Here is a 288,358-nt window from a genome sequence, read left to right on the forward strand (position 1 = left end):
TGTTTCCACAAGTACCTTCACTGTTTTACATTCTTACCAGCAATGTATGAGGGTTCCAATTTCTCTACATCCTTACCAACACTTTGTTAATTTTCTTTTTTTTATTATAGCCATCCTAGTGGAAGGTAAAGTGGTATCTTATTGTGCTTTTGACTTGCATTCCCCTAATGTTAAGCATTTTTTTCAGTGCTTATTGACCATTTTTATATCTTCTTTGGAGCAATGTCTATTCAATTCCTTTGCCCATAGTTTTAATTGGCTTTTTGTTCTTTCATTGTTGAGTTGTAAGAGTTCTATTCCAGATACTACACCCTTAACAGATATGTGATTTTCAAATATTTTTTCCTATTCTGTGGGTTGTCTTTTCACTTTCTTGATAGTGTCCTTTGATACTTCTACATGGCTTTTACAGAGCTGGACCTATGTGAAATTTGAAGTGTCTTTAGTCAGACTTCCAGCTTCTTCATCACTCTTATGATACATTCCCAAAGGGCCAGAAAAAAAATGCTTTCTCATAAATTCATTCACAGGGGTGTTTAAATGACTGATAAGGCTTAATAACTTTTCCTCCTACCAAAGGTATCAGCCTCGCAGTAGGTAAAAAGGAAGCAAAGGTAGTTGTGAAATTTCAGGCATAGATGAGTACAGTGGGCTGGGAGCATGGAATGCCTTTCTGTTGCTCCTGAAATTATACTAATTTAACATCTCCAATTCTACTTAATATAAAGTTTCTAGTCCTGAGGCTAATGTTTTACAAAAGCCAGTGATGCCCTCTGTGAAGCTTTCTACTAAGTTTCTGTGGCCTTTGTCAGGCAGACACCATGCCAAGCACATCAGTAAATAAATCTCAACATGTTCTGCTCTTAAATAGTCTGTGGTTCAGATGCTTTTGGAAAAAAATGGACCATTTCATTGAAACTCACCTGTAGGACTTGGAGATCACCTCTGAGCTCTCATCTGTATGTTAGCCCTAGATGTCTTCAGAGCACCATGAACTCCACTGGACATATTTGCATTTTCTTATTCAGTATTCCTGAATCAGGTTGTCCTGGGGTTGAACAATATCCATGATGTCCTAGCCTTCCCTGCCGGCAGGGGCACCCATTTGGGTCTTCTCTGCCATTTCCTGCACACGATTCTTTATTTTAGCATCGTGGATGCTGCTGACAGCTCTAAGGATTATGCTTGAAGACAAAACCTAAATGACCCTAATCAGCCCGCCCTGAGGCTGGCAGGTATGCAGTGCTGTCACAGAGCGTTGGTGATATACAATCTGCCGTGAATAGAGATCTTTTCAGCTGCTCTGGCAGGCCACCTGCCGTCTGTGCCCCACTTCCTGCCAGGAAGCTCAGTGACCTTCAGCGGCCAAAGCCAAGTGATTAGAAAACTGGTAGCATATGTGCCAGGAGCTCAGTCTCTGTGGGTTTTGTTTGCAGCAATAGAAAATCAGGAAGCCCCAGAAAAGAACTGCAGAGATGTGTTCTCCTTATCCAAAGATACAGGGAAGAGATTCTGCCTGTACTAAGGTAGTGAAAAAAACCTCGTGGTGAATTTTTCTTTTCCCAGACCTGCATGCCTAATATTTGGCCAATAAGTTTCTCAAAATAAACAAGCACTTTTGAGCTGCTTACCCATTTAGTAATGAAAGGGGAGACAGAAGCATCTAATAAGATAAATCTAAAAGTTAAAAACCAGACCAAATTAGCAATGAATAATTGGAAATTGAAAAAATTTTAAATACCATTAAAAATATGGAATCAAAGGGATAAATCTGATAAAGATGTGTAAGACCTGTGCAATAAAAAGTGCAAAACATCACTGAGAGAAATTAAAGATCAAAATAAATGGAAAGCTGTATCATATTCATGCATCAGATGATTCAATATAGCTAAGATGTCCATTCTCCCTAAAATGATCTACAGATTCAATGCAATTCGAATCAAAATTCCAGTAGACTTTTTTATAGAAATTGACTAAAATTCTAAAATTTATATGAAAGTGCAAAGGACCTAGGATAACCAAAGCAACTTTGAAAAAAAAACAAAGTTAGAAGACTAATGCTAACTGATTTCAAGATTTACAAAGCTACAGTATGAAGATATTGTAGCAATGGTGTAAAGATAGATCAATAGGACAGAATAGAGGGTTCGGAAATAGACCCACTCACATATAGACAACTTACTTTCAACAAAGATACAGGGCTTCCCTGGTGGCACAGTGGTTGAGAGTCCACCTGCCGATGCAGGGGACACGGGTTCGTGCCCCGGGCCAGGAAGATCCCACATGCTGCGGAGCGGCTGGGCCCGTGAGCCATGGCCGCTGAGCCTGCGCGTCCGGAGCCTGTGCACTGCAACGGGAGAGGCCATAACAGTGAGAGGCCCGCGTACCGCAAAAAAAAAAAAAAAAAAAAAAAGATACAAAGACAGTTCAGTGGAGAAAATTGCTGGAATAATTAGATAGTCATGTTCAAAAATATGAACTTTGATCCACATTTTGTGCAGTATACAAAAGTTTAGTCAAATGGATCATAGACTTAAAGGTAAAACCTACAAGTACAAAATTTCTAGAAGAAAACACAGGAAAAATATTTGTGACCTTGGGTTAGGCAAAAATTTTTTGGATATGACACCAAAGATATGATCAATAAAAGAAAACACTGATAACTTCATAAAAATTAAAACTTGTGCTCTTTAAAGACATCATTAAGAAAATGACAGACAAGGTACAAACTGGAAGAAAATATTTAAAATGACATATCTAATAAAGGATTTGTATCAAAAATATATAAAGAACTCTCAAACTCAGTAATAAGAAAATAAACAACACAATTTCAAAAATGTACAGAAGAGTTGAATAGATGGTAAGGTCCAAAATGTTGAAAAAGAAGACCATGATCGTTGTCAATATCAAGAAGAAATACACCCACATTCAGCCCTTTAGTACCATTGTCTAGAACAGCTGCCACAGAGATAGTAACAGCAAGCAGCTCTGACTTTGGGAGAGTTTCCACCCCATCCATTGTTTCACCTAAAGGTCCTCAACCTTTCCAAAGAAGATACAAAGATAGCACTTAGCACATGGAAAATCCTCAATATCATTAGTTATTAGGAAAGTGCAAATTAAAAGCACAATGAGATACCACTGCACACCTATAAGAATAGCTAAAATTGGGCTTCCCTGGTGGCGCAGTGGTTGAGAGTCCACCTGCCGATGCAGGAGACATGGGTTCGTGCCCCGGTCCAGGAAGATCCCACATGCTGTGGAGTGGCTGGGCCCGTGAGCCATGGCCACTGAGCCTGCACGTCCGGAGCCAGTGCTCTGCAACAGGAGAGGCCACAACAGTGGGGGGCCCACGTACCGCAAAAAAAAAAAAAAAAAAAAAAAAAAAGCTAAAATTAATAAGACTGGTCATACCAAATAATGATGAGGATGTAGAAGAACTGAAACTTTCATACACTACTGGTTGGAATATAATTCGGTATAACCACTTTAGGTAATAGTCTGGCAGTTTCTTTAAAAGCTTGCACACCCATGAGAGAGAGAGAGATTTGCACACCCATGTTCCTAGCAGCGCTATTTCATACTAGCCAAAAGGCTGAAACAACCCACATGTCCCTGGACAGATGAATGGATAAACAGAGTGTGGTATATGCAGACAATGGAATATTATTCAGCCTTAAAAAGGAAAGCAATTCTGTCACATGCTGCATGAATGAAACTTGAAGACATTATGCTAAGTGAAATAAACCAGTCACAAAAAGATAAATACTGTATGATTTACTAATATGAGGTATCTAAAGTAGTCAAATTCATAGAAACAGAGAATAAAATGGTGGTTACTAGGGGTTGTGGGGAGGGAAAAAGGGGAGTTGTTGCATAATTGATATAGAGTTCAGATTTGCAAGATGAAAAAGTCTGGAGCACTGTTTCGCAATGTGTTAACACATTGTCCATATAAAGGCTTGTATACAAGTGTTCATAGAGGCCTAGTTTGTAATAGCCAGAAACCAGAAAGGATCCAAATAGCCATAAACAGACGGATGGATAAACAAATTGTGGTGTAAATAGAAGGATATATTTCATGACTTTCAATTCTGTTCCACTGATTTTTAAGTCTGTCCTTACACCAGTACCCCACTGATTTGATTACTGTAGCCTTGTAGTAAATTTTGAAATCAGAAAGTGTGAGTCCTCCAACTTTGCTCTTCTTTTTCAAGATTGCTACCTATTCTGGGGTTGCATTCAATCTGTGTATCAATATATCACCAAAGATAGAAATCCAATAGTCTCTCCCAGAAGCCTCTCTAAATAAATGTGTCCTTTCACATTTGATCATTTTACTAATACATTTTCTTTTCACTTTGTCCCTAAAGTCTGGTTAATCCCCTTCATAGACTTAAAGAACTTTCCTAAATGGACTTTTAGCTTTCTTGTTTGACATGATTTATCTCTTACTTTCATATTTCATTAAAAACCTAGACTTTTACTTTTAGTCATTTTCAGTTTTCCTTGGAATCTGCCACAATAGATCAGAAAAGACATTAGTGCATTGTTCTGAAGCCTACTATCAGTGTTTTTCCTTCTTTGCTGTGTTGCTTTGATTTGAGACCTTTGAAGATAAAGATAATGTGGAAAGAGGTATAGCAAATCCAGCTCAGATTGTGTTATGTTACCAGAGCATCCCGAGAATGCCAAATTTATATGTGCTGATCCTGGCCTTGCACAGGCTGGCTTTGTCTTCCTGAAGAAGCCTCTTGACAGCCTGGGGCCTTGAAAGTCACTGGCCTGCAAAGGGGAGTGGTGAGACGAGGAGACCTCGACCTGTGGAGACATTCTTTTAATGATGCCTGACCTTCCTTCATCCATACGGCCACAGTGTGGGCAGGGACCCCAAGACAAAGCAGAGTGCCTGATCAGGGGCCAGAGCAGCAGAGAGGCAAGTCCAGAGGGGAGGGCTGAAGGGAGCAGCAAGGACAAAATTAGCCCTTGTGAAGCATCTCCTCCCTTGCCTCTGCTGGGTTGGATTCCAACCCAAGCCACAAGGCAATTGTACAGAAATGGGAGGGCTTGTTGTTGGCTGGAGGTCCCCCAGAATAGAAGATTTGAGAATACTAATGTGCAAGGAGTGATGATGAAGTCCAAACCATTTAAAAAGAGGGCCATTATCCTCGTTGGTGTCGGGAAAGAACACACCCACACTCGGGCAAGCTCAGTACCATTGTCTAGAACAGCTGCAGCAGAAACAGTAACAACAGGCAGCTCTGACTCTGGGAGACTTCCCACCCCATCCATTGTTTCACCTAAAGGTTCTCAACCTTCCCAACCCAGAATTGCTCTCATCCTCACCCTCAGCCTTTAAGAAGGGGAACTGCATCAGACATGGCTGACAGCTTCGCTCAGGGAAGACTTACAGAGCCCTCTGAAATATGGAGTGCTTTCTTTCCCTGAAGCTGTTTGCCTGCCAGGCTTCTGCCACAACCCCATCCGCTGACCCTATGCCCACTTTAGGGGGCATGTCATCTCTACTCTGCACCAGTTGACAGCAAAACTCAAAAGCTGTTTTAAGTCAGTGCCTGTTCTGCTGCCCACTACCCTCCCCTTTTTATTTTATTTTATGTATTATTATTTTTTTCCTCCTCTCCTTTTTAGGGCCTCAGTTGGTTGTGAAGTTCTTTGCACATGACGTGTCCCATGAGATTCGGAAGTACTCGGCTTGGTATCTGGTACCAACTATTGCCTGGCTACTCCAAAAGCCTGGATTTATACTCTGAGCTTCTGACCTGCCCCTACTTTCCCTTCAAAACATATTCATCCTGTGTCCCATTCCTTCAGGGTCTTACCCAAAGCATTCCAGTTACTTAGTACCTCTGTTTTCTCCATCCTATGGTGCCTATCAGTGGGTCATCCAGACAAGAAGCAAATCAGAATATAAAAATTAATGCATCTTTGAGAATTATGTCTTTGAGAAACATGCACCTACATTATGATCATATGCTTCACTGAGTGAATAGCAATAATATAAAAATACTTAGAAAAATGCAGATGGATTTACTTGGGTATTTGTTATGGACTTTCAGAATACTGAACCCCAAATCTCAATTGTGGCTTTTCAAACAGGGAGGTTCTAACGTGAGCTGAGAATGCCAGCCACATACATACTCAAGACACAGAAAAGAGATTGGAGTGGATTTGCCGCTAGTGAAATGCAATGTCCTACAATACTAGGTGCACTTCTAGTCCAAGAAGTAGCACAGCAAACCAAAAGTGGAATGTGGTCCCTAGTCATACCACTTCCAAGAAATATCAGGTTTAAGAAATAAGCAGCAGATGTAAGCTGAGAAGGGAATGAGGGTGAGATGCGGGAGGGAAAGTATATAATTCTCTATACCTCTGTATTTCCATTCAAGAAAGAACCTGCTGTTCTTTACTTCACTAATCTAGTTAAATATTTCTGAGAGTCATCCAAATGCCAGAGTGTTCTAAGAAGCAAAGAAGCAAACAAAACTTCCTCCTCTCATTGATCAGACATTCTAATGGAGGGAGGGAGAAAATAAACACGACACATAAACAAAATATAGAATATGGTGGAAATACCATGGAGGAAATGCAGCAGGGACAGGGTATGGGGAATGCTGAGGACATTGCCATTCTAAGTACAGTTGTCAGAGTAGGCCTGAGTGAGAAAGTGACAGGGGTGCAAATCCCCAAGGGAGGTAATGGAGTGAGTTGTGTGGACATTTGGAATAAAGTGCAAAGGCCCTGAGGCAGAAGGATGACTACATTTGAGGATCAGCAAAGAGACCAAATGTGACTAAGTCAGGATGTAGGGAATCAAAGGGGAGCCTGGTGGTAGATGAGGACAGAGAAATAATGAAGAAGCAGTTTATGCAGTGTCTTAAAAGCTTTTGAAGGTGCTTGGCTTCTGCTGATGATATAGGGGGTCTCTGAGGGTTTTGAGTGGAGGAATGATGTGATATGACTTGACACTTAACAGGATCATTCTGGCTGCAAGGGTGAGAGTTGACTGAAGTGGGCAGGAGCAGAAATGTTGTAACACTGCAGGTGAGAGATGATACAGACTTAGACCGGGGTTAAGACAATGAAGGTGGCCAGAAGTGTTTAGATGTGGGATACGTTGTGAAGGTGAAAGTGACCTGCATTAGCATCTGGATTAGACAAGGAGAGAGAGAGAAGGGGTAGGGGAGGGAGAGAGAGATGGAGGGGAGGGAGGAAGAGAGAGATGGGGAGAGAGAGAGATGGGGAGGGAGAGAGAGAGAGAGAGATTGAGAGAAAGGACGGCTTCAGGGTCTGTTGTGTGAGCAGCTGAAGTGGGGAAACCTCTGGTAGGAGCAGGTTTGGGGAGGGGGAGGATCAAAAGCTCAGTTTCGGGGCTTCCCTGGTGGCTCAGTGGTTGAGAAGTCCTCCTGCCGATGCAGGGGACACGGGTTCGTGCCCCGATCCGGGAGGATCCCACATGCCGTGGAGCAGCTGGGCCCGTGAGCCATGGCCGCTGAGCCTGCGCGTCCAGAGCCTGTGCTCCGCAACGGGAGAGGCCACAACAGTGAGAGGCCCGCATACTGCAAAAAAAACAAAACAAACAAACAAAAGCTCAGTTTCGGACTTTGAAACATCTTTTTTTTTTTTAATTTATTTTTGACTGTGTCGCGTCTTCGTTGCTGCATGCATTGCGGCGAGCGGGGGCCACTCTTCGTTGTGGTGTGCGGGCTTCTCATTGAGAAATACAAATCAAAACTACAATGAGATATCATCTCACACCAGTCAGAATGGCCATCATCATTGTGGTGGTTTCTCTTGTTGCAGAGCACAGGCTCCAGGTGTGCGGGCTTCAGTAGTTGTGGCTCAATGGACTCTAGAGCACAGGCTCAGTAGTTGTGGCGCACAGGCTTAGTTGCTCCACGGCATGTGGGATCTTCCTCGACCAGGGCTCGAACCCGTGTACCCTGCATTGGCAGGCAGACTCTTAACCTCTGCGCCACCAGGGAAGCCCCTGAAACATCTTTTTTTTTAACTGAAGTATAGTTGATTTACAATGTTGTGTTAATTACTGCTGTACAGCAAAGTGATTTAGTTATACATATACACGTTCTTTTTTTAAAATATTCTTTTCCGTTATGGTTTATCATAGGATATTGAATATAGTTCTCTGTGCTATACAGTAGGACCCTATTGTTTATCCATTCTATATATAAAAGCTTACATCTGCTCACCCCAACCTCCCACTCCATCCCTCCCCCCAACCCCTCCCCCTTGGCAACCATCAGTCTGTTCTTTATGTCCGTGATTCTGTTTCTGTCCGGTTCATTGTGTCGTATTTTAGATTCCACATATAAGTGATATTGTCTTTCTGACTTACTTCACTTAGTATGATAATCTCTAGTTACATCCATGTTGCTGCAAATGGCATTATTTCATTCTTTTTTATGGCTGAGTGGTATTCCACTGTATATATGTACCACATCATCTTTATCCATTCACCTCTTGATGGATATTTATGTTGTTTCCATGTCTTGGCTATTGTGAATAGTGCTGCTATGAATATAGGGGTGCATGTATCTTTTTGAATTATAGTTTTGTCTGGATATATGCCCAGGAGTGGGATTGCTGGATCATATGGTAGTTCTATCTTTAGTTTTCTGAGGAACCTCCATACTGTTTTCCACAGTGGCTGCACCAATTTACATTCCCACCAACAATGTAGGAGGGTTCCCTTTTCTCCACACCCTCTCCAGCATTTGTTGTTTGTAGACTTTTTGATGATGGCCATTCTGACTGGTGTGAGGTAGTACCTCACTGTGGTTTTGATTTGCATTTCTCTAATGATTAGTGATGCTGAGCATCTTTTCATGTGCCTGTTGGGCATCTGTATGAAACATATTTTAAACTTCCAAGTAGAGAGTTTCAATAGGAAATTAGAAATATGTGCCAATGCTTGCAAGGAATGAAAAAAACTGTCTTTTAAAAATAGTCTTGGACTTCCCTGGTGGCGCAGTGGTTAAGAATCTGCTTGCCAATGCAGGGGACACGGGTTCAATCCCTGGTCCAGGGAGATCCCACATGCTGTGGAGCAACAAAGCCCGTGCACCACAACTACTGAGCCTGCTGCACTCTAGAGCCTGCAAGCCACAGCTACTGAGCCCACGCACCACAACTACTGAGCCCATGTGCTGCAATTACTGAAGCCTGCGTGCCTAGAGCCCGTGCTCCGCAATAAGAGAAGCCACTGCAATGAGAAGCCTGTGCACCGCAATGAAGAGTAGCCCCAGCCCATCGCAACTAGAGAAAGCCTATGTACCGCAATGAAGACCCAACACAGCCAAAAATTAAAAAAAAAAAAAAAAAAAGAACCAACCTGTACTTCTGATTCGAGAAGAGCTCCCAGAAGATCCATGCACTACCCTCCACACCACCCAGCAACTTTCCTCTCTTGCTCCTAGGGAGGGGAACACACATCCGGAAAATGAGTTCTTCTTTCTCTCGCACGGAGACTTCCTGGTGCACAAAATTCCCTACTTTATTATACGATATAGTGATAAAGAGAGACAGTGAACTAACATTTACAAGTCACTCAGAACTGCCATGGAGATATGCAGAGAGTTATGGTCTAAAACAGAGGTTCTCAACCCTGGCTACACATTTGCATCACCTGGGGATATTTTTTTTTAAGTACTGATGTCCAAACCCACCCTGGATAATCAGATTTAATTGATCCAGAGTAGGCCTGGTTATTAGTGGTTTTTAGAAAATCCTCCAGTGGTTCTCATATGTAGCTGGGTTAAAGAATGAATGGTCTAACCCAAAACTCTAGTCTATCTTTTCGGCTGCTGAAATGCAGTGATTTTAAGTTGAGATTGAAGTAACAGTGAACTAGATGAAGTGCGTAGTAGAGAGGTGGAATGAGGCAAGGAGAATGAGAATTCTCCAGGCAATAAGAATAGCCATGAAAGACATGACAATAGAGGAAGTCTTGGCTTTACAAAGCCAAGAGCAACCTCTATAACCACTTTAGCTGTTCTTTGGCATGGAAGAGTTATGCCCAAAAGGAGAACATTTACTTCCTGATTTTCCACAAAGCCATATGAGAAATGATCTAAAGAAAACACACCATCAAATAGAGCTGGCACTGCTGTGGGAATCATTGGGTACTTAGATAACAAAAGGAATAGGTCTTTTCACTTCCCTGGTAGATAGAGATTTGGTTTGCTGTTTCCGCACATGGTAACTACTGTGTTCGTGACTAGCTTATCCATACCTTGGGACTACTTAGAAAGAGTACTAATGAATATAATTCAACCTGGAATTTACGTGTTTTCAGAGACAGGCTAAGATCTTCTGGGGACAGGCTACTGGAACTATCACATCAAAATGTGTTCATCCTGAACAATTATCCTACCTGGTGAGAGAAAAGGTAGAAAACGTCACGTTAACAAAAAAATGCAGGATTTGACCCTCATGTTACTGAAAACCTACAAGAAAGAATGGCCTTTATTGCCCTTTTTCCCATCTTCTGAGGAGCAAGGGCCGTATCTCAGTAATCAGTTTAACCCTCCCAGCCTCAGAGCAATGCTTTGTCCACAGTATAATCATATCTGGGGTCCAGTCTGATTGGTGCTCACATCTTCCTTCACCCAGTTCTAGACCTTTTTTTTTTATCTTCAGCTTTTGTCTGTATCTTCCTTCCAGTTGCTATTAGTTTGTGAAAATTAATGGAGAAGGGGATTAATAGATTTTGTTTCTGAGCATAAAGACTTTATGGTCTTTCCAAAGGATTTTTTTCTACACAATATATTTCCCCCTTTTGCTGATGACAGAAATGATGCTTGCCAGGAAATATTTGTCTTCTCATATGCCTATGGTAGTCATGATGGAAACAGAAATTAGAATGACCTTAAATCCTTGCACGGTATTTTGTCTTTTCTTCAACTACACGTGGTGTTGGGGGACAGGGGAGAGGAAGCAGAAAGTCGTTAAAGCAATGTGAACTTGGGGTAAAATTTCCAATGTAAACATCTTTTAAGTTTTTCCTACACTCTGAAGTAAATGATTTGAAACAAAATCACTCTGTTATAACAAGCTATTGTTTGACCAGGATAAAAGAGAAGGGATTTATTTTCAAATTGAAGCAGAAATTTGGGGCCACTAAACAAACAAACCTGAGAAATGTTCAGTGCTCTTCAGAACACTGCCGATGCCACTTCTTTGAATTCAATGTATATATTGTATACAATGTATATATTGACTTCATATAATCAATATACTTTAAAGAAGCTCACCTTTGTGTATACCCATATGTAAGCGTTAATTTCTGATTTGTTGCCTTGAGGGAAGAAGAGGATATTGATGAAGCTGCTTTCACTGGAAAGTATTTGCAAAGCAACTTTGCTTTGGAAGTAGCAGAAAGATAGTCATTTTCTTATGTTTTGTAAACATTTAGATACCTATTATAAAACAGATACAGTGCTAGAGATTTAAAATACTGAATTTTTAATCTGATTAAAATACTGATTCCTACCCTTGAAGAGCTCTTATATGAACTAGATCTTAGAGGTTGAGGAGAAGCTAGCCGGAAGGAAGGAAGGGTGTTCCAGATGGTGGAAACATCATTTTCAATGGCACAGAAATGTGAAAAGCCCTAGAAAGTTCCAGGAGTGAAGAGTTCTTTAGAGTAAATGGAGCATGTGACCTGCAGGAAAAGATGGCAATTGAGTCTTAGATGATAAATGGAGAGGAAGCAGAATGTAGTAGTTGACAGCACAGTTCCTTCATTGACTAGCCACTTAGTCTCTATGCACCTTATTTCCTCAGCTTTAAAATGGGGATGATGATAATATTTCATGGGTACTGAGAACAGTAGCTGGTATGGTTTACCAAACTAAGGCAGCAGGAGTTTAGCCTGAGATGATGATGACCAGTGCTAAAATGGTGTCAGTGATAAAGGAGAGGAGAGGCCAATTGCAAGAGATGTTTCTCAGGTGTATTTGAAGGGTTTGTCAAGTGCTTGGACTGGGTGAGTGAGGAATAGAACATGAAGGAAGAGGTCAAGAATGGCAATCATGTTTCCAGCTTGAGAAATCCTAGATGGTAGGGCCTATGATCAAGATCAGAATATAGGAGGTGGAAGAGCTCTATTTTGGTCATGTTGCATTTAAGGTTCCCACATAACAGCCAGGTAGAGGCCTCTGTTACGCAATTAGTAACAAGAGTATGGCGTTTGGGAAACAACAAAAATAATGGATTTGACTGTTGTCAATTCAGAAATGGTAGTCAGAGAAACTTTAAAGTGAGAATATGTAGAGCATGCTTTCTCGTGCTTGGTGCTATCGACATTTGGGGATGGAGAATTCTTCGTGATGGGGCGGGGGTTCCTGTACATTCTAGGAGATGTTTAGCAGCATCCCTGGCCTCTACCCACTTGATGCCAATGGCGCTTTCCTCCTTAGCTGAGACAACCAAGAATGTCTCCAGATATTACCATAGGCCCTCTGGGGGGGCGGTGAGGATTTCCCCCTGGTAAGAATCAAGGGTATAGAATAATGATGGTAGGGAGTGAAATTTGGGCAAATTATACAAACACTGAACCTCAGTTTCTAAATACATTAATTGCAAATAATTATAGCAATTGCACAGATACTGTTGTGAAGCATTCTGAAACGGTCAAGTACTGAGCAAATGGTATTTATCATGATTAGACTAAGTTTTAAAACGTATATGTGACACAGGTAAAATGGTGGGATTTTTGAGCCCCCTTCTCATTATGGGAGTGTTTTTGGTCGTCACAAAAGACTTGTCCGTCTTCACGAGTGTCAGAAGCCACTCCTCACATCACAGGCAAACACTCGATTTCACGTGGCAGAGCAGAGGGCCAAAACTCTGACACTGTTTTTACACAGGGATACACTGGCTGTTCATCTGGATAAGGTATTTCACGTCACACTGTATTCTCACTTTTATTCTTCTGCTCTTCCTCTGTCCTCCCCCCATGGAGAACACTGATGCTAATGTCAAGTAACATATTCGTGGCTGGTCATGAATCTTGGTTGTCACAATTGCTGAACATAAGATCTGTGGTATCTTACATTCCGGTGTTACTTGGAAAAATTTTTTAAAAAGCAAGCAAAAACAAAGTCAGACCCTGGGTCCTGGTTTTCAGCAGCAGTAAATAATTCCCTGTATTCTCTTTTGCACTAGGCCCTTTTACCACATATACTCGAGCTGTATCTCAAAGGGTGTGCCAAATGGCTCCTGTAAATCAAGTGAACTTGCTGTAGGAAATGACAGAATCTCTGTTTAGAAACTCTTCCCCACAGCCTTTTGCTTTGGGGAGTAATCCATTAGTGAAACTGAAACACTGCCCCGCTTATTTTATGTCTGTTTCTCCTCTTGGATGTATCTGAAAGTTGTTGGGTATTTCTTGTTTTGTTTTGTTTTGTTTCCTCTTGATTTTTCTCCCCCACTCCCCCTCCCCAACCAAACAATCCTGAGAAGCAAAGATTTACTGCCTGGAACCAAGAGTCACGGCTCTGCTCACTCAGCCAACAAAATCTGGTCTCCAGCGAGGGGTAAAAGCAACTGGCTGTAAGCGCCTCGACCTGCTGATCCTGCAAAGACTCCCACCTCCCACACACCAGCCTTCCAGTGGAAAATTCCCGGGCACAGAGGGTCAGTCTACGGACAAGGAATAGGCCTGCCATGCTCCCCTGGGCACAAGGACCTTGGCGTCTGGCCAACCACTGTCATTAAAAGTGGGGGCTTTTATGTTAGCTTTTCTTAAGTTCATGATTCGGGCAGCTCTTCATTATGATGTGATTATTTTTTTTTTTTCTCCAAGGCCAGGCCTCCACCCTCACATCTTTGGTGGAATGTGTTAATAATTTGCTCTAGGGAGATGAAAGCCTCTTTGATACAAGTAGAATAAACACATGGAACACTGCTCAAAGGTCTAATTTCCACAGTAGGAGCCCAGTTTAGGGACTGAGAGTTGAATGGAGAGAACAATCTCATTTCTGAGTCACTTTTCTCCTGCAGTGTCCCTCCTTTGCTTTGCAGCTCTTCCCTGACTTCTCCAGCTGAGGACAATGCCAACATCTACTCTAGGACTCTCCAGACACTTGGCAACCAACAAAGCCATCACTAGTTGCGGTAAATCCCTAAACAGGTCCTGAAACAGACAGTAAAGGCAGTTTCCTTCCGGATGGAGTTACTTTGTGTGGGCTGAGGATCCTTCCATTTGCTAAATTAAGACTTGCTTCATGAAAACATAACATATTAGAGTGGGGAGGACATCCCTGAGTCTACTTTCTTCATTTTATAGATGAAGACGTGGATGTTCAGAGAGGTTATGTAACTTGTCTGAACTCACACAGATCTTCCAAATCCTAGCACGGCTTGTCCTTAAGACATGTGCTGTTATATTCTCACGGTCCCCAAGGACTGGTGGAAGTGAAAAAAAACCCCGAAATATCCCACTTTTCAGAGTTTCTCTAACCCCCTTTTTCTGACCTACCCACATTTTGGGTGTCCCTCCCACCAAACTCTGAGCACCGCCGTGGGAGCCCTGGGGCTCTGTAGAATCCCACTCGATGGCTTGGTCTCAGTGGTCTGGCAACTTGGGGGCATCTCACCCACAGTTCTCCAAAGCCTCCATCCAACACCCTCAAGACTGCTTTCTGAAGCCAAATGAATGCACCAGAGGGCATCCCAGTAGACAGTGACTTACTGTGCTACTCCTCTCAGACCCCTGGCAATTCATAGGAATTCCTCTCCCTTCATAGAAATTCATTTGAACATCCTGAAGCCAGCCTAGAGAAGATTTGAGCATGGCTGTAGATTATATTTCTTAGTTCCCTTTTCACTTCAGGCTCTTTCAAGTTTCATTTTGGTATTCATTCATTGGTGAGTTTGGGTACTTCAGAAGAGTTGGTTTGGGGGCTACTCATGGTCCGGTGGAGAGTCCCAGTCAGGGTGTCCACAGGCCAAGGTCTGGGTAATGCTGTCAACTAGGCTTGACCTTACGGAGCTGCTTAGCCTCCTTGTGCTCTGCCTTCCCAAACAATAAGATGGAGATAAAACCTGCTCTAATCAATTTCTCAGGAGTGATGTGAACATAAGTAAACCATAGATATTAAAGTAGTTCTTTAAGTAAATAGATGGAAAAGAATCCAATATATTTATGGTATATTTTTCATCTAATAATTGTATGGATTTGTAAATAATGGATAAATAGTCCTACTTGCAGTGGATCATTCATTAATGATGGACTCTTATTTTAAACTTCCTTTCATGCAACATGAATTCATGTGCTTTTTCTACATTATTATGATGAATTTTCTAGGTAAAGGTTTGTAAGATTCTTTTTCTGTTGTTGTTTTTTATTCTGAGGCACCCAAATACCCACTTTCAGCCATGTGACCCAAAGGTCAGTCCATCATTTCTTTTGCAAAACTTGAAACATGACAGTAATCTTCTTTTAATCCAAAGTTTGTAGCTTTGATCTTTATTATCTTAACGTTCAAAATATATAGATTTTTTTTTAGCATCAAAGTCATAAAACATGTTTTGGCACAGACACCTCAAGAGAGTAAGTTCATTTCTCCAGTTCCTCTGTCAGATTCCTCCTTTGTAGCAATTTGTCTGAGTCTCCTGAGGCCACATTCCTCAGAGACACGTCCTCCTCCCCTCCCATCCTTATCCCTCTCCCTCCACTCCATACACACAGTCCTTTCTAGAATACACAGTTCAATGATTATTTAAGAAAAATCCCACTTAATGGCCAATAGTTTAATTCCTTGAGGCTTCATTTCCTCTCAAAGACAGCATTTAATTTGTGTTTCTACATTGATATTCTTTCCAAAGTTGAAATGTCCCTGAGAAAAATTGGCAGTGCTTTTAATCCACTGGGAATTAGTGGCATCTTGCCCCTTAATACTTGGCAGTCATGACAGTTTGAAACTTCCCCCTGAAACTCCTTACCAAAGTCAGCTCCTTGGCCATTTATGTTCCAAAAAATTTTAACATAATTGAATTCTGCCCCCAAATCATATCCCCGCTGTATGTCCTTTGAGAGTAAGCTTCCTTCCTCAATGACCCACGATATGCTGCTCTCTGGGAAGTCATCATCAGAACCTTGGAAACCTAGCTGCTGGAGTGCCAAATGGGGCAGGAAGAACAGAAATAAATCACCAAAAGCACGTGACAAAGAGGGATGGGTAGCTTTCCTTAGACCAACTGCAGAGTTGCCTTTCAAGCACCGCGTAAAACAGGCATCATTTTTGTATGTGCCACCTCTACCAATAGCCGTCTCCTCCAAACTGCTAAGCAGAGGGTGCTTAGATTCTAAATCCAGCTTGGTGAACATCAAGCTACAAATTAGCTTGTGATTAATTAGTGATCTTGCACATAAACAGAGCAATCACATTGACTCCAAGGAGGCTGTGTGAATTCATTCTTGCTTTGTAGCTTGCTTAAAAGGGACAAAGCATTCTGTAAAATGTTAACAAGTTTCAGCATTGGGGATTTACAATTGTTTACCCAGAACTGTTGCTCCCACTGCTAATATGTCTTGTCACTTGCCCAAGTCGTGCCCTTGTCTCATCCTCCCCAACCTGAAACAATATGGGAATGTCAGTATGATGACCCTAATAATGGTTCCTTTGTGTTTATATCTTTGCTTTTTTCACTTAAAGATTCTTAAATGTACAAACTCACAAAGCCAGGAGCCCATGCACCTCTGGAACAGGGAACACAGGGTTATCAACTCATACAAGACTGATGGCAGAATATATTTTACACCTGTGGCATTGCAAGAGTTAAGTGATTAGCCTGAGACTAGAAAGGGAGTACATTGTGCCAGAATTCAACCTGTTTCACAATAGTCTTTGTCTATGGAGTTATCTCCAGAAGTTATCCCCTGTAAAGCACTGGATATTAATTGCTTTGATACTCACTATTAATTGATAACTAGCTGGGACTTTCCACGATGAGGAAATGGCAAAACAATAAGCATTTCTTTGAGCTCTACTTTCTTCCGAACCAAATCATCTCTAGGGTCATCCCTTTGAGACAGATCAAGTGCCTTCCTCCATTCACTATGCATTTATTAAATGTCTTCTTTGTATAGGAGCTTACACATGGGAAAACAAAAGTACCTTCATGTAAGAAACTGCCTGTGTCACTAAAATGAGAAAAGATCCATATGTGGAATAATACAGCCAAGCAGTGTACTATTTAGTGCCCAAACAAGTCACTCACTTTGTGGGTGTTGCAGGGTTCCCAAGAAAGGGAAATGAATGGTAGCCAAAGAGGTGTAGGAAGATTCACAAAGAGTGAACTAAGATCTGGGATTCAGAGAATGATCGAGACTTGCACGGTGAGCTGGAGGGCAGGGGCTTGTTCTAGCCAGGAAGTGCCACCGAACATACCATGTCTTTACGACAGGCTAACAAAATTTACATAACCTAGGTTGAGAAAGAAAAAAGAGACGCGTAAAGCTGAGATCAAAAACAAATTCAGTTTTCTCTTTTCAAGAATGTTTTATGTTTTAAATTTTTAAATTATATTTATTTTTATTGAAGTATAGTTGATTTATAGTGTTGTGTTGTAATAGGGAAAGATCAAAGCTGTCACTGTTTGACTGGAAGCACTTGGGTTCACAGAAGCCAGCAGGCATTTTCCTGAATGTATTTCGGCACAGTCCTCCTCTATCCCTTGTGAGAGATTTGGCCAGACCAGATGAAGAGAGTTGGTGACATTTGCTGTCTCTTTGTGGGATTGAACATACTTGCATTTGAATATCAATTTTGAAATGTGTAAAATATTCCCAGAGGGAAACTTTATTAAAGTACTGGAAACCTTTGCTAATGAGGAAGCAGTGCCTAATGGCCCTTTTGTTTATCAGAAACTTTACATCTAGAGATGGATAAAAATAAGATAGAGGTATAGAGATGTGTTTCAGGATATTAGGTAAAAGTAATTCAATACTTTGCCAACTAAAATGTGGATGAAAATGCCAGAAAATATTAAAATATGCCTCCTCGGATTTTGAAGCAAAGGGAAGAGAGGAGAGATGCTGAATTGCAATAGGACCACCACCAGAGAGGACCAGACTTGTGCTTAGTAGATGTAGGAGGCCAGAGAGGAGCCTCTAGCAGATGTCCTGGGCAAGGGAAAAGCACATGTTCCCTGGAACAGAGCCTCCAGCAGCCTCAGTCACCGTTCTGGAAGTGTCAGGGGCTGTGAAGGGAAGCCTCGACTTATACAGGAACAAGCTAAATCATGAGCGCTCGGGCAGGACTACAGAACTCCCCCTTAGGCTCTCCTGTCCCCAGGATCCCCCAGGTATTCGTGGATGCCAAAAATTCCTTTACAATACAATCATTTTTTTAAAAAGCACAAAATATAAGTACATAAATGTGTGTGGTCTTGCAGTGTGAATAAGTTCCAGGCAAAGTATAAGCAATCCCCACACAGTGTCTGGCGTCAGAGCCTGTCCTATGAAGAAGTGGGTGATGAGGACATGAGGGTACCTGAGTATCTGAAGTGGAAGAAGGGAGCCCAAGGAGGAAAGACAAAGGCTGAGGAAGGCAAGTCCTTGTCAAAAACTTCGCAACTCTTCCTGGGGGCAGACAGGGGTCACGTTTGCCCTCAAACCCGGGCACAGACAGAAGCGTGCCATCACACCAGGCGTAGGCAAGCAGTTCAGTTCAGGCCTGTGGTGGGTTAGATCTGGCTTTGCTCTTGAGTAGAGCTAACTTTTTAAAGGGAACTTCTCATTCCTGAGAGATTTGCTCATCTAGGCATCACCATGAGTGACCAGGCATGATGCTTATGTATGAATGATGTCTAAGTGGTGGCATTGGAACAGTTAAATCTGGGCAAAGTTATGTAAACTTGTACCTCAATTTTCTGATTTCTAAAATGGGGGGACTTCCCTGGCAGTCCAGTGGTTAAGACTTTGCCTTCCAATGCAGGGGGAGCAGGTTCGATCCCTGGTCGGGGAGCTAAGATCCCACATGCCTCGTGGCCAAAAAAACAAAACATCAAACAGAAGCAATATTGTAACATATTCAATAGACTTTAATAATGGTCCACATCAAAAAAAAATCTTTTTAAAAAACAAATAAAATGGGGATAAGAACAGTTCGTATCTCACAGGGCTGCTGGGGTCAATAAAGAAAGTAACACATATGCTGGCTTAGCATAGAGCCTGGCCTGTGGTGAACTCTCAATAAATGTTGGCTCTAATGAGCTACTTCACTTTCCCTCCAACAAGTGTTTTGCAAGACTTTGGTGACATATCATGGTAAATGAAGTGAACAAAGTTTCACCCTATTGGCTGTGAGTCACATCAACATGGAACCAGAGAATGTAAAGCCCCCAAAATTGAACTTCAGAGATACTGGAAAGTTTTCTAAAAGTGTTGTTTTCAAAAGCTTGAAAATATCATGGTGTAGTGGAAAAAACAGGCCTGGGCTTTGGAACTAGTAACACATAATCTTGAGTCTTAGCTTAAATACTTAGTTCATCTGTGAGCCTCCATTCCATCGTCTTTAAAATGGAAATGATACTAGCACCATCTCATATGGTTGCTGCAGAGATTAATTAATACAATCATGTAAAGCATTTAGCAGAGGATCGTAAATACTTAGTACAGAGTAAGAGCTCAGCAGGTGCTGGCTGCCAGTAGTGGTAGAGGTGATGAAGTGGTGGACAGCTTTGCCCTACACTACATTTGCAAATCGCACATGGGAGGTGGGCTGCTATATTCAGAAGAGCACAGGTCAGGGAGATCTAGTTGGACTCTTCCATTAAGATCCAATGAGAAGTAGGATACTCAGTGCTGAAATGTCTGTCATAATTAGGTACATATATATCAGTTTGTTTTGGACCTTCTGCAGTGTTTTGGATTTGGATGTCTCCTGAAATTCCATTTTAACAGGATCAATATATCACCCAGCATGTTCCCAGTGAAACTATACTTCAGTTTATTCCTTTCCTGCCATACCCAAGACACACACACACACGCACCGCTATCCATGACGTAAGAAGCAGATGAAGCAAAATCCACTCACACTGTAGTCCAGAAGTAGAGGGAGAAAGTAAGACATCACTCCTTTACATTGTCTGCATAATTAAGAAAATTTTAACATTTAGTCCTATCTGATTTAAGACTTAGCCTATTGTTTAAACAGTGCCTTTAGTAACACTTGGCTATTCTTAGACACAAATTCTCAGTCTTTCGGAAGCCTTCCTCCTTTCCTTCCTATTTTCAGTCTCCCTCCTCTTCTCCTGTCTCTTCTTCCTAAGGTGGCAGATTGGAAGGAGGAAAAGGAGGAGGGGTGGCTGTGGCTTATCTGACCATGAAGTAGAAAGGAAGAGACAAAGCCTGGTGGTGGGGGTCCCCTGCTGCTCTGGCCTCTGGTACAGGCCCCTTGTCTGCCTGGGGGTCTGTGGCCGGAGGACTGGTGATCGGGTGTCTCTCAGGTTGGTCAGGACCTAGTGCACTCCGACCCGCTGGCCCAGACCCACCTCAGCAAGCACTGCCTGCCGACCCTGAGCCCCCTGAGTCTCCATCGTATCTTCCGTCCAGGCCTGGCCCTTCATGCCTCTACAGAGGCCCCCAGGAGGCTCACAGTCTTTTCCTCACCACACCTCAGAGCCTGCCCTGCCTGAACACTCTATCCTGCAGACTGGCTTATGGCAGCCAGAAAGTTAGTTTCTTTCTGGAGTCCTCAAGTGGGAACAAGAGCTTTGCCCTCGGTGTTCCCTCCATCTATTCAAATGCCTCCTAGGCAATAAAGGTCCTTTTATTTGGCTCTTCTCTACCCTCCCCACACCCCCATCAGGACTCTCTCACATGCCCTCTGCATCCTATCACCCCTCTAATAAAGCAGTAAATGCATGGCCTTGGTGTCCTGAAAGAGTGAGTCTTTTCTATGCTGTGGGAAGAACCAATAGGTCCGTAGTCTTGGTTTCTTAAAGGAGAGATTTAAATTTTTTTCTTAAAAATCTTCTCTCAAGACAATAGCCTTATAAACTGGTACTATTTGGAACATAAGAAGCTGAGTATTACGTGGGCTTTTATAATTGGAAAAGTCCAATTTTTTAATCGAACCCCTCCCATTTCCCTGCTCCACCCATCACCACCCACATACACAGATATCATCACTATTTGAGCATGCCTATGGCCAAAGGGAGTAAGTAATGATATCCAAAAGCAAGAAAATGGTATATTCATATTTTCCAAAGTTTTGAATGACACATAGAAGGAAGTTAAGCAGCCTTCTTAAATTAACTAATCCAGCCCCAATGAGATTTCAGAGATTATGTGGAAACTTGGTGTACATAGTCACCAAAACACCTAAGTGTTTGTCTTCTGTAACATGAAAGCAACACAGGAAATTATGCAAACCATTTGGAAAGAATGTGTTCCTTCTGCAGAATGGGCCCTTTCCTTTCCAGATCTAACTTTTACTTTTAGGTCCTTGTTTATGTTCCGAAATGCCTTCAGTATTAGGAGCACAATAGCCACCAAAACTTATTTTTAGAGAGAACACCACCACCCTATATTCCAAGGCGTTTCACTCTGCTTTACCAAGAGATCTTATCTATTACATTTAATCTGTTCATGGGCTATGCATATACCTGTTTCACGGCCCTTTGTCAGTTACTCGTCTAGAGATAACCACAATCCACAGAAAAATTTAAATGAATCAAGAATGAATCTCTGAGGGCTTCCCTGGTGGCGCAGTGGTTGAGAGTCCGCCTGCCGATGCAGGGGACGCGGGTTCGTGCCCCGGTCCGGGAAGATCCCACATGCCGTGGAGCAGCTGGGCCCGTGAGCCATGGCCGCTGAGCCTGCGCGTCCGGAGCCTGTGCTCCGCAACGGGAGAGGCCACAACAGTGAGAGGCCCACGTACCACAAAAAAAAAAAAGAATGAATCTCTGAGATACATAGATCCCAGGGTAAAATTCAGTCCAGACTAGCTAACTGCTATGGACTGAATTGTCCCCTGCAAAATTCATACATTGAAGCCCTAACTCCCAATGTGATTGTAGTTGGAGAGAGGGCTTTTAGGAGGTGATTAAGGTTAAGTGAGGTCATAAGTACAGGATCCTAATCCAGTATAAGAAGAGGAATAGAGCGAGATCTCTCTTTCTCTTCTCCACAAGCACCAAGGAAAGGCCATGTAAGGACATAGTGAGAAGGCAGCCATCTGCAAGCTAGGAAGAGAGTCCTCACCAGAAACCAACCCCTGCTGGAACCTTGATCTTGGACTTTCCAGCCTTCAGAACTGTGAGAAAGTAAATTTCTGTTGTTACCAGGCTATGGTATTTTATGGCAGCCAAACAGACCAATACACCAACCAAGATGCTATGTAAGAAATCTCTGCTCAGCGTCATCTTCAAAGGTAACCCTGAACATCAAATTTGAGAGGTGTGTGTGTGCGTGTGCGTGTGCGTGTGTGCGTGCGTGTATTAGAGAGAGAGAAGACACTTCGCTCTGAAGTATGCCCCTGGATTTGTAAACATGTTTACTGAAAGTAAAGTTCCCATGGTTTCTGCATGTTTATTTTGGTTGATTGGCAGAACAGAGCACTTTCTTGAATAGAGCTGGGGAATATGTACTGGCCTAATATCAAGTGTTGCTCACAACTCTTTTGCAGATAATCTCTATGAAATTTAGATTATTTCATTTAAAAATAAGGAATACTGTGGATTACTCTTACAAAGATGTTGAGCAGAGAGATTCATTTATTTGAAAAAGAAAGATAGCAATTGGAAAGGGAGGTCTCTCTTCCTTGCCTTCAGTTTAAAAAAGTAAGTGTGTACATTGTTGCACATTTAGTGGAAACTAACACTTTTAGCTGCTCTACCTCTAGTAAGCCTCACAAGAACCTGAGGAGGCAGATATGCTGCCTCTGCCGTGACCTAATCACATGACCTTGGGCAAGTTCCTCAAACTCTCTGTGACTCTGGCTCCACACCTGTAGATGACACAAGATAATATATGTAAAGTCCGTAGAAAAATACCTGGCACAGAGTAGAAGCTCAGTCAATAGTAGACATGTTAGCATTATCATTATTATTATTTTTATTATAATTGTTATTTTATAGATCTGACAGCTAAGTCTCAGAACAGTCAAGCCTCAGATCACATAGCTAATAAGTGACAGATTCAGGAGTCAAATCCAGAACCACCTGATGTCAAAATCCATGCTCTTAAATCATCTACCACCTTACCCTGTTTGTAGCCATCTAGACTCAGGCAACAAACACAGAGCTGAAGAATACTCAGTTGACCATAACTCCTAAATTATTCAAGGGAAGAGTCCTTGCTTATTGGAAAAGAGCTGGACCATCATCCTTTCTTTTCAAGGGTGAACAGCTTGGGTCACTGCTTTGGAGCAGCAGCCCCGAGCCACCTTAATCTTTCTGTCTAGCTTACAGCCTCCCATCTCCTCACCCCACCTCCTAGGTGTTGATAAATCAAAGAAATGGCAACAAAATGAAAAGCCCAAATAAACATTGTAAGGATCATATGAAAAGGGATTTTTTCTTTTTCATTAAATATTTGATAACAATCTCTTAGGCTTTTTGATGTTACTTTCCATATTTTGTACTGGATAAAAGTGTATGACTCATAGAAATGACCAAGGGAGGAAAAGCAAGTGAGTCACCCTGTCCAGCACATTTGGATCCTCCGACCGCTGTGCTCCTGAAGCCCAGCCCAGCCAGTCCCACCTGCTGCAGCTCGGGCTGCATTGGAAAAAGGGCTTTTTCTGGAGACGTTGGGACTCCCAGAAAAGGAGTGAGTCAGGGATAGTGAGAAATATCAGGCCCTCAGGGAGTTACCCTGTAAGTTTTCCAAAAAGCATTTTCTGCTATCAGCTTAGAGGTTTCTTGTCCACATTTCATCACTTTCAACTCCCAGGTATACCCCCATTGCTGGCTAATCACTCCCTAAGTGCTGTGCACACTTCAAAGAGTTGCCTTCCATGGTACTCTCCTCCCCATTCAAGCAAGCTATAGGTAGTTAGATTTGTATATCTTTCCAACAGATAAATCTCTGTTCCCTTGATTGCTTTATTGCTCTACTGGAACCTGTCCAGCATGTTTCCTTCTGGTACCAAAGTGCCAGTTAAGCCCATACTTCTGGATTCAGTCTCCGAGAGCTGGAGGGAGAATTGTTCCATCTCTCAGCCCATTTTGCCTCAGGTCTTTTCAAAGTTCCTCCTTTGAATCATCTAGTCAGTGAACCACATTTAAAACCTAAGCGCCCCATCTGTTGGCTTTCAACCTGAATCTCTCTCCTTGTGCTGTTTCTCTAAATTCACTCCTTGTTTTTCTCAGCTCAGACTTTTGTGCCTGGGGGCTTTGAGCTTGAATTTGTACAGCCCCGATTATTTCGTGTATGGACTTTGGGCAGGTTGATCAATCCGTCTGAGCCTTACTTTCCTTGTCAGGGACAAGGGGATAATAATTCCCATGTCCTAGTGTTGGGTGAGGGTTTAGAGCTGGGTAAGTCGGGAGTATGCTGGTCTCCGCAGTGGGAATCTCTCACCCCATATCATCCCATAACCTCTTTTTCTCCAGGGACAATTCCCCTCCCCACCCCACCTCCACTCAAGGTGACTTTTTAAAAATTTTCCATTCATATTTTCTCTCACAAGCGATTTTTTTTTTTCCTCTCTCTGTCTTCACCAAGATTTCTAATTCTGCTCTGTCTTTCTCCCCTGGTACCCAGGGCTGACTCATCTGCAAAATTGCACTAAGTTTATTCCCCTCATCCAAATCAATAATAAAAATTAAAACAAAGTCAGGGGCTTCCCTAGCGGCGCAGTGGTTGAGAGTCCGCCTGCCGATGCAGGGGACACGGGTTCGTGCCCTGTACCGGGAAGATCCCACACGCCGCGGAGCGGCTGGGCCTGTGAGCCATGGCTGCTGAGCCTGCGCGTCCGGAGCCTGTGCTCCGCAACGGGAGAGGCCACGACAGTGAGAGGCCCAGCGTACCGCAAAAGAGAAAACAAAGTCAGTTCTTCCATTGGTCTGTTTTTACAAATCCACTTGAAACTTCTCTCCACGGAACTTATGTAACCAAATTTATATGAACTCAAAAGGGGTAGAAAGGCTACCCCTGTGTGCTTAAGTAATTTTACCAGAAACACTAAAATACCCTCAGGTGGTTTTTAAAAATAATACTGCTCAGTTAAGAAAAAAGCAAACAAAAAAGATAAGGTTCTCAATATATTGTTGTACTTTCATTCTGTAAGTGTTCATTGGACTTAGGTATGTTTTTTTTTTTTTCACCTGTCTAGGGTATTAAGAGGTATTTTGTTTGCAAACAGTTTGTTCAATTTTAATTTTGATAAGCTAGTTCCTTCTTTATAGAATGACATACAAACTTCTAACACTCAACTCTGAGATATTTATAGGCCGAGTTCTCCAAAGAAGCAAAGCAGCTATATCTGTCATTCAAAATTCACCCAACACCAACCCCCCTTCAAGATAACTTGATTTTCCAAATTTCAATTGTGGGACTATTCCAAGTTCAACTAAAAGAACCACAAGGTAGCAATACTGGAATCTAACTTTTATTTAAGGTGTTTTTTTGGGGTTTTTTAAATAGCTATACCAAATCTGTCCCACCTCACCCCCTCCCCACAAATAGCCACTAATCAACAACTGTGAAGTAGATTATATTCCTATAAACTGTTCTGCTGTCAACCTAAGGACCATTTTGTTGCTTGAGGGCTGCTTTACTGTGAAGAGCTCTTAGTCCATAAAAAGGATCTTAAAATTACAAGCCCAGCAAGCATTAATGCTAGGAAGAAATAGAAAAGCAGATTTTTCACATTCAGCAGTGTTTCTGATAGATTACTATCCATATTCAGAATATGAATTATAATTAAATGACTAGACTAAAAATAAAACATCTCAATTCATTCATAATTGGACACTGGCCATTACTTTTGTGGAGAAAGGGAGTTTCATGTTGAGTTGGCTACTAGTTGTCACCACCATCTAAATCATAACTAACAACTGCAGACCCAAAAAATCCACTGCAGTCAACTGTTGTTATTAACATGTTAATGACAAGATATAAAACATAGAAAAGATTAAATCATCATGCAGACCAGAGAATGCAAGTGTAATCCCCTCGTGAGGCCAGGCAGATCAGTGGTGAGTGAAGCAGGCTGGAGGGTGAACTGGAGAGCTGGCCCCCGGATACAGGGGCAGCTGCTACTTTGTTCTGCCCATTTAACGTCAAGTAGAAATGCAGGCCAGAAGATCTGTCAGATTTCTGATTTTTTGAGAGACCCCTAAAATATTATATATATATATTTTTAGTGTGAACTCCTTCCATGTTCAAAATTTTAAACTAATTTGAAATTTTAAAGGATTTGCTGCTTTATTGTAAAGGAATTACAGCTGGAGGCAACATTCAGCTCTCCTGCCACTAATATGTGATCTTTAATTTAAATTATATGACAGATACTGTCTAGATGCTCACCAAACCTGTTTCCTCTTCTTTCTGAACATGCAGCTAAATTATATTCCCCAGTCTCCTTTGCAGTTAGCCCAAAAGGACGTGGGTGGAGGCAGTGGCCATCACTGCCAGGCTCAGTCCTCCACTCCCTATGTCTCCTCTTCTCTGCCAGCCAGATGCAGGGGATCCAGGAGGACCCAGGGTAACGGAAGATGGCAGAACCTCCACATGTCAGGAGCGCAAATGACTGCATGAAGGAGATCCTCCCTCCCCACGCCTTCCCATCAAAGAGACTCACGCTGGACTATGATGGGAGCAAGAAATAAACCTTTTCAAAAGCCCTTGAGATATTGGGGCTTAGCTGATCTTGATTAATGTAGGTTAAGAGTTGCTCCTTTTCATGTGTCAATAGTGATGTTTGTTAGCCCAATTTGATCTTTAAGCAGTGAAACCTCAAAACTAACAAAATTATTTTTCACATCGTGCTGAAGTGGTAGAAAAGGAAATAATACTAATATTTTACGTCCACTTTGTTTTTTGAGATTGCAAATGGGCATATTTTTTGTATCCAAAGTGTCTTCACTAAGAAGCTTTACTGCTAGAGAAAATAAGCCTTTCCTCTACAAAAAGTACTCTAACAGCAAAGACAGGGTGAGTTAGAGATGACTACATTCCACAAACATAGCCTCAGGACCTTTTCTCCATCAGATTATCTTCCATATTTATGGTTGACCTAAAATCCCATCTCTTTTTGATTAGCCTGAATGGCCATGTGTTGAGTAGAAATTATAGTGCTTCTTCCCTCTTCCTTCTACATTTAGTTTTTCTTTCTCCACCTTCATAACTTTCAGATGCTTGAAACTTCTATTTTTAACATTCACCCTAGCTAGAAATACTAATGCATTAGAAAATTTTTAACTATTCCTATTTAAAATCACTTCTTCTTTTGGAAGCTTGAATAATTTCTAAACCAGTAAGGCATGCATGCATAGCAAATAGGGGAAATACTGCAAAATTAGTTTTATGACCTCTCTGGTTCATTCTCAGCATGGAGAATTCCATTCTCAACAGTGGGTATGTCCATTGGAACATAGTAAGACAAAAGAACATGGGAAAGCAACCTTTGTAATAATGACATTTTTCAAATGACTTAATATACTGGCCATATACATATATATCTAAATAAAATACTTGCAGAATCAGAAAAGAAGGTTTGAAACTCAGTAGCGATGTAGTTTTGTTGCTAGATTGGGCGCCAAAATGGGATGTTAAGAGAGTAGCATAGAGCAGTAATAGTCTACTCATCATAATCACCCAAAGTTAGACCTTTGGTAGAATGTCACATCTAGCTGTGTCCATAGTGCCAAAGAAAATGTAGTACTTGGAAGGAGTTTAGAGGAGAATCACAAATATGATTAAAGGGAATGATAACAAGACCTACCTGGAGAAAGAAAATCTGTAAAGTAACTAAGCCACAGTTTCCAAGTATATAAAAGGCTTTGCTCCCTTTCTTTGGAGGTGGGGGAAAAGAGAAAACAAAAAAGATTGGCTCAATTTTCACTCTTTGGAGACTTGAGTTAGACAGTGCGCTGGGAAGTGCTGGTGGGAGCGGGGACATTCCCGTAGCATTTCTACCCTACGTCTCTGAAGAGTATATCTCTAGGAATGTGACTGTACTGCTCTCTGCTCATCATGCTACCTACCTCCTAATTCAGATTATTCTCTGCTTCTTCTAGGGATATGCCCCTCTCCCTAGATAGTTGGGTATTATCAAAAGTGAGTTGCCTCCTTACCTAGTCATTGTTAAATCAAAGGTGGGCAGAGCTGATAAACCTGACCTGGAGAGAATGAATGATAATCAAAACAGTGGCAAATATTTCATGATTCCTAACTAGATTTTGTTTATCATTCCAATGGATACTCAGCACGACCTTGCAAGGCAGGGCTTCAAGGCAAGCACTATTATTCTCATTTTACTGATGAGGAAACTGAGGCATGAAGAGGTTAAGTAACTTGTCTAAAGTTGTGGAGCAAGGAGTTAAAACCAGGCAGTATGATTTAAAAATCAGTTACTCTTAACTGCTATACCATATTGACAATGCTACATAATCACTGGAATGGACAGCATCAACCAGCACTGTACTTTAGGTCATTTGTGAACTAGGATTGTCTCTCCAAAAAGACCTTGAATGGAGACCCCCTAGGAGATATAAGAGGCTGAATCATGAAAAGGTTTGGTTTTTAAGGCACTGGTTACTAGTCCTTGGACTGGGTGAAATATCAGGCAATGTCCAGGAATCTAGATCAGTTTCTAAGTACTGGGAAATTACCTGGGGATAACATAGATCAGAGACAAAGCATGGGATCAAACAAAAATTGAGTATCTTATAAATAATTTTGTTACTATCAGATCAAAAAGCCAAGCTTTATAAGTCAGACAATTGTGGGTTTTATATTTTCCTTGATTATTCTGTTTTTTGGCCTTTCATAGCTTTTAGAAGAGGGCTTCTGTCAGTAGACAATAAGAAACTTCATCAGTTGGCTTGAGTCCAGAGGACCTAATTGAGTAGAGAATCCTGGATGATGCAGGAGGTAAAAGGAACAAGGAAAAGAAGGGGATTTTGGGTTTGCCCACACTTGAGCCCCAGAGGGAAAGAGAAGCAGTGGGTTCATAAGTGGTTGTAGCAGAGGAGGTCAAAGGAAAGAATCCCAAGGGGTGGAAGACACTCAAGTCAAGGATAGCTTGACCCACAAATCATCCCACAAAAGACTTTCACCCTGGATTCTTCATCTGTACAAACCTCGGAGGCCTTGAATTTTAGAGGGAAACTGTTCTCTTTTACCTTCACCCACACTCAGCCTTTCATCAAAACTGAATTGTGGGAGAATGAGATTGACATATACACACTACTATATATAAAATAGATAACTAATAAGAACCTACTGTATAGCACAGGGCACTCTATTCAATACTCTGTAATGACCTATATGGGAAGAGAATCTAAAAAAGAGTGGATATCTGTATATGTATAAATAAATAAATAAAATGATTACCAAAAAAAAAACACCTGAATTGCATCACAGGAGCTATGGAATGAAGATCCATCCCCTCTCCCTGTACAAATCCATCAAAGAAATGGGTCCTCCCAAGCAATGATGTCCTTGAAGTTTAGGATCAAGAAGGAGACTCAAACTTTAGAAAAAAATACCAACTGGATGGTAAAACCCTAAGTAGTCCAAGTTAACTTTAAAATCACGTGGTATTAGTCCTCTAATGTTTTCATTTTTTCAAGATTGTCAACTCTTCTAGGTCCTTTGCATTTCCAAACAAATTTTAGAATCAGCTTGTCAATTTCTACACACAGAAAAAAAACATGTTAGATTTTGATTGAGATTATGCTAAATCTATAGATCAAGAGCCAGAAAGCTTTTTCTCTAAAAGTTCAGATAGTAAATATTTTAGGTTTTGAGGACAAAAACAGCATTTCAATAGGTAAATGAATAGTCATGGTTGTATTCCAATAAAACTTTATTTACAAAAACAGAGAATAAGTCAGATTTGACACATGAGCCACAGATTTTTGACCCTTAGGAGAGGAAAACTTTCCTTCTACCCATTCATATTCTGCATCTGAGGGCCTGCAAATTAAACTGACAGAAGCTAGATTAACAAGAGAAAAAACAAACAGAAGTTTATTAACATATGTAACACAAATACACATGGGAGAAACTCAGTGATGAGTAAGTCAAAGGGGTAGTTAGAGCCTGAGGCTCATATAGCATTTTAACAATGGGCAATAAATGTATAGAGAAGAGACAAACCAAAGGAAAAGGGATTTAGTCTTTTAGGGTTGGCCAACCTTGAGAAGGTAAATATATGGGGAAACAAATGGATGATAAGCGCTAGATTGCAAGGTTTGTTTCTGTAGACTCTTTCTCTGTGCCATCTTGTCTCCTGGGATGAAGTTGTTGTCAACTTCCTGGTTTGGAAAAGTAGGAGGAACACCTTCACAAGGGGCACATATATTCTGCCTTCAGGCAGATGGGGGAGGGCAGAGAGCTTGTCCTGTGTCTGCTTTTTCTTAATTGCCTTCAGCTCAAAATAATCTTTATGCCAGAGTGGCATGTTTTGGGGTGGCATACCCTGAATCTCTTCAACCCCTGTTATAGATTAATTGGCATTGAACAATGTTGAACTTTCCAATACATAAAAACAGTGTATGTCTCCTGTTCAATTAGGTCTTCTTTATTTTAACTCAGTGATGTTTTGTTGTTTTCAGTACAGTTATTGTACATGTTTGTTAAACATATGCATACTTCATGGATTTTTGTTATTGTAAATGGATTCAAATTGACTTTGTATTGGTGGAATCTCTTTCTGTAAAGTCTATTTCAGGGAGTATTGGAATTCATAATTTATTCCTATTGTCAAGAAGAATATTACTAGTAATTTGGTTACCAAGTGATATTCAAACATAAAATTAGAATAAAATTAAAAATCAATCTGGGCCAATCTACCCTTAAAATTACATAGATTTTTTTCCCCCTCTTTTTCTTTTTATAAATTTTTTAATTGATTAATTATTTTTATTTTTGGCCGTGTTGAATATTTGTTGCTGCACACGGGCTTTCTCTAGTTGCCACGTGCGGGGGCTACTCTTTGTTGCGGTGCGCAGGCTTCTCATTGCGGTGGCTTCTCTTGTTGCAGAGCACGGGCTCTAGGTGCACGGGCTTCAGTAGTTGTGGCATGTGGGCTCAATAGTTGTGGCTCATGGGCTCTAGAGTGCAGGCTCAATAGTTGTGGCGCACAGGCTTAGTTGCTCTGCAGTATGTGGGATCTTCCCAGACCAGGGCTCGAACCTGTGTCCCCTGCATTGGCAGGTAGATTCTTAACCACTGCGCCACCAGGGAAGTCCCTTTCTTCCCCTCTTTGATTTAGTGCTTCCAAATAAAGTCTTTTTTAAAAAGCAACTGAACAGAAAATATAGAATTAAAATTACAGAGAGTCAGCTCTCCACAAATCAAACTTAGGGAAGGCAAGAATTCTTGCATATTTTGAATTGGCTTACTTAAAAAAAAAAAAAAAGCAGATTACCATCATAATTATATTTTGCTTAGAACAAACTTAAGATGAGGTGTTTTTTTTAACATAAATAACATTTTAAATGAAAAAACTTCCAGTTTCCAAAATAACACAATGTCTGTGCGAAGCAAGGCATCATTTACAGAACTTAAGATGAGTTTGTAGGATATGTATATGCTTCTGAGTGGCCATGAAATTTGGTCTGGGATTAAGATATTGCCACTAAAAATTCTCCAAAATTAAAAGCTAGAAACACTGAAGAGTACTTTGTGCTGTGTCCATATGTGTGATACCATGGTGAAGAACATGGATTTGGGGTCAGAGAGCCCTGGTTTCAGTCCAGGCTTTTCTACTTCTACCCTGAGAGACCTCAGGTTAGTCATTTAAGCCTTCTAAGTTCCAGCTTCTTCATGTATAAAATGAAAACAGTATTATTGCCTACTCCATGAAGTTGTGGTGAGTATTGAATGAGAAAATGTGTGAAAAAGTCTTCAGACAGTGCCAGAAACATGCTAAGTGATCAATAAGAGATAGAGACTATGATAATGTTCTTATTTATGAAGATAATGAAGTTTGTGATGATGATGTTTGTTATAAAGCTTATGTAAATGACAAGTTTGTTCTGACTTCTCCCACCAAAGACCTTAATACAGGCAAGAAAAGTATCCAGTAAACATCTTTAGATTTTAGTAGTCAGCTGGAGAAGGTTGGGGTATAGAGAGATGGGAGAGATTGATGGTGTGGAAGCAAACAAACAATAACTGTTCCCCCTTGGACTACAATCTGAGAAGGAAAAGCCCAGAAAAGAGCAAATAAAGGCCAGTCCCAAGACTCTTTCTATTCTATAATAATAAGAAGAAACGGAATCTCTCCTAAGGGTCTTCATTTCTGGTCTTTTGGATCCCAAAGTCACTATTCTGCTTCATGTCAAGACCCAAAATGAAGACTAAGAGTTTTCCTTAAAAATACAGCTCATCAGGCTTCCCAGGAATTAGGATTCCCCCAGGAGGAATGGTTCACCTTAGGCTAAGCCTAGCAATAAGCCAATTGTTAATATCCAGTGTCCAACATACAAAGACTACAGTTTAAATCTGAAAGAGTTTAGGGAAGGCAGTGCATTTGCAGTAGTCTTTACAGGAAAAGCAGCGAACAAGATCATGTTTTATGTAGATAAATTTAGCCCCTTTTAGTATGAAAAATGGCCTGCCATGCAACATAAACAATCTTTCGTACAGCTACTTTTTAAAATGCATCCATTTATCTTTGATCATGTTTTATTCCTGCTGCATTTTATTATAAACATGATGAGCAAGATTGTTTACAGGGAACAGAATCAAGAAAGTAGCACTTATTCATGAGAGACGGTGATGAAATGCTGATATAAACTTCGTGTGTGTGTGCATGCACGCAGATTTTCACATCTTTCATTGTCTTTGTGTGTTCTAGGTTAATGGATTTCCTTGTGTAGACTTTCTATCAGAGACACTTGTTACTTCTTCATGACTCTCAGAGTTCTTTCCTGAGTCAAGCAGTGCGCCAAGCACAGGTCCTGACACATCCTACAGATTTTATTTAAATTTTCTTTCATTTAATTATGTTGACTTGAGCATCTCTTTGGAACCTAGGGAAAACATTCTTTTGGTATCTAAGTCATTTCTTCTCTCACATACTTAGGTTCAAGTCAACAAAAGTCTTAACAATGACTATAAAATGCTAGCTCTTTCCACATACCCCCAATCCAAACTTTCAGAAGACCTGAAAAAAGAATTGAATGTAGTCTCTGAGCCCATCATGGCAGAAAAATCCTTCAGGATTCAAAGGTGGCACTTCCAAGCATGTCATGCCCATGTGGTCTGTTCTGTGCCACCCAGTGCTGTTTCTCCTGACTTATGGGCCACTCTACAACTTCCAGAGGTCTTCTACTCTCCTCCAGAAGCCTGGGGCTTTCCCAGAAGACTCCTGGGAGTTGGCTCCTAATTTATTCTCACCCCTACCACCCACCATTGGCAGTTATTTACTGAATGCTTACTATGTTGGAGGCATTATGCTAAGCACCAAGGGTATGATAAGACATTCACAGGTGGGAGAGGAACACATGAAACCAGCAATTATAATAATGTGATGAGGTTTATTATGTAGGTATGTGGATCTAAATACAGCTGGGAAGGAGGAGGTTAAAGGAATGCATCTCAGAGAAGGCACTATTAGAGAGACAATGTTTTGAAAGATAAGTAAGAATTAGGCAGATGGAGAAGAGGAAGAAGGGAGGAGGCCATTAAAGGCTAGGAGATCAGGTATAAAAGCCTGGAGGTGTCAGCCAGTGGGGTTGGTTTAAGGAACTGTAAGTGACTGTATGACTGAAAGAAGAGAGATTTAAGAGTGGAGGGAGAGGAGATGAGGGTAACAGGTAACTGGTATGGGGACTACATAACCTTTGGGAGGTGATCAGATACAACTTTATTTTTCCTACCAATGACCCTTCCAAATTTATTTAGTGGGGTAATTTTATCCTGCTCATGAAGGACGTAGGTCTGAAATCATGATTTCATTGCCTGCTCACTCCTAGGCAAAGGATAATTTTAAAATCACTTTAAGTTCTCAATTATAGTCTCCATTGGGAAATTACAATGTCTAGTCCAAGATAGAGTTCAAAGCCTTTAAAATGTGAAGAAACTGAAAACACTAATTTGAAAAGATACATGCACCCCAATGTTCATTGCAGCACTATTTACAATATCCAAAATGTGAAAGCAACCTACATGTTCATCAACAGATGAATGGATAAAGAGAATGTGGTGTGTGTGTGTGTGTGTGTGTACGTACACAGATTCCATTTTATAATGGACTATTACTCAGCCATAAAAAAAATAAAATTTTGGCATGTGCAAAAATATGGATGGACCTGGAGGATATTATGATTAGTGAAATAAGTCAGACAGAAAAAGACAAATACTGTATATTATATGTGGAATCCAAAAAATAAAACAAACCAATGAACATAACAAAACAGAAACAGACTCACAGATATAGCAAACAAACTAGTGGTTACCAGTGGGGAGAGGGAAGTTGGGAGGGGCAAGATAAGGATAGGGGATTAAGAGGTACAAACTCCTATGTATAAAATAAATAATCTACAAGAAGATATTGTCCAGCACAGAGAATATAGCCAATATTTTATAACTTTAAATGGAGTATAATCTATAAAAATATAGAATCACTATGCATTATACTTGTAACTAATATAATATCAACTATACTTCAACTAAAAATAAATAAATAAGTAGTACATTGGCATTATTTTAAAAAATAAAAATAAATTAAAAATAAAATTTATTGAAAGGTGAGACTCCTCTCCATTCACTGTACCAAAGCCTGGTTAGTGGCCATCTGCCTCCGGTGATATGGGTGTGATTGACTTCAGCTCTCTCTGCTCCCCACCTTCTCCCCCATTTACTAGCTACAGTTTCTGGCCCAGCCAGAATTGAGAAGGGTGTGAGAGAGAAAAATAAAAGGACAGGGTAATTCTTAGTTTGCTAGGTAGCCTTGCACTTTTGGGTTCAGCTGATGGTTAAAGCTGACTCTCCCCCAGGGAGCATTTCCACGGGTTCCTTGAAAATTTACATCCTGGGGATCCCTCCCTGTGCTGTCTTGATTCAGGCAGATGGATCTTTATTCTAGTGGTCATTTGCAATTCCTTCCTGAGCCCTTAGTAATCCAGCAGTCTGGCAGTTACAATGGGCGTATAGTTTGGGAAACTAAATAGAGACCCAGAAATGACAGTTTATTGGATTGGTACGGGATTGAGGTGGTATTACAAACCAGTGGAGAAATGGTAAAAGTGACTTTTATATGGGAAAAAATGAAGTTATTCCAACTTCATACTGTTCTCACAAATAAGTTCTAAATAGATTGAAGATCAAATGTGAAAAATAGAGAACTTTAAGACAGTTGTAAAAAAAAATGTATAGAGGAGTTTTTGTGACTTGGGTGTAGGGAAAGATTTCTTAGGCAAAACACAAAAAAAATAACTCAAAGAACAAGTTTAGGAAATCTTTAAAATTTGATAGTTTTTAAAAATTCTCTCCCTTAAAATATCATTGTTAAAGGATCCAAAGACTTGTAGAAGATATGTGAACCATAGGTAACAGACTGAGGATTAGTATTAGTAATTTTGATTACATTCAAAAATGTAAAGAACTACTGAAATAAGAAAAATGTAAACAATCCAATAAATATGCATGGAGATTATAAGCAGGAATCTCACTGAGGGGAAATTCAAATGACCAAGGATCACACAAAAATATTCTCAACCTAACAAGTAATCAGGGAAATGCAAATAAAATAACAATGAAATACTACTTTGAATTGGCAGAGATTTTAAAGTCTAGCAATACCAACATTGACAAGATTGTGGGAAATGAAAAACATCATATACTGCTGTGAGGAGTGTAAATTAGAATGCCCTCTAAACGTCTACACAAGATAGAATATGTACATACCCTGCAACTCCTAAATTTAAATCCTGGAAAATGATTATACAATGTAATAGTAAACATAGTACATTATACAGCATGTTAGTTTCTTTGGCTGCCATAACAAATTACCACAGACCTGGTGGCTTAAAACCACAGAAATTTATTCTCTCATAGTTCTGGAGCCGGGAGTTGGGAACCAAGGTGTAAGCAGCATTATGCTCCCTCCAGAGGCCATGCGGGGGAATCCATTCCTTGCCTCCTCCAGGTTCTGGTGACCATTGGCATTCCTTGGCTTGTGGCCACGTGGCTCTCTGTCTGCTCCATCTTCACATGGCCTTCTCCTCTGTATGTGCGGTGTTGAATCTCCCTCTGCCTCTCTCTTATAGGATACATGTAATTGCATTTAGAGCCCACCTGGATAATCCAAGATAAGTGCTTCTTCTCAAGATCTTGAATTTAATCACATCTTTTGCCATAAAAGGTAATATTTACAGATTCAAAAGATTAGGGTATGGGCATAAGTTTAGGTTCACCTCTCATCCTACCACAGGGATATATACAATGATGTTTATTAAGAATTGCTGTTAGTAGCAAAAAATTGGAAACAACATAAATGCCCTACTCATAAGATAATGGATTAAGTATGATATGCTCATATGATAGGATATAGCAGTATAGAGTCAATTTCATCTTTATATTTATCAAAACACATACATCTCAAAGACTTGTAGTAAAGCAAGTTGCAGATACCACTTATTTCATTTTTAACACAGGGATACATATGTTTAGTAAAAGTATAAAAACATGAGCTAAATAAGTACATACAGTTATATGTGATCAATGACAGTGTTAGAAACTGGGAAGCATTGGTAGGGTAGATGGAGAAGAAAACAAAGATGATTTCATTTTAAGTTTTCTTTTCAAAAACTATGCCAAATAGAAATTCCAAAATGTGAACAGTTCTTAATTCTGGATGATAGACACATAGGTGTTTGTATTATAATTCTATGCATATTTCTTAATTATTTTAAACAATTTAAAAATGCTTTATATTGGGGGAGTTTTATGTTTGAACAATAGAAAACATTTAATAGTTACTCTGACAGTAGTACAGAGGATAAATTAGAACAGGCAGGAAATAGAGGTAAAGAGATAGGTTGGAGGCTACTAAAAATAATGTATAGATAAGATGTTTGAAGCTCTGACCTAAGAGGGTGACCATGATAATAGAGAGAAAAAGGTGATTGTGAACAACATTAAAAAGGTAGAATCTATTGGACCTGGCAACTGAGTCATGGGACAGGGAGTGGGAGGGAGAAGCAGGGCTCAAGGGTGATACCAAGTTTCTTACTTCAGGAGCCGGTTGGATAGTGGTTGTGTAGTCACAGGCAACTACTGATCTGCTTCTGTCACTATAGATCAGTTTACATTTTCTAGAACTGTATATAAATGACATGCACTATATACTCTTTTCATCTGGCTTCTTTCTCTCACATAATTATTTGGATATCCATCCCTGTTGTACATATATAGAGTTCATTCTTTTTTATGGCTTTGTAGAATGCTAGATTTTATTGATTGCCAATCTCCCTAGACTGTTCCTTCCTTGCTGAGCCTCTCCCTGGCATATCATGCAAGATGTATTCCCCCCTCACCTGCCCACTGCCCTCGCTCATCAAAATCTGCAGCTGCTTTCCTTCCCCAAATCCTTTTGTCACCAATTGATGGGTGATGATAAGATTAGAGGAATTTCCTGGTGGATTGCAAAATGTTACATTAACAAAATATTAAATGAGCTGTACTCTCAAGGGGGTTGGATGAGATAATCTTCAAAGTCCCATCGTCAAAAAATCTCCGATTTGCTGCATTTCTGTTTCGTTCACAGTTCCACAAATGAACTACCATTTCTAATATGGATTTGCTAAAGACATAAAGATCGCCAGTACAAGTGAGGTAAGACTAACTAAATGAACACCCCAGTTACCATGTTGGAGTTGCCTCCAAGTTTATCCCTCAGTTGGCCTGTGCAGATAATAAACAAACAAACAAATATCAATGGCCTAAGTTCTACATAATTAGCATTTTGCCCTTCCCAGAGCTACCATATGGATCAAATTCAGCTGGTATCCTGAGGACACCAGTGCCGCCTTAGAAAAATAATTAGTCTGGCATACCAACATCTGGGAAGTCTGCAGAAGCCAGATTCCAGGAAACAGGCACTTTGACAGAGTTACAAGCATGGATGCCCAAGGGAAGGAGAGGCCCTGAAAGAGTTGTTTTAAGTAGCTGCTTAATGATTGAGCAGATTGAGCACTGTGAATGCTTTCACTTGGCAGGGAGAAATTACACTACCTAGAGACGTCTGGGTGGCATTTAAAGTTGACAGACAGTAATGAGTACCGGTTTAAAAAGAAGGATTTTAGTGTGCTCACAACTGCTAAGAGACATCTCCATTCTATGTTTATATATTTACACCTGTACTAAGAAAGGAAAAAAAGAACAAAGAGGAAGGAAGGGAGGGAGGGTGGGAGGAAGGCAAAGTTTCTACCTTGGTAGCCTGTCTCCAAAGACTCCTATATCGTTTTATAAACTAACAATAGTTGATCTCCTACTACGTGCATGCCAGGCTTTGTGCCACGTGCTTTACGTACGTTAGGTCATTTAACCTTCACAACAGCTATGAGGCAGATAGCATTTTCTCCCCTTCTTAACTTGCTAAAACCAGGGAAGTCCCAGGTAAACAGGTACAAATTGGTTATCCTACCAAGCATGCAAAAATTGTGAGAAACCTTTCCCTCCTCATTTACAGAGCTTCTCCAGGTTAAGTGAAGGGACATCATAGTGTGTAAAGAGACCAGGCTCTGAAAGAACTGCGTCCTTGTTTCCACCACTAGAAGACCCTGAGCAAGTCACGTGACCTCTCTGGGCTTCATTTACTTCCTTCCTGAAATGATGAGGGTAGACTGTATAAATAGTCCTCCATCCTCACTGCACACTAGAATCACCCAAGGAGCAATGAAGAAATGCCAGGGCCCAAACCCCACCCCTGACCAATTCCTGACCAATTGAATCTCAGAATATCTAGGGCTGGGATAAAATATCTGGCTTTACTGCAGGGAATAAAGCATTTATGTCCCTACATCCTAGAGCTAACAATTTAGTGCGAGAAGCAAAAGGCAAAGAAATACATAGCAGTATGGTAAGTGTTATTAAGGGAAAGAATAGTGTTATGGGAGAGAATATTAAGGAAAACATGATTTTAAATGGGGGGTGGGTGATCTGGAAAGACCATTCCATGTGTTGGAAACCAGAAGTGGGAGTTGGCCGGGCAAAGTGCAGAGGAAAGAGCTTTCTAGTCAAAGGGAACATATCTTACTTGGTTAGGTATATATTCAAACTTGGTCATTTCCATATACGTCTGTATATATATCCATATATGCACACATATGAATAACTTGTTTGAAGACCCAGATCCAGAAAACAGAAGTGCAAAGGAGAGTACAGAGTGATGGGGAGAGCAGTACTAGGTTGGCTTGGTGAGGTCTCAGAGCCAGAACATGTCATGTTGAGGATTTTAGATTTTTATCTTCGGTACAATAGCAATAGCATAGCAGTGACAGGTTTAGGCAGGAGAGTGACACATTCAGATTTGTCTTTTAGAAGATTACTTGTGTTTACGTGTGGAAAAAGGTTTGGTTGGGGCTAAAGGAAAAAGAGGAAAACGGTTACAAAGTTGTGATTACCTGAGTGAAGCTTTTTTTCCTGATGATGCCAAGTTTTAGAAGAATTCTGGGTACCTGTGGAGACTAAATAAAGAACGTAAGAACAGGAGACAAGAAGTTTGACAGAATGCAAGTGACATAACTCATTAAAAATCAGGAAATTGCTTCGTACTGAATTTAGATGAGTGCCTTTGGCTTAATCCGTGCTATTTTCTTCTGCCTGGGTTTATTTTGCCCCGCAAAAGCACACTGAATTATCTTGCCCCCATTCCTATTCTCTCGCCCATTGTGTCTCTTTTTCCTTGTCATTGTTTATGTCTATGCCAAAGTTTAGGGTGGCATTCAACCTTGGCGTTCCCATTTTCAGCCTTGCAAGGGTTCCCATTGTGCACCAGAGCATGGTTGGAGGAAGACTCTAATTGTGCAGAGTTTGGCCAGGCACTGATTTTTTAGCTTTTTCTCCCCTGGTTGAGTTGCTGGTCCACTGGCTTTAGTCCATTTCCTAATGGAGAGGTGTCAGCTTCACAAAAGCATCACCTCAATTGGCACTAATTACCACCTTTCAGAACCATCATCACTCAAAAGCTCAGGACTGAAAGGTCAGCAGGAAAATGAACTTCCACTCACACCTTCTGGGGTGGTCTTTGGCTTCTGACCATGCAGAGGACAAGGGCTAATGGGGAACAGACCTTTCTGCCTTCCTGCTCTTAGACCATATGTTTCTTGAGAAATCAGCCTTGGGACACCAATCCTCTGCTCATGAGATGACTGAATTCATGGCAGAGCTCAGTCTTGTCAAGCTTCAGTCCCTGTCCCAGTTTCCCAATGATTCCTTGTCTCTCCACCCCCAGGCTTCACTCCCGACCTCCAGAGGGTTCCAGCTGCATACGGTCCTGGTAAAGGAGGTAGCAGTAGCATGTCCACGGCCCTCCCGACGTGTTCGTGGCACCCACGTTCTCCTCCAGGCAATGGTTTAGATGGTACCCAAAGGTAAGAAGTGAAAATAGCTTTTCAGTATAGGAAGTACCTTCACTCATGTTCTTTCCCTTTGATCCTCACGACACCTTGGTGAGGGGCACAAGGCAGGCATTGTTATTAGCTCCATTTTACAGATGAAGAGATAAAGGCCAGAGAGGCTGGTGACTTGCACAAGGTCCCATAGCCATTTAGTGGCAGAGCTAGGTCCCCAACCTAAATTACTGCAGAGTGCAGGGGTGTGTGATCAAATAAGGTCATGTGTGCCAAATCATTTTGAAAACTGAAAAGTACGATACCAATGCTCAGTATAGTATTAGTTTCCTAAGGCTACAGTAATACATTACCACAAAACAAGTGGCTAAAAACAACAAGCTTATTCTCTCACAGTTCTGAAGGCCAGCAGTCTAAAATCCAGCAGGTCTGCTCTCGCTCCGAAGAGCTTTAGGGGGGAGTCTGTTTTTTAGCTCTTCCTGCTTCTGGTGTTGTCACCATTTCTTTACTTGAGGCCACATCACTCCAATCTCTGCCTCCGTGACCATGTTGCCTCTTCCTCTTCTGTCTCCTCTTCTGTCTGTCTCAAACCTCCCTCTGCCTTTCTCTCAAACCTCCCTCTGCCTTTCTCTTAGAAGGATACTTGGTTTAGAGTCTACCTGTTTAATCCAGGATGATCTCCTCATCTCAAGATCCTTAATGTAATTATACCTGCAAAGACCCTTTTCCCAAATAAGGGAACCTCCATCGTTCAAGGATTAGGAGATGGACATATCTACAGTATTTCAGGCCTTTACCGGTGCCGCTGTGGTTGTGGCAGAGCCCAGGCACTGTCCAGTGGTCCACAAAGTCTGTTTCTTCTAGCTCTAGCAGTCAAGTTGAGGCAATATAGCCTAGAAGTTAAGAACAGTTAAGAGCCAGTCTGCCTAAGGTTCAATTCCTAGTTCTGCCACTTGATGACTGTGTGACATTGAACAACTCCCTTAACCTCTCTGGGTCTTAATTTCTTCCCCTGTAACATGAAGATAACAAAACCCTCTCTCATAAGGCTGTTGCAAGGCTAAAATGATTTAATTACATGTAGAGCTAGACCAGCATCTATACTACAAAAATGTTAACTATAATTATTCCTTGGCTGGCACCGTGACTACTGCTAAATTCTCTCACCTCACTTATTTATCATTAAATAATGATCTAAATAAATGGAGAATGGACTTTCCTTTCTGGAGGTGCACTCCTGAATCATTCACTAATTCTAAGCATCTCCAAGTATGTTTTCTATAAAGGAATGTTCTAAATTGTAGGAAAAACAAAACTAGAAGCAGTGAGAAGGAACCATTGTTTAAAATCTTCTATTAGCTTCTCATTTGATCCCGAAGGTTCTGAAATCTTTTTTTTTGGCTGAATTAGGTCTTCATTGCTGCATGTGGGCTTTCTCTAGCTGCGGCGAGCGGGGGCTACTCTTCGTTGTGGTGCACGGGCTTCTCACTGCGGTGGCTTCTCTTGTTGCAGAGCACGGGCTCTAGACACGCAGGCTCAGTAGTTGTGGCTTGAGGGCTCTAGAGCGCAGGCTCAGTAGTTTTGGCGCACGGGCTTAATTGCTCTGCAGCATGTAGGATCTTAGTTCCCAGACCAGGGATCGAACCCGTGTCCTGTGCATTGGCAGGCAGATTCTTAACCACTGCGCCACCAGGGAGGTCCCCTGAAATCTTTTGAGCTCATTATTCACTCTAAATTTTCGGTTTGTTTTACAAGTATTTGGAAGGCTGACATACTTAAAATATTAAGTAAAAAAATTTTAGTAGAATGCCGTGGGTTTTAGAAGGGACTATGTGTTTGAGCAAATGTTACAAATTAGGATCAAATCGCTTGTGTCTCTTCAACCCAAATAAATAATATTAGTTTGCCTGGGCTAGGTCTAAGTAATATTATGTTTCTTATGGGGGTTTATTTACATTAAACTCTGTGTTTTCCCTAGATTTTGTCCTAGTTTCCTAGCTTTAGTCTCAGCCAGAGGCACAGTGTCGGAAGAGAAGTAAACAATGATGATTTTTGCTCCTGAAATTAGGTTTATTAAGACAGGTATTAAATTTGCCAGTCTCACTAGTGTATCAAAGAAAATGATGGAAAAACATCATAACTGTTATCAAAATAAATGTTGACAGAGAGTAAACAAGCTGGAAAGAACCTTGCATATCAATTTATACAATTCCTGTAACTTTATTTCTTATAACTTTTTTTATTGTAAAAGTGAAATATATTCATCAAAGACTTTGGAAATGATGGAAAACTGCCCCAGAAAACTAACTAAGATAAGTAATAGTAGTCTTACTATTCAGAGATAACTACTGTTAACATTTTATTTTCTGCCAATATAAAATGCAGTTTTCTTTCTATGATGGGAACTGTGCCTCTGAAATTACACAGGCCTCCTCTCTCTAGAAAGACAGTACTTGCTTTTTTTACTATGACCAGATGATCACTTTTATTATAAAATACTGAGATGGATCAAAAGGGTCTCCGTCTCCTTTGAGTCTTATCTCATTACAATGCTAAGCAATACCCAGCTATTATCCACCCTATTTCTGTCCTCTGCCCAAAGATGGGACTGTTCAGCTGTCCTCCCAGATCTGTGGGTGACACATGGGTTGTCTTCTACCAGCAGCTGAGCAAAAATACTAGAAAGCAGTCATAGATAATTTCTTTTTCTAGACCCGTTGAAAACATTTTTATAATAATAATTAAAATTCATCGAGGTCTTACAATTCTAAATACTTTGAATCTAGTAACTCATTTGATCCTTACAGTAATCCGATGAAGCCATCTGCCCTCAATAGGTGGCAAAATCGGTGAGCCCACAGCCTGGCTCTGTAGTCTGTGCCTTTAACCACCGTAGAAGAACTCCTATAGAGACGCTGACAGCATGATGGCAATACTGAAGCTGCAGAACATTCTAGTGCTACAGACAAACTGGAGGAGGTTCCAAACCAAAAATTTGAGAGTGAGTTAGAAATTCAGGGTTTTTTTCAAGTGTGAGGTAAAAACCATACTTAGAGAAAATGAGTGAGTTGATTACTTTGAGAAGTACTTAATTTTGTTTTAAAATTAGTATCATCCATTGAAATGACATTTATAATATTTAGGCATATCTTTTTTCATATTTTTTGATTGAAAAAAGAGCAGTCAATTAGAAAAGCAGGTACTGATTTTGCCTCGGCTAATTCCCCCGAGGGAAGGCCATAGCCCACTCCACAGGCCACAGCCTATTAGGGAGAGTCAAGTGGTGGGAACACCATCGACTTTAGATTCAAAATCCTGCTCCATCATTTGCTAGGTAAGTTATTTACTAGGTGCACCTTGTTCGTCTTGAATTCTCTACGTAGGGAAATGGAATAAAATCTCCTTTGCTGTGGTTTTCTGAGGATTAAATAAGACAATGTAGGTAAAGTGCCTGACAACACAAGTCAGTTAAGAAATGGTAACTTTTATGGTCTGTTCCTCCTCATGACAGTTTATTGAGTTCAAAACATAGTACCCAAAGGGGAAAGAACTTCCTCACACCTTCCAGCCTTGGCAACGAAAAACCTATCATGGTGGATATGGTACGAGCAGGGTGACTACAGAGGGTAGAGGGAAGTAGTCCATCCCGCTTCCCAACAGGATGGCCCTACTTGCCTAGGCAGGGAGCAGCAGCTGGGCCAGGAGGCTGGGAGCTGGCTGGCCTTCTGAGTCCAATTGGGATCAGATAAAAGGAGAGCACAGAAGGGAAGAGACTCTCTCCCAAATGCCAAGCTAATCAGCTCCTTTTAAAAGCTCTGAATCTTCCCAGGCTCACCCTGAGTCTCCAGTCTACACCCCCATGTGCCTTGGGCCTGCAGATGAAGATAGACAATTGGAAATACGATTCAGCTACGTTATAATGTTACAGATTAGAGGTCTGGTACAAAAAGGCTGCAGGGTGGTTAAGAATATAATAATTGCAACCCTCCCAGGATCCTGCCTTTGACATCTCTCATCTGAAGAGCCCAAACAGCCTTGCCAGTGTTAATGGACTGCTCACCCTTGTGCCCAACATCGCTAAGAAAAGGAAAAGGAGCAAAAGGAACAGGGAGGCTGTTCCAGGGCCCAGCCGGTGAACAGCAGTTACTGGGCTCTGAGGAGCCCTGTCAGCCATGGAAGGGCTCACAGAGTTCAAGCCTCCAAGTTGCTTGTGGGGCAAAACTCAATCTAAGAGCTAAATGGCAGAAGCCAAGTTACGGCGAAGTCGTTAGGCTTCCCCTGAGAATTGAGTTATGATTGTAGCAGAGTAAGTGAACCTTGAATATTTTTTTAAGACTATTAAAAAGTTCTGCTTGAACTGTTCTGAGAGGGGCGGGTGCAAACTTGCCTGAGAACCCCGGGGGTCTGTGAAGCAAGGGACTAAAGCTCCAATACCTCTTCCGTGAGATTCAGTTATTGAAATCTGTTGAGGTGAACTAAGGGTCAGTGGGTGACCACAGCCAGGACCCATGGACAAGGAAGCCCCTAAACAAAACTAATACTTTGAGGGAAGGAGGAGACAGGAGGGAGAGCTCCACCCCGCCACGCGACCCGCGCCTCCACCGGCAGCCAGCTGGTTAAAGGGAGCAGCAGAGAAACCCGTCCTCTAGGGGGAAGTCTGGAGCCTCGGGATGTGACAGTGTGAGCGCGTCTAAGACGGCATCACTGCGGGTCAGGCCCGCGTTGGTGTGTAACCGTCCCCGACTCAAGAGTAGCGCCAAAGGGTGAGGAGTGAGCGTCCTTTTTTTCCTCCTGAATCACTGCTGCGGCCCGAAGGGGGATCTGCACTGAGTCTTGGCGGACAGGAAGCGGAGCGCAGCGGCACCACCTGCGGGGCGCTGGGCTGTGCCAGAAGGGAACCTCTGCAGAGGTATTGTCTGGAGCTGCGTTCGGCATCCATATATGCCTGGCAGCTGAGGAAGTGTTAGGCCCCCGGCTGGATCTGCTAAGAGAGATTGGTTTTCCTGCTGATCTGAAGAGCGATGGAGCTGGAGAGTTGTATTTTCTGAGGCCAGCTGCAGGCCGGGCATTTTCTATCCCCAAACTACAAACAGTTTAAAAGTTAAACTCACTCTACGTTAAATTCCTTCAACAAAGGAGGAGACGATTGAGAGTGTCCGTGTTTCAGAGCTTAGGCTCTGTGGTTAGACACTCCTGAACTAGAATTCTTTTTCTGTCACCTAGTAATAGCTCTGTGTCCTTGAGCCAGTGCCTCAGCTGGTTTCTCCATCTGTTATAATCCTCAAAAGGGGACAATAATGATACCGATCTCATAGGGTTGTTATGAGAATTAAATAAGGTAAATCATGCAATGCGTGTGGCACCTAGTCAGCCTCAATAAATGTTAGGTTAAACAAACAGACCAACAGAAACCCACGTAGGCACTAAGGTTATCCCATGGGAAGAGAGCTGCATTTGGCAAGTCCCTCCGGTGGACCCAGCAAGTTGTGTGTGAGCAACGGTGAGTTGAGTTCACTAACACTTAAAGATGGTGCTGAGAAATAATGAGCCATTTGGTGAGAAAAAGGCCAGTGAATTTGGGACAGGCCCAGAGTATTCAGAAGGACTTGGATGATGAGTGGATTTAGACAAAAATCAAAGCATCCTGATTCCAAAAGGACTATGCCATTTTTGGAGTCATTTTTGACTCTCACTGAAGGGTTTCAGTTTTGTACAAGGACGTTCTCTATTTTAGTTTTTCCTCCACTTATTTCTCCCTTCCCCCGAAACTCCTTGGAGGATTGCTCCTTTGCATCTTTTGATCTAAACTCTCATTGGAAAATAATAACGTTGCTGCTGTTCACTTGGTGTTTCGGTCCAATATGCTCCGCTTCAGACACGGGAATGCCTTCCCGTGAAACATTTCACAGAGGTGAAGGACAGGCAACGCCTCTCAGGATGGTGGTGGAAGAGACATAAAACTTCATACGTCAGGAATCTTCTTGACAGGACTTACTAGGCCTGAGTCCAAGATGAAGCTGAGAAAAATGAAAAGGGATTTGGCTGACAAAGCAGATGACAGGCAGGGAGAGCCAGTGAAAGGGAATTGGCCAATGGCAAAAGGGGAATTGGCAGGGCTTTGTGAACCCCTTCTGGAAAACCATAAACCTCGGATTGTCCGTCTGGCGCATCAGTCCTCAGAGGCACATCATTTTTGCCTGTGGAAGGTCCCTGCCAGGAAGCTGCACCTCAGGGGGCGCCTTTGGAAGAGTGGGTCGTGTCTGGATTGGTGCCCAACACTAAGTGGACGGGGATGAGAAGAAACCGCTCACAATGAGATCTCTGAGGGCTGGGAGATGGGGAGCCCCTCCAGTGGCTGACACTTGTGAGTCAGAGCGATGGGAAAAGAAGTTGAGACACAGAGGAAGAGGACGGGACGCTGGGGAGGGAGGAGGTGGGAAGCAGCTCTGTTTCTTCAGTCGGAGACTGTCGGGGCCTGCCTGAGACGGGTCCCCAGTTGCAATGACTAATCTAACCTTTGAGTCTGCCTTCTTCCAGGTGAATAATCCACTCATCTGGGCCTCCCAAATGAGCACTTACCTTGTGAAAAATCTCTCTCAGGAGTAAAATGGGTGTTTGCCTGCATGATCCCAATGTGGGTTGAGCTGACACCTGGGAGCTGGGCTGATCCTCATTCCGTGGGAGAGCAGGGCCTTCACTTCAGAGCCCTCCGGATTCTTCCAGAGTGTCCTCTTCCTCTTGTCTTAGCGTTGTACCTTTTGGTTCCAGGCCATCCAGAACCCCACTTCAGGCCTTCTCCCGTGGCCTCCCACTCAATTCTTCCCCTCCTGAGAGCTTCCTGGCTTACGACCCAATTTCCAACATCTCCCCTACCCAGAATAGCTTGATATATGCTTCCTTTCCTTAGAGAATTGGCAGGGAAAAGCTCATGCTAAGGTGTTAATAACCAGTAATAATTGTGATAAACTCTATCAGAGCATAATGCCCTAGCCTAGTGCACGGAAAATTATAATAATGTACCCATACACTGAGGTAAATAAAAGTGAGAGACAATGGGCCACAGAGGGCTTGGCCAGAGCTCCACCCACGCCTCCCCTACCATCCCCTCCCTTAAGGGCTGAAGGAATTGATATCTCCCAACTTCTGTAACCCTTTGTTCACATCAATTGGGAAGCTGTCTTAACCCAATGGTTTTTCAAATGTCCTTCAATAAGCCCTAGCAGTTTGCAGATGTGTCTCAGCGGGAGTGAGGGGCTGATCCAATGGGTCACCTACTTCAGCAACAGTATCTGTGCTTTTATCTGTTTTATTAGGCCTCTGAATAAAATTTTATCAAAAGGGAGAATGTTGGCAGCATAAAGGAGTTAGAAAATCACTATCTTAAAACCAACAAATAAAATCTTTAATGGTAGAAGCTCAGTCAACCATGACAGGACAGTGAGGGAGATATTCTGAGGACAGAGGGGTTTTCTGGGGCCCTTCCTCCATGTCATGCAGGCAATATAGTCTACTCCGTACAGACCTCCACACAAACCTGCACATAATCTGTGCATATCTTGCCCCTCTGGCTTTAGGGGTTTTGTTTCTTTAAAAAAGTCTGATGCTTGAAGAAATTATCCTAATACCAGGTAGACTAATGCCAGAGCCTGCTACTGTCTCAGCTCACTGAAACCAAAAACACAATCGCTGTTCTTGCCTTTGCTACCTTTTGTATTGCACCTTGATTTATTTCTGCCATTTTTCGGAAGCCATGAAACTAGGAGTTCAAAGCTGCTGAAGAAAGCATAGCAAAATGAAGTGCTGTAGGTTGACTGACCTATTTCATAAGATTGAGGCGTTGGTTTATGTACTATTATTATTATATTATTTTGTTGTTACTATTGTATGTATTTCCATACCCACCTTGTTCCAAAAAGCACTCAAAATGGGAAAGATCCATTGATTTGTGTTCTACAGAAGAGATTTAATCTCAAAGTTTAGGTTACTTGGTGTTTGATGAGTGACATAATTTTAAAACAACCAAGGTTTCATGTGAAATTATTTTAAGATTTCACTTGCCTGATTTTAATTTTAAACCTTATATTAAAATAAAGTATCAATGAGAGTTACAGTTGTGTGTGTGTGTGTGTGTGTGTGTGTGTGTTTGCATGCATGCACCTGTATGTGTTTTTTTCATTTATATTCCACATTGTTCTCTAAAGGGCTTGAGGCACCTTACAAAGAATTTGAGCCAGCAAAAACTATAGTTTTAAATTTTAGGTAGAATGCCTTAAAAAAAACTGATAAATTTTTACCTTTCAACCAGGATTCACCAGTAACATTATTCTGTTAATCGATAGAATTTTGATAACACACTTGAAATATGCTTCTTCACCTTTAGAGGCTTATTTACTAGAGTTTTTCATTGCTTTTCAGCAGCAGCAGAGGAAAGTGGAGATGCAGAATTGAATCAAAGAACAGACTCATTTCTGTCACCCTTGCCTCAAATTCTCTTTCTAAGGTTCTGAAATCTCTAAATACAGCTATATAGTTTATTCTAGATACTTCTGGGCCAGTGGGATTCTAGTCCTCAAAATAAAAAGTTTTAGAGACAGCCCAATCAAGCTTTACTTCTTATAATATAAATCAGTCTCCAGCAAAGAGAGCCTGTCCTTACGTGGGACTCAGCATCTCCTGAGGCACGATTCGCAAAGCAGAAAGTCAGCCAGTCAAGACTGTTTCTCTTGCTTCCAACTCTGTCTTACTCTTTGTTGCCTTTTCACTGTTCCCATGTGTTATATTGTCTGTGTGACCCTTATTTTAAAAGACCTCAATATAAACGTTGTGATGTAGTTGTATATACAAAGTTACTCTATCCTCTAAGAGCAGTTAGCTAGCATTTAGAATGCTGTGTTTGGGGATCTGCCTTCCAAAGGTGGTTAACCAACAGACGAAGAACCCTCGCCAGAATCAAGATCTTCTAAGATGGTCACTTAGTATCTTATTTTTTTTTAAAGATTTATTTATTGTTTATTTATTTATTTTTGGCTGCGTCGGATCTTACTGGCGGCATGTGGGATCTTCGTTGAGGCATGCGGGATCTTTACTTTGCGGCGCGTGGGCTTTTCATTGCGGCACAAGGGCTTCTCTCTAGTTGTGGTGTGTGGGTTGTTTTCGCTTCTCTAGTTGTGGCGCGTGGAGTCCAGAGCGCATGGGCTCTGTAGTTTGTGGCACGCAGACTCTCTAGTTGAGGCGCATGAGCTAAGTGGTTGTGGCCCTTGGACTTAGTTGCCCCACGGCATATGGGATCTTAGTTCCCTGACCAGGGACTGAACCTGCATCTCCTGCATTGTAAGGCGGATTCTTTACCACTGGACCACCAGGGAAGTCCCAGTATCTTATTTATTTATTGAAGTATAGTTGATTTGCAATGTTGTATTAATTTTATCTGTACAGCAAAGTGATTCAGTTATACATATATACACATTCTTCTTTTATATTCTTTTCCATTATGGTTTACCACAGGATATTGAATATAATTCCCTGTGCTATACCATAGGACCTTGTTGTTTATCCATTCTATACATAATAGTTTGCATCTGCTAACCCCAAACTCCCAGTCCATCCGTCCCCCACCCCCCACCCCTTGGCAACGTCAAGTCTCTTCTCTATCTCACATGCCATGCCATGTGAGTCTGTTTCTGTTTTGTAGTTAATTTCATTTGTGTCATATTTTAGATTCCATGTAAGTGATATCATATGGTATTTTTCTTTCTCTTTCTGACTTACTTCACTTAGTATGATAATCTCTAGGTCCATCCATGTTGCTGCATATGGCGTTATTTCATTCTTTTTTATGGCTGAGTAATATTCCATTGTATGTATGTACCACATCTTTTTTCTTCATTGGGGTATAGTTGCTTTACAATGTTGTGTTAGTTTCTGTTGTACAGCGAAGTGAATCAGCTATATGTATACATATATCCCCTCTTTTTTGGATTTCCTTCCTATTTAGGTCACCACAGAGCATTAAGTAGAGTTCCCTGTGCTATACAGCAGGTTCTCATTAGTTATCTGTTTTATACATAGTGGTGTGTATATGTCAATCCCAATCTCCAATTCATCCCACTCCCCTTTTCCCCACCTTGGTGCCCATACATTTGTTCCCTACGTTTGTGTCTCTATTTCTGCCTTGCAAACAGGTTCATCTATACCATTTTTCTAGATTCCACATGTGTGCATTAATATATGATATTCATTTTTCTCTTTCTGACTTATTTCACATGAGATGTGAATGCACATCTCTACAAATGACCTCATTTCATTCCTTTTTATGGCTGAGTAATATTCCATTGTATATATGTACCACATCTTCTTTATCCATTCATCTGTTGATGGACATTTAGGTTGTTTCCATGTCTTGGCTATTATGAATAGTGCTGCTGTGAACATAGGGGTGCATGTATCTTTTTGAATTATAGTTTTGTCTGGATATATACCCAGGAGTGGGATTTCTGGATCATATGGCAACTCTATTTTTAGTTTTTTGAGGAACTTCCATACTGTTTTCCATGGTGACTGTACCAACTTACATTCCTACCAATGGTGTAGGAGGGCTCCCTTTTCTCCACATCTGTTGTTTGTAGACATTTCAATGATGACCATTCTGACTAATGTGAGGTGCTACCTCACTGTAGTTGTGATTTGCATTTCTCTAATAATTAGTGATGTTGAGCATCTTTTCATATGCCTGTTGGCCATTTGTATGTCTTTTTTGGAGAAATGTCTATTTAGGTCTTCTGCCCATTTTTCGATTGGGTTATTTTTTTGTTGTATGAGCTCTTTGTATATTTCAGAAATTAATCCCTTGTCAGTCACATCGTTTGCAAATATTTTCTCTCATTCCATAGGTTGTCTTTTCATTTTGTTTATAGTTTCCTTTGCTGGGTCACTTAGTATCTTACATAAAATTAGCTAAATCTATACCAGGAAGGTTATTGATTAGCATAGGGGATGTTTAAAATAGTTTTTAATTGGTGAAATGAGCAGTATTCAAATAGGTGGCTGGTTAGTAGTGTCATACCGGAATGACTGCCCTTTCCTGAATGAAGTATTAGCACCTGGCAAGCCCAGCTTGCTGAATACAGATAGTTCAAGCTTGCGGTCTAGACCTCTGAATTGGTTCTGCATTCCTCCCCATCACGAGACACGTTATGCCTGACCCAGCACAAAGTTGGCCACACCTGCCATCAGAATATGCTTGCCCTGAATTCAGTTAAGCCTTTTCTGGGAAATGCTGAACAGAGGGTCCAAGGGTAAAGAGTGGGACCTCCCCAGCTACAGAGCAGGCTTAAGACTATCTTTGACCCTTAATGTGAATAAATATTTAGGTGTTGTCAGAATATTTTCTAAAACTAGGTTTCATTGTAGTATGCCTTCTGGTAGCACAGTTGTGGGGAAAGGAACATACAGGCTCCCCCATCGCCCCCACTTCTAATGCTTGGAGGCTATTGACATTTACCAGATAAACTTCATATTTACCAAAAGGTCAAATTGGCTTCAGTGGATTGCCATGCCATGCAAATTTCAAATCCATGCTTCAAAGTCCAGAGAGGACTCACTTGCAAACATAGAGAGTTCATTTAGATAAAGATGTTTAGTTTATGGTTGTGTTTCTTTCCCTTGGAATTTTGGGTCTCTGATCGCCTTCTGTAAATATCCCTCACTCAATTGATAGAACTGTTTGGTGGGTCTTACACTTGTCTCTGAACACCCTTTTACTGTGATTTCTAGGATATTTTCTAAACCCTTTTAAATTCTGGGACCCTGAGAGTTGCCTGCTTAAGCAGTAGCTGTGCTTCTTTTCTGTGCCATTTCCTTATAAAACATTGAATTCGAAACAGGTTGCAGTAGAAATCTAGCGCCACTGAGGAAAGAGTGTAAGCTGGGTAGAATGTTCCCCCACTGTGCTGGCTGTGATGGGAAGCTCTGCCCAGGGTTCAGGGAGAGGCCCACTGGGGACCCTGGGCTTCATCCCTGCAAGATTTCTTCTGAGATTTCAGGCCTGTCAAGTTCATCTTCAAAGAATGCAGTGCTATTCTGATATTTTATTATTATTTGAATGAGAGTCAACCACTGACTAATTGTGTCTGGGACACGTCAGGCCAAAGCCTGCCTGGGGGCAAGAGGTTGGAAAGATGATGGGGACCATGAGGGGGAATTGGGAATTGAGAGACCTCTTGGGAAGCATCAGGGTAGAAGAAGGTAACACAAAATTTGGCATCAGTAGTGGTTTTTCTCTTATTCTTCTCCCTGAACCACTTGGAACACTGGGGGCCTTGAAGGTGACCACTGGCCTAGAGTGAATGAGCATCCTCCCCAGGGCTGCAGGGCAGTGCATCAGAGAACCCCTAGGGGGCAGCACTCAGGCCCAGATCTCAGTGAGACTCTCAGCTGCAGGGCAGGCACCTAGGGGCACCGTCTCCTGCTTCTCACATAAAGATTAGTGCACATGCAAAGATAAGGAACATTTTCCAAGCAGTAATAAGGTCTTGAATACAAAAAAGCAGCAAACCAGAGCATTCCAGCAAGAAAATGAGACCAGACTGGTGTGTCCAAAGGAATACAAGCCAGATTTCACCAAGTTTTTATTGAGAACAAACTGGATGCTTTTATGAGAATCCTAGTGTATAATAATCATAAATGGATAATAATTACATTTAACATTTGCTCCTTATTCCATATGTGAATTCAGTCATTCTCTGTCATTTTGTCGTTTTCATGAAATCTGTTCATGAAAGTTACATAAGCATCCTGTGTTTATTACAGAGAACGACCTGGAATGGTTGTCTTCTCCCTGCTTATGGAAGTGACAGGTCTGACGACACTAGCTGAATAGATGTCAGGGCATTCATTTCTTCATCACATCCCACATTCACCAATTTTAACTCTATTCAGAGAATTCCACTTATGGTCCTGACCAGTGTGAAAAGTAAACGATCAGCCACTTCAAATACTGTGTGAATTTGCTTAAATAAGGAGACAAATCTTTAGACTGCCTTGCGGAAAGTTTCAGGCTGTATAATCTCTGACACAGATTGGTTCTCCTCCCTCTAACACCTGAAAGTATTCTAGAACCGAGCAATGTTTGGGCCCTCACTTTAATCGCCTACGATTCAGATGTGAACTGGTGCTCCCCCAGTCTCAGATGTCTGGGTAAATTCACCAGTTCCACATCTGTGAAAACTCCAGGCCTTGCTTTGATTTCTGCTGATTCTCAGAGTCACTGACACCCTCACGGTACCTCCTGCCTCTGGCTTCTGGGTCCAGGTGTGCTGTCTCTGCATTAGCCTCTCTCAACCCAGGAGTAATACTCAGCCCCTTGCCATTTTACACCAAAAAATTCACTCTCTAAGCATTTCATGAGTAACATTGTACTGAAGTTTTGGGACTCATGGGTGAGAGTGCATGGGAAGGTAGGTCATGTCGCATTACTCAAGGCCTCACTAGGTCCTAGTGGCTCTCTTTCCTATTTCCCTTCATCCCTCATTATCCCTGGAAGCTCCATGATCTGCTCCCTCTGTTAGCCAAACTAACCCATGTCCTCTTAGCTCCTACCTCTACCCTTCCAACAAAGACCCACAGAACAAAGTGTCCTCTATTTAACAAGACCCAGGCTCCTTAGAAGAAAGCTAGAAATACAAATAACAGCAAGAGCAACACCAATTCACCTGCATGTATTTACTAGTGGATTGAGATCAAGTCTGAGTCTCTGCCTCCACCGAAAGGCAGCACAATGTTTTAGAAAAGGAGCCGAATTTAGAGTCTGCTCCTTGGTGTTAGAGCCAGCAGCACCCCTCACTAGCCATGTGGAAAAGCCAGCAATCCATTTCAAGCCTCAGCTCATCATCTGACGAATGAAGATGTTACTAATGTTTCGAATCATTATGCTGATCCGAGGAAATAGTTTATGCAATGTACTCTGAAACATTAGAGCAGTGGTGCCCAGAACATTTTCAGCTTTTCCAGACTGAGGAGTGCTGCTGGCATTTAGGGATACTGGGTATCCTGCATTGTGGGGTGATTCTATATAACACAGAACTACTGCATTACCATAGCATGCCCATGGAGAAACACTGCATCTGAGCACAGTGTGAAGGAAAAGTATGTGACCGCTGAACTTCTGCCTTTCACACAAAATGCAGATGGATCGATACATAGTGCAGATGATTCTTTAAAAAGATTTTCCTCATTCTGGGTTATTTTAGCCCAATCTCTGTTCTAAGGTGATAGTTTCTCTGGTATCCAATGATACCGCCAACGTTTTAATTACAATCTTGAGCTTTCTTCTATAAGGAGTGCTTCCACTTAAGATGTCTTTGTTTAATCTTTCAGTTTAAACTATATTATACCCTCCAGAAGACAAAGAGAAGGAGGAAAAATTATGGAATAGAAGACAGGGGAATTTCCCACATGGTGAATGTACAAAGAAGCGGGTGATGCATGCATTGATCAGCTACTGATGCCAAGTAGTTGTCTTTTTTTGTGTGTGTAATAGTCAGGGTAGTCCATAGCACTATACAAAAAAGATCACGAGGGCTTCTCTGGTGGCACAGTGGTTGAGAGTCCGCCTGCCGATGCAGGGTACACGGGTTCGTGCCCCGGTCCAGGAAGATCCCACATGCCGCGGAGCGGCTGGGCCCGTGAGCCATGGCCGCTGAGCCTGCGCGTCCAGAGCCTGTGCTCCACGATGGGAGAGGCCACAGCAGTGAGAGGCCCGCATACTGCAAAAAAAAAAAAAAATTCAAATTTTATAAAAATTTTTAGAATTTTTCGAAGGGGAATTATAAAAGTCAAATAGGAATGATAAAGAAAATTCTACTTTCAGGTAAAGTGTGTCAGTTTTATGAAAAATATTCTTTGTTGTGAAAATAATGAAAGGAAAGAATACCTGAATTTCTCTAAAACCGCTAGTTCTAGTTATCCAGTTGCCATTTTGGTAGTATTAACAAGAAAACACATTTACAATTTAACTGCAGTCATCTGTCAAATAGGATAGTATAAATGTTGCATATGCATTAGGTTGAACATTACTTATGTATATTTTATTTATTTTATTTTTATTTATTTATTTATTTTTTGTGGTACGCGGGCCTCTTACTGTTGTGGCCTCTCCCGTTGCTGAGCACAGGCTCCGGACGCTCAGGCTCAGCGACAGTGGCTCACGGGCCCAACCACTCCGCGGCATGTGGGATCTTCCCAGACCGGGGCACGAACCTGTGCCCCCTGCATCGGCAGGTGGACTCTCAACCACTGCGCCACCAGGGAAGCCCTAACATTACTTATGTATATTTTAAAATATAGGGTTCTTTCATTTAATCTTTTGTTAATTTGGACTACACACTTAAGTCTTATTATAATACTCTATAACTATTTGGAAACATTTTTCTTAACTTCTGGCCCTGAAATCCATTCTAATGCCTTTATCAATAGTCACTGTAAGCAAATGAAATTAGTATTTTTTGGCCTTAATATGAAGTTCAAAACTTAATATATTTGAAGGTGTGATGAAGTGACACCATCTTTCCATTTGTTTATATGGTCTGAAATCACAGTTCTGCACAGTGGACAGTTTTCTCTCTTCAAAAAATACATGTTGACAGATAAGAATTGGCTTTTGAAATTCAGCTTGACATATTGAACAAATATCGTCCACATCTGAACATTGTCTCTTACTGGCAGCCACTTCGTAACTTGGTAGTGTAAAAAATATTGGCAATTATTAACAAATCGAAGGAGAAAAACCATATGATCATCTCAATAGATGCAGAGAAAGCTTTTGACAAAATTCAGCACCCTTTTATGATAAAAACCCTCCAGAAAGTAGGCATAGACGGAACTAACCTCAACATAATAAAGGCCATATGTGACAAACCCACAGCCAACATCGTCCTCAATGGTGAAAAACTGAAACCATTTCCACTAAGATCAGGAACAAGACAAGGCTGCCCACTCTCACCACTCTTATTCAACATAATTTTGGAAGTTTTAGCCACAGCAATCAGAAAAGAAAGAGAAATAAAAGGAATCCAAATTGGAAAAGAAGAAGTAAAGCTGTCACTGTTTGCAGATGACATGATACTATACACAGAGAATCCTGAAGATGCTACCAGAAAACCACTAGAGCTAATCAATGAATTTGGTAAAGTAGCAGGATACAAAATTAATGCACAGAATTCCCTTGCATTCCCATACACTAATGATGAAAAATCTAAAAGTGAAATTAAGAAAACACTCCTATTTACCACTGCAACAAAAAGAATAAAATACCTAGGAATAAACCTACCTAAGGAGACAAAAGATCTTTCGGCAGAAAATTATAAGACACTGATGAAAGAAATTAAAGATGATACAAATAGATGGAGAGATATACCATGTTGGATTGGAAGAATCAACACTGTGAAAATGACTATACTACAGAGCAATCTACAGATTCAATGCAATCCCTGTCAAATTACCAATGACATTTTTCACAGAACTAGAACAAAAAAATCTCACAATTTGTATGGAAACACAAAAGACCCCAAATAGCCAAAGCAATCTTGAGAAAGGAAAATGGAGCTGGAAGATTCAGGATCCCTGACTTCAGACTATACTACAAAGCTACAGTAATCAAGACAGTATGGTACTGGCACAAAAACAGAAATAGAGATCAATGGAACAGGATAGAAAGCCCAGAGGTAAACCCATACACATATGGTCACCTTATCTTTGATAAAGGAGGCAAGAATACACAATGGAGAAAAGACAGCCTCTTCAATAAGTGGTGTTGGGAAAACTGGACAGCTACAAGGAAAAGAACGAAATTAGAACACTCCCTAACACCTTACACAAAAGTAAACTCAAAATGGATTAAAGATCTAAATGTAAGGCCAGACACTATAAAACTCTTAGAGGAAAACATAGGCAGAACTCTATGACATAAATCACAGCAAGATCCTTTTTGACCCACCTCCTAGAGATATGGAAGTAAAAACAAAAATAAACAAATGGGACCTAATGAAACTTCAAAGCTTTTGCACAGCAAAGGAATCCATAAACAAGACAAAAAGACAACCCTCAGAATGGGAGAAAATATTTGCAAATGAAGCAACTGACAAAGGGTTAATCTCCAAAATTTACAAGCAGCTCATGCAGCTCAATATCAAAAAAAACAACCCAATCAAAAAATGGGCAGTAGACCTAAATAGACATTTCTCCAAAGAAGACATACAGATGGGCAAGAAGCACATGAAAAGCTGCTCAACATCACTAATTATTAGAGAAATGCAAATCAAAACTACAATGAGGTATCACCTCACACCAGTTAGAATGGGCATCATCAGAAAATCTACAAACAACAAATGCTGGAGAGAGTGTGGAGAAAAGGGAACCCTCTTGCACTGTTGGTGGGAATGTAAATTGATACAGCCACTATGGAGAACAGTATGGAGGTTCCTTAAAAAACTAAAAGTAGAATTACCATATGATCCAGCAATCCCACTCCTGGGCATATACCCAGAGAAAACCGTAATTCAGAAAGACACAAGGGCTTCCCTGGTGGCGCAGTGGGGCCTGCCGATGCAAGGGGACGTGGGTTCGTGCCCCGGTCTGGGAGGATCCCACATGCCGCAGAGCGGCTGGGTCCGTGAGCCATGGCCACTGAACCTGCGCTTCCGGAGCCTGTGCTCCACAACGGGAGAGGCCACAACAGTAAGAGGCCCCTGTACCGCAAAAAAAAAAAAAAAAAAAAAAAGACACATGCACCCCAATGTTCATTGCAGCACTATTTACAATAGTTAGGTCATGTAAGCAACCTAGGTGTCCATGGACAGATGAATGGATAAAGAAGATGTGGCACATATATACAATGGAATATTAGCCATAAAAAAATGAAATTGGGTTATTTGTAGAGACGTGGATGGATCTAAAGACTGTCATACAGAGTGAAATAAGTCAGAAAGAGATAAACAAATATCTTATACTAACACATATATGTGGAACCTAGAAAAATAATACAGATGAACCAGTTTGCAGGGCAGAAATAGAGGCACAGATGTAGAGAACAAACGTATGGACACCAAGGGGGGAAAGTGGCGGGGTGGTGGTGGTGGTGGTGTGATGAATTGAGGGATTGGGATTGACATGTATACACTGATGTGTATAAAATAGATAACTAATAAGAACCTGCTGTATAAAATAATAAAATAAAATTCAAAAGTTAAAAAAAAAATACTGGCAAAACCCTGTCTGAAAGTTTTAGGTGTGCAAAAAATTCTAGAACTTTTAGTGTGAGGTAGAGTAAAGCCAGCAATATCCCAAGAATCCATCTGGTTACATTACCAAACTCCCCATAGCTTATAAGGTAATGAAAGCAAACTGGTATGGGAACAAAAGTTTGGTAATAGTGACATAATTCTTCTAAAATCATATGCCAGTAACCCTTGGATTTAAAAGGCATGATTTATCACAGGATATTGAATATAGTTCCCTGTGCTATACACGGAAAAGAATATTAAAAAAGAATGTCTATATGTGTATAACTGAGTCTCTTTGCTGTACAGCAGAGATGGGCACAACATTGTAAATCAACTATACTTAAATTTTAAAAATTAAAAATATAAAAGAAAAGAAAAGGCATGATGAAAGAAGACACCAGTAAAATAGGCATTTTAAGCCCATGAAGAGGAATTTCAGAATGAAGTCTGTAATTTCCAGCAATCGAAGTACTTCCCAGAAGCTCGAATGGGGTCTAGAGCAGACTTTTTAAAAGTTAAGCTATAATAAAGTAACTGAGAATAAAAGGTGTAATATGAAAGAATGGAAGATCCTGCTATGAATACCAGTAACCAAGCACACTGAATCTCTGAGCACCTTTCCCTTAGAAAAACCTGATTTAAAATGCTTTTGGTTGCATGTATAAAAGTTGTAAGTAGCCCAATTCCAAGGGCAACTCCTGTTGTATGCTGTATAACAAGTTTGACACCCAGAATCAAAATAAATAGAACCCCTTGAAGTTTGCAACCCCTTGAAGAGATATCGGAATTGTGAGAAGGAGCTACTACCATGATCTCCAGACTCCGTGTCAGTATCATCAGGCTGCCTTGCTTCATGGTGGAGGTGACTCTGTAGCGACTATGTACACTTTCCTGGGTACAGCTCTGGACACCTGACCTTATATTTCTGGAACTTGGGTTTTCAGCACATTCTTTAGGTATGGAGTTCATCTGGATATGAACATCTCCAGAATCAAAACAGGAGGCTTCTCCTATCAATCTTGTTTGGACACATGGGAGGCTAAGGCATCCTCACTGCCTGCAGCTCCTGAAGGACTGTGCAGTTGGCAACCGTTGGCTTGCATGACCCTTGAATACTTTTCTGTGATCCAGATTTCTTTGCTTCAGGGCTCTGTCTCCTCTCATGACATTGAGTGGACCGAGGCCCAGGTATCGATTGCAGGAACAGCGGGAGATGCTGCCTCGAGGCCTTCAGTCAGGGCCATCACCTTCAAACCCCATGACCAACAACTCCAGCCCTGCTTGACAGCCAAAATAGTTGTCTTTCCAATGTCAGTATAACCCAGTATAAATAACTGTTGAGCTAAAGGAAGTACAGATTTCAAGTACCTTTCCCATCCCTCTCCCTCAGTTTTTGATAAGCAAGGTAGACATAAATAGGGCCCAGACTCCCAGACGCCCAGGAGCAACACAGTTCTCATCCCCTGGCTCTCCATCTGCCCCTGGTGTTATTGAGAGGCCTAACATTTATAGACGAGACTCCTGATTTGCTCACCTTCACTCCCCCTGTATCCTCAGGCATAGACTTGTGGCTGCTACTCCTACCATGGAGGTGGTCCACATGAGGTAGGGCAGGGAGGATGGGCATATATTGCCCTTGGGTCAAAATCTAGATGAAAATTTGCATTCCTCTTACTGACTCTGCATTCCAAGGATTTAATGAGCTGTTTTGAAAGATGCTTGATGAAGTGATATTTTCACATAGATATTTTACTATTTATATAAGGAGAAAAAAAACTGGCCTCTGTGGGCTTCAAGAGGAACATGCTTCAAACGACGGTGGGAGGGCCTAGCTGTCTGGGAAGATACAGGATCTTTAAGCCAGTTGTGATTCTATCTCCAGTCAACAGGGTGAACCACAAGTTTTGTTCTCAGATCACATCTCTGATTACTTCGACAGTGTCACTTCTCCCTCTGAAATCTTCAGTGACTCTGTATGCTGATAGAAATATTCCAATTTCCTTAGCCTTTTATCCAATCTTTCCTTAATTTGAGTCCAACCTGCTTCTCTAGTCTTCTTTTAGCTCACCTCACAAATCTTACACCTCAGGTTCCTTCAAAAACAAAAAATAAATAGACAAAAGAACTTGTCCTTCCCTGAAAACAGGCTCTCCAGCTAGTTCAGCTGCTAATTAATGAGCAGTATGACCCTGGCTAATCATTAACATCTCCAAATCCCAGCAGCCTAGGTTGTAAAATCCGGGGACAAGGCCTGGGCTGATGAATTTGTCACAAGTTGCCCAAGTGGATCTAACACACATCAAAGTTTGTGAACATCTGGGCTTCCCTGGTGGCGCAGGGGTTGAGAGTCCGCCTGCCGATGCAGGGGACACGGGTCCGGGAGGATCCCACGTGCCGTGGAGCGGCTGGGCCCGTGAGCCATGGCCTCTGAGCCTGCGCATCCGGAGCCTGTGTTCCGCAACGGGAGAGGCCACAACAGTGAGAGACCCGCGTACCGCCAAAAAAAAAAAAAGTTTGTGAACATCTGGACCTAAAACCTCCTCCACTCTGATTTTCGCATGCATTAACCATGCACTGCAATTCTCTGCCTCTGTGTGTTTGCTTAATAAAGTACCTTTTCCTGAAATGTTTCACTTTCCCTCTAATTAACCCCAGTACACCTGTGTGTACATGTACGTACACACACACACACACACACACACACACACACTCACACACAATTAAGGTCCCTCAGGATGAAGTCCAACACCACCCCCTCCAAAAATTCTTGCCTGCGGGCTAAGCTTGCCTTCCTGTGCTCATTCCTCAAACACCTCTACCACAATCAGTCTTAGTTCTCAGTGGGTTTTGTTTAACGTACCACTGGTGGACTGTAAACTTCCTGAGCATAAATATCCCTTCCTGTTCATTCCTCATATTCCATATTATTCATGGGAATAGCTCATGAGAGTAGGTTGAATTGAGTTAAATTGACATGAATGCATTGAGAGACATCTTAGTGAAGGTGACTTGTTGGAGGGTCTTGGGAAGATTGCTGGTTAGGGTGGAGGTCCTGTGTCTCTCTGGCTGTCGTGAAAACTTGACCAGTCACGTTCCCTGTCTCTATCCACACGTGATTGTGGACTCAAAGTAATAAGAAAAGCGCAGCTGTTTTTTGTCAAAATCAGATGATTTTTATATCTGTAATCTTGCAGCCAGAGCGGTTGAGCCGATATATTTAATGACTCACTCTATACAGACGAAAGTTTGTTCTTGAGAAATGAGGAGGGGGAACCATAAATCTTTTCTAAAATAAACAGAGTCGTAATGACTCTTTAATCTGAAGAGTAGAGATCCTGAGCTGGAACGCAGCACCCAAGGACCCGCCAAATTCCGTGGGAGTGAGGAGTGCCCAGATGATAATTGATTGTGGGATCCTTTCCCTTGTGGTCTCTGAGGAACGTTCACAGTATCACCAGATTTTAAAGGTGCTTTGTCAAAGTAACTGCCCCAGCTTCGTGAGAAAGAAAAGCTTGTCATCATCTAAGGCCTTTGGGGGACTTGCTTTCCTAAGCTTGCTTCTAAGCTTTGGGATGCCCACTGGGTCAGCATTTTGCTTGGGGTTGCCTACCCCTGTGTCATATCCGTGCCCCTCCCACCCCAGCAGCCCCATCCACAAGTTCCTGCTTCTCCCCGAGGCATGGGGGAGAGAGGCTCTGTCCTCCGCTTTCCTAGTACTCACTTGTTCCCTAATCCCTGAAATCTGGCCCGCGTTCCCCTCAAGGTCACGAAGCATTGGCTTTCTTTGCTGCCAACCAGGCTCAGCAGTCTCTTTCTGACATCCTGCTTGACTTCTCGAGGGCATGGCAGACTTCTGGACTCCCTTTGCTGCCTTGGCTTCCAACCTGAATCGCCTCTGCTTCTCTTCTCTAACTTTCTCCAATGCCTCTTTCTTGCCTGTCCCTTAAATATTGGCATCCCCACACTTCTTTCTCAGGTCAGCCTCTTTTCTCCCTTACATTCTCCTTCTTTTTTTTTTTTTAATAGAAATATAGTTGATTTACAATATTGTGTTAGTTTCAGGTGTACAGCATAGTTATTCAGTATTTTTGCAGATTATAGTCCATTAAGGTTACTACAAAATAATGGGTATAATTCCCTGTGCTGTATAGTATATCTTTGTTGCTTATCTATTTCATATATAGTAGTTTGTATCTGTTAATCCCATACCCCTGATTTGTCCCTCCAGCCTTCTCTCCCCCCTTTGGTAACCACAAGGTTGTTTTCTGTATCTGTGAGTCTGTTTCTGTTCTGTATATACATTCATTTGTATTATTTTTTAGATTCCACATATAAGTGATAACATACAAGTATTTGTCTTTCCCTGTCTGACTTATTTCACTAAGCATAATGCCCTCTAGGTCCATTCACTTTGCTGCAAATGGCAATATTTCATTCCTTTTTATGGCTGAGCAGTATTTCATGTGTGTGTGTGTGTGTGTGTGTGTGTGTGCATGCACACGCACGCGTGTGTGTCACATCTTCTTAATGGAATCATCTGTTGATGGGCACTTAGGTTGTTTCCATGTTTTGGCTATTGTAAATAGTGCTGCTCTGAACATTGGGGCGCATGTATCTTTTTGAATAAGAGTTATTGCTGGGTCATATGGTAGTTCAATTTTTAGTATTTTAAGGAATCTCTATGCTGTTTTCCATGCACCAATTTGCATTCCCACCGATGGTGTAGGAGGGTTCCCTTTTCCCCAAACACCTCCAATATTTGTTGTTTGTACATTTTTCTGATGATGATGATTCTAACAGGTGTGAGGTGATACCTCACTGTGAGTTTGATTTGCATTTCTCTAATAATTGGCGATGTTGAACATTTTTCATGTGCCTGTTAGCCATTTGTATGTCTTCTTTAGATAAAATATCTATTCAAGATAATGTCATTTATTTTCACAGAACCTCGATGCTAAGGGTTCTCAAACCTCAACCCTCTCCCAAGCTACAGGTTTTTTGTTGTTGTTGTTGTTTGTTTTTTTTTGGTACGCGGGCCTCTCACCCATGTGGCCCCTCCCGCCGCGGAGCATAGGCTCCAGACGCGCCGGCTCAGCGGCCATGGCTCACGGGCCCAGCCGCTCCGCGGCACGTGGGATCTTCCCGGACCGGGGCACGAACCTGTGTCCCCTGCATCGGCAGGCGGACTCTCAACCACTGCGCCACCAGGGAAGCCCCAGGCTCATTTTTTGAATGCCCTGATGGACATCATTTGGACATTCTATTGGTATTTCACACTGACCATTTCCAAATCGAATGGATTATCTCTGATCCACTCCCACCCACCTGCCCCTCTTCAAATAGTCTCCAGTGCATATTTTCCACTTTCTCTATTTCCTATAGTAGCACCACAGTCATCCCAGTCACCTTGTAGTCTAAACCCTGGAACATGTGTGACTCCCAACCTCTCTTCCATTCCTTTCTCTGACATGTCACTATTTACCAAATTCTTAGAGTTCAGTCCTATAGATTCTGTATCTGGATTGTTTCTAATAAGACTCTTTTCCTTTCCATATCCACAACTATAATTCAAGGTCTCACTATGTTTGTCTCACAGTAGCCTACTAGTGGCGATCCTACTTCAAATGCTGTTCAAGTTAAAAAACCTTTGACACCAAGACTCAGGGGAGCTTCCCTGGTTGGCAACCTTTCACATGTGTTGTCATACATAATTGCTGGGAAATGAAGTGCATCCGCATGCAACTCCACTGGGAGGGGAGAACTGGAAGCTTGTACGTGGTTTCTCCTGGACTTCTTCCCATGAACCTTTCTCTATGCTGATTTTAATCTGTATCCTTTCACTTTAATAAACCATAACTGTGAGCATCTGAGGGTAGTCTTGGGCATCTCCAGTACAACACATCATTCACAGTCTTCAAAACTTTAACATATAAATTGCTAGTGACTACTTCACAACTGGTTACAACCCACCAGCAAGTCCTAACACATGGGTTGTACTTTGTGAGGGGAGAGACTATGTCTTTCTATCTTTTCATCCCCTAATGATTCCATGAACACAAAGCGTCCTTCTTATTTTGATTTTGCCTCCCTTGTAGGTCTGTCTGTAAAAAAAAAAAAAAAAAAATGAACTGATTTTAGGGACTTTCAAGAAGTCTGGTCCCTGATTTAGGGATGTCTCCTGATAAATCAGTAAGATGACTTCTGATTATGACTTGGGTTACCGTAAAGCTTGTCACAGGGAAAAAATTCTCTGGAACAGGCCAAAGAAAGTTTTCCTGACCATATGATGGCTATATATTTTATTTAATTAATTTTTTTACATTCTTGAGTCTCATGCAAACTAATGTTTATTTTTATTGATGTGGATAACTCTAATCACCTGATCACCAGGCACTGCCAATAATGAGATTCTGAGTCCTTGAGGGAGGGGTGGACCCTCACATGAAGCCACCTAATTGAGGGCCTGTAATGTGAGGACATGTCTGGCTCCAGTGGGCCCTTCCTTAGACTACAGCACTGCTATTCCCGTCTCTGTTATGTCTCTCAATTTCTGTATAACTCATTTCTCTTTCAGAAATAAGATGTAATCTTGAAACAAGTGAGTTGTGCTTCGTGGTTCTGGTCTCCACATTCAGATGACGCTGAAAGAATTGTACTTATTTATTCAACAAATCTGGTTTACCCCAGATCTCCACAGCTGGATAAAAAGACAATATGAGAGTTTTTCCTTGTAATACTGTGCCTGGCCAACTATTCGCCTGGTACTAGAAAATTGATCTTTTTCTAACTCTAGCAATTCTGTGTCTTCTAGGGATTGCTTCTCAAACTTTAATGTGCATATGAGTCACTTGGAGATCTTTGTTAAAATTCAGGTTCTGATTCAGCAGGTTTGGGCTGGCGCATGAGATTTTGCATTTTTAAAAGTCCTCAAGTGATGCTAGTACTGCTGGTGAAGCACATTTTGAGTGCATGGCTTAAAGCAAGGCTCTGGGGAACAAACATAGGTAGACCAGGTGGTCACTTACACACTGGGATTGAAGGGGCATAAATTAAGATTCTCAGTCCTCTGCAAAGTATCCATCCCACAACCTGTCATTCTACCATTATGGTTTTATGCCTTTGTCCCTACGAGATTTTTCTGGTCCCAGGAATCCTATGTTAAAATGTAAATTCTCTTTGATGAAAACATACCTTAAATCCAGCTAATACGTTAGCAGGGATCCCCTGCAGCCAGCTGGAAACAAAGATAGCAGTCGGGCCATGAGGAAGGTTGCAGTATGACCTTGTAGCTCTTCAGAAAGGGATGCTATTCAAAAGGAAGGAATATCAGATAGGAATGCTTTTAGTAGCAAGTAACAGAAAACCCAATTAAGGGTGATTTAAGGAATACAGACATTTACTCATCTCACCTAATAAAAAGTTTAGCAGTTCAGGGCTCTATCATATCATCAAGAATCCATGTTCCTTCTGTCTTCTAACACCCAGTTTCTCATCTTTGGTTATCGACTTTTAATTCTTGTGTTTATTGCCTCATGACCCCAGAATGGCTGCTGCAGTTTCAGGCATTACTTTGAAAATGGAAGGAAAGGAAAAGAGCTTTGGAAGCCACATCTCTGACTTTTACTAGGAAGGCAAAATTCTTAGCAGAAGCTTCAAGCCTTCCTTTAAAGCAATCACTGGCAAAGGGGAATGGGATTACCCTGGGCTTAGAGTAAGACACACTCCCCTGAGGTTAGGAGAGGGGCCTACCCTTCCCAATAACAAAGCAAATCCACCTATTACAAAATCAGAGAGTGAAATGTGGGGCAAATAGCACTATTAACAGTGCTTGCCCAGGGAAGAAACCAGTTCGTACTCGTAAGGGAGGCAGTAGAACACCAAAGCCCAATCTCACCAGTGCCTCAATCTGAGCTGGGTCCAGCCCTACCACACACCTCCTATATCTCCCCAGGACTACTTCTCTTTAGAGCAGGAATACTGGTTTGACCTTTACTTCGAGTTCAAAAGGCTGTGTTGGAGACAGAATGTATGGTGGATGCTTGGTTAATATTTGCTGATTGATCAAAACAGGAATGTTAAAAGAGTGATTTGAGGTGTGAAGAGAGAGACATGAAAAAAGATGTTCAGAAGTAATGGGTCTAGCTCTTTGAATAAAACAAAGCTTCTCATAAAAAACTTTATCTTATTTAAACCTCAAAATAATCCTGTGAGGTAAGGATTATTTTCTACATCTTACAGATTAGAGCTCAGAAAAAAAAACTTGCCCAAAGCCACGTATTTTCTAACTGGAAGATTTGGGATTCCAGTGAGCTCTCTGATTCCAATTCTCTGTATCCTCACACCAGTACTTATACATTCAGGCGAGGGATTTGCTCAGAGCAGTCATCTTGTGAGTTTTATACACTTGTTCAAAGGGCTCTGCTTTACTGAAAAAGTCTTTACACCCCCTCCTTTGGAATTGCCTTTGAGCCCACTTACTGGCCACATACATATGTGCATGTGCACACACACACACGCACACACATACAGAGAGAGAGAGAGAGAGAGAGAGAGAGGGCTGTGTTACTTTAAGGCAGTTATATCTCAAAGCCATGAAGTTCCAGATCTACATTATCAAACATACAGCTCTAACTTGGAACACATCTTGCTTTTCCCCTTTACCCCTGCCCCTGCTCCACCAGTCATTGTTATCATCCGCCTCTTTCAAGATGATTACAGGCTTATTGAGAAAACTTTAGAACAGGAACAAAAATTCACTCTAGGGCTACATTAAAATATTCAGCATTGTGTTTGCCTTCTTCAATTTTCTAGTAATTTTCCTACATTAGATCTCTATTCACTCCAGATACAAAAAGCTTTCCACTATTTCATTGGGTATATTTTCTGATGGGAATCCAGCTCAGGCAATTACAGGATTCTAGTGGAGGGCATCTCATTTGGGCCAGCTTGTCTACTGATTTGTTTCTGCCTCCATTGATTAAATTTCTTTTGAGATGCCTCTAGCAATTAGGCATTCAGACCCTTGAGGCAAGGATCAGTGCTAGGACCCCCAACAGAAACAGATGTCTGGGAAACATATCCTATTCTTTTAACTTCGGGCTCCTTGATTCTGCCTGGTGGGGAAATTACTTGGCTTCTGTTAGTGCCGTTGGTCTTCCTCAGCCTGCATATACCTGGGCTGGGCTGTCTGTCCCCTTTTCTGAGCTACAGCAAGTATTTGGATAGGATGAGAATGTCCCATTCCTTGGCACAGTTCTCATAAACACTCATACACAACATCAAGTCGACATGCTAGATTTGCACAGCCTTTTCAGGAGAAATAGAAAATAGATAAGGTCTGGGCTTCCCTGGTGGCGCAGTGGTTGGGAGTCCGCCCGCCGATGCAGGGGACGCGGGTTCGTGCCCCGGTCCGGGAAGATCCCACATGCCGCGGAGCGGCTGGGCCCGTGAGCCATGGCCGCTGAGCCTGGGCATCCGGAGCCTGTGCTCTGCAGTGGGAGAGGCCACAGCAGTGAGAGGCCCGCGTACCGCAAAAAAAAAAAAAAAAAGATAAGGTCTTTTCTAAAGTGCTGAGTTATGGCAAAAGGAAAAAGGGAAAGATGGGTATAAGTGTGTGGAGAGAGGAAGGAAACCAATTCTCACTATGTGCTGAGAACAGGCCTAGGCATTTTGGTATATGTTATGTCTTTCCATCCTCACAAGCCCGGGAAGTAAGTATTATTTTTCATATTTTGCAGATGGAGATATTGAGGCTCAGAGAGGCTAAGAAAATTGGCAAGGTCACACAGCTTATAAATGGAAAATCTGGGATTTGAATAGTGTCTCTGAGTCCATAGCCTCTTTCCATAACAGTTTGATGTTTTCAACACCTAGGACACTGTTTTGGAAAAGGCGTGGAAAATAGAGAGACTCTGTCCTCCTCCTTCTGCTATAGATTCCAAATTATCTCAATGTCTCCAGCAATAACATACAGATGGTGACCACTGGAGTAAAACCACTGTCCCAACATGCTGTGGAAAGCCAAGATACGGCATTTTTAATCCTTTGGCTGCAAAGATTGGAGCATAGGAATATAATATTCATGAAGACACAGGCCCAAGATGAATGAAGATAGCCCTGGAGATTCCTTTCCTATACTGAAGTCCTAAATGAAATTCCCAGGCTCCAAACTCTAAGAATCCTTTTCCCTTAGCAGTTAAGGGTTTCAGTCTCTGATCTGGCCAGACCTCTGGTCCAGCTTCAAGCTCCCTCCTCCCATACACAGGCGAAGCGCCAGAGCTCTGACGGGCTGGGAGCCACAAAGCCAGGCACAGAGGCAGCCTTGGCTTTTCTGGGAGCCACGTAACTGGGAGCATCCCTCTCTCTTCTTACATTACCTCCCTTTCGAATACATCTTCTGACTCTGCGTGGGTATAACCTTCAAGTCAGCAGCAGGCTGAGCTATGCATCAGGCCTGGCTCTGAAAATGAGTTGTTTGGGAAAAGCATTGACGCTAAGAACAATTATTGCTGTGTTTCACCTTTCTATACCCCCATCTTATCATCTAGACTCCGTAGCACAAGATATGTACCTGTGTTACACACACACACACACACACACACACACACAATCCAATTTTATATGAAGATATATATTTCCTTGTATTTATATCTGTATCTACAATCCTAGGCCAAGTGAGTGCTCTACCCTCTGAAGAAGCCCTCTGGCTGTTAAGTCTAATTTGATATGATAAGATTGGAGGTTGTGGGGAGAAATTATAGAAAACGCCTTGTGACACTTATCAAGTCAGAGAAAAGCCCCCTGAGGAAGTGGTGGGGAGGAATAGCAGAAGCAGGTACTTTTAAGTGGAAGAAAACTGGGTCACAGTCCGAGCCCTCCACTGACCATCTGAATGGCTGTGGACCTCTCTGAGCTTTAGTACCCTCACCTTTTAAATGGGCACTGCAATCTCTACTTAACACTTTGTTGGGAGAATTAAATAAAATAACCATTTTTTGTATGGCAGCTATGATCATTATTATAATGATGACTATTTCATGCCTGGTGACCAGGCATGGGGCAGTAGGTCACTATTGTCGTGCACCTGTTCTTTTCCATTTCCCCTATAAAACTCTGGAAAGCATTAACAGTGCAGATTTGCTCCTAGTTCCCATGGCAAGTACCCAATTTTCCTTTGGGGGAGCATAGTTGTCTGTCAGAATCTGGCACAGGATGATACCTGAGGTAAACTGGATGGGAAGGTAGGATTTCCTAGTGATTCAAAACCATTCACTGTTTGTGCTACCAGAGAGCATTTTTCCTATCCCATCCTCCTTCTTCCCGGATCTTCCACTAAATGGCCTGCTAGGTAAAGTACAGCTCTGTGGGCAAGAAACAAGTGGACTTGCAGTAGGGACTAAATTTGAGGCACCATCTGCACGCCCCCAACCCAGGCCCAACAGTCTCCTTGGTGATGGGAGAGAGGGTCCAACAGAATACATACCCATGGCAAAGAAAGGAAAGAGCCTGCTGGCATGGACACAAAGACCCTCGTGGAGATGGCAGACCTTACCAGAGTGTGCCTTCCTGCCAACCTCCAACACTCCTTTAGGGAATCCTAATTGAGTATCTGCTAAGCGGCCCGAGGACATCTGGTCAGAAGACGCACAATAAGTTCTCCCGTGGTTCATCCGCACCAGCCATATGTAGCTACCAGGGACCAACACAAGCCAGTTCTCTTGGCTACGGCAGGGTTTACACCAGGGACCGGAGGACACATGTGGACACAGACAGCTCTGCTGACTGCAAGTCCACGTAGGATCAATGTGCCTTCTGTTCCCACTATGTGAGATGGATGGGAAGCTCCACATTTCTAGGTGGGAGATGCTAGGCTGTTTTTCAAGGAGATAGTAATGTTGGACACCCACCTCCTGTCCCTTCCACACTGCTGTTCTTTGAATTGAAACAAGGAAGAATCTCAAGAGCAAGACCAAGAATAAGTGCTCCAGATGCATCCTTAAGACCATATGCAAAAACCCCTGAAAATAAACTTTAGTCTTATTCCACATTAGGACATAAAAAATACAAGACGGAAGTGCTGCTCTGAGGACAAACATCCCCAAAGTCGAATAGGGAAGGCAAGCCAGTAAGAGAAGGAACAAAACAGCCTCAACGTGTGGAAACTTTGCTCTAAATTATAGCAAGGTATGCTAGACGTAGAATAGTTTCATTAGTTCTTCTAAGAACTAAAAGCAGAAACAAATCAAACTGAGGGTCATTCTGCCCAACAATTGGCCTAGACACGTAAAAATTTCAACATCATGAAAGACAAAAGCAGCTGAGGAGTATTCTCGATTAAAAGAAACTAAAGAGACATGGCTACTAAATACAACATTTGATTCTGTATTCACTCCTAGATTTTTGAAAAGAAAGCTACAAAGGGAATTATTAGGACAAGTGAGGAAATTTGAATACAGAAAGAATAATAAGTAATAGTATTGTGTTGGTGTTAAATATCCTCGGTGTGATATTTATAATGTGACTTTGTAGGAGAATGTCCTTGTTCTTAGGGGAAATGGGTTGAAATATTTAAGCGTAAAATGTCACTAACTTTCAAATGGTTCAGCAAAGTACTAACAATGGTAAACCACCCTCAGCCCTAAACACACACGCTTACGCATGCAAAAGAGAGAGAGAGAGAGAAAGGAATTCCAGATTAAAAGATACTTGCAAGACATGAACAAACGCAATGCCTGGGCCACATATGAATTCTATATGTAACAAACCAACTATAAAAAGGGTATTTTTGAGACTATTTGGGATTGAACATGAATTAAATATTAGATAATATCAAGGAATTGTCAATCCCTCTGTGTGTGATAATAGTGTATTGTGGTTATGTAAAGAAAGCCTTTATTGTTAAAGAAAGTAAACCTATCACATTTTACAATCGAAATGATATGTTGTCTGGGATTTGCTCTAACATAGTCCAGAAAAGAAAAATAAATACAGGTAAGTGAGATGAAACAAAAATGACAGAATGTGGGTAATTGTTGAAGCTGGGTAATGGATACATGGAAGTTCTTTACACTATTAGCATCTCAACTTTATGTCCAAAAATCTTCATAATAAAAAGTTGTTTAAAAAATCAAAATACATGCAGTAGAGTGCTACAGAAGGAAATCATTCTTTTTAAAAGACAGGGATAAATCATTTACATAGATTTGTAGATTGTAGCCATTATATCTTACCTTTAGGAGTTTGAGTTTGGGCCTATATGGTGTGTGCGCGTGCACACACACACACACACACACACACACACACTCTCTGAAAAAATACCCCAAGACACTATTGCCCACATCCCAGCCCCAGAGGTGATGCAATGATAAGTAGTCACTTCCCTTTTGACAGTTGATTACTCAGTAGATCAACAACAGCCTTCCAAGTTCAATATTTTCTTAAATTCACTTTACGTTAGAATCCCTCTCTCTCCCTCATTCCCATTCCTTCCATCTTACCCACTCCCCAAGACAAAATATATGAATATCACTCACCAAAGGGGTCCAGCACACATATTTTTCACTCCTCTTTGGTTAAGGCAGGATTGCAGCACAGGGATAAGTTATGGACAGTCTCACAGTGAGTCTGTGGCTGGGCTGAGACTAGGATCTTGAACCCTAGACCTCTGCTCTACCCATGTCCTCTCTTGACCATCCATAATGAAGGTGGCTCTAGTCTCTATAATAACCAATCTGCCTAAAACAGGAATTATGTGGGGAGCAAAACATTTAAAGCCAATTGGATCCATTCATACCCAAAGAATGTCAATTTAAGGGCTGTTACCCAAGTTGTTGGCTTTTTGAATGGTCTCCCACCATGGGCTCAGGAAAAGGCAGTGGACGGGGGGGACACTGTACAGTCCACTCCATACAGAATCTCGCATGTTGTTATCCCCTTTCCCATCTTGGAACATTTCTTTATGTTCTAGAGTCATAAGCCCTTAAACTTTTGTCAAGGCAGTTTTATGACCATAAGACTGAGACAAAGGTGGAAGTCTAAGAATACCTTATTGGCAAAGGAAGCTTCCCAAAGAAGGAATGGGACTGAGTCCAAATCCCTCACAGAAATCTGGCAACTTCATGCATTCTCTTCCATTTGCAAGGTGGGGCTTTGAACAGTTCTCCTACCAAGTCAGCTTCCCTGGGGGGCTCTTTGGGAAGGAAGTGGAACCAGAGCCGACATGGTACAAAAATGGGGAGTGGAAGAGTCCAGCACCTTGCAGTGAGCACCTCCTCATAGGGTTTGTGAGGATTCGATGGGGATGCCCTGAAAGTGTATTGACGTGGATTCCACATAACTAACATTCAGTGTCATTATTATTATTGCTTCCATATCTTAGACATGACTCTTTGCTTCCACACTAGAAAATATCCATCCAATCTGCCCCCATTTTGCCATCGTTCATTTTGGAACAGTTTTTTGACTTCTAAAATACTGCTAGTATAGGGAGCATTCTCACCGTTACCTGTCGAGAAACCCAGAGGTTTGGGGGTGTTTTGTTTTTTTGTTTTTAATATTTATTTATTTGGCTGCACTGGGTCTTAGTTGCGGCACACAGGATCTTAGTTGCAGCATGCGGGATCTTTAGTTGCAGCATGCAGAATCTTTAGTTGCGGCATGTGGGATCTAGTTCCCTGACCAGGGATTGAACATGCGCCGCCTGCATTGGGAGCACAGAGTCTCAACTGCTGGACCACCAGGGAAGTCTTTTTTTTTTTTTTTTTTGAGAAACCCAGAGTTTTTATTTTTAATTTTCCCAAGTGGGAAAAGACAAGCAGTGAAATTCATTTCTCTTTTGAACTTTTTTCTTCTTTCTTCTAGTCAAGAAACATTTACTGACTAGGAGCCTGGTGCCAGGCCTAGAGTCTAGTTGCTCACTCGGATACAAGTGCCTTAAAGTAACAGACATGTAAACAGTTGAATTACAGTGCAGCTAGGCTTACCAGACTCAGCAAATAAAAATCAGAATGCTCAGTTAAATTTGAAATTCAGGTGCATAACCAATAATGCTTGGTATAAATATGTTCCCAATATTGCATGGGACCTACAAATAACTAAAATTATTCATTATTTATCTGACGTTCCGAAGTGACTGGGCATCCTGTATTATATCTGACAATCCTATTTTACACAACAGAATAGCTGCTATCAATGAATATAAACAGAAAGGACTGTGGGAGCACAAAGGCCTGAACAAACAATACCTGTGCGCTTCACAGAGGAGGCAACATAAATGAGGCCTTAAGATAAGAAAAAATGTCTTCCAGGTAAGGAGACCAGGAAGGACCTGTATCTACCAGTGGCCTGAAGGATAAACCAGGTCACAATGTTTGGAAAATTGTGAGAAGTGTAGGATAGCTAGAGCATAGATATCCATATGGATAAGTGGCTTGAGGTCAGCTAAGGAGACTGGATGTTATACAAAAGGCCATGGCGGGGTCCTCAGAAGATCTTATGCCTAGAAATGGCAGGGTCAGACTTTTTTAGCGTGAAAGAAAGTGAACCATAGGAAGAGGTTAAAATGAGCAGTGAAGAGGCTGTTATAGTCATTCAAAGAGAGTTCCTAATAAGGACGGAAACTAAGCCAGTGGCTCTGGAGATGAGAGAAGGTAAATTGGAGAGATGATTACTCAGTTAGGTTTGCCACCATCTGTTGATGGACAAGGCAGTTGGCCATGACAAGCATACCTCTGCAGTGTGTAGCTTGGGAGTTTGGGAGAATAATGATGCTATGTATGTAGCTATAAACAATATGATGTATTGATAGAAGTTAACTCCAGTCTAATAATTCAGCAGCAGTTAGTTAACATTAGGAATCTACCCCTGAAGGATAGTTAGTTAGCAGTTGGGAATTCCAGTCAGGAATCAATACCTTTCAGAAGTGGTTACTTAGCACTTGAGTGTGTCTAAATCTATCCCAGCGGGTTTGTTACTTAGCTTAAGGGATAGGTGATAAGTTAGGAGTAAGAATCTGGCAAGCCCAGCTTCAGCTTCAGATCTCCGTCCTGAATCTTTTAACTTCATGAAGAATCTGATCTTCTAAAGCTGGCCCATTCTGCCTTTTAAATATCTTTGCATTTGTTTTTCATGCCTATGAATAAATATTAATACATCTGCCAAAATTTGATCTAAGACTCACTTTCTTATAACATACTTTCATTTTACTATACCATTCATTTTTTTTTTTTTTTTTTTTTGCGGTACGCGAGGCTCTCACTGTTGTGGCCTCTCCAGTTGCGGAGCACAGGCTCTGAACGCGCATGCTCAGCGGCCATGGCTCACGGGCCCAGCTGCTCCGCGGCATGTGGGATCCTCCCGGACCGGGGCACGAACCTGCGTCCCCTGCATCGGCAGGCGGACTCCCAACCACTGCGCCACCAGGGAAGCCCCTATACCATTCATTTTAACATGCTCTCTGGTAGTGAGGTTGTGAATAAGGTATCTTACAATGTTCCCCACATCTACCACTTGCCACTGGATGCTATTATTGTATTAATGTATATCAAAAGAACATTAGAGGGGGCTTCCCTGGTGGCGCAGTGGTTGAGAGTCCGCCTGCCGATGCAGGGGACACGGGTTCATGCCCCGGTCCGGGATCCCACATGCCGTGGAGCGGCTGGGCCCGTGAGCCATGGCCGCTGAGCCTGCACGTCCAGAGCCTGTGCTTGGCAACGGAAGAGGCCACAGCAGTGAGAGGCCCGCGTACCACACACACACAAAAAAAACATTAGAGGAACTTCCCTGGTGGTCCAGTTAAGACTCCCTGCTCCCAATGCAGGGGGCCCGGGTTCAATCCCTGGTTAGGGAACTAGATCCCACATGCCGCAACTAAAGGCCCCACATGCCACAACTAAGACATGGCGCAGCCAAATAAATACATAAATTTTTTTAAAAAAGAATATTAGATAGTTGCTAGATGACCAAATTGGCTTAAATCCATTCAAAATAGATGCTACTAGAAATTGACTCTAAGTAGAAGTGAGGAGTTTCCTTTAAAAACCATGGAACTCAACTTGTACCCCTGCCTTGCGGGTTTTAGACTCATCCAGAACAGACCTTACTCCACACCTCCTGGGGGGATGCCCCTTATTCAGCCCTCAGGGAGCCAGATTTAATCAATGAAGTTCCGCTGAAGAAACATGATCACACATGATTTTCTCAAAAGACTTAAAAAATAAAATAAAATCTATCCAAGCATCCCATCACAAATGTGGGCTCCAAATAGAAGATTTTATTGTAAACCTTCCAGACGTTCAGACTCCACTGTTATTTTCGAACAGGCATTCCAATAACAGATGCCCCTTCAATTGGGGCATGGTTTGATAGAAGGCAGCAGGCACCATTTAAAAGAAAAAAATAGCTCTCTTGAGGCACGTCAAAACGTATTAGCTGTGATGCCGAAATTATTTCCTGCTGGGTTTAATAAAGTTAACAAGATACGTAAATATGAAAAACAGCGTTAGGAAGCAGGGAATAATTTCCTCCCAAACACGGAGCTCTTTCAGACATTGATTACAATAGATATGGACTTCCATTTGTCTATTTTTATTTACCACAATGCCCTCATTCCATTTCTATTTTTCAAAATGTCCTTCAAGATATTTTTTTTGCAATGGAAATAGAAATTTTATTAAATATAGGCAAGTACCCATTTATAGCAAGGAATTAAGAAATTAAAAGAAATCTCTGACTATAAGTCTCTGATTGAATAGTTGTTGTTTGTATAATTAAAAATCACAGGATCCTAAAAGTGCTTTACTTCTTAGAAAACATTTCCTTAAATTGGTACCAAAAGAAGCCAAATGAAAAACATAATCAGTAATGGCAAGGGCAAAGAGTAATTAAAATCCTCCACACAGTAATTAAAATGATATACATAAAGTAAGATTAAGGTTACTGACTAGCTTTATATTTAAATCATTCTTGGATACGCCCCCTTTCAAATGTTTTCTTTTCCATTAGAACTTGTTGGTACAGAAAGCAGATCCCCAAGTACTTTATGTTGGGATTTTACAATTACTCTTTTTTTTTAACATCTTTATTGGAGTATAATTGCTTTACAATGGTGTGTTAGTTTCTGCTTTATAACAAAGTGAATCAGTTATACATATACATATGTTCCCATATCTCTTCCCTCTTGCGTCTCCCTCCCTCCCACCCTCCCTATCCCACCCCTCCAGGCGGTCACAAAGCACCGAGCTGATCTCCCTGTGCTATGCGGCTGCTTCCCACTAGCTATCTGTTTTACATTTGGTAGTGTATATATGTCCATGCCACTCTCACTTTGTCTCAGCTTACCCTTCCCCCTCCCCGTGTCCTATATTTTTTGAGATGAGCTTATTTACCATATGATGACTTTTGAAATCTAGCTAGGAACCTGTAATTCAAGCATTTTGCTGTTTTTCATGTTCTATTTCCACATTAAATGTACTGATAAACGGTCATTAAGGAGAAGGTTGAAGCTGTTATTTAAATGGCATTTAGAGACTGTATCTTTCACGTAACTACGTTTTCTTGGTCCCAATTATCATAAATATTCAAGACAGCAGCAAGTTAAAGAGATACAGTCCCTTCTCCCAGTAACTTCCAAACTGGAAATATGCTTCTCCAAAGACAGTTTTATTATTGTTTCCAATCATTATTCCCTTAGCTTATGCACAAAGGGCCTTAAAAGAAGGCACACAGGTCTTAAAATCATCAGGCACAAAGGGCCTTAGGAAGGCACACAGATCTTAAATCATCAGCTGGTTTCTAGCCCCAACTCTTTCACTATTACTTAATCACTTTATTTCTCTAGTCCTAGTTTCACCATCTGAAAAATCGAAGGGTGGAATCCTTGATAATAAATATCATTCACTGAGCATTTAATAAATGCTAGACACTCTACTACTAAGAATTTTACATACGTCATCTAACTGATGCCAACAAGAACCTTTTTTTTTTTTTTTTTTGGCGGTATGCGAGCCTCTCACTGCTGTGGCCTCTCCCGTTGCGGAGCACAGGCTCCGGACGCACAGGCTCAGCGGCCATGGCCCACGGGCCCAGCCGCTCCGCGGCCTGCGGGATCCTCCCGGACCGGGGCACGAACCCGTGTCCCCTTCATCGGCAGGCGGACTCCCAACCACTGCGCCACCAGGGAAGCCCCAACAAGAACCTTTTAATGTATTATCTCTATTTTACCACTTTGGAACTGAGGCACAGACAAGTTAAGTAACTTTCTAAAGGTCACTCAGCAAGCAAGACACTAAGTCAGAATTCAAATCCAGATCCAACTCAAGTCCAAAGACCACACCTTCTATTAGCCACAATGCCTCCCCCTGTGAGATACCACCTCTGGCTCCCTTCCAGATCAAACACCCCAAAATCCTATGATTCTTTTACTTGCGAGAAAGAGGAACTACCTTAAGTAACAAAGAGTATGATGGTCCAACAGACAGAAACATGAAACACAGCGGGAGAAAAAGGAAAAATGTTGTATTCTGGTTTGCACATAATGAATGTGACGTGTTGGCAGAGATGTCCACCAGGGACTTGGAAATTTAGACTAGTGCAAGAGGCAAAACTCAGAGCTGAAGATAAAGAACTAAATTCCCTGCAAGAAGGTAATGGTTGAAACTATACAACTGAAAGAGAGCGCCAGAGGAGCAAGTATGGAAAGAGAAAGAGAAGAGAGTTAAGAGTAGGGATCAACCACAAGTGGGTGCAAGAGGAAAGGAGGAGCCATAGAAGGACACATAGAGGATAAGCTGGAGAACCTCAAAGGTGGTGTTTCCCAAGGCAAAGTTGAGGAGAGCCCACTGTGATTCTTCCTGAAGTCAAGAAAATTAAGAACAGATAAGAAGCATATGTGGAATCTAAAAAAATGATACAAATGAACTTATTTACAAAACAGAAAGGCTCACAGACATAGAAAACAAACTATGGTTACCAAAGGAGGGGGAGGGATAAATTGGGAGTTTGGAAGAAAAAAAAAAGAAGCCACTGAACTGGACCATTTGGTGATCCTCAAGGGGCAGGTACGGTGTGCTGAGGATGGATACCTAAACATGGAGGGTTACAAACTAAGACAGGGAAGAACAGATCTGGAAGCAATAAGTGTACGGGTTTCTTTTTCTAGGAATCTGATGTATCTGTCAAGAAGAGTAATGGAGGGATAGAAGGGAAGGAGATGGCCACAAGGAGGAGGGGATGACTGGGGGGATAAGATCCTAGAGGGAGATCCTAGAGTGTTATGGGGAGGCCAGAGTCAAGGGCGTAAAGTGGAGGCCCCATAAATATCAGCCTTCATTCATCTTGAATCACTGTATCTCAGGCTGGGCTTTTGGGGCCCCACAGCCCATCAGGTTCTATTTCTGACCTCCATCAAGTATCACTTCTTTTTTATTTTTTATTTATTTATTTTTTGTGGTACATGGGCATCTCACTGCCGTGGCCTCTCCCGTTGCGGAGCAAGGCTCCGGACGCGCAGGCCCAGCGGCCATGGCTCACGGGCCCAGCCGCTCCGCGGCATGTGGGATCCTCCGGGACCAGGGCACGAACCTGCGTCCCCTGCATCGGCAGGTGGACTCTCAACCACTGCGCCACCAGGGAAGCCCTCTTTTCTTTTTAAGAATAGCCATCCCAACAGGTATGAGGTGATATCTCACTGTGGTTTTGAATTACATTTTTCTGATGATTAGTGATGTTGAGCATCTGTTCCTATTTGGCCATTGTATGTGTTCTTTGGAAAGATGTCTATTCAGGTTCAACCACTACTTCTTTAGAGAATCATAAAATGCTATGAATTTTAGAATGAGAAATAACTTTAGATATCAAAACCCACCTCATTTTGCAGTTAGGGGAACAGGGGCCCAGAATGGTAAACCTGCCCAGAATCACGACACTAGTTATTGCCAGAGCCAGGATAAACACTTAGCTACATGAACTCTGAGGCTGGACTTTTTTCTTTCATACCACAGCACTTCCAAGTATGTAAAACCTTTTCTCAACTTTCTTTAAAAAAATTAATCCATTATGCTTTGTGGTATGTGTGGAGGAAGGAATGGCTATCTTGTATTTGTCTGACTTTGTGAGAGTAATATTTCCATTTTCCTCATATACATGATGCTGAGTAAACCTCACCATATTTTGCAGCACTGTCATCTCCTTAAGGCCTTAAGCCACAAGTAGGAGGTTCATTCGAGTAACGACGGACTAAATTAATACAAGACTAGCTGGATCATTGGTCTTGCAACCCTGGATCTCCTGGAGGCCAGGAACTCACGGACCTTCAACCACCCACCCACCACCTAGAGCTCCTCATGACCTCTGACCCTCCCCACTCACATCCTCATCCAGCCCTACCTGCTCTTCCAGCTCATGGGGACCACGAGTCCCTCATTCTCTGTCTTTTCCTACCCATCAGGCTGCTCCAGTCTGAGCTCTTCTCATCTCTCATAGATGCCTCAGCCCCCTTGTGCTGCAGTTCTTCCACTGCACCTGCCCAGCAAAGCCCCAAAGCAGATGAGCAACACTGCAACCTGCCTGGGCCGCTCTTTGTACCCTGGCTGCTGAGGCCACTGCAGCATCATGGTCTCCAGCGTTGCTCTGCCCATCAGTTCTTCCATTTGTCCACCGTGAGCTCCCTCACTGTCTCCAAGCCTGCGGCTCAGCCTTCAGGAGCCTTCCTTCTCCTTCTTTAACGTTGCACCTGGCCCCTACTGCACCAAGAAAAAGCGAGGCAATCGGGAAGGATCTCCTGCCACTTCCTGCCTCCTTCACCCTAAATATACTCACATCCATGCTCATCCTTTATTTTCCCTTTTCCCTAGTTTGTAAGACTGAGATCTCCCTCTTCTTGTTCAGAGTCCAATGTCTTCCCTGAACCACATCTGTTTTTCCACCTCTCTCTTCCACCTCTACTTTCCCTCAGCGTATACTTATGGGAGAGCTTCTCCAGTCCTGAAACACCCACCTCTCAGCCAGATGCTCCTCTAGCTCCTGTCGAATCTCTTTCCTCGCCTTCTCACCCAAACTTCTCAAAACGGTGGCCTTTGTTTATTTTTCCGTCTTCCTCATTGAACATTCCTCAGACCACTGCAGTCTGCCTTCTGCCCTCCTCCCTGAGCTGAATGCCCTCCTCTCCTAGGCCATGAATGACTTCCCGTTCGCCAACTTAATGGACACTTTCCCCTCCTTACTCCACCAACGCCTCTGCTTTGGCTACATTGATGATTACTCACTCCTTCTCAAAACTCCCTTGACTTCTGTGATTCTGCACTGTCATGATTCTCTTCCTAACTTTAGTTCATTCATTCATTCATTTAGAAAAGGATTTATTTGACTCCTACTGCGTAACAGGGGATTGCAGGAATCTAGTGATTAGGAAAACAGACATGAGGTCTCTCCTCAAGGAGTGTACTGTCTAGTGGTAGAGATGATGAAAACAGGCAATATACAGTCAGTCCTCATGATTTATGCTCATTATGTTCTATAAAGCCATTGCAAACACTGAATTAGCAAATACTAAGCCATTGCTCCTAGAGGAAATTCAGGGTCAGTTTCCTGCAAGCCTCTGGTCACATTTTCACCAACTGATCAATACATAGTCTTGTTTTATGTGTGTTTCTGCTTAAAACAACATAATATGTTTTTATGAATAATAAATTATATGCAGTATTTCTTTAGAATAAAACACTAGTTGAGAAGAGTTTAAGGTTTTCCTGATCTTGGATAATATATTCCTCCCAAGTCAGAGTCTCTGTTCATTAAAAGCATTTCCTGAGCTGCTCTCTCATTGTGCCTCAGTATTCAGGACGAGTGGCCAGACACTGATGCTTTTATTAATTTCCTGGATGTGTTTTTTCTTTCTTTCTCTCTCTCTCACACACACACATACACACACACTCACTCACACTTAGCATCTTTCAACTCAGATCAAATTATCAGAGGTTATGTCTCATTATCATCATATAAATCATCTTGACACACTTATTTCTGCTTCTCCAGCTATAACTTATAGTGTGCTATGATTAAATTTGAACCTGACACATCAGATGTTCCTGAGAGTTAAGATGAAATTGCATCAGCCAGAGGTGGATGTGAAGATTACTGTGGTGTCAATGAGAGGTCAAAGTGTAGAAACAAGGGTGAGCTCCAGACTCAGACAGACCTGTGATAAGTTGTTTGGTTTTTTTTTTTCATTTTTTGGCTGTGCTGCACTCTTGCGGGATCTTAGTTCCCTGACCAGGGATTGAACCTGGGCCCCAGCAGTGACAGTGCAGAGTCCTAACCATTGGACTGCCAGGAAATTCCCAGACCTGGGGTAAATTATAACTGTAATTTGCTAACTGAGACCTCAGCTCAGGTACTCAACTTCTCTGAGCCTTAATTTGCTCATCCATAAAATAAGAATAAAAGTATCTCAGAAAAATGCTGTGAGGACTAAGTATATATTGCACATAAATTCCCTGGCACATCGTTGGGGCTCAGTTGATGCTTTTTTACCCCCCTCTAAACCTGTTCAGTTTTCAATACCAACTCGGTCCGCTCAACCTGAGGTGATTTTCTGGGCCCGCTAGAATACGATCTGGTAATAAGAGCATCTTACAGCACTGCAGAGAAGGAATCTTTATGGCTCAAATACAGAGTGAAAGACTTAGAAGAGCAGGCAGGATCTTAGGAAAGCAAGAGATGTGGAGAGGTGTGACAAGACCATCTTTAGCATCCTGGAAAGGGGCAGGGGAGGTGATGTTAAGACAGTGATGGAGAAAAGGGGGCTGGGAGGAAAAAAAGGAGTAGGCCTAGTGAGGCCATCAACCAAAATGGAGAAAGCAAATGGACTGTCACCACCTGAGTCACCGTCCCTCTGCACCCAGGAAGAGCAAAGTGTCTCTCCTCAGCCCCTGCCCCCAGACTCAGCTCACAAGAAGGTTAATACTACAGGAGAAGGTCCAGGCAGTCATGGGTCCTCCCGCCCCAGGTAGAGAGGAAAGAGCTGCTCTGAGGTTTATTCCCATGGCTGGGCTGTTGAACCCTGAGGGTGGAGATGGGACAAAAGAGAGCATCTGAAGAAATGGAGATTCCACCTATCAAGCCTGGCTGTAATGCAGGTCTAAATTCCAACTGATTTGAATATAAGGACCCAGATATAAGTGAGAATGACATGCCTTCTCCATGAGAGCACTTGCACTTATTGTTACAGGGCACACAAATACTGCTTAGTGCAAATGTAGTAATTGTGAGGGCTCCTTACATGAGGGCAGCACTCTGCAGGGATCCCAGCCCATGGATTCAGAAACCCTGGTTCAGCATAAGGTGCCATTGCAAGACAGAGAAGGAAAATCCCACCCATCCATTATAGACCCCACTTCCTCAGTTTTACAAAAGGGAGAATTGGGGTCATCATGCCAGCTCTTCTAAGGGAAAAAACCGTCTCCTCCCTCTTCCTCTGTGTCCCAGAATGGCAGAATCTGACCCTCATGATTACATTCTTGCCTCACTCGGTTTCATCTCTTTCATTCCCCACCCCCATTCCCCCTTGTGCCAAATTCCTCCTCCTGATGAGTCAGGGATTAAAAATGCTTGGCATCCTTGCTGAGTAAATAGTATTTGTCCACAGTGATACTGGCCAATGGCAAACTGCCTTTGCTCTGTGATAAGGAGGTGTGAGCACAAAAGTTGACTGTTTAGGACTGACATGGCCAGGACAGGAGCAGGCCTCTGGTCCTATGTGGGCGTCGAACTCATGTCCTTGGCCTTGCTTAGACTCTGCTCCACCTAGCTGGGCTGCTTGCATAAAAGGGAAGGAGAAAATGAAGGAGGCAGGAAGAGGGAGAGGAAAGGAGGGGAAATGAATGTGCTGGTTTCATGAATCTTCTACCCCTTGATCATACCTGTGCTGTTGGATGATCATTCCCATTTTACAGATCCAGAGAAATCAAGTCACTTGCTAAGTTTGCAAGCAGCAGAAAAGCTAGAATTTGAACTCTCATTTTCTTAGTGGGAGCCTGTTGTCCTTTGTGCTGCATCAGGCCACTGACAGAAGTGAGCAGGCAATGGGCCCTGTTTCTGCCTGCCTCAGGGCATCTGGGAGATCTGCCCCAGATGTAGTGGGAGTTGCAATGGGCATCAGACAGCATTGGCCTCTTCCCTCTCGTCCTGGCGTCAAGCTGTCCCGGAGGGGGGGGGGGGTCTGTTGTGCTTTAGGTAGCAATGGAAAACGCATTTCCCCTGGAGTGCTGGACACAAAAGCCACCTGCTACGCCTGCAGATCCCACTGGGGTGGAGGTGGGGGAGGGAGGGCAGCCATGACAGGTTCTGACGATCCTGGGTGCCTGTGTTAGCTCAGGAAGCTAACACAGAAAGGAAGTATCCTTTCTGCCATGCAGACTTTTTTTAAATTTCTCTTCTTTTCAGAGCTTCAGGAACTTCTCTGAATGCTTTTTGAGACTCAGAAACTCTCATGGTTCATTCCCTCCCAAAGATTCCATTTGTGTTTGAGCCCAACATTTTACACACAGGGCGGCCAAGTTTCAGAGAAGTAAAAGGACTTCCTCAAGCTCACGCAGCTGGTGAGTGACAGAACCAGGGCCATTATTTAGTCAGTCATTCAACAGATATTCCCCGAGGGCTGATTATCCACTAGGTACCATTCCAGGCCCGGATGCTAGGTGTTTCATTACAAACATACCATGCTGCTCTCGCTGGCTCTTCCCTGCTCCCCTCTCCTGGATGTTTTCTATTCTCAGCCCCAGAGTCTAACCCCAAGACCACCAGGGCCACTCACCATGGCTTTCTTAAAGACAGACTCGGTGCCTTTGTGTGCTGCCTTTTCCTCCAAGACCCTAGAATGCACGTTACAGGGCTTGCTGATTTATAGCCTTGTTGCCTTTCAGAGAATTCCCTGGCCTGCGTTAAGTCAACAGATATGAGAAAAGGCTTGTTACAAGTTCTGTCCCAGGAGCCAGTTGTTCCTTGTGTTAGCAGGATGCTTTCTTTAACCCCCGCCCCTGAGGCCTGTAACAGCACACCCTGGTCCTACAATGAACTGCTCAGGATCTGCATGTAAACATGGAAACTCCCTGCAGTATAAATTTATTACCTGTCTCTCCAGCCTTGCCACTCCTTCCAACAGCCCTGTGTCTCTCTTCTCCCATTTGCTACTTTTTGTTTTTTTACAATTCTGAACCGTCTTCAAGGTTTCTGTGATTACGTTGGCCTATTTTCTATTTTTACACTCTAGTCATTCTGCTTGCCAACTGGGAAGGGTGGCTGCATCCTGTCTGTGCATGCTGACCTTTCTGGAAAGGAGCTCATTCCTTCATTCGTACACTCATTTATTCATTCATCCACCCATCCAGTCAATAATTCTGACCCTGTTCTGAGAGCCGGGGATACAGCAATAGACAAAGATCCTGCTACAGTGACTGCTGCCGGGATGCACTGCCCAGATCCACCATTCAGGACCATGCTGCAGCAAGAGGACCCACAGCTGAGGCCTCCTAGGAATTGCCATTGGCCTAAGGCAGCTGTGTCACCCAACATAATGCCCCTTCCCTGGTGCAGCCTGCATCCCATGACTGGTTGCTGTGTGGCTACAAAGGCGCAGCCCCCTTTGTCTCTATTCAGGACATCGCTGAAGCACTGTCCCAGCTTCACGGCTCCCCTCAGGATTAGCTGAGACCTCTGTTGCAACTGCAACTCCACTCTCTGCCCAGTCCTGCTGCCTCAGTCCCTTGTGGCTGCTGTTCCTGAGATCAACATCCCCTGCACACAAATCTCATCTCAAGAGTTTTTTTCTCAGGGAACTTGTCCTACAACACCTGCCATTATGAAGTTTATCTAATGGAGGAGAGAGACAGAAGATAAACACAATAAACAGTAACACACGTGTGAAAAGTAACATTGCTATGGGGAAAAGGTGGAATAGGGTCAGAGGACCAGGGATATGGAATGGAGAGATAATTAATTTTCATTTTTGATAGAGTAATCAGAATAGCCTCTCTGAGAGTGTGACCTTTGAAGAAAGACTTAAAATTAGCAAGCTAAGTGATCAAAAGCTTCTGAATCCGAAATTGGTGCTGTATCAGTCAAGGTTCTCCAGAGCAACAGAACCAATAGAATATGTGTGTGTGTATACACAAATGTGTGTATGTATATGTGTGTATACACACACACACACACAAAGGGATTTGTTTCAAGGGCATGGCTCACTTTGGATTTGTTTTCTGCCTCCTCATGATTGATTCAGGTGTGTTTATGCACTTTTGGCAGGATGATCACAGATGTGATGCTGGATCTTTTCACTGCATCCCATAATATGACACATGGTCTTGGTTTAACTTATCACTAGTGATGTCAACTTTGATCTCTTGAGTAGTATGGTATATACCAGTGTTCTCTGCTATAGAGTTATTCTTTTTTTCCCCTGCAGTTAATGTTTTGTGGAAAGATATTCTGAGACCATGTAAATATGATATTCTTCATCTGACTTTCACCCACTACTTTTAGTATCTATTGATACTTTTTGCTTAAAATAATTTCACTATAAGTCTCAAATTATGCTTTTCTAATTCCATAATTCCTTCAACATTTATTAGCTGGAATTATACTGTAGGGAGGAATATTCTTTTCCCATTATGTGTTCATTTACTTATTTTTTTTTAATTTTATTGGAGTATAGTTGCTTTACAATGTTGTATTAGTTTCTGCTGTACAGCAAAGTGAATCAGTTATACACATATCCCTTCTTTTTTAGATTTCCTTCCCATTTAAGTCACCACAGAGCCTTGAGCAGAGTTCCCTGTGCTATACAGTAGGTTCTCATTAGTTTTCTGTTTTATAATATAGTAGTATATATATATGTCAATCCCAATTTCCCAATTCATCCCACCCCTGCTCCCCTCCTCGGTATCCATAAGATTGTTCTCTACATCTGTGTCTCTGTTTCTGCTTTGCAAATAAGGTCATCTGTACCATTTCTCTAGATTCCATGTACAAGTGATATCACATGACATTTGTTTTTCTCTTTCTGACTTACTTTACTCTGTATGACAGTCTCTAGATCCATCCATGTCTCTGCAAATGGCACTATTTCGTTCCTTTTTATGGCTGAGTAACATTCCATTGTATATATATACCACATTTTCTTTATCCATTCCTTTATTGATGGACATTTAGGTTGCTTCCATGACTTGGCTATTGTAAATAGTGCTGCAATAAACATTGGGGTGCATGTAGCTTTTTGAATTGTGGTTTTCTCTGGGTATATGCCCAGTAGTGGGATTGCTGGGTCATATGGTAGTTCTATATTTAGTTTTTTAAGGAACCTCCATACTGTTCTCCATAGTGGTTGTACCAGTTTACATTCCCACCAACACTGCAGGAGGCTTCCCTTTTCTCCACACCCTCTCCAGCATTTATTGTTTGTAGATTTTTTGATGATGGCCATTCTGACCAGTGTGAGGTGATACTTTATTTACATGAGGATAAATTAATGGATGCCTATTTTAGTCAGTGGGATATAATCTGATATTATGATTTCTTTGACACTCAAATCATCCCATACTGGACCAGTTGCACCTCTTTGAGCTATCTTTTGTGTCCTTTGGACATGTCTCCAATGCTTTTTTTTTTTTTTTTGGCTGTGTTGGGTCTTTGTTGAGTGGCGAGCGGGGGCTACTCTTCATTGTGGTGCACGGGTTTCTCATTGTGGTGGCTTGTCTTGTTGCGGAGCATGGGCTCTGGGCACACAGGCCTCAGTAGTTGCAGCATGTGGGCTCTAGAGTGCGTGGGCTCCAGTAGTTGTGGCATGTAGGCTCAGTAGTTGTGGCTTGCAGGCTCTAGAGTGCAGGCTCAGTAGTTGTGGTGCACAGGCTTAGTTGCTCTGCGGCGTGTGGGATCTTCCCGGACCAGGGCTCAAACCCGTGTCCCTTGCATTGGCAGGCGGATTCTTAACCACCACCAGGGAAGTCCCTCCATCGCTTTTTGATTACTTGCTTATCTCCTAGAATAATGAGATGTTCTAAACTTGCCTTATATTTTTCCTACTTCATCCCTGGAGTCAACCGTTTCTCCAAAGAACCCTGTTTCCTTTTATTGGAGAATGGTATCTAGAAACCAAGATCTGGGCTCTAGGCAGGCTCATGGTTATTGGGGTTTCACTATTCCCAAGCTCAGTCAGGGACAGAGCTAGGAAATATACGTACTTATGTATGTGTGCACATGTGTATGCATGTGCATATGTATGAAGATATAGATGTGCATACGTACACAGAACTGTACATCAGTATTTATTTCTGCATCTAACTCTCCATATTAAGATCTCTAAGTTTAAACCAAAACTTCTGGTTCTAATCCTATACCACATGGCTCATTCCAGCTTTCTCTCTTTCTATATTCATACTCGCTTCTCTTAGTGAGAAATCTGGCTCTCATTACCCCATTATATTGACTTGTTTCCTCAATCTTCCTTGTTCCCTGCTTTTTCTTTCTTTATTGACATATAGTTGATTTACAATGTTGTATTAGTTTCTGGTGTACAGCAAATTGATTCATATATATGTATATCCACAAATATATATATGTATATATATACAAATACTAAATGATATCTAAAAATATAAATGTGGAATCTAAAAAATAATACAAATGAATCTATATACAAAACAGAAACAGACTCACAGACTTAGAAACAAACTTATGGTTACCAAAGGGGAAAGGGAGAGAGGGATAAATTAGGAGTTTGGGATTAACAGATACAAACTACTACACATAAAATAGATAAGCAACAAGGATTTACTGTATAGTATAGGGAATTATATTCAATATCTTGTGATAACCTGTAATAGAATATAATCAGAAAAAAACTGAATCACTATGCTGTACACCTGAAACTAACAAAATATAGTAAATCAACTATACTTCAATTTAAAAAATAGTAATTCAAAAAAAATAATAAGTGAAGAGAATCACACCAAGGGCAGAAAAAAAAGAGTCCTGATTTGCAGCATTTGCTTCTTTCTGTGGTGTAAGTACTCCCACCATGGCCAATGTCAAGCTACCAACATGATATCACTTAACTTGGTGGTAGGAAGAAATGTACACAATTAGCTCTCATGAGTATGTATGAGCACTTCCAGCCTGGATACATACACCCATAAACTAGTTAGATCACCCACCAACTTAAGCATTGTCTTCAGACTGCCACTGACTTAAAAGAGATACAGGTTGGGGAACTCGATTACACTCCATGCTTCCGAGTGTCCATAGACTTGACTTTAAGAGACATGACTGCCTTTATCCATGACCAACAGGTTCTTGTTGGAAGCAAGTGGAATGGAAAGAGAGCAAGTGCAAGAAGATAGAAAACAAGCAAATTGTTTCCAAGTCAAAACCAAACTTTATGGTGAAGCATCTGAGATCAGCCACCTCCTGTTTTCATGGTCCTGCTCTTCCTGGAAAGAAGTTTGAACTCCAGGGGAGCTCCAGCTGGGTTCCCATTAGCAGGATTTGTAGGTCTTGAGGTTAAAGGTGTCGAACAGTAGACGCAGCCTGAACTCTCTCTAAAACATAGAACACCTCTGACCCCCACTGGCTGCTAGGATGTGTTGCATCTCAGAGATGGCCAGGGCCCCTTCAGAGCACTGCCCGTTCCCTGACTGCACAGGAGTCCTCCTCAGGGGTTGCCTAATTCCATGTTCGCTGTATTGCCAGAATTTCCTACCTGATGCCATCTATTTCTCATTGATGTTCCTTAAATTTTTAAAACTCTTCATCTGTTTCTCCTCTGGAGTGGTAGATATTTCTACTCTCATTATATTGCATATGGATTTCATTTTGTTTGATCAGAAAATGAACCAAGAGAAGGTTTAAGGTTGTTACCTGGGTGGTTGGTTTTGATTTCCATTGTTCTGGTCCTTTGGGTGACAAACACCAGGCCTTCCTCCTTTGTTTATAAGAAGCCCTTCAGCCACCTATCCTGGGTTGGCACCTGAGCCCATGTTTTCTTGTTGTCTCTCTAACAGAGCAAAAGCACCAGCCACAGCAACAAAGTAGGCAGAGGCCAAGCCCCAAAGCTCTGTAGGAAGCTAGGGCGGTTAACAAAACCCCGGGCCAGCGGACCACAAAGCCCAGTCCATAATTAGGATGTTGCATCTATTGAGCACGCTGGAGTGTCCGATTCCATCCATTCACTTTGGTATTTCTATGGTACCTCTCACCATGGTACCTTGGTAATCTGACTCATGAATTAGACTAGACTGAAGCAAGCTGGGGGAAAGGCAGAGTGCTTGTAGGTGAGCAGCACGCCTTCCAGTGGGTTTACACGAACAGATTGAGCAATGTCTGCTGATTTCTGATCTTGCACTGAAAACGAACTACAGCTGTACATTACAGGTATTCCTCAAAGGAGATTTTTTTTTTCAGTACTCTGTATTAGATTAATTTTTATTTTTGGATTGAGACCTGAATCCAGTTGTTAATCCTTTTTGTGGAGGGAAACTTGTGTTGCTATTCCTAGCTCGGTCTTCTCTCCTCATTTTATACCATAACCCAAGTACGACTGCCCCAACCGAACAGGAACATTCTTGTCTCTATGTATTACCTTCAAAGACAAAATTCATAGTTTCTTATCCCAAAGAACTGCTTTCTGCTCTTGTTTCTCACAGCCAGCAGAGGGACCCCAGGGTAAGGCTCAGACCCAGTGTGAGATCAAGCTACTTTGTTGTGGTGAAAGATCCCCTAACTCTCTAGAGAAGTGACATTTCACCCTAGGGTTTCCCAGCACACATACAAAAGGCTTGAGAAATAGAGCTGAATCTCCTGAGACCACAGGTACAATCATCTTCATTTGGGGCTGAGAAGAGCTTTGCAACCATATCCACCCCTGGCAGGGAAAGAAAAAGCAGTTTAGTGCTTCTTTTGAGAATCCTGGAAACTAAAGGAGAAAAGCAGCAGAATCCTGGACCTGGGCCATTATTCATCACTGACATCACAAAACCCCAGAGCTGGGGTGTGGGGAAAGAAGATATTCCACTCAATCTCATTATCCTCTCTTGGTAAACTGTAAAAATATCCTTTTCTTCATCAATATCATTTGGTCACTTGTCACATTTTTCTCCTTTTTCGCTTCTTTCCTATCCTACAGATAATGCCAAATTGTGTAGAAAATAATCTCTTTGTTTTAATTAAATGTATATTACAGTTATACAGACTGCTGTATGGATTTTGAATGGCCAGTGTCTAATGATCAGAAGACTCTGTAGAGATTCTTGGCATGTGGCAATGGCATCTTCAACCAGTATCTACATGGCTTTGCGAAAAGTTAGCTTGAGGATCAGTTTTACTTCTTACTATAAGGTAAGACTGACTGAACAATAACAAGTTGTGGTACACCTCTCTTGTTTAGGGAATGCACAGGGCAATGCCAGGGCCACAGAGAAACATAAAATATGGTCTCTGAATACAGGAAGCTGACAGTCTTCCTAGGAGGAGGAGGCATAATCCAAAAAGGCAGTAAAGAAATATCAAGTAATGTGTTTAATGATAATAATGGTAATCATAATAGCTACTGTGTACTGAGTCCTTACTCTATTCCAGGTATTGTGTCAAATGCTTTATATACATTATCTCGTTAAATCCGCAAAACAGCTTTATGAAGTAGGACTATTATTATTCTTATTTTAAGGGTAAGGAAACTGAGGCACACAAAGTTTATATAACTTGGAGGATTTGATTCCAGGATGTTTGACACCAAAGACCATGTCTTTAAATATTCAGTGACCTATACTGCCTCATAAGAGCAGTGGGAGTTCTAAGGGGGGAGATCAATGTGGGCTAGAGGAAGCCTTCTTGGAGGAGAGATCGTGAAGAATGAGTGTGGTTCGGGGGGAAAGAGAAGAAGGAGAGAGAGTGAGAGCACACACAGGCAGAGATGTGAACATGCACAAGACAAGCTGGGGTTCCCAGAGTCAACCTGCTGCAGATGCTCTGTGCATGGACATGAGCGGGTGGGAAATGGTGGTCAGAGGGGAAAGCAGACTGAAACTAGGTTATGGGAGGACCTCCTGGAATAATACCTTTAGAAACTTGGATTGAGGAAGGTAGAATTGGAGCCAGGACAGACAATAAGTATCAATAGATCACTTCAGTGATTCTCCATGTTCAGTGATGAAGATAAGTACTTGAGCTGTGGGCAGGAAATGACAACCAGAGGTGAAATGTCCCCAGTGGGGTCTGCCTAAATTCTGGTTCCAGGTACTTTATATTCTAATCCCTGTGAGAAAGTATCAACCACTAATATATTTTACAACTTTGCCCGGTCACCTAAAAGTAACACCTATCTCTAACAGGTGCTTTACAAGTCCTTTTCATATGCCTTTCATTCTCACAACCAGTGAGCTTAAGAATTATCATCATCATCACCAGCATCATTATCCTCAGTGTGCTGCCAATGAGGAAACTGAGACTCAGAAAGCAAATGACTTACTAAGAGCCTCCCAAATAGGAAATGACCAAGTCAAAGCTCAAACCCAGATCATCTTACTTCAAGTAATTCACAAATGTACTCTACAAATACCCAGCACGGTGCCTGGCGTCGAGTGCCCAAAGGTAAGTAACTCCTACCCTCTGCTTTAGGAAGCTCATGGTGATTAAGTGAATAAAACGATAGAATTGAGAACAATAGCTGACAATATCTGTCCTAAGCATCTTAACATTTGTAACTGGGATGAATGTGTATGAAATATATGAGAGCACCTTTCAAAAGTAAAAAGGTGAATTCAAACGCAGTTTATTTCATCCCTCACTTCATACATGACGGCAGCTGAAAAGGGTCAGCTGCTCTTCCTACGGAGTGGGACCAAAAAGTGATGAGTCTGATTTCTACAGTTTTCCAGGAAAATCATTCTCACCCCTTTATCGCTTCCTCACAAGTAAAGAAGGCAAGCGCTGAATGATACCAACCTGCCACCTGCTGGAGCAGAGCAGAACTAACCCAACGTTCCAGGGCAGCTTGGTGACGGGTGTGGGCCAACAAACAACAGACAGCTCTTTCCTGCAGATCTTAGAGTGTGAATTGACACCTTGCAATGGCTCCCAGCCACTCCTTTTTTCAATAGACTAAGCTTGGTGAAAGAGAACACCAGGAAGCTTTCAGGAAAGGAAGTCATAAGAGATTTGCAAAGAGTGGAGTCAGACAGACCTAAGCACAAATCTAATTTCTCCACTTACTAGTTGTGTCACTTTGAACATTATTCAACCTCTCTAAACCTCATTTTCATTGTCTGTAAAATGAGATTACTGGCAATCAAATATATGTTGACTGAGAGAATAAATGAAGAACATGCATGACTACATTTTTGTTGGCAGGATTAGAAAAAAATATATGTAAAGCACCTATTGTATAATATAGCACCTGAGATATTATCAATACTGTAGACCTTACACCAAGGAAGAGAGACTGTTCTACCCACTTGACTGTATACACTTTGATAGGACTTTGCCATCCATTAGTGTGTGTCTATGAGATACTCAGAGACTTTAAAAACAAGTCTTGGGGGAATTTTTGGAGAAATAATCTATGGATTATTCTATTTAATCCTTATAACAACCCTATAAACCAGATGCTATTATTCCCACATGTTGCAGATAAAGAAAATGAGGTTCAGCAAATTTAAGTGTAGTGGACGCCAGTGGTTGTTTACCCAATAAGCTCCTTCCTTGTTGGCAGAGTTTAAATTTAATTCAAATGTCCATCCCTCCCCAGGTGACTCTGGCTTGTACACAGATTTGAGAGGAACCCCATTCTCCTTGCTGGGGTTTGGCTTAGGTGGGAACAAGTGACCTAGTTATTTTCAGTAATTCATGAGATGAGGTCTCCTGGGGGCTTCTGGGAAAGGATTACTAGCTAATAAAAAGAGATAAGCAGGAAGAAAATTTTCTTTTTCTTCCATTGGATGTTGTGTCTGGATGTGACTCAGGGAACCAAGAAAAGTAGCTAAAGATGATACTGATACATAAAGATGACAGAGTAGAAAGATGGAAAGAAGATAACATCTTCATGATGTTATCGAGACAATTAACCCACTCTAAAGATGTTGTAACTTGGACTTCTTATTATTTAAGATAATAAGTTACTCTTCTTGTTTAAGCCTTTGAGACTTGGTTTCCATTTACTTGCAATCAAAAGGTTCTTAACAGATTCATTAAGTAACTTGGTGAAGGTCACAAGCCAGTAAATGGCAAATCTAGCTCTTAAATTCCACACCCTCTGTCCAAGTCCCCTTGCTAACAACAGGCCTGGGATGACAGGACTGGGAACGCTGAGTAGCATCAGGACCCAAGGTGCCTTGGGAGGGTCACTGAGTAGAAGGGGAGGAGACACAGGAAGCTGGATTGTATCATCCCCGGGATGACTCTTATAGCCACTCCTGTTCCCTATATCAATGCTCTTGCAGATCTGAGAAACCCACCACCTTAAGAATTTATCTACTCTTTTCCTTTCCACTTCACCCTCCCTACGTTGCCTGTACAAACGTTCTTGCCATACCTCTGAGTTCTTAAGAGTTCATTGTTTTAAGTAACTTTTACCTCAAAGTTTTAGGTCAGTTATGGTTATGTGTGCTTTTCCTTTTAACTCCCATTGAGCCCTGTGAATGTGCCCAACTAAAGTCATGACAAGTTATGTTTTAAAATAATTTTCAGCAGAAAGTGCTGGAGCCACATGTGGTTTCACGTTTTTCCCTTTGAAAATGAGTATGAAGAAGCATGAGTTTGATTCATTGTTATCAGGGTTAATCCTTTAAATTTAATTTTCATAATGTTTTCAAAGGTTAGAAAGTCATTTATGTACTGCCTGAGCTTCATCCTGAATGAATAATAATTTATCTTTTCTTCTTTCCCCTTACGTCCCACCCTAACCTCAGATCTTAGATGAGCTGATGCATCTGAAAAAGGGATTTAGGGCAATTTTTGTTATATTTTTCCACAAAAATAGTCCTGCAATGCACAGCCATGGTGGAATAGCTGGCATCATACTAACCCTGACTGAAAAAACAACTTTAAGTGTCAGACAAAATACATAAAACAATTGTCTGAGGCATTGCAGACAACAAACACAGACAAGACTTGAAAGAAAGGCCACATTTATCTGAGCTATTTCCCTGAAGACATTTATAAATGGGGGTATAGAAAACAACAGTCTTACTGGGCTGAAAAGGCAGAAGTCAGAGTTTGGAGTAGTTTAGAGTTTGCTACTAGAGAGCAAAGTCCCGGAAAAATGAGAACATCAGAGAAGGAACCTAAAATTCTGCATACACATTTCCCTAAAGTGATGGATTCCTAAGCTGAGCTTGCACAGGGTGAAACTAAAAGGCAGGGGTGGGGTGGGGGCGGGGACGGGAAGAGAAGAAAGCACCTGGATAGCTAAAGAGCTGATCCAAGATTTCAGTAGTACCAGGGGAGCAGAAATCATAATTAAAGCCTTGCTAAGGGGGAAGTATTTTGGTAAATATCCCAGGCTTTGAACTGAAACCTCAGAAGGGTCATGCCCTAAGAGTAAGAGCCATTCCTTAGGAATAAAAACCAATCTATAAAAATAGGGGAAAATCGAAATAAATTAGCCCAAAAAAGCATGAAACCAGGTTTTCACAAGACTTGTCTATTTGCCTACAAGAAGAAAACAACCTTGGAAGAAAACATCATCTCAAGTCTCTATAATTTTTCATTAATGACATCTGGCATTTAACCAAAATTTTCAATGCATGCAAAAATATAATAAAAAATTTAAAAACTGAATTACTGAAATCCAAATGAAAAATATATTTAATGGAGAAAGATTTATAGGCAAGTTAGATATTGACATGAACTGACGGGGAGTTTAAAATAACCATGATTACTATGTTCAAGAAAATGTAGGAAATGTTAGTCAAAATAGAAGAAAAGTTGAAGAATTTCAACAGAGAAGTAACTCTATTTTTGAAAAAGCAGGCCTAACACAACATTGTAAATCAACTATACTCCAATAAAAATTTTTTTTTAAAAAAGAAGCGAGCAACTAGATAGTAAAATTTTGAAAGCACCAAAAGCATCAATTATGTCGAATAAATCAAATGAAAGATGACCAGAAATTCTACACTGAAATATACAGAAAATTGCTGAGGAAAGTAAAAGAAAAGAAAACCTAAATAAATGAAGGAATATACCATGAACATGGAATTCAAAGATGTAAGATTTTTAAGATATCAGTTCTCTCCAATTCATCTATAAATTCAAAGCAATCCCAATAAAGATCTCAGCAGTTTTCTTTAATTGGTGGAAATTGACAAGCTATTTGTAAAATTTATATGGAAATACAAAGGACCTATTATAACTAAGGTAATCATGAAGAGGAAAAACAAACCAAATATCAAAGCTAGACTAATTTTAAAGTGTGGTCTTGGTACAAGAATAGACAATAGACCATGGAATAGAATAGAGTTTAGAAACAGATCCATACGTATATGATCAATCACTTGATTTACAACGAAGACATTACAGAAATTCAGCGGAAGAAGGATGGTCTTTTCAATAAATTGTGCTGGCTCAAATGGATATCCATATGGAAAAAAAAGGAAACTTGACCCTTTTTCACACCATACACAGAAATTAACTCAAGATGGATCATATACTTAAAAGTATAAAGTAAAACAATAAAGATTCTAGAAGAAAACACAGGAAATATTTTCAGGACTTTGGGGTAGGCCACAGTTTCTTAAACAGAACACAACAAAATATCGATAAGTTGGATTTAATTGATAAATTAAGAAATTCCATTCAATGAACGACACTATTCAGAGAAAAGAAAAAGAAAACTTGAGACTGGCGCATGCGTGTGTGCACACCCACACACATATACATACACACACCTGGCAGAGCATTTATATCTAGAAAATACTCTTCTTTAGAAATTCTACACAATTTTTTAAATTGGGCAAGAATCCTGACCAGGTACTTCACAAAAGAGGATACCAAAATGGTCAGCATACAACTGAAAAGATTCTTGGCAACATTACTCACCAGGGAAATGCAAAGTAAACCACATCTTGATACCATATGTTGCTTGTAGTCCAGAAACATCAGTATTTCTCCTAGAGAAAGCAGTTGCAAAAACCACAGCTCTGAATACCAGAAAGTGAGTTAGAGTAGGTGTCAATAATTATAAACAGCCTAGTTTAATTTGAAGAGTGAGGTTTCTGTTAAAGATTTTCATCATGCAGTGTAATGAATTGTAATTCCCCATTGTCATTATGTCAGTTACATTTGCCAGCCTAGTACAAAATGTGAAAAGCTATAACAGAAACCTCACTCTTGAAATTAAACATTACTGTTCACAATTACTGAAATATGTCCAAATTCACTTTCTGATATTCAAAGTTGTGGTTTTACCATTGCTTTTTCATGAAGGAATATTAGAGAGACAAGGCCACACGATCTTGCAAAATAACCTCTCCCAGATGCAGGAATTTAGTCCCCTTAGATGTGATAACATTGCAAGAATGTGTCTATTTAGTGAGCAATGAGAAAGTCTGTTTATTACAGAGCAACAAGAAGAACTAGTATGTGGAAATACATAGCACAATGAAAATACATATGGAAGTTCCTTAAAAAACTAAAAATAGAACTACCATATGACCCAGCAATCCCACTACTGGGCATATACCCTGATAAAACCATAATTCAAAAAGACACATGCACCTCAATGTTCATTGCAGCTCTGTTTACAATAGCCAGGACATGGAAGCAACCTAAATGTCCATCAACAGAGGAATGGATAAAGAAGATGTGGTACATGTATACAATGGACTATTACTCAGCCATAAAAAGGAACAAAACTGGGTCATTTGTAGAGATGTGGATGGACTTAGAGTCTGTCATACAAAGTGAAGTAAGTCAGAAACAGAAAAACAAATATTGTATATTAATGCATATATGTGGAATCTAGAAAAATGGTACAGATGAACCTATTTGCCGGGCAGGAATAGAGACGCAGACGTAGAGAATGGACATATGGAAATGGGGGGGAAGGGGAGGGTGGGATGAATTGGAAGATTAGGATTGACATATATATTACCATGTGTAAAATAGATAGCTAGTGGGAACCTGCTGAATAGCACAGGGAGCTCAGCTTGGTGCTCTGTGGTGACCTAGATGGGTGGGATGGCAGAGGGTGTTGGGAGGGATGTCCAAGAGGGAGGGGTCATATGTATGCATAGAGCTGATTCACTTCATTATACAGCAGAAACTAACACAACACTGTAAAGCAATTACACTCCAATTAAAAGTAAATACGTAACATTTACACTCTCTGGGACTGAGACATTGGGTTTGGAGAGCTCTGGAAATGTGAAGCAGTTTGCACTTACATCCACTTGGTTTCCTACAACTCTGGCCCCTCTGTGCCCACTGCACTTCTCCTCCATTGTCACTGGTTCTCAAAGTGGCGATCTCTATGATGTCTTATGACCTGATAACTTCAAAAAGAGACTTTTTCCATTACCATATAGCTGGAGACTACTTTCCAAGTTCATTAGTACTGTATAAGGGAACATGCATGGGACTGAGAAACTGAAGAGCCAGCAGAAGCATGGGTTAATTCATTGTGCATCATTTAGCAAGCCATTACTCTCTGCCTAACTGTAAAATGGCTTAACGATATCTGCTCCATCCTGTCATGTGCTACAACATGGTGAACTGTGAGGAACTTATGCTAAGTGAAATAAGACAAATATTGCATTATTCCACTTTTACAACATACTTAAAGTGGTTAAATTTATAGGAAAAGAAAGCAGAACGGTGATTGCCAAGGACTGAGAGGAAGGGGAAGTGGGAGTTAATGTTTAATGGATATAGAGTTTAAGTTTTGCAAGATGAAAAAGTCCTGGAGATTTGTTACACAGCAGCGTGAGTATGCTTAACACTACTGAATTTTACGCTTAAAAATGGTTAAGATAGTAAACTTTATATGTTTTTACTGCAATTAAAAATAAAAGAAAAATGGGACTTCCCTGGTGGCGCAGTGGTTGAGGGTCCACCTGCCGATGCAGGGGACACGGGTTCGTGGCCTGGTCCAGGGGGATCCCTCATGCCGCGGAGCAGCTGGGCCGGTGAGCCATGGCCGCTGGGCCTGCGCATCCGGAGCCTGTGCTCCGCGGCGGGAGGGGCCACAGCAGTGAGAGGCCCGCGTACCGCAAAAAATAAATAATAATAAAAATAAATAAAAATAAAAGAAAAATGTGATAAAAAATATAATATCTGCTCCCTGGGGTCTCCAGACCACAAGTGATCGTTCCTTCCTTTAAACCACTTGAGTTCTTAACTTGGGGCTCAGGATACCCTGAGGTGTTTTGAGGAGATGCTTGAAACTTGAATGGAAAACTATTTTCACTAACCTCTAACTGAATGTAGCATTTACTTCAGTCACAAATCACAGTGGCAGTAGATGTAATGTGACTGTCACCAATAGAAATCACAAATATTTTCATATCATATGTTTCTTATAGATATCTCATAATACTGTTCATGCTCAGCCCTACTTCAAAATTACTGTAGTTATCAAAGCTACCACTAAATCATGCTATGTAATGTGTTAATACAGACGCTTATATACTGCCATATTACAACATTTTAAAACTTTTTTTTTTACTATATTGCTGTATAATTGGTTTTCTTTGCAATTGTACACTTGTTCTTTTATGCATTTATCCTAATAAGGAGTCTATAGGTTTTACTAGATTGCCAAAGAGGTCCCTGGCACCAAAAAAAAAAAAAGAAAGAAAGAAAGAAAAGACTAAGACTCTCACCATAGCCTATTATTGACTTATTGTTTTGTCATGCTCATCATACAATGTGTCACTGACATGTGTTATGTAAATGTCCAGACACCTCATCTAGACTGGAAGCCCCATCCTTCATAGAGCCTGGCTGAATGTCTTGCATATAGTCAATGCTCAAAGTGTTTTTGTTGATTTATTAATAGTACAATTCAGAGCTTAGGTCTGGAGTTAGGCTATCTCTGTTCAAACTCTGACTCCTGAACTTTGGGCAAGTGACGTAACCCCTCCAAGCCTTAATATCCCCATCTGAAAATGGAGCTATTAATGCTACCTATCTCCTTGGGTTCTTGTGAGAATTAAATGAAACAATACTCATAAAGAGCCTAGCATAGCCTCTGTCCCATCATAAACTCTTAATACAAATTATCTTTTCTTTATAAACATATTATTATCCATGGGAGTTGTGATTGAAATCATGAAAGCAAGATAGCAAGGGGGGATCATGGACATTAAAGGGAGGTGAAAGGTAGGGGAGAGGCAAGGATTTGGGTTGGCGCCTTCAGAGATTATTCAGACTCAGGGGGCCAAGCAGAGCAATCAGTGCTTATAGGGGTGACTCGCACCTGGTGGTAAAAAGATCTGTGTGTTCAAAAGTGTAATAAGTGATTCGTGTCCCCTCATAGTGCCCGGCTCTTAAGGTCACAGGTCCTCGTATAAGGTATCATCCCCAGAAGTCACCTGTGATAATAAACTAATGTTGATTTCCACTCACAGAGCAAGAGACCATAGGGAACAGTGGAGAAAGCACTGGCTTGGGTCAACACACCTCAGTGGTCTTGGTTTTCTCCCTTCTCAGAATGTGGGACTGTTTGCCCTTAAAGTTCTTTCTACTCTAAACCTCTGTAATCATCTGAAGGAATCTGTGTTTATTTGAGAGGATGATTGTATCCACAGAGGTGGGTCTTAGAATACCTAACCACTGACATCTGACTCACAGGTGCTGGCCTTGAAGGGTAAGTATACCTGTCCAAGGGGCAGGAAGGCTTCTGAGCATATAGGACTTGTTCTGGAAAGTGGTCCAGGGAGGTCAGAATGTGTGAGACTCATGAGCCAGCAGAAGAGGTGAATAAAATTGAAAATAGGACATCAGAAGATGAAAGATGGACAGGGGGTGACCAGAGACAGAATGTATACTTAGTTTATACCTATCCATGCATACAAAACTGGATTTTTAAAAAGAAAAAATATTTCTCATTTCTGATTATTGGGGGGGTTAGAGGTGTAGTAGGTCATAGAATAGCAGCTCATTTACAAAGCACGTTGGGATAGTGAATCAGGCCAAGCACTCAACGAGTGCCCAATACCCATTTATTGATCAGTAGTCAATGAATGATCTTCTCCAAGTCAGCTATTTGGTTTTTCACTAAGAGAAGAACTTAAGAATTCTGATTTGGATCTCTATTTGCACATGGCAAGCATAGAATTTAATACACATGAGTCTGTCTCATGCAAACAGAATTATGTAAACAGCACTTATAGAGGCTGATTTCCTCTTGTGGAAATCTTCTATCATTGCCAGAAGGGGATTCAGAAATCACCAAAGCCACCTCTTGTTCCCATCAAATATTATTAGTAGGCTAATAATGAAAATCGCTTCTCTCATAGCCCATCAAGCAGATAGCTAAAGGCTTCCCCAGTGTGTTTTTTGTATCTTGAATTATAACAGAGAGAATATGACACTGATACTCCTATGCCCGTAGAATTTCAGTTTGTTTATTTAACTGGGTGAAGGAAAGCTTGAGCCTGTTACCTGGAGAGTCAGAGATGAATTCAGATGCAGCCCTTGAAAACAATTGTTTTGTCTCCCTAAACCTAGCCATGCCAAAAACTTCATGCTGTAAATTGAGTTCTCCTTTCCTCCTCATATCTCAGTTTTGGTTTCAATACAGTTTCTTTCCCTGAGGGAAAGAGAGGGAAATGTCAGAATATAAGCTCTGGAAGCTTAAATCCTGATGATAGGTGAAATATTCCATCAAGCTAAACTTGCCTAAAGACTGATCTATTGCTGCATGTATAACTCCTTCAGCAAATTTCTCACAGACAAATAGGAAAAATTAGGCCAAGGAAGGATTCAGGCATTGTTTCACCCAGAAACATATGAGTTGGGTCTGCATGATACCAAAAAGATGGTCATGTTAGGGACCCAAAGCCTGTCATCAAACAAGCTGTTTAACGTAATGTAGATCAAATAAAATACACAATGGCTGACTAAAATTTTAATTTTCTGCTCTGTAAGCTTAATATAAATCTGTTCACCCCAGCACCGTTTTCAGGGGGAAGAAAACAAGATTTTTGTAAAGTTGTATCTTACAAAAAGACTGTGAAATCAAAAAAGGGATTGCTGTTAACACACAGCATTGCAAAACTTATCTGGCAAAACCTCATGTGAAAACATCCTTTTGGACAGGATATAAAGGAAACCGCCAAACCCTTGATGTCATTAAATTGTTGATGCTGTATTCATGCACCACAGTGTCGCCTCAACCAGCCAGGCAATAATCCAAACTTCCTTATTTTTCTTCCTACAAATAAAAGAAAAATGTTTTCTCTGATGATTACTGGTTTAGTTATCAACTCTCTTGTTCTGTTTGTAAAAGAAGGATGGTTAAGATAGCTTTTTGTTCTAATCTGGTTTATGCTTCTCTGGACAGTGGGATTTCTTTTTTTCAAGACATATGACAGGAAGAATTCAAGAGTTAAATTTCTCCCGAGAGGAAAAGGAGATTAGAGGCAGAGCTCAAGAGAGAAGAGATATATAAATGATACCTGAGAAATGCCAGACTGGCTTCAAGCAGGAGAGGATTCCATCTGAACCCCATTTCTCTATTTAAGGGTGGAATCTGGGTCCTGGGGCCAACTTCATCAGCCCTTCATCTCCCTGCCTTAATCTCCTTCCGAGAGAAAATCCTTTTAAAGCCCCTGGGTTTATTCATTCCAGCACGTAGAGGCCTGAGTTACAGGTCCAGACATCCAACCTCCATTCAAGCTCTGTCAAGAGTCAGACCCAACCTGGACAGCTGGTGTATTAGGATAAAAATAAGAAGGCAAGAGTCCTGAGTGATTTGCTGAGCAAATAATTCATTTCAGTTAAGTACTGACAGAGTATCTACCATGTGTACAGAAGAAGGAGAACTTGAGCCCAGGTCTTGTGACAGCAAAATTCACCATTATTTCCACCATGCAACATTGCCACGGCTAAACTGCCAAGGTCCCACCTCTACCCCTAAAATAATGCTGATGCTTAAGTGGTAAAAGCCCTGAGATTTAAGGAAAATATTATTTGAGCCTATATGTTTTTCATAGCAGATGTTCTCAATCAACTCCCCCAGCCATTGGAAACCTAAGTGTGGTCACTGGTGAAGTAAATCCTAACAGGTCCATCAGAACAAGTGCTTATCGGTGCTTATCTGCGCAGCAGTGCCTGCTCTCAGCAGCTATAGAGCTGAAATTGGACCAAGGAGAGATAGGGTAGTCAGGAAGGAAAGAGCAAATGTAGGCTTTTTTTTTTTTCCTAAAAGTACACCAGGAAAGGAAGAATAGACCTGTTTGAAGAAACATCACAGTTTTGTTTTATATTGTGTTTGTTTTTAAGAATTGAAAGATATGAGCGTACATATAGGCTAGGAAAAAGAATCGAGAGAAAACGATGAAGTTGCAAACGAGATGGAATAATTGATGGAAAAAATAATAGTAAATGTACAAGAGAATTACTATGGGTAAAGCATTGCTCTCAGAGCTTGACATATTTAAATCAATTTAACTCACTCCAAAATTTTATGAGAAACTTGCTAGTAGTATTCTGATTTTACAGATAGGAAAATAAGCCATAGCTTGAACAGTGTCAAGTTACAAGACTGGGGTTTAAACCTAGCATTCAGGCTCCAGAGTCCAAACTCTTAATGGTTGTGCAAATCTGCTTCTCTAGGGAAAGTTTTTATGTAGGTTGAGGTGAACTAATGGTAGCCTAGCAGAAGGAAATAAGGAGAGGCTAGGGGAAGGAACAGAGAAATTTAGAAGCATAGGAGAGAAAAGTTGAGGGCATTCACATTAGGTGGCTATGCTGATTCTTAAGGTCCCTTATGTTCAAAATCAGGCTGTCAGCACAAACACACAGAAGAAAATCACCTCCTCACCTACTATGACAGGGTTCATTTTCCAATTAATCTACCAGCTACAATTATTTAGACAAATGTGTGAAAACTTGTGACTGGGCCACAAATCTAGTCTATAGAGCTCATATATATTCTGTTCCTACCTGTTCTGATTCAGGCATACTTATCATTGGACATATTTTGGAAAGACATTAATATCCTGGGATCTACCCTGAGATTGTTCAGTTTGTTCTCTGATGTTTCCTGTGGAGAGGGTCAAAGCTGTTAGAGCTGTGTATTCCAAAAATTCTGAAAGTATGCTCAGTGTTTTCCTTGGAGAGCTGAAAGAGCAAGGCATTGATCAGTCATGAGATGTGGCAGAATATGGTCACACCTTTGAGAGACTCTATAACTCTTGAGAAGAACTCAATTACAGAATTTTTTAAAGAAGGAGGCTGGCATGGAATATCCAGTGCTAAATGATGTGTTTCAAATGACAAGTGCTGGAGTAATTCAGAAAAGGTAGCTAAGATGGTAGTAACTTACATTTATTGAGCTCTTTTAGGTACTTTACACAGAGGGATATGCTGGTAAATCAGTGCTCAAAAATAAATAAATAAATAAAGAGGCCCCGACTTGTAGCATTTGCCAGTTCCCCTGGTGTAAATACTTCTACCACAGCCAATTTCAAGCCATAGAATTCCTGACTGTCTTTCAGTCAGCCGGTAGGAGCCGGTAGGAGCTGACTCCAGCACACCATCGTTTTGTTATCCCATTTCATCCTCACAACAACCTGTGAAGGTGGGTACCATTATTATCTCCAGTGTACATATTAGGAAAAATATTCAGAGGTTTCATAATTTGCACGGGTGCACAGAGCGACAACGAAGCAGAGCTCTGAGGGAAGCTCAGACTGAGTGACTCTAATAACATCTAGCCATAGGCCTACCCCTTCTTTACCCTAAAAATAGCCATGGAGATTCAAGGTGGTAATGGCCACCAGTCATTAACCAATCTCCACCTCTGGCTCACTTCTGTTACAGGTAGATTTTCTGAGACCCCTTGGGGACTGAGTTTATATTTCTAGGTTTTTACTGTTCAGTAGAGAATCTCTGGGTAAAAGTCCATAAGTGTATATTTTACTTAATATTAGAAACATATTCTAGCCCCTTGCTACACAAAGGATGAACCACCTACCTGCATCATCTGGGTACTTGCTAGAAATCCAGAGTCTCTTGTTCCTACCTAGATCTACTAAATCAGAACTTGCATCTTAAGACAATCCCCAGGTGATATGTGTGCCTGTTAAAATTTAAGAAACTTTAGCCTACAGGATCATACTGGGGCTTTCATGTACCAAGAGTGTCTCACATTGTATGCTGTTCTTCTTGCAGTTGGCAGGGACTGGCACTGATACAACAATACACTCGAACTTGTCCTGTCCCTTTTGTGGCTGTTAAGGGTACAGTCTATGGTCATAAAACAGAGTGACTCTATCGAGTGAGACTTCGGCCTCCTTAGCAACATTTCTAAGCAAACAGCTAGAGGTTTCTCTTCCATTAACCTGCTTAGTAACCTCAAATTTTGTTTTTCTAACTGTACAAGAAACTTTGGAGAGCCAAGTTCAACTAGATTTCTCACAAGGATTTCCTCTCAGAAAAATTAATGCAATGAAAATTATCTTCTAAACCCTCCAGAGTCTGCCAGGAAGGGGAGGAGGAGAGCAGTGAGATTGCTGGAGCCAGGCCTCTATGACGTGTGCCAGTTTAATTCAAACCACAGGGCTTCATTTGAACTTGGCCAATAATTCATGAGTTGAAAATAGAAGGAAAGGGTATGTGGCCAAAGTTAGAACTTTTTAAAAATACTTTTGAGATGTTCAGCAAATTCACCATCCACAGATATTTAAAAGCACTGTGGGTTGGGCTTGTATTAGATTTTCTTTTCTGTATTTTCCCAAATCCATTGCATTACTGAGGGAGTGGCCACAATCCAGATGCAATTGAATGTAAATCCTCCACTCTTTCCAGTTGAGGTGGAAATCTAAAAACAAAACAAATGCAATTCAGAGAACGAAAAAATTTCAAAAATATCAACTCTAGATTTCAAAAGTAAAGACCAAAATTATTCTAATGTGTGGACACCTATGGTAAGACCATGTCTACCAGCTAATACTAGCTTAAATACATTCAACTGGAATAACAGGGTGAGGAATGCCTTTACATTTTTCATCTGGGCAAGGTAGGCTAGAAAACTTGCCTCTTAGAGAGGCAGGGAAGAGGGATAAAAGGAAGAGCATTCTCCCTGCACAGTTATGGGGAGGGTCTTAACAGACGTTGGTCATTCAGAGATATTTCCTCAGGCTTCTGGTGACCAAGAATAGCATCCAAGGACTCTGAGATGCCAGAAGACCACAGAAGAAGGCTTCCTAAATCATCCCTAAACTGAAAGCTTCTCATGAATGGGGATCACATCTCTATTTTAGTTATCATATGACTGATGAATAAATAAAGTCATTGCTACAGATTAACCTGAGCATGCTAGAAATGCCTGATACTCACCAAATTCCCATCATGATATGCATGAAAATAAAATTTAAAGTAGCCTGAAAACTAAAAATAAAAGGAAAACATAGGACAAAGTCAGAAATGGGGGTGTATGCACTAACCAGGAATGGGATTGTGCAGACTGGGAAGGGGAGGAGGAAAGGAATACTCACTGTGGTGTCAGAAGGCTTCCATCACCTGCTTCACCATTTTGCCAAAAGTTGGATTTGTCCATTTGGGCACTTGACATTTAGTGTTTAACAAACCAGTATCTGTTACTGGCTACTGACTATATGAGTAGCACTGTTTTGGCACTGTGAGAGACAGAAGACATATCTTTCAGATCATACCTTCTGGGAACCTAAAACTTGGTGATGGACTCTTGGGTTATATAACAATGATGGTAACAATGAAAATAATGATAATGGCTTCTCTGGGTGCTTCAGTATTCCATGCTCTTCAGTGTGGCCATGCTTCCTTTCCTCCTCCTCTACCCTCTTTCAAACTGTGCCCCATCAATCCTGCTGGAAGTAAGGAATATGGCTCAGCCAGTCAGCTAAACAACCTTTCGTAAAGATCACTCCAAGATCTTATAAAATAGCACAGTCCAATAGAAATAAAATGCAGTCCATGTGTGTAGTATTAATTTTTCTAGTAATCATATTCAAAAATAAGTAGAAAGAAACAGGTAAAATTAATTTTAGTGATATACTGTATTTAACACAATTTATCTAAAATATTATCATCATCATATAAAATTAACATAAAATTTATTAAGGGGACATTTTGTGTTGTTTTTTCATACTAAGTCTTCAAAATCCAGTATGTATTTTACACTTAAAGTACATCTCAATTTGGAGTAGCCACATTTTAAATGCTCAGTAGCCACATATATTAGCTGATAGCTACCTTATTGAACAGTACAGCTCTAGAAGCTCTGAAATGACCACTTAAAAGGATCCAATTAAAATCTCAAAAAAAAAAACCAGTCTTTTTAAGAGCACTAATCCTATTTATGAGGGCTCCACCCTCATGACCTAATTACCTCCCAAAGGCCACACCTCCAAATACCATTATACAGGGGACTAGGTTTCAACACATGAATTTTGGGGGAACGCAAACATTCAGTCTATAGCAGGCACTGTGGAAACATGAAAAAACCTGAATTATTTAAGTTGATATTGATTAAAATGATAATTGAAATTAACATATCATGAATCTTAATGAAAAGTTTTAAATAGAGAAGATATTGACCAAACTACTTTGAGAATGCAAAGTACTGTTTAGTTATTGGCCTTTATGTCAATTTTAAAATAAGAAGGTTCAAAAAAATTATGTGCCAGTTACCATAAAATTTAAATTTAATCTACACTTACCTGTCACCTTAGCATTATAGAGTCTGCTTAATAATGGGAAAAGCGATAGAATATTGAAAGTTTTATTTGGTAGATCCAAGAACTTCTGACTTTACAACCTTTTATTTGTTATAAGAATTTACAGATTTTAGAAAGTTTGTGGTAGAGAACTATATTTGTTCACTTAAAGTTGTAACCATGTTTGTTTTAAGAGATTGATTTTTCTCGTGAGTCTTATGAATAATTAACCTACTAACTGATTTCTTTGGTCTCCTTTTAATTAACCAGGAAGAAAGACTATGCATATCCTTCTAAAATCAGAAACAAACCTAAAGGCATTTTTCAGTAAAATAGTTAAGTGACTTCAACAGATTGCTTTAAAACCAATGCATAATCTCAGTTTTTCACAATAGCACTTTACATATATTACTGGGTTTTAACTCTTACAACAACCCTACGAGATTAGTATTTTTTATTCTCGTTTATAACTGTGGTTAAGTAATTTGCTCAGTATCACAAAGCTAGAAATGTGCTGAGCTGGAACTTAAACTCAGGGCTGTGTCATGTCCAAGCCCCCATCACTGCCTACATAGCCGCCATTATAGTTCCCACTTCCGTAACTTGAGCACGTTGCGGAGAAGCCTCTGGTTTCACCCGAATAAAATGTAGGACTACGTAAAACCTCTCTGTAAATGTACGCTAGGTTTACAACACTATCAGAATATCATTAAAACATAGAAGCACATCTGAAATTCTCAAATATATGGTTTCTTGTTTACATGGGAAAATGTCAAGGTCATCAGAAGTCCTCACCAGAAAGTTCTTAATAAGGAATTACCCCAATAAGTGATGGTTAATTGGGTCCTAATGCAACATTGTCAGTGAACAAATCATCAACTTTGGCAAGGAAAGTCCTCCAGTGAAGTCCTTCTTTCACTAAATATTTATTAGCACTTCCTCTGCTTCATTCTGAATTGGACTGGAGTCACAGAGTGGGCAAAGCAGACAAGGGCCCTGTCCTCACGAAGTTTACCCTCTACTGGAGAAGTGTCTTAATTTGAGTTTTCCCAGAAGCAGATCCTGGAACAATGATTCCAATGCAAGTAGCTTATTGAGAAGTGCAGGAAATACCATGGGGTAGGAAGGGTGGGTGGGGAGATGTCATACAGGTAGGGAATGGCAGCCCATAAAAAGTGTGTTATTAAACCAGTTATCACAGGTGGCAGTGGAGCTTATTTCTTAAAGGGTAACATTGGGAAATGGAGTAAAACAGCACACCTCAGAATCATTACATCTAAAGGCAAGGCAGCTGGTGTCTATAGGCCAGCTCCCAAGGGTCACTGGTTGAGGGTTGCTGTGGGTTGGGGAAGGGGGTGATTAGCTCCCTGGCACTTCTGGCCTAGCCCACAGAGCTGGCAAAGTGACCTTCTGTATTCTGGGAAAATGCCCTCAGACCAAGACACAGACACAGATATTTGAAAGTCAGCTGAAACACATTGAAAAGTCTGGGGAACAACAGCATAGACTACAAGGAGACAGATAATGAAGATATAATGAAGTACAAGTTAATTACAGAGAGTGACAGTTACAAGAAGGGAAAAATGAGGACATTTTATTAACTGTAATTAGGGTTGGGCAGGGAGGCAACTGCTGCTTTACATGGAATATAGAGGTTGGGTAAGGCCTCTCTGAGCCGAGACCTGGATGGTAGGAGGAAGCCCGCCATGGGAAGAGTCAAAGGAAGAGGGACTTAAACCAGCCCTGTGCAAGGTGTGGGCCACAGCTGGTGCCAGTCCAGGAACTGCTTGTCACCAGTTCGAGACAAGGTATGTTCAAAAACTGAGAGTACTTCTAAACGTAACCATTTAGAAATTGTTACAGCAATTAGACATTGCCACACCTCCAAGCCTGTGGTAATGGACTTGTCTCTGTGAACGTGGTGTAGACCACTTTGGGTGCTGTCAAACTTGTGTGGAAAGTCAGGCACAGTAGGATAGTGTTAAATACATGATATTTTAAGGTTAGTTCATGCACTATAATCTAATTGTGTATACAGATCTCAGAAAAATAAGCACTTATTTATTTTTCTTTCTTCTTTCCTTCCCCAATCCCCTTCCCTCTGGCAACCACCTGTTTGTTCTCTGTATCTGTGAGTCTTTTTCTATTTTGTTACGTTTGTTCATTTGTTTTTTAGGTTCCACATATAAGTGAAATCAATACAGTATTTGTCTTTCTCTGTATGACTTATTTCACTTAACATAATACCCTCCAGGCCCATCCTGTTGTCTCAAATGACAAGAGTTTTTTGGTTTTTTTAAATTTATTTTTGACTGCGTTGGGTCTTCATTGCTGCACTTAGGCTTTCTCTAGTTGTGGTGAATGGGGGCTACTCTTTGTTGCGGTGCACAGGCTCTAGGTGCGTGGGCTCAGTAGTTGTGGCTCATGGGCTCTAGAGCGCAGGCTCAGTAGTTGTGGCACACGAGGTTAGTTGCTCCGCAGCATGTGGGATCTTCCTGGACCAGGGCTCGAACCTGTGTCCCCTGCATTGGCAGGAGGATTCTTAACCACCGCACCACCAGGGAAGTCCTCAAATGACAAGAGTTCATTTTTATGGCTGGGTAATACTTCATTCTATATATACCACATCTTCTTTATCCATTCATCTGTTGATGGGCACTTAGGTAGTTTCCATATCTTGGCTATTGTAAATAATGCAGCAATGAACATAGGGGTACATGTATCTTTTTGAATTAGTGGGGTTTTTTTTCCTTCAGATAAATACCCAGGAATGGAATTGCTGGATCATATGGTAGCTCTATTTTTAATTTTTTGAGGAGTCTCCATTACTGTTTTCCACAGTAGCTGTACCAATTAACATTCCCACCAATAGTGTACAAGGGTTTCCTTTTCTCCACATCCTTCCCAACACTTGTTATCTGATGTCTTTTGGATAATAGCCACTCTGACAGGTGTGAGGTGATATCTCATTGTGGTTTTGATTTGCATTTCCCTGATGATTAGTTATGTTGTGCATCTTTTCATGTGGCTGTTGGCTATCTGTAAATCTTCTTTGGGAAAATGCCTATTCAGATCCTCTGCCATTTTTTAAATAGGTTGTGTGATTTTTTTTATGTTAATTGAGTTGTACGAGTTCTTTGTATATTTTGGATATTAGCCACTTATCAGATATATCATTTGCAAGTATCTTCTCCCATACAGTAGGTGACCTTTTCCTTTTGTAGATAGTTTCTTTCACTGTGCAAAAATTTTTTTAGTTTGATATAGTCACATCTGTTTATTTTTGCTTTGGTTTCCCTTGCCTGAGGAGAGATAGCCAAAAAAACAATACTACAACCTTTGTCAAAGAGAGTACTACCTATGTTTTCTTCACCCTTGTTTATTTTTAAAACTTGCTATTTTCAATCATTTTAATTTTTAACAAGTGTGTTTTAAAACATATTTTAGGATAATATTATTAGTTAAATTATAGAAGTAAAATTTATATTGTTTGTTCTTTCAGGTTTATTGAGGTATGATTTAGTAATCTTCTCCTTTTGGAGGGGTTTCAGTTCTCTGAGTTTGTCAAGTGAATAGAGAGTGTATAACCATCACCACAGTCAAGATAGAGAGTATTTCCATCACTCCAGAAGTTCTCTCTGGCCTCTTTGTAGTTTATTCCCTCCCTGCTGGAAAGCACTCCTCTGGTTTCTATCTCTGTATCTTTTGCCAGGATGCCTTCTAAAGAGAATCTTGCGGTATGTAGTCTTTTGTGTCTGGCTTCTTTCACTCAATCAAGTGCATTTAAGATCCACTCATTTCTTGCATGTATCAGTGCTTCATTCCTTTTCATTGCTGAGTAGTATTCCATCATATAGATGTACCACAGCTTGTTCATTCATTTACCGGTTGATGAACATTTGGGTAGTTTCCAATTTGGAGTGATAATAGAATTGCTATAAACATTCACATATAGGTATTTGTGAAAACATATGTTTTCATTTCTCTTAAGTAAATGCCAGGGAGTTGGATTGCTGGGCCATATTTATGTTTACTTTATAAGAAACAGCCAAACTGTTTTCCAAAATAGCTGGGTTATTTTGCCTTCCCATCAGCAATGTGTCAGAGTTCTATCATCACCAGCACACAGTGTGTTTTTAGCTTTTTTAAAGCCATTCCAATAGGTGTGTAGTGGTATTTCATTGTGATTTTAATTTATACTTTCCAATGAGTAATAATGCTGAGCATCTTTTCATAGACTTATTTGCCATCTATATGTTTTCTTTGGTGACATGTCTGTTCAAATCTTTGTGCTTTTTAAAATTAGGGTTTTTTTATTACTAGGTTTTGATAATTCTTTGTGTATTCTGGATACCAATCCTTTATCAGATACGTTTTACAAATATTTTCTTCCTGTCTGTGGTTTGTCTTTTTGTTTTCTCACCAGCATCTCTTAAAGAACAAGAAGTTTTTAATTATGACAAAGTACAATCACAGTGGCTGCTGTGATTGAGGAAATAAATTTTTTATTTTATTAAATTTTAACTTAAATAGCAATATGTAGCTAGTGATGACCATATTGGACAGCACAGCATATTAATGCCTAAATGTACTTTCAATGAACAGCGTGTACATTTTAAAAATTCTTTGATTATTCTATGTTTTGATTACATCTTTTGATGTAACTTTATGCTTGTTTGAATCTAATAATAAAGATTGGGGGTTGCATTCTGTAAATCTTATTTTTTTCTTTTTCAATTATTAATTTTCATTATATTTTATTAATGTATCAGTTCCATGATGCTTTGGAAATTTAAAAACCTGGTCCTTCACCACAGGTAGTCTGAAAAGCCCTGAACTAGACAGATGTTGTACATGGGCAAAGTCTCCTGTCTCCCTGATGGGGATATTCCTCATTATTAACCCACAAAGTGTCATTCTAGAGAAGGAAGTGACAGATGGGGTAAAGGAATGAAAGACTATTTTAGAAAATGTGGTCAGAGAAAGCCTCTGTGAAATGGTGACGTTTGAACTGGGGAAAGAACATTCCAAGTGGTGGGATATAATAGCAAAGTTTTGGGAGTTTGGGAAAGGGCATGGCATGTTCGAGGAACAGAAAGCAGACCAGTGTGGCCGGATGTGAGAACGGAGGGAGGGTGGTGAGAGATGAGCTGGAGAGGCAGCACAGAGCCCGATTTTGCAGTCACACAGACCTTCTCCTCTCTTCCCCTCCTACGTTGTAGATAAGAATTAATGAACCACAGGCACCTGGTATGTGTGAAAAGTGTGTGAATATGTCTGAATAAGGGCCTTATTCAAAACGCACTTGAAAAAACAACCAAATGTTATCTTACACTTGGCTTTGGTTGTATAGAAAGAATTATCTCTATGTTTGCAGCCTGGGAAGTGGACTGAACAATAATAACTCTCACAAGAATTTAGGGGGTGGGGTCCCCATACCACAGATTAAGACACTGAGGCTCAAAAAGTTATATAATTTGCCCAAATCACACAGTTAACAAGAAATAGACTCAAACTCATGTCCTCTCCACTCTATTTGACTACCTTTTTTCAAAATGAGTCCAAAACAGCCCTTTTACAAGTGTGAAATTGTCTACATTTTAATTTGGTTTTGGTAATGATATAAATGGGCACAGAAATATAACAGTTATAGAGACTGCATCTATTTTGAGAAGTCCTCCTCTGTGTTAGTTTCTTGAAGCTTCTGTAACAAATTAGCACAGACTTGGTGGCTGAGAACCCAGAAATTTATTTTCTCACAATTCTGGAAACCAGAAGTTCAAAATCAAGGTGTCAGCAGCACCATACTATCTCTGAAGGCTCAAGGGGCAATCTGTTCCTTGCCTCTTCCAGCTTCTAGTGGCTCCAAGTGTACCTTGGCTTGTGGCTGCATCATTCCTATCTCCGGTCACATGAGCTCCACTTCACTATGTGTGTCTCTTATAAGGACACTTGTCATTGAATTTAGGGCCCACTCAGATAATCTAGGGTGAGTTCAACTTGAGATCCTTAATTTGATTACATAGGCCAAGACCCCTTTTCCAAATAAGGTCACATTCACAGATTCTGAAAATTAAGATGTGGATGCATCTTTGGGGTGGAAGGGCACCACTGAACCCACCACACCCTCCCTGCGCTTCAGCCTGGAAACTCTTCCCAAGCAGTCAGTTGGGGACTCATCAGGCTCAGCTCTCTTGTTTCTTTTCTCCCAGGGATCTCTGGCCTGCACTGCCTGCTGTCTGAAAAATATCATTTCAAATATTTTGCTTAGTTTTCTAGCTGTTTAAGCAGGAGGGTAAATCCAGTCCCTATTACTCCAGCATAGCCAGAAGCAGAAGCTGCACCAAAGTGAAGTTCATTGAGCATAAAGACCTTTCCTGTCTTACTGATGGCTGCATCATCAGTGCCTATCAAAATGACTGGAGCATAGTAATATTTCCATAGCAACTGATGAATTAATGAACAAATGAATTAAAAGGAGGTTAATCTATTCAGTTGGCGGAAAAGTGCCTTTGGTTTTTAAGTAAAAATAAAAGACACATTTTTCATTTTCACCAAGAACTTCATTGAACAACGTATTCACCCTTTTGTTCCACTACCTTCTGCCATTTTTCAGGCAACTTCATAATTCCATCTTCCCAAAACTTTTTATCTTTTTTGAGCAAAGAACTGTTCCAGGTGCCTTTTACAGTCTTCCAGGGAATTGAAAATTTTTCCATTAAGAGAATTTTGTAAAGAGCAAAATAAATGGAAATCCAAAGGTGCAATGTTTGGTGAATATGGCGGATGAATCAGAACTTCCCAGCCAAGCTGTAACAGTTTTTGCCTCATCAAAGAAACATGCGGTCTTGCGTTATCCTGATGGAAGATTATGCGTTTTCTGTTGACTAATTCTGGACGCTTTTCTTCGAGTGCTGCTTTCAGTTGGTCTAATTGGGAGCAGCACTTGTTGGGATTAACCGTTTGGGTTCCCAGAAGGAGCTCATAATAGAGGACGCCCTTCCAACCCCACCATTGACACAACATCACCTTTGGATGAAGACCGGCCTTTGGTGTGGTTGGTGGTGGCTCATTTCGCTTGCCCCATGATCTCTTCTGCTCCACATTATTGTACAGTATCCACTTTTCATCACCCGTGACAATTTGTTTCAAAAACAGAACGTTTTCATTACGTTTCAGTAGAGAATTGCATGCGGAAATACGGTCAAGAAGGTTTTTTTCCGCTTGACTTAGGTGGAACCCAAACATCAAAGCGACTTACATAACCAAGCTGGGGCAAATGATTTTCAACGCTTGATTTGGGTATTTTGAGGACGTCGGCTATCTCCCGTGTGGTATAACGCTGATTGTTCTCAATTAATGTCTCAACTTGATTGCTATAAACTTCAATTGGTCTACCCAACCCTGGAGCATCGTCCAGCGAGAAATCTCCAGCATGAAACTTCGCAAACCACTTTTGACATGTTTGATCAGTCACAGCACCTTCTCCATACACTGCACAAATCTTTTTTTCCCTCTGTTTTTACCTTTCTTGAAATAATAAAGCATAATATATCGAAAATGTTGCTTTTTTTCTTCCATCTTCAATATTAAAATGCCTACACAAAAATTCACCAACTTTGAGAGAGTAGCATGGACATATATACAGTACCAAATGTAAAATAGATAGCTAGTGGGAAGCAGCCGCATAGCACAGGGGGATCAGCTCGGTGCTTTGTGACCACCTAGAGGGGTGGGATAGGGAGGGTGGGAGGGAGATGCAAGAGGGAGGGGATATGGGGATCTATGTGTACGTATAGCTGATTCACTTTGTTATACAGCAGAAACTAACACACCACTGTAAAGCAATTATACTCCAATAAAGATGTTAAAAAAAATTCACCAACTTTGATGTCTTTTTTTAAATGCACGCTGATAATGACAGCTGTTACAATACAATCTAACAAAATTGTTTCAAATAAAGTTAAAGACAACTAAGTGCTGCTAGAGCCATCTTACAGGAAGAAACGAACGAACATTTTGACCAACCAAATAAATCCTTGATTTTGCTCGAATCCTTGATTTTGCTTGTGTTTGGGACCAAGTGACCACAGCTCCTCTTACCTCAGTCAGTTGGGTGAGCTTAAGCCATCTCTCCTTAACTGAATATCTGCTAGTGTAAGCCAAAGTGTCTTCACCAATTCACTCTCGGCCTCCAAAGTCTGGCTTTCATGGTTAATGCAAAAAAAAAAAAAAAAACCAGCACTGGGAAATTTAAGAAATTTATCTACGGAGCACATTTTGCGTAATGATTTATAAGAAGTAGGTTCTGCCCGTGTTTTAAATAAAATGAACACAGGGTGTTTGTAGGGGAAAGGCTGATGTGAGGAAGGTAAGTGGGTCCTAGTATTGTCACAAGGGAACTGAGCCCAGACAGTCTGTTGATGGGGAAAATATGAGAGGCAAGAGATAAGAAAGAAGCCTGTCTATGGAAAAATACAGTCCATATCAGTAGATCAAAACAAATGTGGCCATATACGAAGAAAAATGGTTTCTGCTTTTATTTCCATAGTCACACACTAATTAAGTTAAAAAAATTTATTATCATTATCAACAGCATTTACAAGATCATCTTCTATATGACTATTTGACTTATCCAAAAACCTGATTGTCTTGATTGTAGAGCTTTGTTTTGAATTTATTATACCAGATTTTTAATAACAATTATAAAACAACAGCCTTGTTTTAATAAGCCTAAAAATACAGAGGTAGATAAAGAACAAGATAGAAATCTCCTACTTGAATTGCAATCCCCTGAGGTAACCAATATTAACAGTATATCTTCATACATCTTCCTCTGTTCCTATGAACATACATGAACATATTTACATATACAGTGGGTGGTTGCTGGTTTTATAAAGATGTGAACAAATGAAATATATAACTTTTTTCATTTAATAATAGATTAGAGTCATCCTACCAGATAAATTCATATAGATTTACTTCAGAGTTTTAAATCTAGGGTATGAATTTACTACCATTTATTCAACTGCTCCTCAAGTGATATACATTTGGGTGATTTGAGGTTTTTCCACAGCATATAATACTGCACTAAACACCCTTGTGATTGCACACTGTTTTAATTTTATCGCCATGGATATCTGAGCCCTGAAATCCAACCTTTCAAACGCTACTTCCTTCCCCCCATCCTCCCTGTCATTTGGAGAAAAGAGCTGAAGGGAGACTAAAGATGAGCTGTGAAAGCCAGTAATTACTCCATACAGCACATGGCCAGCAGCCTCCTGCTACAATATTTACGTGCTATTCCGTTGAGATGGCACTCTGCTCACATGACCCAAATGCAGTTCTCACTCCACCAAGAACACAGCTGAATCCAAACTGCATTGGCAGCTTTGCACATGCTCCGTCTGGCCCTGTGAATCCTCACTCACCCATTGAGATTTCTTTTGGTTTAAAACAACACACCAGCTGCTGAGGCTCCGTTACCTCCAGTATTTTTCTGGCCCAGATCCAAGGCAGGTGGCCCTCTATGAAAACCATTTTTCAAGGTTTGAGCTTTTTTTTTCTATATTTGTTGGGGGATAGAGTGTGTATAATATTTACACGTGGGTATAGCTGATGAGTGAGACCATAGAAAGTAACTCTTTTTCCTGTCAGGTATTACAGGAATAACATTTACCTATTTCCATCATTTGCCTTGACAAAGACCGGCAGCTCTAATGCACACTTAATTCTCAAACAGAGGTCTTGGCACGGGATGCTGTAACTGACTGTTGTGTTGACTGTAATGTGTAAGATGGTGTTTTCTCCTCTCTAGAGACCTGGATGCTTTTTGCCATTCTGGTGGTAAATGATGAGACAGGCAACCATGGATTTCAGCACTCCATCTATGTTTGATCAGCAAAAAGGTAAAAACGCTGCTTTAACTCACCCTTGGTTCTTTGCATCTTTAGTCCAACGGTAGGGATTTGCACTTGTACAGGGAGAGAGAGTAATGTGTGTGTGTGTCTGTGTGTGGGTGTGGGTGTGTGGGTGTGATGTGGGAAGAGGATTTCACATAGGAAACAAACCTGTTCTAAATGTTCACTTCTCATTTGATAAGCATTTAGAAGGGAAAAATAAGCTTATGGTCTATTAGTCTTGCTAAAGTGCTCCTACCTACAAATTTTAAAAATTGGGTTTCAAGCACACCAGCTATTTCAGATAGTATCATCTTTATTCTCATTAGCTTTTTGTTCAAATCTTTAAAATACATACATTATAATAAGTAACATAAACCCAATATCTCATTGCTATAGTTTCATAAATATCTCGATTCCCTTCAGGAATATATGTTGCCCAGATTTATGCTGTAGTTGATATATTATCTCATCCGAGGTTGTGTAATGACTTATCACTATGTTATTATTTGCAGTGAAAGGATATATCTTTCTTACTCATAATTCCCAGTGTGGAAGTAATTTTCCACACAAAACGATTGCTGTGAAATTGATCCATCCTTATAAAAAACATGTATTCAGCCATTCAGTCTGTGCCTGTACATTTTGCATATGAAGTGTGTGCGTGTGTGCATATATATGTATATTATATATATACCTATGTGTAATTATGCATCTTTTCTCTGTAAGTACAGAAAATTTCCATTCTTTAAATGTAAGTAATATTTTAGGAGATTTTTTAAAAACATATCTGATATCTAAACCACTTTCAATACCCTCTGAGTATTCCTCAGAATCCTAAGATCCTTTGGTCATTTACCTGTTTTAGCTACACCGTGAAAATGGTGGTCTGTGAAAGCCTCATTAAGAAAAATCATTGCTTCTTTCCTTTTCCCTTTTCCTGCTCTAGGCCATAGTGTGTTTACTACCTACCCTTCAAGCTACATCTGGTTTCATGGGTGAATTAGTTCAGTGCTTTGTCAGGTTACAGACTTACATTTAGATTTCTGAGTAACTACTGTGTGTGTGTGTGTGTGTGTGTGTGTGTGTGTGTATCTTCAGGATGTGCCAGTTTACACAGCATTGGGCTAGGAACACCATAGAGAAAATGATTGTTACAGTTGTGCCCACCACATCCTTTGTACAGTTTGTATCACTGACGGCAATCAGCAAAAGTGAAAATATGCTTAGATCCAAAGACCTCATACTGGCTAAAAAATGACATTTCTGAGCTGTGCAATTCAAAGAGAAACACAATGGGTTTATTTTTTAAGACTAATTTGAGGGAGCTAGAACTGACTGCAGAGCACTAGCCCCTCGTAATGAATCCTCTGTTCCAGTGTTGTGTCTCCTAACAGGATTGAGCCCAAAACATTGTTAAAATATTAATTTATAATATTTATTTTCTTAAAACACCTTTCATGTGAGCAATTCACAGCTATTTCTCCACCCTAGACCTGATTCTTCCCCTTGTAAGTTAACCCTCTCCCTGACACCTCCATCTCTATTTTTCAATCATTTCTCTCCAGAGGTGCTGTGGTATGGTAGAAATAGCATGGGCGACGTAGGTTAGAATGGCAGAATAACTACCTCTTAGCTGTGTGATCTTAGCAAGTTACCTGACCTCTCTGGGCCTTAATTGCCTCAGCAGTAAAATAAAGGAAACAATGCTCACCTAGCAAGGTTGTTGTGAGAATCTAAAATAATGTACAAAAAGCACCTGTCACATTGCCTGATATGCATTAACTACTTTCAAACTGTGGCTGCTTTTGTTATTATCGTTGCTGTTATAATTATTACCACCCTCGACTGTGAGTTCCTCAAATGTGAAAGACTATTCATCTCTCTATCTCTAGCTTGAATTTAGCAGTCCTCAGAACAAATGAGGGTTTAGTTAAGGCCAGTTGACTATACTACATTAATTATTTTCTTTAGAACTCCAGAGTACCATTTAGAGCAACCCCTAGAACAACAGTTAACTAAATGATACCTGAATAGTTCTATTATCACATTAACCCTTCCACCTTCTTAAAAGCATGAAAGGCCATAATAGGTTTAGACGATTGCATAGATTCTAAATACCATATTGTTGGGCAAAACCATGGTGAAGTGACTTTCTCCTGAAAAGTTGAGTATGGGTAGGGCTTTAGTAGAGGATTTTCCTTGAATTCCTAATATCCGGGGAATCAAAGCTCTAGTGTCCACTAGCTTTACATGCAGATGTTGACGAAAGACATTACATCTGGAAAGATCTTAGAAGTCTTGTAAGACCGCTGCGACGGCATCGCCTTTATGGAATGTAGACATCAGCATTTAGGTATGACTTTGTGTCCTATTTTATTTTGCCTTCAAAAGAAAAACACTATCAAAAACCAAGGAAGTCCATGGTGTTCTCCACAACGGGTTGGCATTTGACTTGTTTGAATTATGTATGGAAAGTCATTGACGGTGGATTGTTCCCGAAGTTGGCTTGATTTTTATTTTTGATTCTGAGCCATTGCATCCTCTACCAGCTGTTAATTCATCATGGGGTGGGGGGGAAGGAAATGTTGCATTGCTGTCCGTAAGCTTTTTTATTATTTTTTAATTAGAATTATTAAAGACTTGGCTTTCTCCTTTCATCACGGTGAGATTACAGATCTACCTGAAATGTAACATTGAAAAGAAAAACTTGGCCACATATAAAAATCACCTAGGCAGTTTTTGAAAATCCTGATGCCTGGATTCCACCACTGGATATTCCAGTTTATTTGGTGAGGGGCATGGCCAGACAAAGCTCCCCAGGAAGTTCTAATGTACAGCAAAGATTGGGAACCGCTCATTCCATCCATCCCCCTAAGATCTCAGATGGGAAAAGTGAAGCACTGAGAGGTTAAAATGGGGGACAGTTTATGATCATAACACACAGCTAATGAGTAACAGAGGGGACTGAGACCCAGGTGTTCGCTATCCAGACAGCAGACTAAGAAGTTCCTTTCCAAGGGCAATCTCTGGTCTTAACAGCTACTTTGAGGTGGAGGTAGGGCTCAGGCAGCTCTGGCTTATGGTTGCCCAGAGAATGGTCAGCAATGTGCACTTGGAAACTATGATGAATAATGACCTTCAGTTTGGCTCAAACCAAAACCAGGTGGATTTGGTAAGTCTGAGTCCCTCCAATTGCATTTTTCTATTTTTCTCTTTAGCAGAGGTAATAAGACAACCCCATGCCAGGGGCTTGGGGACAGATGGACATTTGCTCTAGTCCAGTCTCAGTCCTCATCCCAGTTGCACGGACTTGGACAGACTGGTTGATCTTCTCATCTGTGAAATGTGGATAATATTATACATTCACAGGGTTGCTAGGAGGCTTAAAGATTGTGTTATCTTCCTGGCCAAGAGGATTCGGCTGTGTCTCTGGCTTGCCCTGTGAAGCTGTGAGGGAGGAAGCCTGGGTCTTCAGAGCTCTCCACTCCGGCTTTGTGCTTCTTACTTTCACCACGGCAACATCTCTCTGGTCCCACGTGTTCTCCCTGGCTGTCTTCCCTCTCAAAGCCCACACGCAGAAAAGGACCTGTAGTAAAATCATTTACTACAGAACACAGAGGTTCCTACTGAAGTTGAGACTTCAGTTATGTAACCAAAGATCCCTGCATGAGGAGGAACCCAGGCCTCAGAGAGAAAATAGAAACGACAAGGGAGGTCCCAAGGGCCTCACCCAGCCCAGCCCTGCCCCAGCTCTGTAAGAAGGGTTTGAGGAAGCTGAGCGGTGTGTCTGCAGGCACCTCTGGGGGGTGTGGCCCACCCTTACAGGTTTTTCTCTGGTAGAGCTGTTGTGAGAATGCGAGGAGGGGCTCGGCCCTCCAGCCCAGATTTATACAGAGCATCGTGTCCTAGGGCTGCTCTAACAAATTACCATAAACTGAGTGGCTTCAGACAAGAGAAATGCAATCTCCCACAGCTCTGGAAGCCAGCAGTATGAAATCAAGATGTCAGCAGGGCGTGTGCTCCTTCCGAAGGCTCTAGGGAAGAGTCCTTCCTTGTCTCCTCCAGCTTCTGACTGCCGTGGCTTCATCACCCCAATCCGCCTCCATCTTCACATGGCCTTTTCCTCTGCATGTGTGTCTGAGAACTCCCTCTGCCTCTCTCTTATAACAGTACATGTGCTTGCATTTAGGGCCCACCCAGATACGCCAGGATAAGCTTCTACTCTCAAAATCCTTAACTCAGTCTTTCAACATGTGAGGTGACATGCACTCTTTTGCCATATGAGGTCCTAGTCACAGGTCCCAGGGACTAGGACATGGATATACCTTCAAGGCCACCATTCAGCCTGCTACTTGGCATGAAAAAAGGTCAGATCTCAAGTTCCTTCTCAGAGGTATACAGTCTCATGGCTGGGTTTTTGGTAAAATCTATTCTCATTTAAGTCAGAAGAAAGGTTGGCATTTGGGGGGTGGGATGGAAAGGGCATAAGATAAAATGGCAAAACTGAGGTTCAAGCCTAAACCTGTCTGACTTCAAAACCCATCTTTTTTCTACTGCAATACTCTTCCTTGATCAACTATACATTTTAATGAAGAAATAAGCCATTAACAAAAATTTAAATTAATGAAGCATATATTTTTACAATCAAGCTGTTATCCCTTGTATTGTGGATTTTTAAAACTCCCACATGCATATGTGCTGGTTTTAATTTCCAACTTTTCATCCAAACTGAGAACACCAAACAAAAAGAATTTAGAGTGCACAGATATGCACTTTGCTGAAAAAGCAAAAGTTAAAATTCTGATGTGACAAAGGAAGAATGCCTCCAAAGGAAGAATAAGCAAATTTTCAAAGGGGTTTGGGAAGAAAGTAGAGAAAAGGCAGGCAAAGGAGACAGGAAAGAGGGGGGATGACTTGGGCTCAGTTGATTTGGGGCACAGACCTTGAATGGGATGAAACCCAGGAACACTGAGAATTCTGTGATTGATTTTCAGATTGGTTGGTCCAGATACAGGAAGATTAGCTGGCAGGTGACCATTCCAGAGGTTCAGAAGCAGATTATCTGCTGCCTGTGGGAAAGTGCTCAGCCTTCTCCCTCTCTTGGCCAAGAAAGAGGAACAGAGGGAAGAAGTAACAGGAGAAGAATTCTTTTTGCAATTTTCTTGCCCACTCAAGACCTAACCCGGGCAAACACGTTGCCTGGAAGCCTGCCCCTCCCCCTCCTCTGCCTCCTTCTTTGTCCTCTTTCCAGCACACAGGACCTTCCCTTCCATCAGCCAGCTCCTGAGAAAGGTTGTGACACATCAATCCACTCCCAGCCCCTCTTCTGGACCTAGCTAGAGGGAAGCCCCTGACTGATCTTATCCAATTACCATTCACTGGCTTAGAGAACCATGAAACCGAAAGTGATTCAGTGGATTGGGGTTGAGGGGGGTGGTGTCGTTGTCAGCATTCTCCACCATAGGACAACTACAGTGTTCTCGGGAATGGGGCCTCTTCCCTGACTATGCTTCGCAAGAAGGAGAATCTGGGAGTGGTACGCAGAGGGAATGAAGGCCCACCTGGTGAGCCAGATCTCCTGAATCAACCCTGATGTTATGTCCCACAGCTTGGCTAGATCAACTTCAGAAGGCAAATCCTCAGCTTAGCCCCTTGTCTGGAAGTCAGCTGGGTCACCACACTGAGCTTTTCCTACCATCTCTATTCATTAACTCCATATTTCTTCAGTAATTATTAAACAACTGTGTTGATGAACTGATATCCACAGATTTTCCCTTTGAGGCAACCATTTGGAATCAAGGATATTTTAATGGAGCCTAAAGGAAGAACCACTAAACTTGTAGCTATTTTTATTCCCAAACAAGTAGAAAAACAAACCTCTCACCCATCCGCAAATATAGGACAAGGTGAGGAGGTAAGGGTCTAGATGCACTGAGGCCCAAGGTTGGTGTAAAAGATGGGTATGGGCTGGACACCGTGTTGCAGAAAGACCACATCCACCCAGGAGTCATGTTTAGCACACTTGTAAGCCTAATAAATAGGTCCGTGTGCTTAATAAGGGCCCTAACTTTGTTTTCTCAATGTAAAATTTTAAAATGTCAGTTGCTTATTGATGAGGCCACTCTTGTTTTATTGGGTCCATTGGGGGAAGAAGTGAAGGGACAATGTTCCAATCTACATGGGAACTATTTCCATTCCTAAAAGTATCCTCAGAATTTAAAAAATATACACATATAACATTTAATAGCATTCTAATGCTTTTTTAACTTTTTGTTTGAAAATAATTTCAAACTTAAGGAAACATTGTAAGATCAGTATAAAGAACACTGTCTTTTACCCAGATTCACCTGTTAACATTTTACCCCATTTGCTTTATTGTTAGCTCTTTCTCTGTGTCCATCTCTACATCTCTTTGTATCTCTCTGTTTCTCTATCTGTCTCTCTGCCTCTTTCTCTATATGTATGTATGTATATGCTTATTTGTGTTTGTGTGTGTGTGTATACATGTGTATGTACTTTTATCTCATCTGCCTGCATTCCAATTTTGTCTATTGATCCAATAATGTCTTTTATAGCATTTTACCCCCAGTACAGGATCCAGTCTAGGATTAGGTACTACATTTAGTTATCAGGCCTCTTTAGTCTCCTTTAACCTGGAACATTTCTTTAGACTTTCTCTGTCTTTTATGACATTGACATTTTTGAACTTATAGTCTCTCTCTTTTTTTAATACCAAGTTCCTCTTTATGGGTTTGTCTGACGCTCCCTCACAGCTAGATTTAGATTATGCATTCCCAGCCAGAACACCACATGGGCGATGTGTCCATCTCAGGTTATCACAATATGGTTTAAATTCTTTTAGATGGTAATTTGATGTTACAGGTGTTGCACTATTAGATATCAACTGGTTCTTACAGAGTTTTTTAAGTACTGGGGTTTCTTTCTAAATGTAAAATTAGCATCACCTTCTTCAAAATATTCAAGCAATACAAAAAAGAATTCAGTATAGGAAGTGTTGTATTCTCTTAACTAGCAAAGGGCTCTGTTCTTCAGAGTCTCTTAGCCCCAGCCTGTTCCCAGCTTCTCGGCTGCCAAGATAAACCCTAGCAACTCAACCTCCATGCGGGGATGGGGAGTAGCTTCCAAATGGAGACAGAGATCAGGCCAAGAATATTAACCAGTAGTAATAATCAGAAGAAGAGCGATAACTCTGGTTTATTAAGCAGCTCCCATTTATTAAACCAGACACTGTGCAAAACTTTCACTCCTATCATCTCACTGGATCCTCAACACAGCCTGTGAGATAGATTCCATTTCTAGTCCATCTGAGGTTACATGACTTATCCAAGGCCACACAGGACAAAGGCAAAGCTCCCATTTTTAACTCTGGTTTCTGACCCCCAAGCCTTCCTCACACTCTTGTTCACCATGAAGTTATACTTTTTGGATTCTTATAACCCACCTCATCAATCCCTTCCTTCATGACTCCTAGCACAAAAGAAAATAAAGGTGATGGCAGCTAGGTTTGCTCAAGTCTCCCCAGGGCTGAGCTTCCATTTGCAATGAGTTCTGCCCAGTAGGCTCAGCTTAGTGACAGGCCGACCTCTTCCATGGTAGGAGTGGATCCAGTCTTATAGCAACCTGCCTTTAGAGCAAAGAAAGACACCAGAATCCTAGGAGGAGGAGGAGGTGGCTAAAAGGGTAGAATTCACTGGAATTTGACCTGTGGAACTGATGTGATGGGAATTGGGAATTTGTAAGGTCAGGTCTTGGCTTCCACCCCAGAAGCTTCTGAAGCCAGGTTCTTTATCATTTTCCTACTCAACCTATTTGTTCTGTGCAGCAACGGGTTAACATTTCTCCAAGAGACATTTCAGAGGGCCCCGACCCTGTAATCAAGGTCACAAATAAATAGCAATTGATAAAGAGGAAAGAGAATTATTTTAACCTTGACATCCTAAGCTTTGATCCTGGGTGACCCCAAGATCATTCCTCTGTTCTCTAACTCACAACAGTAAATCAGAACACAGTTTGGTGTTCAAAAAACAACAACAACAACAAAAACACCTTACTTTTAAGAATCATGAGAGGAACACCTGAAATTCATCTGAAATGACATTTTTATCCTTCTTACTTAGTGCTGTTCAAGTCAGCTGACTCAGCATGACCACTACGCAGAGGTCTGGGGATGGGCTCGCAGCTGTCTGCTTTCAGGTGGTCACTGCAGAAGCCGGTCCAGATCCTGGAAGTGTTTTGTCTTAGAATAGTAGTAACTTGTAGAATTGAAAGGAACTCAGCGAATGTGTAATCCAGCTCCCTCACTTTTTACATGTGAACGCTGAAACAGAGGAGTTAGCAGTGGTACAGTGTACTAGACTGTAATGGCCACTGGAGTCACACCAAACAATTCAAGTCCCAGTGCTGCCACTCTTTTTACCGACCCTTTCCAGTCAGGCCCCAGCAAGGGTCCTTCTGCTGGTGTCATTGGAGCCAACAGAATGAGCCTGAGTTTGGTTCAGAAGTAAAGGCGAGTTTTCTTCTTTGCTCAAAGAATGGAGAAACACGAGCTCACTCTCTAGAGGACCCGCTGTCCCTACAGGCTGTGGGCGGGGCTGCTTTATAGGATCTCCTCAGCGGAGGGGGCGGAGCTCTCCCAGGGCGGGCACAGCCGTACCGCTCAGGCTCCAGGGCGCAGGCCCGGAGCAGCGTCTCTGCCCGCGGCCGGCGGCCATCTTGAATTGAGGTGGTGTGTGCAGCAGCGCTTCTGCCCACGCCCAGAGCTGAGGCGTCTCGCAGGGGCGCTTCACCCGAGGAGGAACTCTGGTCTGAAGAGCCAAGTACCAGTACGAGGCCTCTGCTCGCGGCTCCCTGTGAGCAAGTGAAACCAGACTAATCACAAAGGAACAAGAAAAAAGGTTAGACTGTATTTTAATACCCAGATTCTATTTTTCCATGAATTGTTAGTGGGCTATGCTGGTGACACTTACTGTGTGACCCAGCTGTTTAACATCTCTATACCTCACTTTCCTACCTTGTAAATTAAGATGGTGCTATTACAAAGGATTCTTTATAAAGATTGAATTAAGGAATACATGCAAAGTACCTGCAACCACTGCTGGCCCATAGTAATCACTCAGTAACTGCGAGAGGGTGTTATGGGTTTGTTATAAAGGTGGTTATAACAGTCTTCAGAGGATTGTTAGAAAGATTCAATGACATAATACATACAAAGCACTTGGAACCATGCCTGGCCCAGAGTAACCACTTAGCAAGTGCTAGTGATTCTTATAGATGACTTACCTAAGGTCATATGGACAACCGGTCTTCCCTGGTCAAGAGAACATCCAACCCTCAAGTTACCCCCCACCCGGTAATGAATTCATAGCATAGCACTCCTTTTTTAAATTTTATTTTTTAATTTTTTATATAATTTTTAAAGGTTAATTTCCATTTACAGTTATTACAAAATATTGTCTATATTCCCCATGGGTACAGTATATCCTTGAGCCTATCTTATATACAATAGTTTGTACCTCCTACTGCCCCCTTCCTCCCTACCACCACCCACTGTTAATCACTAGTTTGTTCTCTATATCTGTGAGTCTGCTTCTTTTTTGTTGTATTCACTAGTTTGTTGTCTTTTTTAGATTCCACATATAAGTGATATACAGTCTTTCTCTGTCTGACTTATTTCACTTAGCATAAGGCCCTCCAACTCATCCATGTTGCTGCAAATGTCAACATTTCATTCCTTTTTATGGCTGAGTAGTATTCCATTGTATATATACACCACATCTTCTTTATCATTCATCTGTTGACAGACACTTAGGTTGCTTCTATATCTTGGCAATTGTAAATAATGCTGCTATGAACATTGGGGTACATGTAGCTTTTTGAATTAGTGTTTTTGTTATATTCGGATATAAACCCAGGAGTGGAATTGCTCGGTCGTATGGTAACCCTGTTTTTAGTTTTTTGAGAAACCTCCATACTGTTTTCCACAGTGGCTGCACCAATTTACATTCCCACCAACAGTGTAGATGGGTTTCCTTTTCTCTACATCCTTGACAACATTTGTTACTTGTGTTCTTTTTGACAATGGCCATTCTGGCAGGTGTGAGGTGATGTCTCATTGTGGTTTTGACTTGCATTCCCTGATGATTAGCGATGTTGAGAATCTTTTCTTTTGTGTGTGTGTGTGCAATTGCTTTTATAAACAGATTTTAGGCTGGAATAAGGAGCTCCTAGTTCATCACGTTGGAGATTGTCCTTGCTGCTATAGGCTGTTGAAGTGTGCCTCCCTTATGATCTGGTTGATGTGGGAATAAGGACCTTGGCATACCGCATTCTCCTCATATAAGGACTGAGGGGTACTCTTGTTGAGTTCAGCAATGATCTGGTTTAAGCTGCTTTCTGATACAATTCTGTTTCTGGGGAATTAACACTGCTGCTCCTGTCATTATCATTGCTTGAACATGCACACACTTTGGTTCCTCTTAGTGGTTCCTTCCTTATTGTGTTTCGTTGCATCCTGAGACTCCTGAAAAACAGAGTTTCTCTTACTCCTTTTGGACTGGGGAGAATGGTGATTGTCCTCTTTATTATCATTCCTTCTTCTTTTCTGCTTATTGTTCAGTGACTGTGTTTCTAATTCCAACAGCATGTCGGTAATTGGGTCTACATTCATATTTAGGACAGAGAATACATTAGTACTGGCCAAAGTGGCCCTGGCAGAATTGGCCGAAGAAGCAAAGCAGGATGATGGTGAGGACCAGAGATGGACCAGTACAGGCCAAAGTTGCCCTGTAAAAACATTCTGGCATGGCATACCTCCCTAGTCCTGGCCCCAAAAGCCTAGAAACCTTGAGTATCTTTTCATGTACCTGTTGGCCATCTGCATTTCCTTTTTGGAAAAATGTCTATTCAGTTCTTCTGCTCTTTTTTTTTTTTTTTTTTTGGCTGCGCTGGGTCTTTGTTGCTGCGTGTGGCCTTTCTCTAGTTGTAGTGAGCGGGGGCTACTCTTCATTGCGGTACACGTGCTTCTCATTGCAGTGGCTTCTCTCATTGCAGAGCACAGGCTCTAGGCACTTGGGCTTCAGTAGTTGTGGCACATGGGCTTAGTTGCTCTGCAGTATGCGGAATCTTCCCGGACCAGGGCTCGAACCCGTGTCCCCTGCATTGGCAGGCGGATTCTTAACCAGTGCGCCACCAAGGACGTCCCTTCTGCCCAGTTTTTAATCAGTTTTTTTTTTAATGTTGAGTTATGTGAACTATTTATATATGTTGGATATTAATCCTTTATCAGTCATATCATTTGCAAATATTTTGTCCCATTCAGTAGATTGTCTTTGTCGATGGTTTCCTTTGCTGTGCAAAGCTTTGGAGTTTAATTAGGTCCCATTTGTTTATTTTTGCTTTTATTTCCTTTACTTTAAGAGACAGATCCAAAAAAATATTGCTGTGATTTATGTCAAAGGGTGTTCTGCCTATGTTTTCCTCTAGGAGTTTTATAGTATCCGGTCTCACATTTAGGTCTTTAATCCATTTTGAGTTTAGTTTTGTATATGGTGTTAGAGAATGTTCTGATTTCATTCTTTTACATGTAGCTGTCCAGTTTTCCCAGCACCACTTACTGAAGAGACTGTCTTTTCTCCATTGTATATTCTTGCCTCCTTTGTCATAGATTAATTGACCATAAGTGTCTGGGTTTATTTCTGAGCTCTATATTCTTTTTTTTTTGGCTGCATGCGGGCTTTCTCTAGTTGCAGTGACCGGGGACTACTCTTGGTTGCTGTGCACAGGCTTCTCATTGCCGTGGCTTCTCTTGTTGCGGAGTATGGGCTCTAGGTGTGCGGGCTTCAGTAGTTGTGGCATGCGGGCTCAGTAGTTGTGGCTCACGGGCTCTAGAACACAGGCTCAGTAGTTGTGGTTCATGGGCTTAGTTGCTTCGCGGCATGTGGGATCTTCCCAGACCAGGGCTCAAACCCGTGTCCCCTGCATTGGCAGGTGGATTCTTAACCACTGCGCCACCAGGGAAGTCCCATCTGGGCTCTATATTCTTTTCCATTGATCTAGGTGTCTGTTTTTGATAGCACTACTTTTTGTTTGGAAATTGGAAGGGGCAGAATTTGCCTAGCAAGAAAACCACATCAGAAAGAAAATAATTCCCAGAAAAGCTCACAGGTCTTGGAGTACTTCTACTTTCCCTTTCCTCTTTTTCTGGAGTTCTATCCTCTCAGTCTAAGACTTGCCTTCTAGATATAACTCATCCCATTGCTTAAAAGCCAGCCTACCTGTTAGCTTCCACTTTCCATGCTGGTGCCAGGCAGGTTTCTAGACTTTCTATGCTGTTCTAGGAATCGATCTAGTCTTGAAGCACAATCTTACTTTTAAAATTATTATAGTTTCATAATGTTTTACGATTTGATAGAGAAATCCTCCTTTGACACTTTTTTCAATTTTTTTTGTTTTTTTTTCAATTTTTTTTTTTGTTTTCCTCTTTTTGTTTGTTTTTGCTTTTGGTGTAGTAATACATTCACACAATTTCAAGGTATAAAACAATGTACAGTGAAAAATCTCCCTTCGCACCAACCCCTCCAGCCATCCAAATCCCCTCCTGGAAGCAAAACAATGTAAGCAGTTTCTTATATGTCCTTACAAAGAGATTCTATGTATAGATAAGCAAATACTTAAGTATATTCTTTTTTTCTTCTTCAAAGCATAAATTTATCCATTTATTTTTACAAATGAAAGTCAGTATCATTTTTCTGAGCCTGCCCCCCAAAAAAACTTTTGGAACTTTCACTGAAATGACATTAAACTTAAAAATGAATCTCTATAATAATTAAAATTACTTATACTATTTAGTTCTCCTATCTGGAAACATGGCATGTATCTTCATGAATCCAACTCTTTTCTTAGTTCCTTATTTAGATTCTGAATTTATTACTGGGTATTTTATATTTTCATTTTAGTGCGTTATTTTCAATGTAAGGAGGAGTTAGTTTTCCTCATATTATTTAATATAGAAGAACTATTTAGTTTCATATTTATTTTTAAATCTGGCTAACTTATTAATCCTAATGGTTCTCTGGTTAATTCTCTTGTGCCATCCTGGTGCACAGGATGAAACCAGATGCACTGGTTTAAGATCCTGCTCTGCCATTTAATAGCTGTACAACTTAGGGGAAATTATTAAAGCTCTCTGTGCTTCAATCCCCTCATCTGTAAATAGGGTAAAGATACTACCTACTTCATAAAATTGTTGAAATAAATAAATAGGTTAATTCAAAGGAAACTGTTAGGACAGTGCAAAGAACATGAGTAAAAGTTAGCTTTGATTAAACTTTGATAATTTTGCTCTTTATGATTATTATCTCATTTCTTTTTGCTTCATATATTACTGCATTAGATAAAATTTGTCTTCTTTCTTTCCCTATTTTTTCACTATTAGGTGTGGTGTTTGAAATTGATTAGAAACAAATGTAGTTAATCATATTGATAATGAAATCTTTTATTCCTAGTTGTTAAGCTTTTTTAAGGAACAGATATCAAATTTTATTAAATGCCTTTCTATTCTTTATTCGTATAATCATATATTTCCCCTTTGTTCTACTGATGTGATATATTTTATTAATAGACACGGGAAAATCAAAACATCTGTATTCTAGAATAAACTCTGTTCAGTCATGGTGTATTATTCTTTCAACATCCAACTTAATCTGATCTCGCAGAATTTAATTTAAAACTTAAAACTGAGTTTACAAATTGGGTCCATCTATAGGTGCCTGTATGCACATGTCTTTGGCAGTTTATGCTAGCCTTAGAAAATAAATTAGAAAAATTTCATTCTCTTTCTGTGCTTCAATATGAGAACCATTTGTTCCTTGGTTATTTGACATTTATCTTAATATTTTAAAAGAATTCGCTCAACCTCATATTAGAATCCTTATGCTATTACCACTAACTTTAATTCTCTCCTTGGTGTACAAACAGCTTCTCATAGATGCATTCCCAATTTTCAGTTAATGTGTAGATTTTATTTTTTCTACAAGTGAGTATAAACTCTAGCACAATGATGTCTCTCCAGCAGAATAATGCGCTGCACAGCTTGTGGAGTGTAGGATATAGGCTGCTGTGAGTAAGAGAGAATGGAATGTGGAATACTGTCCAGCACCAAGAAAGGTCACAGGTTCACTGGAATATATGAGGGCTTCGCCACCTGAGTGAATGGGCAGCGATAGACAGTAGTGCACATTGGTCAAGAGAGTTGAAGCTGAGGCCTGACAGCCTGCAGCCTTATCTGAATTTCACTGCTTACTAACTGTGTGACTTTGAGTAAGTCGCTTTCCTGCCCTATGCCTCAGTTTCCCCATCCATACAGTGGGAATAATTCTCATAAGGTGAGAATTAAATGAGTTGATTTCTAGAAAAGGTTTAGCACAGTACCTGGTGCATAATAAGCGTGGCATATTGTTGACCATAATTATGATTGTTATTCAGACAGTGACAGAGACCCCCTGGAACAGTGGATGCTTTCATAGCTACTGGGAGACATTGTTGTGCCGTCAAAATGGTTGTATTGAACTTTTTGCTAACTTTAGGATTGTTCTGAGTTTAATTCCTTCAAATATGCTACCAAAAATTCTAGAATTCAAAACTGTGCAGGAAACACAAAAAAGCTAAGAACCTTGACTATAGACAGACCACAAGACTCTTCGAGAATGTGATTGAGATGCACTTTGGCCACATTCCCACATTCATGCGTATACCGCTGCAGAGAAGTTAGTTCTGGGATCCATGCTTTCCAAGCCACAGTTCCAGTGAATGGGCTGTAGGAGGAGCCTCCTCCAAGGTGTTATTGAGTTAGTACTATATGATAAGGTTGCCCTTACAAATTAGTGAAGAGAGGAGAATTATACAAGATTTGGGGGAAGAAAAGTAATTGTGGCATGCAAATATAAAGTTTAAAATTTCCGTATTAATTACAGCTAAATGTCAACACATAAGTATAAGGTTTCACGGGCAATGAATCATAAGTGCAATATCCATAGATTTTGTTGGTTTATTTTTCAAAAACCAACAAGACAAACTGAGAACTTAAGTGGCAAACAGGGAAAAATAACTGCAGCATAGATAGCAGATGAAGAGTTGGTGTCCTTAATGTATATAGAGCTCTTTCAAATCAATTAGATAACGACAAATGCCTTGAAATAATATGTAAGGGATACCAACAAGTAATTCATGAAATGGCCATAAACATGTGAAAAAACTTCTCTCTTAGGAGTAATAAAAGAAATGACCATTGGAAATGATATACTCTTTTCCTTCTTTCACATCAACATTATTTTTTAAAAAACAATAAATCACAGTGTCATTAAGAATGAGGTAAATGTATGCTCTCAAGCCCTGCTTGGGAAGGGTGTATTGGGTCAACCTTTCTGGAGGGCAATTTGACAAAGAGTCAAATCTATTGATTCCCAAGTTCATTTCTAGGAATGTGTCCAAAGGAAATAAAGATGCACAGAAACGCATATATGCAAGAATGTTATAGCATTATTTGGAATAGCTACAGAATTAATAATTCCTCCCAAAAGAGAAGCAATTTAAATGTTCAATAGTAAGAGAATGATTAAATCAGTTGTGCTAATTCCAGTCAATGGGATTTTATGCCACATTTTGTAAACAACATTTTCAAATCTTACCTATGGCATAGGAAAATATTTGTGATCCAATATTAAGTGTTTGAAAAAGAGCAACAATCAAAATTATATGTACAGCATGATCTTTTTTTTGTAAAATGTAACTCCAGCACCATGCTAAGAACTATTAGTCACTGGTTGTTACAATATTAAAATACCTCTGTATCCTCAGATCAATAGAGATTATTCCAGCCATTCCCCAGGAACATACACAGCCCACAGTCCAGCAGCTAAAAAGTTATCAACCCTGCTCCAGCTGTTAGGCCTGCCTCCAGTCTGATGGGGGACCTGTCAAGCCAGTCATTAGATCCTTTTAATATTACCCTTCTTCATCTGGTCCTTTATTGTGGGAGGGGAATTTGGAGTGGGAGGAGAAACGGAGATTCACTTAATAAATGAGTAGCAAAATGGCCTTAGTGTTAGCCAAACTCACATTAGATCTCAGAAAATTTCAGTCATTTTCTTCAAGTTTTATGATTGTATTCTCATCCACAGAAGATCGCAGTGTGGGAGATTTGAGATTTGCGTTGCCACCTTGGTCAATGAATCCTGCCCCACCAGCAGCCACTGCCCCCAAGCTTCAGCCACAGGCAGGAGTCCACTGTCCTAGGGCGCTACCCACCCCAAGCTACAGCACCTTCCAGAACTCTTTCCCTCCTGTTCTATGCCTCCTGACCTCACAGCTTTTTGCACCTTTTAACCATTATGCTTGCTCCTTAGGAACTGGCCTCCACAGGCAGGTGGAGGAATGAGGGCTCCAGGATGGGTGGGAAACAAGCCTATAAATCAAGTGTATACAACATACCAACATCTTAATAGTGATTATCTTTAAGTATATATTTTCTTCTTATCTGTATCTTCATAATTTTTGTAATCCAAAATGAAATAACATATGAAATGACGGATCAATTAAATCAAAATATCTGGGGTTAGCACTTAGGTATCGGGTTGTTTTTTTTTTGGTTTTTGTTTTTTATCTCCCCAGATGGTTCTAATGTTTAGCCAGTGTTGAGACCCAGGGATGTAGTCACCCTTATTTTACAAAATAGAGAACTGAACCCAGGGTGGTTCATAGTAATACACTTGGCTAATATTTCTGTTGTTCAAAAATAAAGTTCTTTATGAGATTCAGATTTAATTGAGAAGTCATTTCTGTTGTCACCTGTTTTCTTTGCATTTTTTAAATTGCAGTATAGTTGATTTACAATGTTGTGTTCATTTCTGCTGTACAGCAAAGAGACTCAGTTATACATACATATACATTCTTTTTTATATTCTTTTCCATTATGGTTTATCTCAGGATATTGAATATAGTTCCCTGTGCTATACAGTAGGACCTTGTTGTTATCCATTCTATATGTAATAGGTTGCATCACTAACCCCAAACTCCCAGTCCATCCCTGCCCCTCTCCTCCACTCCCCTTGGCAACCACAAGTGTGTTCTCTATGTCTGTGAGTCTGTTTCTGTTTTGTAGGTAAGTTCATTTGTGTCATATTTTAGATTCCACATATAAGTAATATCATATGGTATTTGTCTTTCTCTTTCTGACTTACTTCACTTAGTATGATAATCTCTAGTTGCATCTGTGTTGCTGCAAATGGTATCTTTATCCATTCATCTGTCCATGGACATTTAGGTTGTTTCCATGTCTTGGCTATTGTGAAGAGTGCTGCTGTGAACATAGGGGTGCATGTATCTTTTTGAATTATAGTTTTGTCCAGATATATGCCCAGGAGTGGGATTGTTGGATCCTATGGTAATTCTATGTTTAGTTTTCTGAGGAACCTCCATACTGTTTTCCATAGTGGCTCCACCAATTTACATTCCCACCAACAGTGTAGGAGGTTTTCCTTTTCTCCACACCCTCTCCCACAATTGTTATTTGTAGACTTTTTAATGATGGCCATTCTGATCAGTGTGAGGTGATACCTCATTGTAGTTTTGATTTGCATTTCTCTAATAATTAGCGATATTGAGCATCTTTTCATGTGCCTATTGGCCATCTGTATGTCTTCTTCAGAGAAATGTCTATTTAGGTCTTCAGCCCACTTTTTGGTTGGGTTGTTTGTTTTTTTGTTGTTGAGTTGTGTGAGCTGTTTGTATATTTTGGAAATTAAGCCCTCGTCAGTGGCACTGTTCGCAAATATGTTCTCCCATTCCGTAGGTTGTCTTCTCATTTTGTTTATGGTTTCCTTTGCTGTGTTGTCACTGTTTTAGACCTCACAATATTACATACTCACAGCTCTGATGATACAGTTTAAATCAGCCTTACTTAACCATATATCCATAATCTATGAGAGTCGAGGGAAGCTATTCATTTACTTCAACTCTACTTGAAATGCTAGTGATATGCCTTATGAAATTATTTAAAGGAACAGAAGACTCCTTCTTCTATCACTTTTCCTAATTCTGTTCCCAAGGATTGGAAAGAATGAGACTTCATTTCGTATATGTACTCTACAATTTGCCAGTTGGAAAAGAATATGCTAATTAAATCAATAAACATATTTATCAAGTATCTACAATGTATCCAACACTACTCTAACTTCTCCTATCTAATGTTCAAGATTTTTTTTTTCTGCAAAAAAAGCAAAGCCATACTGCCAAAATTCTAGTGGGGTCATATGAAGGGTGATTATTCACCAGGTTGGGTTTTATTCTGTACCTTTTATAAAGCAACAACTTCAATATAGTAAGAAGGGATTCCATTTCAATTACCTTAAGGAACCCATGAGACAGTCATGAAGAGGGAGAAAACACAGTCAAGACAATGAAGACAGCCATGGAAGCCCAGCTGACAGGATGACTACAAAAGGAGAGATGCAAATCTAAAGGACTACAGAGAGATAGATTGGTTCAATCTCTGACACTTGGACAAGCCACCCAAATTGCATTTGTTTTCTTAAACTATTTTTAGGTGATCAAGGCACTTGGGGCAGTTTTACAAGTGGCCACAGTGGAGGGCCACTAGGAAGGATACCTTTTAAAGGACTCAAGGAAAACCCACTTCTCCAAATCCTTTTCAGCACAACAGTCATTGTTCATCAACATTAGGTGATTCATTATTTGGTTCTACACAGATATGAGAAAGACACATAGAATATTAATCACAGAAGGAACCTTAGAGGTCAACCTTCTACTCAATACAGATATCTCCTCAAGAGCATCCCAAGATATGCTTGGTCAAAACCTGCTTAGAGATGAGTAGTGATGAGGAGTACACAGGTCACAATATAATCCCTTCTAGTTCTGAACAGCTCTAGTTGTTAAAAATCTTAATTATTCTCATTTCTACCCACCAACACTAGTTCTTCCCTCTGGATCTACAGAAAACAAACTCTCTTCCAGCTTTTCCAACAGCTGTCATGTCCAACTAAGTCTACTATTCTGCTAACTAAACAAACCCCGCTTCTTCACCTATTCCTCTCCTTCCAGAGTCCCCAGTTAAAATGGCAAATTCCTGACACGAACACTTCCCATTTCTTAAAAGTGAAAGAGGTGGGTGGTGTCATACATTTGATTAAGAAGAAAGTAAGGAAGATCAAAGGAACAGTGTTCAAAATAACACTTGTCTTACTTTTTAATTTCCAAAGACTGGCTAGGCTAGCATAGTCCTTCGTAAAATCATTTAAGATTTATACTTGCCTACTTAACAAAGAACTTCTTGACACAATATTTTTAGCATCAAGGAGATTTCCACAAAACTCCAATGGGTGAGAAAGCTATTGAACATGAATACTACATCAATCAGTCCATTTATTGCACACATACTAAAGGTCCTATGCATTGAAGATTGAGTTCTTTCTAAGAATTAGTAGCATTAAAATGAAAGTTCATTTTATGAAAATGCACTCTAGGGAGGCATCATCACTGAAGTTTAACACAGACATGTTTCTTAGAACAGCAAATTCCATTTCCCAGCACTATCCCCCACCCCATGTCCAGCAGAGATGCGAGCCATGGAATGGCATTCACCGGTCAGAAGAGTCACCCCGAGGAACACAGTGATGCTGAGATTCAAAGAAATACAGCATGTGTTGCATCACAAGTTTGGTTATGAAGAAAGGTCTGATTGTGGCCAGATACTTACCCTTGAGATCATATTGTTGCAAGACTTCCTCCCCAGAGAATGAAATCCCTTCTTTTCCACTCCCAGGGCATGAAGGTTGCTTTGAGTATTTGTCCTCAGCTGGCACATGCAGAAAGCTTGGAGCTATTTTTCTCTTTAAAATGTTAGAAAGAAACTCCTTTTCCTCCTCCCATGTGACTGGCACTTTATAAAACACTCTTAAAGCCTCAGCCAGTACACCCGGAGGGACTGTAAGAGAAAACGCGAGAAATAGCAAAATGTTTCAGCTCACCAAATCGCTACAGCCTGTTGAGCAAGGCAAAGGGTCTCTTTAAGGGGAAAGAAGACAGAGGTTCCTATCTATGTCAGAGTAGTAATGATGGTAATATATTATTGTTGACATACCTTGAATACTTTGTGCCAGGCATTGTACTTTATGTGGATGAACTCATTTAGCTCTCAGCACAACCCTGTGAGGTAAATACTATTCTTACCCATTTGACAAGAGGGGAATGAGAACAGAGAGGTTAAGTAACTTGCCCAAGATCACACAGCTCTCAGGAAATTGGCAGTGCTAGGATTCAAACTCTGGAGGCTGGGCTCTTACTGTTTTTCTATATTGCCTGCATGTGTGCATGCTGTGTATCATATGATGTATATGATGAGTCACATGACACTAATTTGCTTTCAATGGCAGCCAACTGTATCAGTGACCTTAAACTTGTTCCTACATGGCCAGAGTGTTCCAAACTGGCTTTTAATTCTGTCCAGCAGAACTGGCACCATCCTGGCTCAGGGCCCGGGTCAAGGCCCAGAGAGACTCTTTATCACCAGTGGGTGGCAATATTGTTACATGGAGCCATCAGGGTGCAGTGAAGGCCTGGCATCTTCCCTAAAAGTGGAAAGACCTCACCACCTTATGGATAGATCATTCCAGGCAGCTCCCAAAACACAATTTCTCTACTGTCCCCAAAGCACCCAAGATAATCCTGAGGGAGGATAGAGTGATCTGGATTAGGAGGATGCCCAGGAAACTATTCGTTTAAATCATTCTTCCTCCTGTCCTGCCATAACATCCCTGGTATATCTCAATCATAAATTACATACTTCTTTTCCCATTAGGGCATGTTTTTCTTAGGAACAGAGAGACTCTACAACGTTTGTACCTGCAATTTCACTAGCCCATGGTAGATGTTAAGTAAATGGATGAATGAATAAATTTCAGTTCTTCAGATGCAATCAATTCCACTCCAAAAAACAATCTAAGAAATATCTGTGGAATCTTCTGTAGTTGCCCAAAAATGAATCCAGACTTCACTAGTGAGTCTAGGCTGCATTCAGCCACCCAAGGATTCTCAGAATAGAATGAACCAAAGAAATCTTCCCAAGACCCTCTGGTCTGGACTCTTGAAACTGCAGTACCCAATCTATCCTTACATTGACCTGGCTGTTCCACAAAACGGTCTCAACTTAAGCAGAACAAATGCCAAGCTGACCTCTGGGTAATTTCAACAAAGTAGGCCCCGTAATTGATGCAGTCAAGGGCTTTCCCAAGGAACTCTGCAGTAACCCAGAGACAGAACCACTATGTGAAGGAACCCAAATTTGTGTAAAATGTGAGAAGCTTTGAAGAAGGTCCTCTAATCTAAAACATTTCTAGCAGCCTGTCATATTTCTGCAATCCTACTATTAAAAAGTTGGGCCCTTGGAATTAAGTTGATAATTTATGACACATCCAGAAAACTGTTTACAAGGTTTTTAACCATGAAAAATGAGGAAAACAGATGATTTCCAAAAAGCCTATCCTTCCAATTTTTAGGTAAAAATTAATAAAAATTTAAAACATGTACCTGTTTTAAAAAAAATCTACTAGGGTATTTATAAGGGTCAGAATTTTTTAAATACATGTATGTTTTAACTTTTTCAGCACTTTGTCAAATATCAAGGACTTGTTTTCTCTATTACAGACACACAAGACTCTGTCTACCCTTCTAGTAGTAACACATTAATGTAAAGCTAGTAAGACACACTCCTCTCTCACCACTTAAAACTTGATTTATCTTGATGATTATAAAAAGTATATAAATTCATTGTAGAGAATTGGGAAAATATAGAAAGTACTGAATAATATCTAAAAACTTATCTCTATTGATGTTGCATCGTCTTCTTGTCTTTTATATTTTTCATGTATACATATACATAGATAACTTTTTATAAAATATAATCTGTATCTGTTCACATGCTTCTTTCTTCCTATTTCCTTTATGTCTGTTTTCCATTCTCTCTACTTTCAGTCTCTCTCCCTTGGTGAATTTTAGAATTTTTCTTTCTGCATCCATATATAAGTCTATCTGTTTAACTTTCACACAGTTAGAGAGGCAAAAGCCATTCAAATGATGCTCCTCCTCTGAAAGCTGAATGGAAAGAAAGATAAATAGATGATAAATAGATGGTAGATAGATGATACCAGATAGATGGGTAGATAGATAAAAAAAAATAGACAGATAATAGATAGTGAGATGGATAAGAAGGAAGGAGAGAAGGAAGAATTTATGTATTGTTTGTTTATGTAGATCTTCTGCGTATCTTAAATGATTTTATGACCTTTGATAGAAAAAAATTTTTCTTGCCTCTATTTTGGATTCCACCAGGACCATCAGTTATCCTTCTCCTCATTCTTATTACTTCTACCTCATCCTTCATCATTTCTACAGAAATTCTTTGTACTATCTTAAGTTTAGGCCTAATTATTTGCATTGACTACAATTTAAATTGACTGTTTCTATACAACTTCTATGGAAGCTCCTTCATTTCCTATTTCCTAATCACTCTGTAGTTTAGTATGTTATCTTAGGGTTAGAAGAGACCCTGAAATACATCCTGTTTTGCCTCACACATCTTCCTTTCCCCATACCTTGTGTTTCACTCTGTGTCTGAATTCCTTCTCCCTTGGTGACCACCTAGCCAAGACTGACATCTTATTTTTTTTTAAGATTTTTCTTTTCTTTTTGAGGTGGACTATTTTTAAAGTCTTTATTGAATTTGTTAAAATAGTGCTTCTGTTTCATGTTTTGTTTTTTTGGCTGTGAGGCATGTGGGATCTTGGCTCCCTGACTAGGGATCGAACCCACAACCCCTGAATTGGAAGGTGAAGTCTTAACCACTGGACCACCAGGGAAGTCCCAAGATTGACATATTTAATTACAGGAAGTTCACTACCTCTTGAGGAGACCTAGGACATTTTTACAGTTCTCTGACCATTAAAATACTCTTCTGTCATTCTCACCCACTGCTATTTCTAACTGCTGGAATTTCACATAAAAGTTTAACCATAAACTTGGCTAAAAGCTCTTTGAAAAATAATCCTGTTTACAGTAGCATCAAAAAGAATAAAATACTTAGGAATAAAATTAACCAAGAAGGCAAAAGACTTATACACTGAAAACTACAAAACATTTTTGAAAGAAATTAAAGAAGACACCAATAAATGGAAAGATGTCTTGTGTTTCATGGATTGAAAGACAATATTGTTAAGATGTCAGTACTACCCAAAGAGATTTACAGATTTGATGCAACCCCTAACAAAATCCCAGTGATGTTTTTGCAGAAATATAAAAATCCATCCTAAAATTCATATGGAATTTCAAGGGACCCAGATAGCCAAAAAAAAATCTTACAAAAGAAGAACAAAGTTGGAGGTCTCACACTTCCTGATTTCAAACCATACTACAAAGCTACAGCAATCAAAACAGTGTAGTACTGGCATAAAGACAAACATATAGATCCATGGAATAGAACTGGGAGTCTAGAAATAATCTCATATATCTATGGTCAACGTAGGGGTCAACTGAGGAGTCAACAAGGGCGCCAAGACCATTCAATGGGGGAAGAATTGTCTTTTCAACAATAGTGCAGAAACAACTGGACAGCCACATGCAAAATGACTCAAAATGGATCAACGATCTAGTCATAAGACCTAAAACTATAAAACTCTTAGAAGAAAACATAGTGGGGGGCTTCCCTGGTGGTGTGGTGGTTGAGAGTCTGCCTGCCAATGCAGGGGACACAGGTTCGTGCCCTGGTCCGAGAAGATCCCACATGCCGCGAAGCGGCTGGGCCCGTGAGCCATGGCCGCTGAGCCTGCGCGTCCAGAACCTGTGCTCCGCAACGAGAGAGGCCACAACAGTGAGAGGCCCGCATACTGCAAAAAAAAAAAAAAAAAACCATAGGAGGAAAGCTTCATGACATTGAATTTGGCGATAGAGTAAGTCCCCTACATACGACCTTCAAGTTACAAACTTTCAAAAATGCACATGTGAGTTTGCATGTCCAATCATGTAAGTTAGTTCACATGTCTGGCTCACATTGTCACATGTGTGCATCCTCTACAAGTGGTTGTGCTTTTGTGTACCATACAGTACTGTATAAAGTTCAGTAGTACAGCATCCTTATTGCAAGCCCAGGATGTCTGGAAGCAAGCGTAAAAGCAGTGGTGATGTAGCTGGTACTACTGTACTTTTCAAGGTACTATACTGTAAGATTAAAAATGTCTTCATTATTTTTTGTTTGTTTTTTATGTATTATTTGTGTGAAAAGTACTGTAAACCTATTACAGTACAGTACCGTATAGCCAATTGTGTTTGTTGGGTACCTAGGTTAGTTTTGTTGGACTTACAAACAAATTGCACTTACAAACACACTCTCAGAACAGAACTTGTTCATATGTAGTGGGCTTACTATAATTTCTTAGATGTGATGTCAAAAGCACAGACAGCAAAAGGTAGACAAATTGAACTACATCAAAGTTAAATGCTTTTGTACATCGATACTATCAACAGAGCGATAAGGTAACCCACAGAATGGGAGAAAATGTATACAAATTATATATCTAATATAGAGTTAATATCTAGAATATATAAAGAATTTCTACAACTTAACAGAAAAACAAACAATGGGCAAAGGGAGCTTCCCTGGTGGCGCAGTGGTTGAGAATCTGCCTGCTAATGCAGGGGACATGGGTTCGAGCTCTGGTCTGGGAGGATCCCACATGCCACGGAGCAACTGGGCCCGTGAGCCACAACTACTGAGCCTGTGCATCTGGAGCCTGTGCTCCGCAACAAGAGAGGCCGCCATAGTGAGAGGCCCGTGCACCGCGATGAAGAGTGACCCCTGCTTGCCACAACTAGAGAAAGCCTTCACACAGAAACGAAGACACAACACAGCAAAAATTAATTAATTAATTAATTAACTCCTACCCCCACAACATCTAAAAAAAAAAAAAAAAATGGGCAAAGGACTTAGACATTTCTCCAAAGAAGATATACAGATGGCCAAAAAGCACACAAAAAGATGCTCAGCATCACTAATCATAGGGAAATGCAAATCAAAACCACAAGATATCACTTCACACCCATTAGGCTAGCTATTATTACAACGAACACACACAAGAAGCAAAAACAGGAAATAAAAGTGTTGGTAAGGACATGGGGAAATTGGAACCCTTGTGCATTGTTGGTAAGAATATAAAATGTTGCAGCCACATTGGAAAACAGTACAGTGGTTCCTTAAAAAATTAAAAATAGAATTATCATGTGATCCAGCAATTTCACTTCTAAGTATATACTCGAAAGAGTCTGCAAGAGTTATTTGTATACCGATGTTTGCAGCAGCATTATTCACAATAGCCAAAAGGTGGCAACAACCCAAGTGTCCATCAGTAGATGAATGAATAAACAAAATGTGGTACATACATACAACAGATTATCATTCAACCTTTAAAAAGAAGGAAATTCTGACACATGCTACAATGTGGATGAATCTCGAGGACATTATGCTAAGTGAAATAAGCCAGTAACAAAAGGACAAATACTATTGATTCCACTTAAATGAGATATCTAGAGTGGTCAGATTCATAGAGACAGAAAATGGAATGGTGGTTTCCAGGAGATGGAGGGGAGGGAGGAATGGGGAGTTTTTGTCTAATGGAAACAGAGTTTGAGTTTTAGAAGCTGAAAAGGGTTCTGGAGATGAATAGTGGTGATGGTTGCACAACAGTGTGAAGGTACATCAAGCCACTGAACTCTACACTTAAAAGTGGTTAAAATGGCATATGTTATGTATATTTACCACGGTTTTATAAATTTAAAAAACAAAACAAAACAAAAAAAACCTCTTCAAATATCTGAAGGCAACCATCATGACCACACAGAGTAATCTTCAGAGTGAACAGATCTGTTTCCTTCCACTGTTCATCAGGTGACATGAAGTCCAGTCATACTCTGGTCACTCTCCTCGGAATGTTCTCCAGCTACCTATAGCCCATTTAATCCATGGTCCATAGACCTCAACATAACACTGACCAGTTAAGAATGGAAAAAAAAACTCTTTCCGTGCCTAGCACAGCCATGGCTCGTGGTCCTAAGAAGCACCTGAGGCGCGTAGCAGCTCCAAAGCATTGGATGCTGGATAAACTGACTGGTGTGTTTGCTCCTCATCCATCTACCGGTCCCCACAAGCTGAGGGAATGTCTCCCCCTAATTATTTTCCTAAGGAACAGACTTAAATATGCCCTAATAGGAGATAAAGTAAAGAAGATCTGCATGCAGCGTTTCATTAAGATTGATGGCAAGGTCCGCACTGATATAACCTACCCTGCTGGTTTTATGGATGTCATCAGCATTGACAAGACTGGAGAGAATTTTCGTCTGATCTATGACACCAAGGGTCGCTTTGCTGTTCATCATATTACACCTGAGGAGGCCAAGTATAAGTTATGTGAAGTGAGAAAGATCTTTGTGGGGACAAAAGGAATCCCTCATCTGGTGACCCATGATGCTCGCACCATCCGCTACCCTGATCCCCTCATCAAGGTGAATGATACCATTCAAATTGATTTGGAGACTGGCAAGATTACTGATTTCATCTAATTTGACACTGGTAACCTGTGCGTAGTGACTGGAGGTGCTAACCTGGGAAGAATTGATGGGATCACTAACCGGGAGAGACATCCTGGTTCTTTTGATGTAGTTCATGTGAAAGATGCCAACGGCAATAGCTTTGCCACCCGGCTCTCCAACATTTTTGTTATTGGCAAAGGCAACAAAGCATGGATCTCTCTTCCTCGTGGAAAGGGTGTCTGCCTTACCATTGCTGAGGAGAGAGACGAGAGACTGGCAGCCAAACAGAGCAGTGGATAAAATGATCTCTAGGTGACGTGATTGGGAAAGTCTTTGTACTTAGAGATAATACTACATAATTAAAAGCCTCTTTAGTGTTAAAAAAAAAAATGGAAAAAGCCTATTATCTCCCTCAGTCTCATTACTAGACTATTATTACTGCAGCCAGAGATCTACTAGTTCACTGTCACACTGTTAATTCCTATAGTGTTAATTGCCCAACTAAACCCCTAAATGCTTTTTAATGTGCCACCACTAAAACCTTCTGTTAGTTAGCACTCTTGCAGTGATTAAAAAGAAAAACAAACACATAAAATCTATGCAAACTGACTCAAGCAAAAAAAGAAATTTATTGGGACATGTAAATGTTCCAGAAATGGTGCTGGCTTAAGGTATGGCTTGATTCAGGAATTCAAATGATGTCATCAGGTCTCAATTATTTCTTTCTCTTAGCACAGCTCTGCTCTTCTTGTGTTGTCTTCATTCATAAGCTCTCCACCCATAAGATGTCCCCCCCGTAACTCCCAGTTTCATGGGTGGTAGAACAAAACTTGTTCCCAGCACTCCCCAAAAAATATCATTGCCTTTTATGGGCTCTGATTGAGGCACATCCCTGAACCAATATCTGTGGCCAGGATAATGCTGGTGCTGAATGGCTAGTTCTAGGTCACATGTTCTGGCCCTGAGCAGGAATGTAGTCAACCGCCTGTGCTGAAAGTGGAGAGGAAGTGGTCCCTAGAGAATAATCAGGTTAATGTCACCAGCAGGATGAGGGGATATTGAGGAACGAAAACTACAGGTTCAACCACCCTTCACTTAGTTCAACTGGATATTTCACAGACTAAATGTTTATCCCTATTAAATACAATGTTATTAGAATCCTTCTGGCAAGTTGTTTGGAATTCTAATTCTGTCAGGCAATACATTCCTTGTTTCTCTCAGCTATATGTACTCTACAGTCTGATGAATGTGCCTTACAGATTTTATTGCACTCAGTAATGAACAGGTTATAAACACGTTTATATATGTTATATGAAGACGTTGCATAAGATATAAACAGGCTATAAACACAGCATGCCTTGAACCTCAGCATACCTCATACCTCAGCATACCTTGTACCACAGCATACCTCAGTACCTCACTTCAGTACTTCTGAAGTGACATCACCAGCATCTGTGGATGTGGTCATACAACCAGATACCAGGCCCACCTTTGTGCCTGGGTCTGGGCCCTATTTCTTGTGTCCAAAGATATTGTGAGCAATATTCACAAAATGTCTAGACTCCTGGGGGCGTTTCTAATAGAGAGTGAATGTTCTATACAATCTATGGATCTTTTAGCTAGCCATCATCAGAGAGACCTTTTCCTCTACATGTCCCAGATTTCAAATGCTCTCTAAATTTGCACACTATCAGAAAAAAAAAATGGTAACAGCAGTAGTACCAAAGTATATACAGCATTAACTACACACTATGCCCTGTCCTAAGAGCACATAGGATTAAGTATTAATTCATTTACTCCTCACAGCAACCTTATGAGATGCATGGTGGTCATCATCATCATCTCCATTTTAAAGACAAGGAAACTAAGGCCCAGAGAGGGTAACTGGCCCAAATTTACACAGCTAATTAGTACAAACTAGGAATTGAACCCTAGTGGTGTGGCTCCAGGGTCCTTACACTCACACAGAAGTGGCATTTGCCTTTCACATCCCTCACTGCTCACCTCCAGCCCTCAGACAAATGTAAAGGTGAGAAGGCTTTAAAAGCAACAGCTACAGTAACAAACCTATCATGGATAAATTAGCGAGCAGCTACTCACTTTACAATGGAGTTTGTTGTTGTAAGTGAATCATTTTTAAGGACAGGCTTCTCCTGGGACAGGTCAACTGGTTAAAAAGTCATTGGTGACTTCCCAGAAATACTGGGACTGAGAAACAAAGCCCAACCCTTCCCAACCAAAGGGTTAGGACCACTGCCAACTAAAGATCAATTAGAACTGTAAAGTATCTCTAGCATAATGCCTACACTAGTAGAAAAACGCAGTTTTAAAAACTTTTCTTGTACACATATATTTTCCCTGAACCATGGCCATGTGTGGGAGAAATTAAGTAGAGGGGCTTGGCCCAGCACCTCACAAGGGGTGTTCCTGTAAACAAAGCTTGTCTCCCAGCCCTTCCATTGCTCCCCTGGGGTCACTTGACCCACAGTTCTCTTGTCACCTTTGGTAATACTATTAGTTGGTTCAATCATGCACAAAGGTATGATACAGGTGGCTACCAAATTCAAAGGACCTGCATACAGCTGTTTCTTCTGGGAACACCGTGTCATGAAACCTCAGATGGTTCAAATGAAGGGCTTCTGTGAAGGGACTACATACAGAGATGAGCAGGGTTGAAAGGACAATGTTTGTTACCACAGGGAGCCCAGTGAGGGCTGGTTCTGGGGAGGAGGACCCGCCTGGTGGGAGAGAAGCAGCTACTGCTAGACCCTGAACTAGGGGAAAGCAGGAGGAAATGCCCCATCTCTCTTCTCCTCACCACTCTCCTACCAGTGCCTCCCATGGACACTGAGGGCCAGGGGGCCTGGGTGATGTGGTCATCAAGGTTAGCCTTCAGGGTTCAGAGCAAGAGGGAAAGGGTAGAGAGTCCAACTAGAGAACAGAGAATAAGGAGCACAATATCTCCTTCAAAGGTGAGTAAACTGGGCTTCCCTGGTGGCGCAGTGGTTGAGACTCCGCCTGCTGATGCAGGGGACACGGGTTCGTGCCCCGGTCCGGGAAGATCCCACATGCCGTGGAGCGGCTGGGCCCGCGAGCCATGACCGCTGAGCCTGTGCGTCCGGAGCCTGTGCTCCGCAATGGGAGAGGCCACAACAGTGAGAGGCCCACATACCGCAAAAAAAAAAAAAAAAAAAAGTGGGTAAACTGAGTCATTGAAAGGGAAAGTAACATATTTCAGATCAAAAAAGAAACCCAGAACCAAGATAAGGGCTCCACTTCCCAATCTGGTCTCACTGATTTCAAATACTTGGAGAGAATCATTAAATCTCAGAGGACACCTAATCCCTCAGGCTCCTTCCCAATACATGGTGATGTTACAGCCCACAGTGGCTCACCTTTCTTCAGAAGTGGTAAGGTGCATGTGATCAGGATGACTCAGCCTTCTGCCTGGATTCACCAGAGAGATTTTCATGAATCACTTGTGTGGGTGACGCTTTGGGTGTTGTTATTCTTTCAGTGAATTCTCTCCACACAGTAAGTTTGTCTCTGTTTGATTCATGAAGGTGATTCATCTGAAGAAGTTGACCTGACCATGGTTTATCAGGCAGCATCTAACGGAGATGTCAATGCTTTGACTGCCGTGATTCGGGAAGACCCTTCCATCCTAGAATGCTGTGACAGTGAAGGTGAGCTATTTATGCACTTTGAATCCTGCAGAATGTTCTGATCTATCCTTTTAGAGATGGCCTCCAGAGGTGAACAATGTTAATAAAATTATATTTGACAAGCTACTTTGATACTGGAGGGTCAAGGAATATCCTACCTGTAGCCGTGTGCAGGTTCCTCAGTATTTTATTTAATGAGAGTCATGGACACAAATCTTCAAATTCTTTTACATCACCTCTTCTCATGAAGTTATTTGGTTTGAGTTTGTCTTCAACTTATTTGTATGAGTGACTAAAGTAGATAGGCCAATTAGTTGAAGTTAGAAAACGGGTATGAAAAGAGGAGGCTATTTTTGGTAGCAGTGGATGTTGGGAAAGTACGGCTATTAAAGCCAGAGAGCAAGGACTTCTGCTTCTGGGAAGATGGAGTAGAAGTAGTACTTTTTGCTTTATTCCTTCTGCGAAATACAACTAAAACTCCTGGACATGGTATATAGCATAAACATAAGAACACTCTGGAAGGTGGAGAGGCAATGACAGACTAGCTAGTACCATGGGACCCAAGGAATGACATAGTGGTGAGTTTCCTGGGCTTCCTTTTTGCCTCATACTTCCCAGACTTGGAGCTGAAGAAGCTGACAACATAGGAATGCCAGTGGACAGAGGTCAAAAAAGCCCCCAACAGAAGCCTGCTCTCTAGCCAAAGAGCAAGAAAGGGACTGCATAGCAAGACAGAAAACTTTTAGACAATAATGAGTCTACTCCATCAAACACTACCACCAAAAAAACCAAAAAACTATGACCCCAACCCCACTCATTCCAGCAAAGACCAAGTGTGGATCCTGGGCCTCCACCTTCACATGGTAATGAAGTCTCCATATCCCCACTGCTGAGGCAGTGTCAGAGGAATCCTTCTTGAGAATTAGGACTCTCACCACCACACAGTAATGAAGAGTCTTCTCCCTTAGATGTCAATGAAGACTAAGTAGGGGACTTAGACTTCTAATCCCACCTGGCAATAATGAAGTGGCACCCGCCCCCCTTCACTTACCCTTTGGAGCAGTATCAGAGAAAACCAGCTAAAATGGAGGATTTAAGTAAGATTTAGACAACTTATAATGCAATACCCCAAATATCCAAGTTTCGGTAGAAAATCACTTGACATACCAAGTATCAGTAAGACCTCAAACTGAATGGAAAAAGACAATAGATGCCAACACTGAGATGACAGATGTTAGAATTATCTGGCAAAGATCTTCAAGTAGCCATGAAAAAATGCTTCAATGAGCAATTACAAATATGCTCAAAACAAATGAAAAAATAGAAAGGCTCAGCAAAGAAACACAGATATAAAGAAGAACCAAATGGAAAATTTTAAAACTGAAAAATACAATAATTACAATTAAAAACTCTATGGCTAAGCTCAGTAGCAGAATGAGGAAGCAGAGGAAAGGATCAATTAACTCGAAAATAGAACAATAGAAATGAAACAAATCTGAACAACTGAAAGAAAACAGACTGAATGAAGATGAAGACAAAGAAGATGAAGACAAAGAAGAACAAGGAGAAGAAAAAGGGGGAGGAGGAGAAGAGGAAGAAGTGGCAGCCTCAAGGACCTATGGAACTATAACAAAGGATTTAGCATCGGTTTCCCTATCCTAGTATTTCTAGGAAGTCATTAATGATTTTTAACCAGTTGACCTGTCCCAAGAGGAGCTTGGGATTCCCTTATCATGACAATAAAATGTTTTGTAAAGTGTGTGGGTGCTCCCTAATTTATCCATGGTAGTTTTTTGTTCGTTTGTTTTTTAAAGCAGAATTATCTGTACATCTGCCTTGGGGTTAGAAGTTGGGAATGAGAAGAGTCAAAGGTTAAACACCACTTGTGTGATAAATACAAGAGTCAGACTGATTGCATTCAATCCTGGCTTGTACTAACTGATTATGAATGGAAACAAAGATACAACATATCAAAATTTGTGGCACATATCTAAAGCGATGCTAAGAGGGAAATTTATGGCACTAAATACATTCATTAGAAAAGAGGAAAAGTATTGGTCAATAATCTAAGTTCTCACCTCAAGAACCTAGAAAAAGTAGAGTAAAATAAACCCAAAGCAAACAGAAGGAAAGAAGTAATAAAGAGAAGAATAGAAATCAATGAAATTGAAAACAGAAAATAGAGAATACCAATGAAACAAGAAACTAATTCTTTGAAAAGATCAATAAAATTGACAAACCTCTAGCAATAATGACAAAAAGAAAATGTAAGAAGACACAAATTATCACTATCAGGAATGACCCTGCAGATAATAAGAAAATACAACAAGCCACTCTGCACACATAATTTGAGTATTTAGATGAAATGGATCAATTCCTCAAAAAAGATAAACTACCACAGTTCATCCAATAGGAAACATTATTTGAATAGTCCTATAACTATTAAGGAACTTAAATTCATAATTTTAAAATTCCCAGAAACAGACATCATCAGACCTAGATGATTCCACTGGAAACTTCTACAAACTTTTAAATAAAATTCATATCAACTCTGCATAATCTCTTCCAGAAAAGATACGAGGAGGAAACTTTTCCTGGTTATGATTATGAAGCTAGTATTACTCTGATATCAAAATGTGACAAAGATGATACAAAAACTGAACCTACAGACCAATACTCCACATGAATACGGATACAGACATCCTTAGCAAATATCAGCAAATAGAATTCAGTAATATATAAAACTAATTATATACCATGACCAAGTGTGATTTGTTCTAGGAACGTAAGTCTATTTCAGTACTTGAAACTCAATCTGTGTAATCCATCATATTAACCAGCTACAGAAGAAAAATCACATGATCTTATCAGTGGATGCAGAAAAAGCATTTGACAAAACTTAGCACACATTCATGATTAAAAACTCTCAGAAAATAGGGATAGAGGGGAACTTCCTCAATTTGATAAAGCGTATCTACAAAAAAACTCTAGAGCTAACATTTTACTTACTGGTGAAAGACTGAATGCTTTGCCCCTAAGATGGGCAACAAAGCAAAAAGGCCCTCTCTCCCTCATATTCAGCGTAGTACTTAGCCAGTGCAAAAAGGCAAGAAAAGGAAATAAAAAATGAAAAGCATACATATTGAAAAAGAAAAAGAAAACGGTTCGTTTTTTGCACAGCTTAATTGTCTACATAGAATATCCTAAGGAACCTACCAAAAACTCCTGCAACTAGTGAGTTGAGCAAGGTCACAGGACACAAGATCAATACACAAAAACAAATTTATTTCTATATATTAGAAATGAACACATGGACACCAAAATTAAAACCACAATACCAAGTAAAATCACTCGATAAAGAATATTTAGGTGTGAATAAAACAAAATACATGCAAGACTTCTATACTGTAAACTATAAAATGCTGATGAAAGAAATCAAAGATCTAAATAAATGGAGAGACATACCATGTTCACGGATTAGAATATTCAATATAGTAAACATGCAGTGCTCCCCAAATTCTTATACAGGTTTAATGCAATTTCTATCAGACTCCAGCAAGATTTTTTTTTTTGTGGATATAGACAAGATTATCTAAAATTTATATAGAAAGCAAAGAAACTAAGATAGTTAAAACAATTTTGAAAAAGAAGAATAAAGTGGGGGCTTCCCTGGTGGCGCAGTGGTTGAGAGTCTGCCTGCTGATGCAGGGGACACAGGTTCGTGCCCCGGTCCGGGAAGATCCCACATGCCGCGGAGCGGCTAGGCCCGTGAGCCATGGCCGCTGAGCCTGCGCGTCCGGAGCCTGTGCTCAGCAACGGGAGAGGCCACAACAGTGAGAGGCCCGCGTACCAAAAAAAAAAAAAAAAAAAGAATAAAGTGGGAGAGAATCAGTCTACCCAATTTCAAGGCTTACTATATAGCTACAGAAATCAAGACTATGTAGTATGGGCTGACGGATAGACACATAGATCGGTGGGAAAGAACAGAGAACTCAGACTCACACAAATATGCTCAACTGATATTTGACAAAGGTGCAAATGTAATTTAGTGGAAGAAAGCCTCTTCAACAAATGGTGCTGGAGCAATTCAACACCCGTAAGCAAAATATAAATAAATAAAGAGGAAGGGAGGGAAGGAGGGAGGGAGGGAAGAAGGAGGGAAGGAAGGAAAGGAAGGAAGGAAAGAAGGGAGGGAGGGAGAGAGGGAGGGAGGAAGGAAGGGGGAGGGAGGGAGGGAAATAAGGGAAAAGAGGGAGAGGGAAAGAGAGAAGAGAAGAAAGAGAAGGGGAGAGAGAGAAAAAAATTTTGCCACTATTGAAGACAGAGCACTTCATTGATGCTTTTACCCAGTACAGACGCCTGGAAGAATATTAGAAGGGAGAAATTTGGAGAGAAACTGGTTTGCTGGCTGCAATCTTTCAATAAGAACAGTAGTCCTGGAATTTATCCATTCTCAGGGATCACTGAGGTCATAGTTCGCAGTTCACCTGGAGAAGAATTATAACCTCTACATGAATCTCCAATCAAAAGACATCTAAACAAGTCTCAGCTGGGAAAGGGATATGTCTTACATTGGTTTCTTCATCTGAAGGAGTGTGAAGCACCTACCTGGATTCTGCCTCAGCAGTATGGCTTGTTCCAACAGCCCTGCGAAGTTAATCAGAATGTGTAATTTCATCTCTGTTTTTACTCAGGAAGAAAACACACAAAAACCAAATGTGGCCTATATTGACTCCAAAAACAGAAAAGTATTTCAGTAAAAGTGGCCACTTTTAGCAAGGATTTGTACAACCCAAGGCTAGGCTACCATCACTGCCCTATATCACTTACCACCTCCAATAAATGTGTGCTGCACCTGTCTGCCTGGCTGGCATTGCTTTCCAAAGGTACTTCCAGATTCTGCATTGTTCAAACCAAGTCAGGATAAACCTGCCTGTTATGTCCCAAATTATGGTGATTCCCAAGGTAGTAATAAGCAAATTTTATGATCTGCACAAAATGTTTTAATCAACCAATTACAGCAAAATTACAGAAGATTTAATAGGGTGTGAAAAATACATAGTTTATATAAATGTAGCAACAATCATCATCTCTCTTCAGCTCAACAGCTGAGTTTGTGTTGAGGGTAGTTCATCTGCAAAGAGCATAATAAATGAACAGGAAAATAAAGTCTACTCATAAATTTTACAAATCAAACATTTTTTTCATAACATGTTATATTTATTTTTTTTTAACATCTTTATTCGAGTATAATTGCTTTACAATGGTGTGTTACTTTCTGCTGTATAACAAAGTGAATCAGCTATACATATGCATATATCCCCATATCCCCTCCCTCTTCCGTCTCCCTCCCTCCCTCCCTATTCCACCCCTCTAGGTGGTCACAAAGCACCGAGCTGATCTCCCTGTGCTATGCGGCTGCTTCCCACTAGCTATCTATTTTACATTTGGTAGTGTATATATGTCCATGCCACTGTCTCACTTCGTCCCAGCTTACCCTTCCCCCTCCCCGTGTCCTCAAGTCCATTCTCTATGTCTGTGTCTTTATTCCTGTCCTGCCCCTAGGTTCATCAGACCCTTTTTTTTTTAGTTTCCATATATATGTGTTAGCATATGGTATTTGTTTTTCTCTTTCTGACTTACTTCACTCTGTATGACAGACTCTAGGTCCATCCACCTCACTACAAATAACTCAATTTCATTTCTTTTCATGGCTGAGTAATATTCCATTGTATATATGTGCCACATCTTCTTTATCCATTCAACTGTCGATGGACACTTAGGTTGCTTCCATGACCTGGCTATTGTAAATAGAGCTGCAATGAACATTGTGGTACATGACTCTTTTTGAATTTTGGTTTTCTCAGGGTATATGCCCAGTAGTGGGATTGCTGGGTCATATGGTAGTTCTATTTGTAGTTTTTTAAGAACCTCCATGCTGTTCTCCATAGTGGCTGTATCAATTTACATTCCCACCAACAGTGCAAAAGGGTTCCCTTTTCTCCACACCCTCTCCAGCAGTTATTGTTTGTAAATTTTTTGATGATGGCCATTCTGACTGGTATGAGGTGATACCTCATTGTAGTTTTGATTTGCATTTCTCTAATGATTAGTGATGTTGAGCATCTTTTCATGTGTTTGTTGGCAGTCTGTATCTCTTCTTTGGAGAAATGTCTATTTAGGTCTTCTGCCCAATTTTGGATTGGGTTGTTTGTTTTTTTGATACTGAGCTGCATGAACTGCTTGTGTATTTTGGAGATAAATCTTTTGTCAGTTGCTTTGTTTGCAAATATTTTCTCCCATTCTGAGGGTTGTCTTTTCATCTTGTTTATGGTTTCCTTTGCTGTGCAAAAGCTTTTAAGTTTCATTAGGTTCCATTTGTTTATTTTTGTTTTTATTTCCATTACTCTAGGAGTTGGGTCAAAAAGGATCTTGCTGTGATTTATGTCAAAGAGTGTTCTTCCTGTGTTTTCCTCTAAGAGTTTGATAGTGCCTGGCCTTACATTTAGGTCTTTAATCCATTTTGAGTTTATTTTTGTGTATGGTGTTAGGAAGTGTTCTAATTTCATTCTTTTACATGTAGCTGTCCAGTTTTCCCAGCACCACTTATTGAAGAGGCTGTCTTTTCTCCATTGTATATTCTTGCCTCTTTTATCAAAGATAAGGTGACCATATGTGCGTGGGTTTATCTCTGGACTTTCTATCCTGTTCCATTGATCTATGTTTCTGTTTTTGTGCCAGTACCATGCTGTCTTGATTACTGTAGCTTTGTAGTATAGTCTGAAGTCACAAGTCAAACATTCTTAAAAGCTGTTGAAATGTCTCGTTCTAGGATGTACACCCTTAATGCACGCGGTTTCTGGACGTCAAGTGGACACAGTGAAGCTGCTGTTGAAGATGGGAGCCAATATTAACATGCAGGACGCTTATGGCCGCACAAGTCTATGCCTGGCAACCTATCTGGTACCAACTGTGTCTGTGGTGGCTGTCAAAGAGTGGGGTGGACTAAATGTGTTGTTATGGGGCCCCACTTGCAGAAGAGTGTTCTTAGATTTGTGCAGCTGGCCAACAGAAATAGAACTTAAAAGTTTTGCTTTAATAATGTCCAACATTTATATAATGACTTAGAGTTGGTTTCATGGATTGAAGTCATTTTGGATCTTCCTAACAATCCTCTAAGTTAGAGGTGATGTTGCCATGAGAGAAATATTCTTTTCCATCTTAATTGCATCAGAATTTCCCTTGGGGCATTTCTCAGCACAGTTGGTACTCCTTCTACGAATGCCCTCTGTTAATACCCTCAGTGGGTGGTAACACTTGAAGCTGCAGTTAACCTCTTTGGGGTAGGATTAGTTGAGTGGAAGCTGAAGGATGAGCAAAGTAGAGAACAATGAGAACTGGGAAGAGTGGTGGGTAGGGAGTAGGGGAGAAATACCAGTCTCTTAAGGACAACACCAAGCATAGGATTCAACCCACAATCAGTGCCTAACCTAAAAATTACATAGAGCCAGTCCTCAACACGAGATTTCAGTCTGGCATTTCCCAATATTAGCACAAGCTTGGTAAAGCCTTACTGAAAATCTTCAAACCTCTCTCCTCTCAAATCTTCCCTGTAATCCTTTCGGGAGACTCCAAAGCTATCTTGAGTCCAAGTCAAACAAGTCCTCCTTGTTGCCACACGAAGGTCATCATTCTCCCTCCTCTCCAACGTGGCTCCTGCAGATCTTCATCATAACCACTGTTGCTGCCGATGCAGCTTCTTGCATTTGCTATTGCTGCCCATTGACAGTGGTGGATTCACCCACAGTGTCCTGAAGCTGCCCTGGACAAGTAGAACACTTCCCTTCCCCAAACACTACACCTTCCTGCTTGCAATAAAGCATTGCCCAGTCCTCACAGAGATTTTCTTTAGACACTACTCTTCCATTTCTTATTTGCATGCCCTCTTTCTCTAGGACTCACACATGAAACTGGGAAGAATTTTTCAAAGTGTTGGGGTGCTTGTTTCAAATGTGGGTTCCTGGATTACACCCTAGACCTCCTGAGTCAGACACTCTGGGAGCAGGACAGGGGTTATGGGTGGAGAGAGAAGTGCCTGCACGTTAAACAAATCTCCCCAACAATTTTTATGCCCATTCAAGTTTGAAACACACTGATCTGTGAGTACTAGGTGAAGTCCAGTGTCTCAGACAGACTTATGATGGCCTTTCCAGTCCTCCTCCCTTCTGGCACATGCCCTAATAACTGCTCTTGCTGTAGGGATTTTTGGTGTCTGAGATGAGGATCAGGGGATGGAGGAAGGGAATAGAGATGGTTTCTAAATTTAACTGCCAATAGCATACAGAATAGAGTGAAACCAAGCTACACTTCTTTCAAAATTCTAAAATTCAAAATTTCAAATTTCTTGGGCTAGGTAGCACTTAAGGGACTGGGAAGAAGTTCTCCTCTAGATCACAGTGAATAGTGAGCCTAGCGAGGTGCCACCGTTGCATACAACTCTTTCTAGGAGCGCATTCTAAGGAGCTGCATAGGGAAGTACGCCGGCATGACAGCATGGGCATTACCCTCTTACTGTTGACCCCACCTCTGTCTGGCAGCCCAAAGCAGGGCCCCTCACTGGCTCTCCTGAGGATCCCTGGGAAGGTGAGAGTAGGTGGTATCTTAGTGATTACACAGTGAAGCCCACCACTCCCTCTGGCAATGTTTGTATTCAAGTATTAAAGAGGAACTAGGCAAAGGGAGCACTCAGAAACTGTCTCAGTCACAGCTTCAAGCTCAGTATACAAATAAACTTACCATAGATGTGTGATCCTAGGCAAATTTCTTCACCTCCTTATGCCTCTTCCTCATTTGTAAAATGTAGTAAAAATAATACCCTAAGTTTATCACTGTTGAAGGAGAACCCCATGCAGAATCACCCAGAACATAGTAGGTCCAAAACATATTTGTTGGTTCTGAATAGTGACCATGGGTTTCAGATGAAGTCAATGGTTTTCTGATTTCTTTTCTGAAGAAAAGAAAGAAAACCACATACACCCATAGTTCCAGGAAATGTTGCAAAATGATAAAAATGTTTCAAACCCTTCCACATCAGAAGATTTGTTTTTCAAAAACTAAAACTTTGGCCACTCAAAAATTTGGCAACTCTGAAATTTGTCCAGCATGCCTTTCTTTTGGATCTCCTGGCCATATTTTTCCCTTTTAATCAGAAAACTTGATGACGGGCATTAGGAACTAAAACCAGATTTAATACATTAGTAAAATATGAAAATTATTTGCTTCTACTTAAGACAGATATTATTGGTCAGTTCTACAAAGCCACATTCAATTTTAGAACCTATGAATTTTAATGTGCTTTTGTAGAAAGATTTTTTTTGCAGACTTTTCAGAACCAAAAGGTCTTTTCTGATGATTATCTTTTTTTCTCCATGCATTTAGTAACATTTTTATTGCTTCCAGTACTGCATGGGAAAATCTTCAGTAATCCTTCTCTTGTTACTGGGTAATCTTGAGGCTTAACTATACAAGAATGGAGGAAGGCAGGAAAAAATAGAGCTTTATTATGTTATTCTTCAAAATAATAACTTCAGTTACTCATAAGTTATTATTATACTCATATACTTCATATAAGTATACTTATATACTTCATTTACTTATAAGTTTACTTTTAATTAGGTGAGTAACCCAAATGATTCTGGATGAATGTAGGAGGTGTTCTCCTTGGCATGTGAGCCAAACTCAGTTATCAGCAGGGTTGGGTCATTTACTTAAAGTATTAACAAACAGAAAGGGAGGACTAGCCTGCAGTTATATTTTCCCTTTGAAACAGGAGAGACAGTGGAGAAATGACCCAGCTGTAAGTGCTAACCAAGGAGGGACAAGCATCAGATGTGGCAATATCAGGTCTCAGTCTGGTGAATTAGTAGACAACAGGGAGTTCAAAGGAAGTTTCTTGGGGAATTCATAGGGGGATAAAACACAACAATGGGGAGCCCTTAGAGGGTGCTGGTGACAGCCCCATATTCAGCAGCAGGAAGATCAGTCAACAGGGTGGCAGGGTCCCAGCCATTGGAGTAGGGCTTAGTTTAGAATTCCAGGCATCAGGAAGGGGACTGACTAGAATAAGCAAGATATTATCTTTGTGGTTACTAGAAAAAGAACTTGGAAAAGAGGACGAAGGACCATTTATCAGATATAGATGAATTGAGGCATCGAGTGGAGGCTGTGACTCAAGAATGACATAGGAGCCCAGTTTTGGAATTGGACAGTGACATCCAGGTCAGACCATTGACGAGCATGATTTGGAGCTAAGCCCATAGAATAAGGGTCTAGAGCTGATTAATCACCCCCATCACATTGCCACATTTGGCTCTAGGAACTGGCTATAAAAGTGGAATGCCAGCAAGTGGCCCTAGAAATGGGGAGGCAGACGCAGAAGAGTCTAGGAATCAGTCTGCATCTTACAGGGTAAAGGTCTCAGAAGACTCAGGAATCCACACCTCAAGACCTTCAGCCCTCTGTTGTCTAAATGGGAGTTATGGTCCTTAACCAACCACTTCAGGTCCAGTAGAACATGTTTTTAGCCAAACCAAAGAAGAAAGGGAAAGAAAACTGGAGAAAGTTTGTTGGACTCTGTTACTATGTTATGCGAGGTTGTGTTATATAACGATGCTCTTGCTTTTCCAGGGTTGGCTGGAAGGCTGTGTGAGTCTACTAAGAAATGGTGCCAAGCACAATATCCCTGATAAAAATGGCCGTCTGCCACTGCACGCTGCCACCGCTGAGCCCGATGTGAGGTACGTAGCCAGGTTCACACGACGCTCAAGTTGGGAGGCACCCAACTTGGATTAGAAGGTCACCTAATCCAATCCATGTGGCAAATAAAAACAAAATCCATCCATTTTTTTGGTGTTTGCAGCAGACAGGACCCCATCTCAGTGAATCAAAATATCCTGGAACAATCTCAACTCTAGTCTCAATCCCAATTTTATTTCGATAAAACCCTTGTCTCCTAGTCTCTGATTTAAGAAGAAATGCTGTTTGTCATCATCTGAATTTCTTATATTCATTCATTCAGTTAATCAGTCAATTATTAACTCAATAACTATTTATTGAGTGCTTATTATGGACCAACCACCGCTCTAGGCCCTAGAGTTCCCCAGTGGGCAAGCCAGTGTCTCTGACCTCACAGAGCTTACTTTCTAGTGCAGGAGTTAAGTGGCACACTAGTAAACAAATCAATAGGATAATTTCAAATAGTGATGAGTGTTGTGATGGAAACCAAACAGGGTAAGGGAAGGTTAATGTATGAACCCAGAGTCATGCCAACATTTATGGGCTGGAAGGAGGCAAAGACCCAGCAAAGGAGACTGAGACAGGGGGACCAGTGGGTGAGAAGGCAAACCAGAAGTGTGAGCTGCTGGAGACCATGCAAAGAAAGCCCTCAAGTAGTTGGATGATTGAGGTCACCTTTTTGTAAGACGATTGAGCAACAAAGGAAAAAGCTTTGCCCAGACCAAGTGTAGCTACCCCAGGCCTCTGTATCCAAGTGGCCTGGGTCCCCAGTCTTTCGAAAGCCCCTCCTGGCAGCTTGATGACAGCACACTTCGCACTGTGGAATCAGCAAGGTTCCGTTCCAGGCACTTCCTGAACCTCTGCTGACAGAGCAGGCCTCTGACAGGAACTTCACACTCCCCAGAGCTAGGCTGCAGGCCAGCAGCACGGTGGGTGCATTCTGCTGCCTCCTTCAGACCCTGTGTTCAGAAGTAAACTGAAGCCATGCGGGGGTTGAGGAGACCAAGGCCCCTTCCAGGTTGAGAGGTAATAGGATTTCTTCATTTCAGTCTGTTTACACTAAAGTTAAAGGACTTGGGAAATTCCAGGACTATTCCCAACCAAGCCTTGCCTCTTATTATCATTGGATCATATCCAGGAATAATAGAAAACTAGGATTTACTCAAAGCCCAACAAAACAAGGAAGTTTAGAGAAGAAACAGCAATCCCAGAGCTAACAATCAGTAGACATCATAAAAAGATGACTACCTTTTGATGAAAAAAGAGTGACTTTTCTAGACAACCCACAAAAATATTTAGTCACAAAATCATACTGTCTTCCCAAGAGTAATCTTTAGAAAATACATTTTAAACGTACCTTTTAAGACTCTTCTGCCCCAATTTACTCCACTTAGATGATTTTTACCTGCCTCACTCAGAGTAGTCATTTCAAAATCTGCCTGATTCTGGAAAATGAACACCTGCTTTAGTTATGGTAATCATAGCTGTTGTAACAAATAAAACCCAAAGCTTCAGCGTTTTAACATAATAAAAGTTTAGTCCAATATATGTTTCCTGGATGGGGGCAGGGAGCCTCCCCTCCACAGGTAATTCAGGGATGCAAGCTTGTGGCTTCATCATCTCCTAGCATCACAGAATCCTTTTTGTTTGGCCTGCAGATAGGGTAAGAGGAGCTTAGATAAGCCTTACTTATTTCTTTAAAATCTCAGCCTGTGAATGACACAGTTCACTTCTGCTCACATTCCATTAATAAGGATGAGTCATTTGGCCATAAAGAGCGGTGGGGAATATAGTCCCTGACCAAGAATCCACCTTCTGGTGATGATTCCAATCCAAGAAAGGGGGACAAGAATTTTGGTGAAAACCTGGCTCTGCCGTTAAACCATTGCACCTGAGGGGTGAACTAAGCCTCGGCAGTCAGAATCGCACTCAGGATCAATTTGGTCAATAGATTTGGGTCATCATCTGAAATCACTACAATAATATATTGAAAACTAAGTGTACTTCCTCTTTTGTGGACTTATTAGACTATTTCTTATTATGCCCAGCAGTGCCCCTAGACTCTCTAGGATTTACATTACATCACTATAACTGAGATAACACAGAGCTGTGGCTTCCCCTTCTCATGAAATTGTCCCAAATGACCCAGTCACCACCTTAGGAAGAGCTGAAGCCAGAAAAATAAACATCCTCTGTGTGCTGATTATATAGTTTTATTGTCCTAAATGGACAGTTAGCTGATTCTGGAAGATAAAATCTGCTTTTGTTATGGTAATGCTAGCTGCTGTAACTAGTAAAACCCAAAGGTTAAGATTAAATATTCCAAAACCAAAATTATCATACCTGTTAAATGTTCTCCGAAAATGAATTGGGTTAAACCTTAACAACTGTCGACTGAAAAAAAAAAAAAAAAAAAGCACAACGTGAGAGTTGTGAGTTAAGTTTTATTTGGGGCAAAATGAGGACTTATAGCCCAGAAGAGAGCATTTCAGATAGCTCTGAGCAACTGCTGCAAAGGGGTAGGGGGGAAGGTCAATATATATGTGATTTTAGTGAAGGGGGAGTACGTGCAGTCCAGCACACGGTTTTGCAGAAGGTTGCTGCTGGTCACGAGGAGCAGACGTCACCATGAAAGATTTTAGTGCTTTTCTAGATATGAGGAGATGCAAGAATTGGGCTCATAAAATCTTCTCCTGAAAACATCTAACTATCTGAAGGCCCGTTCTACCAGTTTTTCCCACAGCACAGAGTGCCTCATTCCTGATCTCCACCCTGAACTCCTTTCAGGGGGTGTTGAAGGTCAGCAGTCTCAGCAACTTGTGATTTCATCCTTGTAGGGATAGATGGCAAGTGCCAACCTTTAGTTTGACACAACCCATGTAGCAAATCAACTGGCTTTGTTACCTAGAGAACATTTCAAAACTAGCTTGATTGAAAGGATTCCTTATGGAATTACATTGCTTAAAATTAGATATTTTATCATTGTTTTACTGAGAAATTTTATGGCCGTGGCAGAGTTTGATAACATTGGCATTAAATCCTTCAAGCCGAAACTAACCGCACCAGAGAAGTTGGACTTCAGTTGCCCATTTGTTTGTGTGTCTGCATGAACTCAGAATCGTTTTCTGAGAAAAAAAGTTCTTGGTCTGTCTTATGGGCACTTTCTAATCCTAAAATCATAACGCAGAAGGGAGTGACCTTCCATTAGGCCATGCATACCTGTTTGACTATTTAATTTTCCTAAGTGAATACAACTTTAGGCCAGCTTGTCTGACCATTAAAGCATATAGGTCTGTAGTTACAAAAAGGATGACGATGACAAACAGCACTCATTGTTTATCATGTTCTGAGCAAAGTTCTTAGTGCTTTCCACGTGCTATCTCATCTAATCTTTACCACACCTCTATGTGATAGGTAATATTTCTATCCCCATTTTATAGATGAGAAAACTAAGGCATCAAGAAGAAAACTAATTGCATACTGCATGTGTGAAGATAAGTAACCTGTCCAATGGGTCTGCTGTGCTCCTGGAGTCCACTGCTGTGGACTTGTTGAATTTACTTTAATGGCCACATTTTATCATTAAGCCCTCAGTCTACACTGAGAGGCCTTATAAGAAACAGCCATACAAAACTCCTTATTGTCTGATTGTCAGGACATTTTTTTTTTGTTACAGTGTCCAAAAAAATCTTTTCTGAAAAACCACAAGAAAAATTTCTACTAAAGGAGGAATTCCTGTGCTTCTCCTGATAAATTATTTTTTATTTTTACTATGTGGACACTGTGACTTATGATCATGTTTCTCTCTTTACATATTTAGAAAACTCAAAGCCCAATTTGTGTCTCACCTCTGGCATGCACATAGGACCATAATTATGTGTTCTTTATCCTGCCCTCATTTTCTCTTTGCCTAGTGTTTTCGCCTGTGATTTTGTTTTACTATATGTATCTGAAAACCACCTAAATTCCTGTTTTTGGATTGAGGTAGAGGGTGGCCAGGAGTGCCAGCTCAGGAGTCAGACTGACTGAGTATGAATCTGGCTCCGTATCTTATAGACCACATTATCTTGGGCAAGTTAACATGTCAAGGTTCAGCTAGCTTTCTTTTCTAGAAAGTAGGAATAATACAGTACTTACCTCATAGGTAAGTAGGCAAAAGTAAATGAGAAAATATGTGGAAAGCACTGAACACTGTCAATTGCCCATGTTCAGTAAGTGTTAGTGGTGATGATGAGGGTGATGTTATCAATGATGATGATGATGGAAGATAGAAATAAAGTACCGTAGATCAGCACTAAAGAATGAAACCCTGCTACCCTGAAACCCTGCTACCCTGAAACCCTGCTGGCCACCCACCAGCTCTCACACTGGCCTTCTTCACCTTAGCACACACAGGTCCACAAAAAATATATCTGCACACACAGGTGCGTGCCCACACAGTCCTGCACCCACTGACATGAGCACACGTTTACTGCGAAGGTCATCAGGGTATGAACAGCGCTCCCATTTGTATTAACCTTGGGACATTGTAGAGCATTGCAAGATTTTAGAACCCAATGAACATTAGACTGAACCATTCAGTGTACATGCATCTATATTTTTCCTCTAATCATAAGCATATGTACCAGCCACTTTGTGGCCTTGTACTCAGGTATTCATACTCCTTTTAAAATCCACTAACTCCTATATTTCCAAACAGCACACTCCTTCCACTCGGTGCTTGCTGGAGACTATTTAGAGTGAAGTCTCAAACTGAAGCTGCTTATAAACAAGCCAAGGGGACACTTCAGTTAGCCCTTTGCCTCCAGAGAAATTTTGGTTCTCTGATGGAAACAACTCACTAGCAAACCAACCAGTGGCAATATACAGCCTTAGCTAAGCTACATCTCTGTGGGAAATCTAAGCTGCTGCCGGGATGAAGGACCTATAATTAAGAACACGAAGGCAAGCTGGATGTACAAAAGCAAAGGAGCACAGGTTTCCTCTCACGAGTCCCCTTCCTGCTTTGAATGCTCTGCTTCTCAGCAGGTCCGAGTTTTCTCCCTTTCAGCTCCCCATTGCTTTTCTTGCTTCCTTGGCTGGGACATTCAGAGGGCGTCCATGTGAAAGAGGGGGCATGATCATTAAGACAGAGCTCCAAAGAGCACGCAGTTGTGTTTGTACAACACTGCGCATGCTAGAGTTGCAAGGCGAGCAGCGATTTCCTCTGAAAGCAGCCACAGGGCTCTCTGAAAGTCTTTTTTATGGTCTCCATGGTTACCAGCAGATTTTTTTTTTTTTTTTCCTGCCAGAGTGCCAGCAGCTCTGCCTCTTTTCATTGCTCTTGACTACAGCCAGAGGGAGGAAGGAAATCATTTCTTTGGGGTCCTATTCTCTAGTTTCCAGGTGATGCATTCTAACCTGCAGTGGATGTTTCAGGCAGCTTCAGGGACAGGAGAGCAGATGACTGGCTTGGGGACCCTTTTTCCCAGCCATCCCTGGGCTGAGCCCCCTCCAGGACTGTGAGCCCAAGGGGCCAGCAAAACAGAGAAGCTCAAGGAGACAACCCTCCCCCCTTTCCTGGATACATCTAGCTGAGCTCTCTCTGGCCTACCAGTCACCTAATGGCAATCACAGGACCCCAGAATATAAAGCGTAGGAGCCTTTTAAGAAATTAATCATTATATAGAATTTATTATAGTATGTAAAGTCCATGTTAAGTGCTTTATATGCTTTGACCCATTTAAAGTTACAACAAATCTTTAAGAAGTAGGGTTGTTATGTTTATTTTACAGATAAGAAAATGTAGGCACTGAGAGTTTTATACCTTGTCCAAGGTCTGACTGATTGGTGAGGGAGCAGGGCTTCTAATAGAGGCAGTCTGGCTCCAGCCTCCGTGCTCTTATCACTCACCACTCTGCCTGTCTGGGAAAGCTCCTGCTGGGGACCTGTGCCTGCTGTCCTGGCAGCTGGGATGAGGTGAGCCTTATGCTGTGGCCTGGAGATCTGAGAGCAGAGTTTTAGCTGGTGCTAATAGGAAATTGGGCTGGGGGGTCATGGGAGAAATACTCCTGGGTCACCTTAGCACAAAACAGGAGCTCTGAGAAAACAAAACTAAGAGGTCTGCAAGTCCGCTGTTAATTAAGACAGATGTGGGACAAGTATCTTGCAGATGACCTCTGAACCACGGAACAGGATAGAAGCACAAGGCTGGAAAGCAGACACCTGGTTTCTAGTCCAGGCTGGACAACCAGGGCAACGTGTGATGGCCTTGGCAAGTAGTGTAGTGCATCAGGTCATTTGCTCTCATAAAATGAGAGAAAGAGAGAGAGAGAATACTCATCTGTAAATTTGTACCAGCTTTAAAGATCGATGAGTCTCGGTGACCTAGGAGTCAAATGGAGGAAAGCAGTGTAGATTGGCATATGTCACTCAGGGTTGTGACAGGGAAGACATGAAATAGTAAGCGAGATGACTAAGAAAGTTTAATGAAAGACTATTTGAAATTAACCGGCAAGAGATGGTGACAGTCTGCCACCCCCACGCCCCTCCAAAAGCAGGAAAATGTTCCTCCCCTAGGCCACAAGAGGTGAGGAAGGAAGCTGTTACTGGAAACCTGCTGAGAGCTGGGCGGTAGTTGTAGTGTAGGAGAGGGGCCACCTGGCAGGAGCCAAGGCCTTTAGTAGAGATAAAAAATCATTGTCAGAAAGGAAAGTGGCTTCTCTCCTTCCTCCTGCTGGTTCTCCCACTAACCAAACCCAGTGGGAGGTCAGAGGGCAGGGGACCTGGATGATGAATTATTGGAGGTCAGCCTCAGAGTAGGACACTGCAGGGCAGAGACTGGGTCTGAGAGACAAACAGAGGACTATCCAGCACAGGCTCACCCTGTGACCCTTGGAGGCTCACCCAGGATGTGAGAAGAGGTCTTGATCTCCCCACCCCCATTCTCATCTGGTTAGAGCCAACTTCCCCCAATGTGATCACGCTGCTCTAGAGGAGCCCCAGAAGATCCTGTCCGACTACAGCTGATCTCAGTCTGCTCAGGGTTAGCCGAGGATAACCAGATTGGACCACCACTGACCTCTGCTCACTCTCACTCTCCCTCCCCCAGCACTTTGGACCACATGTGCCCGAGAGATTAGACAATGGCCACTAATGAGAGAGAGAGGGGAAAGAGAAAGAGAGAGAAAGGAAAGGGAAGGGAAGAGAAGAGTAGAGGGCAGGGTAGGGGAGGAGAGGAGAAAGGAGAGGAGAGAGAGAGAGAGAGAAGGAAAGAAAGAAAGAAGAAAGATAGTCACCTGTTACCCTCCCCCCCATAAAGCAGCTATAAGGGAAAATATAAAAAATAGCATTAACCAAAATACAGTTATTTTTGTAGCATCTTCCCACCTGACGGAGAAATTCTAGAATTCAGAAAGGATAAAGAGATGTGCTGTTTACAGTCATAGACACTGTTCCTTTAAAATCTGTATACTAGGAGTTTTACACCTGTTATGTTATTTAACCCTCACCACCACCACCGCTGTTATTATCCTTGTTAGAGAAGTGAGGATACAGAAGCTCAGCAAGGTCATGCAGTGGTGAGGCCAGAATTAAATCACAGCAGTACCCTGGCTCCCCAAAAAACAGTGATAAGACTAGATTTAAAACCTAGGCTTCTTGGTTATATTCCCCCCACTGAAGAAGTCCACCCCCATTTAAGTTCTCTTTGTAACACAGTATGATCAATCCCTCTGATTAATATTAAGCAATTTACTACTTAGGACTTTAGATGTCATCTCAGCTGAGAGAGAGTGAAAATCTGATTCAGGAGGAGGCTAAGCCATCTTATTTTTCAAATAACTGTTCCAAAATAATTGCCGAATGTTTTCATTGTCTGCCCATAAACAATCCTTTATCATCTTGGTGAGTATATTAGTTTGTTGGGGTTACTGTAACAAAATACCACAGGCTGGATGGCTTAAACAGCAGAAATTTATTTTTTCACAGTTCTGAAGGCGGCTGCTGGAAGGCCAACATCAAGGTGCCAGCAGGGTTGGTTTCCTCTGAGACTCTCTCCTTGGCTTGCAGATTGCCATCCTCTTGCTGCCTCTTCACATGGTCTTTCCACTGTAAGGGTGTGCCTCTGGCGTCACTCTGTGTGTCCTAATCTCCTCTTTTTATGAGAACACCAGTCAAATGGGATTAAGGCCCGCTGTAATCCTTCATTTTAACTTAATTACCTCTTTAAAGGCTCTATCTCCAAATATAGTCACATTCTAAGGCACTGGGGGGTTAGAGCTTCAACATATAGATTTGGGAGGGACACAATTCCTTCTATAACAATGAGTATCCATTGATTTATTCATTCAGCACCTTTCTCAGTGGTTTCCAAATCTGATTGTTTACCAGAATTTTCTGAACAGCTTATTTAAATGGTAGAAGCTATGCTTCTCTCCAGACCTCCTGCATCAGAAACCTTGAATATACAGCCCAGGTAAAAAAAAATCTCCCCAGGGAATTCTGAGATGGAGCCAGGGTTAAAACTTCTAAGGTTAAGTATTCTAGAAATAACACTTACTGTGTTCTAGGCATGCTTTAAATGCTGTATGCATGTTAACTCATTTAATCCTCACACTGATCTATAAGGTAGGCACTTTTTGTTACCCTCATTTTATAGATGAGAATGCATAGGCACAGGGAAGTGAAGTTACTTGCCTGTGGTCACAGAGCTGGTCAGTGACAGGACTGGGATGTGAACCCAGGTAGTCTGGCTCCAGAGTCTGGGCTCCTAACCACTGTACTCAACTGCTTCTCTCCCACATATGGAGTACTGACCTCAGTCAACCAAGTATTGGGCCCAAGTGGGATAAGAACTTGAACTTGAGAAGCATTGGCAGTTGTTTCACACTGTTAACTGCCATTGCATGCTTAGGTATTTGTGCGTTTTAGAAAGAATAAGGGGAAGTTGTAAATGCTGACTGCCTCCAGTACATTTAGAAGGCATGACACGTGTACCTAGTGGTGAAGCAATTTGAAAGCACTCTGTAAGTTTATGGAAAATGCATAAAAAGTAAGCACTGGAGGACTTTGCTTCTTAGAGTGAACGCAAAGGGATACCGTTCTGGTGAGTAATGAGTGTGAGGATTCGCTTCCTCCGTTCTCTGGCTGCTCCAGAAGCACTAAGACAGAGAGGAGGTGGGAGAAGAGATAGAAGTCTTCCTCCTACCTGCCTTCTTGTGCCTTCTTACCTATCACACTGGCTTTTTTTCCGTGGATCTTTCCCCCTAGTAAATGCAGAGGGCATATGGTCATTTGGAGGCCTTCAGCAGACTGTATTTCTAATGTCATGTTCGCATTCAGACTCTGCTCTTTTAAGCCACTTCTCCTGTTTTTCTTTACAGGCTCCTAACAGTCCTGCTACAACAGTCAAGCCTCAACGAGATTAATCAGCAGGACAGTGAGGTGAGCCTGCCCTCTCAAGGAACAGTTGGCATTGTGCGTGTTAGGGTGGGAATAAGGGCCTTTCTGAACCACAGTGCTTCCTCTCTTAAAGGTGCAAGGAGGGGGTGGAGCAGTTCTGTGTTCCTACCCTGAGAGGGAAGCCTGTGTCTCTGCTATTAATTCAGGAAGAAATGTATCCCTCTGTGGGTGTGGGTAGCTTTTAATAGGGAAGGATTTATTGCATTAAGTATTTAAGCATTTATCATACCACTGAAATTTTATAATTTCCCTTTGGACATTGAGAAATAAATATTGCTCTTTCCTGTCTTCTCAAGTATCAGAAACTTCGATGGCTACCGACACTCTCTCTTTGAGTGAAAGATGACAGATAGATGATAATTCTAGGCTCCCTGCTCCAGAAGCCACATTATTTTTTTTTTTTAATTTATTTTTGCTGTGTTGGGTCTTAGTTTCTGTACGAGGGCTTTCTCTAGTTGTGTCAAGCGGGGGCCGCTCTTCATCGCGGTGCGCGGGCCTCTCACTATCACGGCCTCTCTTGTTGCGGAGCACAGGCTCCAGACGCGCAGGCTCAGTAGTTGTGGCTCACGGGCCCAGTTGCTCCGCGGCATGTGGGATCCTCCCAGACCAGGGCTCGAACCCGTGTCCCCTGCATTAGTAGGCAGATTCTCAACCACTGCGCCACCAGGGAAGCCCAGAAGCCACATTATTAATGCCAATGATCACAACTGCTGTTTGCTTTACGTTGCAAGGCAATCCTGTACAAGGCTTCCAACAAGACAGCACAGCACTCCCAACTAGGTTCCTGAGGGAGGATGGGTCAGACCAGGCAGAGCTGCCCCAAAGCAGCTGAGGGTCTTTTATCTACTTAACTCTTCTAAAAACCAGGTCTGATTTTTATTAGCCAACCTGATGTCTTTAATAGTTTCTTAAAACTGATTTAAATACCTGATTTTTCAAGGAATTTTTTTTAAAGTAAGCTTGGTTTGACTGCACTAAGAATGTCTGATAACTTAAAGAAAGTCTGATAGCACTGAAAGTGCATATGCCTCAAGATGCCAAGTAACACTGTTTTCAAGACGACCTGGCCATAGACGACAGGATGGGAGGAAGCCCTCTAACAGGGGCGGGCCCCCCACCCCATATTTCTCCTGGGCTGGGCTCCCCATCTTTCTTGAGCCTTCTGAGCAAAGGCCTCCTTCCAACGGGCTTGGCAGTAATGACCACACCAAAAAGCCCCTACATCACAGCCTGGGTCTGAGGTTGGACACCTCCCTGACTCAGTGGGCACATGCTGCTTTCACCCACCCATGTCTTCAGTGGTTTAAAGCAAAACCTCAGATGAGAGAATATTGCACTGTTTTAAACTTCTGCTTTAAAAACGAGAACCAGAGATGAGCAAGTACACTCTGATCACTCTGCCCATGGTGTGAAATCAGGGAGCTTGGGGGCTTGCAGTTTATGTCAGCTGATCAAGAACTTCTAGATTTTGGGCAACTTGCCAACCACTTCTTCCACCTCCAACTCCTACCTTCACTCCCTCCACTAACTGGGACTTATTAGAAAGGGGGCAAATTCAGTCATTCACACCCTAAAGCTAAATTCCTCTTACAGACATCCAACTCTGTCCCCTCCTCAGTGGAGCTGAACATCCCCTAGCAAAGTGACAGTTCCCTATTTTTTCCCACCCTGGGAGGCCCTTGACTGGTGGAGACAATGAATGTAGACAAAATCTTTCTAATGGTGGTAATTGTAACACTTCTCAAATAATATGTGGTAAATATTGGAAAAGTCTGTAGTTCCTTCTCATGCAAAGCAACCTCTCAGAGAACATTCCTCCTGCTCTTACACCAGCATTCTGACCTGTTGGCATTTTTGAGCAGGAGCTTCAAACAGGACACTTCCCCCTAACGTCGCAGCTTCCTCTTCGCACCATGTCACAGCATGTTTGAAATCCATCTGAAGCCAACTACTAAGTCTTCCCTGTGTGTTTCATTAACAATGTATAATGCTGGTGTGAGCCAATCCACATAAATTTGCAAGGGCTAATTTGCTCTTTGCCATTGGACAAAGGACAGTTCTGAAATGGAAAGAACACGCCCAGGCTTTGTCATTTGTTACCTTGGAGGAGTTCCTGCATTTGGCTTCTCGGTGTTCTGAATAAGCAGTCGCTTACTGAACCCCGACCCTCCCACAATCACTTTTCCAGTGACTTCCAAGCACAATGTAGTCTCCATCATATATGAGGGGGTAACAGTTAACAGTTAACACTACATCTGCTAAATAACAGGAAGCAAAAAACAGCAAAGGCAAAAGAAATCAGGGAAAAGGTAAGCTATTGCTGGCAGAACATTATGGTTTCCTAACGACAAGAGGAAAGAGCAAGACACAACCCCTATATAGTGTGAATAAAATTATTTTCCAATAACTGAAGGACTCCCAAGCTTATCACAATAATGGTTAAAGGTTAAATGATCAATTAATAGAAATCTAACTTCATTAAGAGACATATTAGATTGTTAACTGAAACTAAAGAATGGAGAGAGGGAGAGAGGAAGGAAAAAAATCTGTTTCTGAAGCCGTCCTCTAACTGCTTACATAAAAAAACCATGTCTGCCGCTTTATATCAGAGAGATGAATATCACTCTAGAGGCTGTCCTGATCTGAGCTCAGTGACTTAAAACATTTCTTGTGTTGTTAGTTTTTACTTGTATAAGCAATACATGAACACATTTGCTTCTTTAAAAATTTAAGTATTACAAGTAATACTAGAAGTCCATGATTACTTCTACCCCACCACCTTAGCCCCCAATTGCTATTTGATGTATCTCTTTCCCAGTCTTTTGTCTTTTTACACTATGTATGTATATATATATAGACACATAGGCACTATGGAGTATAACATGAAAGATATCTCATGTTATATGTTGTTCTGCAACTTTGATTTTCACTCAAGAGGATGTCTTAGAGTGTCTTGGATATGTTGATGCATATAAATCTGGCTCGTTCCTTTTAATGGCTTCATGATTCACACTATGAAAATACGTCCTTATATTTTCTGTTCCCATATGAATATTTAGGTTGTCTCCAATTTCTCACTGTCACAAACACTACTCTGAAGGGTGTTTGTATAAGCCTCCTTGAGTATTTTATATGAGCATTTCTCTAGAAGAAAAATTGTTGGGCAGTAGAGAGTGTACATGTGTGTGTGTGGGAGGGGTTCTATTTTTTTTAATTGAAATATAGTTGATTAACCATATTGTGTTAGTTTTGGGTATATAGCATAGTGATTCAGTACTTTTGCAGATTATATTCCATTATAGGTTACTACAAGAGTATAATCCCCTACGCTATGTAGTATATCCTTGTTGTGTATCTATTTTTTTTTTTACATCTTTATTGGAGTATAATTGCTTTACAATGGTGTGTTAGTTTCTGCTTTATAACAAAGTGAATCACTTATACATATACATATGTTCCCATATCTCTTCCCTCTTGCGTCTCCCTCCCTCCCACCCTGCCTATCCCACCCATCTAGGTGGTCACAAAGCACCGAGCTGATCTCCCTGTGATATGCGGCTGCTTCCCACTAGCTATCTTACGTTTGGCAGTGTATATATGTACATGCCACTCTCTTACTTTGTCACAGCTTACCCTTCCCCCTCCCCAAGTCCATTCTCTAGTAGGTCTGTGTCTTTATTCCCGTCTTACCCCTAGGTTCTTCATGACATTTTTTTTCCTTAGATTCCATATATATGTGTTAGCATACGGTATTTGTCTTTCTCTTTCTCACTTACTTCACTCTGTATGACAGACCCTAGGTCCATCCACCTCACTACAAATAACTCAATTTCGTTTCTTTTTATGGCTGAGTAATATTCCATTGTATATATGTGCCACATCTTTATCCATTCATCCGATGATGGACACTTAGGTTGTTTCCATCTCCTGGCTATTGTAAATAGAGCTGAAATGAACATTTTGGTACATTACTCTTTTTGAATTATGGATTTCTCAGGGTATATGCCCAGTAGTGGGATTGCTGGGTCATATGGTAGTTCTATTTGTAGTTCTTTAAGGAACCTCCATACTGTTCTCCATAGTGGCTGTACCAATTCACATTCCCACCAGCAGTGCAAGAGTGTTCCCTTTTCTCCACACCCTCTCCAGCATTTATTGTTTCTAGACTTTTTGATGATGGCCATTCTGACCGGTGTGAGATGATATATCATTGTAGTTTCGATTTGCATTTCTCTAATGATTAATGATGTTGAGCATTCTTACATGTGTTTGTTGGCAATCTGTATATCTTCTTTGGAGAAATGTCTGTTTAGGTCTTCTGCCCATTTTTGGATTGGGTTGTTTGTTTTTTTGATATTGAACTGCATGAGCTGCTTGTAAATTTAGGAGATTAATCCTTTATCAGTTGCTTCATTTACAAATATTTTCTCCCATTCTGAGGGTTGTCTTTTGGTCTTCTTTATGGTTTCCTTTGCTGTGCAAACGCTTTGAAGTTTCATTAGGTCCCATTTGTTTATTTTTGTTTTTATTTCCATTTCCCTAGGAGGTGGGTCAAAAAGGATCTTGCTGTGATTTATGTCTATGTTTTCCTCTAAGAGTTTGATAGTTTCTGGCCTTACATTTAGGTCTTTAATCCATTTTGAGCTTATTTTTGTGCATGGTGTTAGGGAGTGTTCAAATCTCATACTTCTACATGTACCTGTCCAGTTTTCCCAGAACTACTTATTGAAGAGGCTGTCCTTTCTCCACTGTACATTCCTACCACCTTTATCAAAGATAAGGTGACCATATGTGTGTGGGTTTATCTCTGGACTTTCTATCCTGTTAAATTGATCTACATTTCTGTTTTTGTGCCAGTACCATACTGTCTTGATTACTGTAACTTTGTAGTATAGTCTGAAGTCAGGGAGCCTGAATCCTCCAGCTCCATTTTTCGTTCTCAAGATTGCTTTGGCTATTCGGGGTCTTTTGTGTTTCCATACAAATTGTGAAATTTTTTGTTCTAGTTCTGTGAAAAATGCCAGTGGTAGTTTGATAGGGATCGCATTGAACCTGTAGATTGCTTTGCATAGTATAGTCATTTTCACAATGTTGATTCTTCCAATCCAAGAACATGGTATATCTCTCCATCTATTTGTATCATCTTTAATTTCTTTCATCAGTGTCTTATAATTTTCTGCATACAGATCTTGTGTCTCCTTAGGTAGGTTTATTCCTAGGTATTTTATTCTTTTTGTTGCAATGGTAAATGGAAGTGTTTTCTTGATTTCACTTTCAGATTTTTCATCATTAGTGTATAGGAATGCCACAGACTTCTGTGCATTAATTTTGTTTCCTGCTACTTTACCAAATTCATTGATTAGCTCTAGTGGTTTTCTGGTAGCATCTTTAGGATTCTCTATGTATAGTATCATGTCATCTGCAAACAGTGACAGCTTTACTTCTTTTCCGATTTGGATTCCTTTTATTTCCTTTTCTTCTCTGATTGCTGTGGCTAAAACTTCCAAAACTGTGTTGAATAATAGTGGTGAGAGTGGGCAACCTTGTCTTGTTCCTGATCTTAGTGGAAATGCTTTCAGTTTTTAACCATTGGGGACGATGTTGGCTGTGGGTTTGTCATATATGGCCTTTATTATTTTGAGGAAAGTTCCCTCTATGCCTACTTTCTGCAGGCTTTTTATCATAAATGGGTGTTGAATTTTGTTGAAAGCTTTCTCTGCATCTATTGAGATGATCATATGGTTTTCCTCCTTCAATTTGTTAATATGGTGTATCACGTTGATTGATTTGCGTATATTGAAGAATCCTTGCATTCCTGGAATAAACCCCAGTTGATCATGGTGTGTGATCCTTTTAATGTGCTGTTGGATTCTGTTTGCTAGTATTTTGTTGAGGATTTTTGCATCTATGTTCATCAGTGATATTGGCCTGTAGTTTTCTTTCTTTGTGACATCCTTGTCTGGTTTTGGTTTAAGGGTGGCCTCATAGAATGAGTTTGGGAATGTTCCTCCCTCTGCTATATTTTGGAAGAGTTTGAGAAGAATAGGTGTTAGCTCTTCTCTAGATGGTTTATAGAATTCGCCTGTGAAGCCATCTGGTCCTGGGCTTTTGTTTGCTGGAAGATTTTTAATCACAGTTTCAACTTCAGTGCTTGTGATTGCTCTGTTCATATTTTCTATTTCTTCCTGATTCAGTCATGGCAGGTTGTGCATTTCTAAGAATTTGTCCATTTCTTCCGGGTTGCCCATTTTATTGGCATAGAATTGCTTGTAGTAACCTCTCGTGATCTTTTGTATTTCTGCAGTGTCAGTTGTTACTTCTCCTTTTTCATTTCTAATTCTATTGATTTGAGTCTTCTCCCTTTCTTTCTTGATGAGTATGGCTAATGGTTTATCAATTTTGTTTATCTTCTCAAAGAACCAGCTTTTTGTTTTATTGATCTTTGCTATCGTTTCCTTCATTTATTTCTGATCTGATCTTTATGATTTCTTTCCTTCTGCTAACTTTGAGGGTTTTTTTGTTCTTCTTTCTCTAATTGCTTTAGGTGCAAGGTTAGGTTGTTTATTCGAGATGTTTCCTGTTTCTTAAGGTAGGATTGTATTGCTGTAAACTTCCCTCTTAGAACTGCTTTTGCTGCATCCCATAGGTTTTGGGTCGTCATGTCGCCATTGTTATTTATTTCTAGGTATTTTTTGATTTCCTCTTTGATTTCTTCAGTGATCACTTCGTTATTAAGTAGTGTATTGTTTAGCCTTCATGTGTTTGTATTTTTTACAGATCTTTTCCTGTAATTGATATCTAGTCTCATAGCGTTGTGGTAGGAAAAGATAGTTGATACAATTTCAATTTTCTTAAATTTACCAAGGCTTGATTTGTAACCCAAGATATGATCTATCCTGGAGAATGTTCCATGAGCACTTGAGAAAAATGTGTATTCTGTTGTTTTTGGATGGAATGTCCTATAAATATCAATTAAGTCCATCTTGTTTAATGTATCATTTAAAGCTTGTGTTTCCTTATTTATTTTCATTTTGGATGATCTGTCCATTGGTGAAAGTGGGGTGTTAAAGTCCCCTACTATGAATGTGGTACTGTCGATTTCCCCTTTTATGGCTGTTAGTATTTGCCTTATGTATTGAGGTGCTCCGATGTCGGGTGCATAAATATTTACAATTGTTATATCTTCTTCTTGGATCAATCCCTTGATCATTATGTAGTGTCCTTCTTTGTCTCTTCTAATAGTCTTTATTTTAAAGTCTATTTTGTCTGATATGAGAATTGCTACTCCAGCTTTCTTTTGCTTTCCATTTGCATGGAATGTATTTTTCCATCCCCTTACTTTCAGTCTGTATGTGTCCCTAGGTCTGAAGTAGGTCTCTTGTAGACAGCATATATATGGATCTTGTTTTTGCATCCATTCAGCCAGTCTGTGTCTTTTGGTGGGAGCATTTAGTCCATTTACATTTAAGGTAATTATCGATATGTATGTTCCTATTCCCATTTTCTTAATTGTTTTGGGTTTGTTATTGTAGGTCTTTTCCTTCTCTTGTGTTTCTTCCTTTAGCATTTGTTGTAAAGCTGGTTTGGTGGTGCTGAACTCTCTCAGCTTTTGCTTATCTGTAAAGGTTTTAATTTCTCCCTCAAATCTGAATGAGATCCTTGCTGGGTAGAGTAATCTTGGCTGTAGGTTTTTCTCCTTCAGCACTTTCAATATGTCCTGCCACTCCCTTCTGGCTTGCAGAGTTTCTGCTGAAAGATCAGCTGTTAACCTTATGGGGATTCCCTTGTATGTTATTTGTTGTTTTTCCCTTGCTGCTTTTAATATGTTTTCTTTGTATTTAATTTTTGACAGTTTGATTAATATGTGTCTTGGCGTGTTTCTTCGTGGATTTATCCTGTATGGGACTCTCTGTGCTTCCTGGACCTCATTAACTATTTCCTTTCCCATATTAGGGAAGTTTTCAACTATAATCTCTTTAAATATTTTCTCAGTCCATTTCTTTTTCTTTTCTTCTTCTGGAACCCCTATAATTTGAATGTTGGTGTGTTTAATGTTGTCCCAGAGGTCTCTGAGACTGTCCTCAATTCTTTTCATTCTTTTTTCTTTATTCTGCTCTGCAGTAGTTACTTCCACTATTTTATCTTCCAGGTCACTTATCCATTCTTCTGCCTCAGTTACTCTGCTATTGATCCCATCTAGAGTAATTTTCATTTCATTTATTGTGTTGTTCATCATTGCTTGTTTCATCTTTAGTTCTTCTAGGTCCTTGTTAAATGTTTCTTGCATTTTGTCTATTCTATTTCCAAGATTTTGGATCATCTTTACTATCATTATTCTGAATTATTTTTCAGGTAGACTGCCTATTTCCTGTTCATTTGTTAGGTCTGGTGGGTTTTTATCCTGCTCCTTCATCTGCTGTGTGTTTTTCTGTCTTCTCATTTTGCTTATCTTACTGTGTTTGGGGTCTCCTTTTTGCAGGCTGCAGGTTCATAGTTCCCGTTGTTTTTGGTGTCTGTCTCCAGTGGCTAAGGTTGGTTCAGTGGGTTGTGTAGGCTTCCTGGTGGAGGGGACTAGTGCCTGTGTTCTGGTGGATGAGGCTGGATCTTGTCTCTCTGATGGGCAGGTTCACGTCTGGTGGCGTGTTTTGGGGTGTCTGTGGACTTATTATGATTTTAGGCAGCCTCTCTGCTAATGGGTGGGGTTGTGTTCCTGTCTTGCTAGTTGTTTGGCATAGGGTGTCCAGCACTGTAGCTTGCTGGTCGTTGAGTGAAGCTGGGTGCTGGTGTTGAGATGGAGATCTCTGGGAGATTTTCACCGTTTGATATTACATGGAGCTGGGAGGTCTCTTGTGGACCAGTGTCCTGAAGTTGGCTCTCCCACCTCAGAGGCACAGCATTGACTCCTGGCTGCAGCACCAAGAGCCTTTCATCCACACGGCTCAGAATAAAAGGGAGAAAAAGTAGAGAGAGAGAGAGAGAGAGGGAGGAGGGAGGGAGAGAGAGAGAGGGAGGGAGGGGGAGAGAGAGAGAGAGAGAGAAAGAAGGTAAAATAAAATAAAATAGAGTAAGATAAAATAAAAAACAGTTATTAAAATAAAAAAATAATTATTACGAAACAAAAATTTTTAGGTAAAAAAAACAAAAACAAAAAACGGACGGATAGAACCCTAGGACAAATGGTGAAAGCAAAGCTATACAGACAAAATCTCATACAGAAGCATACACATACACAGTCACAAAAAGAGAAAAAGGGGAAAAAATAATATATCTTTGCTCCCAAAGTCCACCTCCTCAATTTGGGATGATTCATTGCCTATTCAGTTATTCCACAGATGCAGGGTACATCAAGTTGATTGTGGAGATTTAATTCGCTGCTCCTGAGGCTGCTGGGAGAGATTTCCCTTTCTCTTCTTTGTTCGCACAGCTCCCGGGGCTCAGCTTTGGATTTGGCCCTGCCTCTGCGTGTAGGTCACCGGAGGGCGTCTGTTCTCCGCTCAGACAGGACGGGGTTAAAGGAGCAGCTGACTCGGGGGCTCTGGCTCACTCAGGCCGGGGGAGGGAGGGGTGCAGATGCGAGGCGAGCCTGAGGCGGCAGAGGCTGGTGTGATGCACCAGCCTGAGGGGCGCCGTGCGTTCTCCCGGGGAAGTTGTCCCTGGACCCCAGGACCCTGGCAGTGGTGGGCTGCACAGGCTCCCCGGAAGGGAGGTGTGGATAGTGACTTGTGCTCGCACACAGGCTTCTTGGTGGCGGCAGCAGCAGCCTTAGCGTCTCATGCCCGTCTCTGGGGTCCGCGCTCGTACCCGCGGCTCGCGCCCGTCTCTGGAGCTCCTTTAAGCAGCGCTCTTAATCCCCTCTCCTCGCGCACCAGGAAACAAAGAGGGAAGAAAACGTCTTTTGCCTGTTTGGCAGGTCCAGACTTTTCCCCGGACTCCCTCCCGGCTAGCCGTGGTGCACTAACGCCCTGCAGGCTGTGTTCACGCCGCCAACCCCAGTCCTCTCCCTGTGCTCCAACCGAAGCCTGAGCCTCAGCTCCCAGCCCCCGCCTGCCCCGGCGGGTGAGCAGACAAGCCTCTCGGGCTGGTGAGTGCCGGTCGGCACCCATCCTCTGTGCGGGAATCTCCCCGCTTTGCCCTCCGCACCCCTATTGCTGTGCTCTCTTCCGCGGCTCCGAAGCTTCCCCCCTCCGCCACCCACATCCTCCGCCCGCAAAGGGGCTTCCTAGTGTGTGGAAACCTTTCCTCCTTCACAGCTCCCTCCCTCTGGTGCAGGTCCCATCCCTATTCTTTTGTCTCTGTTTATTCTTTTTTCTTTTGCCCTACCCAGGTACGTGGGGAGTTTCTTGCCTTTTGGGAGGTCTGAGGTCTTCTGCCAGCGTTCAGTAGGTGTTCTGTAGGAGTTGTTCCATGTGTAGATGTATTTCTTGTGTATCTGTGGGAAGGAAGGTGATTTCCGCATCTTACTCTTCCGCCATCTTCCCCCTCTCTCCCACGTATCTATTTTATATATAGTAGTTTGTATCTGTTAATCCTGTACCCCTGATTTGTCCCTCTCCCCCCACCCACTGGTAACCAAAGATTTGTTTTCTATATCTGTGAATCTGTTTCTGTTTTGTATATACATTCTTTTCCATTATTTTTTAGATTCCACATACAAGTGATATCACATAGTATTTGTCTTTCTTTGTCTGACTTATTTCACTAAGTATAATATTCTGTAGGTTCATCCACATTGCTGCAAATGGCAATATTTCATTCTTTTTATGGCTGAGTAATATTCCATTGTGTGTGTGTGTATATATATATATATACACACACACACACACACACACACACACACACACACACCACATCATCTTAATCCCATCATCTATTGATGGGAACTTGGGTAGCTTCCATATCTTGGCTGTTGTAAATAGTGCTGCTATGAACATTGGGGTGCATGTGTCATTTCAAATAAGTGTTTCCATTTTTTATGGATATATACCCAGGAATGGAACTGCTGGATCATATGGTAGTTCTATTTTTAGTTTTTTAAGGGACCTCCATACTGTTTTCCACAGTAGCTGCACCAGTTTACATTCCCACCAACATTGCATGATGGGTCCCTATTTTTATTTTTAATATGCATGCCTGGTTGTTCTTCAAAACAACTGCATCAATTTATAGCTCCACCCATAGTGTAAAAAGGTGTTTATCACTGTTTTCCTATTGTTGGATTTTTCTTGTTATTGTTTTAATTTGCATTTCCCTTATAGCCAGTGAGATCGAGCATAATTTCATAGGTGCAATGGTCATTTTTAGATCTCCTGTGACTTGCCTGTTTAGGTCCTTTGTCCATTCATCTGTTGTGTTACTTGTAATTTTCTTACAGATTCATAGGAGTTTATTTTATATTCTGAGCATTAATCCTTTGCTGTTGGATTGCAAATATTTTTTCATAGTCTGTTCCTTATTTTAGAACTGTTTATGATGTCTTTTCATGTACAGAAAATTTAAAACAGGATAGAATCAAAATGATCATTCTTGTCCATTGTTGCTTTTGCTTTTGGTATCTTTTTAAAGAAGGCCTTCCCTACCCCTAGGGACATAACTACACTATGCTAAATTTTCTTTTACTTTGTTATAAGATTTTTTTTTTAATATATGGTTCCATTTCTGAACTCTTTGTTCTCATTCCAGTGATGTTTGTTTTTCCTGTTTCATTAACCACACTGCTTAGTTATAAAGTGACTTATTTAGAAGCTATTCACACTGTAAAGTTTAACACTGTGGGAAAGGCAAGATGGGTCAGATGGGTCAGATTGTCCTTTGTGCCTTTGTTCTTCTGGTCCTCAGGGGAATCACTGACAAAGAGAGAGGCTTGTCTGTTGCAGCTACAGAGCGTTAAGTTGCTAAATTCCTCAACCTAACCTCTCCTGCTTTCATTTTAGCTTTGACAGGAAGAGCACCTCATCAAGACTGGCTATGAAATGTTGGCCTCTGGGTTAGAACTTTGAATGCATTTATCCAGAAAAGCCCTGTTATGCATGGTATTTAAGATAGATTGTTGATCCTATATTAAATGCGCATTCTGATATAAGTAGATTTTTGTGAGTGGCTTGACAATCCAAACTTCCATTACAACAGCGCTCTCAGAAAATAAATCCAAGTTGCAAAAACAGATGTGAATCTTTGGATATAGTTCTTAGCACTAAAATCCACTTACAACATTCCTAAGATACAAGCATAAGCAGAGACTGTGCACTATAAAGGCAAAATCAGTAGAAATAGTCCCGGACGCTAGAAATCTTTTTATTTTACAGTTGGCAAAAGGTAAAATAATAAAGCAAAAAAATTTTAATGAACCAGAATTTTTATCCTAAAAATGAACACCTTAACAAATGGAGTAGAGTCACTACTACTTAGGAGCCCTCACTTTCCTCTCTCCCCCAACCCTCCTTTCCCCATAATTTTCTAGGGGCAGTATTTTTTATCTTTGTGTCCCTAGAATCTAGTTCAGTAACTTGCACATAGTAGAGTCCCCCCAAAAATACATGTTTAGATAAATAATTACATTATTAAATTCAAGAAAAAGTCATATAATTTTATTTTATTGGCCTTTTCTCTCTTTGTTTTGTTGACCCAACTCAGTGACCCATTTTATTAACCAGGCTTGACTCCAGGTGACTTTTAATTATTTCCAAAATCTCCTCTCAAAAAATTAAGATTTTATATTTTTCTAGATCTTCAAAAATGTACTGTAGATTCTAGGGCAGGGGTCCTTGTCCATTTTCATGACATGGACACATCTGGTATGTTGGGGAAGCCTATGGATCCCGTCTCAGAAAAATGTTTGAAATTACATAAAATAAAATACATAGAATTTAAAAAAATTATACTGAATAACAGATATCAAACTATTTTAAAGAACAAATTTGCAATATTAATATGCAAGGCTTTTTTGCTAATGCACTACTAATCTTTGTGATCTGTAATTGTAAGTTTTTTCCCAAATAAATTTGAAGAAAATGGCTTTCATTACAGCACTGCTAACCATCTAGGTTTTTTAAGAATCTTTTAAAGTACATCATTTATTCCAATCTTTTGTACACAGAAGACCCTCTATAACTTTTGTGAGAGGTAATCACAACATTACTAATGTGTGGATATTAAAATGTCAAACAGAGCCAAACTGGACTTCTGTGAAATTCTAGATCTTTCAGATGATCTAGAATTGTTTTGCTGATCTTTCAAACACCTGCTAAAATTCTGCCCCCAGTGCACCAAGGCGAGGGGTGAACCAAGCACCCAGCCACATCACATATTCTCTCTCTGTGTCTTTCGGCGTCTGCAAGAGCTGGTCTAAAAGTGCAGTTCTGAAATGTGAAAACTGCTAAGCACTTCATCAGATTTCTGCTTCATAAAACATAAAAGTTACAGTGGTTTTGGAAAAAAAGAAAAAAGGTCTGAGAAGCTAATAGGACTTGAAAGCCCTTAACTGAAATGTTGGTGGCACAGGCTCAAGGCACAGAATTACTCATCTGTACAAGAGTGTGTTCCAAAACAGCCCCGCTATGCACCCAGCAGTCACCACACACAGTCCTATCAGCTATCTCAAGATGGAGCCTAAGTCAACCAAAACTTAACATTTCCCTCCAAAACATTCTAGAGAGCTGTGTTCTTAAATGAATGTAAGTTACTCTTCACTGTTTGAGACAATACTCCTTCTTTTTCAAGAAAGTGGAATTCTACTGTCACAAGAGTCATCTGGGTGTTTGTTGTAATATATCTTCAGGTAGCTCCTAGATTTTCAGCCCTTAGATTCTTTGAAGGCCCAGTTGACGCAATGAGGAGCCTCACAGTTTGGACGCAGGTGGCTGGCTTGCGTTCGACAGACTCTAGTATCTTACACTCCCCATGAATTCAAGGAATCCTGGATAACCTGCAATTCACTAATTAATTCTTCCTATGAACACTTCTTGAACACCTAATGTGTACTTGGGCATATCACAGTGAATGAGCCACAGCCTCTGCCTTTAAGTGCATCACAGCTAATCTTAGTCCCTATCACAGCTCAGTGCAAATGCCAATTGCCAAGCCTGAAGTCTGACCCTTAAATGGCCACCAGAGTCCTAACATAACACAACTAAGATGTGTTAGCTGTGTTATAGAAGCTGAAGGAAGGAGGAGGCAGTTGTAGGAAAAAGTTCCTAAACAAAGTGTGTTGTGCAATACAAAGGGCTGTGCTTGAGCTGATTCTAAAAGTTTTGGTTTTCATATTACTAAGAGGATGTATTTGTATTTCTCATTAGCCCAATTGAAAAAAATAGCAACAGGAAGTTTCCCTTGACTTGAGTGAATGTTTGAAACCTGTTTGTATTGTAATATAAATATACAAATTTATATTATATAACATATTATTATTTAGAGAAGTAATGGAGTGTTTCACGTCTTGATTTGGGGCCACTCAGAGGATCAACAGTTATTATAACACTGATCCCAAATTCCAGGGTAGGGGAGGAGTGGGGGGAGAATATGTATATTTCAATACCTTACAAAAATAAATATTTGCCAGCTGCACTTTTAGAAGAAAACTAGAGGTGATGCCAAACGAAACAAATAATAGTAAAGGGTGGCAACCCTTATGCTACTGAGAATCACCATTCTAGACAGTGAGAAGACCCTGAATCTAGCTAAAAGCACAAAGAAAAAAATTGTCCAGCGGCTGAGCTCATTTCCAAAATTGAAAGTCTACTAGCTTGATGTGTGGAACGAGCATTTTCCTCCAGAGTTGGAGAGACCTGGATTTGAATCCCACCTTTGCCTTGTACCCAGTCAGTGGCCTTAGAGAAATTATTGGGCTGGCCAAAAAGTTCATTTGGGTTTGTCTGTAGCCCAAACGAACTTTTTGGCCAACCCACTATTTAACCTGTGTTTCAGTTTCCTCACCTGTAAAATGGGTCTAAAAATATCTATCTCTTAGGATTGTTGTAAAGATTCAGTGAAGTGAATAAAGTTCTTGGCACCAAGTAGGTATATGAAAAATGGTAGTGCCCCTCCCCACCATTTACCATAGCATGCAGGAGGTGGGGAGGGTTGTTCTTGTTTTGTTTTGTTTTGTTTTTTCTAGCAGTGGGTTGGGGAGGGGTGGTTGTTGTTTTAAGAGAATAACTCTTAAAGCCTAGAAGCTATATTTAGGAGACAAGGATTAACAGTGCATAATGACAGTTTAATTCACAATTTCACACTGAATTCTCATATTGCTAAATCTATATCTCTGCATATAGTGATTGCCATCTACCTCATTTGGAGCGCTCATCAAGAATTCTAACAGGTTTCAATTGAACAGTTGGTAACAATGATCGTATCAGACAAGTTCATTTTCTATAAAGAAGTCATGTTCTGTCTTTCTTCTGTGAATGATTTTAGAAAGCAAAGCCAAATTTTACAAAAGCAAAAAATTCAATCAAGAACAGTAAGAAGTCACTCAGTCATTTAATAAGCCTTTGCTTAGCATCCACAATGTGCCTGGCACTGTTCTAGGCTCCAGGGATTCAGACAGGCAGACAAGGGCCCTGCCTTCTTGGAGCTTAACACCCCAGTGACTTCAAAATTGTCTCCAATGTCTTTAACCCTGGATACAGGTGGCACTTCATAAGGAAGCCAATGATTCTGAAGCACATGGGACTCAGCACTGGGAATAATCCTTGCACAGTAAAAAGAATCTGATTCCTTGGAGTCCAGATGTCTAATTCCAGTGGGTCAAATTAAAAAATGAAGAGGACCCATTGAAATGCTTTGAGCTATTCTGAACCCAAAGTAACATTCAGCTGTTGGAATAAGAACAAGACATTCCACTGTTTTTAGACCAGCATTCTTTTCCATATGGAACCAATTTCTTGAAATATCCTTAAGAGTATCTGGAGGCTCAGTGTTATGTGACACTTGAAACTTGAAAGCAGACCATAATGTAATGGTTTAGAATATGGAACTGGTCAAGGGGGGTTAACATTCTAATCTCACAGCCCCACAAACATCACACCCTAGATTCAGCTCGATCATAGACTTGTAAACTTCCCTAGGGCTTAGCTTCCTCTTCCACAAAATGGGAAGGACAGTGGCACCTGTCAGAGTTGGCCAACTGCTATAAAATCTCAGTGGCCTGACATAATAAAAGCTTAATATTCCTGCTTGCTTCATAGCCCAGTGCTGGTTGATGAGGTGACCCTGTCCTACCTCATCAGTCAGGGTCCTGAGTTGATTAATTACATGATTCCAGCACATTCTTGAGCCTTGTCCTCCTCCACATTTCATTGTCAGGTGAGGAGAAGAAACTATGTCAAAGACAACATAGGTTTTGTTTTCTAGACAGACCTTGGAGGGGTAGGGGCTTCCATCCTTCCATCCTTTCTGTCCACACTGCAATGTTCAGGACTCAGTCTCGTGGCTACATGTATCTGCTGGGAGGCTGGGGAGTGTAGACTGACTATGCGCCCTGGAGGGAGAGGAAGTAGAGTTTGGTGAGCACATAGTGGACTTCACCACAATGCTAAATCCAAAAAGCTGTTTGGAGGATTAAGTGAGATGATATACATAAGAACTCATAAAGATCTCTAGATCAATACATATTAATTCTGGAATAATATTAGTTCTGCACTCCTAGCTAGGCTGAGGCCCATCTTCTCCACTCAGCTCATCTTGGATGAGCAGAGAAGGGCAAGGCGGTGACATTATCTTTATGTTACCTGCAGAGACAGCTCCAAAAAGAGAAAGCTACCTACGTCCTCTGCTCCCTTTACCAGGCATCTTAATCTAGAACCATTTTAGATACATTTCATATTATTGAGAGCCATCGTCAAGGAGAAGAGGCCATCTTTTCGTAGTACACTCCCAAATAATACTGGTTCTTTTTGGCAAATGTTTCCCAGAAAAGCTTATCTTATTATTAAATGATGCCTATAGTGTGTGACCTTAAGCTCTGAAAGAAGGTGGGATCACCAGATTGACTCATCCAGATCTGTTCTCCAAGCTGCCACAGAGTGATTTCTTCTAAACAATGTAAATCAGATCATGTCAACATCTGCTTAAAATCCCCCACTGTCTTTCTATTGAGTTTAGAATAAAATCCAAAGGCCTTATGCAGGGTATTCCCCATCCCACGCCCCCAGGATCAGCCCTGCCTCTCTCCAACCTCATCTCACATCTTTCTACTCCTCTCCCTATTCATTCATTCTTTCATTCATTCATTCAACAGCTGTTTATTTAGCCTTGGTTCAGTCCCTGGGGATACCGTAGTAAAATAGACAGGTTCACGGGCCCAGCCACTCCGCGGCATGTGGGATCTTCCCGGACTGGGGCACGAACTCTCAACCACTTTATAGCATTCAACAATCTGGAAAATCCTTTTGATTGTTTGCATGCATTTATTTATTATCTATCTTCCTCTACCACAGTGTAATTCCCACGAGGACAGGATCTTATTTATCTTATTCACTGTAGTGTCCTTAACACCTGTTTCCCTGGCACCAAGTAGAAGCCAAATAAGTATCTGTTGAATGAATGGCTCAAGGAACGAATGAACTGACAGGCAGCAACCAGCACATCTGGTGATGCCCTCAGGCCTGAGGAGAAAGTGTGCTCCGTTTTCCTTCCTGATATCCTGTGCTCATCTGTGTCCCTCTGATTGTGGTTTTGTAGGGAATGACACCACTCCACTGGGCAACTTTCCACAACCGGCCTCAACACACCCAAATGCTGCTGAAGAAGGGGGCAGACCCCACCCTTGTGGATAAAGACTTTAAAACGGCTCTCCACTGGGCTGTGCAGGTGAGAAGTTAGCCAGTGGGCTTGTCTCAAGTATAAATGATGTAAAGCAATGTTAACAATTCTGAGTATGTCAGACCTGAAAGATGGAATTTTCAAAGGTACAGTCCCAGCATTGATATGGACTTTATATGTACAACAGAGCAAGTAAGATACATGCTGCCCTCTTCCCTTCATTCATATCCAGAGCAGCAACAGCAAACCTGTCACTTTGGAGGATTTGGGTGCATCAGTTGCTGAGAAGAAATCCTGCCAAGGTAAAGAGGGGGAGGAGTTACAGAATATCACCCACCTCGGCTGTTACACACACACACACACACACACACACACACACACACACACCCCTCTCTCACTCTCTCTTTCTCCATCTCAATGATTGCTGCTGGCTCACAGTGTACCAGGATAACCCTTCAAAGAATTATTAGGAAAGTCCCTTCAAAGTCTTTGGACCATGACTGTCTTCTTCCTTCCAAATCCTCTGAAGCAGAGTAATTCCAGGTGACCCTGAACAGTGGTACTCTGACCAGTGAAAATTGTGGCTCATAATCCTACCTCACTATCCCAAAAGGGAGTCTGTATCAGTACACATGGCCAGAGAAATCAGAAATCTACAGTCCAAGGTGGGGAAAACTGGGACTTCCCGGTGGTCCAGTGGTTGAGACTCCACCTTCTAATGCAGGGGGTACAGGTTTGATCCCTGGTCTGGGGTTCCACATGCTGTGCGGTGCAGTGCAGCCAAAAATTTAAAAAAAACACAAAACCCAAAGAGGGGAAAACTGAGACTAAGGTGAAAGAATGACCATAGCTAACATTTATTGAAGTGTCTTCTAAGGAAATCATTCAAAGGGAATTATTAACTAAGAGTTATCTATTCTGTCCTTGAGAGGAGAGCGATACTATGCATCCTTTCAACAAACTTGCTAGCCCATTCTGTCTTTTCATGCCTAACCTAGACATCCCCACTGTTTATTTCTATCAGCCCAATAAGGGCACCCTTGCGGAACTGCTGCCAGGATCCCTGTGATTCTGCACGCCCTGATGGTGGTTTCACTCAGGTGTTTTCACATGCCACACACAGCAGAGAAGGGCACCTGGCACTTTCAGGGTTGGCATGTGTGCCTGAGATAAGGGCAAAACAGAAGTGATTTGGAAACTACTCTGTTTTTGTTCCTACAAATTTGGCTTCAGTTACCCTGTAGCAGGGCCAGCCCTGCAAAGCTGTGAAGTGAACAAAGCATGTTTTTGTCATCCTCACCTGCCCTTAGCACCCTCCTCCATACTTTCAGTATCTAATCAGCTGCGCTCGTGCCAGTCCCTGCCCAGAGCCCAGTCCTCTGGCTGGTCAGGGGTCACCATTGGAGCAGTGGCCCCAGGGCAGCCTGGCTGGGCAGCCAAGATTTATCCCACATGTGTTGGCTCTCAACTAAGGTGAGAGTGGTATCAGAATCAAGCATTTTCTGTATATTCACTCCCATCGCCCCTGTTCTCTGATTTCACAGATCTGGGATGGGGCTCATGCATGTGCATTTTAAAAATCTCCCCGGGTAATTCTGACTGATATACCTCCTCTGCTCCACCTTCCTCTACCACAGCCCAGTTTAGAGCTGCTGCTTGGGAGATGGCTTTGCAATCGAATCATCAGCAGTGCTTGTAAAACAACAGGTTCCCAGACCCCACTCCAGACCCCTTCTGGGTTGGGCTCTCCATGGGTGGGAACCCTTGTTTTGATCTTCCAAGAGGCAATTTGGCAAAATCCAAAGAAAAATGTGCCCAACTCAGAAGATCTGAGTTTGCATTAACAGACCTGGCTTTGTTCTGAAGAGTCACCTAAATCTGCTTGGCTTAACTGTAGGTGTATCTCTGGGGCATGAATGAGACCATGCGCATGACAGTGATGTGTAATATTCTTTGTAACTGGAAGAGATTATCGTTTTTATGATGGCTCCCAATTTCCTCCATGAAAGCTTAGTTATCATACCCACACCTACATACTGCGTTCTTTCTCTTTACTAAATGTTATAGCTTTTAACCTGCTACGTTGATTTCAGTCCTGTCTGCACATTAGAATCATCTGAAGAGCTTTTAGGCAAAACTGATACCCAAGCCTCACACCCTTAGTTTTTCAGTCAGTTTGTCTGGGGTGGAGCCTGGGTGTCAGTAATTTTTAAAGTTTTCCCTTCCTCCAGGAGATTGTAATGTCCACCTGGGGTTGAAAACCACTGTGATAAATGAATTCGTATTAATGGGTTCTAAAACCTTAGCTACTCCTACCTAAGATATTTACATTTTGACCATGATTTTATATAATAAGCTTAATGCCTCACACATTTATGGACTCAATAGCTTAATAAATATTTCATGAGAAAAAAAAATTTCATGAGCACCTATTCTGCATCTGGCATTGTGGGGAGAAAGATTTAGAAGACAGGTTCCTTCTAGGACCCCTACAATTTTAGGTAATATTGCATGTGCTTATGTGTGAGGAGTTAGCATACAATTTTCTGAGGAAGGTGTTCACAGTTTCTTCAACTCTTCAATGAGGATCTGTAACTACCCCCCACCCTCGCCAAAAGGTTAAGAATCACACTCTGGAGGAACTGTACACCGTCTTCCTCCCCTGCGGTTAGCAGTAAAATTCAGAAGTGGTGTGTTCTGCCCTTAACTATGCGAAGAAGACTGAGGGTAATTCCAAATGTCAGCTGCAACCGGGATTATACTTGCCACCGTTAGCCTTCTTCTTCATTTATAACTCAGGGCCAGCACTGTGTTCCTCATAAAGTTTTTCCACATAAATGAGTCTATTTCCCATTGTCATTAATTCCTTTCACTGAACTTCCTGCTTTTCTCTTCAACTATATGAGACCATATTTAAAGCTATAGCACTTTGAACTAATAAAGCTTCTGTATTTGACCCAGGCAACCAAAGCAGTAAAGATTTGAAACATTGGGCCCAAAAAGTAAACTAAGTTTCACTTCTGCCCCCATTTCTTGGGTCCCTTGGTAGCTGGTGGTGCCCTCCTGTGGGCCCATTGCCCTTGTTCACCTCCCCCATCTGCCCAGGAGACCAGATTGCATGGCTCTCTCTGGGCTAACACTGAGCAGAACTCTGTCCCTATCTGCATCCAGTCTCCCTTGATGGAATCTCAGCCCTTCGGGGCATGTTCTTGCCTATCTGTGATGACACTAGCTTATCAGGACTCTACACAGGTATCTCTCGGACTCATCTTCCTCTCACTCCTCAACACTGCAGAAATTTAGTCGTTAATCTTTTTCTCATTCTCCTTTCCTCAGAAAGCCCATCGGTTCCTAAGGCTTCGACTATCATTCTACTCAGAATTTCCTCAGATCAAAATCCAGCCCTGACCTCTCTTGAACGTTAAACTCACATTTCCAGCTCTACCAGGCATCTTCCCATAATTTCCCATGGACACGTCAAACTCAGCATGTTCAAACTGAATCCGTGATCTCTCCTTCCCGTCACATTCCCATCCACCCGTAGCCCAAGCCAAAGGCCATCATGTGGCCCATGGACACTGCTTCCTTATCATCCTTCATGTGTAATTGGTTATCAAGACCTCTGGATTCCACCTCCTCAGGCCTCACATCTCTGTGTACTCCTTTCTATCCCCACTGTATAGATCGGGGCCCCAGCAGGAAACAACCCACTCGGATGGGATTATTTGAGCATAGATTCATAAAGAGGCTATTTACACACAACAGCAGGTTGCCATTAGGGCATCTGGGAGGGCATGGGAGGGAGCAGTTACTAAGACACAGCAAAAGCTGTAGCTGTAGGAAAGGGCCTAGGACTGAAACTGTAGACTTTGATGGAACGGTCAAACTGTGGCCTAGCAGGGAGGGAACTGGAGGATAAATGCCCCAATCGCTCTTTCCTCCTACATCCATCTTCCGTCAGTACCACTCACTGGCCAATCCCAACCAGAAGCCAAAGGGCAAAGGGCCCATTTGATGCAGTTCATACATGCTAAAGGATGAAAAGCAGGATGAAAAAAGATGGAGAGTTAACCGGGAAGAACAAATGGAGACAATTTAGTACACCTACCATCAGTGTCTTAGATCAAGCTTCCCCTGTCTCGCACCTGAACAGTTTCAGTATCTGTATTCCTACTTTCAGCCCTTTCCTTCTCCAATCTATTCTCACATTGCACCAAGTGCTCTTTCTACAAATCACAAAGGAATGTACTAATGTAACTGTTACTACAACAAAACAATTATGGTCACTGCTGGTTCTTGGCTCAAAAACCTTCACCAAGTGCCATTTTCTGGTAAAGAACAAACTCCTTGACTTGCACTTACTGCCATGAACAAGCTCTCTGCAACCCACCCCACTCCCTGCCCTTTCCTCTTCAAGCCATATAGGCTCTACTCCAACCATACTAGAATAATAGTAATCTCCTCAGTACATCGTAAAGATTCATCCTGTCTTCCCCTTGGTCATGCGCTTCCCTTTTGGTGAAATACTTCTTTCTTCTTGCAATCCCTGCATCATCCCTTCTAACTGCAGAATTTATACTTGTTCTTCCTTATTTCTCAAGGCCCAACTAAGTTCACCCTCTTCGTTGAGCTCCCTTTCAGAATTTTTCCCTCCGTCTAGCACTTCCTTACTTCTATTACTGGTGTTACAATCAGTGGGGTGCCTATGTCTCCTCTTCTAGACTATGTGCTTAAGGGCAGTGTGCCTTACTCATCCAGATGTCTTTCAAGATCCAGAACAGATCTTTGTGAACACCAAAAAGGTGTTCACTGAATTCAGTTCAATAAGCTTATCCATCCCAAACCAGTGGGAATAGTGGCTTATTGGATTCTTTTTGTGAAATACCATTTTCAGCTTAATCAAAACTTCTAGGAATGCAATACCTTAGTATTTTTTTTTTTTTTTTTTTTTTTTTTTTTTTTTTTTTGGCTGCATTGGGTCTTTGTTGCTGCGTGTGGGCTTTCTCTAGTTGTGGCAAGCGGGGGATACTCTTCGTTGCGGTGCACAGGCTTCTCGTTGTGGTGACTTCTCTTGCTGCAGAGCACGGGATCTAGGCACATGGGCTTCAGTAGTTGTGGTGCACAGGCTCGGGAGTTGTGGCTCGCGGGCTCTAGAGCACAGGCTCAGTAGTTGTGGCGCATGGGCTTGGTTGTTCTGCCGCGTGTGGAATCTTCCCAGACCAGGGATCGAACCTGTGTCCCCTGCATTGGCAGCTGCCTTAACCAGTGCACCACCAGGGAAGTCCACGTGCCTTAGTCCATGTGGCTTAGTATCAAGGAGTTTTTTCTAATGATTGGAATTCTAGGATAGATATGATGGCAGGTCAGTGAGAAGGGCAAGTATCTACTGCCCCTCAAATCTCACCTCTAGCTCCTTCCTGCTAAACCTAGAAAATGTGTTTATCTGGAATCTTCCTCAGCAGTACTCTTCTTTCAGTGCATTTTTCAAGGGAGGTTAGAAAGAAAAGAACTGCAGTAATATAAAACTATTTCATGTTTGTTCATTCAGTATGTGGTTATGTGGTTAAGGAAATTATACACATACACATACCCTTGGAGCTCTTGAATATAACCATCAACCCCAGTGCCTGAGACTGATTTGGTCCAGCATGGAATCCTCCTCCTTCCCGTGGTGGCCAAGATCTGTGGTCAACTGTTTGAACTGTATCAAAATCCTGTAAGTATACTTTAAATATATTCAGAGTGCCAAAGGATAATTACAAATGCCATAGACCAGTGGATCCAGTTCACAGATGGAAGAGCCTTAGAACTGGAAAGGACCACACAAGTCATTTAGTCCAACCCCTCAGTTCACAGGTGGTGAAACTAGTGCACAGGGAGGTTATCATTACCCAAACACACCCCACGCCCACAGAAAGCCCAGAGTAAACAAAGAGAAAGTCAAATTTATGAAATCAACCCCATTACCCTGGGAGCAAAGACTGAGCTGTCTTGAAGGGTAGCCTAAGTTAAAGTGGCCTGCATGTGTCAGCTCCCCAGTGCTTGGTTGCAGAGAAGAAGGGGATGAGGTAGACAGAGAAGAGACAGGAACTCACCTAGGAGTAAACATAAGTGAGGAAAGAAGCGAAAAGAGAGTGAAAGGCGGGAGATAGTGAGAAAAAGAAAGGGAAGCTAAGAAAAGGATGAGTAACGTTCTATTTCGTTTGGCTTTGCCCATAGTTGGTAAGGCTTGTTTTTATTTATTTATGCATTGTTCAGCAAATATTTATTATGAGTTACTCTTTGCTAGACTCCATTTCAGCAGAAAGATTCCCAGTCATAGGTGTGGCAAGGGCAATGCAGAGATGTCCTAGAGACTGTCACCTTGCCAGACAGCTAGAAGCAGAAGCTAGACGCTGTCTACACACTAACACAGCAGGGAAGGAGGTTTCATGGGGGGCTTTTCCATATTAATCATTAGAGCACCTGTGAAATGAAGTAGTTCAGCAGCTGAGGGTCACCATGCCTCACTGCCCCACCCCCCCATTTCTAACTTCCACTAGCTCTCCAGGAGAGTCAGCCCCAGGCTTTGGGATACAGCAGCCTCTGGAGTCAGGCCAAGCAGAAAGCCTGGGTCCAAAGGGGCTAACCATGAAGATGGTCCTGACTCCATGCCAGGATATTGGGCCCCTTTGTCCTCTAGTTAGCCCCAAACCCTCAACTCTCAAGTGTTCACGCTATACAAACTAGTAAAACTTCCCCTCCAGCTCCATTCCAGTCTAACACATCTGGCTCCAGCTGAACTTACTGGCCAGTGTTCTCATAGCACAAAACCACCCAGCCCTTTAAAAGGGCCATGTGACCTAAAACCCTTACGTCTGCTTTGTACAGTCACTGTCATGTGACAAACAGACCCCTACCTCCAAGAGAAGGATGGAGATTGGAGTTCCCTCCCTGAAGAACCCACCATAGAATTAATGCTGCCAACACATTAACAAATAAACAACTAGTCCTGAATCTTGCGTTAAGACTCCTTGGGAGATCACCTAGAATAAAAAGAGTCTACAGTCGGGACTTCCCTGGTGGCGCAGTGGTTAAGAATCCGCCTACCAATGCAGGGGACACAGGTTCGAGCCCTGGTCCGGGAAGATCCCACCTGCCTCAGAGCAACTAAGCCCGTGCGCCACAACTACTGAGCCTGAGCTCTGCAGCCTGCAAGCCACAACTACTGAGCCCGCGTGCCACAAGTACTGAAGCCCGCAGCCTAGAGCCCGTGCTCCACCGCAGTGAGAAGCCCGCTCACCGCAACAAAGAGTAGACCCCGCTCGCCGCAACTAGAGAAAGCCCGTGTGCAGCAACGAAGACCCAACGCAGCCAAAAATAAATAAATAAATGAATAAGAGTCCGTGCTCCACCGCAGTGAGAAGCCCGCTCACCGCAACAAAGAGTAGACCCTGCTCGCCGCAACTAGAGAAAGCCCGTGTGCAGCAACGAAGACCCAACGCAGCCAAAAATAAATAAATAAATGAATAAGAGTCTACGATCAAGAGACTGGAATCTTGTTTTTTCTCAGTCTCCTGTAGCAAAATTCCTGTACGTTAATTCAACTTCCTTCTTGGCAAGGCTTCTTGCGAATTCCCCTCCCTCATGAGGTATAAAGAGAAAATGACTAGGACTCGGTAGTTCACAGCAGTTTTCAGAGTACATGAAGGCACTTTATGGATTACCCATGGACGAAAAGAACAAAAATGCAGCAAAAATAAGTAAATCCACAATCTCATTTGGCCACCCAGTGTAGATTTCTAGAGCTCCATAATATCTATACAATATGCTTCCCCTGTTGAATGATATTCCCACCAAACAGAAACCCACTCTCCATTCTTCCTAAGGGCCCTTCTGGGCAGCATCCCATTTCTTCTCTCCTGGTGCTTCCTGGTGTCTGTGACCAAGGCTTCCCAGGCCTGGAGACTCCCTTTGACTGACACTCAGCCCATTTTGCCAAGAAGGGAATGCTGTTACCAGGAGACCACTGAGCCAGGGACTCAGCTCACAAACTAATACTCTCCAGGGCTCTCTCAAATTCTTGTGAGGGTGCACCGTGGCAACCCTCCTAGGAAAGGTTTTGAAAGCACCTAATGTTGGAAGAAGGTCTCAGTTGGCAAGACGCACTTCATTGCTACTGATGTTGCTGATCCCAACAGCAGTTTTCGCTTAAATTCCTCCCATATGAACATGCAGGATCAAATAAATAGACCGTACTTTTAACTGGAGAGAAAATGGTGTAGTGGTGAAATACAAGGGCTCTGCAGACAGTCCTGGCTTTGCCACCTCTTGGCTGTGACAGTGGCAACTTAATCCCTCTGTGCCTCCAATTTCTCCTCTACGATATGGGGATGATAAGAGTACCGACCTCATGAAGTTGTTGTCAGGATTAAATGAGTTAGAACGTGGAAATGCAGTGCTGGGCACAGAACGTTCACTCAGTAAACATTGCTATCACCATTACTCCTGGGAGGCTATTCTTACAAAGAAAAAAAAAAAAGGCAATGACAATGCTGTAAGTAAGGGCCAGGTTTAGAGACAAAGGAATTGTCTGGAAGATTCAGGACAAAAGGCATTTTGGAGGAAAAGTGTAAGGGGGTGGAATTTCTCTTATTCAGAAAAACCATGTAAGACTCCAGCTTGCAAGGGAAATGCTGTCTGGGACTGTCTGGTCAGGAACTCAGAAGAGGCCCACTGAGATGTGCTGGGCCGCAGCCTCTATCTCAGCTGGCTGCTTCCAGAATGGCTCCTCTGTGGGTCAGGCAAGGAGAGGGGAAGACAGTGTGTAAGAAGTAAGTTTTGTTTTTTCCATCTGTGCTTGACACTCCATCCCACACAGAAGGAGAACCGTGACAGAATGTTTTGCTGTTTGAATCACTGTGGCAACCTGAATTCCTTTGCTCTTCCAGGAAACCATAAACAAAATCAATTCATTGAGTGGACACTCTTTTTTGCTTCTGTTTTCCTTCTCCAATGGCTAGTGCTTCTTAAAAGGGGAGAGGGGTCTCTTGATTGTTTTAAATATACCGTATTTCAGACCCCTCAAAATATGTTTACGTAACATCAGGTGAAAGAACCTTAGAAAAGCTGATAAAGCAGGCATGAAAGCTTAGATGTGTTCACTGTAGCCACCTTTTGATGACAGGCATGCCATAGAACTAAAGTCATTGATCTGAATTATTTAAAAGTCATTGTGAGACAAAGGAAGAATGGAGGGAGAAAGAGGATGTAAGGGGGAAGGTGAGAAGGAAAAAAGGAAAAAGGTTGCAGGCAGGGCCCACTTTATGGGTGTGTGACCAGTAAAGCCACAGATGCCCCACACTCAGCAGGGAGCTCTGTGCTCCGGGTATAATGCTCTGTGGCCATCTGAAAATTCTCAGTAATTCTGTCGTTGAATCTGTGTTTTGTATGTTAAGTCTAATAGGACACTGGAGCCTCAGCTCACACAGTCCCACCTCCCTGCTGCCCTGGGACAGATGCTCAGGCCCCAGCTCCTTAGTCCCCTGGCAGGGGTCTGGGCACAGACTCAGGGAGTGTCAGGATTGAGCATGTGCTGAGTTGCAAGATGGGGCCCTAGGCACCTGTGAGGGTTTGCAATCACCGTGAGAATGTCCAGCCCAAGGGAGTGTGACACTAAATAGCAAATAAAAATCGCAATGACAGGTCCAGAGAGACACCATAGAAGAAGGGAATACATTATTCCTCTGCCATGTGAGCAGGGGCCTCCACATTTCCCCTGGGCCCCATAAATTATGTAGCTGGCCCTGGTTGTAACATTTAAAACCCACTCAGCACTCTTGCTGGGGCTCAAAGTTGAGAGCTTTGAGTGCCCTGAGCCTTTGGTCCTGCAAGAGGTTGCAGAACTTGTATCAGCTGCGGTCCCCTGATACAGTGGGAGCACACTCGAGGGTTCACTGTGTAATGGTTCCCTGTGAAGCCACGCTGAGTAACGGGATATCCAGAGAGTCCTCAGTGCAAACAGGGAGAGGGGAGGGAAAGGAAGAGGAAAAGCAAAAATGAAAGGGTGCTGTTCCACAGAATTGTGCAAACTGACTCAGAGGTTCTAAAAGACAGCCCTGGGGTCAAATAAACTGGGATAATAAAGTGGGAGGAATGCCAAAAGAAATGTTACATGGGAAAATTTATTAGGAGGTGGCTGTGGAATAGCACTTGGAATGTATTAGAATTGCAGTTTTAAAAAAGTTCAACACTCTCAGCTGATTCACTTTGTTATAAAGCAGAAACTAACACACCATTGTAAAGCAATTATACTCCAATAAAGATGCTAAAAAAAAAAAAAATGTTCAACACTCTTTCTGCCCAGGACCCTGAGCCTGGCACGTGACCTGGCTCCTGGCCCCCAGAACTAGAGCATGTCTCTGCCATTTCTGTAACCTGCTCCTCACGCCTCCTAGAGACCTCCATTCTTCCCGTAAGACCTGCTGCGTGGAGATGCAGTGTCTCTATAGATTCACTGAGAAAATTAAAATGCTGATGAATTATTTGGACTGTTTTATAATCTTTACACAGATATCAGGAGAAATCTGAAAGATAAGACTTTTCCACTGTGTGAGATAAAACTAGAATTTACTGGCCATTGAGGATTTATTGTCATCTAAAATTGCAAATGCTTATGCAGTGTTTTTTGTATTTTTCAGTCCAATGAAAGATAACATGCACAGCATTTACTTACTTATTTGTTCAAGCTGAAGAGATGTAGGACACTCTCAAGAAAGAGCTGGTGACTTTTAAGGCTGGGACAGGTTACTAAAAAGAGTGTAGAGTAGCCTCCCTTCAAAGATGAGATAAGGGCTTCCCTGGTGGTGCAGTGGTTGAGAATCCGCCTGCCAATGCAGGGGACATGGGTTCGATCCCTGGCCCTGGGAGGTCCCACATGCCACAGAGCAACTAAGCCCGTGCGCCACAACTACTGAAGCCTGTGCACCCTAGAGACCATGCTCTGCAACAAGAGAAGCCACCGCAATGAGAAGCCCACGTACTGCACTGCAAGGAAGAGTAGCCCCCGCTCACGGAAACTAGAGAAAGCCCATGCACGGCAATGAAGACCCACAGAGCCAAAAAAAAAAAAAAAGATAAGATAAAAACTTATTATACACCTACACAGAAAGAAGAACCCCGTTTAGATGGTTGCCTAAAATTCTTTCCTTTTCATACTTATTTGTTTTTATTTCTTTTTATCGATTAGCTACTAAATTATGACCCACTTCTTTTCACAAAGGATTTTTGACAATTAGATTACATGCAATTTATAGCAATTTGACCATTACCAGATCATTCTGATCATCATTATGTCACTAGTCAGTACTCATCATAGTCATTTTGTTAACATTAAAATTAACTCTGCCAGCTTCTCAGGGGTTAACCTCTACAGCAAGTAGGGGAAACAAAACGAATATATTTAATGAGGAAGTCATCTAGGTGGCCCACCCATTGTGCTAGCTCTGATGTCAGTCAATTACACCTGTATTTAAGTCCTCCTTAGTTCACTGATTATGGAAGACAATTTAGCTCCTACAGGAGACAAAAATCCCTGCAGTGACTTGAGACAAGTGGAAATTTGTTTGTGGGTTTGATAAAATGAATTTTATTTTTTTGTTGTTTTGAATTTTTTTGCTTTGAATTTTTATCTTAATTTGCATAGAGAGGGAAGAGCACTGGATTGTACCTAATGAGCTTTCTTTGACTCTGTTTTCCAGAGTGGAAATAGAATTCTGTGTTCCATCATTCTGAGCCATCACCAGGGTCCGTCCATAATCAACTACGACGATGAGAGTGGGAAGACGTGTGTGCACATCGCCGCAGCAGCAGGTTTCAGTGACATCATCAACGAGCTGGCAAGATTCCCTGAGTGCAACCTGCAGGCTCTGGATGTGGACGACAGGTATCCATGGCAACTCAGAAATGTGGGGAACTACCAGTCATCTTTTCCAAATTTTAATCTCAAAGAAGATGTTTAAGGAGTTATCCTGTATGACTATAGCCTTACTGCCAGTAATATTTATACATGTGCTTGTGACAATAAAAGCTGCTCTATTTTAGTCAGGGCAGGAAAAATCATTGTTATGAAGAGAAACACCATGACTGTACAGTACTGTCAGACTTTCCACTTTTTGCTAACCGTTCTCAGTGTTCTCAGAAGGCCTTCTGTATATCAGCTTCCTGCTATAGGCGCTTTTTGTTTTTAACAGTAAGTCTTAATTCTTTTCCTTTGTTCCTGGATTATGTCATAAAGTCAACAAGCTCTTGTTATCCAGAGAAGAGCATAATAGAGGCTTTGTGTTCAGAACTAGATGTGACCTTATCAGGGTTCTGCTTTGGGTTTCTTCAGTAATTAAAGATGTATTTGCATAGAAAAGGAAGCTGAGTCCAGAAAGGTAAAGAGACTTGCCTCAGAGGTATTTAGCAACTAACTGAAAACTTGTACCCTTGACTTCTAAACAGAGCTTTTTACCTACATGCCCTTCATCCATAATCAACTGTTAGAACTTTTCAATTACTATGTGTATCTAACCTTTCTTTCAGTTAGGCATAGACTCAATGGAAATATAAGAATAATATAACAACAAATAAGACTATTGAAAATGAGTATAAGGCTTGTACACCACGTATAGTTTTGTTTACCTTTTTCTATTGAAGTGCAAATCTAGCCATCTACTTATCATGATTTTAGATGCCCCAAGAAGCGCTTCCTACTTCCTGATATCTGAAATCCTTATAACACAGGGGGAAAAAATTCTTGGGTTCCAGTAAGTCTCAGAAGCTGGAGATGGTTAACATGATGACTTTAATTAAAATTAAGGTATAAATCATTGAAAGTAGACCTTTTCCTAAGAGCAGATGTTGAACTTGAGCAGGTAAGAAAGTAATAGGACTTAGTTACATGAGGAGAAAAGGTGAATGATCCAAAAAGAGAAGAAAAGAACACATCTAGGAAAAGAGGGCTAGAAAACAGTTTGCCTACTTCAAAATACTTGTAGAACCAGCGCTGAATAGAGTATTTCCCACTTTGCATTATCACATGCTTAGCAGAGAAAATTTATTTCCCCCAGCCTCAGGGAAGAAGAAAAAACCAAGGGCAGAAAGAAAAGGCAAAAGATTGGGTCCTACAAGGGTTCAAAGTGAAGTAAAATCTCAAGAAAGGTCTAGTTCCTGCTCCAAAGTTCAGTTCATGTGTTGCATGCACTAATCAAATCCTGCTCTTCATTTTGTTTCAGTTTCTGCATCCTGCATTGTGTAGCTGTGCCTTCACATTGAAACTGTAAGCTTGTATTAGTATAGAATTTTTCAAAATTTTCATAGGTTTAAGTACTTAACGCATTTGCAATAATTGTGACTTTGCTTTCCTTCTTTTTTTTTTTTTCCCCCAGTGGAGAGACAGTTTTTGAGGAAAGAGAAGAAAAATAAGGCAATGATTTAAAAAAAACAAAAACGAGGATGAGGGAAAATATGGGGAAACTAGTCCTCCTAGATATTAAAACACATCATAAATCTATGACATTTAAAACACGGTGGTACTAGCCTAAGACTGATGGCACAGAACACATAACTCATAAATAGCCTGTGTAGCTTAAATGTCCCAAATTTCATCAGTCTATGAGGTCATACTTTCCTTTAGTACCCAAGTCATTTATTTTCAGGAGGGAGAGTCTTTTATCAAACTCTCCTACTTACACATATCTGGGAATTATCTAGAGAATGTTTGCGTGTTCCATAAATCGTTCCTTGGCTTCTGACACTCCAGCCAACACTGCATTCTTGTACCCATCATCTCCTGCCCTTCAGAGACCACCTCATCGCCCACTGCTTGTCTCTGATGAATTTCTTCTGAATCATGGGCCCTGATTCTCCAGCTCCTCACTGTGATAGCTGAGTCCAGTCTGCTATGTTTGTAGGACTATCCTGAAGCTTAGAGATAAGAAAGGAACTACAGCTTAGATAACCTGAAATTGGATGCTACATATTGCCCACGAAGGCTCTCTGTGTATTAGTTAGAAGTTATCTATGCTTCTCCTGTTTCTCTGCAAAATAATATTTTTCCCTGTGTCCTTCTGGACTTCTTCTTCCATGTTGATGGCCAGAAGAATTAAAACAGTCACTCTTAGCAATTGTTGTGAAGGAGTATTTCACAATGCTCCAGAGAGAATTGTCACGTGTTGGTAAACCTGACTCCATTGATATCCAGCCCTCCATCTACTGAATTTATGGGCAATATATTCTCTAAGCAGGAAGGCATAATATGGCTGATGCCTCATCTTGTTTCATAATAAATATTGTTTGGAGTCCTCACTCACACAGAATGGAATGAATCATATCTGCTACATGTTCAAATAGGCAGTGTGATTGATAACTGTGTTGAAAAAATATACGCTCCTATTAAGGGTTCTCAAATTTCTGCCCATATCATAACATGAGGAAAAGGATGCTTGATTGACAGAGGACATGATTTACCATGGGGACTGTGGTCGCACTGTGGACATGGCTACTCTCCGAATACTAAGACCCAAGCCCCTTCACAGATGCCCGGCCCGCAGGCTGCCTCCATGTCTGAGAGACCTCTTGGCTCTCCCAGGGATGGCCTTCTGCCAGCGGTCAAGCCCCAGAGTAAAGCCAAGAAGAGGCCTTCCATGCCCTCCTTTCCTGCCTCAGGACTGATCCTTTCCCAGAGTGACTGACAGGAAGAGTAGCCACTCTCTTCACGAGAAACCCCATTCACAGACATGTCCTCTTTCACTGTGCCCCTCCTTAGCCTCCCAGGGTCCCACTGCCTAGGCGCACCACACAGACATCCCCCACCACCCATTTCCCAGCATCTCTGCCAAGGAAGCAAGGTTTGGGTCCCCTTTGCTCTTGGGTCCAGTGGTCCTTTATGTTCTTATCACCTTCTTGTCCCATCTGCCTTGATAGTTCTTTCTACAGCTGGGGAGCTAATTTACTCCAAATCTGCTCTCAGTTCTGGGCTTGGCTTTTGGAAACAGAAAGACACTGACTATTTCTCTTATCCACCCTGCTATATCCCTCCCCTGAGGTTGAGCATAAAATCAACCATATCCTTAAATGAGGAAAGAGGAAGGGTAGAAAAGTACATATATAGGTCAGGATCTCAAAATATGATCCCACTGCACTAATAAATGGTATTGAGAAAAGTTGGCTACGTAACTGGAAAAATGGTCAGACTGGCTCCAGGCCTCACCACACCTATCAAAATACACATACGGACACACGTGCAGTTTTTTTTTTTAATCCAAATAAATCTAGAAGAAAATATTGGTTTCCTTTTTATTTACATTCAGTAAAATTTACTTTTTTTTTTGATGTATAGTTCTATGAATTTTAACACATGCATAGATTCATGTAACCACCACAAGCAAGATTCAAAACAATTCTGTCACCTCCAGCATCACCTCAGGTTGTCCTTTTGTAGTCAAGGCCTCCCCCATCTCTAAGCTCTGGCAACCACTGATTAGTTCTGTCTCTTGGGTTTTGCCTTTTCCAGAATGTTATATAAATGGAAATATACAGTATGTAATCTTTTGAGATTGGTTTATTTCACTTGGTAGAATGACTTGAGATTCATCTATGTTCTGTATATCAGTAGGCTGTTCTTTTTATTGCTGAGTAGGATTCAATTTTGTGGATGAACTATTGTTTGTCTATTCACCCATTGAAGGACATTGGGTTGTTTACAGTTTTAGGCAATTATGGATAACGCTGCTATAAACATTTGTGTATAAGTTTTTGTGTGAACATAAATTTTCATTTCTTTAGCTATATATCTAGAAGTGAGATTGCTTGGTCATATGGTAAGTATGTTTAACTTTAGAAGGAACTGACAAACTATTTTCTGGTGTGACTGTTCCCATTTTGTATTCCCACCAAAAATGTATAAAAGTTCAGGTTACCCTGAATCTTCATCAGCCTTTGGTATTGCCAGGTTTGGGGGGTTTTTTTTTCCATTTTTTTTTTTAATTGAAGTATAGTTGATTTACAATGTTGTACCAATCTCTGCTGTACAGCAGTGACTCAGTTATACACACACAGACACACACAGACACACACACAGACACATACTATATATACATTCTTTTTATTTTTCTTAATTTTAGCCATTTAAATAAATATGTAGTTGTATCCCATTGTGTTTTAATTTGCATTTCTCTAATGACAAATGTTATTGAGCACGTTTTCATGTGCTTATTTACCATTTATGCATCTTCTTTGATAAAGTGTTCAGATCTTTTGCTAATTTATTTTAATTGGCGTGTGTATTTTTTTATTCAGTTTTGGAATACTTTACATACTCTGAATACAAATTCTTTGTTGAATGTGCAGTTTGCAAATATTTTCTTCCAGTCTCAGGCTTTTTTTTTTCTTCCTTAAGAAAATAATAGTTTTGCCATTTAACAAGGTTTAAATACTGATGAATATTCATCCACCTTCTGGCTGATGAAGGACTTTCTAAAACATAAAATCATGAAACAAACCAAAAATGAAGAGGTAAATAAATGTGATTATTCCTTAAAATTTTTTATGGAAAATCACTAAAAAATTAAAAGCTAAGGGCTTCCCTGGTGGCGCAGTGGTTGAGAGTCTGCCTGCCGATGCAGGGGACGCAGGTTCGTGCCCTGGTCCGGGAAGACCCCACATGCCGTGGAGCGGCTGGGCCCGTGAGCCATGGCTGCTGAGCCTGCACGTCCAGAGCCTGTGCTCCGCAACGGGAGAGGCCACAACAGTGAGAGGCCCGCGTACCGCAAAAAAAAAAAAAAAAAAAAATTAAAAGCTAAGTAACAAATTAGAGAAAATGTTTTCATAATCATAACCTAGAAAAAAATTGATACCTTAAATATTTTAAAAACCCGTATAAATTAGTAAGAAAAACTAATAATCTAATAGAAAAATGGGCATAGGGCATTAAGAATCATCTCAGTGAAGAAACTCAAATGGCAAATAAACATATATTTCAAAAGTTCTTCCCCACTATTAATTAAAGAAATACAGAAGAAAACAACACTGAAGTACCATGTTGCCTACCAAGTTGGCAAAAGTCTTTAAAGATGGTGATAATACAATATTGGGAAGGAGTAGGGACACAGCTAGTAGGAGGAGAGATTGAGCCAGTTTTTTTGGAACTGCGCAGTTTGGCACTATGTATAAAGAGCCTTATGATTGTTCATACCCTTTGACCCACTACTTCCTCTTCTAGGAAATTCTCAGAAAGACCAAAGCAGGTGGAAGGCCACAGAATATCAGAATTAGAGGAGAGGCCCTTACACACATACACCATCATCCTGAAGCCCCATTTAATACATACCATTTCCACACTGTAAATAGCAACAAGTCTTTCCTGCCATGACCCAACTTCAAGCAGGAGCTGTTGCCAGCTAAGTAACCTGTACCATTCATGTGCTCAGACACTTATGCTGTTCCCCTGTGGTCCCCCAGGACACCTCTGCACTGGGCTGCAGCTGCAGGAAAGGCAGACTGTGTGCAGTCACTGCTGGAGCTGGGCATAGACAGCAACCTGCGAGACATCAGTGAGAGCACACCCCTGGCCTATGCCCTGTACTGCGGTCACACGGCCTGTGTCAAGCTCCTCTCCCAAGAGAGCAGGTGAGCGCACCAAGAGGCACTCATTTTTTCTTCCTTTCAAAGATTTATAAAATTGGATGAAATTGTTTAAACTGCCAAAACTAGCAGAAAATCAGCAATAACTTAATAATCGTGTTTGCCATTATCTAACGTGTAATGACATGTCCTTGACGCTGTGGAGCAAAATGATAGTAGTAAGCCTGAATCCATCAGCCTAATATTCACTGAACTCTAATCTCTTCTTTCCTTCTTCTCCCTTTCCTCGTCCCTTTATGCCATATACTATTTATTTATTTATTTATTTATTTATTTATTTCTGGCTGCACTGAGTCTTCGTTGCTGCGCGTAGGCTTTCTGTAGTTGCAGCGAGTGGGGACAACTCTTCGTTGAGGTGCGCGGGCTTCTCACTGCGGTGGCTTCTCTTGTTGCGGAGCATGGGTTCTAGGCGTGTGGGCTTCAGTAGTTGCAGCACGCGGGCTCAGTAGTTCTGGCACGCAGGCCCTAGAGTATGCCATATACCCTTAATTGTTCTTTTGCCTAAATCAGCGTTTCTCCAACTTATTGTTCTCAGGACCCTTTTACACTTTCAAAAATTATGGAGGACCCTAAAGAGCTTTTGTTTATGTGAGTTACACCTATCAATATTTATGGCATTAGAAATTAAAACTGAGAAACTTTTGAAAAAATATTTTGTTATTAATTTAAAGTAATAACCCATTACATTTACAAGTTAATATTAATACCATATTTTTAGTTAAAAAATAACCCATTCTTCAAAACAAACCAAAAAAAATGTAATGAGAAGAGCAGTTTTGTTCTACTTTGCTCTTTGAATCGCTTTGATATCTTTATAGAAGCTTAATAGAATACAGCTGCATTCCCACATCTGCTTCTGCATTCAATCCATTGCAATATGGTTGTTTTGACTGAAGTGTATGAAAACAATCTGGCCTCACATAGATATGTAGGTGAAAAAGGGAGGAGTATTTCAAGAACCTTTTCAGATAACTGTGGATACTTTTCCTTTGATACTACGCCAAAACTTGACAAGTAGTAGTTTCCTAAAGCTTAGTGGCAATGTGGACTCTGTCACCATATCAGTGAAGTTTTTGAATTCTGCTACATTAAAATCCATTCATCTCTCTAGCACTTTAAATGTGTCTTACATCTATGCATGATTTTGTAATATCTTGCATTGGTCATTTGGAAAATATTGGTTTACTTAGTTATGAAGATCTTCCAAATAGTACATTTCATTATACAATACCAGAAAAAAAATCACATTTGTTAATATCACCACTGATCTCATCAGAAAAGCCTCTATGTATCAGGAAGCTGTCAAGCTCACAGTGTGCATACAAATTTTCCAAAATTCTAATTTTTGCTTGAAAGCTAGATTTTTGTCATTGGCAACAATTAATGTCAATTGTTTACCTTGAAATGACAGGCTCACTTTGTTCATTTTTGAGAAATCAAATGCCCAACTCCAAATAACCACAGCTTGCCTATAAGCCATAAAAATCATGTTTCATGAAAAAAGTGTCTAGTTCAGCTAGCAACTCAAACAACGGCACAAATGTTTTACCTCAGAACAACCATTGTACTTCAGTATATAGAATTGTTTATGAGTACTTCCTATTTTATCGAAAAAATGTATCTCAAGGATCAATATTTAGTAAAATTAATAACATTTACTGGACATTATTAAGTTTAATGACAATTTTCTTAATGAAAGTCTATTGTTGTTACCACCTTGATTTGTGCCAAGGAGCCCACAGTTTCACCCACTTGCTCTCTTGCACCCTTGGTGTAAAAAGCAGACCAGTGGAAAAAACACTGGTGAGGGGCTTCCCTGGTGGCGCAGTGGTTGAGAGTCCGCCTGCCGATGCAGAGGACACGGGTTCGTGCCCCGGTCCGGGAGGATCCCACGTGCCGCGAAGCGGCTGGGCCCGTGAGCCATGGCCTCTGAGCCTGTGCATCCGGAGCCTGTGCTCCGCCGCAAAAAAAAAAAAAAAAAAAACCCAAACACTGGTGAGAAGTGATATTATTATGAATATAGGTTAAACCTCATGAAACTTCTGAAGACTATCAGGGCCCTCACCTCCAGGTTCAGTGGACCATACTTTGAGACCCACTGACCAAAATCACAACCTTAAGAGGAGGAGGAGATTGTTTATAGAAGATGCTGAAGTAGCATCAGTTAGCACAGGGGCATATTCTGTATGGGGAAACTTGAAAGAATGCTAGAGATCTCCTGGGGTTCTCTCTGGTAGTATCAGGAGTCCAGAAGTTGTGTTTAATATTTCAGAAAGCCTATTGGAAGGTGAAAGGAGGATAAAAATATATCACAGGAATAAAGATTCATTTATACACTGTGTGACCTGCAGAAAAAAAACAAAAACAAAAACCATTCATTATATGCAGCCAAAATGAGGGGTGATTTTTTCAAATTACATATTACAATATCTCACTCCAAAGAATAATGTTGCAATCTGGCTTTTAGGGCATGAACACAGTCAGTTTTCATCATTAACTCATACCACAGAAAGCATTAAATCAATTGTGGCCTCAGAAGAGAACAACACAGAATTTTCCAAGGAACAAAAACAGAAGAGTGCCTCAGGGAAACTCTCCACACAGGAAGAGCCAGCCGGACAGCTGCTGACCGTTTTTTCCTTTAGAAATTGCCTGCTCATTGGGCATTGCTCATTTTCTTCTCCTGCCACGCCCAACCTCTGGAATACACACTTCCTCTTCTGCAGCTGAAGCCCAGACAAAAGCTTCTCTCCTCGGCTTCCTTTAGTACACTTTTTCAATAGGAAATTTAGTAAAAGCTCAACAAGAAACAACACACAAACAGCGTAAAATGGGCAGGCTTCCTATCAGAGCTCTGCCCAGATCACCTGGGATCCCTTTCAAAGAAAGCCTAAAATCACACTCCCCCGACATCTGCAACCTCCACCCTGCTGCTGCTAGTTGAAGCCTGAAGGCCAAATGTACTCCACATTTGGCCTTCATCTCTTTGACTTAAAGCTTGCACTCCTACTGACTGTCCTTAAGAAGTGAGAACAGTAATACTTGGAGGTATTTTCAGCTTACTTAATCCCTGGGAGAAGACAAATTTTGAAAGGATAGTTCCTGAGGGAGCAGGTGAAATCTAACTAAGAAATGTTCTAACTGGACAGAGAACTGACCATGGCAAGGAAGGGGATGGCCAAGGAGGTTGTGAGTAGCTCTTGCACATCACCTTTGACTTGAGAGGGCTTCGAGTGTCTGTGGATGATCTCAGACAACCTGCTCAGGTGGATGGAATAGAGGGAGGTCTGTTGTGTGGTTACTGCTGGTGTCTCCACTTCCTGCCCTCACATAGCATCCTTGTTATTTTATATTCCCATAGAACAGAGCCTACTCGACCCCTTCCTTCCCAGAAGAGTAGACCCCAGAAGAAAGAGGGACGATTCAGCATGCTCAATCAAATCTTCTGCAGGAACAAAAAAGAAGAGCAGAGGGCCTATCAGAAAGATCACTGCAGGGACTGGCACAGGGCGGAGCCCACCTCGGAAGTTGATGACATCATCACCACCTTTGACAGCAACATGGATACCAACTGCCAAGAACAGCCTGGTGATCAGGTGGCTATGGTTGACTTTAAGAAGAGGACCTCAGAGAATTCAAAATATCACTTGCCAGAAAAGAAGCCTCTGGCCCATAAAGGACTTCCGCCAATCAGAACGCAGAGTCTCCCACCCATCACCCTAGGCCATAACTTCCTGACAGCCTCCCAGGGGGCCACTTCCCATGCTGGCCTGAGCTCTGGTACTCATCATGCTGCCCAGCAATCTCAGAAAAGCCGAAGTGAGCAGGATTTATTGAACAACAGAACTGGCTGCCAGGTATTGCTGGATAACCAGGTGTTCTATAAAGCTTGGACTGTGTCTTCTTCTGATAAGCTGCTAGACAGGTTGCTTACCGGCAGATCCAGTCACCAGGAGGTGTCAGGGCCGCCACATCTTCCTCATCTACATAATCCTTCATCAGGTAATGTCCCTGCTTCCTTCTTTCTCATTTCTGACAGATTCTATACAAGAAATGTGTTGTGTAGTCCTGGGTTAGGAACTGGAGTGATAGTAGGTGGCCTAGAGAACAGGGGCAGAATGGAAATGGGTGATTAGGCTACCTTTTTCCCTTGAGTGTACTGGCTTCAGGATTTCCAGGCTATGGAAACAGTCTGCTTTTCCACCTCGAGAGCAATCATCAAGTAAAAGTATGTGCCTTCTCATCTTATCTCATCGTAGCAGATATGTGTGGTGACTGGCAGATTAGAGCAGGAATATTACTATTTCCACTAGCAAGTATTCTTAAGCAGGGATACTTGGCAATATCACCTACGAGGGGTTCATTTGTTTGTGTGATTGTTTGTTTTTAAATCATGTGTTCGATGACCACTCCAGGACTACTGAACCAAGATCTTGGTGAGGCAAAAGGGAAAATGGCAATGCCTTCTATGTATACGTGTAGAAAGAGAACACATTCACACATGTGTGGCTCAGGTCTCCATACACACCAAAGGGTCACGTGGCAATTCTCCCTCCTGCCTCTTGCCCCAGCTACCGAGTACCCCTCATCCAAAGCTATGTTATTGATTTTTTGTTTACCTTCCAGAGATATTTTATACATATTTAAATATATATGTATATATACATTTTAAATAAGTGTATCACACTAAAGAATCTATATTTTTATACACATGCAAGCAATATATACGTACCTATTTTCCCATTTAACATTTGTGTTAAACAAATGTATCACACTAAAATTTTTATTTCTCTGTTAACGGCCCCCAGGTGATTCTGATGTATACCAGAGACTAAGAACTATGGTTCTAAAGCAGAGGCCGCAAAACAACTTCCAAAATCAGTTCATTACTAATGCAGTAATCAAGTGAATTAATTACTAGTTTTTAAAAATCATGAAGTTTGACATAAAAATTTAAAACTCCAGCTTCTCTTGAGAAGTTGAAAAGTGTGGCAACACTGAACCCAAATTTCACTTGGCAGTAACTGCCTGGATCTGAGTAACCACTATCCCCATCGACATCACTTGGACATCACTGTCCCCAGTTCAACCCAGTCTGCACCACTCTCCTGTATCTGTCCGTGGAGTGTCAGTTGTTCTTTATCAACAAGTTTCTGTTGTTGTTTTGCTTATAGTAGGGTTAAGAGGAAAAATGATATATTGCTTGAACCATGTTTATTTCAGAAGTAGAAAAATGAAAGCCCAAGGGGGCTATGTATATTTTAAGAAGTAGAGGAGCACAGTGTATCTTTGGAAATAAGGAATATTCCTTCCCATTTAATATGCAGTATGAGTCTGGCTCTCCTCACTCATCTTCATGTGCCTGATGCCTGAAACCTGTGAGGTAGCGTATGGCTTCCCTCATACATATTTATATGTTTTTAAGCACAGGATAGATAGGAATAAACACATGAAGGCTATTTCCTGAGAAAAACTTCCCTCAAGATTTTACTTCCTCCACTAAGCACTGAAGCGTGGGTGGTTTTTCCTTGTGTTCTGCAGAAGGGTGAGGAAGAAAAGATATTGATCTGCTATCTTTGACACTTTGGTGGCCTCCAGGGCCTTGACTCAGCCTACTTTCTGGAGTTAGTCCTGTCTTGGCTAATATCTTCTTTTTGAAAATTTTTTGAAATTTGTGAAAGTCTTGTTCTTATTCTGTTCCCAGGACAGCCTTGGGCTGTCTTTTCTATATCAGTTAGGATTGGGTTCATCTGCCTGTAACAGAAATCCAAAGTAACAGTGGCTTAAACAGCATAGAAGTTTATTGCTCTCATATGAAAGTAGTCGAAGGTGATGGTTCCCAGGTGCTTGGGGAATCCATGATCACCAGAGACCCAGGCTCCTTCCATCTGTATGCTCTACAACTTAACCTATGCCTTTCATCCTTTGCATCATTGCACATTTCATAATGTCTGACAGAGCAGGAGGAAGGAAGGGGGTGGGGCGGAAATGGATGTCCGCCAGCTGAATTAGCTCCCATTAATAAGTTATCTCCCATAAATTCCACAGTCTGCTTCCGTTTCGTTGGCCAGAACTTTAGTCACATGATCATGCCTATCTGCGCGGGAGACTGGGAATCGGATCCTTTTAACTGGGCACTTGACCGTCCCTCCAAAATTGGATTTTTGTTTCTAGGAGGAAAAAGAGAATAGATATTGGATAGAGAGCTAGTAGATTCTGTCACATGTGCCATCTAAAACCTTCTATATTATTTAAAATAAAAAGAAATTCAATAAATTGGTTTGAGGATTTGTTTCACTTTTCCAATGAAGTAACTTGAAAAGTCCTATGGGGCAGAAAAGGAGAAGCAGAAGTCTCCAAGGGAATGTCAAATAATTAGCCATGCCTGTACCAAAGCATTTATTTTTTCAACCAATTTTTTTTTTTGTAGATGTTGGGGGTAGGAGTTTATTAATTAATTAATTTATTTTTGCTGTGTTGCGTCTTTGTTTCTGTGCGAGAGCTTTCTCTAGTTGTGGCAAGCGGGGGCCACTCTTCATTGCGGTGCGCGGGCCTCTCACTATTGCGGCCTCTCTTATTGCGGAGCACTGGCTTCAGACGCGCAGGCTCAGTAGTTGTGGCTCACGGGCCTAGTTGCTCCGCGGCATGTGGGATCCTCCCAGACCAGGGCTCGAACCCGTGTCCCCTGCATTTGCAGGCAGACTCTCAACCACTGCGCCACCAGGGAAGCCCCAACAACCAATGTTTTTGAATGCTGATAATAACTAGGAGCCATCCTAGGTAACTGAGTCATGACAAGATAAACTCCCAAGAATCTTCAGCCTATAAATGAACTTTAAGGTACATGGATTTGCTAAACTGATTATACAACTCACTTTAAATTGATTTTCTTCTCATGTTTAGATACAAAATCATAAGTTTTAAACGGAAAGGACCTTAGTTCTTTCACTCATTCTTTAAAGGATAATGTCTATTATCCTGATTTATGAAGAGGCAGCACATCCAGTGGTTAGAAAGGGATTCTTTTTTTTTTTTCTTTTTTTTTTTTTGGCTGCACCACACAGCTTATGGGATTTAGTTCCCTGACCAGGAATCAAACATGGGACCATGGCAGTGAAAGAGCCAGCTTCTAACCACTGGACTGCCAGGGAATTGCCCCAAGAGAGGGATTCTAAAGTCACACTATCTGGGTTCAAATTCTGACTCTCATTTACTTGCTGTTACTGAATCTCTCTGAGCCGTTGTTTCTTCATGTCAAAAATGGGAGGAAATACCTAACATGTAGGGCTGTGAGTTGCTGTTAAGATTAAACAAATTGATGCATATAAAATACTTAGAACAGTGATTGAGCATAGTACTATACACACATACACATTTGTGGGGTTTTTTTTTTTAGCTATGTGCCAGGCCCTATGCTAAGCGCTATGCCTTAGAGACAAGCTACAGATGACCTTTGTTTAAAAGATGATGACATTTAAGTAAATGTGCTAGTCAGCTGCCTTTTTGCTCTCAGATCTAGGCTCTTCCCTCCAGCTCTACTTTGTATCTCAGGAAACTACACTTCCCAGGCTCCCTTGCAGCTGCTTCCAGGTACTTTTGGCCAAGTACCAAGAGGCGTTGGCAATAGAGTAAGAGCAGGAGAAAGAGGAAAACAAGTGTAGTTCTACACAGTGTCCCTCTGCTTCCTATGGATTCTCCAGCAGGGCTTCCAATTCCTCCCACTTCCTCCACAAAGCCCCTCACTCTGTGGTTCTGGCTCCCAGTAGCTTCTGAGCCTTGGTGATACCAACTCTTCCCCTTATCACTCCAGCCTAGAAGTGGTTGCATCTTCCTGCTGTGGTTAATCTCTGGATTGTCCTTCTACCCTGTCCTCTGGCTTCTCACCTTTTCCACCAACCAGTATAACCACCTTTCTGTATGAAATTCCCTCTGTTTCAAGGCCTAAAGAAGTCTCTATTTTCCTGAATGAGCCCTGATTGATAAGGCAAGACATGTCATCTCTCTCGGCTACAGTTTTCCTACCCTCTGGATACAGAGTCTGGGACCATTTTGTTTCATGAGGCCCTTTCCAGTTATAATTTACATGGCCTAGAATCTGCTCAGTCTTACAACTAATTGTTCTGAATATGTCACTAAGGACATATTCAGAACTTGAACCCAGACCTCCTAAATAGGAAGTTATCCCATGGCAATGTACATATTTCTCTCTTTAAGTCTCAAAGTCCAGTTTGTTAGTATGCTTACCAAATTACCTACAATGTGATTTTCTTAGAAATTACACTGTACTCCCCAAAATAAAAAGATTTCTCTCTGCCTTATAGATTTTATTTTTGTGAATATTTTTTTAACCCAATTTGAGGTGTTGTTTTTAGAACTGCTGAAGCTTCCAGAGTACAGTTGGGAGGGTTCACTTAAGGGCTTCAAGTTGTTAGTCTAGGCAGGTTGAAACTCAGTAGATTTCTACACTGAGCTCCCATACTTGATTTGAAACCTAAAGTAGCAAAGCATTTGGGTACTATAAATCATACCACAGCACCACTGGCTTGAACTTGGATGGCCCCTTTACTTTGGATTTTCTCTTTCCCCACCCTGGGTTTAGTAGAAATAATATGGGCTAGCAGTGATTGCTACCGTTTGAATTCCAGGCAGCTAATGTCCTCTGCTTACATCAGCAGCCCTGAACATTTAGCTCTAATGATTATTGCTTAACATTTATTGAGACCTGTCACTGGGCTAGATGGAGAGAGATGCGGGATGAGGCACTTAACTTAATGAGGGAATTTGGAGCACATCAGCTTAATTCATTGAGAGCAGCTTTCAGAGAAAATTGAACAGAAAGCTCTGTGGTGTTTGCTACCAGCCTGGTTATTTGCAGGCTATCACAAGGAAGCTAACAAAGTGTTTGCTTCCTTTCTCCCTCAAGAGAGAACTTTCTTCTCCAGAATTTTCTAGAGTATCCCCCCAACAACGCACTGTCCTCCTCAGGTCTGATAGTAGGTAGGTCTGATGCTGTGACCACCTCTGTTTAAACCCATCAGAAGCTTTGCATCTTGACAGGACGAAGGCCAGATTCTTTAGCTGGCAAACAAAGTCCTCCCAACATGGCCTGGCCTCACTTCCCATTCTCAACTTCTGCACCTCCCGTCTCAAATCCTTTCCTCCCACCCCCCATCCCCTTGAACAGTTCCATGAATATCTCTCAGTTCCTATACAACTACATACCTTTTTACTCTATGACATCTTTGCCCATGTTATTTTTATCCACTGTGTGCTTGACAGATTCCTACAATCTTTTAAGAACCAGTCTAAAACTTGCCTCCTATGTAGAAGTTACCCTGACTGCTGTAGGAGGTGTGACCCATTTTTACTGTCCATCATAAAGGAATATCTCTGCCTTATTAAGCCTCCTCTGGGGCAGTGAACCACATACTTCCCCTTCAACAGCACTGCTGGAGAGGAATTTTTATCCCCATTTTAGAGATGAAGAAATCGAGGAGTAGAGTGGTTAGCCCACCGGCCTAAGGTCACAGAGCTTGCTAGGAAGTAGCAGAGCAGATGGTCAAGCGAGGTCTATGGAATTCAAGACACACTGACCTCTGATACCCTCACAGCACTACTCATGGCCTTCGAAAGTACAACTTTACCTGTCTCTCTTCCCATCAGCCCCTCCTGAGCACCTTGCCTTCTGTTTGTACTCTAGGCTCTGGAATACAGTGAGTTTGCCATAGATGAGTGCTGAATTATTATTAATCTTCCTTCACTTCTGTTTCCTCATTTAATGATGAAAACGTTTCCTGCCTTTTTATTCTAAGACAGTGGTCCTCAACCCTGTCCCCACAGGCTGGACACTCCCTGAAGGTGCCTACAGCACAGATAAGAGAACTTTGGACTATGCACATTCTGCCTTGTCCTTCAAAACTGAGCAAAATGCCAGTGTGGAAAACAGTTTAACTCTCCTCCCACCTCCTCCCAAATCACTGCTGAAGTCCTTCTCTGCCCCTTCTCCCATCCTATCAATATTGCTTTGGCCCCTAAGGAGGCAGGATAGTGTGGATTTTAGGTCCAGAGCCTGGCTGACACTTCCCATCATGTGATCTTGCAGACAATTTAGAACTTCTCCAAGCCACAGTGTCCTCATTTGTATAATGGGGATGATAATAGTCTCTATCTCACAAGGGAAGGTGATTGTTAGGATTAAATGAGACTATGCCTACAGCAGTTAGTCTAGCCCTTGACAATAGTAAGTGCTCAATATGCATTATCCATAATTATCATTATCTCATTTTTGGTTTTGCAAATTTCTGCTCAAGTGTTCATGGATGAATAATCAGGTATGAGCTGATATGGGTTTTATTGTAATTCTACTTAGGAATGTTTTCTTTTAAATAATGGCTTGTGAGGTTATTTAACCTTCAGAGTTCAAAGGAATAAAAATATAATGGCAAAATGTCCACCAAGGAGACTAGAAATTTTGCTTACTATTCATCAAATGACATCAAATGACACTGCTCAGATGACTGCCCCTGCAAATCTACCACTGGACTCACCGAAGCAGATGGGAGGTGGATCATGGCTAATGCTTTTTTTCCCCTGTTCTAAGGACTGCTTTACCCAAACGGAAGACTTAAACCCTATGAGTGTTGCTGTAGTGATTCTGGTTCCTACTAGACTACTAAACAAAAAGATCAAATGAATACGTGCCCCACTGTCCAGGAGATCATGTTAAACATGCCACAGAATAACACTGTAATAATTGCTAATGTTTATTGTTTACTCTATAAGCTAAATGCTTTACCTTTGTTCTCCTAATCTTTATGACAACTGAAAAAGACAGATAAAATTATTTTCAGCATTTTACATGTGAGGAAATTAAGATTTAGAGACAGAACATCACTTGCCCAAGTTGGGAATTAAGCCTAATCCTGTCTGACCCCAGAGCCCAAACTCCTATTTATTATACCATTTGGTCAGCTTGTTAAATGGACTTAACTTTTGTGTGGTCCCTTCTATTTTCAGGTGTTTGGAACATCCATCTCTTGTAATCAGTCATGTGCTAATAAATGTTTAATAGGTGGCTCTTCAGAGAAAAATCAGTACTTGCTAATTTCCCTGATGTAAATATTCCCACCATGGCTGATGTCAAGCCACCAAGTATGATGTAAACCAGCTCACAAAATTCCTGAAAATTTAAGAGCTGTTATGCATAGCTCCAGCATAACTCTACTGGTCATCTAAATTAGATCATCCAGATCTCCCAAGTGCTTTCACTCAGCTCCCATCTTCTAGATCAGTGTGTTTCAATCCTGGATTCACAACAGAATCACCTGGGAGCTGACAAAACTCTGGCATCCTATCCCAGCCCCAGAGATACTCATTTATTTGGTGTGGTGTTTAGCCAGAGTAGCATCTTTTTTTAACTCCTCAGATAATTTCTCTGTGCAGCCAGGAGTAAGAAACACAGCTCTAGAAGAATATATCCTACTCATCACCCACTCATTCAACCCAGATTGACCAATATGTGATACACTAATACCCTATGTTATTTTTCAAACTTTTAAGTTTTGTAGAGTGCATGGCCAACTGTGCTTGTTTATAAAATTGTATTTAAATAGTTTACTCCAGAAATGATTTCTGATACCTTTTCCTTTCATTTAAACAGTGACTGGCATGTGATAGAAACTGAATATGGTAGAGCTATTAGTATTTTTTTGTTGTTAACATCATAAATTTCATGATCTATAACAACCTTTATGATTCTTTTACCCATTGGATTTTATAATTTGCCTTTGGTTGAGTCTCATATGATTGATGCAAATATGTTTGTCCCCAGGACAAAATTTTCAGCATCTCTCCCCAAACAGACCTAAAATCTGGGATCTTCCTTTCACCCGGAACAACCTGGCTCCCCTACCAGACCAAAAATGTAAGTATTTTGAATTTTCCTCGGCTTCCTTTGCAAAGGTTAACACTGTTAACACGTCTAGACAGGGCTAAATGTTATTTTGGTTTACTTTCATTTTTTTCAAGAGAACATCAGGCGCCCAACCCTGTACATTACAGGAAAATAAAATAGAGACAGTCTTCAAAGCTTCATCCAACATGGTAATGCTTGTTTAAAAATAAACTCCCTCCCTTGAGGAATTTTTGTGTTTGGACTATAAAAACAATAACAGACGTTTATTTTGCTATGTACTATTTAATGTCTTTAATGCTTTAAAAATTCTTCTCTTAAGACTGGCTTCCTGACATTTACCTGTCAGGAAAAATTTAAAAATTAAATTTAAAAATTTTAAAAATTCTTCTCTTAAGACTGGCTTTAAAAATTCTTTTAAAAGTCTTCTCTTTAAAAATTCTTCTCTGGCTTCCTGACATTGTTTTCCTTACTATGTTGGACAGATAGAAATGTGTCTTACCTCTGCACTCACAGGCTAATGCATTCCTAAGCAGAAAGGAATAATCAAGTAGATGCTGTTCATCAGTTTTACTGTTAGCGTTATTTTATGCAAAACTTCTCACAATATAAACTGTTAATATATTCTATTCACCAAGTGATCAAGTTTGCCTGTGCCTAAGTATTATCTGGGGTCCTTGTTATAAAGGGGATTCCTGAGCCCCATGCCTAGAAATTTGGAGATTGTAAATCCTTATATCTGTACTCTGAGGCAGTAGAGATGAGAAAACTGAGTTCAGAGAGGTCACATAACTTGCCCGTTATTTAGGTAGTAAGTAGCAGAGCCAGAAGCAGAATTACAGGATACCGAGTCAGCTGTCACATGAAACAGGTGATACTTATTGGATTTCTTTTTTTTTTTGGCTGTGTTGGGTCTTCGTTGCTGCGCTCGGGCTTTTTCTCTGGTTGCAGCGAGCCAGGGCTACTCTTCATTGTGGTGCACGGGCTTCTCATTGCAGTGGCTTCTCTTGTTGCGGAGCATGGGCTCTAGGCATGTGGGCTTCACTAGTTGTGGCACGTGAGCTCAGTAGTTGTGGCTCGCGGGCTCTAGAGTGCAGGCTCAGCAGCTGTGGTGCACGGGCCCAGTTGCTCCGCAGCATGTGGGATCCTCCCAGACCAAGGCTCGAACCCATGTCCCCTGCATTGGCAGACGGACTCTCAACCACTGCACCACCAGGAAAGCCCCTACTCACTGGATTTTAATTTCCTTCCTTCCTGTTCTTCCTATCCCAACCCAGTCTTTTATAACATGTACTCAAGCACTTGTGTGCACATACACACACACACTCACTCTCTCTCTCTCTCTCTCTCTCTCTCTCTCTCTCTCTCTCTCCCCCCACATCTTCTTAATTGCAGAGGTTAGATGATTTAGAAGCTGCCCTATTTAAGACAAGTTCCTTAACCTTTCTGTACTTCAGTTTCTTCACTTAGCTTATAAGAGTAGTTCAAGACTGTTGAGAGGATTAAATGAGATAATGTACATAAAACCCTTTGCAGCTGTTTGCACAGAGTAAATATCCAATATATTTTTTATGCCCCAGGCTACAGTTCAGATGGGACAAAGCAAGAGTTCTAGAACCCTTTAGGTACAACCCTGTCTTCTTTCAGATAAGGGAAGGGAGAGGTAGAGATTTGTCCAAGGTCACACACAGAGTTAGTAGCACAGACCAAGATCTCTGCCTGGACAGATTATTTCCTTTGCCCTTCCTAATTTGTCTAAAGGGAGAGTTTTGGATGGTGTGAATTCAATCATTGAATGAAATTCAAGTCTGACCTTGTCTTTAAGCGGAAATGTAGTCACAAAGACATCTGATTGTCTTCGTAGTCACAAAAACCTCTAACACTCATCTAAGTGTAGTCACAAAGACTTCTAACACTCAGCCTTGAATCCTGGTGTGGCTTGGGGAAGCCAAAGTAATGGGATTTTCTTTGGCAGAACCCAGGGGCTTTGCTTTTCACAATTAAATTTAAGGAGACGGGAAGATAAAGATCTTTGATCAACTGTAGTTCTATGAAAACGAAGTGGAAAGGTACAGTGCTTTTCCTAAAAGAAACCTGAGAACCTCTTGACTTTTGCATAAAAGCACAGTACAGACGTCTTGGGGCTTATTTAGAGCCTTGTGCTGACCTGGCCATCAAGGGCTACACCACCCTAGGAAAAGAAGGCTCTGCTAGGCCCGAACAGCCTGATCATGTTTTGATCAAACTTGGCCCCACCTTGTATCTGTGCATATTTGGCATCCTTGACTACATGTGGTAAGCCTGAATATGAATAGATAGATAGATAGATATGGCTTTCTCCTGCAGTTTAGCTCTCCCCAAGAAAAGCTTCTTAGAAGGGCCTCCATTCCTTCAGAAATAACACAGTTCTACTGCCATCATTCCTTGTGAGTCTCTGAGAGATGCAAACCTTGAAAGTTTTTCATTCTATTCTTTCCTCCCAGTTCTATCTGGAGAACCTCTATGGACAAACCGAGTGCTTCCTGCTATTCCAAGCCAGCGGGGACACAGCCCACCAGCTGAAGAGAGTGAAAACTCTGCCAGTTCCACCAATGATGAAAATTAATCAGTGACTGTGGGTCACTGATTGTAAAAATATAGATTATATATATTTTCAACTGTCAAAGGATAAGATCACTTTGTAAGAACAAAGACTAATTTAGTAAATTGCATTCTATAAGCCATTCATGGTTTTACAACTCAAAATTCTTTGTTCCAAATAAGCACTTAGAATCTTTGTGCATATATTGTGAGTTTCCATGACCTCTACATGCCAAAATAAAAAGTCACAACATGTTATCATCAGGGAAACTTAGCTGTGTTTGGTGGCATGTTTGCTGGTTTTTTTGAATGATTTTATGTTTTTAAAAAATGTATGCTTTGCTGAATAAAAAAGAAAGCACATTCCATACATGTTTTTTACATTTATTGCAATTCTACTTTGGACTAACAAAACTTAATTAAAATTAAATTAGTAAATTTCTTTAATCAGTCAGTGTTTATGGCTTTTAAGTGTATAATCATCTGCAAAGTATTTTCTAACATTGTTAACTCCTGGCTAGAGCCCAAATCACTTAACAATGTTTATGTATCTTCTTTGTTATTTGATTATTTCCACCTATTGTCACTTTCAGATATGATTGATTGTTCTGATACTGAGAAGATCATGTGAGTTGGAAAGGTCTACATCCTGCCCTAACAGAATGAAATAGACATTCCTCATACATTCCTCAGATACTCTACATATTTAATCATTCTTTTTTCTGTTTCAAAATAAAGGTCTCTGCCTACTCAAGACATTCCCATACTTATGACATAGCAAACTTTGAAAGACTACTACTAACTGCAGATCTCCCTACTAAGATGTTTGTGTATTGTTTGGATTGAAAGTTCAAGGTTTAGCCATATAAGATCATAGTCACTCCATGTTATTTCCAAGCCTGCATGTTATTCAGCAAATATCTCAAGTATAACATTACCATTTTATGTTAGTATTATTTATTTAGGGAGGTCAGACTGTGCCATTAACTAAATAGAGCTCCTCTGAGGTCAAATCACAGTTATTTGGCTTTGCACTTCTAGAAATGTGTACAATACCTAGAACATGCTTAGCCACTCATTCAGCTAATTTTTTTTTTTAGGAAAGAAGGAAGGGAAAGAAGTAGGGAGATAGGGAGTTGGCAAGGTAGAGAGATGTAAGAAGTGATAATAGAAGAAGTTAGTAGTCCACAGTCTCATTTTGCTAATGATAGTTATCTGAATCGGGGATTATAAAAGGGAAAGCCTATGGATCAACCTCCCAAGCTAGACAGTAGCTAGAGGCAGAGCAAATCCTGGTGCAAATGGAAGAGCTCTCAGGACATAGATTCTGAAGGGTTTCTTTTCTTTTTTCTTTCTTTCTTTCTTCCTTTTTTTTTTTTTTTTTTGTGGGCTATTTTTATCTTTGAAGAATCATTCTTTGTAAGTATCAGTTAGGCTGTTCAGCTGTGTCACCTAGCTACTTCTGAATCCATGTCCATCCACAAGTAGATACCTGGCCCTACACTACCTAGACTAGCTGGGATAGCGTAGCCTCTGCTTTAGTAATAAACCCCAAAATCTCATTGGCTAACACAATTTTTTTTCTCATTCACGATACATGTCCCATTTCCAACTGGCAGAGTTGGCTGATGTAGATTCCATTCCAACTTGTACTTCCTTCATCACCAAAATAGAGAAAATCAGAGGTGAGTCTCATTACTTCCTCTCACATTTTATTTGCCAAATTAAGTCATATGGGCATGGCTAACTTCAAAGGGGATAGAGAAATGCAGTCCTTCCATTTGTGTCAGGAAAGGGGAGAATTAGAATATTTATGAATTATTCAAAAGATTACCACACTAACAAAAGCTCAGGCCCTAAGAGATCACCAAGTGTATAGCTAAGAGGTCAAAGCAATAAATCAAAACAAAACGAAACACCCCTGTATAAAACCCACTATTCCCCCAACACTTGCAGTTATATATACGCACACAGAATCTTCTAATGTTGGGCCTTTCCATCCAAGTTGATATAACAATCTTTGCTTAGCTATGAAAAAGTAATGTACTGCCCACTACCACCTCTTTAAATAGAGCAACTATCCTTTTGTCTCCAGGTAAAGTTGCTTGTTTGGGGTAGAGTCTTCCTCGGCCAATATTTTACTAACCAAATCAGAGGTATTCACCAAGTTGTGCCCAACTTTAAAAAATTATCAAGCAACTTTTTCTTCTAAAATGATTTTTTGTTGTTGTTCTTTTACCACTTATATTTCCCTTCATTGCTAAGGATCATAACTTTGCATACATTATTTCATTTGGATCTTTACATCAACCTATATCCCCCAAGTACAGACAAGGAACCAACGCAGAGAGTAATAAGTAATTTGCCCAATGCAACACAGCTAATGCAGGCATACCTTGGTGATATTGCAGATCCAGCTCCAGACCACCACAACAAAGTGAATATTGCTCTCATTTTTCCTACTCTGTGGACCACTAGCAGTTGCAAGGTGATTTACCATTCACTGTTAATAAAATTTTTGCTAGGGTTTTATTAACAAGACATTTCCTGTTTTTTACATATTAATGTGATAGCTACCTTTGTCCTTCTGGTGACAGCTATGCCAGACGAACATGCTGACTGGAAACTCTTCGGCTTTTGATACAATTTATTCATCGACTTCCCAGATTTGGCCTCTGGAGATGTCCTGGAACTCATTCAGCTGCCCGAAAGACCAAGGTTGGACTAAAATGGAGGTCAGAATGGGAAGGTATTCACTTTGAAGAACAGTAGTTTTGATAACGACCTACAGTTTGTTGACAGTCTTCATCTACCGGTATTAGTATTTCTATCTCAATGTCTGGGAAATATGTGTTTCTGATAGAATTTCCTGATTTTAAAATATCATTTTCCCCTGAAAGCAATAAGAATGTCTAGCTACTGCATGTGAGAGCTGCTATCATGTTCCTTTAATTTAGTTTTTGACTTGAGTGTTGTATTTCATGCTAAGGTTAAATATGTTCCTTCTTAATTACCCCATTTAAGCCCATGGTGGATTCCAAAGGGTTGTTTTCAAAAGACCACTTTTAAAATGCCAGGATACACTTGCTTAGAGACATGCCTCAGTACACTCAAAGAGTAGGGGCAAAATCAAAATCAATGGTTATGTTTGTCTTTCTGGGAGGCACTATATTTCTAATCAGTCACTTGGCATGGGTTTCTAAAATCATATTGTATGTCAAGCTGTGACCTAGTAGAGTTGGAAGGGATAATAAGCTGGACTCACAGGAGTCTATTTATATCGGCTTAATTCTAGGAAGATGAGAGCCTTAGAGTTAAGTGTTTACCGGAAGAAACTACTGAAGGGAACTAAGGAAAATGAGGGGAAAAAACTGTACCTTCCAAAAACTCTGGTTTAGCACAGATTACTGGGTTGGTGGGCTCTTCCTACAAATATTAACTGTAGCTCCACTTTGCCTGGATGGCAGATAGTCTGAATAAATAAATCCAGAAAAGAGGCTATGCCAAAGGTATACCACACCTATGAAATTTCTGGAGCAGGAATACAGTTGTTGGGGAATTATGTATGTGGACCATGGGACTGGAGAGACTTCATTACTAAGCCCTGCTCTGCCATTTGTATTGTATTGAACCAAACACTAACTGTATTTGAAAGTATAACTTATTCAAGCTGCTGAGCTAGATGACAAGAGCAGTTTCTGAAAGTATGTAAGAAAAGAACAATAAACAGAGGGTGAAGCCAATCAACATTATAGTTTACAGCTAGAAGGAAGCTATGAGAGGAGTTTTTGCAGATCTATATGATGAAACCAAGCAAGCCTTTGAATTCAAGAAAAGCTGAAAATCAAGGCACCGTTCTCGCATGTCTAAGTAGTTTACTGTAAGATATCTATCCCATGTTCTCCGAACAAATGACTTGGGGCAAGGGGGAAGTGGGGGGCAAGGGGCAGGTAATACAAAGAAAAAATGAATTGAAAACATTTAGGGTCTTTTCCCTCCCTTGAATCTCTAGTCCCTGAGAGCTAGCCCATTAAATCTCCATCATAGGGAGTTTAGCAATCACCGTCTTCCCTTTGCCACATCCTGTCTTCACCTATGGATGAAGATGCAAGTTTCCATAAAGCCCTTTGTATGATTCTAACAAAGGCTTATAAAATGAATAAGATTTTGCTTTCATGGATGTGCTGGAGCTAGGTCTTACCTGCTTGCAAGATTTGATTATTGAATCTAATATTCAGGAGTTTTGTGAACATTGGTGGCTTGGCACTGGCCATGGTGGGAACATTTACACCATGAAAATTGGCAAACACTACAAATCAGTGCTTGCTTTTATTTGAGATCTAGTTTACCAGCACACCAATAGGTGTAACATTTGGGAGGAAAGCTTTCAGGATTAAGAGCACTTAAAAAAATTGTTTTCTGCAAAATGCTTTCTTGTTTCTGTTTGGTTCACGACTTGGGAGAGAGCTTCAGCATGGTTTAAAAGCTGCCTACTGACTGCAGGGAAAGGCTCAGGCAGAAGCTTTGACACCAGAGGAATGACAAAGGGGCCTCTCCAGAAGAAGGCCACTGGGCTCCAGAGGCTCCTAGTTGTATTTGAAGGTGAGCCTTTCCAAGAGACACTCATCCAGCCCAACCTGGGGGCTGGCCAGCCTGTGAGGTTAGTCAGGTGGTTGCCCACCTTCTTGATGAGTTTCCCCTCCTCATCTAGGAATCGGCTCTCCAGGGAGTCAGAGAGATGGGAGCAGATCCAAAAGGGCCTGGTTCATGTTCTTCTCCAGGACCATGGCAGCTTCCATGGCATCTAGGGTTTTACTCATCTGGGGATGGCTTCTGCACCTCCTGGAAGAGGGTGCGGCTGTGGTGTTGGTTTTGCATCCTCAGGAGACACTTGGAGGCCTCAGCTTTTCCTCAGCCAACTCACAGAAGAAGTGGTCTCGAGAGCCACATAATTGCGGTCAAAATAGATGCCCAGAGAGAGGTAAGTGTAGGAGACCTGCAGATGCAGGTTGACCAGGCCATTGACGGCAGCCTCCAGCTCGGTGGAATAATTCTCACACATCTGAGAACTCATGGTTGATTCACATGCAATAAGAAACTAAGCTCAAAAAACAGCATTGGTTGACCTTGGAGGCAGAGGATGGCTGGCCGGGAAGATGGTTCAGAAGGTTGTGACTGGAAAAGAGGTTGGAGGGTGGTCAGAGGCTGGAACAAGGCACATCCCAAACACTGCTGAAGCAGGAGGCAGGCTGCAGGGCTGCATGGTGCACTGCAGTAATATTTTTAAAAGATACCCCTTTGCTAACACTGATTCTGAGGAACAGAACTCATGCCTGTCTCAAGAGTAACCATGACTTGCCTAGGTTTTACTATACTAAATTGTAACCTTTCATGAGATATAATTTAATCCAAGGGTTAATGAAACCAGGTCATATATGCATGCATGACTCAACACTGCAATCAGAATGGGATTCCCCTCAGAGTTCACCTTGAGCCAAATCACACCCGAATGTGTACTCTTGGATGAATGCTGTTTCTCCCTGTTGCCTTGTGAGCCTAATTAACAGTTCACAGCTCAATTCGATCAGTTTTTCTGTTCAGATGGCCCAGTCATTTTTTTTTTTTTTTTTTTTTTTGCGGTACGCGGGCCTCTCACTGCTGCGGCCTATCCCGTTGCAGAGCACAGGCTCCAGACGCGCAGGCTCAGCAGCCATGGCTCACGGGCCCAGCCGCTCCTCGGCATGCGGGATCCTCCCAGACCGGGGCACAAACCTGCATCCCCTGCATCGGCAGGCGGACTCTCAACCACTGTGCCACCAGGGAAGCCCAGGCCCAGTCTTAATGTAGGCAGCACTCTCTGTGACTTCACGTCTGATCTTGTTACCACCCCACACCCTGTAACACTCAGGAAATGCATGTGTCCTCCTTAACTGCCCTCCTAGCTAAGCAATAAACATGAACCCATGGTAAGGGATGAAAGGCAGAAAACGGGTGTGACAGTGCCATTCCTTAGGCCAACTCTCCCAGAGTCAAGGGGATAAACAAGCCTTTATTTATTCACGAGCCAGGCAAAGTATGTATCTTTTGTGCAGGAATGGATAGATATGGGTTTGAATTACTCGGCTAGTTGCATAACCAATCCCTATTGGTTGGTAAGGAGAAAGGTTGCTTTAAACCACATGACCCAAGAACTCAGACGTCACTCAGATAGGCAGGAAGGCCCCTTAAGTATCCAGTTCTAATGTTGAGATCTGGAAACTATCTCCTTTTCTGGCATCTTCTCTCCATCCTTGCCTTAGCTTGTTGTGGATCAGCAGTCATTCATTCTTTCAACAAACATTCATTGATGCTTATACTGGGGTAGATGTTGCAGGAAAAAAGAACATATAAAGGATATAACAGGTTTATATGAGGTTAAGTGATAAGGATTTTCCTATATTTCTTAGAGAAAAAAAGTCATTATTTAAGCTATATCCTGTCTCTTTTGGCTCTTTATCTTTTTGTGATTTAAAGCCAGTAAATTATCTTTTAATAAAACAAAACATTAAGTCTCAAAATTATTTCTCTACTTTTATTCCTCCACTCTAAGTTGTAGTCCCAGAGTCACTCTCTCAGAGCCTAAAAGTAGATAAATAAAAAGACTCTAGACATGAACAAATTGGAAAAAAAAATTGAAATGATAATCCAGAGTATCAACATTGTACCTCTTCAAGATCCTGACACTCAAAACCAGAGTCTTTTTGTAGGTAGTACAGGTCAGAGTAGGAGGAAATCTGGACTGGTTCTTATAAAATGGTAACCTTACTGGTTAGGCAAAAAGGAAATCTTAACATATTTGACAAACCTGCCCCAGTATCAAAAGTGTTAGCATCGCTAACTTTTTCTTTTTCAAAATGATACTTCATGCTAATTTGACCTCATTTCTTCATCAGTAGACCTATTCAGGAAAGGAGAGCCAACTTCTGAGACTCTGTAGGAAGTGGAGAAAAGGATGGGGGTGGGGCGTGATGAAGCTGATCCGTTCACCAGCCAGTCCCACAGCCAGTCAGGAGTGAAGATTACAGTTTCTCAGGGTGGAGGGGCAGGAGGAACATGATCCAGCAATTTACCTTTATGGGAATGACACTAGCAGAAAGTGAGAGGCATTGATGGTACTCCTAAGGCACAGCATTTTAATGAATTATCCATTACTTTCTCTCTCCTCACTCATACCTTTTAACACAACTGCTCACAAGAAGCAAAACAAACTGATTTCTGTGTTCTCATTTCTCTTAACCATTTTCCCATCCTGTGGCTGTGCTCTTGAACTCTGGAAGGGGAAGAAGGAAGGAAAGAGACCTGGATCTTTCAACTTTCAAAGCAGTTCCCAGTAATAGAGAATTGGCTACGTGTAGCCCAGACCGAAATATGTGCACACACAGACATGGAGCATCAGGTAAAAATAATCCACCTCTTGCTATGTTTTCAGTGAAAGGCTGGTTCTTATAAGAAACTTAAAACATAAAGAAGCTTCTCAAGTGTGTTTTATCTTTAACATTTGAAAGTTAACTTTACAAACCATAATAATTTAATGGAATGTAATGTTTGGCTCTGGTTTTTTGTTGTTGTTGTTGCTTTAAAATTTCACCAACGTGTGGGGAGATAGGGATTGACATATACACACTAGTATATATATAAAATAGATAACTAATAAGAACCTACTGTATAGCACAGGGAACTCTACTCAATACTCTGTAATGACCTATATGCGAATAGACTCTAAAGAAGAATAGATATATGTATATGTATAACTGATTCACTTTGCTGTACAGCAGAAACTAACACAACATTGTAAATCAACTGTAGTCCGATAAAAATTAATCTAAAAAAAAGCAGGAAGGTGGCGAGCATCAAGATATTTCAAAGAAAAACAAAATGCAACTAATAGGATTGATGTGTTTGATTTATATCAAGAGGACATTTATAATTGTAGAGGAGATTTGGGGGACTTAATCTGTGATAGGTACATGGAAGACAAAGCAACTAAGAAAATGGGACAAGAATTAACTCCAAGAAGGGGTGCGGTGTTGTTAGAAGAAGTAGAATGTGATCATGGTCTATGCCTGACTTTGTGAATAATATTTATATTATTATAATGTAACAGTAAATATTGTTTTAACCAACTATTGTTTAATTACCATAAGGTGAGGATAGGAAACTATTGTGCAGAAAAGAGATAAATCCTCATCTTTCAGACTCGGAAGTCAATAGATAAGGTCTAAAATTGAAAATATCAAGAAATAGCAATGTGAGGTTTACATTTAGAAATATCATTAAATAGTAATGAAACCGTACAACTCAGGTTGGGACTTGAACGCATGGTCTTTTCATTGAGATCACACACCTGGTCTCAGGACTTAATGAAGCTCAGGTTCTTAATGTCTCGTTACAGAAAGAATTCAGTGAGAGACAAAGTGATAGGTAAGAAATGGATTTATTTAGAGAGGAACACACTCCACAGACACAATGTGGGCCATCTCAGAAGGCGAGAGGCCCTGAAATATGGGGTGGTTAGTTTTTATGAGCTGGGTAATTTCATAGGCTAACCAGTGGGGGCATTATTCCAACTATTTTGGGGAAGGGGTGGGGATTTCCAGGAATTCGGCCACTGCCCATTTTTTGACCTTTTATGGTTGGCCTCAGAACTGTCATGGCGCTGGTGGGGGTGTCATTTATCATGCTAATGTGTTACAATGAGCATAAAATGAGGCTCAAGGTCCACTGGAAGTGGAACCTTCCGCAATCTTGGACCTAGTTGGTTCTAATCAGTTTTTGTCATGTCCTATGGCTATGTCATTCTTTTAAAGGTTGTGCCCTGCCCCCTTCCCTCCGGTTTCAGTAACAGCAAAACCTAAAATAATTGAAAGTGGCTGCCTTTGGGGTGTGAGAATTCAGTGTGTGTGTGTAAGAGTGTGACATTGGGCTTCATTTGAAGCTTTGAGGTATTATATGAAATTTTAAGTTATGTACATGATTAAAACTTTTTCGTATGTTAAGTTCTTCTAAAAGATCTTTTACAAGCTCTGAGGATGGGGAAGCCTAGATTTGGATACAGTCCCACACTTAACCAGCTGTGTGAGTGGGGATGGTTGTTACTTAATCTCACTGCTCTGCTTTCTTCTTGGGCGAAGATAAAAATAGTAGCTACCTCAGGGCATTGTTATGTATGAGATAAAATTAGTTAATGCATGTAAAGCACTTAACAGTGCATGGAACAAAGAAAACAACTAATAAATGCTGGATACTACTATCTTATTCCAGCTGTAGTGCCTTGGGTTCCACTTAGTAAACCTTTATATTGTATTTCATACAGGTTGGGCAAATTAGCCATCATTATTTTTCTATTTTTTTGTGTGTGCTAAATTTCATGAGTTTTTTCCTTCTAAATAATTTAAGAATCATTTTATCTTCCCCACAAGAAAAAAAAATTTTCACCAATGTGCACATATGAGTAATTGCCTTTTTTAAATTAAACTGAATCTGAAGAATGTGTCTTCTTGACAATTTTTAAAAGAAAATGAATAATATGATGAAGAAGACTGGCCATTTGGACCTAAGACATATGCTTTTATAAAATATGCTAGTCCTTCCAACATTGCTAGTGTCCTTTTTGGTGCAAAGAAAAATACTTATTAATAATGACTTTACTCTTTTAATTAAAAATCCATAAAAAGTAGTGGTAGAAAAAAAAAGTAGTCTTTTTTTTTTTTTTTAAAGTAGTCTTTAATAAATAAATGTTCCCTTGTTCTCATTTACCATTTACCCATTCCTTTCTGCTGCTAACACTTAGTTAAGCAAAAAAGTTGTGAACACCCATTATGTGCACTGTTCCAGGTGAGGGAGCTACAGCTACAAATAAAACAGAACGCCTACTCTCATAAAGTTCATTGTCTATGAAGATACCAACCAAAATTCTCCAGATTGCTTTCATGCAGGTAAAGCAATTACAAAATCTGTTAATTATCTCAGGTTCTATTTTCTGACTTTGTCCTATCAGTATCCCAGCAACTCCATAAAATCTGATTCCCAATTACTGGCATGGCTGCTGCTAATAGCCCAGATTTTGCTGGGTTTCATTTCCTATGAGAATTGATACAATAAAAGCAGGGGGAATAGAAAACCAGAGGGGACCACTCCACTTAATTTAGAGCCATTCTTTAAATGAGCAATAAAGACAAGGTTTCATTAGGAGGAACTTTTCAGGAGGTGTTTGATGGCAGGCAGGGGACTGGAGGCCAGAGTGGGGCATAAATAAAGAAGACTTTTACAGCTTGAGGGTACATGATGGAGGAGAAAGAAATAAAAATCAGGAACAGAAATAGCCACCCAAACTTGCAGCAAAGAAGAGAACAAAAACGAAAAGGAGAAGCAGTTGGAGGTCAGTAGAGGACCTTGAACGTGTTAGAAAATGACATTTGTAGTTGAAGTCACAGTAAGAGAAAGGAGAAACACTACAGCTGATGTCCTCTTGCATCCTCTTATCAGGCCTGGTCTAAGTGCTTCCTGTTCATGATGAACATTGAATATTCCTCAGGCATTTACCATGTGCAGCCACTGTTCTAAGTTCAGTATGTACTTACAGGAGTCATCTCGTTTAACCCTCACCACAGCCCTAAAAGGTGAATACCATTATGATGCCCATTTGACAAAGAAGGTCACACAGCTACAAGTGGCAGGGCCAGAATTCCAGTGCAGACAGTCTGGCTAGACTCTAGAACCCGGGGCCACAGTCCCAACACGCACTGCTTTCTGCAGGAGGATCGGTGGGCTGCTGCTGAGACTGCCGTGCACACCAGGACCATAGCCTCCTCTTCTTCCTGGGCACGTGCCGGACGACCTCTCCCAGCCCCTTGCAGTGGGGCGAGGCCGGGGCTGATCCTGAGCATGAGTGGCTGTGATGTGCCGACTTCCCTAAAACCTCTCATAGGGTCACTCACGCTGGCTCTATTCCCTCGCCCGGAGAAAGATGCAGAAGACCCAGTGGAGAGCTCTGAGGCCCAGAAGATGGTGGAACCACTTGCTGGAAGTGATCTGACTCCAATTGCCAAAGACCCAATTGCACTTTAATGTTTTCAAGAAATAACCTTTCTAGTCTCAAATTACTGAGATTTAGGAGTTGTTTTAACAGTAGTTATTACCTACCCTGATTAATACAATACAATGGCCCAGGTCAGTAGTGATTCTATTAAAAGGTGATTTTATTAGTTTCCTTTAAAGCAAACAGGTAGTCATAAGAGAAAAAAATAGGAGATAATTAAAATACCAATGAGAATAAACTGATGGGCAGTCATTCAATTAATTCAGTCATTTTATTGTATCACGTTCTAAGGGCAGGAAGCTTTTTGCTGTTAAGATCTCCTCTTTTTTCTGGAAAAGTTCCTCATCCTCTATAACTATAAAGGAAAACGTCAGCAAAACCACAGAGTGGTTCTTGGCTTTGCTCATAGAGCTAAAGCTTCTTCAGAATTCTTGGTGACCAGCAACCTAAGCAGTGGGAACCTGTGTGCTCTTGCAGGCCAGGGAGGCTTACTAGCCCAGAGCTGGGACAAGCTGGGTCTCCTACTAGAGTCAACCTGAAACTGTGCTGGGGGATCCCCGAAGCTGAAACAGAGATCTTTGTGTTCAAGCCTGCTTCTCCTTCAATCCCCAGGCCATTGAGATGCTGAACTCCTGGGTTCTATCAATGCATATCGCCCAAGAGATTTCTCCAAGCAAGTTCCATACACTTGTCACTGCTCTCAGTGTCTGTCTGAATATGCAAGGCCCTGACACACACACAGCTTCAGGCAATGGCCTCACTGCTCTGAGACTTCAACCACTCAGTCACTGCTGCTACTTCAAAACCACTGGGGGCCTAAGAAGAGAAGGGGAGTGGTATTAGCATCTTTAGGGCTCTATCAACCATGGGATGCTTGCCAAGCTGCAGTAGACGTGCCCTCCTCCTGCCAATCATATTCTACACAGGATAAGTGGTTCCTGAGTGGTAAGGGAGAGGCAATTTGGTGATGTTAAATGGAGAACACAGAAGAAAATGAGATTAATGGACTGTGGCCATTGCCTACTCCTCTATTTTCCTGCCTAAAGCTCCTTGAGAGATCCCTCTGGATTTGTCTCTGCCATTGGGGTAGGGAGAAAAACCCAGGGATACAGAGCCAAGGCTCTATGGAAAGATTGACATCTTGGAAGCCTACAAGCCTAAATCCCTGGACCAAGCATTCTGTGAAGGTGAATTGGAATGATCTTGTCTAAAACAAGGGCAATCTTTGGACTCTGTGTCTTTGGCGTCCCAGGCTTGGCTCTAGGTCAAGTACTGCAGTTATTTAAGCTGGCAGATCCCCAGTCAAATTTTTTTTAAAAAGCGGTCAACCTTATGTTCTCTTCAGAAGCAATGAGCCAACTGGTATCCTGAGTTCCTCCCCAATACCAGAGGTTACTTCATCCTGCTTTACAATAATCTAATGCATATCCCTAAGAGAAAAGTGTGCTTTACTGCAGTATCTTCCATGAGTGGATATCAATACCATAAAGTCATAGAGAACTTTAAAACTGAAAGAGATCCTAATGGAACAATTTTCCTCATTATGAACTGAGTGTTTTGGACCAGAACATCTCTAAATATCCTTCCAACGGTACAAGTCTATGATTATGAGTCTATGATATGTGTGTATGGATGTACACACATACACGTAAAAAGAGGTCATAAAGTATCAAGCTGAATTTTTTTTTAGCAAACATTCCAAAATGTATATGTGACCCATTTTTTGAAGAAAACAGTTTCAACAGAGTGTGATCATGAAAGCAGTTTTAATCTTGTCCACCACTCCATAGTAAACGTGGACCATTTTTTCAGGCCCCAGATAAAATCTCAAGCAGGTCCCATAGGTGTTCAAGTCCCAAGAACAGTCTGTCATTTTAAAAGTTCAGAACAGTTGTTATTGAAACTCCAACCTAATTCTTAATCTAAATTTCTAGATCAAGTTGTCTTCAGGCTTGAAAGCCTGCAGCAGAGAACTGGCTGTCATTGACTACTTCTCTCCTCCTTTATCCAACTCCCTAGCAAATGTTTTAGACACCCCCAGGGTCAGACCCAGGGAGAGAGAGTGGATGAGGGAACAAAGATGCAGTCTTTCAATGCTGATAGGTTGCGCTCTGGCCTCTGCCCTCTGGGTGCTAGCTATGGAATAGCTGCCTCTTCCCCCAGTGGGATTTCTTAACGTTTATCTCACTCAGTCTCCCTCGCTGTGTCTCCCCATCTGCCCCAAGATTCTGACTGCCTGCCTTTCTATTGGGGTATTATCTCTACGCTAGGAAGTTTTCTTGGGCAAGATCCATTTGTCTTGGTCCTTGTGGGCTGCTATAACAAAATGCCACAGACTAGGTGGCTTAGAAAACACAAAAATTTATTTCTCACAGTTTTGGAGGCTGGAAATCTGAGATCAAGGTGCCAGCATGGTTGGGTGAGGGCCCTCTTCTGGATTGCAGCCTACTGACCTCTGACTGTGTCCTCACATGATGGAAGGAGGCAGGGAGCTCTGTGGGATTTCTTTTACAAGAGCTCAAATCCCATGCATGAGGCTTCACTTCCCTGACCTAATTACTAATCACCTCCCGAAGGCCCTACTTACTAATACCTTCACCCTTGACTAGGTCATGGGAGTGGAGCCCTCATGAATGGGATCAGTGCCCTTATAAAAGCGACTCCAGAGAGCTCCCTTGCCCCATCCACCATGTGAGGACACAGGGAGAAGACAGCTGTCTATGATCCAGGAAGCTGGCCCTTGCCAAAACTGTTGGCACCTTGATCTTGAACTTCCCAGCCTCATACCCATGAGAAATAAATTTCTACTGTTATAAGCCACCCAGTCTATGGTACTTTTTATAGCAGCTCAAGTTGACTAAGACAACACTTTTTCTCCCCAGTGTGAATGGTGGCTTGAGGGAGCAATAAATAATGCAACTTCTTCTCCATGAAGATGAAATGGAATAACTTAATCCAGGAATGCCTGGCTACTCCCATTAGGTCTTTGCAAACTCTTCTATAACCAATGAGGGTAAAGACTCCTGGGATGGCAACTGCAAGTTGATATGTAAGATACATTATATTTTTCAGCCCCTGCCAGATATGCTCAAAAGCTCAGATATGTAAATATCTGTTTGCTCCAGGAAAGCAACAGAAATTCCACTGACTCATCAATAATGACCTCATTGTGCCCCAAAATGACCTCCGTTTTCCCAGTACATATTAACAATTGCATTCCTACAAGCAAACCAAAAGATAGCTTATTAGTTCACTATTCATTTAATTATTGGAGATGGGAAACATGTGGTCCAGCTCAACAGGCTTAAAAACAATCTCTAAACGAGCACATTTTTAAGCGGTGATGGTTTGGCATTAATATTTCCAGGCATCTAATGAATGACTATATGCATATGGTCAAAATATATCATGGATAATCTATCACCCTGAGGTCATTGTTACTTAAAGTCAGCGATTAGTCCTTGGGGGTTTTATATGCTAGTCCCTATAAGAATGATCTCAGTTTTAATCACCAATGGAATAAAAGAAAAGAAAAAAAGAAAATGAGCTTATTTAAATGTCATTTCAGTGGAAGAATAAGGAAGTGGTTTGGCTTCTTTCCCTAACCCTGAAAAATTGCATGACACACGGTAAATGCTCAACGAATGTTATTCTTGTTGACGAAAGAAGCGTGAGGACAATCATCTTAGTGTTCTCGGGACAGACCATGTCATTGAAACACTCTTGCCCACAAGCATTGGCTGGAATCACAGTCATTTATTCAGCAGCTATTTGTGCCAGCATTGTGCAAGGTGTTGGACATGGTACAGTTAACCACACGGTGCTGCCCTCAAGGTGCTTATAACAATTAGCGAAACAAGCAAGGAGACAGGCACTGACAATAGAGTGTGGTAAGATTTTTGGTGGAGGTATTCTATTGGCTCTGGGAGCACCTGAGAATCAGAAAAGGCTTTAATTAGGGTTTAGAGGCAAGAGACCAGAGAGGATTACAAAGAACACAAGATGAAGGTCCTTGAAGGTCATGTGGAGCAATCTAGACTCTGTCCTAAGGATAATGAGGCACCATCAAAGTGGTGTAAAGTAAGGAAAGGAGGTTGCATGCGCCCTGATATGAATGTGTAGAAAGAGCTCTGGCTGAAATATGAAGAATGGAAGAAAGAGGGCAAAATGGAGTCAGGAGACTAGTTAGGAGGCTGATGCATTAACCAGGTGAGAGATACAATAACTCAAATTAACATAGAGACATTGGGAATAGAAAGAAATAAATGGATTTTAAATATTCAAGATGTAAAATTGATGGGCCTTGGTGATTGATGGATGTGGGGAATGTGGCAGAAGGAGCCAAGGGTGACTGACGTCAGGATTCTGACCGGGCCAACTCCAGGATGATGTTGCTGTTCACTGAGAAAGGGAGCACAGAGGGGGAACAGGCTAAGGGATGGAGATGATGAGTTCAGTTTAGGAAGTTCCCAGTTTAAAATGCTGGTAGGCTATCCATGTGGAGATGACAAGTACAACATTGAATTTTCTATGGATTCTACAATGAACAGATAAACAGAAATGGAACACACAAAGGATTCTAAGAAACTGGTGGAAAAGATGAATATCACTAAAACCAAGGGAAGACAGTTTCAAAGAGATAGTGGTCACTAGTATCAGATGCTGCTTAAAACTCAAATCAGATAATGCTGGGAAAGCAGTCTTAAAATTTAGCAACAGGTTTATTAGTGATCTTGGCAGAAACAGTAGCAGAGGAATGTCTGTCGGGACAGAGGCCAGATTTCAAGGAGAATTTCAGAGTGGAGGGTAAGGAAGTGGTGATGGTGAGTATAGGCACCTGTTTCAATACACTTGACTGAAGACAAAAGGAACCGACAAGGAAGTAGGTGGATGTTTTACAATGTAGATTTCATTATTATTCCAGTAATATGAGACCAACAGATCAGAGGATGACTGCCATTGAAAGGATAGCTTGTTACTCACTATCTTCAAGAGGAGGGGGGCCAGGCCACGCAGGGTCCCACAGGGAAGCACCAGGAGGAAGAAAGAGACGGGGAAACACGGGCAGGAGATTTGATTATGGTTTTCACAGGAAGGCAAGGCAGGGTAAGTAGGCTTAGGATTGGCTATAGTTGGAATAATTTTAGCAGACTCTGCAGCATAGGAACTACTTCTAGTCCTCTGGTATCTGGCCCTGGGGTGATTAGGGCAGGAGGATAGTGGGCCAAGTGTAAGAATCCTGTGAGAACCCATAAGGGAGGTAGTTGGGGTGTGGGCTCCCGAATTGGTTAGTTTGCATAGGAATAATACACTCTCCGGTGAGTTGTGTTATATCTCTGGGAATTAGCTAACCCTGTGGGAGTGCAGGGGGGACAGGGAAGACCTTCCCTGGCCAGCAAGGCTTCAAGTGCCAGAGCGTCGAGAATACAGAAGTATGAAAATATTGTTAATACACTGGAAAGGAATGCATAAGCTGGGGAGAATATTATTTTTAGGATAGGAGATATTTGGACTTGTTTAAATGCTGATGAAATGAATTGGTAGCAAGTGAGGCAGCAGGAGAGAGAAGGGACGTCCCATGGAGCAGAGTCTATCAGACTGTGAGAGAAATACAGAGCCTTACAACTGACCTTGGCAATGAGCAATCACTTCAACTATGATGGAAGGAAAGGAGGAAAAGATAGGCATCCCTGCAGGTAGGTGTGTGGCAAGAATTTGACGGAGTTTCTCCCTGGTGGCTTTTATTTTCTCTTATAAAGTAGAAGAAAGATTCCCCAACAGAAGACTGATTTAAAATATATATACGTGGAGAGAGAGATGCCAACCTTACAGTCAAAAATTTTCTCTGATAGTGGTTTCACTTGTAAGTAAAAATGAACACAAAACAAAACTTTTCATTAAATGGTTCTCTTTTCTTCCTTTAACAGTTGGGTCTTAACTCCCAGCCTCCAACTGTAGGCCCAGGAGATGCCTTAGCCAAGCTCCAGTGAACAGAGTGGGGACCAGCCCAGCTATTGACAACTCCTGGGCACCGCCTCCTTCATAGGTATGATTCCTGTGTGCCCGGTGAGCCTTCAATCACTGGACCATTGGGGAAGGACAGAGAAGGGAGGGTTTTCTGAAGCCCAAGAAGAATTGGTGCCCCAGGAAATGATTACTGAAGAAGTGGGGGCTGACCTCAGAAAAGCAAAGGCTAAAGAGAAGGAAAACAAACCCTAAAGATAGAGGTCCAGAAAGGGCCAGTGCAATTCACTTAGACAACCAGATCAACTTCCTGACACTCACACAGCAGGTTATCGGGAACTTGAAGATGCTAACTCCCAGCTCTCTCCCTCTCCCCCCAGCCCCGTTTGTTTAACAAATCTTTAGACCATTTTCTGTATTCATTGGCTTCATATAAAGCATTAATCTGCTGTAAAGCCCAAGTGATGACTTCCTGTTACTTGGTTGGCTTCATAATATACTCCCAGAAAGCTGAAGCTCTTTCTGACTCCCAGACATCACTTCCCACTGCAGCTTCACGCGGGAAGGGGAATTTCCACCCCAGGCAGCGGACACCAGAAGGCTGTAGGGCCCTCTGCACACACAGGTGATCCAGATCCATCCCCGATTGTGCATTACGAGGGCCCTCACATGAAAGCAATTTTCAAGGTTCCAGCTTTCCTTGCTGTTCTTCGGAATCTGCTTTCCAAATCAACCACATAACCAAGTGGAGGGCAAGTTATTTGCCAAAAAAGCCAGGCCTCCCACTGGATCTTGAGGAGGGAACACACAAGTTTCTCCCACCCCTGCTCTCTGTGCACCACAAAGAGGGGAGTCCTTGAGAGGTGACCTGATCTCTCACCAACACCCTCCCCCCGAACCCACTCTCTCCCTAAGCTGTTGCAAAAAAGAGAGGCTCAGACCTGCTTTAGTAAAACCACTAGAGAAAAAGATTTCATAAACTTCTGCAATGACTATTTCAAAACTTAATGTTCTGATTTTGCCAGAGAGTGGAGAGTGTGTGTGTGTGTGTGTGTGTGTGTGTGTGTGTGTGTGTGTGTGTGTGTGTGTGTGTATGTGGCTGTGTGTGTGTGTTGGGGGGTGTGGGACAGGGAAGGGAGCATCACAGCAGAAAGGGAAACCAGGAAACAGAATTATGAAGAGGAAGAGCCAGAAAACGAAAAGGTTTAACTGACCTCCAAATTGAGAATTTTGTGTAAAATTATAAAGTTCTCTCTTTCCTCCCCTTTGTTACCTATCAAGGATTTTACCACGTTCAGGAAGAATAAAACGGGACCTACTCCACCACTAGAAATGTAGTTGTTGGAGAGTTTTTTCCTCATTAAAAAAACCAAACACAACTATAGAAATCCCATGAGCCAAAGTAAAACAGCTAGATATTCATATCAGGCTGGCAGGAATTGTCCCTGTGGGGTTTCCAGCCCACACGCCGTGCTGCCATGACTCTCCTCCATTTCTCTCTTCACCTAAAGAGGGATCAACACTTTCAGGAATCCTCTGTGTGCCTGAATTTTCCTGTTCTCTGAGTGCCCGTGGCCTAGGGCCTCCAATTTAAACACACAGCTGTTCCCAGCCTCCCACCGACTCCATTCTCTCCCTGCCCAAGCTTGCCCACCACGTCCCACCTCCACCCCGCCCTCTGAAATGGAAAATAGATCCTGCTCTTCCTGGGTGATTTGCTGGAGCGTCTCAGCCAAGAGAACTCTCTAATGGCTTTATGGCAGAGACTAAATCCCTCACGCTTCTCCTTCAAATCAGTGGAAACACCTGTTGCCAGCGGGAGCAGCCAGTGTGAAAGATTTTCTGCCTGGAGGCAGACCATCTATCTGGGGCAAGAGAGTAGCGGTGGCACTGCTGGACCTTACATCACCTAGAAAACAGGTTCTTTTTCTGGAATGAATTTAGGTGGTTTATTGACTTCGCGGAAGTTGGAGGATAGAGTTTAACTTCACTCAGAAATGGTGGCTGCCGGTTGCTGCTACCAATAATGAAGACTCAGAGTCCCAAGATCAAAGGCTTTCTCCCCAGCATGTTTTATGGGAGCCAGGCTTTCAAGCGGTTGCTGGCAGCTGAAGGGAAAGCTGTGCAGGTCCCTGCTTTATTGGAAGGCTCACACCAGCTGACAGCAAGGACAGGAAAGGGACATCCAAGCAGAAGATGCGAGAGCACAGGGTAAGTCTTGAGTCTTACTGCTCTAAGGATTTGTGCTTAGGTGATGAGAACAAAGGAGACAATGGGACTGGAAGGTCCCTGACGTGGAGAAGTTTCCTGCAGTGGTGGCTGTGATTCTTCCTTAGGTCAGCTCACTTCGGAAGTCTGGTAAAGTTAAACAGCACCATGAAAGTGGGACTTCCAACTGAATTGGCTGGATTTCTTCAACAAGTCAATAAACATGGGAAAGAGGGGAAGGGACTGTAGAAAGTTTAAAGAAATTTAGGGACATAACAATTGACTGTCTCCAGTTGGTTGGTTAGGGACCTAACAATGTATAGTCCCTGAGTGGATTCTAGTTTGAATAAACCAGTGGTAAAAATAATTCTGGGGACAGTTGTGATATTTGTCAACTATTATTTATTTTATTAGGTGTGATAATATGAATATGTGTGATAATGGTATCATAATTCATCCGGAAATGTCCTGGGAATTCCCTGGCGGTCCAGTGGTTAGGACTTTGCACTTTCACTGCCGAGGGCTTGGGTTCAGTCCCTGTTTGGGGAACTAAGATCCCACAAGCCATGCAGCACAGCCAAAAACAAAAAGTCTTTATTTTTAGAAGTGTATACATGAGTATTTAGGGGTAATATGTTATTAAATCTGAAATTTACTTTGAAATAGTTGAGCAAAAAAGAGCAGGTGAAGTAAATATGGCAAGGTGTAAGCAATTAGTAAAACTAGGTAAATCTGGCTAAATGAGTATTCACTATGTACCGTACCATTTTTCTGTTCATGTGAAGATGTATGAAAGTGTAAAAATGTGAAAGAGCTTAGGAAGATAAGAAGAGGAAAAGCTCCCCATGCAGGTCAATTATTCCCCAAAACACTGTTTGCAGGGACTGTGGGTAAGGATGAATGAAACCCAGTTGTTCCGGTAACGGCTCAGGGTGAAAGGCAGACAAGTAGACAGACCAGACAGATCAATGCGTCAGGTGCCGTGGCAGCGAGGGAGGAGTGTGGTCTCAGGTGGGGTGGGAACTGGGAATTCGTATTTGAGGGGTCGGGAGCCTCCTAAAGGGAATGACACTTGGGCTGAGGCTTGATAAATGGGAAGGCTTACGGGGCAGAGAAGTTACAGGACTGGCCTTCCTGCTCTAGCAAGAAAGCACTCTCAGATTTGGGGGGGCAGGGGTTGTGAGACTGGGTGGAAAGGGGGGTATGGGGAAGGGAATTGTCAGAGGACATGGCCTTTTAAGCCCATTCTGGCGATATGCCCCTGAGAAGGGGAAAGAAAGTTTAACTGAGGGTCTCGGGGGTAGGGTGTCGAGAAAGCCATTTCTTAGAAAAGCCAGAAGTGGGTCACAACAAGGCAAGACAGCTTTAAGGAGACATAGAAACTATCACGCAGCCCCAGAGGTTGAGGCAAGTGCTGGTAGCCTTCCCCAGCAAATTTTCATCACCCTTCCTGGTGTTCTGCTTTTCTGCCCTGGAGGCCCTGTGCTCAAGCTCCAGAAGTCTGTTCTGCTTTCAGAGTGCTCCAGAGTAGACTTCTACCCCGCCTTGGCTTCCAGGGGACAAATATTCTCAAATAACACTTAATCCTCCTTAAATTTAACTAATCCACTCATTGTGGTACCCTGACCTAACAGGAGGCAGACAAGAGCAGTAACTGGGGGCACCCCCAAATCAGCAGGTTGTATATGTCCCTGCAGGCCTGAGCAGTGGTCCCCACAGCCCAGCAAAGTGGCCCAAAGTGGCTGATGATCCAGCATCCAATTGCTTCCAAAGGAATAGAAGGGTCTGGAGAGCAGCTGCTGTGCCTGGTAAAGGAAAGAGGCCATAAATTATTCAGCAGACCTTTTTTCTAATAGACCTAGGGCTGTTGGAATATTATTACAGAGTGAGAGGTTTGGGAGGAAACTTGGAGAATGTCTAACCTGATGTTCCACCCAGCAGGGATCCCTTTTACTTTGAAGTTTATGCTAAGTTGACCTACCACAGTGTGTTGCTGTCAGTTTCTTAAGCAAAGGCCTCACCTGTGATTAGGGTTAATTTGCAAGTTGAGGTCATGTCAGTGGAAAGAGAAAAGGCAAACCAATAAAAAACAAAAACAGGGCTTCCCTGGTGGCGTAATGGTTGAGAGTCCGCCTGTTGATGCAGGGAACATGGGTTCGTGCCCCAGTCTAGGAAGATCCCACATGCCGCGGAGCAGCTGGGCCCGTGAGCCATGGCCGCTGAGCCTGCGTGTCCGGAGCCTGTGCTCCGCAACGGGAGAGGCCACAGCAGTGAGAGGCCCGCGTACCGCGAAAGAAAAAAAAAAAACCTCATTTCACACACAGATCTTTTTTCACTGTGGAAAGTAGTTTTTAAATTTATTTGCCCAGTACTAGCAAGTGAACTAATGGGATCTGAAGTTTTCCTGGCTAGGGACCAACTTTGTCCTTAGATACAAGGTACAGTGTTGTAGCATCTGAAACTGCAGTTAGATTCCAAAAGTAGAAAATGTGTAAGCTCAGATTAAAACTCTTTAATTTCCTTAAACGTAGGATATATTGTTGGATTATCTTCTAACATTTGAACCCAGTTCAGTGTCCTCAGTTGAACACCAGATAAAACAGTCAACTTGCAGAGGCCGTGTTTTATTTAAAAACAAAAAATAAACAACAAAACCCAGCAAGACACAGTAGAAGCAAAAGAACCACATTCAGAAAGAAGGTACATCACACTCTGAGAAGCCCTTGGAATGGAGACCCATCCAGGGAAGGTAGCCCGCAGCCTCCTGGTGCATATGGCCTCTCTAAATCACTGCCCTCTCTAAGTTGACTTTTTTCCTCTCAGTTTTTCCAGTGTGCAGTGATATGATTTTTCAGAAGTTAAATATGCTGATGACATAATTCCAGACGGAAGTTTAAAGAGTTCAATTTTCATTAGTCCATCTTCTTGTTATATTTTTTAAGATCTCATTAGGATTTCTACAACTGCTCACATGGAGCTAACATTTTTCTTTATAATAAAAAAAATTACCATTCATCAGGCACTTGCTAAGCATTATGACCAAGCATTAAAAATAGAGTCTTAGCTCTCCAGGAGTGAACAGCAAAGTTGAAAGAGAAGAATCAATAGAAGGCTGAACTGCCAGAGAATAATACAGGACGATTTGCTAGCTGCTCTCATCTTGCTTTGTGATGAGAAGTGTTGAGAGGTTTCCTGAGCTGGGAGGCAAGGGCCTCAATCAGACCATCGTGACTGAATCTGACCTCTGCCACTTAGTAGCTGTGTGACTTTCTAAGTCTCAGTTTCACTTCTGTTAAACGAGGATAATAATAGCACATGCCTCGTAGGGCTCTATGAGGATTAAATAAGATCGTGTGTGGAAGCGCCTGGCACACGGAAAGCATTCAATAAATTCTGCTGTTATAATTATTATTCTGAGCGGGGCCCTGAAGGATGGGTAGGATTTAGACAGGCAGGTGAAGGAAAGAGAGTAGAGTCCAGGCTTTGAGGCCATCTGGAGTGAAGATAACGTTGCACTCTGTGCTTCAGTTTCCTCATCTATTAATAATGATGATAATCGTAGTTACCATAATAACCGTAGTTACCACATAGAGTTGTAGTCAGGATTAAACAAAATAATATATTTTAAATGCTCAGCACAATAACTTGGAAGGCAAACAAAAGAGACTGGTGAGGCCAGTGGACTCTGGGGGAAAGATTAGGGAACAAGAATGGAAGGAAGACTTACCTCAGACTTACTTAGTCTATGCTCTTCAATTTCTTTTAAATTTTTTAGTGGGTGGAGATTACCAATTTTTAAAAAAATGTAATCTCAAAAACATATGCAAAAAGAGATCAGTACAGGGCTTCTGTGGTGGCACAGTGGTTAAGAATCTGCCTGCCAATGCAAGGGACACGGGTTCAAGCCCTGGCCCGGGAAGATCCCACGTGCCCCGGAGCAACTAAGCCCGTGCGCCACAACTACTGAGCCTGAGCTCTAGAGCCTGCAAGCCACAACTGCTGAGCCCACGTGCTACAACTACTGAAGCCTGTATGCCTAGAGCCTGTGCTCTGCAACAAGAGAAGCCACGACAATGAGAAGCCTGTGCACCACAATGAAGAGTAGCCCCCGCTCACCACAACTAAAGAAAGCCCATGCGCAGCAACGAAGACCCAACACAGCCAAAAATAAAAAATTAAATAAATTTTTTTTAAAAAAGAAAAGGAGATCAGGGCAGAGCCCAGTACATAGTAAATACAAACAAAAAATGGGAACCATTATTATTATTGCTACAATAATTGTTATTATTGCTATATGTATTCCACGTGGAATAAGACGACATTCTTTCTCATCCTGCTAAAGAGAAAGAGTACAGAAGAATTTCAAGATACAGTCAAAATCTCAATATTTTGAAAAATAAGATTTGCAGAACAAATGTCAAAATCATGTTTAGCCTTCTGAAGTTTTCAAGTACTTAAAGTATTTTGGCAGTATATATTTAGATCAGAACAATTAATTAATCTCATCATAATTTTTTTCATTTAGGCATTTAAGCAATCCCAGCAGGATTTCTACTTGTTTTCTCAGCTATTTAACTGTTAAGGAATAGGCCTGAAAATAATAAATTTATGTTTACTTTAAAAATGAATGTATTATTTTTGTTTTTATCCAAATCAGAACTCTTTGACACTATTCTGAGTTACTGAGAGCTCATTGTAGTTTTATGCTTCAGAACAGTCTGTCTGTGTTTCTTCTCCATACTTTGAGCTTGAACTTATCTCTGCTTTCTCTTTTTTTTTTTTTTTTTTTTTTTTTTGCCTTCTTATGCATTGTTTCCCATTCCGTTCCTCTCAGATTCTCCTATAAAACACATTGATGGTTCAGCTTGGTATGTTCTCATTGGCAGCCCTGTGGCCTTCTAAGCAAAGATGTCAATTCTATAAAAACGTTTCCCAATTTCTGCAGAGACCCATGGGCCAGAAGATTAAATATCAGCCCTGAGAATCCCAGGCTTTGCTTTCCAGCCTTGGCTCGGAGCCCTGCCTCCCCTGTGTACTCAGACTCACCTAGTTTCCCATCACACACAACCTTCCAGGGACCTGGAGGGGGATCACTGCCATGAAGCAGCCGCCAGGAGCTCAGTTATGGCAAGGAGCCATGGTCACATAGGGGGAATCTTCCTGTGTTAAACTGATTGCTGATGTCTAAAAAAATCTGACCACTTTACATTTTGTATTAATCATCAGAGAGCCTTGCCTTCCTTCAGATAGACTCAGCCTATGACTCTTTCCTCTTACTACAGGAAATCTATTGTGTAGCAAATATGCTAACACTGCTTAAATCCCAGAGTAAAATTACAAGAAGTGAGAGGAAATACTCTCAGCAAAACCAACGTCATTTTATAAATAATTCTAATTTTTCTCCAAGTCATAGGCAGTATTTTTCTACAAGTAAATTTTACTTTTCAGATTGGAGATTGTTTTTCCATCTGGCTTTTCTACTTTCAAATTCATTTGTTACAAAACTGAAGTCAGAATTCTCACAGCTAGTCAGTGGCAACTTGATTTTAGCTCTTCATCCAAGAAATGAAAGTAAAATTGATTTGAAGAGAGGACAAGATGTACAGAAAATACATTCAGAGATATCTGACTTTCCTGCTGTTTGCTGCAGAGCAGAGCAGATCTCACATTCCTTCTCTTTGGCCCCAAAACACTTCTCTGGAAATTCTCTTGCGTGACAGCCAAAGATACCCATATTTAGAGCATGACCTGTAAGTGAGGGCAAAGGATCACTTTTAAAAGAACAAGTCTGGGAGCTATCATTTTTTCCAGACGGATATGAAATCATTTTCAAATAAAGGCATTGATTTCTTTGGGGTCTTGTCAGTGACAGTTCAAAGTTTGCATTATCAGAGGAAGGGAGAAGCTGAATCTTCCAGGAAAAGATGATGGACTTAGTGATGGGAACTGAGGACAAGATTTTCTATAAAGCCATGAATTAATGAAGGTTAAGCTGCAGGGCCCCTTACTTGCAGAGGCCCCTGTGAGTGCTGGGGGTTAGCTGCTGGTGGGAAAGGGAAGAAGCAGTTCCATGTAAGCATTTCTGGTAAATTGCCTAATCTCAGAAGGAAAGAACTCAAATCTCCACAGCTCTAGTGATTTGTTGTGATTTATTTTCCTCTTTCTGTATGTTTATTTTCATACCCATTTTTTTCATAATTTTATCGTATTTTCCTTAAAGAGAGTGCCCAAAGTTGTATAAGCTTCAGGACCTACAAAATCTGGCTCTACTATTGTAACAGAATGGGTAATATTTAATTATAATTTATTGCCTAGTGTCAGTCCCTAGTAATCTTAATTAGTGGCTCCTTTTTAATTTTACAAACAATTATAGGGACTTCCCTGGTGGCGCAGTGGTTAAGAATCCGCCTGCCAATGCAGGGGAACACGGGTTCGAGCCCTGGTCTGGGAAGATCCCACATCCCGCGGAGCAGCTAAGCCTGTACACCACAACTACTGAGCCTGTGCTCTAGAGCCCATGAGCCACAACTGCTGAAGCCCACGAGCCACAACTACTGAGCCCACATGCTGCAACCACTGAAGCCTGCGCACCTAGAGCCTGTGCTCCGCAGCAAGAGAAGCCACCACAATGAGAAACCCTCACACCACAAAGAAGAGTAGCCCCCGCTCGCCACAACTAGAGAAAGCCCACACACAGCAATGAAGACCCAATGCAGCCAAAAATAAATAACTAAATTAAAAAATAAATAAAAATAATTATAGTATAATGTTTCCCTCATTCAGCCAAGGCATGGAATGAGAATTTAGAGGTGTGTGTGCGTGTGCGTGTGCGTGTGTGTGTGTATGCTGCATGCCATAGGTTGAAGAGAGAACAGTGATATTAGGGCTCTGAAGGAGGGACTTTCTCCTTCTGCTAGAAAATGGACTATTAATGATTTTTCCTCACTGAGACATTGAAATGTTCTAAACTGGCAATATGTTTGTGGCTTTTCACAGTTATGAACACATACTGATATATCAAAGAACCCACCATCACCACCACCCACCCTTCCCCTCAGTACAATTTGCTGGACTGAAAGAGCTTATCATTGGATCTCCTATAAGAATATGGGTGAGCACGTTGTTCAGCGTTTCACACTATCCTACTCCAGGAGACTCTCCAAAGAATTTGTCTGGTCCTAGTACCAAGCATGATTTACTTATTCGAAGACACTGGCCTTTTTTTTTTTATCTTATCAATTATGTGAACTGTATAACCAGTCATACTTCCCACTTTGAGTGGGTTGCTGGTAAGCCTGAAGTTAAATGTGCACTCGGGTCATGACTAATAATTATGGTGTGCTTTTGTAGTCACATTCCTGGCTCTGTTTTATGTTGTCTTTCTTCTTTTGTTTCTAATTATTTTTCATGCTGTACTGTTCATTTTATGCCTCCTATCTCAAGAGAGTAGGGATATGAATTAATAAAACATTATTTCTAAAACATTCTGTTTATAGTTGTATCATAGCCACAAAGATTTGTAGCAAAAATTCTCTACTTATCACACCAAAAACTAAAAGGATTTTGAAGGTGGAATATTTAGCTGTGAAGCATCCTCTTGATGCTTCCCACTTACCCTCTCCACACTCATACTTCCGCTTGCTCACCAAGGGTGTCAAGTGTGCCTCTTACATCATCCCAGCATTCTGTCACTTAATCTCGGGGAACACTAATGGTGGAACTTGTTTCTATCCCATCAGAATTTATCCCACCATCTATCTCTCCCCATCCCCATTCATTATAAGGAATGCTCTGAGAATGCTTACCAAGATTCAAATTGTACTCAGCATATCAGTAAAATGTATTCAGGGCAGATGGATACAAATGAAGTTTGAGAAGATTCTTAAAGAGAGTGTGAAGGCACTCTGGCCTAGGAATGGCATTACAAATAATTCAGACAGGAAAGAGATCTGATCATGGGAGGGGGAGGCCCAACCTCCCTGGACCCTCCAAAAGACTTGAGCTATCTTTGTAGAGGCACTAGACCTGCTGGAAGAAGCAAGCAAGGACTGATGTACGGAGAGGCCTGAAGGTGCGGAAAGCTGCTGATTAGCGGGGACAGGGGTTTAAGTCTTGTCAGGACAGTCTTCCTCTGGACTAGTCTGAATTTAATAGCCCCCATCCAAACTTCTAATCACTCAAAATTTCAGATTCAGATCAGTGTGAGAACAGAGTCTAAAGAAGACACTTGCCATTACCCCCAAAATTTAGTTCTAATGTCCTTTTGCCCCAAATGCCCCTCTTATGTAAGTATTCAGTCCCCAGGCTGTCCCTCCATAGCATCTCCCACCTGTCTAACTTCACTCTCCTAGAAGCCCTCTCATTGATACCATTGATCTCTTTTCTCTATTTCAGTCAGAGGTACATTTCTCAGACTTGTTTCTCCTTATTCCTAAAAAGAGGGGGTGGGTTAGCTGTGGGTAAATTTGAGATTCTGCATGAACCAGGCTAATCTAAGTATTTTATTTCTACCCACAGATTGAGATGACTACTACTGAGTTATGTCACCTAAGAAAGGAAAGTCAACTTTCAAAAATACTTTAAGACCAGGTGGAAGGAGATATTGAATGGTGTCTTAGTCAGTTTGGGCTGCTATAACAAAGTACCATAAACTGGGTCGCCTATAAACAACATAAATTTGTTTCTCACAGTTCTAGAGGCTGGGAAGTCCAAGATCAAGGTGCCAGCAGAGTTGGTGTCTGGTAAAAGCCACATCCTGGTTCGCAGACTCTGCACCTGAGGTTGCAGACAATCTAAACTGTGACTACGGCAGACACTGTTTGTTGCTTCCCAGGGTTCATTCCCCCACATTTTCCTTTGCTAACAAAATCCCAGTTGTATTCAAGTATTAGATGACCATGTGTCTCAGAAACACTGGGCTCTTCCCCCTTCCAGGGATGAATCCTGATTAGTCTAGGCTGATCGTGGTATTCTATCAATATTTAGGTTTATAAAGCAATGCAGGAAGCAGGGCTGCTAGGGGACTTCTGGAAGAGTTTTCATCATCCTTACAATGGAACACGACGAAGGGTCATGGCTTTTCCCCTCTTCCAATCTCAGGACATGATGAACTACAGCAGCCACCTTGAGGACATGACGGGATGAGCCTGAGAACAAGCTGAAGATGGCAGAGCAGAAAAGTGGACAGAACCTGGGTCCTTGGTTACATCTTTGAGCCATTGAATTAATCACCTCTGGAATCCCCTTGCTTCTAGAATTTTAATGAGAGGTAAAAAAAAAATTTTTATTATTTAAATTCAATTCAATTTTGTTTTCTGTTACTTGCATCAGAAACATATCCACTGATATAATGACCAAAAGTATAAGAACCAAAAAAATAATATTCAACACTCTCCGGAAGTGAGTATGCCCACTGGGGACAATTAAGATTCCCAGCAAGACCAAGTAGCACCAACTTAAGTTATGTAAATACCACTCTTGTCAATTTACCATTTTCATTATGATTCTTTTGCCTAAACTTATGCATATATCCAGTAGTTTCCCCTAAGTTATTTTACACTCACTACCTTTTTTGGAGAGGGCAGGGAGGGTTTGAGGAAGCAGCTGGTTGTACTCTAGAACAGAGTTCAGTAAACTTGACCAGATAAAGGCCAGATAGGAAATATTTTATGTTTTGTAGGCCATATGTCTCTGTCACAACTTCTTAACTCTACCAGTATAACACAAAAGTAGACATAGAGGGACTTCCCTGGTGGCGCAGTGGTTAAGAATCCGCCTGCCAATGCAGGAGATGTGTGTTCAAGCCCTGGTCCGGGAAGATCCCACATGCCACGGAGCAACTAAGTCCGTGTGCCACAACTACTGAGCCTGTGCTCTAGAGCCCGTGAGCCACAACTACTGAGCCCGCAAGCCACAACTACTGATGCCCAGGCGCCTAGAGCCCGTGCTCAACAAGAGAAGCCACCACAATGAGAAGCCCGCACACTGCAGTGAAGAGTAGCCCCCCTCGCCGCAACCAGAGAAGGCCTGCACACAGCAACAAAGACCCAACATAGCCAAAAATAAATAAATTTATTTTTAAAAAAGTAGACATAGATACTATATAAATGAATGAGCATGGCTATATTCCAAACTTTATTTATGAGTGCTGAAATTTGAATTTCATATAATTTTCATGTGTCACACAATTTTACTTTTTAATTGTTTTCAATCATTTAAGAATTTTAAAATCACACAAATGAGTACATGTAAAACTGGGAAACTCTAGACAAGATCAATGGATTATATCAATGTCAGTGTCCTGATTGTATATTGTACTGTATAGTTTTGTGAGATGTTACCACTGAGGGAAACTAGAGAGTATACAGGATCTCTCTGATTTTTTTATCATGGTAAAATATACATAACATAAAATGTATTATTTTAATCATTTTTAAGTTTACAATTTAGTGGTATTAAGTACATTACAATGTTGTGCAACCATCACCACTATCTACCTCCAGAACTTCTACATTGTTCCAAAAGGAAACTCTGTAGCCGATAAAAAATATCTCCCCATTCCTCCCTTCCTGCTGTCCCTTTTCAGTCTCTATGAATTTGACTACTCTAGGTACATCATAAGTGGAATCATATAGTATTTGTTTGTGTCTGGTTAATTTCACTTAGCATAATGTTTTCAAGGTTCATCCATACTGTAGCTTGCGTCAGAATTCCATTTCTTTCTAAGGCTGAATAATATTTCATTGTATGTGTATACCACATTTTGTTTATCTTATCACACATTGATGGACATTTGAGTTGTTTCCACCTTTTGGATACTGTGAATAATGCTGTTATGAATGTGAGTGTACAAACATATATTTGTTTGTACAAAGGTCCCTGCTTTCAATTCTTTTGGATGTAGACCTAGAAGTAGAATGGCTGGCTCATTTTTGGCTAGTAATTTTTAATGGTTGGTAATTTTTAACTGTATTCTTAACTTTTTGAAGAGCCACCATAATGTTTTCCATAGCAGCTACACTATTCTACATTCCCACCAGTAGTGCAACAAGGGTTCCAATTTCTCCACATCCTTGACAACACTTGTTATTTTGATTTTCCTAATTTTCTTTTCTTTTTTTTTTTTTTTTTTGGCCGCGCTGTGCGGCTTGCAGGATCTTAGTTCCCTGAACAGGGACTGAACTCGGAGCCACAGCAGTGAAAGCTCTGAGTCCTAACCACTGGACTGCCAGGGAATTCCCTATGGATTTTCCTAGTTTTTAATAGCCATCCTAATGGGTGTGAAGTGGTATCTCATTGCGGTTTTGATTTGCATTGCTCTATTGATTATTGATATTGAGCATCTTTTCAAATGCTTATTGGCCATTTTTTTATCTTCTCTGCAAAAAGGTCTATTTAAGTCTTTTGCCCATTTTTTGATAGGTTGTTTGGTTTTTTGTTTTTAAGTTGTAAGAATTCTTTATATTTTCTGGATATTAATCACTTATCAGATATATGATTTGCAAGTATTTTCACCAGTTCTGTGGGTTGCCTTTTCACTGATGCACAAAAGGTCTATTTAAGTCTTTTGCCCATTTTTTGATAGGTTGTTTGGTTTTTTGTTTTTAAGTTGTAAGAATTCTTTATATTTTCTGGATATTAATCACTTATCAGATATATGATTTGCAAGTATTTTCACCAGTTCTGTGGGTTGCCTTTTCACTGATGCACAGAAGTTTTAATTTTGATGAATCCAGTATGTCTAATTTTTTTCTGTATAGTAATACGTGCACATATTATAATTGCATATGAATCTACAATTATCTCAAATTTGAAATGTAAAAACCATTCTTAGGTTGTGGGTCATACAAAAACAAGCAGTATTTGGCCCCAAATCCATAGTCTGCCACCCTCTGCTACAGATAGAAGACGGAGTTGCAACTCTTTCCTTGTACTCAAAACTCTATCCAGTCCCTCATCCTGCTCCTAACCCACTGCTTCTGGGGCTTAAGAACTTAAAATACTGCAGCCACATATATTTCTGTATATTTCTGGATATGGGTATAAACATGGTGCTTTTTTCAAATAAATTTATTTATTTATTATTATTTTTGGCTATGTTGGGTCTTCGTTGCTGCACATGGGCTTTCTCTAGTTGCAGCAAGCGGGGGCTACTCTTTGTGCGGTGCGCGGGCTTCTCATCACAGTGGCTTCTCTTGTCGCGGAGTACGGGCTCTAGGCACGCGGGCTTCAGTAGTTGTGACTCACAGGCCTAGTTGCTCCGCGGCATGTGGGATCTTCCCAGACCAGAACCCGTGTCCCCTGCATTAGCAGGCACATTCTCAACCACTGCGCCACCAGGGAAGCCCGCTTTACACATTTTAATAGTCTCTCATCAACCTCAGGATAAAGACCAAAGTCTGCCATGGCCCACCAAGCCCAACACTGGCCATCTCCAGCCTCATCCTATTGCCTCTCCCAACCCTCCATCCTCCACATCCTCAGTTCCTCCACCTTGTCACGCTCTTGGAAATGCTGTTTCCTCCGCCTGAATGCTCTGTTTCTACCACACACACCACTCCGTGCCAGGGATATATGTTTTCATTTCTCTTGAGTAAATACCTAGGCATTTGAGACTGTTATAAGGGCTCAGCATATGTTTCACTTTATAGGAAACTGCCACATTGTTTTGCAAGGTGGCTGTACCATTTGCATTTCCATCAGCAATGTATGAAAGCTCCAGTTGCTTTCATCTTTGCTAGCACTTGGCTTTGGTAGTCTTTGTTGTATGCTGTCTTTTAAACAAAGCATAGAATAATATCTGATTATGAGATTTTGCCAAAATGCATAGAAGATGAGTAACTCCTTTGAACTTATCTTAGTGACAGCACTCTGGTCTCAGTTATCTCCCACTCACCCTCCAATGTTCACAGTAATACCCTTTAGCCAAGCTGCTCTGAAAGCACAGGAGGATTTAATATGCTTAACCACAGAGATTGTTTTTCAGACTGAATTGATAAAAGCACTGTATACTCAAAGTCTTCAACATCTCTACAAAACTCAGAGTTATCCCTGACCACGACTTCGCTGTTGGAATCAAAGTGATGAGTGTGAAGTCACGTGTGTGGAAATGTCACCAAAGGCCTAGTCACAGAGGGCACAAAGACTTCCGGGAACGAAAATACTTTTGAAGGTTGGTTAACATATTTCCAGATCAACTGCTGGTTAAACTCTTTAGAAAACTACCAGTGAATTCTTTTTTTTTTTCCTTAACACAAAATCTACATGTTGGTAAACACCAGGAGATGCCGGTACTTTTGAAAATTGTAGTTTACAATACTAAATGTAAGTGTGGCTAATATTACACCAATTAAAAGGCTGATGTACAAATGGCTGGGAGTGTTTTACAGACAATTTGCTTTTTATTTCATCAGAATACTCCAGTGAGAATGTTTGTGACTAAAGGTAATAGAAGGCTAGCTCTGGAGCTAGCCTTTGCTAAGGTAACATATTAATGAGTAATCAGAGGCTATAAATAGAACTCAGCATGAACCTCTGTCCACTATTACACCACTATTCCCACAAAGAGAGCTGTTACTAATGACAGAACATGGCCTGCTAGCCACTAGTATAACCAAGGAGGGGTGCAGACCTGGGGAACCACAGCCCTGTGGGAAATGCGCCTTTGGGTACGATTTGCTAAGATGGCATTATGTGCTTTTTTGGTCTCCCTTACAGTCTGTGAAGCAGTTGTATTGCTTTCCTTAGGGATCCTCATTGTGTGTACCAGCCAAGATTTTCAAATTCTCTCTCAGATGATAAACCCCTGACAATAACTGCCTTAAGCAGTTGTTTATCTTATCTTTGTCTCTTCCCCTCTCCTTCCCAACATATATTACAGTATATTATATAGCACAGTAGCATGTACATAGGAGGGGTCCATAATGGTTTATTGGGTAGATGGATGGACAGATGAATGGATGGGTGGATAAGCATGTTAACTCTATGCTTCCATAGAATACTCTGGAATTTTGAGCTTTTATATAAACAGCTGAATACATTCCAGTCAATTTCCTATGTAACATGCATCTAAATGTTCCCCTGACCAAAAAAATATCTTCACCAACAGCCCTACCATGTGTCCTCACACTCCTGCCCTGCTCATTTCTTCAGGTGATAATGAGGAGGGAATAAAACATCACCTAGAAGCAGAGAGAGGGCATATATGTTAAGACCCTGCCATTCACCACACCTTAAGTCCAATTTCACACTAGCCCTAAAGGGAGGATAGGATACAGGAATAGTAAGGTTGAGGAAAGAGAAGTGGTCAGAAATGGTCTAGTACCTAAAGTCCTACTGGAGTGGAAGGCCACACAGAGTCTGTCTAGAAATGCATCAAGTCTGGGGGAAGAAGTCCAGAAAGGGAGATGAAGAAGCAGCCAGTCCAAACAAATTATCTTCACTACAAGTTGGCCTGGTTGTCCCTCATCCCCATGACTAAATATGTAGTAAATGCTCCTAGCCCTGAGTCAGCCTGAGGAAGCAGGGGAAGGTGGGAAAGGCAACATGTACATGGTGGGGCAGTAATTGCCTCTTTATGTTCATGGTCAGATGCAACCTACGTGCACGAAGGGAAGTTCAATCCTTGAATCTTCTTCACCAGTTCAGGTCTAAACTGTAACATCCCTGTGATCCCACCCCTTGATAATCCTCTGGTGAGAAGGATCTCAGCTACACTGCTCCACTCCAGGACAGGCTGGACCCAGGCTCCATGCTAATTCCTTGGAGCTCTGGTTTGACCACAACAGAATTCTGATGACCTCAGAATTCTGGATCCATCCAAACCAGGAGCAACCTCCAAGAGGGCACATAACCTACAGGCCTACCTTCTAACCACCAAAAGTTGTTAAGACTCCCTGAGCTTTCTGAAGAAAATTCAGTTTGTTACAGATTTACAAGTTGAAGGTTGGACCCAAGATCCAGTTCATTCTCCTGAGATCCACCTCTAACAAGTACAGACATCTTAAACATGAAACCTATCCACACACAGCTTCCTAAGTTCGGAGTTTCCAAAAATCAGAATCACCTGGAGAGCACTTTTTTTTAGTTTCTTTTTAATTGAAGCAAAAGTCATATAACATAAAATTAACCATCAACCATTTTTTAAAATTATTTATTTATTTATTCATTTTGGGCTGCATTGGGTCTTCGTTGCTGCATGCGGGCTTTCTCTAGTTGTGGTGAGCGGGGGCTACTGTTTGTTGAGGTGCACGGGCTTCTAATTGCGGTGGCTTCTCTTGTTGCGGAGCACAGGCTCTAGGCATGTGGGCTTCAGTAGCTGTGGCATTCGGGCTCAGTAGTTGTGGCTTGTGGGCTCTAGAGCGCAGGCTCAGTAGTTGTGGTGCCCGGGCTTAGTTGCTCCGTGGCATGTGGGATCTTCCCAGACCAGGGCTCGAACCCGTGTCCTCAGCATTGGCAGGCGGATTCTTAACCCCTGCGCCACCAGGGAAGTCCCAACCATTAACCATTTTTAAGTGTACAATTCAATGACATTTAGTACATTCACAATGTTGTGCAATAATCACACATATTTCTTTGTAAGACATTTATATTTCTTTGTAAGACATTTCATCCCCCCAAAAGGACACTCCATACCCATTAAGAAGTGACACCTGAGGAGCACTTTAAAAGTATATATTCCAAGGCCCCATACCCAAGAGATTGAAATTCAGTGGACATGGGATTATTTTTCAAAACTTTCTAGGTATCTCACTCCTACGTATTTACCGAAGAGAAATGAAAATGTACGTCCACACAAAGAGCTATATATGAATGGTTATAGCAGCTTTATTCATAATCATCCAAATTTGGGAATCACCTAAAAGTCTCTCAGTTGGGGATATATAAACAAACCGTGATACATCCGTATTATAGAATAGTGCTCAGCAATTAAAAGGAACAAACTTTTGATACAAGCAACAAGGAGGAATCTCCAGTACATCATACAAAGTGAAGGAATCCCCTTTCCATACTGTATTCCATTGATATGACCTTCTGTAAAATGTGAAACTGTAGTGACAGAGAAGAGATTAGTGTGTTCCAGAGTTTAAGGGTGGGGGTGGGTTTTGAGTACAGAAACAACACAAGGGAATTTTTGGAGGGGCGGTAAAATGGTTCTGCTTCTTGATCATGGTGGTGGTGACAAGCATTTGTCAAAGCTCATAGAACTTAACACCAAAAGGTGAATTTTACTATGTTTAAATTTTAAAATGAATTGGAAAACATTTTAAAGTTCTCTGGATGTTTATGATGTGTATCCTCTTTGGGGAACAAGTGCGTAGATAATGCTGGACAACTTGGTTATTCTATAACCCAGTCAAATTACACTTTGGACACCTGGGGCCTGCCAAGTTACAGTTACTATCTCTCTTTATCATCATGGCATTTGGACATTTCCACAGATAAGAAGCACGACGGTAAGCTGTCAGATGTGGCAGATCACAGACATGGGCTATGCAGTGGTTTTTTGTTTGTTTTTTTTCTTTGCGGCACACGGGCCTATCACTGCTGTGGCCTCTCCCGCTGCAGAGCACAGGCTCCGGACACGCAGGCCCAGCGGCCATGGCTTACGGGCCCAGCCGCTCCGCGGCATGCCGGATCTTCCCGGACTGGGGCACGAACCCACGTCCCCTGCATCGGCAGGTGGACTCCCAACCACTGCGCCACCAGGGAAGCCCTATGCAGTGGTTTTGTTCCAGTGTTTGTCAAACTGAAATCACTACAACAAATGCAGTGACTTTAGAACGTTTTTTTTTAAATGTGAATTATGCTTTATCTCTTAATCAGATTAATCTTCATCAGATTCATAGAGAAATCATATCCACTGATGGAGATCAGAAGGCAACCTATGAACTTATCAAAACATATATTTAACATCATGTTTAACAATTTATTTTTAAGATCCACCCCAAATCAAAACCAAAGCCCAGAAATTTTCATGTGATAAATCCAATAATCCTAATCAACTTCAGTGTAGGCCATTTTGATTATTTTTATAAGATTAGACACCTATTTTACAGAAAGGAAAACAAGAGGTTTATTTAACCAAGATGCAAAGTGAGTCAGTGGCATATTTGACAATAGACTCTTCATAGATCCCTTTATTTGCGAAAATTTACAACTATGGAAAACAAATGAAAATTGTGGACAGATGTTTATGTGAAGTAACCAACCTCATTAATTGTGGATCTAACCTGTGCCCAATCTCACTTTAAGAAAAAAGCCATATCCTGCTGTAGTTAACCATCTACTTAAACAAGGTGGATAAAATTCAAATAGAAGGGCTTCCCTGGTGGCGCAGTGGTTGAGAGTCCGCCCGCCGATGCAGGCAACACGAGTTCATGCCGCAGTCCGGGAAGATCCCACATGCCGCAGAGCGGCTGGGCCCATGAGCCATGAGCCATGGCCGCTAAGCCTGCGCGTCCGGAGCCTGTGCTCCGCAACGGGAGAGGCCACAACAGTGAGAGGCCTGTGTACCGCAAAAAAAAAAAATTCAAATAGAAGCTTCCAAGTATAAGAAAAGAAAGCAGTAGGCAATGTTCAGATTGGAAGATAATGCTCATTTCAATTGCGTGACAAAGGAAAAAAACCAAAACAAAACATCTTCCTGTGCAGAGAGGTAGTGAGGTAGTGAGGTAGTGAGGTAGTGCAGTGAGGTATCTGATGCTTCCATCCCACTAGAGTACATTTTCTAATTTACAATTCTTTTTGCTTGCCCTAGCCTCAAACTATTTCTGTTACCACTATTGCTTTGCTTCCTCATCACTTTGCAAATGATGCATTCTGTTCATGTTGCTTCTTTTTTTAGAGCTGCTTGTGCCTGAGAGGAAATGGAGCTACAAGTGTTTCCTTTCCATTCAAAACTAGCACTTTTTTGTAGTGGGGGAGGAAGCTGAGGACTTACAGCTTACTCTAGCAGTTTGAGACAGCACTGAGTTTTCCTATAAGCCTCTCTAGAAGTCCTTGTGTTATAAATTATTTACCAATTTTATCACACCCTCCAGGAAGCAAGCTGGGCAAATTCTCCTGATGCCAGATGGCTCGGCAGACTTTTCTGGTGTTGCTACTCTATTGCACATCTCTGCTGCTATTACCCCACACCCCAAATTACATCCAAAAATAAAGTGCATAAAAAGCTCATTATTTCACAGGTCCCTAGGCAAAATTTCCTTCTCTGTGGAGGAGGTAATTTGATCTTTCCCCAAACTGTGAATAGTGAGTCTTCCTCCAAGTAGTTAAAATAAAAATCATGTTGGGGAGTTGCATGAATTTGATAGTAAAAGATGACTTTTTGGGAAAATTGCCATGTTCATTATATAAATTGGAATTCTTTTCGTTGTAAGCGACAGACCATATTTGAACCAGCTTAGAGAGGGAAGGGCATCTATTGGCTCATATAACCAGAAAAGATAAGGGAAAGAATAATTCAAGGGCTTGACACCACCAATACAGTTTTCCCCTGTGCCTCTTGCTTCTGCTTTTCTCTGCAAGTTGAGGATATGGCAGGATTTGGGGGACACGTATTTCAGTTTTACCATAAAAGAGGGAAGAAAGAATGCAACCTGCGTGGGTGTACACACACAAACACACACATCAGTCACGTCCAGAAGATTCAGACTGCATGTTAGAGCAGTGGGGTGCAAGGGAACAATTCTTCAAAAGGAAGGGGAGAGCACAGACATGGCCCCTGGGGGAATTGTTCTGAGCCAGGAACAGATTATTTTTATCTTGAGGCTTTATGTATTTCCAGGCATAAAGCCTCATATTCCCAAGAATACATTTATGCCATTTTGAGAAGCACAGACACATGTCATACAGTATTTTAGAGGGCCTCACATTCAAGTCCTGTGAAGAATTGTCTACTGAAGAACGGTCTGTTCTCTGATAAGACATTTAGATGGACGCTGAGAGCCTCAGGAACTTGTGCGAGACGACGATGAGGGAGTTAAAAATCCTTTTCAGAAAAAATTAACAGGAATGTTGGGTTATTGAAAGAAAGAAAAGGATAGAAGGAATAAAGTGAGAGAGAAGAACGAGTTGGCATGAGCCTGAGCATTGCATTAAAAATCCCTAGTAGTGAGAAGGCAAGGAATCTAAAAGTTAGGAGATGTAACATTAAATTTGAAGTTGTTTGTGTTGCTGTGGTGTAAATCCTCTGACCAAGACAGATTCAGTGTTCTACAAACGCATTTTCTTTTTTTCCTTGGTTCAAAACTAGACTACGTTTACCAGCCCCCTAGCAGTTAGGTGTAGCTATAGCACTAGTTCTAGTCAAGGAATGTGGGCGGAAGGGATGCGGGCCTCCTCCAGGCCTGGCAAATATAACTCCCACCTTATCCTCCACACCCTGCCCTCTCCTACAGGCCGGCTACAGAGGATCAGGTGGAGAACCCCAAGGACCCCAGAAGATGCTGGAGCCACTAGGTGAGTAGAACCTCAGCCTGTGAAGGACTGGATGGATCAGACTCCTTCCAATCTCCTTTGGACTGTGACATGAGTAAGGAATCATCCTTTTCCTCTTTTGCTCTTGTTGTTAACTTATTGCAGTTGGGACTGGTTTGTTATAGTGGTTAAGCGGACTTGTCCTGACTAACACAAGGTTCTTCTTCATCTCATCCCCTTTCAAATCTTTAAAAACAAGTCTACTATACATATGAATGTCCTATGAGAGTGAGGGCTCTGTGGCGCTCATAAAGGAGGCTGAGTTTCACATCTGGGTTAACATGGCATGGAACAGAAACCGCATTTACAGGAAAGTAATATGTTCCAGAGTCTAAACCCATCTACAGAAGCAGGGGTTCAGGGCCAGCCATGACCATGAGATCATAAAATCTTAAGGAATTTATAGAAGTATTGGAATGGACTTTGACTTCTACAGAGCATGGAATGAGGGAAGTTTTATGAAATTTTATCTAGATCTGAAGGGGATGACATGGATTATGTTGCTATTTTTAATGTGGGTCAAGATGCTATGAGTGAAAATAGTTTTTAACTAGTGTGTCAAGGACGGAGATTTTAAAACTCTTATGGCCACAAAACCCTGAATTAATACTTAAATCACTTGGATACTTACAGAATTATTTTACTCTGAGAAATCCCTAATAGACAGCTGAATGGGGTCTGTTTAACAAGCAGTGAAAAGAGCAGCCAGGATCTACTTCCCTGGTCCTCAACCTAAATTACATTATCCTCATTTTTCTCTCTCATAGCATGCTGCTGTTTTCCTTTAAGGCTTTAGTGAGATATTTATTATTGTATTTATTTGTACATGTGTTTCCTCCATTAGACTCTAAGCTCTATGAGGACCAAGTCTGTGTCTGTTTCATCCCTCAATGTATACCTACCCCTAGCACAGTGCCTGGCACATACTTCATGAATATTTGTTGGAATGAAATGAAATCTGTAGGAGTGGGAGCCTCAGAACCGCCACCAGTTGGCCTTAGAGAATTCACCTCCTAATTTAGTTTTAACAAATCAAATAGTTTTTAAACTATCTGATCATTTGAAAATACATTACTATCTTTCTTTATGTAAAGAACAAATGGCATTTATCACACATGAATGTGACATCAGTTCTCATACATGAATTTTACAATAGCAGCAGCTATGTAGAGTTATTATTACTGATAACATCTGCTTCTTGCTAGAAAACACACAAATCCTTTTACCATGTGTTATAGCCTAGGCTGAGTTTGAAACTAAGAGTGTCTCTTTCCCTTCAATCCAGGCAGCAACAATATTAAGTAAATAGCCTTCCTGGCTGAACCTCAGCTGACCTGCCTACTGGAACCTTTCTTATCAGAGTTTCAGGAATAATAACTGTTTTTTAAGAACACGATATTGATAGAGCAGTACCTTTTTTTTCTGATTGCTTTGTGCAAGTCTGGCAATTCTTCTTCAAACAGTACAGCTTAGACTCATAATTATGCTTAAACTTCCATCTAATACCATCTTAGCAGGTTTTAATCATTTTGTACAAATTTATACCGGAGATATACTTACCTCTTTTCCTTTGTTTGCTTACAAGCTTATGGAGGCAGACTCAATAAATACCTGTCGATCTTTTTTCCTTCATTCTGAGAATGATTCCTTAGGATAATTATTGTTTCTTGGAATAGTAGAAAAAAATGAAGACTAAATTCTACATCAACTTCTCAATTTTATAGATGAAGCAACTAAAACCTAAAGTAACCAAGTTTACTTGCCTGACATCAGATAGCTAGTTAGCAGCAGATCACTTTCCCTCTGACTTGACTTCAATATTGTAACATGTTGATATTTCGCATGACAACAGCTTCACAAGCACAACCTCACTTACATACCAAATGATTACTTTGAGTTCATCGTGAAATTGCAAAGTAATTTACAACATACCATAGTAAATGGCAACACATCAGTCCCAGAGCAGAACTTTCAGTAATAGTAAACCTCTTGCAATTTCTCAAATATGTCACATGATTTTGTTAAGCCTCCATGCTACTATAAACGATTTTACTGCAGTCTGGATTCTCCTTTCCTGCCTGATGAACCCTTTTCATCCATCAACACCCAGTTCAAAGGTCACCTCTCTTTGTATCCTTTCTTGTCTCTTCAAACACTCTCTTCTCTGTATTGCCCTGGCTCTTTATTCTAAGTTTATACTCCAAGAAGCTGAACACCTTGAAACCAGGACCTTGTCTATATGCCTCTCCCAGCACCCAGCACTGGCTTTTATGCTTAATAGATAATTAATATCACTGAAGGAGTAAGTGAATGAATTAATAAGCAAATTGAATTAAATATCCTCTGCCAAAAATTATTCACTTCTTGGGAGGTACAGCAGAGAAGGAAAATTAAAGATGCTTTTTATATTCTGTCAGTGTGGTTCTTCTAGCTGCTAAATGACATCAGATATCTGTAGCATCCTCCACAGTGCTCACACAGACACTTAGTAAATGTTCTTTTGCTTTTCTTCCCCCATGTCCAGCCTCCGTTATGTACATGCAATTAATGTAGTGGAATGAAAATTGGAAGATCAATATTTAAAGTTTTGTCAAATATGGTGAGGAGGGAAATGAGCTCCTTTGTCCTTTGAATGACTGGGCTGTCTCAGAGCAGGTTGATACCCAACCACATTTGGAAGAATATCTTGTTGGTTTCTAACACAAAGAAGATGCAGATCTGTGTGGCTGGAATGACTAGGACTTAATTATGACGTGAGGCTTTATAAAATGCTCAACACATCGTTAGCCCTCAGTAAGTATCAGCTTATTAACTCCTCTCAATGAGTAGTGGCTTTATGGAGTCTAGCTGTGGGAAAGATTATAAAGCTTCTATGCTCAGAAGGGAAAAAAATGCCACGATCAATTAGCTGTTTCACCTTGGGTACGAGATAGGGAAATGGAACTTCTTGTCCTGTATCTAGAATATATTGCCTTAGACTTAAGCAAGCTTGGACTAACTTTCTGAATTCGTGAGGCTCACAGACTGAACAGAAGTGAACTTTTGGTGAATTTTATTAACATTGATAGAGGGACTTCCCCGGTGGTCCAGTGGGTAAGACTCGGCGCTCCCTATGCAGGGGGCCCGAGTTCAGTCCCTGGCCAAGGAACTAGATCCGCATGCATGCCGCAGCTAAGACCCGGCACAGGTTATTATTTATTATTTATTATTATTAAATAAATAAATAAATATATTTTTAAAAATACAATTAAAAAAATTGGTAGAATGACCAAATGTCATTGTTGATAGCTGCACTGTGCAATACAGGAGCCACCAGCCACATGTGGCGATTTAAATGTAAATGTAAATTAATTAAAATTAAATGAAATTTAAAATACAGTTCCTCACATTTCAAGTACTCAATAGCCACATGTGCCTACTGGCTACCATACCTGACAGCAGACCTAGAACATTCTCATCATCTCAGAAAACTCTGTTGGACAGAGCTGCTCTCTAGGATGCCTTAGGAAATTGTGTCAATGCTTAAAGTAAATAAACTTAGATGTAACCCACAGTACCAATAGTTTATAACACATTTGCTTGGTTAGTGTGCACACTTTTTTTTTTTTTTGGCCATGCCGGACGGCTTATGGGATCTTAGTTCCCCTACCAGGGATCCAACCGGGGCCCCCCCAGTGGAAGAGCCAAGTCCTAACCACTGGACTGCCGGGGAATTCCCGAGTGTGCACACTTTTTTAGTCCTTGAGGAATAATGGGCTGAGCTGTCCCCACTGGCCAGTTGATATTCAAAGTGGGCTCGATGGTTGATAATACTATAGCTGGTTTCATTTTGTGGGTGAATAGAGCACAGAAGGGTAAAATCAAAAGATTAAATCTTTTATCTTTTTGCAAGTGATAAAAAGTAGTCATTTTAGTTAGGGTTTTTTTTTTTTTTTTTTGCGATATGCGGGCCTCTCACTGTTGTGGCCTCTCCCATTGCGGGGCACAGGCTCGGGACGCGCAGGCTCAGCAGCCATGGCTCACAGGCCCAGCCGCTCTGCGGCATGTGGGATCCTCCCGGACCGGGGCACGAACCCGTGTCCCCTGCATCGGCAGGCGGACTCTCAACCACTGCACCACCAGGGAAGCCCTTAGTTAGGGTTTTTGAGGCTGAGTAGGTGTTGGGTTTGAAGGCTAGTCACTAGCACATAAGCAATATGATTATTGAGGAATGACACCACTTTAAGCAAATCACCCCAAATGTCTCACAATCAGATAATCATACTTTAGAGGGAGTTTTCTAAAGAGTGGGCAGTCTCTCCTTTACCTCAAAGTGAACTAGCTGGAACCATTTAACCTCTCTTTCTTTTATAATGTGTGTACAAATGAATGAGGCTGATAAGCAAATATTTGCTGAGCTCTTTCTATGTGCCCAGCTACATGAAAATACCAAGAATTTTTTTTAAAAACTGTAACTATATGTCTTGCAAGAGTAGTCTTTCATCCAAATTTCAGTAATTAAAAAACAATTATGTTCAGCCTATTCTACTTATTAAGATTTAAAATAATGATAGTAACAAGTAATTTTGGTGAGCACTCATTTCGTGCTAGGGACTTTACAGGCACTCACTTAACCCTGACAACAGCCCTGTAAGGTACTATTACCCTTCTTTTATAAATATGGCAATGACATTCAGGAGAGTCAACTTTCTTCCCAAGATCACTGCTACTCAGGGGAGAGCTGGCATTTGAGTCCAGATATGTTTAACTCCAGAGCCTAGACCTTTTACTACTGTTGCATATTGTCTTTCCTACACTTTAGATAATTTGCAGAAACTAGGTCTAAGAACAAAAAGCCTTCTAGCTAATTCTCAGTTAATCAGAAAAGTAAACCAGCCCTTTCTCCCGTGAAGTTTGCTCCTTGGCTTTGCTTTATGTTACAGATCCACTCTCACTTTGATCTTCAGCTCATCTCCCTTGGCTGAGGGCACACTGGCATATCTACCGTATACTTTAGTACATATGCAGCATACTTCAGAGTAATGAAGATAGAGTGGCCAGATTTAGGAGGAAAAAAAAGATGCCTAGATAAACAACAAATAGATTTTAGGATAAATATGTCTCATTTGATATTTGTGTTTTATATGGCAACCCTAACTGAAGATACCACTGGTTCCATACCAAAGGGATCAGTTGTCCTACCATGTGATTTACAAGAAACTTTAACAGGAGTGTGGTAAATTAAAGATGGCCACGAATTCTTTGCCACGCCTCCAACTGAGAAGATCAGTTTATTCCCCTTCTTTTGAATCCTGGCTGGCCTTAGGGACGTTCTTGACAAGTAGAATGTAGCAAAAGTGACATTCTGTGATTTCTGAGGCTAAGACACAAGAAGCCTTGCGGCTGCCACCCAGGTCCCTTTGGACCCTCTAGAAGCCCTGAGAAGGGTAGTAAGAAATCTGACTACCCTAAGACCACCATGTTGGAGAGGACACATGTAGGAGCCCTGGTTGACTGTCCCTGAGCTCAGCTTTCTAGCCAGTCCTGCTGAGATAGCAGACATGTATGCAAAGCCATCCTGGGCCCTCCAGACCAGCCTACCCCACAGCTGAATGTTCAGTGACTCAGTTGACACTATGTGGTGGAGGAGAAACACCTAGCCCTGCCCAAATTTCTGACCCACTCAGTCATAAACTATAAAAAAGGTGGTTATTTTCAGCCACTAAAGTTTGGGGTCCTTTGTGACATAGCAGTAGATAACCAGAACAGAAGAAAACAAAACTATTTTATTATTTAATACTTTAATAATTAATTGTACAGAATACCAGGAATAGGGTGTTTTCTCACATAATAAATATAATCTCACTTAAACCAATACCAAGATCATACTTAATGGTGAAGCAAAAATGATGTATTCAGTAACATCAAAAATACAAGAATGATTACTCTCAAACTTATCATTTAGGTTTACTGGAATTTTAGGTATATTTCAATGAGCAATAGTAACACAAAACTCATTTATTCTTTTGGGTATCTGATACCTCTAGTGGCCCGGCCTGACATCCTCTCAGCCCACCCTTTCCTCCAGCCACTTCTGGGAAACCTGCTTCTTGCAGGTGTAACCTGCCAGCACCTTCCTTCAGCTGCCCCTCATCCCTCTAGCTCTTCTGCCCTGGGGCTTCTCTGATACTCTGACATCCAGGAGGATGCCTTCCCAGAACCTGCTTAGCGCCCAGGTGTACACCTGGGACCTGAGGGCTTGGCCATGAGACTTGTACAGTGTCACAGACTCTGTGCTCAGAAGGGCCCCAGGCTTGGTTTAAGGCTCTGCTATCATTATCTTGAATTTTTTACTACTTTTTGAACAAGGATCTATAAATTCATTTTGTACTGGGCCTCATGAATTTTATAGCTGGTCCTGCATGCGCCCATGGAAATGAGAGCCCTTGACCAGAGCTGCAACAGAATCTGGTAGGTAGATACCCCCTTCCTCTGTCCCTTGAATGGACAGTTCTGAGACACATTCTAGAAGGCCGCACAGAAGGTGCGTGTCACCACGATCCCCCATCTTTGAGTGACCACTTCCCCAGCCCCCAATCTTTATTCTTTTATAAGTTATTTTTTAAGTAATTTAATATTTTATTTATTTATTTATTTTTGGCTGCGTGGGGTCTTCGTTGCTGTGCGCAGGCTTTCTCTAGTTGCGGCGAGCAGGGGCTACTCTTTGTTGTGGTGCGTGGGCTTCTCATTGCGGTGGCTTCTCTTGTTGCAGAACACAGGCTATAAGCACGTGGGCTTCAGTAGTTGTGGCGCAGGGGCTTAGTTGCTCCATGGCATGTGAGATCTTCCTGGACCAGGGCTCGAACCCATGTCCCCTGCATTGGCAGGCAGATTCTTAACCACTGCCCCACCAGGGAAGTCCCCCAACCCCCAACCTTACATGAGATTACTTCCCCAAATGCACGCAAGCCCTGGTAGCAGACACCATTTTCTAGGAATAACTCAAGCTAAAGCAGTGTTTTTCAAGTGCCTTCTACGCCATGGTTCTGAATTCCAGGGATTCAGACGTAATCAGAACAAAATTTCCTGCCACCATAAAGTTTACAATCCAGGTGGCAAACACATGATAAGTTAGTGAACAAATAAACAAGATCATTACAGATTGTGATAAGTGCCTTGAAGAACACAAACAAGTTGCTCTGAGAGCAGGAAGGGTGGGGACCTGGGTATTGGATATGAGGCCTGAATCATAAGAAGGTGAACATATGCCAAGGGCTGGAGAAAAATAATGTTCCAGGGGAAAGGTGTAGCAAGTCCAAAGGACCTGAGGTGAAAATGCCTTTGATGTGCTCTAGAGTCAGAAAGAAGGCAGAGTGCTAGGAACCCAGAGAACAAGGAAAAGAGAGGTGGTACTAGATGCTATTGGAGATAGAAAGGGATTAATCACACGGGACCATGTTAAGGAGTTTGTATTTCATTCTAAGTCCTATGGGGACTGAAAGGTTTTTAACAAGGGAGTGCATTCTGATTTTGATTATTAAAAATATGACCCTGAGAGGAGAATGGATTGGAGGGGAACCATTTAGAAAGTTATTTCAGGAGTCAGTTTGAGAGTTGGTGGCTCAGAGGAAGGTGGGAGCAGGGAAGATGGAGAGAAGGGAGGAATTGCATCAGGGCAGGTGCACTAAGGGCTCTTACAGCTGATCCAAGGTCCGATCTCTGGCCAAAGATGAACAGGCTCCTAGTAGAGCAAGAAGCGTGTCAGCAACTTCGCTCCTGGGTGCAGAGGGTGCAGCTACTGCCATATCCTCACCTCACCTTCAGGCAGAAGGAAAGGAAACAAGGAAGGTGGCAGATCGATGACAACAGTAGATCAGGAGCCAGCCCTCAGGCTACGGAAACTGTGCTACCTGGAGCCCCAAGGCGTTCTCTGCCTATTCTCAGATTAGCAGACAAGCACCATCCCTGCTCCTCTCCCCCACCCCCAACTTATTCTCAGCAAATTTGCCATAGGCGTGGAGAGAACAGGGAAGAAAAGTTTGCTTTAGACATTGCATTTTCCACACATTTTCAGCAATTGACAATATCCATGAAACAGAAAAAGATACAATGATTTCAAAAAGGTTAATGTTATTTCCAGATGGTCTGATTATGTACTAAGAAAATCCAACTGACTCAACCGTAAGTCTTTGGAATTCCTAAGAAAGTTCCTCAGAGTGGTCAAATACAAAACATCCAGAAATCTGTAAATGTCCCATACCAGCAATAAGTTAGGTAGTATAGTGGGAAAAACCAGCCCACTTATAATACAAAAATATGTTTAAAAACTGTAGAAATAATCCTAGCAAGAAATGTATAGGCCTACATGAAAACAACCACAAAAACTGTAGACCTGTGAAACTTTAAAAATAAAATTGTTATAAATGAAGAAATAATCCATGTTCCTAAAACAGGTTTAATTTATAAGTTAAATCTGGGTGTAATTTAAAAGATTTTTCATGCATGGGAACTTTACAACATGATATTAAAATAATCATAAACTGAAAGAATAAGAATTCAAGAATTTCTAAGAAATTTTTGAAAGACGAAAGCTATCAGGTATTAAAACATATTATGAAGCTAGAATAATTAAAACACTGTTTTATTGATGCAAAAATGGAACCTTTTAGTGAAACTCAAAACAGACCTTAGAATATAAAAAATTCAATTTATAAATGATAAATTATGCATTACAAACTAATATGGGCAAAGGGTTGGATTTCTAAGCATAAAAGCAATAGAAAAAGAAGTCAAAGACAACATCAAATTTGACCACATAGAAATTTAAGCTTTTATATAACAAAAAAAAAATCATAAACAGAGATTAAAAGCCAATCACAAACTGTGAAAAATATTTGCTGTATAGTGACATGCACGAGGTAAATATCCTTACTATGGAAAAGTCTCCAACAAATCTATAACAAGAAAACTTCAACCCCAATTGAGAGTAGTCAATGGACATGAATAGTAACTCACAAACATACACATTGGCCAATAAGCATAAAACAAGTTTATCATCACTAGTAATCAAAGAATGAAATTTAATGCAACAAGATAGTTTTTCACATATCAAATTGGAAGAGAATTTTATTAATGATAATACACAAGCATTTATTGAGTATTTACTGTGTGTTAGGCACTCTTCTGAGTATTTACTTGTAATACATCATTTAAACTTCATAATTAATCTACAAAGTAGGCAGTATTGCTATGCCCACTTAATAGAAGAGAAACCAAGACACAGAGCAGCTAAGCAACTCTTCCCAGTCCACAGAGCTAGGATGTGGTCGAGTCGAGATTCAATTTTAGACAGTTTGATTCAGGAGCCTGATCCCAGTGCTAAGCTATGAGGCAAGAGTTAGTGTTGAGAGGAAGTGGTGAAACAAACATTCTTCTGTGCTGCAGGTGTTGGAATAAATTGGAAATGCCTCTTTGAAAAGCAATTTGATCTAAGTATCAAGGTTCTTAAAAGGATTTGTAGTCTTTGATCCAATAACTTCATGTCCAAGATTCAATTCTGAGGATGTTAGAGATAAAAATGGAGACTCACATGAAGAATATTTATTATAGAATTATTTATAAACCTGAAAAATATAGATACAAACCTAAGTGTTCAACAACAGGAAAGCATTTACTAAAATAAACACGCATTTTAAAATATATTTAATGACATGAGGAAATATAATAATATATACTACCATATGAAAAAAGCAAGATATAACATAATATGTATATAGAGTGGTCTAAGTATTTTAATACAGAACAGAAAGACTTGAGCAAACACATCAAGGTGTTCACAGTGGCTATCGCAGAAGTAGAATTACAGGTGAACTTGATTTCCTTTTAATACTCTTCTGTGCCTTCTAAATTTTCTACAAAGAAATCTGTAAGATTTTTTTTTTCTCTTGTAATCAGGGAAAAGCCAGTGAACATTAGATTATGTTTTAACAGAATTATTTGGAACATTGTGAATGACTTTTACTCCTTTCAGGAGATAAACTGCATATCCTGAGATATTCCCCAATCTTATCCACTCAAACCTAAGAGCAGTAGCAGAGGCCATTGATCATTTTTGTCAAAAGCAGAGCTTCAGAGAGAAAAGGGCCACAACTCTGTCCTCCTGGAGACAGAAGAGAGAGGCCTGGGAACCACCTGGACTGCCCAAGCTGTGAGCAAAGCATGCTCACAAATTTATAGCATTAGTAGGAGAAAACAAAATACATCAGCTTACCTTCTTAAAACAATTTCCTTTGACAAGCACAGCCAAGGTCTGGATAAGAAATGTCCATACTCTCTGGCTGTTTTACTTTTACAGCACCCTACCAAGGTTGATGCCAGAAGACATGAACTCAGCTCTAAATTTCTCAGCTGCATGACTATGGGCCAATCATTTTATTAGTCTCTCTGAATCTTAATATTGTCATTTCCCAAAAAGGAATAATAAAAGTGTAGGACCAGTCAGCTCAAATGCCTTCAAATGTGTAGGAGTCATTTGGAAATGAAAATACCCTAGATAAATGAAGATTATTATTATAGTTAGACTTTTCTCCCTGCCTGGAAAGGCTCTCATTGTCATTGGTGGAACAGGTTACCTATCGTCAAAGAAAGGACAGAAGCTGCATTGAACTCCACGGGTGCTGGATGCTGACCCTATTTCTTTAGACCTCGATCTCTGAAGTCCCAAATGGCCCCCTCTCAACCCCCACAGGCCCTCAGGAATGTGAGAGAATATGAGCTCCATTACTAAGCTACAGCTTGGCCACCTCTGCCCAGTTTCAAAAGTGCTTCCTTCATGTGACCTCAATAGACTTTTAATGTAAACAGACATTTCCTTTGAACCTCATAGGACGATATTTGCTGTTAGTCATATGTTTGTCTTAATGGGGTGAATAACAGTTTGTAAATATCCAAAGTCTTGCCCTAAAAACATTATTAAGCACTTTTCCTGAAGGTAATTAGTATAGAGAAAAATGCAAATAATTACATGGAGGCTATGTATGTTTTTTTAACCAAAGGCTTTCGTCTCATTAACTCTGGGTCAAGCAGACATGAGCAGCTCTGGTCCACAATGAAGCAAGAATTCTTAAAGCATTCTCCAAAGTTCTTCTCCTAGCAAATTCAGTGGGCCTCTGAAAGTTAATCCAAAAATTGGGAAACTTAAGCTAATAATTAAAAGAGTATATGCCTAAGATTTTAGAGTCAAAGTCTCTGCAAGCTTCTATGCAAACTGTGGAAAGTCTGTAGATTTCAATTTCTCCAACTGTAAAACTAAGACCAAATGACTCCTAAGGTAACTTCTAGCTGAAGAGTCCATGACCATAATTGTCAAGGTCCATTTAGTTCTTGGCCTAAATTCCCATGCTGAGTCTCTCTCTCTCGACCAAGTACAAATGAAAGTCATAGTTTCTCCACTTCTCCCTGAGTACCTTCGGGGAGGACCATGCTTAGGGCTCAAAGAGGTTCCTGCCCTGAGGCCTGCTCTTTAGAGAGACTCTTTAGAGAGCTCTTCTCTGGTTTGCCTTTCTTCCACACAGATCAGGGACTCTTCAGGGCCAAGGGGTGTGCCAACAGGAGCCTGCCTCACACTCCCTGTATTAGTCAGCTCCAACTGTCATAACAAAATACCACAGACTGGGGGCTTAAATAATAGAAATTTATTTTCTCATATTATAGGGGCTAGAAGTCTGAGATCAGTCAGCCAGCAAGGATGATTTCTGGTGAGGACTCTTTCTGGCTTGTATGACCACCTTCTCCATGTGGCATTTCCTCAGTTTGTGCACACAAAGAGAGAGGGGGAGAAAGCAAGCTCACTGGTGTACCTTCTCATAAGAACACTAATCCTCTTGGATCAGGGCCCCACCCTTATGACTACATTTAACCTTGATTACTTCCTCAGAGGCCTTATCTCCAAATACAGCCATACCGGGAGTCAGGACTTCAGTATATAAATTCTGGGGGGACACAAACATTTAGTGTACAACATCCCCCTCTAGAATGAGTTCCTAGTACCCAAGCCTCTGGAATTTTCTGCCCAAAGAACCCAGGCTCTTTAGAGAATATCCACCTGGGACTTCCCTAGAGATTGCCAGGTACCACACTTCTACCACTGAGTTGTGTATGGAGTGGAGGCCACGGGGGTGGGGGTACACCTTGAACATTGAGACTGGCTTCAGGAAGAAGCTCAGGGCCAGGGGCTGGACCCTGGCTTGATCTTGACCTCCGACTTCTGGCATGGAACTCTGAGAAGTCTACATTCCAACCTGAACTTCCAGGCGGTTATGAAGAAATATTTGTCAAGATAGGAGGATTTTTAAAATGTTTTATTTAACAGCTTTTTAGCTTGATCTATAACTTTTTTCCATTTTTATTGTGATATAATTGACACATAACATTGTATAAGTTTAAGGTGTACAACCTAATGATTTGATATATGTATATATTGTGAAATGATTAACACAATAAGTTTAGTTAATATCCATCACCTCATATACTTACAATTTTTTTTCTTATGATAAGAACTTTACTATCGACTCTCTTAACAACTTCCAAAAATATAATACAGTATTGTTAACTATAGTCACCATGCTATACACTACATCCCCAGAACTTATTTATTTATTTATTACTGAGGTATAATTGACTTGATCTATAACTTTTAAGCATTTAAAATATGGTAGGCGGGCCTCATTAACACTCTGTCTGATGCCCCACAAATGTGAGGAACAAATGTATTGGCAGGTTGTCCCAGTTTCCTCTGGGCTCCCTTTCACCTCCATCTCTGATAAATAAGCCAGTCTTAGGTAAGGAAGTTGAGAGAAATATTAGTCTGATTCTACCTGATCTTGACCCATCCCTACTATATCCTGAAAAGAATTCTATGTCATGATTCCTGTATCACAGGACTAATACTTAATCCAGGTTTGCTATATGCTAATTACTGTTGTAAACCTTTTACATTTATTAATTCATTTGATCCTTCCAGCAACCTGTGAAATAACATTACTTCTATTCCTATTTTATAAATAAGGAAATAGAAACATATCCAAGGTCATCCAGCTAGTAAGTGGCAGATCTAGGATTTGAACCAAACAGTTTGGCCTTCAAATCCTGCTCTTAACCATTATGCTGTAAACCACTCAAATAAGAGGTAATATTTACTGAGCACTCCCTGTGTACCAGACACTGTGCTATTGCTAATACTAGCAGGTTGGTACTGTTATTTCCCCATTTTATAGGTGGGGAAACTGTCCTGTAGAAAGTACACTTTCCACCCCTAACAAGCCACGTTGGTAGATTTGAATTTGGGTAATCTGATTCCAAGCACATGGTCTTAGCTAGACCAATTCTGCTTGCTCGATGTCCTTCCTTGAAGGAGAACACACAGGTGGCCGGGGGAGCCTGGCTGTACCATTGGGTCAGATTGTGACAGTTACCACAGAGGAAATTCATCTATGCTTAATGAAGAAATAGGCTGTTTTGAGCAATACAGTAATTTGAGGAAGTTAAATGGATTAAGATTACAGGCCATGTTCCCCATTGGGAAATATACTTGCATTTTTAGTTCCTGTGGCTTGATATGAAATCTCAGAGTGAATCATTACATTCTGACTTTAAATGTGTCTTCAGTCCCAGTAAGCGTGATCTATTCTTCAGGAATTTAAGAGCTATTTGAAGCAGGTGAGCTCTAAAGCAGCCTAACCCTTAGACCTGGTTCAGTCTAATCCAACATGATCTGAGGTCTTTGATAATATAATAAATTCCTCCATGAGAAAGAAATCTGACCCTGCATGAAAGTTTGTCAGCTGGAAGGCTTTTCTAATGACAGCACAGTTTTCCTGCTTTAGGGCATTGCTCAAGTCGTCACTGATATGATCGAAAGCTGGAAACATGATAATATGAAGCATGCATGAAAACACACATCTTCTCACCTCCAAAGATTCATATCTAAAGGTTCTCTCAGAGCTAATGGGATCACTGAGGGACAAAAGGGATCAGAAAATATCACTCTTCAGCCCCAACTGTGATGACCACAGCTCTCTAGCGTTACCAAATCAACATTATTGTTGTAGTCAAGGACCCAATGGATTCCCAGGGACAGGTCTTGACTGAGGGTAGCTTTGAGTATTTTCAGTCCTTTTGTCTAGTGCAGGGCTTTGTTTGCTGGTCTTCATTGTCTTTGAAAATATTGTTTGATTACAGGAAAGGGCCTACCTTGTGTAGGTTAAAATATAAACTCATAGTCAATACAAAAAGAGATTTAGCTCAAGGGGAGGAGATGTCTGCCTACGCAGTGTGATTTCTTGGGAAAGAGCCAATATCTCAAAACAAAAAACATGTACCTCCTCTGTCCTTACCCCAGAGTCCTTCAGAGTTAGTGTCTAAGATTTCTATAGCCACACTTTAAGTTCTTTATCCAAACAAAGCCTTATCTATATTCACATTTATAACTAGAATCTTCTCTCTATCAGAAAGGACAGGTACCTAACTCAACAATATTCAAATTACAAATTCAGAATACCATAGATTAGGTTAGGACAGTGGATCTCAAGTTTTACTATGCAACAGAATCACCTGGAGTGTTTTTTAAAACATAGATTTCTGGACCTCACCCAGAGGGTTTCCAATTTAGTAGGTTTGGAGTTAGGCCCAAAAATGCGCATTTCCAATAAGTTCCCAGGTGATCCCAGTGCTGCTAGTGTGTGAACCATAGTCTAAGAATCACTGGACTGGGGCTTCCCTGGTGGCGCAGTCGTTGAGAATCCGCCTGCCAATGCAGGGGACACGGGTTCGATCCCTGGTCTGGGAAGATCCCACATGCCACGGAGCAGCTAAGCCCATGCGCCACAACTACTGAGCCCGCGTGCCGCAACTATTGAAGCCCGCACACCTAGAGACCGTGCTCCACAATGAGAGAAGCCACAGAAATGAGAAGCCTGCTCACCACAACAAAGAGTAGCCCCACTCTCCCCAACTAGAGAAAACCTACGTGCAGCAACAAAGACCCAACGCAGCCAAAAATAAATAAGTAAAATAAATAAATTTATTAAAAAAAGAATCACTGGACTGATGGTTCTCAAGCTTTTGTCGTCAACACTCACACACCTGGAAGTAGGACACTGAGGATAGGACACTCTCCTGTCAGCCACAGGGGATTACCAGAGCAGTGATCCTGGCTGCACATAAAAAGCCCATTGGAGCTTTCAAAAAATATTGGTCAGGATTGTACCTCAGACCAAGGAACTCAGAACACCTGGAGGTGGGTCCCAGGCCTGGGAATTTTGTTTTTAATTCCCCAGGTAATTTTAATGTGCAGCCAGGGTTGAGAACCTTTGCTAGTATGAGATCCTCTTGGGAGGGTCAGAGGCAGAGATGCACGCTTTAACACCCTTCCCCTAGGTGTTTTTAATACATCTCAATAGGGTAATATGCCTTCTGCCCATTTTGTATCCAGGTTGAAAACCACCAGATAACAATGTGCAAAAGGTAAGGGGTGAACATGTGTATGGTCAGGCCACTCAAGAAGTTCTCTTGCTGTTTGTACATCCCCTGCTCAACCAGTCCCTGCTTCACCTACACCCTCCTCACGTGAACGTGCTTGTCCCCTGCCTTAGCTAGTGACTGTTCTAATCCTTAGGCCAGAATGGCTCTACCTGTTAGTTTATTAAAGGGAAACATCTGCCATCATGATGGTCATTAACCTGAGGGGCTGGGAAGGATATGGCCCAACTGCTTGTTTCCCTGGTAACTGATGAGTCAACCTGAGGTCAATTTCCCCTATAAATGGTAGCCTCCTTCTCCCCGAGTAGTGAAGGTTGTTGCCATGTCCTGCTGCTGTCTGTCGTACACAGTGGACAGCAGACAGCAAGACCTTTTGCTGCGGACATGTAAGATCTGTTCAATAAATCACTGCTGTCTCTGTCGCTGTCTCCGGCCTCTTTCTTCTGTCTCAGGGCTGGGCAACTACAAGGCTTGCAGGTCTGCGGGTGTAGCCCAACAACATGACATTCCCAGAAGCTAAGTGGTCAGGGTCACTTATCTAGATTCTTTTGTGATTATCATTTTCCTTTTTTTTCTGTAATTGATTAGGAGAAGGATAAGTAACAAGTTGGGAGCAGCAGTAAGATAAAGGAGCTGGAATAAATATGATTGGTTCCTTCTTTGGCCTTTTCTCCTGCCCCTACTTTCACCTACTGATACCTGGACCAGAGGGAGGGCTGAACCCCATTGGCAAAGACAGACAGCCTGGAGCACCCTGAGAACTTCTGATACCTGAGGCCTTTTGACACCGAAGATGTGGACTCCAGAAACAGGGGAGGTCTGGGTGATGTTACAGTGAAGGCTCCCTGGCTCCCAGAGACTTGGAGCCAAAGCTGCATGAACTCTTATACTAATCGGCTGAAGATCAGATGTTGCTAGACGATGACCCTGAAATCTACGGTTTCCACTGCAATATTAACACTCCCTGAGTGACTAAGGGTAAGACACCTATCTTCCTGTAGTTTCAAGTTTCCCCACACATACAATGAGGAAAACATGCTAATCTATCTACCAGGGAGGTATTGTGAGACCAACTAACATGTTCTTACCTATTGGTAAAAGCAAAAACAGAAAAATGCTTATACCTCAGCTATATTCTTTGGATTAGAATATACTGCCATTTTCTCAGTGGTTAAGAATCCGCCTGCCAGTGCAGGGGAGGTTCGATGCCTGGTCTGGGAAGATCCCACATGCCGTGGAGCAACTAAGCCCATGTGCCACAACTACTGAGCCTGTGCTCTAGAGTCTGCACACCACAACTACTGAAGACCGTGCACTCTAGGGCCCATGTGCTGCACCTACAGAGCCCACATGCTGCAACTACTGAAGCCTGTGCGCCTAGAGCCCATGCTCCGCAACAAGAGAAGCCACCACAATGAGAAGCCCGTGCACTGCAACAAAGAGTAGCTCCCGCTCGTCGCAACTAGAGAAAGCCTGTGCAGAGCAACGAAGACCCAATGTAGCCAAATATATATATATATATATATATATATATATATATATATATATATATATACTGCCATTTTTAACTTCATATTTCTAGGCACCTATCCACCATTACAAACACCCAGGAATTCTAGAGTTTGTAATTCTGTAACTATAACTTTAATACATGTACCCATAATTCAACCTTCTGCCTAACAAGCAGTCCACAAATATTTGTTGACTGAATGGTGGGTGATGAATCAATTGATTAAATGAAGGCACTTTCAAAATCAGATATACCACTAATAAATAAAATCACAATGTGTTATTCTAAATGAATAACTCAGTGACTATTTCCTAAGCTGAATTAATTAGCATAGTCTACAACAACCCTGCATTAGAGATATTAAATATGTGAAATACGTAATAAATTTCCAAATTAATCAATTTACTCACAGCTGAGTTTGAGGCAACAGAAACAGAAAAAGTGACAATCATGTTAATGAGATCTAGTGCTTCTTGCTATGCTCTGGCCAGAGGAATGTAATCCCCAAACCTCCTACTCTGCTGTACTTTTTCTTGTTTTCCATAGCATTTAACCTCTTCCAACATAGTATATAACTGATATATATTATGTAAACCACCTGGCTCTTGGAGTTCACAGCTATATGGTGAAATACATTTGACCCTTGAAAAATGAGGGGGTTAGGGATGCCGACCCACCATGCACTTGAATGTCTGAGTTTAACTTTACAGTTAGCCTTCCACATCCAAGGTTCCACATCTGCAGATTCAATCAACTGCAGATCATGTAGTGCTATTTATTGGGGGAAAAAAGTGTATATGTTTAAACCTATGTTGTTCAAGGGTCAACTGTATCAGTTTTCTTTAAACTTCTACCTTTTTTTCCATATGGTCTAATACTTGGTAATCCAAGAGGCTACTGGATTACAGGGCCCAGAAAGAAGCTCATTATTTAAAATATGCAGATTTTAGGTGACCACAAATTTAACCTGTATATAATGTGTTCCTGAAAACCCCAAACCAATGTTATATTGTACGGCCCACAAGAAGACATGGAATCTAACTTATAGAAAATAATGTTTTAATGTATTCTGCATTGGTCAGAATGAATTTAGAATATTATATTTTCAGTTCTAGACAACATTATTTTGATGAGACAGATCCAAGCTGGAGTGATCTCAAAAGGGGCAGGCTGGACTGCAATCAGATAAAGAAAATGGAAGTCACTGTGAATTTTCATTTTAAAGACTGTGTTAGGATGGGCGTGATAGCTGAGACCTCTGGTATTGAAAAGGCAGTCCATACAGTCTGTCTTCGTCAGCTCAGATTGCTATAACAAAATACTGTAGACTGAGTGGCTTAAATGCAGAAATTTATTTCTCACAGTTCTGGAGGCTAGAAGTTCAAGATCAAGGTGCCGGTCTATTCAGCTTCAGGTGAGAGCTCTCTTCCTGGCTTGCAGATGGCTGTCTTCTCACTGAGTCCCCACCTGGCCTTTCCTTGGTGCATGAAATGGAGAGAGAGAAAGATCTTTTTCTCCTTATCTTCTGATGATACCACCAATCCTATCAGATTAGGATGCTACGCTTATCATCTCATTTAATCTTAATTACTTCCTAAAATCTCTATCTCCAAGTACAGTCACATTGGGGGTTAGGGGTTGAACATGCAAACTTGGGGAAGATACAGTTTAGTCCATAGCATAGTCTATAGTCCTCTAAAGTAAACATTTTGGGAGACACGTTGTAACTCACTGTAAGAAATGTTTCTGGTGAAAACTGTTCAACAATGAAACCAATTGCTCACCCTTTGAGGCTGTTGCCTTTCTATCACTGGCAACAGTAACTCAGTTTAAAGAACCTTTTCTCACTGGTGTTGGAGGGGAGATTACTACAATGAATGGCAGTTTAGAGCAGAAGACTACTAGGCTCTCTCCAACTCAAAAATTCTACCATGTTTAAACTTTTAAAACGTTGCTATTCTACTAGGTTCAGCCCAAATTGTCCTTCTCTCAAAGGACTGAAACCATATGTGGCTATTTTGGCATAAGAAGAAACTAGCAAAAGGCTTAGAACAACAAAATTCAAACAATTTTGGATTAAGTAAAATTTCACAATTCTTGGTTTTGCCAAGAGCAATGAGATGTCTGTGACTATCATCTGGATTTTGCTTGAGTTTGTGATTTTGTGTGGGGTTGGAAGTGGTTGAAGTAAACACTTAATCTGCATCCCCAACACTGCTTGTTATCAGTTTCTTAAGAAACTCAAGAGGTTAAACCAGATTATATGAATAAGGTTGGAGGTATCTAATATGTAAGATCATGTCAAATCTAGTCTTTGGCAACCTTTAGGTAGGAAAAGCTAAGAAAAAGCTACTAGGTTAAGAAAGAGAAACAGGAATATTCTTTCACTGCTTTTCTTCCAGAAATTACATGGCCTCCTACTATGCCAGATGTAGTAAATTTTCAACAAAAACGTTTAGTTCTGGATGAAGCAGAAATACTTGGCAACCAACACTGTTTATTAATTCTGAATTCTCTTTTACTGTGAGCTGCATTATGGTCAAAGTTTTTAAAATATGATATTTTAGCTTGATATAAAATATGTTTCATATTTTCATAAAAATTGTAAGTCGATGACTGTAAGACATAAAATGAGTTATTTGCAATTGATGCCTTACTGTTCAGTAAAATGAATTATACTGTTAAGAACGTTAAGCAAAAAGGATATCAAAAGCTGTATTTACAATGAGTAGAGAACACTTTCCATATAAATTAAGAGCAATGCTCCTAACACACATCAGTCAGGATCCAACAGTGTAAAATATGGTTGATACTGATGGCCATTTCTTCTCTCTTTTAGATCCTTGGACACAGGACAAAGAAGAGATCTCCCAACTGGAAGACATATTTTATTGATGAATCCTAGCCCGTGCTCACTTGTAGAGAAGGATCTCTGTCTTCAACTAAAGCACCTTATAGTCAGGTAATCATGTAATTTATATGTGAAAGTGACCAGGGCACTTTTGAGAGTAAAGGGGACATAATTACACTGGCTTAACAGACATAAAGAGGAGCTGTGCCAGGCAAACCAGGACATTTGGTGGCCTTATCCGTAGGAGACATTGTGATTGAGGCCCCAACCTCCATTCCACCCCCAAATGATTATTCTAAGATAGTGGTCCTCGAAGTGAGGTCCCAGACCAGCAGTACTAGCATCACATGGTAACTTGTTAGAAATGTAAATTCCAACCCGAGACCTACTGAATCAGAAACTCTTAGGTAGAACAAGGTGGCAATATGTGTTTGTACGAGCCCTCCAGGTGATTCCAATGCAGACTAAAGTCTGAGATCCACTGGTGTAAGCCAATCATAATATTCCATTTCCTTCAATGACGGGTTTGCAAACAGACAGGCCTAGAGCCAGTTTGAGCCCATGAAATACAAAGAGAGGTTAGTTGGAGATTTCTGGGAAAGATAAATCAATCTCTCTTTTGTTGGATGTGAGCAGGGAATATATTGCCTGACTGTTAGAGGTGACTCTAGGAACTGTAAAGCAGAGACATGAAAACCTGGCACTGTTTAGCTGCTGGTTCAAGCCATCCAGAAGCTCACCCAACCTCTGGACTATGTGTGTGGAAGCCATTTCTGTTTCAACTAGCTGAAAGCATCCTTACACACTAGTGCTCATTCCCACTTTTCTTGAACCTACCTTGGCACTATACCTTCTCCTACAATGCTATCCTTTCTCACATTTCTCCCTTCAATCCCCACTCCTTTTCACGTAGTCAAATTCCATCCCTCCTTCAAAGTCCAATTCACTCCCTCCTTCATAAAGGTCATCCTGACTGCTCTACTCCAAATTGTCTGCTCCTCTTTTGAAGTCACTTACCTTCTGAGCTACTGATCTGTTTTCACCATATCCTACCTTCTACTGCTTTCTCTTATGTCTAAGTACCTTATTGTGTGTAGATACCCGGCACCTGGCTTAGTGGGTGGCATCCCAGCAATGCTCAGGAAATATTTCCTATAGATGGTGATTCCCTTGGTCCATGGAGATGGGAGTTGGTGTGCTACCAGTTGCTGCCACTGTTCCCCATCCCCAGCTTACAGATGTTCCTTGGCTATGACCACCACACCAAACCCTGCCTTAATTACAACTCTTATCCTGCTGTGGCCTAAAACTAGAGTTAGACAACTTTATGACATTTATTAGCTGGAATCTCCAAGAGCAAAAAGACACAGGTTACCAGATAAATGCTTGGTCACCTTCACAGGACAGGCCATTACGGCACTGAGGCAGGTCTATGTGGTGAGTAGGAAGTGGAGTTTCTAGATCATCATTAGCACCCAACCCCCTTCTCTGCATTTGCTTTCTTCAGAAACAGGATCCCACCAGTGGTGCTGTGTTTGATGGCAGGGAGCTAAAGGTGTGAGGCACATAAGACAGAGACCACTCGGGCTCCTGAGACAGTATAGCTTAGTGTTTGAGGATGTGCGTTTTAGAATCAGACTACCTGGGTTTGACTCTTGGTGAAGACTGCTGTCTACTTATAATCTTGGGCAAGTTATTTATCTTCTCTGACTCTCAGTTTCCTCATTTGTAAAATGGGGATAATAATCATACCTATCTCATTTTCTGACATGAGAAATAAATAAGATCATATAGGTCAAATACTTGGCATCATGCCTGACACACGGTAAGCACTCAGTAGGTAGCAGTTACTGTTAGGAGCCCAACCTCTCTGTCGCTCAGTGCTGGCTTCCCTCCTCCCTGTGGCTGTAGGAGGTGAAGGGCCTAATATTCCCCTGTTCACGGGCAAGGCGGTGAATGAGCGTGAAGAGAGAAAACAAGTCTCAGGTGCGGCTAGGCTATCAGGCTTGGCCCTGGCTTTCTGCCGGCAGCTGTGGTTTAAATGCAAACACTACCAGTATCCTCCTCAGCACCACACTTCCCACCACCATCTCCCCACCCACCAGCCTATCACAGCAAGTCACACACAAAGCAAGGAAGTTCTGCAGCTAATAGTAACTCCCTACATCTCCCTAGTGCTTTATGGTCTTTCTGTCATTTGGTTCTCGTACCATCCCTGTGCAGTACCCAGGGGCAGCCTTTGTTAGTCCCACGTTGCCCATTAGGAAAGTGAAATTTGGAGTGATTATGCGCCTTGCCAAAGGCTGCATAGTCAGGAAGTTACAGAGCCAGGACTCAGAGATGTTCTGACCCCAACTTAGTCATCTGCCCACCCTCTTCACAGTCCATATGCCCTGTGCGTAGAATGAGGTTTTCCAAAGGAAAGCATAATGTGTATTTCTACATGTAAGATTATTTTAGCCCAATTGTAGAATAGTAAAAATCTTCTCACCTTCCTCTCCAGGATCCTTTGCTGGATGTTCAAGTATGCATACGGTTCCCAAGAAAAAGAGGGGACACATCTGTCTTTCAGTTAGTTATCCGAAAAGTATTTATTGTTATGCCTTAACCCTGAGCAGTAACCAAATCCTATTTAACTTGAGTGTTTGCCCAAATCTCTACCTCTTACATTTATTCAAACCAAAGTTTCCATATTTGACTATGTACAGTGATTCTTTTCCTTCCCTTCACATTCAAGGAAGGAACCTGACGTGTTTGGAAAGATTTGGAGAGCTGGGGTCACAACACTGTGAATTCACTGTAACAAGGAAGATTCCGAGCACTTGTTTGAAGTAGAGAATCTTAACAGTGTGAATTGTGTTAAGCTAGCAACTCTGGGTTAGGACAACTAATCCTTGTGCAGAAGTTTTGTTTTCAAATTGGCTAGCAACTAAAGATGTGGCCATCAATGAGACAATCAGTCTTTGTCTCTGAGTTATCCATACACACTAAGTGGTGGAAAGAGTCTGGGCTTCAGTGCCTTACAGACCTGGCTTACAATCCTGGCTCTGACATTTACCAGCTCTGTGCCCTTGAGTAAGTTCCCTAGCCTCTCTGAGCTTTGATTTCATCTGTAAAATGGGAGATTAATACCAACTCTCCAGACTGGTGGAAGGATTAAGTTATCTTAAGGTGAATACCTGGCACATAATGCATGATTAATAAATGGTGGGTATAATTTCTCATCCTAAGCAATTAACAAGAATTATACCATGGTAATGTTTTCTAAACAGTATCCTTACAGATAATACAATTTATGATATCAGAACAATCCCTCTCTGACCTCCATCAGGCTCAGCCAGTTACTCAAAAACCTCAGTTATTTACAGACAAAAGACTGTATCTCGATGTAATGGGATCACTTGAGGATTTAATGTCAGACCCAGGCTGCTCCACGTCGTTTGGTCCTATGTCACACTTACTTGTGACAGTGGTAAGAGCCTGGGACTGTGCTTTGTCATCCTAATTCTGCCATTAATTATTTATTTGAATCAGGGACAATTAGAGGCAGAGCAGGTCCCAATTTTGTCATCTGTAAAATATGAAGGTTGGATGTACAGTCAAATTTCTGGTGTATCTACCAATTCTCAGAAGTTATGATTCTGGAATCTGGAAGGAGTCCTGCCTTGACTACTTGACAAGTGGGGAGCAAGAACTAAAAAGGTCAAAAAAATCTACCCCATCATTACCAAGGGCACCAATTAAACAAACTGCTGTATGTGTGTCTGTCTGTCTGTGTGTAAAATAGGGGTAGATATTTATGTTTGTTTTTGTAAAATGGAGACTAGTACCAACATTTATGTTTTTGTTGTTATTTTGAGACCCCAAGCCACAGATCTCTACTAAGCTATGACAGTTTACTCGTCAATCTGTAAGTCTTTGCATGATAAAACTTAATAGTAATAATAATCATAATGACAATAATAACATACCTTAACATTTATAAAGTATTTTTCCACATAAATCAACTTTACATATACTATCTTATTTAGATTTCATAATAACTTGGGGTTTTGTTTGTTTGTTTTTTCGGTATGCGGGCCTCTCACTGTTGTGGCCTCTCCCATTGCGGAGCACAGGCTCCGGACGCGCAGGCTCAGTGGCCATGGCCCACGGGCCCAGCCGCTCCGCGGCATGTGGGATCTTCCTGGACCAGGGCACGAACCCGTGTCCCCTGCATCGGCAGGCGGACTCTCAACCACTGCACCACCAGGGAAGCCCCAACTTGGGTTTCTTTAAATAATTTTTATTGGAGTATAGTTGACTTACAATGTTGTGCTAGTTTCAGGTGTACAACAAAATGAATCAGATATATATATATATATACACCTCCATTCTCTTTCAGATTCTTTTCCCATATAGGTTATTACAGAATATTGAGTTCCCTGTGCTATACAGTAGGTCCTTATTAGTTATCTATTTTACATACAGTAGTGTGTATATGTTAATCCCAATCTCCTAATTTATCACTTCCCCCATGTTTCCCCTTTGGTAACCATAAGTTTGATTTCGAGATCTGTGAGTCGGTTTCTGTTTTGTAAATAAGTCCATTTGTATCATTTTTTATTAGATTCCACATATAAGTGATATCATATGATATTTGTCTTTCTCTGTCTGACTTACTTCACTTAGTATGATAATCTCTAGATCCATCCATGTTGCTGCAAATGGCATTATTTCATTTTTTTTATGGCTGAGTAAAATTCCATTGTATATATGTACCACATCTTCTTTATCCATTCATCTGTTGATAGACATTTAGGTTGCTTCCATGTCTTGGCTATTGTAAATAGTGCTGCAGTGAACACTGGGGTGCCTGTATCTTTTTGAATTATGGTTTTCTCAGGATATATGCCCAGGAGTGGGATTGCTGGATCATATGGTAGTTCTATTTTTTGTTTTTTAAGGAACCTCTATACTGTTCTTCATAATGGTCATAATAACTTGTTTTTGTTTTCGTTTTTAATATTTATTTATTTATTTGGCTGTGCCGGGTCTTAGTTGTAGCACGCAGTATCTTCGTTGCCATGTGCGGGATCTTTTAGTTGCAGCATGCGAACTCTTAGTTGTGGCATGTGGGATCTAGTTCCCTGACCAGGGATTGAACCCGGGCCCCCTGCATTGGGAGCATGGATTCTTAGCCACCGGACCACAAGGGAAGTTCCCCTAATAACTTGTTGAAAAAGATTATATTTCCATTTTACAGATGAGGAAATGGAGGTTCAGGTGAGACAAGTAACCCGCCTAAAGTTACTAGAGCTGGGCTTCCCTGGTGGCGCAGTGGTTGAGAGTCCGCCTGCCGATGCAGGGGACGCGGGTTCGTGCCCCGGTCCGGGAGGATCCCACATGCCGCGGAGCGGCGGGGCCCGTGGGCCATGGCCACTGAGCCTGCGCGTCCGGAGCCTGCGCGCCTGGAGCCTGTGCTCCGCAATGGGAGAGGCCACAGTAGTGAGAGGCCCGCGTAACGCAAAAAAAAAATTAAAAAAAAATTAAAATAAAATAAAATAAAATAAAGTTACTAGAGCTGAGAAGTGGTAGAGTTATCTGGTCTTTTGTCTCCTCTCCAGTGACTCTTCTCAGACCCATAATCATAAACACCAAATCATTACCAATTTCACATCATGTAAAAGGTGTTTGCCTGCCTCTATTCACCTAACTGGTTGCTTCCATCAAGGCCCAGCAGAACAGAAATCAGAGCCAACAGCTACCTACCCCTTGGCCAGTGCCTTGCACCCTCACACATAATGTGATCACTGTGAACTTCACTTAGAGACTAACACACAAAACGTCAAGTCATCTAAGGGCACAAAATAGCAATTAATAATTTTCTGTATTTGTATGGTTCCCTCTCCTAGAATGTTAGCTTTACAAATGCTATCATATAATTTCCCCCCAGGCAGTTTTACTGATGTGACCTGTTTCCTTATGTGTGAAAGGCTCAGGAAGAATATTGGAACTCATTACTTGCCTCAAAGAAGAAAATATTTTGCTTGGCACAATGTTGACTGTTAATCCACAGATTCAACCTAACTATTCTATTTAGAAAAAGCACAAATGAGTTTGGACCCACAAATTCAAGATCTAAAATATTCTGGCCAAATCCTAGCGAAATTGGCCCTCTTACAAGTGAAAATTCCAACCAAAAATGAAAAACACCTCACACAGAGGCGATATTGTATATCTTCAGAGGTTGATGCCAGGGCCACGATGAAGGTTTTCAGAGTCAAACAGTGGCAGCTCCTTCCACCCATAATGTGCCATAATTCTAATTAATTTCTTCCCACTGTTTGGTCTTTTTACCCAAGCTATAAAGTTTCTCAGGTCATGAAGGAGTATGTGTTGGTGTCTACAGTTTTTCTGTTGGGGGATGGTGGTGATAGGGTAAAGTAGGCCAAATACTGGTTGAGCCTACACTCTCCTCACCCTCTCCCCTCACAAACCAAACCGCAAAAGCCATGCAGAGAGGGGCTTGAGGCTTAGCTGTAGAAGAAGCAAGAGTAGTTGGAAGCAGTCAGGCAGCTGCCTCCTTCTGAGACGATACCCTGGCTAATTTGAAGTTACCATACCCTCCAGCTACGTCTACTGTCAATGTCTATATCGATGGACTCTACTTGAAGATTTCATTGAGCTAATAAAAGCACGATGAGTGTAGTTAGTAAAATGAGCTTTTAACAACATGCGAAATTGCTTACACCATAATGGTAGATGAAGAAACAAAACAAAAAGTATATGCAAGTAAAAAATATTCTTAGAAAATATGAATACTTCTAGACCGTAGGAGCATGGGTGCCATGGACACCTGCCATTTCCTGCCCAGTGTACATTCTCCCTCCATGAAATAATTCCCTGTATTTGCTTTAGGGAACCACCCTCTCATTCTCAGACATGTGTCTGGTGTGAACCACAGAAGTGGGACCCAATGGACTGAAGCTAACCAGCTTAGCTCATTCCCTTTGCCATGGTTTGTGTGTGGACATGTAATCTAATTAGAGCCAATGAGACATGAAGAAATGTTTGCTAGAGCTTTGGGGAAAGGCAAGCTTCCACTTTTCCCCTATTAAAATGGTGTGGTAATGTTAAGTTTCAAACTTCTGCAGGTATTTTGTCACCACGGAATGGAAACATGGTAATGACCCAGGTGACCACTGAGTAGAGCCCAAGGCTCCAGCCATACTGTGGAAACACAGTAGAGAGACAGAGAGAAGACACATCCTTAGTGGCATCATTTGAGTTATTGGATCAAAGTTTTCCTGGAGCCTCTGGACTTCTCAGAAGTAGTATTGGGTTATTCTGTCACTTAGCATAAGGAGCCCTAGCTGATACAGAAATTGAGACTGACGGTACATATTTTAAATTATAAAAATAACTTTATACACTATAATTTATAAATAGCTGTTTTCAGAGTGTTTAAGAGCATAGTCTCAGGATTCAAGTCCCAGATTTTTCACACACAGTAATCCTTACTCATAGAAGTTACCACCATGACAGCCCTGATTTAGAGGGAACAACATGACAAAGCTTTGTGGGTAGAAAAGAATTTTCTCCAAAGCCTCTTTCATTACATTTTGATAAGCACAAAATAATGAAAATCATTAGAGGCATTTATGAGACATGTGGTGAGGTGACAATGTAGCATCATTAAAGAATATGACTTTCAGCAATAAAGACTTAGGTTTCAGTCCCCATGAACAGATTTCTAGCTGTGTGACCTCAGCCAGTTGTTTAAACCCTCAGAGCTTTTGCTTCCCCATATATAAAATGGGAATGACAACACTTTCCACATTGCAAGGATTAATTGGGATATAAAATACCTAATACAGTGAGTTCCTGTCACAAAGCTACACTCAAGAAAATGGTTGCTGTTATGACTACCCTTGTTATTCAGGCATCAAAAATTTGTCTCTGAGCAGTTAGAGGAAGCAGCACAATGTATTCCTACCTAGAAAAAACATCATTTTATCTTTTTTTTTTTAAATCAAAATCACAGAGTAAATGGTTTTGAATAGTTTTCTGCATTTGAGGTTGGGTTCTTTAGCCCATCTACAGCTAGACGCTAGAGAGATTTAAAGACATACTCACCTTCCTTCCCACCTCCTACCATTACAGGTAAACACACGGGAGCTATTGCTCATTCTTTCATTTCTTGTTCTGCGTTCATGCGTTTATGCATGCAGAAAAAGGCTGTATATGGAAAAACATCCACGATAATGATGTTAAGAGGTAAGAGGGTGTCGGAGAAAGGAAGGCATGAAGAAATAGCCAAAGCGGGAGAGACATGTAGCGGTGACCTTCCCTCCCACAGCTACACAACGCAGAACTGAGCTAGCCACCAAAAGAAGTTCAGTGCCAGGTAGCTTTTTTAGTTTTTCCCTTTATTTACCACAATAGAAAGTGTGGGCTACCTTGAATGTCACTGGGAAATTTTCTACATGACCTATGAGGCTCAGCCCCCAAGTCAATCAACCCCTGGGAAAATATCCAGTTCTAAGCTCTGGCCCCAGGTACTTGAAAGCAAGTTTTCATCTAGTTGATCTCTCCCTTCTCACTACCCACATGGCAGAAATCCGACTAAAGAAGTAGACACTCTTCATTCCAATTTGGGGTTTCTTACCTATGACTGTCTTGGCCAATCTGAGAAGAGGGAGCATAGATTTGGAAGCACAAAAACTTTATTATGGTATATCAAGATATTTTAGTATTCACTCCAAATTATGCTTTTTCTCTCTGCATTCCCCTACTTACTAACTTTCCCCTATTGCTTTAGAAAAATTAGCACATCATTAGCAGAGAATAAAGGTGTCAAATTCTTCCAAGTTCAGAAGCCTTGGTCCAGGTATACGACAGAGATTTGGGAAGAGTGTTTGCTGACCAGTTTTAATTGTCCCTTCTGCTAATATCAACCTCCCACCCACCCCCACCTGCAGATTAGATAGAGACTTTCCAAGTTGAGGAGCACAAAAGGGGATAAATGAGGGTAAGCAAGAGAACTTGAGGTACTGAAGCTGTAAGAAAAGGTCCTCCACCATGCCCCTTACCTTGAGGTTAGATCTAAGGTGGGGAAAGATGATGAAGGCTCATGATGATGTTGGGGATCTGTTACCATATGAAATCCTGGGAGGCAGCAGCCTAGCAGATGTTTCTTAGCCCACAATATCGTGACAGTAGTAAGTTAAAGATGGCCACATAGAGTGCCATAGGTAAGGAAAGCCTGAGGCAGCTCCTCTGAATCTCTAGTAGCCCCAGAGAGGCATAGGCAAAGAGAAGAGCAAGAGGCTACATAGTCAAGACAATGAGTCGTGAAAGTGGGAAGTGGAATGGAATATATATCGAGTCCAAGTGGGCCAAAGACATCTCCATAGGTGCCTAATGTGGCAGTGATGACACCTAAGAGCCACATAAGGCTATTGTTCATCTCAACAGACACCAGGGCATGTCAAGACAGAGGACAGAAGCCCTCTCCTAATGACCCAGAAGTTAGCTCACTTTGGAAAAAAGGAAGTAGAGGAGATCACCTGGAATCATTTGCATTCATTTTTTAAAATTAATTTATTTATTTTTGGCTGCATTGGGTCTTTGTTGCTGCACATGGGCTTTCTCTACTTGCAGCGAGAGGGAACTACTCTGCGTTGAGGTTTGCGGGCTCTTCATTACAGTGGCTTCTCCTGTTGCGGAGCATGGGCTCTAGGCACGTGGGCTTCAGTAGTTGCAGCATGCAGGCTCAGTAGCTGTGGCTCATGGGCTCTAGAGTGCAGGCTCAGTAGTTGTGGCGCACCGGCTTAGTTGCTCCGTGGCATGTGGGATCTTCCCAGGCCAGGGCTCGAACTCGTGTCCTGTGCATTGGCAGGTGGATTCTTAACCACTGCACCGCCAGGAAAGTCCCTCATTTGCATTCTTTTGCTGTGAGTTTCTCAGGGCCTAGAGCAGTGAGAAGTCAGAAAAGACTTCTGGAAGGAGGACATAACCTCTAAGACACTGAAGAAAGGTGGTCAAGTTAAATGAAGAAAATGAAGAAGGTGATGATAGACCAAGGGAACAGCATAAGCTCTTTCTTTGGCATGGAAGCAGGAAACAGTATACTGGAGACTGGCCCAGGAACCATTAGCAAATTGGTAATGTGACAGCCAGGAGTTAGAGGTTATAGTAGAGATAAGGCTGGAGAAGTGAGTAGAGGTCAGGTGAAGGAGGATTTTTATGACATACAAAATGGGCTAAGGTGATAGGAAGGCATTGACAGACCTTCAAAGAATAAGATGGTCAGATTTTCAGCATTGTGCATGACGGATTTGAGGGTTTCATTCTGGTTATTTATTGCTCCTTAACAAAACTTAGTGACTTAAAACAACAAACATTTTACTATATCTCACAATATCGTGGGTCAGGAATTTGAGCAGGGCTCAGCAAGGAAATTCTTCTGCTCTCTGTAGCCCTGATTGGCATCACAGTAGTATTCACCTGGCAACTGATACAGTCTGGAAGTTTTAAGATGGCTTTATTTACATGCCTGGTGCCAGGACAGCTGGGCCACTGTCCCTCTCCGTGTCACCTCAGCCCTCTCACATGGTCTATCAAGGTAGTAGGACTTCTTACACGATAGCTCAGGGCTTCTAGAGACCAAGGCAAAAGTTCCTCTTAAGGGCTAGCCCCCCCAACTGGCATAGTGTCACTTTTTCTGTACTCTATTTAATAATCAGTGCAGCACTCAAGCCTACCCAAGTTAAAGAGTAGGGGAAATAGAACTCATCTTCCACAGAGGAGTATTAAAGAATTTGTGGCCATCTTTATTATTATTATTTTTTTTTCGGTACGTGGGCCTCTCACTGTTGTGGCCTCTCCCGTTGCGGAGCACAGACTCCGGACGCGCAGGCTCAGCAGCCATGGCTCACAGGCCCAGCCGCTCCACGGCATGTGGGATCTTCCCAGACCGGGGCACGAACCCGTGTCCCCTGCATCGGCAGGCGGACTCTCAACCACTGCGCCACCAGGGAAGCCCTGTGGCCATCTTTAATCCACCACAAGGTCCGAGGATGTAAGATTGGAGGTAGAGATAAGCACAGAGTTCTTACAATCCCCAGTTTCTGAAGTATTCATGCAGGAGCACTCCCAGAATGCTCTTACATAGAATGCTCTATGACTTTACTATAATTGCTGGTTTATTTCTCTCTCTCTTTCTCTCATTAGACTTTGAGGGAAGAACAACACATGAGTCTTGTTTAGATCCAAATCTCAGTGTCTGGCAGATAGCTGATACTCAATAAATGTTTATAGAAAAAAAATTAACTGAATAAATTGGAATGGTTGAGATCCTCTTAATTCCTGGGTCTTCAGGACACCAGAGCAGCCTCCTGTTTGATATAATTTCCTTCACCAGATACAGATCTTCTTATTGACTTAAGAACTGCTTGATTTG

General features: G+C 41.3%; 1 protein-coding gene and 2 pseudogenes across 1 annotated transcript; 2 read left to right on the forward strand and 1 right to left on the reverse strand.

Annotated features, from left to right (window-relative positions):
• Positions 1-56,277: 56,277 nt before the first annotated feature.
• LOC132422231 (E3 ubiquitin-protein ligase RNFT1-like) lies at positions 56,278-60,234 on the reverse strand (annotated as a pseudogene).
• A 57,542-nt stretch (positions 60,235-117,776) lies between these two features.
• On the forward strand, positions 117,777-218,566 carry ANKRD55 (ankyrin repeat domain 55). The gene is made up of 11 exons (XM_060007036.1): positions 117,777-117,834; positions 148,059-148,181; positions 154,993-155,123; positions 158,847-158,956; positions 168,317-168,377; positions 186,072-186,200; positions 197,891-198,075; positions 203,634-203,801; positions 207,178-207,818; positions 215,647-215,739; positions 218,211-218,566. Exons 1-11 carry the CDS (start codon positions 117,777-117,779, stop codon positions 218,330-218,332), a joined length of 1,821 nt encoding a protein of 606 aa, XP_059863019.1. The 3' UTR covers positions 218,333-218,566.
• LOC132422232 (small ribosomal subunit protein eS4, X isoform-like) lies at positions 144,002-144,795 on the forward strand (annotated as a pseudogene).
• Positions 218,567-288,358: the final 69,792 nt, after the last annotated feature.

This window comes from Delphinus delphis, chromosome 3 (genome assembly GCF_949987515.2).
Source record: "Delphinus delphis chromosome 3, mDelDel1.2, whole genome shotgun sequence".
NCBI classification, from domain to species: Eukaryota; Metazoa; Chordata; class Mammalia; order Artiodactyla; family Delphinidae; genus Delphinus; species Delphinus delphis.

Coding starts and splice junctions, on each gene's coding strand:
- ANKRD55 (XM_060007036.1), top strand. CDS start 117,777: ATGATGAGACAGGCAACCATGGATTTCAGCACTCCATCTATGTTTGAT. Junction 158,957..168,316: donor ACCGCTGAGCCCGATGTGAG/GTACGTAGCCAG, acceptor TTTTCTTTACAG/GCTCCTAACAGTCCTGCTAC. Junction 203,802..207,177: donor CTCCTCTCCCAAGAGAGCAG/GTGAGCGCACCA, acceptor ATATTCCCATAG/AACAGAGCCTACTCGACCCC.